This window comes from Coregonus clupeaformis, chromosome 21 (genome assembly GCF_020615455.1).
Source record: "Coregonus clupeaformis isolate EN_2021a chromosome 21, ASM2061545v1, whole genome shotgun sequence".
NCBI lineage: Eukaryota > Metazoa > Chordata > Actinopteri > Salmoniformes > Salmonidae > Coregonus > Coregonus clupeaformis.
The window spans coordinates 31,285,066-31,573,423 of record NC_059212.1 but is presented as its reverse complement, the minus strand read 5'-3'; the positions used below and the strand labels follow the sequence as shown (position 1 = coordinate 31,573,423).

At 42.7% G+C, this 288,358-nt stretch overlaps 4 protein-coding genes and 1 long non-coding RNA gene across 10 annotated transcripts in view; 1 reads left to right on the top strand and 4 right to left on the bottom strand.

The window, feature by feature from the left end:
- The window catches only part of LOC121535215 (serine/threonine-protein kinase PLK3), a 7,876-nt gene extending 5,644 nt beyond the window's left edge, over positions 1–2,232 (bottom strand). The window contains exons 1-6 of the mRNA XM_041842056.1: positions 1,943–2,232; positions 964–1,071; positions 727–843; positions 496–625; positions 200–287; positions 3–98 (exon numbers count right to left, since the gene is read on the bottom strand). Coding sequence (XP_041697990.1) covers positions 3–98; positions 200–287; positions 496–625; positions 727–843; positions 964–1,071; positions 1,943–2,149 — 746 coding nt within the window. The 5' untranslated portion in view covers positions 2,150–2,232. The remainder of the gene's footprint in view (positions 1–2; positions 99–199; positions 288–495; positions 626–726; positions 844–963; positions 1,072–1,942) is intronic.
- Positions 2,233–33,629: 31,397 nt separating this feature from the next.
- Positions 33,630–35,709, bottom strand: LOC121534617. Its single transcript, XR_005994651.1, has 5 exons — positions 35,472–35,709; positions 34,933–35,063; positions 34,717–34,812; positions 34,282–34,389; positions 33,630–34,141 (listed from the first exon to the last, which is right to left on the bottom strand). It is a non-coding gene; the product is annotated as an uncharacterized LOC121534617 (long non-coding RNA).
- A 36,553-nt stretch (positions 35,710–72,262) lies between these two features.
- Positions 72,263–113,016, top strand: LOC121535214 (tenascin-N). 4 transcript variants are annotated; one of them, XM_041842054.2, is made up of 16 exons: positions 72,263–72,385; positions 90,325–90,750; positions 91,470–91,841; positions 96,249–96,512; positions 97,350–97,532; positions 97,822–97,911; positions 102,458–102,721; positions 104,324–104,406; positions 105,818–105,998; positions 106,385–106,515; positions 107,060–107,198; positions 107,382–107,533; positions 107,671–107,767; positions 109,474–109,638; positions 109,833–109,996; positions 111,586–113,016. In XM_041842054.2, the coding sequence occupies exons 2-16, from the start codon at positions 90,327–90,329 to the stop codon at positions 111,709–111,711; spliced, it is 2,835 nt and encodes a 944-aa protein (XP_041697988.1). In that variant the 5' UTR covers positions 72,263–72,385; positions 90,325–90,326; the 3' UTR covers positions 111,712–113,016. The 4 variants fall into 4 exon arrangements, with proteins under 4 accessions (XP_041697988.1, XP_041697985.1, XP_041697987.1 ...); XM_041842051.2 differs by having other exon boundaries at positions 104,324–104,587; positions 105,735–105,998; XM_041842053.2 differs by lacking the exon at positions 102,458–102,721 and having other exon boundaries at positions 104,324–104,587; positions 105,735–105,998.
- A 15,507-nt stretch (positions 113,017–128,523) lies between these two features.
- LOC121535213 (uncharacterized protein KIAA0040-like) lies at positions 128,524–135,383 on the bottom strand. The gene is made up of 2 exons (XM_041842050.2): positions 135,168–135,383; positions 128,524–129,624 (listed from the first exon to the last, which is right to left on the bottom strand). The coding sequence occupies exon 2, from the start codon at positions 129,069–129,071 to the stop codon at positions 128,751–128,753; it is 321 nt and encodes a 106-aa protein (XP_041697984.1). The 5' UTR covers positions 129,072–129,624; positions 135,168–135,383; the 3' UTR covers positions 128,524–128,750.
- Positions 135,384–146,794: 11,411 nt separating this feature from the next.
- LOC121535212 (tenascin-R) lies at positions 146,795–286,834 on the bottom strand. 3 transcript variants are annotated; one of them, XM_041842047.2, is made up of 23 exons: positions 286,584–286,834; positions 223,225–223,271; positions 212,927–213,534; positions 206,879–207,355; positions 188,506–188,769; positions 187,174–187,289; positions 184,657–184,807; positions 181,220–181,489; positions 180,573–180,776; positions 179,194–179,283; positions 178,571–178,834; positions 176,691–176,957; positions 170,568–170,687; positions 169,761–169,904; positions 166,183–166,302; positions 162,844–162,987; positions 159,743–159,873; positions 157,193–157,325; positions 156,730–156,881; positions 156,478–156,574; positions 153,753–153,914; positions 153,044–153,207; positions 146,795–151,349 (listed from the first exon to the last, which is right to left on the bottom strand). In XM_041842047.2, the coding sequence occupies exons 3-23, from the start codon at positions 213,474–213,476 to the stop codon at positions 151,227–151,229; spliced, it is 4,143 nt and encodes a 1,380-aa protein (XP_041697981.1). In that variant the 5' UTR covers positions 213,477–213,534; positions 223,225–223,271; positions 286,584–286,834; the 3' UTR covers positions 146,795–151,226. The 3 variants fall into 3 exon arrangements, with proteins under 3 accessions (XP_041697981.1, XP_041697983.1, XP_041697982.1); XM_041842049.2 differs by having other exon boundaries at positions 180,573–180,758; XM_041842048.2 differs by lacking the exon at positions 223,225–223,271.
- Between the last annotated feature and the right edge of the window lie 1,524 nt (positions 286,835–288,358).

Here is a 288,358-nt window from a genome sequence, read left to right as displayed (position 1 = left end):
ACATTACACAACCTAGTGACCAGATGTCAGACTCTGTTCCATGGCCCTGCCTGTTCAACACCTCGGGTGCAAGGTAGTTAGGTGTTCCACAGATAGTTCTGAGGAAAAACAGGTTTGCATTAGAGGCATTATTCCTTGGATTGGCTTAGAAGGAAACAAGAATATTCCGGGATCGGACACATTCCATCAGTTGACTTACTTCTTCCTCTGCTCAACTGTTTCCAACTTCGCTGCAAGCCCGAAGTCTCCCAACCGCAACTCCATGTTCTCATTCACAAAGAAATTGCCTGCAAGAGAAACATTCATCAAGTACATTTTTCCAGGCCTCCCATGAGAAATAGGCACACAGCTGAAACGCTTTGATACGAAACTACAACCAAATGGCAAATTCTAAATATCCCATTGAGATGTTCTAAATAGCTGAACTGAATGAGATAGATGGTGTGGTAAAATAATCAAGATGATACATCTTATTCCACAAATCACTCTACATACCTAATTTGAGATCCCTGTGAAGGATGCCCCTATTGTGAAGGTACTTCAGCCCAGATATGATCTGCCGGAGGTAGTACCGCACTTCTGGGTCTGTCAGTGTGTGTCTTGCTTTCCAAATGTGTGCCAGGGACTGCAAAGACGAGGTGAGAATTCTGTCAGTACCCAATGAGCACCCTTCAGAATGCCTGCACAAGCTGTACCACAACAGAACAAAGCAGCCGCACAGCTCACCTTTCTACTGCAGAGCTCAAGGAAAATATAGATGTTGTCTGGGTCTTCGAAATGATGGGAAAACTTAACCACATGCTTGTGATGTAGGGTTTTGTGAAGCTCGATTTCATTTGTTATCTGTTGAAAAAATAATAATGAAACCGTTAACCAGAATATAAGTAGGAATAGAGACCAATCCTTGAGAAGAAAAAAAAAAAAAGTTAAAATCTGCAGATTTACATTCAAATGTTTCCTTACCTTATCCCTCTGATGAGGTTTTGACACCCTGCTCTGTGGTATCACCTTTACAGCATACAGTTTCTTGTTGGAAAGGTCTGTCATTTCATAGCATCGTGCAAAGCCACCCTTTGAAGAAAAACAATACACTACAAATCAGCATCAGCCTTTATTTTCTATCCATAAAATAACATGAATGCTGTTCACAATGATATTGCTTTTGCTTGTCTTTCAACACTATAGGCTGCCTGTTTGTATTGCCTGTCCAATGACGTATGTTCCAACCATATATCTTGTACATAATTGTGACGTTTTCCTTTCATCAAATACCTTCGAAATTGTTTAATTAGCAACTGTGTTAAATACACCATCATTTTGTTTATAATAACATTTAATTGTTCTAATTAGGGTAATGCGACATTTCACAAACATTAACAATGATTTGTTTCTCCCATGCAGTAGCACAGACGGAGGCATTTATAATAAATACATTCTATAAACGAATGAATGACCAATGACACGTACGTTAGATTGTATTATTGCACTTGCAAAATAATGTATATCCTCATGACGGGTGGTATTAGAACGGTGGCTGGTTTTATGATAGCCAATGGGCCAATTTCCACCACAGCAGTCAGAAGAGATAATAAATGTCGATATTCGGGCTAGTAGCCTAGATTAATGCACACGAGGGGCACATCTCGCTAGACTCGTGAGAGAATGAATGACGCTGGGAGAAAGTTTGTCATAGCCAGTACCGCGCGGGGTAATTATCCCGTAATGAAGCATTCACATTTGGAGTGTAACTTGTAGCTTTGTAGAACATGCGACCCAACCGGGAACAAATCATGTCAATGAATGAAAACTGACAATGTAACACTGACGCTGCAATCTCCAATTTCTTTACACTACTACCATCGGACCACATAGTCACCAGAATTGGTATAAATAATTGATTTCGGTGAGAAATGTAATTCCATACATCAAATTTATATAATACCTTTCCCAGAAGCTTTCCTTTGCTGTAAGATTTTCCTGTCTTGGAATCTGTCACCACCTGGGCGAGTTCTGGTTTGATTTGTTCTGATTTAGTCCTGTTCGGTTTAGTAGGAGGAATAACTTCACGTTCTGGACAAGGTTTGGCTAGATCCGGATTCATCCTGAGACATGAAATACGCTGAGCGGTGGTAAAACATGCAGTATCCATTCATCCAAAATAAATATTGTCCAACAATCCTCTGATTCAACAATTGATCCTTTCAGCGCTGTTGTATCCTCAAATATCATTTGTATCCGTCTGACATGCCCGCGCAGAAAATTCCTCAGCTATATAAACTCTCCCTGACGTCACAGAGGGCGGATGAATAGGTGGTGCATTACTGAAATGAACCAATCCTATTTGCTCGAAATACTTCTCAATCAAAGATGATTTAAATGATTAATGTGCTTAAATGTGCTTTTCACATGTGCGTGAAATACTGAATGAATTCATGAACAATTAATCCAGTAACGTGACTGAATTGATTCCACTGCTGTTGAATGGGGGGATTTTTTTGAACAGATTTTTTAAAATGTTATTATCAGAGCAACACATAACTCTATCAGAGCACGTTACACTTATTCTATATCAACATGATATACCAAGATGAAATACATATGTATTCACTTCTGTAATATGTAACCAGTATTTTGGAAATTAAATTACTGTAATAAATGTTTCTTTAAAAAATGGAAAACAGCAATCAACAAACAGCATTTTATCATACTGACTTTAGTGGCATTATCACTAGGCTGAACATGAGGCTGCCAACTAATTTAATGTCTGACAGTGAATGGAAAGTGGTTCGAGATGCCACCTGGTGGAGTAAACATTGAATGGTTTCAGCATGAACTACTAGTGCAATTTGTATCCATCTGACATGCGCAGCTGCGGTTTCATTCATATAAGGCCAATTTATTTCAGTAGGGAAAAGGATTAGGGAATCATCTCACCAGTGCTTGGCTATTGCCAAATAATCAGTGGCTGGGTGACTACAGGATCTGGAAACACCTAGGATAATCCTTTCTCAGTTTGACATGTTGAGAAGCTGTGTTCAAAACTGCATTTTTGGCAATTGGAAAGCTGATCCCTTGTTTTAGGGATAAAATACATTATTTATTCATAAAATGTTGCTCTTTTTAATAAAGGTTCAGCTAATAATTGGCCCCTCAGTAAGCCCCCCTGTAATTTGAACAACAGAAATCCCCTTTTAATGTAAATGTCTCTGGGGTTTGCATCTTTGATCACTTCGCTTGCATTTCAGAACCAGAAACTAGAATTAGAAACAATTCTTTAGAGTGGATAACTTTTACATTTTATTCTGAAATGTATACAGTACCAGTCAAAAGTTTGGCCACACCTACTCATTCAAGGGTTTTTCTTTATTTTTTACTATTTTCTATATTGTAGAATAATAGTGAGGACATAAAAACTATGAAATAACACATATGGAATCATGTAATAACCAAAAAAGTGTTAAACAAATCAAAATATATTTGAGATTTTAGATTCTTCAAAGTAGCCACCCTTCGCCTTGATGACAGCTTTGCACACTCTTGGCATTCTCTCAACCATAATAAAGAAGATTATTGATAGTCATTTGATGGTTCTTCCCATCCAAATATTTTACAAGTAAAACTAAATACCTGTAATAGGAAACAATGGCGTCATATTCAACTGAAAACGTTTAAAGAGTTGATCAAGAGATAGTGAAAAGGGGATTTAAATGTTTATCAATGTAATACAACAAAAGCATAGTCTATCTCTCTGTAAAAGTGACTTTCACATTTTCTGGTGCAATGTTGATGGGTGATTCATAAAGTATTCAGACCCCTTGACTTTTTCCACATTTTGTTACGTTACAGCCTTATTCTAAAATGGATTCAAAAAATATATAATCCTCATCAATCTACACACAATACCCCAAAATGACAAAGCGAAAACAGGTTTTTATACATTTCTGCAAATGTATTAAAAATAAAAAACAGAAATACCTTATTTACATAAGTATTCTGACCCTTTGCTATGAGACTCGAAATTGAGATCAGGTGCATCCTGTTTCCATTGATCATCCTTGAGATGTTTCTACAACTTTGATTGGAGTCCACCTGTGTCATTTTAATTGAATGGACATGATTTGGAAAGGCACACACCTGTCTATATAAGGTCCCACAGTTGACAGTGCATGTCAGAGCAAAAACCAAGCCATGAGGTCGAAGGAATTGTCTGTGGAGCTCCGAGACAGGATCGTGTCGAGGCACAGATCTGGGGAAGGGTACCAAAATATTTCTGCAGCATTGAAGGTCCCCAAGAACACAGTGGCCTCCATCATTCTTAAATGGAAGAAGTTTGGAACCACCAAGACTCTTCCTAGAGCTGGCCTCCCGGCCAAACTGAGCAATCAGGGGTTAAGGGCCTTGGTCAGGGAGGTGACCAAGATCCCGATGGTCACTCTGATAAAGCTCCAGAGTTCCTCTGTGGAGATGGGAGAATTTTCAAGAAGGACAACCATCTCTGCAGCACTCCACCAATCAGGCCTTTATGGTAGAGTGGCCAGATGGAAACCACTCCTCAGTAAAAGGCACATGACAGCCTGCTTGGATTTTGCCAAAAGGCACCTAAAGACTCTCAGACCATGAGAAACACGTTTTTCTGGTCGGATGAAACCAAGCGTCACGTCCAGAGGAAACCTAGCACCATCCCTACGGTGAAGCATGGTGGTGGCAGCATCATGCTGTGGGGATGTTTTTCAGCTGCAGGGACTGGGAGACTAGTCAGGATCGAGAGAAAGTTGAACGGAGCAAAGTACAGAGAGATCCTTGATGAAAACTTGCTCCAGAGCGCTCAGGACCTCAGACTGGGGCGAAGTTTCACCTTCCAACAGGACAACGACCCTAAGCACACAGCCAAGACAACGCATGAGTAGCTTTGGGACAAGTCTCTGAATGTCTTTGTGGCCCAGGCAGAGCCCGGACTTGAACCCGATCGAACATCTCTGGAGAGACCTGAAAATAGCTGTGCAGCGACGTTCCCCATCCAACCTGACAGAGCTTGAGAGGATCTGCAGAGAAGAATGGGATAAACTCCCCAAATACAGGTGTGCCAAGCTTGTAGCGTCATACCCAAGAAGACTCGAGGCTGTAATCGCTGCCAAAGGTGCTTCAACAAAGTACTGAGTAAAGGGTCTGAATACTTATGTAAATGTGATATTTCAGTTTTTTATCTTTAGTACATTTGCAACAATTTCTAAAAACCTGTTTTGCTTTGTCATTATGTGGTATGGTGTGTAGATTGATGAGAAAAAAAAGAAGAAGGATTTAATCAATTTTAGAATGACGCTGAAACGTAACAAAATATGTAAAAAGTCAAGGCGTCTGAATACTTTTCGAATGCACTGTATTTTTCTGATTGGTCCCACCCTGTATCAAAGAAGAACATGCTGCAGTCGCAGTAGCCTACATTTTTTACATTAGTGTTCGCTAGCTGAGCTGCTAGCAAAGTAATTTATAGTTTTAGATATTACAAAAGCAGTACCATAACTGCTTCCGTTTTTACCTGCTGCTCCTTATGATGTTGCTTCACTGAAATCTCCTTCTCAATCTTGTTCTGTTCCAGTTTGAGGACATCCTAAACACGTGCTTTATCAGACTTCTCCAGATTTTATTTTTTTGCAGCCACATTTATCCAAGAAACCCTTTTTCCATAACGTTATTGAGTGAATTAAGAAGGAATATCGACGTCATTTTTAATGACGTAGTCTAAGAAACAAAATTCAGTTTTCCATCAAAATAATAATTATTGCAAGTTTAAGAATATGTCGCAAGAGAAAATATAAATCACCTTTATTCAACTCTCCAGATCATTTTCCATCAATGGATGTCGATTTAACTTGTTTTGACTGCTATGATTAAGCAATAAGGCCCAAGGAGGTGTGGTATATGGCCAATATACCACGGCTAAGGGCTGTTCTTAGGCCATATACCACAAACCCCTGAGGTGGCTTATTGCTATTATAAACTGGTTACCCACGTAATTACAACAGTAAAAAGTATGTTTTTGTCATTCCCCTGGTACATGTCTGATATACCATGGCTTTCAACCAATCAGCATTCAGGGCTCAAACCACCCAGTTTATAATTGTAAATAATTCCCGTTTGCGCATGTGCATAACTATAGATAAATCCGACAGGAGAGTTTGTGTGATGAAAGTTGGACAGCGGATCTAGAAATCTCTGTGCAAGAAACACTTGGACAAACTTCAGAATACGAATGTTAGGCTATTTTCTGGCAATTATGCCGTTATTATGTGCCAGATGTTGACTACATACCGTTATAAATGGCCTATTTGCGAGGTTGACTTGTTATTTCAATAGGCATAGGCTGCTGACTAAAATCTGGGTTTATAATTGCAATTCAACTTTGCCATGGTTTGCTGAGCTAGATGTAGGTAGCCTATAGCCTTGTGATAGGCCAACATGCCAATATCTCATTTCAGGGAAAAGTCCACAATGAAACTGACATTAAATGTAGAGAATGATACATTTGCGATAGAGCTGTGACCATGATCACAATTGATAACTTCCAATTTAATTAACTAAACATGGCAATTAATAATTGCATTATAACACAAGGCTACAACAACACACTTTTTTATAGAATATTTTGATATTTATTTAATCACTCAAAACCTTGCCAAAGCATATTCTGTAGGAGGGGTTAATATGAATTAAAATAATTTGACATGATTTATATGAATCGGGTCATGAACATATGGACTTTGAAATGAACAAGGGAGAGGTTAAACATAGGCTTAGTCTGGCATAAGCTTATTCCCACACTTTACAATAACTCTGTTGCTGTAGTTTTAGGTAGTCTCCGTATAGGCTATTCCCTCCATCGCGACACTGCTGCCCAGTTCAAGAGTTTGGGATCTCCATACATCACCACAGCACCATGTGCCTTCGGAAAAGCACCCCTCAGCCTCAGAAGATGCCCTTCTGGAGGCATGCAGTCATAGAGTCATTATACCCTAATGTAGGCCTATTTGCCTACTAGCCAAATAAAGTGCAGACCATGCATGATGCGTGCAACTCGTCATTCCAACATATTTGAACGTTTAATTCATCCTTCATTCATTTCAGTCAGTCATTTGTCTGAGTTGCAATTGAAACTAAATCAAAGAGAATAGAACAGTCTTATCCATTTGTTTATTGAAATCCATGTGTATTCAAAATTATAAAAAGTTATTTAGCCTATCACTTTAATAATTCAATGTTTAATTTAGGCATATCCAAACAAAAAATAGGCCTTGAACTTGTAGGCATTGCAATTTAGGCTATCATTTTGGGTACTAGTGTCTTGCGGAATATTTGTTTAACTCTATTTGTGTTTTATAACTGTTTTTTTGATAGGGCTCCCCTTAAAAAGTGTCCCTAGCTCACATGCCTCTAAATATAGCCTCTAAATAAATGTTAAACAAAATAGTTGAAGAAGTACAGTTGAAGTGTACCTATAATAAAAATTACAGACCTCTACATGCTTTGTAAGTAGGAAAACCTGCAAAATCGGCAGTGTATCAAATACTTGTTCTCCCCACTGTATACTACGTCATCTACTGGTATAACGTTGTGGTGAGACACAGAGCGTAACGAGTGACGGTGGATGGTGGTTGGAAAAGCGCACTTATTTTAAATGGAAAAACGTCGCGGTAGCTATTGATAAAGAAGAACATCAAGACACGCTCTGTGGGATGCACTGTTAGGCACTACATGGAGATTGTGACAGCCGGTTAAATGGTGTTCCTTGAGAAGGCAAGAACAAGATGTATGTCAGGAGAGGTGCAGTATTATCATAAGGAGATGTATACTTGGAATACAGAGGAGGAATGGAGGGAAAAAGAGAGGCAGAGGAGGTCTAAGAGAGAAAGTGAGGAAGAGGGTGAGATTGAGTCGGTTAAAAATGGCGGGAAAAAGGGAGATGATTTGTTAAAGAAGAATGGTAGAAAGTATAAGCAGAGTGAGCTGAAGACAGGAGGAGAAATGGAAGTGAATGAGGGCGAAGTATCGGAGGTGGTAGGTGTGGTGAAGATCTTGGAGCCCGAGGATTGCACCGAGGGTCAGGATAAAGATGATTCTGTGACAGTAGGAGTGACGTTTTTGGAAAAAGTGGAACCTTATCTTTTGGCTGATCCATTTGTGGTTTCAAGGTGGGTGAAAATAGAGTTGGGTGCTGTGGAATTGGTGAGGGTAACCAGAAGTGGTCTTGTGATAATTGTTTGTGTTTCTGCTCGTCAGAGGGAGGAGGCGCTCTGAGTTAAACGAATGGGGGCAAGAGATGTGAATTGTTTTGTGCTCCAGAAAAGGGCGCCATTGAAAGGAGTGGTTACTGGGGTAGCAGTAAATGTAAAAGTTGACCAACTGAAGGGGAAGATTCCCGGTGTTTGTGATGTTCGTCGTTTGGTGCAACGCAGACAGGGTGGCATGAGTGGTGACACAGAAGAGTCATTGTCTGTTCTTTTAAGTTTTGATGTTGAGTCTTTGCCCGACAAAGTGATGTTAGGATATATAAGTTATCCTGTACGAGCTTTTGTGCAGAATACATTACGTTGTTACAGGTGTCAATCTTATGGGCATGTGGCAGCAGTGTGTAGGAGGGAGGTTGCTAGGTGTGAGAAGTTTGCGGAAGGGCATGAGACAAAGGAATGTGTAGCATTGGGGAAAGTAGTGGTATGTGTTAATTGTAGGGGTGCCCATTGGGCTGGGGATCAGAAATGTCCCATGCGAGAGAGGCAGGTTGAGGTTTCCAGGGTTAGAGTAGTGCAGAAGTTGTCATATGCTGAGGCAGTGAAGAAAGTAGAGGAAGATGGGTCAAGGGGGAGGGATCCTGAGAGGAGTGGTGTGAGTAGTTGATCTGTACCAGTACAGAGGGATAGGCCAACAAGTGGTATATGTTTCAGTAAGATTGGATTTTTAGCATTTATAGCAATGGTTATCAACTGTACTGCAAGGATGGAATTTAAGTCTCAGAAAATTGAGGTTGTGGTGGCAGCTGCAGAGAGGTATTTGGGTGTGCGAGACTTGACATCAGAAGAGTTACAGGGTGTGTTAAGTGGTGGTGTCCCATCCTTTCAGGTTGTTGGCCTGAGGTAGGACTAAATAGATTTAAATAGTGGAGTAAGGTGGTGTTCTTTTATTTATTATTTTATTTATTTTTGTGAGTGTAGTGTTAGATGGTAGGGTATTTTTTATTTAATTTAATTTTTTTAAGTAAAGTATAAGGGAGTTGTACTCCAGTCTATTAGGTGGCGGTAATTCAATATTTATGGGCTGCCAACCGCCGTTAAACCTCATCGAAGAAGAAGAAGAAGGTATAACGTCGTTATTGAATGTGGTTCTAAAACAAGCTCTAGACTTTTATTTTGGAAATGAAACCGGAAGCTGCAAAGCAACTCTAACGTCTGGGCTAGCGTTGCTTGATTGACTATCTAACTTAGACTAGCTTTGTTCGGTTCATGTCCTTTGCAGATGCCATATTACTGACAATAGTTTGTACGCATAAAAAATAACTGTAACCGAGTAAAGGTAGACGTAAAGTAAGACATCGTTTTCAAAGTAGGCCAATTCCAGGAAAACCACGAAGAGACAAGATGGCCATGACTGTCACAGTCAATACAACTGTCTTGTGACTGTTGTTGACATTAGAGGTAGGCCTCATAAAATTGGAAACTAAGACATCTGGCTCTTTTACCATCCAGCAAACTGTATCAAAGCATCAATTGTAGCAGCACCATGCTCAGAGACAGTTTCTCCCTCCAAGCCATAAGACTGTTGATGAAAACTGGACTGACTCTTTACTGCAATGGTACCTACTGATCTGTACTTAATATACTGAAGTTATCTACTTATTCATTTGAATTGTGCACACTATGCTGTATTCCTGCTCAAACGACAACTGTGATTTAGATTTAATTTGATCTAGTATACCATAACCCTGTTCACTCTGTTGTTATGATGAACATTTAAAGTCATTTAGAAAGTTCTTGAGACATGCATCTCACCAACATCGGATGTAATGTTTAGCAGTGCAATCTTAGGAACGGAATGTCCTCATTTCAGGAAGAGCTCATGACGTCTTGCTGCAGTTTTTAAGCTGTGAGCTGGAACCTGTCGCCCTGATCCGCCACAGACTCTGGCCTGCCACCCCCAATCAGCCATAAACAGCAATTTCAGTGGAACTCCTGCGCCAGTTTGCAGCCCTGCAGCTGGAGTGTGGGATGTCTTTGAGGGGGATTACCTTAACTTTCCATAAATCCAATGCATGCTGGAAGGTAGTTATTGTATTTTAAATTGGAAATCAAAAGATACATGCAAGTGTTTTACTATGAGGAGTAGTTATCTCCAGACAGTTGAGCTCTACTGGAAGCTCACAAATGAGTCATTTGAGGAGTTCCAACACTGGCAGTTTGAACGAGAGACTATCAGGAAGTTGGCACCACTGACCTCGGACGGAACAAAGTATCCTCTCTGTCCACAGGTATGTCAACGATAACAATTAAGGAACAGCTATGAAGTCTCAGTAAGCTAAGATTCTTATTTGTCCTCATATATTATGAATTCAATGTTGTTGATAATTGTTAAGGGGAAATACAGTGCATTAGGAAAGTTTTCAGACCCCTTGACTTTAACCACCTCTTGTTACGTTACAGCCTTATTCTAAAATTGATTAAATTGTTTTTTTCCCTCATCAATCTACACACAATGCCCCATAATGACAAAGCAAAAACAGGTTTTTAGATTTTTTTGCAAATGTATAAAAAATTAAAAACTTAAATATCACATTTCCATAAGTATTCAGACCCTTTACTCAGTACTTTCTTGAAGCACCTTTGGCAGCGATTACAGCCTCGAGTCTTCTTGGGTATGACGCTACAAGCTTGGCACAACTGTATTTGGGGAGTTTCTCCCATTCTTCTCTGCAGATCCTCTCAAGCTCTGTCAGGATGGATGGGGAGCGTCGCTGCACAGCTATTTTCAGGTCTCTCCAGAGATGTTCAATCAGGTTCAAGTCCGGGCTCTGGCTGGGCCACTCAAGAATATTCAGAGACTTGTCCCGAAGCCACTCCTGCATTGTCTTGGCTGTGTGCTTAGGTTTGTTGTCCTGTTGGAAGATGAACCTTCACCCCAGTCTGAGGTCCTGAGCGCTCTGAAGCAGGTTTTCATCAAGGATCTCTCTGTACTTTGCGCCATTCATCTTTCCCTCGGTCCTGACTAGTTTCCCAGTCCCTGCCGCTGAAAAACATCCCTACAGCATGATGCTGCCACCACCATGCTTCACCGTAGGGATGGTGCCAGGTTTCCTCCAGACGTGACGCTTGGCATTCAGGCCAAAGAGTTCAATCTTGGTTTCATCAGACCAGAGGCCGTCGCCCTATTGTTAGCGCACCTGCAACATTGGCTATGTTGACTGATGTTAAACTGTCATTTCAGGCGTGCAAATGCTGTGTTCCTGCTGGGGGACCTGAAAGCAATGCAGGGACCAAACTTCACAACGTTTCTTCACTATGACATTGCTTTTCAGCTGAAGCCTCATTTACAGGTCAAATTGATACAGTGGGGAAAAAAGGATTTAGTCAGCCACCAATTGTGCAAGTTCTCCCACTTAAAAAGATGAGAGAGGCCTGTAATTTCAACAAATTGAGGAAAAAAATTCCAGAAAATCACATTGTAGGATTTTTTATGAATTTATTTGCAAATTATGGTGGAAAATAAGTATTTGGTCACCTACAAACAAGCAAGATTTCTGGCTCTCACAGACCTGTAACTTCTTCTTTAAGAGGCTCCTCTGTCCTCCACTCGTTACCTGTATTAATGGCACCTGTTTGAACTTGTTATCAGTATAAAAGACACCTGTCCACAACCTCAAACAGTCACACTCCAAACTCCACTATGGCCAAGACCAAAGAGCTGTCAAAGGACACCAGAAACAAAATTGTAGACCTGCACCAGGCTGGGAAGACTGAATCTGCAATAGGTAAGCAACTTGGTTTGAAGAAATCAAATGTGGGAGCAATTATTAGGAAATGGAAGACATACAAGACCACTGATAATCTCCCTCGATCTGGGGCTCCACGCAAGATCTCACCCCGTGGGGTCAAAATGATCACAAGAACGGTGAGCAAAAATCCCAGAACCACACGGGGGGGACCTAGTGAATGACCTGCAGAGAGCTGGGACCAAAGTAACAAAGCCTACCATCAGTAACACACTACGCCGCCAGGGACTCAAATCCTGCAGTGCGAGACGTGTCCCCTGCTTAAGCCAGTACATGTCCAGGCCCGTCTGAAGTTTGCTAGAGTGCATTTGGATGATCCAGAAGAGGATTGGGAGAATGTCATATGGTCAGATGAAACCAAAATAGAACTTTTTGGTAAAAACTCAACTCGTCGTGTTTGGAGGACAAAGAATGCTGAGTTGCATCCAAAGAACACCATACCTACTGTGAAGCATGGGGGTGGAAACATCATGCTTTGGGGCAGTTTTTCTGCAAAGGGACCAGGACGACTGATCCGTGTAAAGGAAAGAATGAATGGGGCCATGTATCGTGAGATTTTGAGTGAAAACCTCCTTCCATCAGCAAGGGCATTGAAGATGAAACGTGGCTGGGTCTTTCAGCATGACAATGATCCCAAACACACCGCCCGGGCAACGAAGGAGTGGCTTCGTAAGAAGCATTTCAAGGTCCTGGAGTGGCCTAGCCAGTCTCCAGATCTCAACCCCATAGAAAATCTTTGGAGGGAGTTGAAACTCCGTGTTGCCCAGCGACAGCCCCAAAACATCACTGCTCTAGAGGAGATCTGCATGGAGGAATGGGCCAAAATACCAGCAACAGTGTGTGAAAACCTTGTGAAGACTTACAGAAAACGTTTGACCTGTGTCATTGCCAACAAAGGGTATATAACAAAGTATTGAGAAACTTTTGTTATTGACCAAATACTTATTTTCCACCATAATTTGCAAATAAATTCATAAAAAATCCTACAATGTGATTTTCAGGATTTTTTTCCCTCATTTTGTCTGTCATAGTTGACGTGTACCTATGATGAAAATTACAGGCCTCTCTCATCTTTTTAAGTGGGAGAACTTGCACAATTGGTGGCTGACTAAATACTTTTTTCCCCCACTGTAGGTCAATCTATGTTAGCTATAATAATAAATTAGATAATGTATTGAATATTTAACCACCACCTTATGGTAAGAGATTCCTGAATTGCATGATACGGTTTTATGAATGGGTTGAAACGGATTGCTCCATACCTGCTTTGTAATCATAAGTAATATTTTACACAAAAATTCACGAAAGAACTGCTCCTACACTAAATTCTTTTGACATTTTGAAAAACAGTCCCGATCTGATGGTGGAAACCACATTTGCAGTGCCGGCCTTTCATGCCTGTGATCATGATGCTGACTGTCAGGTAATTAATTAAAAAAAATCGTAATCATTTATTCTGTTAAACACCACTTCTTTGTAGTTGCTGACAGTTGCCCTAACAGTGTTAAGAAACAGCTAGTTGTAATTTGTCCTACAGTCCCTTCATTTATCATCATCACCCATAGTAATGCTCATTATGGTTTTTGATTGTACTTAAAATTTCAGCTCACTGATGGTACCAGATATGTAACTGGTAGTGGGGTTGCTGACGGAGAACAGATGGAGAGGTTGAGGTCCTACCTTCGAAAATGTGGGAAGGTCACAAAAGAGATGACACCATCTCATCATGTTGACACCCTCACCGATGCCCTCCTCTACTTCGCAGCCAGGGTCAGGGAGAAGCAAGGTATCAATGTATAACAGGAAATCAGTTAAGTATTGAGATGACACATTGTTTAGGATTGTGTTAATATAATTTGGTGGAAAAAATGCTGATATATTTTAAACAATCTATGAAATGTATGTTCACCTTCATGTATTATAGCACCGGCAATACAACTCTGTCGGCAGAAGGTCCTGAAGGAGGAAACCGAGGGAAAGGAGGAGTTGATGGGGCTGCTAGACAGCATTCCACTCACACTGCCCTACCCTATGCTTTGACCTTATCTCTCTCCAGATAAAATCTTGCGACTTGTGACGGCAGGCCGCCCAACAACCTGCCCGCTTGACCCTATCCCCTCCTCTCTTCTCCAGACCATCTCCGGTGACCTTCTCCCTTACCTCACCTCGCTGATCAACTCATCCTTGACCGCTGGCTATGTCCCTTCCGTCTTCAAGAGAGCGAGAGTTGCACCCCTTCTCAAAAAACCAACAACTACAGACCAGTATCCCTTCTCTCTTTTCTCTCCAAAACTATTGAGCGTGCCGTCTTTAGCCAACTCTCTTGCTATCTCTCTCAGAATGACCTTCTTGATCCAAACCAGTCAGGTTTCAAGACTGGTCATTCAACTGAGACTGCTCTTCTCTGTGTCACGGAGGCTCTCCGCACTGCTAAAGCTAACTCTCTCTCCTCTGCTCTTGTCCTTCTAGACCTGTCTGCTGCCTTCTAGGCCCTCTCCTATTCTCGCTATACACCAAGTCACTTGGCTCTGTCATATCCTCACATGGCCTCTCCTATCATTGCTACGCTGACGACACACAACTAATCTTCTCCTTTCCCCCTTCTGATAACCAGGTGGCGAATCGCATCTCTGCATGTCTGGCAGACATATCAGTATGGATGACGGATCACCACCTCAAGCTGAACCTTGGCAAGACGGAGCTGCTCTTCCTCCCGGGGAAGGACTGCCTGTTCCATGATCTCGCCATCACGGTTGACAACTCCGTTGTGTCCTCCTCCCAGAGTGCGAAGAGCCTTTGCGTGACCCTGGACAACACCCTGTCGTTCTCCGCTAACATCAAGGCGGTGACCCGATCCTGTAGGTTCATACTCTACAACATTCGGAGAGTACGACCCTGCCTTACACAGGAAGCGGCACAGGTCCTAATCCAGGCACTTGTCATCTCCCGTCTGGATTACTGCAACTCGCTGTTGGCTGGGCTCCCTGCCTGTGCCATTAAACCCCTACAACTCATCCAGAATGCCGCAGCCCGTCTGGTGTTCAACCTTCCCAAGTTCTCTCACGTCACCCCGCTCCTCCGCACACTCCACTGGCTTCCAGTTGAAGCTCGCATCTGCCACAAGACCATGGTGCTTGCCTACGGAGCTGTGAGGGGAACGGCACCTCCGTACCTTCAGGCTCTGATCAGTCCCTACACCCAAACGAGGGCATTGCGTTCATCCACCTCTGGCCTGCTGGCTCCCCTACCTCTGCGGAAGCATAGTTCCCGCTCAGCCCAGTCAAAAATGTTCGCTGCTCTAATACCCCAATGGTAGAATAAGCTCCCTCACGACGCCAGGACAGCGGAGTCACTCACCACCTTCCAGAGACATTTGAAACCCCACCTCTTTAAGGAATACCTGGGATAGGATAAAGTAATCCTTCTACCCCCCCCTTACCCCAACCCCCCCAAAATTTAAAAAAAAAAAAAAATATATAATAATAATAAAAAAATATAAAAAAATATATTTAAAAAAACCAAAAAATTTGTAAAGTGGTTATCCCTCTGGCTATAAGGTGAATGCACCTATTTGTAAGTCGCTCTGGATAAGAGCGTCTGCTAAATGACGTAAATGTAATGTAAATGTAATTCCATGTGTTTTGCTCATAATTTTTGTTTATATGTAATGATCCTTTTCTGCCAATTTAATCAGATGAATTGGAAGCAGGGCTTCATAGCTGGAGGCAAGGCTTTCTCCTAAAGAGCTCCTCTTTATGGAATGGTTTGCCGATGTGAGAGAATCAGACTGTCTCAACCTTCAAGTATAGACTGTATAGTTGAAGTATAGTTGAAAGCGTTCTACAGGGATGCTGGCCCATATTGACTCCAATGCTTCCCACAGTTGTCAAGTTGGCTGGCTGTCATTTGGGTGGTGGACCATTCTTCATACACACGGGAAACCCAGCAGCGTTGCAGTTCTTGACACGAACCGGTGCGCCTGACACCTACTACCATACCCCATTCAAAGACACTTAAATATTTTGTCTTACCCATTCACCCTCTGAATGGGACACATACACAATCAATGTGTCAAATGTCTTGAGGCTTAAAAATCCTTATTTAACCTGTCTCCTCCCCTTCATCTACACTGATTAAAGTGGATTTAACAAGTGACATCAGTAAGGGATCATAGCTTTCACCTGGTCAGTCTGTCATGGAAAGAGCAGGTGTTCTTAATGTTTTATACACTCAGTGTATATGTAAACTAAAAGAGAAGGTGTTGTTAATGTTTTGTATGCTCAGTATATACAGTATGTAAAGTACTATACTTTTGGTATACACTACAATTTGGTTCAGTAGTTACACTACAATTTGGTTCAGTAGTTATCAGTTTTGAGCTAATTGATTGTCATATTTATAATGTATTTTAATAAACAACAAGAAAATCATATCAAAAGTTATGTGAATAATGCATTGTGAAAAGCAGATACTTAGATGTAATATGTATCCAATTGAAGGATTGATTTGGTGCAGAGAACAAGTGACTGTGAATTTGTTTGTTGTACTCAGTCAATTGAAAATGTACTTATTTTGAAACATCACATTTTGATGATCTGTTGATTTATGTGCTAATAGTTGTGAAAATGTACCGCATATGTCAGGTCGGAACCGATGTGGATGTGGTGGAGGAGTCAGGCGCAGGACAGAGGTAAAGTCCAACAGTCTTTAATAAAACAAAGTAGACTGTCCAAAATACACGACCTCGAAAAACAAGAGGCGAGGGAGAATTACGCAAACACGCGTAAACACTAAACATGAAACAAACCGAATGCGAACACGCAGCTCCGCACAAAATGACAGTGAGAAACAACACACAATATTACTAACACAAAACAAGGAACTTATAGTGCACGCAATCAACACATAACTGGCCACAGGTGATAAAGACAGACAAAAGCAATCGACTGCAGAAACATAGAGCGGTGGCAGCTAGTACTCCGGGGACGGCGCTCGCCGAAGCCTGCCCGAACCAGGAGGAGGAGCAGTCTCGGCCGAAACCGTGACAGTACCCCCCCCTTGACGCGCGGCTCCAGCCGTGCGCCGACCCCGGCCTCGGGGACGGCCAGGAGGACGCGGACCCGGGCGCGTGGGATGCCCATGGTGAAACTCAGTCAGGAGGGATGGATCAAGTATGTCCCTCCTGGGTACCCAGCACCGTTCCTCCGGACCGTACCCCTCCCACTCCACGAGATACTGGAGACCACTCCTCCGGCGCCTCGAGTCCAAGATGGTCCGGACCCGGTATGCCGGGGCCCCCTCGATGTCCAAAGGGGGCGGAGGGGTCTCTCCTATCCTATCCTCTTGGAGTGGGCCAGCTACCACCGGCCTGAGAAGAGACACATGGAACGAGGGGTTAATATTTTTGTACTCTATAGGCAGTTGTAATCTGTAACACACCTCGTTCAATCTTCTCAGGACTTTGAAGGGCCCCACAAACCACCGACCCAGCTTCCGGCAGGGCAGGCGGAGGGGCAGGTTTCGAGTCGAGAGCCAGACTCGATCTCCCGGTGCGTACACCGGTCCCTCACTGCGGTGGCGGTCGGCGCTCGCCTTATGTTGACGGATGGCACGCTGCAGATGGACATGGGCAGCGTCCCACGTCTCCTCCGAGCGCCGAATCCACTCGTCCACCGCAGGAGCCTCGATCTGGCTCTCGTGCCATGGTGCCAGGACCGGTTGATAGCCTAAAACACACTGGAAAGGTGTTAAATTGGTGGAGGAGTGGCGGAGAGAGTTCTGGGCCATCTCTGCCCAGGGGATGAACCTGGACCACTCCTCCGGCCGGTCCCGGCAATAGGACCTCAAAAACCTACCCACATCCTGGTTGACACGTTCCACCTGCCCATTGCTCTCTGGGTGGTACCCCGAGGTAAGGCTTACCGAGACCCCCAACCGTTCCATGAACGCCCCCCAAACTCTGGAGGTGAACTGGGGACCTCGGTCAGACACTATATCCTCGGGGACCCCATAGTGCCGGAACACATGGGTAAATAGGGCCTCAGCGGTTTGTAGGGCAGTAGGGAGACCCGGCATGGGAAGGAGACGACAGGCCTTAGAAAACCGATCCACAACGACCAAAATGGTGGTATTCCCCTGGGAGGGGGGGAGATCGGTTACGAAATCCACCGAGAGGTGGGACCATGGTCGTTGTGGAACGGGCAGGGGGTGTAGCTTACCCCTTGGCAAATGTCTAGGCGCCTTACACTGGGCACACACCGAGCAGGAGGAGACATAAACCCTCACATCCCTGGCTAACGTTGGCCACCAGTATTTCATGCTAAGGCAGTGCACGGTCCGGCCAATACCTGGATGTCCAGAGGAGGGTGATGTATGAGCCCAATAAATCAGTCTATCACGAATCTCGAGCGGAACGTACGTCCGCCCCACAGGACACTCGGGGGGAGTAGGGTCGGTACGCAGTGCCCGCTCGATTTCCGCATCGACCTCCCATACCACCGGAGCCACCAAACAAGACTCCGGCAATATGGAAGTAGGCTCGTTGGACCTCTCCTCTGTGTCATACCGCCGGGACAGGGCGTCTGCCTTACCATTCTGGGACCCAGGGATGTATGTGATCTTAAAAACAAACCGGGTTAGGAACATGTTCCACCTAGCCTGACGAGGGTTCAATCTCCTAGCTGCCCGGATGTACTCCAGGTTACGGTGATCAGTCAGAATGAGGAAAGGGTGTTGAGCCCCCTCAAGCCCATGCCTCCACACCTTTAGGGCCTGGACTACGGCTAACAGCTCCCTGTCCCCAACATCATAATTACGCTCCGCCGAGCTGAGCTTCTTAGAGTAGAACGCACAGGGGCGGAGTTTAGGTGGCGTGCCGGACCGTTGTGACAGAACTGCCCCAATACCGGTCTCGGAAGCGTCCACCTCTACTTGGAAGGGTAAAGAGGGATCCGGATGCGCCAGCACAGGGGCCGAGGTGAACAGGTTCTTTAGTTTGACAAATGCCCTGTCCGCCTCAGCCGACCACTGCAACCGAACCGGACCCCCCTTTAGCAGGGACGTAATGGGCGCTGCAACCTGTCCAAAACCCCGAATAAACCTCCGGTAGTAATTAGCAAAACCCAAGAACTGCTGCACCTCTTTTACAGTGGTTGGAGTTTGCCAATTACGCACGGCCGATACCCGGTCTACCTCTATCTCTACGCCAGACGCAGACAACCGATAACCCAAAAAGGAGACGGACTCCTGGAAGAACAGGCATTTCTCTGCCTTGACATACAGGTCATGCTCCAACAGTCTTCTCAACACTCGGCGCACCTGGGCTACATGCTCGGCTCGTGTAGAAGAATACACTAGGATGTCGTCGATGTAAACTACTACACCCTGCCCATGCATGTCCCGGAAAATCTCGTCAACAAAGGATTGGAAGACTGAAGGAGCATTCATTAACCCGTATGGCATGACGAGATACTCGTAATGACCCGAGGTGGTACTAAATGCTGTTTTCCATTCATCCCCCTCCCTAATGCGCACCAGATTGTAAGCGCTCCTGAGATCTAACTTTGTGAAGAACCGCGCTCCGCGTAATGACTCCGTCATCGTCGCAATCAGTGGAAGTGGGTAACTGTATTTAACTGTGATCTGATTGAGACTCCGGTAATCTATACACGGGCGCAATCCCCGTCCCTTTTTCTTCACAAAGAAGAAACTCGAGGAGACTGGGGAAGTAGAGGACCGTATGTATCCCTGTGCCAAGGACTCGGCTATGTAAGTCTCCATAGCCGCTGTCTCCTCTTGAGACAAGGGATACACATGACTCCGTGGCAGAGCCGCTCCTGTTTGGAGATTTATCGCACAGTCCCCCTGTCTATGAGGAGGTAGCCGTGTTGCCCTCGATTTGCTAAATACAAGTGCTAAATCCTCATACTCAGGGGGGAATGCGCAGTGCGGGCACTTGGTTCGGACTCTCTACCGAGGTCGCCCCTACGGAAACACCTAAACATCTCCCTACACACTGGGCAGACCACTCCATAAGAGCTCTCTGTTGCCACGCTATGGTAGGATCATGGGTGCTTAACCAGGGAAGGCCCAACACCACGGGGTGTGCAGGAGAGTCAATCAGATAAAACTGAATGATCTCCTCATGACCCCCCTGCGTCGTCATAGTCAGTGGTGCTGTGACTTCCCTGATCAGACCCGACCCCAACGGCCGGCTGTCTAATGTGTGGACAGGAAATGGAGTTTCTACCGGCCGAAGGGGAATTCCTAACCTACAACAAAAGGCCCGATCAATAAAGTTCCCAGCTGCGCCTGAATCTACTAGCGCCTTATACTGGGAATGAGGTGCCACCTGTGGAAATTTCACAGGAATACTCATGTGACCAACAGAAAGCTCTGGGTAAGTGGGGCGCCTGCTCACCTGAAATGACTCCCCAGTGCGTGGCCCGTTGTCACCTCTCCCAGGAGACCCTCCCCAGCACCTGGCCGCGGTGTGTCCTCCACGACCACAGGTGGTGCAGGGGATGGCCCCCCTCGGGTTACCTCTCCTCCTCTCTCTAGCGCCAGCACCCCCGAGCTCCATGGGAATCGGCTCGGAGGTGCTGGAGGGCGGAATGGACGACCCCCACTCGGGACGTCCGCGTTACCAGCAGGGTGTCTAGACGGATGGAAATGTCCACCAACCGGTCGAACGACAGGTTGGTGTCCCTGCAGGCCAGCTCACGACGAACGTCCTCTCGTAGGCTACACCGGTAGTGGTCGATGAGGGCCCTCTCATTCCACCCCGCATCCGCTGCTAGTGTCCGGAACTCCAGTGCGAACTCCTGTGCGCTCCTCTTCTCCTGTCGGAGGTGGAACAGACGCTCTCCCGCCGCTTTCCCCTCAGGTGGATGATCGAAGACAGCCCTGAAGCGGCGGGAGAACTCCGCGTAGGTGATGGTTGCGGCGTCTATTCCCCTCCATTCGGCGTTGGCCCACTCCAACGCCTTGCCGGATAGACAGGAGATGAGGGCGGAGACGCTCTCGTATCCCGAGGGCGCCGGGTGTATGGTGGCCAGGTAAAGTTCCACCTGCAGGAGAAATCCCTGACACCCGGCTGCAGAACCGTCATATGCCCTCGGGAGCGAGAGCCGAATGCCACTGGGTTCCGGTGCTGAGAGAGGAGGACTGGCCGTTGGTGATGGGTTGTTGTGAGAGTGCGTGGGCACCTCTCTTTTCACCAACCGGCACAGAGTGTTGGACACTTCCTCCATGGCGGCCCCGAGTTGCCGGATCATGGTGTCCTGGTAATTGATCCGGTATTCCAGGGATTCGGGTGCCGCCGCTGTTCCTGCTGACTCCATTATGGTGTGTTGTTCTGTCAGGTCGGAACCGATGTGGATGTGGTGGAGGAGTCAGGCGCAGGACACAGAGGTAAAGTCCAACAGTCTTTAATAAAACAAAGTAGACTGTCCAAAATACACGACCTCGAAAAACAAGAGGCGAGGGAGAATTACGCAAACACGCGTAAACACTAAACATGAAACAAACCGAATGCGAACACGCAGCTCCGCACAAAATGACAGTGAGAAACAACACACAATATTACTAACACAAAACAAGGAACTTATAGTGCACGCAATCAACACATAACTGGCCACAGGTGATAAAGACAGACAAAAGCAATCGACTGCAGAAACATAGAGCGGTGGCAGCTAGTACTCCGGGGACGGCGCTCGCCGAAGCCTGCCCGAACCAGGAGGAGGAGCAGTCTCGGCCGAAACCGTGACAGCATACTTGTGAAAATCGCACCAAAGTGATTGACAAAACAGTCATAAATCAACCCGGGAGACCAGGAGCATGCTTTTGTATGTTACTCAATCCCATTGACATCCTACTATCCTACAATCCCATTGACCTCTCTGTTTGCCGAAATGAATCAGTTTACAGTGTATGGTAACACTTTATTTTGATAGTCTGTAGAGCATCTACTAATGGACTATCACTAACTATCTACTAGCCCTAACCACAACCTTAACCCTTATCCTAACCCTAAACTTAACCCTAACCCTAATTCTAAACCTAACTTTATCTGTAACCTTAGCAAGCAGTTGCTTATCAACAGATCGTTTATTGATAGTATGACCATCTGCAGAGCAGATGGAAAATCCAGCCTATCTAAAAAAAGTGTGACCCAGTGTATCGATGAACATTTTTATTTTAAAGGATCGAATATACACTTACTTAACCCATTCCAGCATTACATTGTAAACTACATCATAACTTTCAATTGTGGCTCGTTCCATTGTGCCACAACATTTCTATATAGCTGAATGGCTTGCTCCGTTTCAAGCATGGTTTCAAGGCATACAGCTAATATCTTTTTGTACCCTGAAAATAGCTGAACTACACTGAACAAAAATATAAACGCAACAATTTCAAAGATTTGACTCCGTTAAAGTTCATATAAGGAAATCAGTCAATTGAAATAAATTCATTAGGCCCTAATCCGTGGATTTCACGACTGGGAATATAGAGAAGCATCTGTTGGTCACAGATACCATTAAAAAAGGTAGGGGCCTTGGATCAGAAAAACAGTCAGTATCTGGTGTGACCACCATTTGCCTCATGCAGCGCGACACATCTCCGTCGCATAGAGTTGATCAGGCTGTTAATTGTTGCCTGTGGAATGTTGTCCCACTCATTTACATTTTACATTTTAGTCATTTAGCAGACGCTCTTATCCAGAGCGACTTACAGGAGCAATTAGGGTTAAGTGCCTTGCTCAAGGGCACATTAACGTCATTTAACAGACGCTCTTAGCCAGAGCGACTCACAAATTGGTGCGTTCACCCTATAGCCAGTGGGATTACCACTGGCTGTGCGAAGTTGCTGGATATTGGCGGGAACTGGAACATGCACACGTTGGGATCCAGAGCATCCCAAACATGCTCAATGGGTGACATGTGTGGTGACTATGCAGGCCATGGAAGAACTGGGACATTTTCAGCTTCCAGGAATTGTATACAAATCCTTGTGACATGGGGCGGTGCTGAAACATGAGGTTATGGTGGCGGATTAATGACACGACAATGGGCCTCAGGATCTCGTCACGGCATCTCTGTGCATTCAAATTGCCATCGATAAAATGCATTTGTGTTCGTTGTTCATAGTTTATGCTTGCCCATACCATAACCCACCTCCATCATGGGGCACTCTGTTCACAACGTTGACATCAGCAAACGCCGTACACGCTGTCTGCCATCTGCCCGGTACAGTTGAAACCGGGATTCATCCCTGAAGAGCACACTTCTCCAGCGTGCCAGTGGCCATGGAAGGTGAGCATTTGCCCACTGTAGTCGGTTACGATGCCGAACTACAGTCAGGTCAAGACCCTGGTGAGGACGACGAGCACGCAGATGAGCTTCCCTGAGACGGTTTCTGACAGTTTGTGCAGAAATTCTTTGGTTGTGCAAACTCACAGTTTCATCAGCTGTCCGGGTGGCTGGTCTCAGACGATCCCGAGGGTGAAGAAGCCGGATGTGGAGGTCCTGGGCTGGAGTGGTTACACGTGGTCTGCGATTGTGAGGCCGGTTGGACGTACTGCCAAATTCTCTAAAATGACATTTGAGGCGGCTTAAGGTAGAGAAATTAACATTAAATTCTCTGGCAAAAGATCTGGTAGACATTCCTGCAGACAGCATGCCAATTGCACGCTCCCTCAAAACTTGAGATATCTGTGGCATTGTGTTGTGTGACAAAACTGCATGTTTTAGAGTTGCCTTTTGTTGTCCCCAGCACAAGGTGCATCTTTGTAATGATCATGCTGTTTAATCAGCTTCTTGATATGCCACACCTGTCAGGTGGATGGATTATCTTGACAAAGATGAAATGCTCACTAACAGGGATGTAAAGAAATGTGTGTACAACATTTGAGAGAAATATGCTTTTTGTGCATATGGAAAACTTCTTGGCTCTTTTATTTCAGCTCATGAAACATGGGAACAACACTTTACATGTTGCATTTACATTTTTGTTCAGTATATAACTCCTAACCCTAACTTGAGTTCACTGTCGGTAGCCAGTTCCAGCGTGAAATGTTGTCTGAAGCCATTCAGCTATGGGTTTCAGCCTTATCATAATAATAGAAGTCATACCAACATTTAAAGGTTTTATTTACAACCTCAGGGGTATAACAAGTTGGGCGAAGTGGTATAGGCCCGTCTGACATGAAATTTAACCCCTAATCCTAACTTGATTTCAGTCTTTGCCAATGAGAACCAAGAACCTGCCTCCTGAAGGCTATTGCGTGAGAAGGGCTGCATTCTGTACATACTACTAGGCCCCCTGCACCACCAACTCCCCTGAAGTACTACCACCATATCCTACCACAATACAGCAGTGGTCATCAGTGAGGTGCACAGCAGCAGATTTCTGTCCTTCATGACTAGGAAAGGCCTAGATTCAAGGCCGTAGAAGATCCTACATCCATCTCATTAGATCAGAACAGGATGGATCAACAGTGATTCATATTACTGGTTTGCGTCCTAAAAAACAGGAATAGTTGCGTTTTGCTGCATAAATTATTTGTCTACCCATATGATGTTGATCATTGTCACATTATTTGATATACTGTACTGTATACGCTTCAGTAAAAAAGAACACCATGATTGCAATACAACTTTAAAAAGGTAGTTTGTAAATGTGTAGAATGTGTTTGTTTAGGTTCCACACAGGTAAGTTAACCAACCTTATGTAAATTATACAGAGGATTTCTTCTGAATAACTGGTCAGGGCATAGCACTTTCCATTCATCTTCAGGCAACTTTGATGTAAGGCTTGATCACACCTGTAGTGACCAGTGGTGTAAAGTACTTAATAAGTCCAACTTAAGTCGTTTTTGGGGTTATCTGTACTTTACTTTATGTGGCGTACCGCGGACAAGCCACCAGGGGGAGACTCGTCGAGGCCTGGTGACAGACGGCGTCTACATCACGCGGCGGTGACTCCCTCTGCTGGACGTGCCAGGTCTCGACAGGTCCTCTTACCAGGACTAATTGGGGCTGATTGAGGCTGGTGAGTAATCAAGGGGCTGATTGCTCACCAGCCGTATGGGGCCCATAAAGCTGCCAGGAGGGCAGCACAGGGGAGAGGTTGCTACTGGATAGACGTCTTCACGGTCTGCTAGAACCGAGGGGCTCGGTGTTCTACCCCAGAGGAGACAGCATTCCCTGGAGCACAGAAGACGGTAACCCGGAAGAGGACTCCTGGAGGAGACCTGCTTCTTCTCTTTTTCTTTGTTGTTTTAAATAAACACCCTAGAAACTGAGGTATCACACGTGTCTGATTTGTGTAAACGTTTAGATCAAACCCCCGGGTCTGGCACATTTTACTTCACTACATTCCTAAAGAAAATAATGTACTTTTTACTCCATACATTTTCCCTGACACCCAAAAGTACTCATTACATTTTGACAGGAAAATGGTCCAATTCACACACTTACCAAGAGAACATCCCTGGTCATCACTACTGTTTGATCTGGCGGACTCACTAAACACAAATGCTTCAATTGTAAATTATGTCAGTGTTGGAGTGTGCCCCTGGCTATCCCTCAATAAAAAATATCCCAAAAAATTGTGCCGTCTGGTTTGCTTAACATAAGGAATTTGAAATGGTTTATACTTTTAATACTTAAGTACATTTTAGCAATTCCATGTACTTTTGATACTTAAGTATATTTAAAACCAAATACTTTTACTCAAGTAGTATTTTACTGGGTGACTTTCACTTGAGTCGTTTTCTATTAAGGTATCTTTACTTTTACTCAAGTATGACAATTGAGTACTTTTTCCACCACTGGTAGTGACTACTTCTATCCATCACGCCCAACCAGTGCACCTGTAATGTCTGCACCTGTTGTATTCGGCGCATGTGACCAATAACATTTGATTTGATTTGATTTGCAGTGTTGCTTATCCATTGTTCACAAGATCTATCAATGTAATTACCCCCAACACAATGTTGAATCAGTTTTTATTTAAAAAAAATAGTTGTGGCTAAGTAATAATGGAGTTCATTGAAACTGCAAGGATGTCTGTGTATGACTGAAAAATAAAAACAGACAATTACAAAGTGATACATTGTAAGGTAATACAGTTTGTTCTTCATAATCAAGGACAAAATACAGGTTAACTTGTTGGCTACATTCACAGTACACTTTGAAAAAATAACATCAAACAGATGTGTTTTGAATATAGTGTCTGCGCTGAAACACCTCATCCTTTATGTAGTGTAGTAAATTAGTTTACACACATTTACCCAATTTCTAATTCTGAACATACGGTACATTGTACGACTCTTTCTATGCCAGCAAAGATTCTGGTCATTGACTACAATTACTATCATGCAGTACACATTTGCTGTGCAAAGTCAGGTGCAGTCCACTGTTGTTTATCTGGAATTGAGTATTGAACTAAGCCAAGCATCATTCATAACATACATAATGTACCTACATAACATACAAATACACTAAATGTACAAAGCATTAGTAACACCTTACTAATATTGAGTTGCACTCCCTTTTGCCCTCAGAACAGCCTCAATTTGTCAGGGCCTGGACTCTACAAGGTGTCGAAAGCGTTCCACAGGGATGCTGGCCCATGTTGACTCCAATGCTTCCCACAGATGTGAGAAGTTGGCTGGATGTCCTTTGGGTGGTGGACCATTCTTGACACACACAGGAAACTGTTGAGTGTGAAAAACCCTGCAGCTTTGCAGTTATTGACAGAAACCGGTGCGCCTGGCACCTACTACCATACCCTGTTCAAAGGCACTTAAATCTTTTGTCTTGCCCATTCACCCTCTGAATGGCACACATACACAATCCATGTCTCAATTGTCTCAAAGCTTAAAAATCCTACTTTAACCTGCCTCCCCCCTTTCATCTACACTGATTGAAGTGGATTTAACAAGTGACATCAAAAAGGGATCATAGCTTTCACCGGGATTCACCTGGTCAGTTTCTGTCATGAAAAGAGCAGGTGTCCTTAATGTTTTATACACTCAGTGTACATGCATATATTATTACCAACCTCCGGGGAATTAGACACAGGTCCTGGTGTAGCCCAACCTCCTGCTCCAGCCTCAGCCCAACCCTCAGCTCCAGCCTCAGCCCAACCTCCAGCTCCAACCCCATCTTCAGCCTCAGGCCAACCTCCAGCTTCAACCCTAGCTCCTCCCCTAACCCTATCCCTAGCTCCTCCTCTAGCCCAACCTCCAGCCACAGGCCCAGCACCAGCCCAACCTCCAGTTAAAGGCCCAGGCCCAGCACCAACTATAGGCCCATCTCCAGCTCCATGCCCAGCTCCACTTCCATGCCCAGCTCCAGGCCAATTTCCAGCTCCACTTCCATCTCCAGCTACCTGCCGAGCTCCACTTCCATCTCCAGCTCCCTGCCGAGCTCCACTTCCAGGCCCAGCTCCAGGCCCATCTCCAGCTCTAGGCCCAGCACAACCCACAGCTGCAAAGATATATTCTAAAATAAAACAATTGCTCCATCTTTTCATAATCAGCAAACACATTGACCCAGAAAAAACAATAACAATTGGTGGATGGCCATATGTAGCAAAGCCCACAAGGTGCATCTGTTCAAAGGGAATGTACTGATTGTCTAAAGTAATGGGTCAAGTCACTGCCTGGACCGTACATGTCAATGTTGTTAATCTCAATGAACAAGACATTACAATTCTGCATTGAAACTTGATGCCAAGGCCTGCCTCCAAAATGGCATAGTGGGAGGGCTTTTTTAACTATATCCCACCTGGAATGCCCTCTACTTCAATGACCACCTTCTTGGCAGCCACAGCCATATATGGAACTGTGCCCTGTCCACCTACTTCATGTAAACTGAAACAGAAAGAAGGCTTTAGTGAAGGACGATCAAGTGTATACATTTTTCCAAGCTTCTACCAGTGATCCAGAAATCAAGAAATCTGCTTACTTGGAAAGAAGGCTTTAGTGAAGGACGATCAAGTGTATACATTTTTCCAAGCTTCTACCAGTGATCCAGAAATCCGCTTACTTGAATATCAACAATGTAAACCAACAAGGCACAGCGACCACATATGTTTTTATAATTTAAATGTCAGCCGTTGCATCCAGAACTCTGCCTGTGAATTTGAGTGGTTACATTTTTAAAGCTTGCTTAAAAGCAGGGCAGGACTGTTATTTAATTGTTGAATCCCAGTTATACAGTACGTTTTAATAGTTATTTCAACTATACTTCTGGTTGAATAAGGCTTGTACTCCTTGCACCCTAGCCTTGTCAAACCCCTTGAACTTTGACTGTGAAGCTACAGATTGGCCTAGATGTCATATTAATTATGCACAGTGCTGTATGAGTATATTTAAAGGCATTATAGATTAGGCTTGGGCAGTATACCTTATATACTGTATACCGGAGTATTTGGAAACAGCCACAAGAAGGTTTTTCAATACCGTCAAAACAAAATTTTTCCAATACATTTTCATATTTGTAGCTACTTTTTAAGTAAATACCTGCAGTCAACTTGTGCAATATGTTAGGAGATAAAGCAGATCCCATTCTTCATTTTACCTGTCACATTATCTTACAGTATATTACATACCGTAGTTCCCCAGAACAGCTGAACCAGTCACTGTTTGTTTGTAAATAGCACAACGGGAGAAAGTGGGAGCAGGTGAGTCCAGCTGCGTATTGGCCGTCACTGTTTTTTTTCTTCAATAGAGTGATCAGGGACGTGCAACTGTAGTTTTCCTTCACAGAAAATACATTAGTGCAACACATTCAGCAGTAAATCGCTTCATTGTCAAGTAAATGAGCTTACAATGAAAAAGCAAGGTCTTTTTTTCAAATCTAAATGTTTATCATAGAAAGAATGTAACCGGCTACATTTCCTAATGTTTTGCTTGAAGTTAATCTTGCTTTTTCCCTGAGAAACGTAGGCTGGCTACACCGAGAAAAGTACCTGAGAAAAGTAGCTACACATCAGTCAGAGTGCTGTCATTTGATAGAATGCCCTTTATTGAATTCTCATCCGAGTGGAGATGTGCAACTGAAGCATAAAATAAGTTTGATGCTGAGCAGATTTTAGAGCTGCATTTACAAAACGCAGCAAGATATTTCTTATGTGTTTTATATTTTTTTCCTGCATGAAAAACTAAGACTTCTGCGTTAGGGCGACCCCTAAGTTTAACTTCCTAGTTATCTAAGTAAGTAGCTGAATTAATAAGGTCACAAGGCGTCATATTGTTTTAGCTTTCTGCTGTGTTTGAGAAGTCAAAGCCCTTTGGATGAGTTATCTGGACAGCTGCCACTGCAGCTTGATTTCCTTCTGTTTTTTCTCTGAGCCCAGTTGCTCTAGTGACTCCAGACTCCACACAGACAGTGTGTACCTTTTAACTGCACCCAACACAGGATTTAATGTTCTCCAGCACAACCCCAACACAGAAGACCAGGGGCCTCATGTATCAATCTTGCGTACGCACGAAAACACGGCGTACGCCAGCTTTCACGTTCATGGTCAGATGTACTAACAGTGAAATTAACGTAAGAATGTGCGTTCTTCCACGTAAACTTCAGGCCTGGCGTACGTACATTTTTGTGATGTTTGTCCGTTGGCGACTCATAGAGGCAATAAAGTGAAGTGGCAAACATTACACTACGAACTGTTCTATCGCACCTGCCAGATATTGCTTATAATTTGTAATTGATAAATGATTTGCCATATTATTGTCACACGAGTCTTATTAGAATATTCTATTAATTATGCAATTAAGTAAGAACATATATAAAGGATGTGAAAATTGATACAACCCGTCTAGCAATGGCAGCTTTGGCTTTATTAGAAGACATTTTCAATGGACAAATCCGGAGAGAACGAGTTTTTAGGGACCACGGTGATTTTCTGGCCCACGACGATGACTGGCTCATCAGCCGTTTCAGATTTCCAAGAGCTATACTCTTGGAGCTCTGCGCTGAGTTGGGTCCGAATTTGGAAAGAGAGACAGTGAGGAGCCACGCATTACCCGTTCCTTTACAGGTGCTTACTACACTTGGTTTCCTAGCAACCGGTTCTTTCCAAAGAGAACTGGCAGACCGCTCAGGAATAAGCCAGTCGTGTTTGAGCCGTGCAATGCCACCTGTATGGGACGGCATCATCCGCTTGTCTACCAGGTATATAACGTTCCCATACGATGCAGGTGACCAGCCAAACATCAAAGCGCAATTTGCAGCGATAGCCGGTTTTCCTAATGTAATCGGAGCGATCGACTGCACACATATTGCTATAAAGGCGCCATCTGAAGACGAATTTGCATATGTGAATCGGAAACATTTCCATTCAATAAATGTGCAGATTATATGTGATGCACAAATGCGCCTAACAAATATTGTGGCAAGGTGGCCTGGGTCAACCCATGATTCATATATCCTTACAAACAGCATGGTTGGGATGAGACTCCAAGCTGGCAGGGTGCGCGATGAGTGGCTACTTGGTAAGTTATGCATTTAAATGTATGGTTCTATCTAAAAGTAAAATGTTTGTGTCTGTAATTATTATTACTGCCCATCAGGAGACAGTGGTTATCCACTAAAGACGTGGCTGTTAACCCCCCTCACCAACCCACAAACTGACCGAGAGCGCAGATACAATGATGCCCATTCCCGCACTCGGTCAGTTGTGGAGCGGGCGATTGGGCAGCTGAAATGTCGGTGGCGCTGCCTTGACAGGACCGGGGGATGCTGTTATACCGCCCTGACAAGGTTTGCCGCATCATACTGGCCTGTGGAGTGCTGCACAATGTCGCGCACAGGCATGGCATACCCCTTGGTGAGGTGGGGGCACCGCCAGATGACCCTGACCCAGGACCAGTATATGTGCAGCACAATCAACAAGCCATTCAGGCCCGTCAACGTGTAATTGCGACAATATAAATGGTACTCAGACACAAAGTTCATTTTTTGACCAATTCTTTTAATGAATGGCTTATTTCTGTGAGTGCGTCAGTGACATTTTTAAGGTGACTGTTCATTTCTTCAATGGCCCTAACAATTTGTTGTTGTGACTCCAGAACAGCATGCGTCAAGACACGGCCAGATGGACGGGCTTCAGCACTGGGGGAACATTAGAGACACGGGAGACGCTGGACTGAATGGGCTCTGGCTGCTCAGGTGGTGCGGACTCTGAGTGCGTGCCAGTGGACGTTCCTGCGGTTCCTAAGTCCAATTAAACACAGGCACATCTTAACAGTAATTTGAGTCTGTTCCTTATTAATGGGTACACGCATTTGCAATAAAAGCAGTGGATACGTGAAATCTCTGGTGTACCTTTTGCTATATTGCATGCATTTTAAAATTAAACGGTGGCTGGCTATGTATATCAAAGTTAAGGAAATAAATCTGAGTCACCTTGCTGGCAGTCCTGTAGTATATCCGAGTCTCCTACATCAGCGGATACGATTCCAGAGATTAACGTGTCTCCTACAATAGAGGCAACTCTCTGATCAAAGGCTGCAAGTTCATCGGTCCCTGTACCACCGCCTGTTCTGCCCACACTTTGTCGGTGCGCAGCAGTTCTCCGCTTAACTTCCACCTTTATGTCTGACCATTTCTTCTTCAGTTCATTTACGGTGCGACTCTCAGATCCCACCGCGTTGACGGCATCAGACAAACTCGCCCACTCTTTTTTCTTTCTTTTGTTATTAATTCCAGAGGACAGATTTCCCAAAAAAATATTTTTTATTGTTTCTACCTCTGATAGTAGCACCTCTAATTCGTTTTCAGTGAAATTTCGTTTCTTGCTTGCTTTAGCCATGTTCTTGCAGGTTTCTTTTGCCAAATTGGACTAATTACCATATTTAAATTGATTTAATTGAGGGAGGAGACAGGGTGTGGTGTGGTGCTCATGCATGTGCGCTCAATTTCGCGTTGATTGGGATGTACAAAGAGAATGTATGTGGAATGCTGCGTACGCAGAGATTCATACATCAGATTTTTTTGGTGCGTACGCACATTTATGGCTTTGTCCGTACGCAATGTTTTAGTATGAATTCAACGCAAGTCTTTGTACATGAGGCCCCTGGACAGGTAAGTATGCTCAAGGTAAGTTTAAGTTTCAATTCATGGGTTAACATGGATTGGACCCTGTTACCCCACCTCCCACAGCAGACTATATGATTTCCCGGACTGTGTCTACAAAGTAGATCCTCCCCTCAGGTAGGTTACCCTCCCCCTTACTCCCTCAGGTAAATATCGGGCATGCAAAAGTGACACACTGTGAATTATTCTGATATGGCACTGCAAACAAATGGGTAAAGACACTACAATCTCACTCTGGTGCTGCACACAACATGGGACCCACCCTTGGCCCTGCTCTACTCTGCCAACCCCTCTAACGGACTCTCTACTGGGACAAATAGGGAGGGGGAAAGACAGACAATACACCATAAAGAGGGTGGGGATAGGTTCTCGATTTCTAGGGCCCGACGAGAACCAGATCCCCACAAAAATAAAAGAATAAACGTCTCTGTCTGGTGAAACCCAGATCTGCACATCTCCCTGTCCTGGAACGCGCCCGGTCTGAGACTCTGCTTGGCTACGTCACCGATGGCCCCATCTCCAGTGCTGAATGAGAGGGAGACAGACGGAAGGGAAACCTGCCGACAATAGTGGCTTTCAGCTGAGTGGCAAAACGTCCCAGAGAGAGAAAGAGTAGTGTAAGGGGAACACAGAAATAATCACTTCCCTTACTTCACGGAGCTAACAGAGCTAAAGCTCCTAGATGTGCGTTGTACCAATGCTTCTCTCGGTCCTCTGCTCTCGGATCACCACTCAGCTCCACAGCCCCAGTTTGTTGTCAGCGCAGCCGCCCACTTCCTCACTCGAATTCGCGGGTAAGACTTGTCGTCCTGCAGACACTGGTCCAGCGTGATCACAGCAATGTTTGGAATACTCAATGTATAGTTTGCCCCTATAGAACTTGCATGCACACACACACATTCATTCCTCAACCACTGTCATCTTCTGAATCACTGTCCTCCGATTCACTGTCCTCCTCTACATCTGACCTGACTGAGCCATCACCAGCCAACATTGAAAATGCTTGCTGGAGCTTTCATTTGTTCTGCATGTTCTTTCGGAGCAGCAAAGAGGCACCCAGGTGAAAGCGTGTTGGCTCTGCCTCCCACTGCCCAAGAAAAGCTCTTAAAAAATCCCCAGCTCTCTCTGGCAATAAAAAAGGCCATTGTGTAGGTCTGCCTGAATAAGGTGCCTCTCCTCTGCTGCCCTAAGGCACATTGTGATGGAAATGTTAATGTTGGTGCTTTTATATTCTATACATTTCTATGTTCTATTCATGTGCTGTTCTAATAACCAATTTCTATGTTCATGCAAGTGACTGATCGGACAAATCCTCACTTATCAGTATCTGCAATTTGGCAGTACGCCCAGACCTTGTTTTGAGAACGAAAGGTATCTCTGTTTCAAGGTCTCAGCTTAGAGAGAAGAAGCCTCGTGAGGTATTGGTCTGTCACATGTTATGAACCAGTATTGGTCTGTCACATGTTATGAACCAGTATTGGTCTGTCACATGTTATGAACCAGTATTGGTCGGTCACATGAATAGAACACAAAGGTAATGATGAATTTATTATCCTAAATCATGCAAATATAACTTGCCTGTGTATAGCCGTATATAAGACAACTGCAGGGACTGCCCCAGCAGAGCTTCTGACAGACGTTCACTATGGTGCATTGAGTTGGTTGGAACCTCTCCAGTGCGCTGACAATAAAGGATGATTAATTTAAGATTGACTTCGAGTGTCCCTAGTGGTAATTTCCACGACATAGTGTAGAATTTCCACAACAACATGTTATGCAGCATCACTGCACGCTGCTTGTTCCGGAGCAGACTGTCCCCCAAGGTTGGACACCTGAGATCAGACTGGATGGTCTTGCTGGAGAATATCCCTGTACTCCAGTCTTGGGGGGAATTGAGGTGACTTGTTCCTTCCGTTGTAGGCGTTCATCTGCTGTTTAATTCTCGCCGAGGTCCGCCTGACTTTCCTGGAGAGCCGCACAGCAATGGTTTGTCCATCTGAAAAACAATTGAAAGAAATGGTAATGAAAATCTTTCATATAGTTCAAAATAACTGTGTGAATGACACTTAGATAACAACAGCAGTGATACGCCAGGGTGTGATGCAATGTTCAACAACACTGAATTGGCTGCAGTACCTGCATACTTTCTGACCAGGCCACAATAGAAAGAGCGCTTCAGGACCAGCCTATGGATTGTGGCCAGCAGACAGTGAGTCTTCTTAGTCTGCAGTCTTTCCAAAATTGCTGCAGTGTTGAAGAGACCAGCATACAATCTGGTCAGAATACTTAATTGTATTAATTACCTGACAGTCAGCATCATGATCATAGGCATGAAAGGCTGGCACTGCAAATTGGGTGTCCACCATCAGATCGGGACTGTTTTTCTAAATGTCAAAAGAATTTAGTGTAGGAGCAGTTCTTATGTGAATTTTTACAAAGCAGGTATGAAGCAATCTGTTTCAAGCCATTCGTAAAACCGTATCAAGCGATTCATGAATGGTGGTGGTTTAATATTCAATACATTATCTAATGTATTATTATAGCTAACATAGATTGACGTATCAATTTTACCTGTAAATGAGGCTTCAGCTGGAAAGCTGAAACGTTGTGATGTTTGGTCCCTGCATTGCTTTCAGGTCCCCCAGCAGGAACACAGTATTTGCAAGCCTGAAATGACAGTTCAACATCAGTCATCGTAGCCAATGTCATATATAACTAAAATACATCAGCTATACATAAGCTAAACATCTGAAGCATCCATCCATCCATATGCACCCATCCACATACTTCTCTCCTCTCTTCAGGAACTTCAGCGGATGCTCGTGCCTGCACGCCATTCCAAACACACCAGTTACGTCCAGTTTCTGGGTTTTGGGTTTGGATCGCAGCTCATCACCGGCTTGAAATCCTGGGTACCCCTGTAAAACAAAGTGAATAAGCATGAGTGAAAAACGTCCTCCATATTCACTAAGCAGTTCATGTTTCATGTAATCGGTCCAACTTTTTATTTTATTTTATTAAGGACAGAATAGTCCAATGCTAGAGTCGTATCAACAAGGATAAAGGTTCTCCTGATTTCAATCAAACCTTTTAACTCCTCCAGCATCAGCTGTTGGTTATACACAAAAACACACAACTTACACAGAAGCGGGCTAGTGAAACTAACTGATTTTGAGATACAATTCCTTTAGAACAATGATGCAAATAATTAATTATACACAATTATTAGGGATACAGGGAATGGACATTTGCAAGGGTATTACTTAAACCCTTTTGCTCTTTTGGAAGCAAAGGTCATTTACGCTGTGTTTTTTTCGTGAATGTACCTGTAATCGGTAGTATCCACAAAGCGGATGATTGGTCCACCTAGCTTTACCAGAGCCCCATTTTCCAGCATGTTGTGGATCCAGACAGGCCCTCATGGCAACCGTAGCGCACCCACAAAACTTTGCCCTGTCTGGGAATCCCGTACGTCAGCTGTTTCCGCCTCCCACAACTTGGACGAGGGGTTGGGTTTTTGAGAGGCTTGCAGTGGTATTGTCGCATAACATTACTACTGTTTGGCAAGGCAATGATATAAGATCTATAAAAAAGACAACTGGTGGTAGGATCCAGATATATTTCCCCTTAACAATTATGAACAACATTGAATTCATAATATATGAGGACAAATAAGAATCATAGCTTACTGAGAGACTTTATAGTTGTTCCTTAATTGTTATCATTGAAATACCTGTGGACAGAGAGGAAAATTAAAATTAGTGGATTTGGCTATTTCAGCCACACACTCGTTGCTGACCGGTATAAAATCGAGCACACCGCCATGCAATCTCCATAGACAAACATTGGCAGTAGAATGGCCATACTGAAGAGCTCAGTGACTTTCAACATAGCACTGTCATAGGATGCCACCTTTCCAACAAGTCAGTTCGTCACATTTCTACCTTTCTGGAGCTGCCCCGGTCAACTGCAAATGCTGTTATTGTGAAGTGGAAACGTCTAGCAGCAACAACGGCTCAGCCGCAAAGTGGTAGGCCACACAAGCTCACAGAACGGGACCGCTGAGTGCTGAAGCGCTTAGCACGTAAAAATTGTCTGTCCTCGGTTGCAACACTCACTAGAGTTCCAAACTGCCTCTGGAGCAACGTGAGCACAATAACTGTTTGTCGGGAGCTTCATGAAATGGGTTTCCATGCCGAGCAGCCGCACAAGCTTAAGATCACAATGCCAAGCGTAAAGTGTAAAGCTCGCCGCTATTGGACTCTGGAGCAGTGGAAACTCATTCTCTGGAGTGATGAATCACGCTTCACCATCTGGCAGTCCGATGGATGAATCTGGTTTTGGCGGATGCCAGGAGAACGCTACCTGCCCCAATGCATAGTGCCAACTGTAAAGTTTGGTGGAGGATGAATAATGGTCTGGGGCTGTTTTTCATGGTTCGGGCTAGGCCCCTTAGTTCCAGTGAAGGGAAATCTTAACACTACAGCATACAATGACATTCTAGATGATTCTGTGCTTCCAACTTTGTGGCAACAGTTTGGGAAAGGCCCTTTCCTGTTTTAGCATGACAATGCCCCCGTGCACAAAGTGAGGTCCATACAGAAATGGTTTGTCGAGATCGGTGTGGAAGAACTTGACTGGCCTGCACAGAACCCTGACCTCAACCCCATCGAACACCTTTGGGATTAATTGGAACGCCGACTGCGAGCCAGGTCTAATCGCCCAACATCAGTGCCTGATGTCTAGTGGACAGCCTTGCCAGAAGAGTGGAGGCCATTATAGCAGCAAAGGGGGGGGACCAACTCCATATTAATGCCCATGATTTTGGAATGAGATGTTGGTACTTTTGGTCATGCTTGCAGCTCGGTGGCATCCCGACTGTAACTCCATCTCATAATCTTCCTGCTCACCCTTGAAACGTGTCTTCTTCGACTGTTTGTTTTAAATGAAAAATCACTGAGGTGCAATAGGAGTCTACAGGAATGTCTCAGGGCTAAATGTGTGAGCCAAACTGAATATTGTTGCATTCAATAGTCAAAAAGCCACTTTTGTGCCAGAATGATAACAGGCAAATGGAGTGGACACAACCTCAGATATCTGAGCACTGCTCTCAGCAATACCAAATGGTTAATTAAGCAATAAGGCCACAGCTAAGGGCTGTTCTTACGCACAACGCAATGTGGAGTGCCTGGACACAGCCCTTAGCCGTGGTATATTGGCCATATACCACAAACCCAAGGTGCCTTATTGATATTATAAACTGGTTACCAACATAATTAGAGCAGTAAAAACTAATGTTTTGTCATACCCGTGGTATACGGTCTGATATACCACAGCTGTCAGCCAATCAGCATTCAGGGCTCGAACCACCCAGTTTATAATTGAAAATATTATCTCAGAAACATCCTTGACATAAGGCTTTTTACAACACAAACAGCAAAGCACTGATTCTCATTAAAAGACAAAGCAATGATGGCAGGATTCATAAATACATACATAATTGTATTTGTTTTAATACTGTTGACACCTTTAAGCTGTCAGTTGCAACCTTCAATGTACATAATTCAAAGTGGGGTGGAAAAGAAAACAGAGTTCACACAGCATAGAGTACTGTGTTTTTCCAGTCGTACGACAATGAGTATCCTAATCACCAGTAGTGTAATAGAGTGTAAATGCACGTAAACGCTGTTTACGCATTTTATTTTATTTTGCACAAGTGTTTACCCACTTTTTAGCGGTATAGGGAGCTTTACTTTACTCACTGCGGACAGTGACCACTACATCACTGCGAGTCATCAATCACCACATGACCCGATGAATTCCAGACATCTGGTTATGGTCTGCCAGGTGACAGAAGACGATGCAACTGAGATGCCACCTGCGCTTGACCCCTCCGCGGTCTTGAGGTCATCACAAATCTATTCCGGATTCGTACTGGGCAGCTGTCACGTGGTAGCACTGCGATTTCTTTATCAGCCTCCTGCAAGGACAGTTATTTGTCATAAGAGCATAGGCTTAATATGCAGCAAACAGGCTATTCAAACAAGTACCTGCACAAAAACTCCAGTGTTTTTCCTTCATAGCTTGTTTTCCATCTTCTTTTTAAATAGGGAGCCAATTTGTTTTTAGTACTTTTATTTCCATGACTGATCAAAACTTGTTTTTCATGGCTCTCTCTTGTACCTCTGCAGTAGACATATGGTGAGCAAAATGTTTGGAACATCGAATTGCAATAGGCCTACATATAGAATCGTGAGAATCGCAATACATATCGTATCGGCACCTAAGTATCGTGATAATATCGTAAGGTCCCTGGCAATTCCCAGCCCTATTACTCAGAATGCTATTGTAGTTGAAGTGGTCTGTTGGTTAATTCTGTATGTTGGACTACTTTGAACATAATCGCTGCCAGTTTTAAAGCTTTTGAAAAATGTAATATAAGTGTGATAGATGGGCGCAATAAATATTTTGTTGCAATCTTCAGTTGGCTCCCCTTTCCTATTAAAAGGCATGAACAATTATGATTGTGATATAATGCTTACTTAATTGAGAATGTACAAAACATTAGGAACACCTTCCTAATATTGAAACACACCCTTTTGCCCTCAGAACAGCCTCAATTCATAAGGGCATGGACTCCACAAGGTGTCGAAAGCGTTCCACAGGGAAGCTGGCCCATATTGACTCCAATGATTCCCACAGTTATGTGGTGGACCATTCTTTTTATTTTTATTTTATTTCACCTTTATTTAACCAGGTAAACCAGTTGAGAACAAGTTCTCATTTACAACTGCGACCTGGCCAAGATAAAGCAAAGCAGTGCGATAAAAACAACAACACAGAGTTACATATGGGGTAAAACAAAACAAAGTCAAAAATACAACAGAAATACATATATATACAGTGTGTGCAAATGTAGCAAGTTATGGAGGTAAGGCAATAAAATAGGCTATAGTGCAAAATAATTACAATTAGTATTAACACTGGAATGATAGATGTGCAAGAGATGATGTGCAAATAGGGATACTGGGGTACAAATGAGCAAAATAAATAACAATATAGGGATGAGGTAGTTGGGCGGGCTAATTTCAGATGGGCTGTGTACAGGTGCAGTGATCGGTAATGTGCTCTGACAACTGATGCTTAAAGTTAGTGAGGGAGATAAGTGTCTCCAGCTTCAGAGATTTTTGCAATTTGTTCCAGTCATTGGCAGCAGAGAACTGGAAGGAATTGCGGCCAAAGGAGGTGTTGGCTTTGGGGATGACCAGTGAGATATACCTGCTGGAGCGCGGGTGGGTGTTGCTATGTGTTGCAAGAAATGTGAATTCTTGATACACACGAGAAACTGTTGAGCGTGAAAAACACAGAAGAGTTGCAGTTCTTGACACACAAACCGGTGTCTCTGGAGTGATGAGGCCTGGCACCAACTACCATACCCCGTTCAAAGGCACTTAAATATTTTGTCTTGTTCATTCACCCTCTGAATGGCACACATACACAATCCATGTCTCAATTGTCTCAAGGCTTAAAAATCCCTCTTTAACCTGTCTCCTCCCCTTCATCTACACTGAATGAAGTGGATTTAACAAGTGACATCAATAAGGGATCATAGCTTTCACCTGGATTAATCTGGTCAGTCTATGTCATGGAAAGAGCAGGTGTTCCTAATGTTTTGTACACTCAGTGTACAGCAGTTTACATTTGGCCAAAGAATCAATGACCAAAAAATACATATTTTCATTATTTGTAAATTAGGTAGCTGCATATGGAAAATACATATTTTTACCTTTCATTCAGCACTTAAAATATACCTGATTTCAACATCCGGAAAATATACGGGAACCCCAGCCGGTGGGGGATTCGAAAAGACGGAGTGTGTACTGTACGTTCATGGTGGCGAAGCGAGAGAGCGCTGAACTTTTCGGACGGGTTAGCCAAGAACAAGATAAGAAAATTGAGATATAGGCAGCGATGCCGGAGTCCCCTGATGCGAACCAGGAGTACGGTGGAAGTAACTTTAGACAAAGATTCGGTGGGAGAGCCTCGTAAATGGCGTCCCTTGAGAACGCAAGAACAAGATGTATGTTAGGAGAAGTGCAGTATTATCATAAGGAGACGTATACTTGGAATACGGAGGAGGAATGGAATGAAAAAGAGAGGCAGAGGAGGTCTAAGAGAGAGAGGGAGGAAGATTGTGAGCTTGAGTCGGTTAAAAATGGGGGGGGAAAGGGAGAAGGTTTGTTAAAGAAGAATGGTAGAAAATGTAAGCAGAGTGAGCTGAAGACAGGAGGAGAAATGGACGTGAATGAGGGTGAAGTATCAGAGGTGGTAGGTGTGGTGAAGTACTCGGAGCCCGAGGCTTGCACCAAGGGTCAGGATAATGATGAGTCTGTGACAGTAGGAGTGAAGTTTTTGGAAAAAGTGGACCCTTGCCTTTTGGCTGATCCATTTGTGGTTTCAGGGTGGGTGAAAAAAAGAGTTGGGTATAGTGTAATTGGTCGAGGGTAACCAGAAGTGGTCTAGTGATAATTGTTTGTGTTTCTGCTGGTCAGAGGGAGGAGGCGCTCTGAGTTAAACAAATGGGGGAAAGAAATGTGAATTGTTTCGCTCTCAAGAAAAGGACGCCATTGAAAGGAGTGATTACATGGGTAGCAGTAAATGTAAAAGTTGACCAACTGAAGGGGAAGATTCCCGGTGTTTGTGATGCTAGTCGTTTGGTGCGACGTAAACAGGGTGGCGAGAGTGGGCAAACAGAAGAGTCATTGTCTGTTTTTTTGTTTTTTTGAAGTTGAGTCTTTGCCCAACAAAGTGAAGTTAGGATATATAAGTTATCCTGTACGAGCTTATGTGCCGAATACATTACGGTGTTACAGGTGTCAAACTTATGGGCATGTGGCAGCAGTGTGTAGGAGGGAGGTTCCAAGGTGTGAGAAGTGTGCAGAAGGGCATGAGACAAAGGAATGTGTAGCATTGGGGAAAGTATGTGCTAATCGTAGGGGTGCCCATTGGTCTGGGGATCAGAAATGTCAGTGCGAGAGAGGCAGGTTGAGGTTTCCAGGGTTAGAGTAGCGCAGAAGTTGTCATATGCTGAGGCAGTGAAGAAAGTAGAGGAAGATGGGTCAAGGGGGAGGAGTGGTGAGAGTAGTAGATCTGTACCAGTACAGAGCGATAGGCCAACAAGTGATATATGTTTCAGTAAGATTGGAATTTTAGCATTTATAGCAATGGTTATTAATTGTTATTAATTGAGGTTATGGTTGCAGCTGCAGAGAGGTATTTGGGTGTGCGAGATTTGACATCAGAAGAGTTACAGGGAGTGTTAAATGTCCCATCCTTTCAGGTTGAGGGCATGAGGTAGGAATAAATAGAAGTAGGGTGGTGTTAATTTTATTTTATTATTTTTTAAAGAATTTGTGAGTGTAGTGTTAGATGGTAGGGTATTTCTTTATAAGGGAGTTGTACTCCAGTCTAGTAGGTGGCGGTAATGCAATATATTGGCTGCTAACCGCCGTTAAACCTCATCGAAGAAGAAGAATCCGGAAAATACGCATGTTCAACGTCGGGAAAATACGGCTTTTTGAAATCTGTTTAAGACGTATTTTCGACGTCCGGACAATACGTCTTCTAACCTTTCATTCAGCGCCTGAAATGTACGGGATGTCAACGTCAGGAAAATACGTATTTTCATTTAGCTTACTGGGATCTTTACTTTGGTGAGTTACTAAAGTAGATTGAAGCCAGTCAGTTACTTAACATATTTGGGGGAACAAACACATTTTGTAGGGAAGGATAAATGGAAAGCAACAGAGCGCAGAGGCAACTCGCTAGTTGTTGTCGTGCGATGGACCAGAGCTAGCCTTTCGTTAACATGCTAGCCATCAACTCCCGTCTCTTGCTTCTCTTTCAGGCTATAAAGTCCATAATTGAAAGTCACATTAACACAGACATCTCACAATGGATGAAAACAGTAACAATAATTTAAACGACATACCTGTTTAGGTGCACAAAACGAGGAGTGAACTTTTTTTTATCCCGCAAATGCAGTCATACAGGCCGTCGCGATCTTGAAAATGACATCTCCTTCTGTAATGCTCGAAATGTTGATTTATTTGCACAATACTTGCGACTAGGCGGGAGGCTTGACAGTCGTTTTCACTTGCGTGAACATGATCAGGTCATGTTCTTCTTCTTCTTCTGTGGGTTTTACAACCCAAAAAGGTGTATTGCCGCCACCAAATGGACGGGTTGAAACCAAAACAAGGTAAAAAGAAAATCCATACGTGATAGGGAAAGTAACTTAATCCACCCAAATAAAAATTATAAATTGACAAAACAAAACAAAACTCCCACTTCTTCCTTCTTTCAATTCTCCATATCTCCCTTCTCAGGCTCTGGGACCTGAGAGGGTGGTACGGCTTGTGACAATATTCCATGTAACTCCTTCGCTGAGAAATCTTTCAGCCCCAGTTCAATGCAAATACAATAAATTACACATATCTTTAATAATAATACATTAAATTAGACTTTCATGACTCAGATATGTTTAGAAGTATCTCAGTGTCCAGAGAGAGAGAGATAAAGCCCTTAAATTGAAATTGAATTGAGAGAGAGAGAGAGAGAGAGAGAGACTGACTATGCAGAACCCCATTTTCACCTAAGGATGGCAGTATTTGTTCATGGTGATGAAGTAATTTTGATGTCTCAGTCTGAATAATGTTAGGATGCAATCAGAAAGCATCTTCGATGTATTTGAGTGGTTGAGAAAACACACACTCAAAGACTCGTCAAATCGCTAAAGCTGAAAAACTAAACTGAAAAACAGCTGCTTCTACACACACACACACACACACACACACACACACACACACACACACACACACATCCATCCTCTGAATACAGGTTTTTTTTTTTGGCCCCTGTCTTGTTAAATTATATTCAGCATCACAACCCAAATCATTGTTTGTAAAAACCCTAGAAAATATCTCCATAGACAACCCAATGAAAACCTTTCAGGCTAATATTTAAGAGTTTCAAACCACAGTGCTCTGTAGTGCTTTGTTTCACATCACATCGGTTAAGAGGATAGCGATCATAAAACAATAGAAGTGAATTCTTTCATAATTTCCCACAATACCATCATCGTAAGTAACCGCTTGAAGATGCGTTCCTGAATAAATACTAACAGATGCTAAATTGCAAACATGTTCACAATAAAGAGACACAATATACAGTGCCTTGCAAAAGTATTCATCCTCCTTGGCGTTTTTCCTATTTTGTTGCATTACAACCTGTAATTTAAATGGATTTTTATTTGGATTTCATGTAATGGACATACACAAAATAGTCCAAATTGGTGAAGTGAAATGAAAAAAACAATTGTTTCAAAAAAGTATACAAAATAAATAACGGAAAAGTGGTGCGTGCATATGTATTCACCCCCTTTGCTATGAAGCCCCTAAGATCTGGTGCAACCAATTACCTTCAGAAGTCACATAATTAGTTAAATAAAGTCCACCTGTGTGCAATCTAAGTGTCACATGATCTGTCACATGATCTCAGTATATATACACCTGTTCTGAAAGGTCCCTTTGTCTACAACACCACTAAGCAAGGGGCACCACCAAGCAAGCGGCACCATGAAGACCAAGGAGCTCTCCAAACAGGTCAGGGACAAAATTGTGGAGAAGTACAGATCAGGGTTTGGTTATAAAAAAAAATCGGAAACTTTTAAAATCCCACGGAGCACCATTAAATCCATAATTAAAAAATGGAAAGAATATGGCACCACAACAAACCTGCCAAGAGAGGGCCGCCCACCAAAACTCACGGACCAGGCAAGGAGGGCATTAATCAGAGAGGCAACAAAGACACCAAAGAGAACACTGAAGGAGCTGCAAAGCTCCACAGCAGAGATTGGAGTATCTGTCCATAGGACCACTTTAAGCCGTACACTCCACAGAGCTGGGCTTTACGGAAGAGTGGCCCGAAAAAAGCCATTGCTTAAAGAAAAGAATAAGCGAACACGTTTGGTGTTCGCCAAAAGGCCTGTGGGAGACTATGTCTGGCGCAAACCCAACACCTCTCATCACCCCGAGAACACCATCCCCAGTGAAGCATGGTGGTGGCAGCATCATGCTGTGGGGATGTTTTTCATCGGCAGTGACTGGGAAACTGGTCAGAATTGAAAGAATGATGGATGGCGCTAAATACAGGGAAATTCTTGAGGGAAACCTGTTTCAGTCTTCCAGAGATTTGAGACTGGGACGGAGGTTCACCTTCCAGCAGGACAATGACCCTAGCATACTGCTAAAGCAACACTCGGGTGGTTTAAGGGGAAACATTTAAATGTCTTGTAATGGCCTAGTCAAACCCCAGACCTCAATCCAATTGAGAATCTGTGGTATGACTTAAAGATTGTCTGTACACCAACGGAACCCATCCAACTTGAAGGAGCTGGAGCAGTTTTGCCTTGAACAATGGGCAGAAATCCCAGTGGCTAGATGTGCCAAGCTTATAGAGACATACCCAAGATACTTGCAGCTGTAATTGCTGCAAAAGGTGGCTCTACAAAGTATTGACTTTGGGGGGGTGAATAGTTATACATGCTCAAGTTTTGTTTCACAAGAAAAATATTTAGCATCTTCAAAGTGGTAGGCATGTTGTGTAAATCAAATGATACAAACCCCCCAAATATCCATTTTAATTCCAGGTTGTAAGGCAACAAAATAGGAAAAATGCCAAGGGGGGTTGAATACTTTTGCAAGCCACTGTAGAGCTAAGTCTCTTTTAATAAGATACCCTCACCTACACATTCAATATTTTGTCTTAGTCTTTTAAAAGGCCTGAAGTAAAATGCTGCACAATTCACTACCATCTACTATCAATCGACATAGACCTAATTAGTGTTAGAGCCTGCTCTCTAGTTCAACACAAATACCTTCCTCAAGAAGAGTTTAGACATTCTTTCCACGGATATCAAACAAAGCAGAATGATTTAGGTGTAAAGAAGATGCAAACATTCAACCGCTGGTCTACCTTCAGGAGCATGTCAGGATAGAAGGGTAAAACATGGTGTTTATACCACACTGTGTAGATTTCTATGTTTTAACAATAGGGCAGTTTGACAGATGGTGATCAAAATCTACCCTCATGATGGTATTGCTGGATATTATCTGCAGGTATAACTTCATACCTTTGCCTTAATAAGGATTGAGTAGAATATTGTTATGATATTTAAAGTAGTCTATCAAACCAATAATCAAATAGGATGTATCCTCCTGTGATTGAGAATGTATCTTTAAGACACAAAAATGAAATGTCCATCTACCTGGGTGGGCATTGTAAGATTTGACATCCCTGTACACAGCGTGAGTCAGCACATAAACTATAATCAGCTGCAGAGTACATACCACACAGAGTCGCCCTGCAGGTAGAATGTTGCTACCACATAGTTTTTACATAATTAATTAATTATAATAATATAATAATAATATGCCATTTAGCAGACGCTTTTATCCAAAGCGACTTACAGTCGTGCGTGCATACATTTTTGTGTATGGGTGGTCCCGGGGATCGAACCCACTACCTTGGCGTTACAAGTGCCGTGCTCTACCAGCTGAGCTGGTATTATCATCATTGTCAACTTCTTGTAATAGCCACTTAGAGAATCTGTAACAGGCATACCTGAATAGGACATTTTATAGCAATGACACATTTCTTTATTTCTACCCCACAGTTAAACAAGTGACCCTTAGTTTCTGCAGGATGTCGTAAAGCTCGGGATGGATGCAAACTTCAGATCTAGGTACTATATACATTCAAGAGGACAATTATTACTATCCAAATGTCCCTGAAAGACTGCCAAATGAAAGAAACAGTGCATACCTATTTTGGGGTTTTAATAAACCATTGACAAAGCAACCATTCATAAACAGTGAAACAAATCTAACAATTTGTCCACCTACTTTAACATCCATGGACGGACCAACATGACATAAAATCAAACCAACCATTTAATGGCAGAACCAATGCCTTCAGAAAGTATTCACACCCCTAGACTTTTTCCACATTTTGTTGTTTTACAGCCTGAATAAAAAAGTTATTAAATTCAGATTTTGTTTGTCACTGGCCTACACACAATACCCCATAATGTCAAAGTGGAATTATGTTTTTTTAAATGTTTACAAATTCATAAAAAATGAAACGCTGAAATGTCTTGAGTCAATAAGTATTCAACCCCTTTGTTTTGGCAAGCCTAAATGAGTAAAGGAGTAAAACTGTGCTTAACAAGACATATCATTAGTTGCATGGATTAACTCGGTGTGCAATAATAGTGTTTAACATGATTTTGAATGACTACCTTATATCTGTACCTCACACATATACAGTACCAGTCAAAAGTTTGGACACACCTACTCATTCAAGGGTTTTTCTTTATTTTTACTATTTTCTACATTGTAGAATAATAGTGAAGACATCAGATCTATGAAATAACACATATGGAATCATGTAGTAACCAAAAAAGCTAAACAAATGAATATTTTTTATATTTTTCAAATACCCACCCTTTGCCTTGATGACAGTTTTGCACACGCTTGGCATTCTCTCAACCAGCTTAATTTACATTACATTTTAGTAATTTAGCAGACGCTCTTATCCAGAACGACTTACAGTTAGTGAGTGCATACATTTTCATACTGGCCCCCCGTGGGAAACGAACCCACAACCCTGGCGTTGCAAGCGCCATGCTCTATCAACTGAGCTACAGCTTCACCTGGAATGCTTTTCCAATAGTCTTGAAGGAGTTCCCACATATGCTTAGCACTTGTTGGCTGCTTTTCCTTCACTCTGCCGTCCGACTCATCCCAAACCATCTCAATTGGGTTGAGGTCGGGGGATTGTGGAGGCCAGGACATCTGATGCAGCACTCCATCACTCTCCTTCTTGGTAAAATAGCACTTACACAGCCTGGAGGTGTGTTGGGTCATTGTCCTGTTGAAAAACAAATGATAGTCCCACTAAGCTCAAACCAGATGGGATGGCTTATCGCTGCAGAATGCTGTGGTAGCCATGCTGGTTAAGTGTGCCTTGAATTCTAAATAAATCACAGACAGTGTCACCAGCAAAGCAAAGCACCCCCACACCATAACACCTCCTCCTCCATGCTTTACGGTGGCAACTACACATGCAGAGATCATCCGTTCATCCACACGCGTCTCACAAAGCCACGGCGGTTGGAACCAAAAATCTCCAATTTGGACTCCAGACCAAAGGACACATTTTCACCGGTCTAATGTCCATTGCTCATGTTTCTTGGCCCAAGCAGGTCTCTTCTTATTATTGGTGTCCTTTAGTAGTGGTTTCTTTGCAGCAATTCGACCATGAAGGCCTGATTCACACAGTCCCCTCTGAACAGTTGATGTTGAGATGTGTCTGTGACTTGAACTCTGAGAAGCATTTATTTGGGCTGCAATTTTTGAGGCTGGTAACTCTAATGAACTTATCCTCTGTAGCAGAGGTAACTCTGGGTCTTCCATTCCTGTGGCGGTCCTCTTGAGAGCCAGTTTCATCATAGCACTTTGTCACGATCGTCTGACGAATGAGACCAAAGCGCAGCGCGTTGAGCGAACATGACTTTATTATATTAAAGTACTGAACACCAAAACAACAAACAATGACGATACGTGAAGTCCACAGTGACAAAGACTGATACGGAACAAAAACCCACAACACTAAGGTGAACACTGACAGTTTAAATATGGCTCCCAATCAGAGATAACGAGCCGACAGCTGACACTCGTTACCACTGATTGGGAGTCACACGACCAAACAAGGAAACCCAAACAAATACAACACAACCAATACCACACACAACCAAATGAACACACCCTGGCTCAAAATACACAGTCCCGGGAGCCAGAGCGTGACAGTACCCCCTAAAGGCGCGGACTGCGACCGCGCCTCAAAACCCCAAACAGGGGGAGGGCTGGGTGGGCATTACTCCTCGGAGGCGGCTCCGGCTCCGGCCTTGACCACCACCCTACTACAATCCCCCGTAGTGCCCCCCAGTCCGATCTGACCCAGTTAGCTGGATCAGGACTGCCGACGCGCACCCCTGGCTTGGCGCGTGAGGCAGGAATGGACCGGACCTGGCAGACGATACGCACCCTAGGCTTGATGCGTGGAGCCGGAACGGGCCTCACCAGGCTGACGACTCGCATCCCTGGCTTGGTGCGAGTAGCAGGAGTGGGCTGGATCAGGCTGACGGCTCGCACCCTTGGCTTGGTGCGAGTAGCAGGGACGAGCTGAACCAGGCTGACGACTCGCACCCTTGGCTTGGTGCGAGTAGCAGGAACGGGCTGGACCAGGCCGACGACTCGTACCCCTGGCTTGGTGCGAGTAGCAGGAACGGGCCGGGCTGGGCTGGCGACGCACACCGTAGGCTCTGTGCGTAGAACAGGAACAGGCCGGGCTGGGCTGACGACGCACACCGTAGGCTTTGTGCGTAGAGCAGGAACAGGCCGGGCTGGGCTGACGACGCACACCGTAGGCTCTGTGCGTAGAACAGGAACAGGCCGGGCTGGGCTGACGACGCACACCGTAGGCTTTGTGCGTAGAGCAGGAACAGGCCGGGCTGGGCTGACGACGCACACCGTAGGTTTTGTGCGTAGAGCAGGGACAGGCCTCACCGGACTGTGGAGACGGATAGGAGACCTGGAATGAAGAGCGGCCACAACCCGTCCCGGCTGAATGCCTACCTTCACACACTCTGTGTGAGGCACCGCACAGGGCGTACAGGGCTGTGTACCCGTACCGACATGACAGCACGTGATACTGGAGCAGGATATCCGGGACCGCGGAGAGGCATAGGAGACCACGAGCGTTGAGCCGGCACACTCCGTCCTGGCTGCATACCCCCCTTCGCACGACACGTGCGGGGTGCTCGCACAGGACGTACAGGACTGTGCCGGACCACTCGTGGCACCGTACGCTGCTCCGCATACCGCGGAACCTGCCCCGTCCCATGCTGCCATGCCTGAGTACGGGAAGTTGGTTCCGCTCTCCATCCCGGCCTCGCCAACCTGCCTTCTGGCCCCCAAAACCCGGTGGCCTCCTCTCCAAATTGCCCTGTGGCAGCCTCCTGCTGCCCAGCCGCCCAAGCCATGTGCCCCCCCCAAAAAATTTCTTGGGGTTGCCTCTCGTCCTTCCGACGATGGCCCTGCTGACGCCGTTGCTCCTCTCTCGCCAGGGCCTTGATCCTCCCCCAAGGTCCCTTGCCCCCGAGCATGTCCTCCCAGGACCACGATTTGCCCACCTGGGCCATCGCCAGCCTCTCGATCTCCTTACCCGGCGCTTCCTCCCATGTCCAGTCTCCTTGCTCCTGGACACGCTGCTTGGTCCTTCTTTGGTGGGTTTTTCTGTCACGATCGTCTGACGAATGAGACCAAAGCGCAGCGCGTTGAGCGAACATGACTTTATTATATTAAAGTACTGAACACCAAAACAACAAACAATGACGATACGTGAAGTCCACAGTGACAAAGACTGATACGGAACAAAAACCCACAACACTAAGGTGAACACTGACAGTTTAAATATGGCTCCCAATCAGAGATAACGAGCCGACAGCTGACACTCGTTACCACTGATTGGGAGTCACACGACCAAACAAGGAAACCCAAACAAATACAACACAACCAATACCACACACAACCAAATGAACACACCCTGGCTCAAAATACACAGTCCCGGAGCCAGAGCGTGACACACTTGATGGTTTTTGCGACTGCACTTGAAGAAACTTTCAAAGTTCTTGAAATGTTCCGTATTGACTGACCTTCATGTCTTAAAGTAATGATGGACTGTAATTTCTCTTCACTTATTTGAGCTGTTCTTGCCATAATATGGACTTGGTCTTTTACCAAATAGGCCTATCTTCTGTATATCCCCCCTACCTTGTCACAACACAACTGATTGGCTCAAACGCATTAAGAAGGAAAGAAATTCCACAAATTAACTTTTAAGAAGGCACATCTGTTAATTGAAATGTATTCCAGGGGACTACCCTACAATTTAGAAAATAGTAATAATAAAGAAAAACCCTTGAATGAGTAGGTGTGTCCAAACTTTTGACTGGTAGTGTAATTATCTGTAAGGTCTCTCAGTCGAGCAGTGAATTTCAATTACAGATTCAACCACAAAGACCAGGGAGGTTTTCCAATGTCTCGAAAAGAAGGGCACCTTCAAGCAGACATTGAATATCACTTTGAGCATGGTGAAGTTATTCATTACACTTTGGATGGTGTATCAATACACCCAGTCACTAGAAAGATACAGTGGGGCAAAAAAGTATTTAGTCAGCCACCAATTGTGCAAGTTCTCCCACTTAAAAAGATGAGAGAGGCCTGTAATTTTCATCATAGGTACACGTCAGCTATGACAGACAAATTGAGAAGAAAAAAATCCTGAAAATCACATTGTAGGATTTTTAATGAATTTATTTGCAAATTATGGTGGGAAATAAGTATTTGGTCACCTACAAACAAGCAAGATTTCTGGCTCTCACAGACCTGTAACTTCTTCTTCAAGAGGCTCCTCTGTCCTCCACTCCTTACCTGTATTAATGGCACCTGTTTGAACTTGTTATCAGTATAAAAGACACCTGTCCACAACCTCAAAGAGTCACACTCCAAACTCCACTATGGCCAAGACCAAAGAGCTGTCAAAGGACACCAGAAACAAAATTGTAGACCTGCACCAGGCTGGGAAGACTGCATCTGCAACAGGTAAGCAGCTTGGTTTGAAGAAATCAACTGTGGGAGCAATTATTAGGAAATGGAAGACATACAAGACCACTGATAATCTCCCTCGATCTGGGGCTCCACGCAAGATCTCACCCTGTGGCGTCAAAATGATCACAAGAACGGTGAGCAAAAATCCCAGAACCACACGGGGGGACTTAGTGAATGACCTGCAGAGAGCTGGGACCAAAGTAACAAAGCCTACCATCAGTAACACACTACGCCACCAGGGACTCAAATCCTGCAGTGCCAGACGTGTCCCCCTGCTTAAGCCAGTACATGTCCAGGCCCGTCTGAAGTTTGCTAGAGTGCATTTGGATGATCCAGAAGAGGATTGGGAGAATGTCATATGGTCAGATGAAACCAAAATATAACTTTTTGGTAAAAACTCAACTCGTCGTGTTTGGAGGACAAAGAATGCTGAGTTGCATCCAAAGAACACCATACCTACTGTGAAGCATGGGGGTGGAAACATCATGCTTTGAGGCTGTTTTTCTGCAAAGGGACCAGGACGACTGATCCGTGTAAAGGAAAGAATGAATGGGGCCATGTATCGTGAGATTTTGAGTGAAAACCTCCTTCCATCAGCAAGGGCATTGAAGATGAAACGTGGCTGGGTCTTTCAGCATGACAATGATCCCAAACACACCGCCCGGGCAACGAAGGAGTGGCTTCGTAAGAAGCATTTCAAGGTCCTGGAGTGGCCTAGCCAGTCTCCAGATCTCAACCCCATAGAAAATCTTTGGAGGGGAGTTGAAAGTCCGTGTTGCCCAGCGACAGCTCCAAAACATCACTGCTCTAGAGGAGATCTGCATGGAGGAATGGGCCAAAATACCAGCAACAGTGTGTGAAAACCTTGTGAAGACTTACAGAAAACGTTTGACCTGTGTCATTGCCAACAAAGGGTATATAACAAAGTATTGAGAAACTTTTGTTATTGACCAAATACTTATTTTCCACCATAATTTGCAAATAAATTCATTAAAAATCCTACAATGTGATTTTCTGGATTACAGGCCTCTCTCATCTTTTTAAGTGGGAGAACTTGCACAATTGGTGGCTGACTAAATACTTTTTTCCCCAACCGTTGCCGGAGTGGAAGGAAACAGCTCAGGGATTTCACCATGAGGCCAATGGTGACTTTAACCTCTTAAGGATCGGACCTGGAGCAAGGATATGCATATTCTTAATACCATTTGAAAGGAAACACACATGCGCCGAATACAACAGGTGTAGTCCTTACAGTGAAATGCTTACTTACAAGGCCTTAACCAACAATGCAGTTTTAAGAAAGAATACCAAAAAAATTCAATATAAAATAATATGAAAGAAAAGTAACAAATAATTAAAGAGCAGCAGTAAAAATAACAATAGTGAGGCTATATACAGGGGGTACCGGTACAGAGTCAATGTGCGGGGGCACCGGTTAGTCGAGGTAATTGAGGTAATATGTACAGTGAGGGAAAAAAGTATTTGATCCCCTGCTGATTTTGTAAGTTTGCCCACTGACAAAGAAATGATCAGTCTATAATTTTAATGGTAGGTTTATTTGAACAGTGAGAGACAGAATAACAACAAAATAATCCAGAAAAACGCACGTCAAAAATGTTATAAATTGATTTGCATTTTAATGAGGGAAATAAGTATTTGATCCCCTCTCAATCAGAAAGATTTCTGGCTCCCCAGATGTCTTTATACAGTTAAAGAGCTGAGATTAGGAGCACACTCTTAAAGGGAGTGCTCCTAATCTCAGTTTGTTACCTGTATAAAAGACACCTGTCCACAGAAGCAATCAATCAGATTCCAAACTCTCCACCATGGCCAAGACCAAAGAGCTCTCCAAGGATGTCAGGGACAAGATTGTAGACCTACACAAGGCTGGAATGGGCTACAAGACCATCGCCAAGCAGTTTGGTGAGAAGGTGACAACAGTTGGTGCGATTATTCGCAAATGGAAGAAACACAAAAGAACTGTCAATCTCTCTCGGCCTGGGGCTCCATGCAAGATCTCACCTCGTGGAGTTGCAATGATCATGAGAACGGTGAGGAATCAGCCCAAAACTACACAGGAGGATCTTGTCAATGATCTCAAGGCAGCTGGGACCATAGTCACCAAGAAAACAATTGGTAACACACTACGCTGTGAAGGACTGAAATCCTGCAGTGCCCGCAAGGTCCCCCTGCTCAAGAAAACACATATACAGGGCCGTCTGAAGTTTGCCAATGAACATCTGAATGATTCAGAGGAGAACTGGGTGTAAGTGTTGTGGTCAGATGAGACCAAAATCGAGCTCTTTGGCATCAACTCAACTCGCCGTGTTTGGAGGAGGAGGAATGCTGCCTATGACCCCAATAACACCATCCGCACCGTCAAACATGGAGGTGGAAACATTATGCTTTGGGGGTGTTTTTCTGCTAAGGGGACAGGACAACTTCACCGCATCAAAGGGACGATGGACGGGGCCATGTACCATCAAATCTTGGGTGAGAACCTCCTTCCCTCAGCCAGGGCATTGAAAATGGGTCGTGGATGGGTATTCCAGCATGACAATGACCCAAAACACACGGCCAAGGCAACAAAGGAGTGGCTCAAGAAGAAGCACATTAAGGTCCTGGAGTAGCCTTAATCTATAAGACATTAATCCCATAGAAAATCTGTGGAGGGAGCTGAAGGTTTGAGCTGCCAAACGTCAGCCTCGAAACCTGAATGACTTGGAGAAGATCTGCAAAGAGGAGTGGAACAAAATCCCTCCTGAGATGTGTGCAAACCTGGTGGCCAACTACAAGAAACGTCTGACCTCTGTGATTGCCAACAAGGGTTTTGCCACCAAGTACTAAGTCATGTTTTGCAGAGGGGTCAAATACTTATTTCCCTCATTAAAATGTAAATCAATTCATAACATTTTTTACATGCATTTTTCTGGATTTTTTTGTTGTTATTCTGTCTCTCACTGTTCAAATAAACCTACCATTAAAATTATAGACTGATCATGTCTTTGTCAGTGGGCAAACGTACAAAATCAGCAGGGGATCAAATACTTTTTTCCCTCACTGTACATGTAGGTAGAGTTATTAAAGTGACTATGCATAGATAATAAACAGAGAGTAGCAGCAGCCATTTCATTAGATGTTCAGGAGTCTTATGGCTTGGGGGTAGAAGCTGTTTAGAAGCCTCTTGGACCTAGACTTGGCGCTCCGGTACCGCTTGCCGTGCGGTAGCAGAGAGAACAGTCTATGACTAGGGTGGCTGGAGTCTTTGACAATTTTTAGGGCCTTCCTCTGACACCGCCTGGTATAGAGGTCCTGGATGGCAGGAAGCTTGGCCCCAGTGATGTACTGGGCCGTACGCACTGGGCCGTACGCATACATGATTGATCATTAGCTTATACACTAATTTTCACTCATCTAGATGGCCGGGCGGGGTGGGTGTGGATCCTTAGACAGCAGGGGTTCAAACTGTAGAACCCAGTTCCTACATTTGAATATAATAATTTATTTTATCAAACAAAACTATCCTACATTTTATCTCTGGGACCCTTAGGATGACATATCAGAGCAAGATTACTGAATGTAAGTACATTATTTACCTTCAGTTGCCGTGATACGTTTTTGTTGTTGTGCACTCTCCTCAAACAATAGCATGGCATTTTTTCTCTGTAATAGCTACTGTAAATTGGACAGTGCAGTTAGATTAACAAGAATGTAAGCTTTCTGCCCATATAAGATATGTCTATGTCCTGGAAAGTTTGCTGTTACTTACAACAGTCATGCTAATCACATTAGCGCACGTTAGCTCAACCGTCCCGTATACGGGACACCGATCATGTAGAGGTTAAAACAGTTACAGAGTTTAATGGCTGTAATAGGAGAAAACTGAGAATGGATCAACAACATTGTAGTTACTCCACAATACTAACCTAATTGACAGAGTGAAAAGAAGGAAGCAAGTACAGAATACAAATATTCCAAAACATGCATCCTCTTTGCAACAAGGCACTAAAGTAATACTGCATAAAATGTGGCAAAGCAATTCACTTTTTGTCCTGTGGTGTCCGAGACAACGATGCTGATTATGCTGTGATGATAAGAATTCCGCTGACGCTGTACTTTGATTATAAAGGTTTATTGTATCAAAGATCACAGTATCAATTTACAGACATCTGCAGATATCTGGAGAATAACCGGACCCAATCTCTGATATGTTATTTCTCCCCGTCCTTTGTTCAAAACATGGTATTTATCCTATGTAACATAAGATGGGTGGTTTTTGACAGACCAATCCCTGGCCTCCACATATCTCCAAATGTCCTCTATTCCAAGAAGCCTATGTAGTAATGCTTTCCAGATGTTTCAGCAAAGCAGAGTAAAGTTCATCTATTACACCATTTGCAAATGTCAGCAAAATCATAGACCTTCAGACACTACAGTCCTGAATACAAAGTACCACTCTCCATATTTACAAGCACAGTGGTGGCTGCATCATGTTATGGGTATGCTTGTAATCGTTAAGGACTGGGGAGTTTTTCAGGATAAAAAAGAAACAGAATGGCACTAAGCACATGCTAAATCCTTGAGGAAAACCTGGTTCAGTCTGCTTTCCACCAGACACTGGGAGATTAATTCACCTTTCAGCAGAGCAATAACATAAAACACAAGGCCAAATCTACACTGCAGTTGCTTACCAAGAAGACAGTATATGTTCCTGAATGGCCGAGTTACAGTTTTAACTTAAATCTATTTGAAAATCTATGGCAAGACCTGAAAATGGTTGTCCAATTTGACAGAGCTTGAAGAATGTAAAAAATAATAATGGGCAAATGTTGCACAATCCAGCTGTGCAAAGCTCTTAGAGACTTACCCAGAAAGACTCACCGCTGTAATCGTTGCCAAAGGTGCTTTTACAATGTATTGACTCAGCGGTGTGAATACATGTAAATATTATATTTCTGTATTTCATTTTCAATACATTTACAAAAATGTCTAAAAACATGTTTTCACCTTGTCATTATGGGGTATTGTGTGTAGATGGGTGAGATTTTTATTTTATTTTATCAATGTTGTATTCAGGCTGTAACACAACAAAATGTGGAATAAGTCAACGGGTATGAATACTTTCTGAAGGCACTGTAAGTGTTTTTAAATGAGGGTGTTCAATAGCCATTTATACTGCATGTGTATTAAGCATAAGGTCATGCACTGTCTGCCTTGGGGGCCGTTACCTTCAGAACCTTTGGAATGTGCAGCATTGCCCTGGAGAGTCAGTGTCAATCAGGAGTCCTGAGACTTCAGATATCTCCCCCAGTCATTACTCAGGGTTTCCAAACAGGAGTCTCTCCCCTCTCCATTCCCTCAGCTTAATTGTCCTTATGGGCCATATGGTGTATGGTGCTCTCTTATAGATAACTATCTTATCAAACATAATCTAGTGCAATTGTTGTCAATCATGATCGATAGGTGACATCATGATATGGGATCTGGAACTTTCGTTGGGTGAAGTAAAATGGTTTAGTTCTGTTCAGATTAAGCTGGATTTCTAAGAGGGGTTAGGTTATAGTCATGCTTTACGGAGGCTACTGGTAATACACTTTTTTTGTTTCATTGACAGATTTTCAATTGAATGTTTGTCCACGTTGAATCATTTGTTTGGTACTTCACCTCACATCTACAGCCATCAGTCAAATAATGTTTTGTCCTTCTCATACCACAACTGTGTGTTACCATTAAAGAGGATATAAAGACATATTAGTGAGCTGCATCACAATAAAACCCAGGCTACTCCGTATTCCCACTGACTGTAACTGTTAATCCCATCAAAACAATGAGAACAAAGCTACTTTTATTTGGTTTGATCCTAAATGCCAAACAAAATGATAAGGGGAACATTACGTTTCTGAATAGTTTCAGAGCAGCGTCTGTTAAGTCACTTAGGGTGGGACCACCAAGACTAAAAGGAAGTGAGATCCCTAAAGCTCAAGCAAGAACCTCTCAATCCAAATATCAGGCATATTAGGGTACTATTTTGAGATGACTTGTATTTCTTTAATGCTCTGTCTGTTATGACATCAAAACAAATTCAAGTCTTGAAACTGGGTTAGAGGCCACTACACACACACTGCTGTGTGATTACCACTAAGACCCTAGGCACTGTCACGGATCTAAAACTGTCTTTCAAATGCAACCCAAATTAACTACCAAGACAGCTGGGGTCAGGTCCTCACAGACACGCCCATGACAAGCTTGGGCAAACCAGACGAGTGCTTTGCTCATTAACTTCTTAATCAATTACCTCTGTAAACACCCTCTCATTAGCTAAACATTTGCTTTGTCTTTTCTAACAAATTCTGGCAGTACATTACATTTTGTCCATAAATCTAAATGAGATTTCACCTGTCAAGGGTTGAGGGGAAAAGAAAAGTGACATTTATCAATATAGGCCTACAGACCAAAACCACTGTTGCTGATAAATATCTATCAACATTTTTAAAGGAAGTTGTGATCTTGCCAAGTAAAAATATAAACTTTTAATCATGTTATCGCATGTGGCTTGTGTATTCCAGTGATGAGTGGAGAGGACGTGGACAATGGGAGAGGCAGATGGGAACATGAAGACATTCATTATCTTTGGCATCCTCCATACAGTGCCTTGCAAAAGTATTCATCCCCCTTGGCGTTTTTCCTATTTTGTTGCATTACAACCTGTAATTTAAATTGATTTTTATTTGGATTTCATGTAATTGACATACACAAAATAGTCTAAATTGGTGAAATGAAAAAGATAACTTGTTTCAAAAAATTATACAAAATAAATAACGGAAAAGTGGTGCGTGCATATGTATTCACCCCCTTTGCTATGAAGCCCCTAAATAAGATCTGGTGCAACCAATTACCTTCAGAAGTCACATAATTAGTTAAATAAAGTCCACCTGTGTGCAATCTGAGTGTCACATGATCTGTCACATGATCTCAGTATATATACACCTGTTCTGAAAGGCCCCAGAGTCTGCAACACAACTAAGCAAGGGGCACCACCAAGCAAGCGGCACCATGAAGACCCAGGAGCTCTCCAAACAGGTCAGGGACAAAGTTGTGGAGAAGTACAGATCAGGGTTGGGTTATAAAAAAATATCTGAAACTTTAAACATCCCACGGAGCACCATTAAATCCATTATTAAAAAATGGAAAGAATATGGCACCACAACAAACCTGCCAAGAGCGGACCGCCCACCAAAACTCACGGACCAGGAAAGGAGGGCATTAATCAGAGAGCCAACAAAGAGTCCAAAGATAACCCTGAAGGAGCTGCAAAGCTCCACAGCGGAGATTGGAATATATGTCCATAGGACCACTTTAAGCCGTACACTCCACAGAGCTGGGCTTTACGGAAGAGTGGCCAGAAAAAAGCCATTGATTAAAGAAAAAAATAAGCAAACACATTTGGTGTTCGCCAAAAGGCATGTGGGAGACTCCTTTATGGCTTTTTGGCCATCAAGGAAAACGCTATGTCTGGCGCAAACCCAACACCTCTCATCACCCTGAGAACACCATCCCCACAGTGAAGCATGGTGGTGGCAGCATCATGCTGTGGGGATGTTTTTCATCGTCAGGGACTAGGAAACTGGTCAGAATTGAAGGAATGATGGATGGCGCTAAATACAGGGAAATTCTTGAGGGAAACCTGTTTCAGTCTTCCAGATATTTGAGACTGGGACGGAGGTTCACCTTCCAGCAGGACAGTGTGAATAGTTATGCACGCTCAAGTTTTCTTTCTTTTTTTGTGCCTTGTGTCTTGTTTGTTTCACACCAAAAAATATTTCGCATCTTCAAAGTGGTAGGCATGTTGTGTAAATCAAATGATTCAAACCCCCCAAAGAATCCATTTTAATTCCAGGTTGTAAGCCAACAAAATAGGAAAAATGCCAAGGGGGGTGAATACTTTCGCAAGCCACTGTAGGATACAGGTAAGGAGATTCTGCATTGTTCTTATTAACTGAAGGGGCTCATGAACACTGAGTGTACAAAACATTAGGAAAGCCCTCAGAACAGCCTCAATTCGTCGGTGCATGGACTCTACAAGGTGTCGAACGTTTTCCACAGGGATGCTGGCCCATGTTGACTTACATTTACATTTACATTTACGTCATTTAGCAGACGCTCTTATCCAGAGCGACTTACAAATAGGACTTCAATGCTTCCCATAGTTGTGTCAAGTTGTCTAGATGTCTTTTGGTGGTGGACCATTCTTGATACACACGGGAAACTGTTGAGCGTGAAAAACCCAGCAGCGTTGCAGTTCTTGACACACTCAAACCGGTGCACCTGGCACCTACTACCGTACCCTGTTCAAAGGCACTTAAATATTTTGTCTTGCCCATTCACCCTCTGAATGGCACACATCCATGTCTCAATTGTCTCAAGGCTTAAAAATCCTTCTTTAACATGTCTCCTCCCCTTCATCTACACTTATTGAAGTGGATTTAACAAGTGACATCAATAAGGGATCATAGCTTTCACCTAGATTCACCTGTTCAGTCTATTTCATGGAAAGAGCAGGTATCTTAATGTTTTGTACTATCATTGTATATCCTCATGGTAATTCCAAGTGCCCTATGGATTCAGCCAAGCTGAATGTCCAACAAAAGGCTCCCCCAGTAAAGCAACCCAACTCAAGCTGTCATTTTGATAATTGGCCAAATAGATAGCATATGTATGTCACACATGGAAAGTCATGCATTTGCTTTGTGTTTACAACAGGATGGAAGTATTGGTTTATGACACACACATGTTCTATTATGGTTGGTAACATAGAATTATAATAATTATATTTCTATGGTTGGTAGAGTTTCCTTTCTTTAAATGTAGCTTTACTATTATACAGATTTTGTCCCCTTCCGGCAATGCTTTATGTTAAATGTTTATGGGACTGTTTGGATCATTCTGTCAACCAACATTTGCATGCATCTCCTCAGACCACCACTCCTTCTGCTTCCCAAATGGCACCCTATTCCCTATATAGTGCCCTATTTTTGAGAAATGTATGGCATGTAGTTCAAAGGAACAGCTGTGTTCTAGCATCCTAAGTACAACAGCTAATGGGTTGTCAGGTTTACTTTGTGATTTGTGTAGTCCCGTGTAGCTCAGTTGGTAGAGCATGGCGTTTGCAATGCCAGGGTTGTGGGTTCGTTTCCCACGGGGGACCAGTATGAAAAAAAAAAATGTATGCACTCACTAACTGTAAGTCGCTCTGGATAAGAGCGTCTGCTAAATGACTAAAATGTACATTTAAAATACATGTTTGCATACGTAGCTATTGAGGCATCTAAACAGAATATCAACATTGTAATGACAAGATGATCCAGCTGAGGAGGATCAGTCTAATCTGAAAGTGTGTAACAGAGATTTACAGTGGCTTGCGAAAGTATTCACCCCCCTTGGCATTTTTCCTATTTTGTTGCCTTACAACCTGGAATTTAAATTGATTTTTGTATCATTTGATATTACACAACATGCCTACCACTTTGAAGATGCAATTTGTTTTTTATTGTCAAACAGACAAGAAATAAGACAAAAAAACTGAGAACTTGAGCATGCATAACTATTCACTACATGAAATCCAAATAAAAATCAATTTAAATTACAGGTTGTAATGCAACAAAATAGAAAAAACGCCAAGGGGGATGAATACTTTTGCAAGGCACTGTATTTCCCCATCTAGTGTCAGTCAAAGTTACATCCTTTTAGAATTACAGTGCCCAGATTTATTGTTATATTCCCAGAACATGCTTGAAACTTCAAGAGATTACCATATATCAATATTCAGCGTGCAGTTTGTATCGTTGAAACTCTACTAGAGGCACAAAACTGTCATTCATAAAATGTCTGTTTACAAGGCTACATCCAGGTAGTTACTGGATAATTTGCATGACAAATTGCAAAGACTGACATTAAGTTTCTGAATTATTCGTAATGATCCTTGCAGCTTTTCACATATGGTTGTCCTAACAAAAAATGTATTGCTATCAAGAGATTTGCCTATTTATCTTTCTGGGGAGAAAAAAACACAGGACCTGGGGCGAGCATGCAAAGGTGTTACATAAATTATGCCCAGTATTTACACAGCAACCAAACCTATCTGCTGATTCCAACCACCTGAACAGCAGCTAGGGGAAAACAGCAATAACAACGATAAAATCTATTTCACATGGGTTAAATCCAATACAGTACATGTAAGAGGAGAATGTGTAAATTGAGGTTAAAAAAAACCCATAGAGGAAATGAAGTGAGATTCTGCCACTGATATGAACATTCCTTTGACAAAGGCTGTGAATAACAAAAAGGGAACTTGGGAATATCCTCATGAAATTCAAACCGCGACTGACTGGGACTCATCAATGTAGAAAACTGGCGTTAGAACAAACAACAAAATGGAACACAGCAGCCTTTTGTAGTGTACTCTTCTACCCCCACAAGTACATTGAAACCATACTTACATATTGACAGTTAATGAAAGTCCCTCTGTGGAATACATGCCTTTATGCCATGTTACTCTTCAGGGTAATGGAGGTTATGCTTAGTGGGCCTGTTATCGGCTCTCTTCACCCACTAAAGGAGTTTAATAATGTCAGACCAGGGCTGCTGCCAGTAGGAGAATGCATGGGGGGAATCATACCATCTGCAACTCATTCACACTGTTCAAATGAGCTGCTATGAAGTAGTACCTAAATCCAATGGATTACTTTAAACATCAGTAAAGTGGGCTGACCTTTTTAAGTATGTGGTTGATTTTATAGGAGAGTTAAAACAGTCAAACTCAAACAACAAACCTAACTGCAGCCCTGGCTATTATGTTAACTGAATGAATACATCTCCCTATGCTATCAGCTCATGATTATGGGTCAAGAGTTTTAAAACTTCTATCATAAATGCAATAGGATTTTTCAAAACAATCCTAAGAAGGTAGTGTCTAAAAAGCCAAAGACAAATGGAGCTAATGTTTGTGAGTCATTTTGGTTGAATGGAATGCAGTGGAGGCTGCTGAGGGAATGACAGCTCATACTAATGGCTGGAATGGAGTCAATGGAATGGTATCAACTGTATGGAAAGCACATGTTTGATGTGTTTGATACCATTCCATTGACTCTATTCCAGCCATTATTATGAGCCGTCCTCTCCTCAGCAGCCTCCACTGATGGAATGACTTCCATGGCGCTCCCAGACCTCCCACAAAACATTCTAATTTCACTGGGCATGCTGAGTCCCTCGCTGAGATTAAGACTCATTAACAAGAATGAAGCTCTTAATTTCACCTTATGTCATGTTAACAGTTTTAGTGCATTCCTGAACAAAATAAACCCTTCCACACTACCTCCAACGGCTGATTTAAGGCTTTGTCCCAAATGGCACCCTAATCCCTAGTTAGTGCACTTCTTTTGAACTGGTCAAAAGTAGTGCACTAAATAGGGAATAGGGTGCCATTTGGGATGTATCCTAAGAGTAGCAACTGCTAGTTAAATTGTCATCTATGCTTCAGAACCAAACAGTTGCGCGTCTTGATTGTTGACTAATGACCAGTCATCAGCATTGGCGTGCAAAGGCGGGTGCACATATCCAGATTAGTGACCAGAAATAACTTGTTTAATTTTCTCCAGTTTTGCCTGGCAAAAACATAGTAGGCCTACTTTTATCATCCATATAAAATAGAGTTTAGCAATCTACTACTGACTCATCTTTGCCAGAACAATATGGCTACCTGGTGATTTAATTGATATTTTTCCTATTTCAGATAGGCCCAGTTTGGGTGGCTACTGGCTCCTTGTCTAAAGATAAGGAGTTGTAACATCACACTGCCTTCAATATTATGGGATGAAGATGTAACATATTCTGGCAAATGTATTACAATATAGAGTACCAGTAAAAAGTTTGGACACACCTACTCATTCCAGGGTTTTTGTTTATTTTCACTATTTTCTACATTGTAGAATAATAGTGAAGATATCAAAACTATGAAATAACACATATGGAATCATGTAGTAATGAAAAAAGTGTTAAACAAATCAAAATATATGTTATAATTGAGATTCTTCAAATAGCCACCATTTGCCTTGATGACAGCTTTTTACACTCTTGGCATTCTCTCAACCAGCTTCACCTGGAATGCTTTTCCAACAGTCTTGAAGGAGTTCCCACATATACTGAGCACTTGTTGGCTGCTTTTCCTTCACTCTGCCGTCCGACTTATCCCAAACCATCTCAATTGGTTTGAGGTCGGGGGATTGTGGAGGCCAGGTCATCTGATGCAGCACTCCATCACTCTCCTTCTTGGTAAAAAAGCCCTTACACAGCCTGGAAGAGTGTTGGGTCATTGTCCTGTTGAAAAACAAATGATAGTCCCACTAAGCCCAAACCAGATGGGATGGCGTATCACTGCAGAATGCTGTGGTAGCCATGCTGGTTAAGTGTGCCTTGAATTCTAAATAAATCACAGACAGTGTCATCAGCAAAGCACCCCCACACCATAACGTCTCCTCCTCCATGCTTTACGGTGGGAAATACGCATGCAGAGATCATCCGTTCACCCACACCGCGTCTCACAAAGACACGGCGGTTGGAACCAGAAATCTCAAATTTGGACTCCAGAACAAAGGACACATTTCCACCGGTCTAATGTCCATTGCTCGTGTTTCTTGGCCCAAGCAAGTCTCTTCTTCTTGTTGGTGTCCTTTAGTAGTGGTTTCTTTGCAGCAATTCGACCATGAAGGTAGCTCAATTGGTAGAGCATGGCGCTTGTAACGCCAGGGTAGTGGGTTCGATCCCCGGGACCACCCATACGTAAAAATGAATGTGCACATGACTGTAAGTCGCTTTGGATAAAAGCGTCTGCTAAATGGCTTATTATTATTATTATTATTATTATTATTATTATTCACACAGTCCCCTCTGAACAGTTGATGTTGAGATGTGTCTGTTAATTGAACTCTGTGAAGCATCTGGGCTGCAATTTTTTAGGCTGGTAACTCTAATGAACTTATCCTCTGCAGCAGAGGTAACTCTGGGTCTTCCTTTCCTGTGGTGGTCCTCATGAGAGCCAGTGTCGTATCGGGTGAATGGTGGCAATTATTGCTGATGAACAAAGGAGTCCGCTCATACTGAACTTTGATCATAAGGTTTATTCAGATCACAAGCTTCAGCATAAGTGACAGATGTCATGACATCCGGAGAGCGACGCCTCAGATTGAAATGGCCGCTCTAACCTCTTCTTCGTTTAGCCCCTACTTATAAACAATGCAAAAAGATGGGTGGCTCCCTCTTCTGGCCAATCACCAGTCTCCCCTGGGGCGTCACCCCACAAACGCCACATTTGTCCTAACATAAACAACATTCCATTTCTTCAAGAAAAACATTTAACAAAGGCATAATCCCAATACACGACACCAGTTTCATCATAGCGCTTGATGGTTTTTGCGACTGCACTTGATGAAACTTTCAAAGTTTAAATGCTTAGTGATTCAATTGATAATAAACACATTACTTTGGTACTTTTTGATTATTTCGCTCTATCCCTAGTTTAACATTGTACATGTGTTGCACAATAGGGCCGAAGGCTATTTCTGATGGTGGGGTTTGTGCTTTCATTCAATATTGTTGTCAAAACATTCTAATTTCACTGGGCATGCTGAGTCCCTCGCTGAGATTAAGACTCATTAACAAGAATGAAGCTCTTAATTTCACCTTATGTCATGTTAACAGTTTTAGTGCATTCCTGAACAAAATAAACCCTTCCACACTACCTCCAACGGCTGATTTAAGGCTTTGTCCCAAATGGCACCCTAATCCCTAGTTAGTGCACTACTTTTGAACTGGTCAAAAGTAGTGCACTAAATAGGGAATAGGGTGCCATTTGGGATGTATCCTAAGAGTAGCAACTGCTAGTTAAATTGTCATCTATGCTTCAGAACCAAACAGTTGCACGTCTTGATTGTTGACTAATGACCAGTCATCAGCATTGGCGTGCAAAGGCGGGTGCACATATCCAGATTAGTGACCAGAAATAACTTGTTTAATTTTCTCCAGTTTTGCCTGGCAAAAACATAGTAGGCCTACTTTTATCATCCATATAAAATAGAGTTTAGCAATCTACTACTGACTCATCTTTGCCAGAACAATATGGCTACCTGGTGATTTAATTGATATTTTTCCTATTTCAGATAGGCCCAGTTTGGGTGGCTACTGGCTCCTTGTCTAAAGATAAGGAGTTGTAACATCACACTGCCTTCAATATTATGGGATGAAGATGTAACATATTCTGGCAAATGTATTACAATATAGAGTATTTACATTTACATCATTTAGCAGACGCTCTTATCCAGAGCGACTTACAAATTGGTGCATTCAATTTATGATAGCAAGTGGGACAACCACTTTTTTTCTTCTTTTTTTATGGGGGTGGGGGTGGAGGGGGGGGGGGGTATAAGGATTGCTTTATACTATTCCAGGTATTCCTTAAAGAGGTAGGGTTTCAAGTGTCTCCGGAAGGTGGTCAGTGACTCCGCTGTCCTGGCGTCGTGGGGGAGCTTGTTCCACCATTGGGGTGCCAGAGCAGCAAAAAGCTTTGACTGGGCTGAGCGGGAACTACTGTAGAGGTAGGGGAGCTAGCAGGCCAGAGGTGGATGAACGTAGTGCCCTCGTTTGGGTGTAGGGTCTGATCAGAGCCTGAAGGTAAGGAGGTGCCGTTCCCCTCACAGCTCCGTAGGCAAGCACCATGGTCTTGTAGTAGATGCGAGCCTCAACTGGAAGCCAGTGGAGTGTGCGGAGGAGCGGGGTGACATGAGAGAACTTGGGAAGGTCGAACACCAGACGGGCTGCGTCGTTCTGGATAAGTTGTAGGGTTTAATGGCACAGGCAGGGAGCCCAGCCATCAGCGAGTTGCAGTAATCCAGACGGGAGATGACAAGTGCCTGGATTAGGACCTGTGCCGCTTTCTGTGTAAGGTAGGGTCGTACTCTGCGAATGTTGTAGAGCATGAACCTGCAGGATCGGGTCACTGCTTTGATGTTAGCAGAGAACGACAGGGTGTTGTACTGGGTCACGCCAAGGCTCTTTGCACTCTGGAGGACACAATGGTTGTCAACCGTGATGGCGAGATCATGGAGCGGACAGTCCTTCCCAGAGAAGAAGAGCAGCTCCGTCTTGCCAAGGTTCAGCTTGAGGTGGTGATCCGACATCCACACTGATATTTCTGCCAGACATGCAGAGATGCGATTCGCCACCTGGTTATCAGAAGGGGGAAAGGAGAAAATTAATTGTGTTTCATCTGCGTAGCAATGATAGGAGAGACCATATGAGGATATGACAGAGCCAAGTGACTTGGTGTATAGAGAGAATAGGAGAGGGCCTAGAACTGAGCCCTGGTGGACACCAGTGGTGAGAGCACGTGGTGCGGAGACAGATTCACGCCACACCACCTGGTAGGAGCGACCTGTCAGGTAGGACGCAATCCAAGAGTGAGCAGCGCCAGAGATGCCCAACTCGGAGAGGGTGGAGAGGAGGATCTGATGGTTCACAGTATCAAAGGCAGCAGATACAGTGAAGGAAAAAAGTATTTGATCCCCTGCTGATTTTGTACGTTTGCCCACTGACAAAGAAATTATCAGTCTATAATTTTAATGGTAGGTTTATTTGAACAGTGAGAGACAGAATAACAACAAAAATAAGTATTTGACACCCTCTCAATCAGAAAGATTTCTGGCTCCCAGGTGTCTTTTATACAGGTAACGAGCTGAGATTAGGAGCACACTCTTAAAGGGAGTGCTCCGAATCTCAGCTTGTTACTTGTATAAAAGACACCTGTCCACAGAAGCAATCAATCAATCAGATTCCAAACTCTCCACCATGGCCAAGACCAAAGAGCTCTCCAAGGATGTCAGGGACAAGATTGTAGACCTACACAAGACTGGAATGGGCTACAAGACCATCGCCAAGCAGCTTGGTGAGAAGGTGACAACAGCTGGTGCGATTATTCGCAAATGGAAGAAACACAAAATAACTGTCAATCTCCTTTGGCCTTGGGCTCCATGCAAGATCTCACCTCGTGGAGTTGCAATGATCATGAGAACAGTGAGGAATCAGCCCAGAACTACACGGGAGGATCTTGTCAATGATCTCAATGCAGCTGGGACCATAGTCACCAAGACAACTATTGGTAACACACTACGCCGTGAAGGACTGAAATCCTGCAGCGCCCGCAAGGTCCCCCTGCTCAAGAAAGCACATATACAGGCCCGTCTGAAGTTTGCCAATTAACATCTGAATGATTCAGAGGAGAACTGGGTGAAAGTGTTATGGTCAGATAAGACCAAAATCGAGGTCTTTGGCATCAACTCAACTCGCCGTGTTTGGAGGAGGAGGAATGCTGCCAAGAACAGCATCCCCACTGTCAAACATGGAGGTGGAAACATTATACTTTGGGGTGTTTTTCTGCTAAAGGGACAGGACAACTTCACTGCATCAAAGGGACGATGGACGGGGCCATGTACCGTCAAATCTTGGGTGAGAACCTCCTTCCCTCAGCCAGGGCATTGAAAATGGGTCGTGGATGGGTATTCCAGCATGACAATGACCCAAAACACACGGCCAAGGCAACAAAGGAGTGGCTCAAGAAGAAGAACATTAAGGTCCTGGAGTGGCCTAGCCAGTCTCCAGACCTTAATCCCATAGAAAATCTGTAGAGGGAGCTGAAGATTCGAGTTGCCAAACGTCAGCCTCGAAACCTTAATGACTTGGAGAAGATCTGCAAAGAGGAGTGGGACAAAATCCCTCCTGAGATGTGTGCAAACCTGGTGGCCAACTACAAGAAACGTCTGACCTCTGTGATTGCCAACAAGGGTTTTGCCACCAAGTACTAAGTCATGTTTTGCAGAGGAGTCAAATACTTATTTCCCTCATTAAAATGCAAATCAATTTATAACATTTTTGACATGCGTTTTTCTGGATTTTTTTGGATGTTATTCTGTCTCTCAATGTTCAAATAAACCTACCATTAAAATTATAGACTGATCATGTCTTTGTCAGTGGGCAAACGTACAAAGTCAGCAGGGGATCAAATACTTTTTTCCCTCACTGTAGGTCTAGAAGGATAAGAGCAGAGGAGAGAGAGTTAGCTGCGGCGAGCCTCCGTGACACAGAGAAGAGCAGTCTCAGTTGAATGACCAGTCTTGAAACCTGACTGGTTTGGATCAAGAAGGTCATTCTGAGAGAGATAGCAGGAGAGTTGGCTAGAGACGGCACGCTCAAGAGTTTTGGAGAGAAAAGAAAGAAGGGATACTGGTCTGTAGTTGTTGACATCGGAGGGATCGAGTGTAGGTTTTTGAGGAGGGGTGCAACTCTCGCTCTCTTGAAGACGGAAGGGACATGGCCAGCGGTCAAGGATGAGTTGATGAGCGAGGTGAGATAAGGGAGAAGGTCTCCGGAAATGGTCTGGAGAAGAGAGGAGGGGATAGGGTCAAGCGGGCAGGTTGTTGGGCGGCCGGCCGTCACAAGTCGCAAGATTTCATCTGGAGAGAGAGGGGAGAAAGAAGTCAAAGCATAGGGTAGGGCAGTGTGAGCAGGACCAGCGGTGTCATTTGACTTAATTAATGAGGATCGGATGTCGTCAACCTTCTTTTCAAAATGGTTGACAAAGTAATCCACAGAGAGGGAGGAGGGAGGGGGAGGAGGAGGAGGATTCAGCAGGGAGGAGAAGGTGGCAAAGAGAGTACCAGTCAAAAGTTTGGACACACCTACTCATTCTAGGGTTTTTGTTTATTTTCACTATTTTCTACATTTGTCACGCCCTGGCTCTGGGGACTCTTATATGTTGAGCCAGGGTGTGTAGGGTCTATGTTTTGTGTTCTATGTTCTGTTTCTAGTTCATGTGTTTTCTAGGTTGGCCGGGGTGGTTCTCAATCAGAGGCAACGAGAATCAGCTGTTGCTTGTTGTCTCTGATTTGGAACCATACTTAGGCAGCCTGTTGTGCACTTGTGTTTTGTGGGATCTTGTTCCATGTAGGTTTGTGTTTGTTAACCGAGGACTTCACGTTTCGTTTTGTTGTTTTGTGTTGTAATCATTGTTTAAGTACTCATTAAAAGAAGATGTACGCATATCACGCTGCGCCTTGGTCCAATCATTATGACGATCGTGACAGAAGATCCCACCAAAACGGGACCGAGCAGCTTTTCCAGGAGCAAACGCCGGGTAAGGAGCTGGAGAGATTGGCGATGGCCCAGGTGGGCCAATGGTGGTCCTGGGAGGATATGTTGGCGGGCAAAGGGCCATGGGCTAAAGTTAAAGCCCTGGCGAGAGAGGAGGTACGGCGCCAACAGTGTCGTCGTCGGACAGGCGAGAGGCAACCCCAATACATTTTTTGGGGGGGGCACACGGCATGGACGAAGGGGCTGCTGGAGGCAGATACAGGGCGAGTTTGTGGACGAGGAGAGAAGGCCACCAGGTTACTGGGGCCATTGGTCAGTAGAGGGAAGGAGAGTGTAGAGCACGGCGAGAGATACTGAGGTGTGTTACCAGTCGGGTCCGGCCCGTTCCTGATCCCCACACAAGGCCAGTGGTGTGTGTTCCCAGTACGGTCCGGCCCGTTCCTGCCCCTCGCACCAAGCCAATGGTGCGCGTCGCCAGCCCGGCCCGGCCCGTTCCTGCTCCCCGCACCAAGCCAGTGGTGCGCTTCGTCAGCCCGGTCCGGCCCATTCCTGCTCCCCGCACCAAGCCAGTGGTGGGCTTCGTCAGCCCGGTCCGGCCCATTCCTGCTCCCCGCACCAAGCCTGTGGTGCGCGTCGCCAGCCCGGTCCGGCCCGTCCCTGCTCCCCGCACCAAGCCTGTGGTGCGCGTCGTCAGTCCGGCACAGCCCGTGCCTGTTTCACCGGTGCCTGGTCAGGTACCGGTCAGCAGCTCCACACCGGAGCCTAAGCAATCCGCTCCACCGATGTCCAGTCCAGCTCCAGCCAGCGGGACCAGACCAGGGGCGCTACGGGGGGGTTGTTAGAGGGTGGTGGTCACGCCCGGAGCCGGATCCGCCTCCGAGGCGGAATGCCCACCCGGCCCCTCCCCTGTTGGGTTTATGTTGGCGCGGTCGCAGTCCGCGCCTTTGGGGGGGGGGGGTACTGTCACGCCCTGGCTCTGGGGACTCTTATATGTTGAGCCAGGGTGTGTAGGGTCTATGTTTTGTGTTCTATGTTCTGTTTCTAGTTCATGTGTTTTCTAGGTTGGCCGGGGTGGTTCTCAATCAGAGGCAACGAGAATCAGCTGTTGCTTGTTGTCTCTGATTGGGAACCATACTTAGGCAGCCTGTTGTGCACTTGTGTTTTGTGGGATCTTGTTCCGTGTAGGTTTGTGTTTGTTAACCGAGGACTTCACGTTTCGTTTTGTTGTTTTGTGTTGTAATCATTGTTTAAGTACTCATTAAAAGAAGATGTACGCATATCACGCTGCGCCTTGGTCCAATCATTATGACGATCGTGACAACATTGTAGAATAATAGTGAAGACATCAAAACTATGAAATAACACATATGGAAAGGGTGGCTATTTGGAGAATTTCAAATATAAAATATATATTTTGATTTGTTTAACACTTTTTTTGTTACTACGTGATTCCATATGTGTTATTTCATAGTTTTGATGTCTTCACTATTATTCTACAAGGTAAAACATTTTTTAAATAAAGAAAAAACGTTGAATGAGTAGGTGGAAGAACAGGGCTACCCGGCTGGCAACAAGCACTCTGCAGGCAGGCTGCCCTCCAAAGTGATGGTGCGGTGCAGACAGAACATGCTTTCCATCCAATCCTGCAACCTCTGCTACAAAAAGACTGTATGATTTTGCGTGCACTGGACTCCAGACAAGTGACATGATACTGTATATCTGTAGTACTCCAAATGCATGTGTAAAACACAGTTTTTTGTGGGGTTGGATATAGTAATGGTAGGCTACAGTATTTCTTTCAAGCTTCTATTTTTACTGTAATTGTGTTGGTCAATGTTAATAAGTGCAGCATTTATTCCAGTTCACAATAGTTTTGCAAAATTCTTTATTTATTAGCTTGTGCTGCTTTCCCCTCTTATTTTAATAATTGCCAGCAAGTCTGTGACCGTGTATGCAGGATTTTTATTTTTGGGGGGTGCCCTTTTTTTTGTTTGAGCACATGCCCCCCAAAAGGTCTGTGCACAGACCTGCCTATGTCACAGTAATGTGATACCATATATATTTAAAGACAAACAGATGCCGGTGAAAAATAGGACCAACCTTGACACCTAGAGTCTTTGGTGATGCTGCCTGTCCATTAGACAAGGGTGGGGGGCTGTGGTGTTGGTGTGAATTCATGTTGTTGCATAGGTTTCTATTGTATTTGCATCATTGTTCTTATGTAATAAACCAAAATGCTTAGCGATTCAATTGATAATAAACACAACACTTTGGTACTATTTGATTATTTCGCTCTATCCCTAGTTTAACATTGTACATGTGTTGCACAATAGGGCCGAAGGCTATTTCTGATGGTGGGGTTTGTGCTTTCATGCTGGCTTAGCAGAAGAGTTCCTCAATTGTTTTCTCGAAACAATATATGTGTTTGCTTATTTTTCAAGCAGTAAATGTGGACATTTCTCAATAGTAATCACAGTGCTTGTGCCAAATCAAATTGAAGTGGTTTATAAAATCTGTGTTCATTTTATTTCAGACCCCATAAGGATGTCCATGTGTTGTGTTGTAGTAGTTTATGTTATGAAAAAATCCTACAGTACAAAATCCTACTGTAACTAAAGTCTATAATCTCTAGAACTAAATTCACACTTCAGATAGACTGATAAACGTTGGCTAATGTGATGGGAAACTTAATTCACTGATATGACTAGAACTGTGTTTTCTTTATGAATGTCCAGATTTTTCATGGCTTGAGCTCACCACTAAATCCAAGCTTTCTCTGGTTGCCTTACAGCACGTATTACCACTGTCCTGGACTGGTAAAGTGATTATTTACATCCATCGCTGCTACTGTAACAGGAAACATATTTAAAGAAGTTTATAAAACTCAAACTCAAAAGTTGGTAGTGAAGGGGTAGGGGCAACATGTGTGGGGGTCATGTTGAAGTATTCAGATTAGTTCCAGACAAAAACACACTTTAAAAGGAGGAATGTCTCTCATTATCTATCTCCATTCTCATTCCATTATTGAGGAACAAGAGAAGAGACACTCCCAAACTACTGCCCATTGGCCAAAGGCATTTCGGAGAGGGATTTAACTACTTGAGGGAATGGCTGTTGCTGCAGGAGCCACAGAGGCATTGGTTATAAGGGCCCCTTCAAACTCATGCCCTGAGCTTGTCAACAGGCGTCAGAGAGAGAGGCAAAAGAGTGACATATTCTCAGGCTTTCAGAGGAGGGAGTCACAGGGAACTGCAACGGTGAGTTAAACACTGCTTTTTGTTATTGTTTTATTGTTTTATCTTGAATGTTCAATTTGAAAGGCTTTGTTATATGTGCATACAAATTTTATATGATTGAGAGTTTTTTTTATTAGCGATTGTATCTGATTTGATTCATTTTTATTCATAGTATGACCTGTTTAATATTTCACATACTGTATTTCATTATATTGTTTCATTTTCTTTTAACAAATGCAATTATAGACAAGATTCATATTTACTATTGAAATAAGTAATTACAACGAAAAAGTAATACTTACTACGAAATAAGTAATTTGCAAAGTTACTCCTGTTTGAGTCATTATATGATATATGATCAGGAAGCATGTGGTTTTCATCAGAGCAAATGAAACGTTAACATACAATAGTAGTCCTTTAAACGAAGTTTAGACATTATTATAACAACTTAATTACAAAGCAAAGCTCTTTCAGTACAAGTTATACAGTAAAATAGAAAGAAATAAAGAAACAAAAAGCAATTTGTTCAATTTCTTTTGATATTTTGCATCAACACCAAAAAAACTGCATGAGTTGTAACTTAGGCACTAAACCCACTACGTTTAGAGGTCAATTTCTTTGTTTATTTTACAGAGTTCTTGAATAATTTCAGTGTTTAAGGAAAATGGCCTGCCTTTATTATACATTTTCCTATTCGTGACCTACCATAAAACCTGCCTTCTCTAACTCCTCACATTTTCATCACAGACTGAACTCCAGCCTCTCTGCTACCAGACTGAAATGCTGGGCAGTAAAGCATCAGACTAAGCATTAGCAGGTTATACCTCAGTCAGTCAGACATAGAGCCAGTGGGGAAATAGCGGAAGAGTCAGCTAGGTCCTTACCATGTAGTAAATATTTTGTTAGTACAAAATAGTACAGTAGAATAATTATATTTCCTTTTCTTTTCTTGTAAACCCTTTTATTGAAGGTGAAATTAACATTTTTACGAAAATAAATAGTTGCAGGCTTCATAGACATTATGTACTTCATAGACGTATGCTTGCCTGTGGCTCAACTTGATGAAATGCTACTGTACTGGCTCAAAGTTGACTTGGAAGCAGTGATAAAACGAACAACAGATGTATAGCTTTGCCTGCAGCTAGCCATGAATGGGGTGGTTTCTAATATGTGATCACAAGGCCTACATAAAGCCAATGGGGTGACTATTGGGCTTTTGTAACCTTATCAAGGTTTTTGTGGTTGGGATGGCAGGACCAGCAGACAGAGCAGGGGGATATGAGTTTGAGCTCAGACTTACTCTAATTGCTTTCAGCTTCTTCTGCCTGCAAGTAAAGGAAAATTAAACAAACGTTGCTTATCTGCAACCACATAAAGACCATGAGCTCTGAGCTCTTCCCCCATGTGCAGACTGCAGAGCGCTAAACTTTTCATCCCAGGCTTGTTGGTCCAATGCAATTCCTCTTGAAACGCAAAAGAACAGACTGCCTTTTGTCTGTCTGTTGGTTAATGTGTCTCATGAGAGGATGGGGCATTGCACACAGTCTGTCCTTGCTTGCTTCCCTTCCTTTCTCTCTTCCCTGTGCAATAATTTTGGAGGGAAAATGTGGTCCCTTTGAGGATCTGATATTGATTGCATTCACAGTCTGAGTCTGAAGCATTTCTGGTTAGTGAGTGAGGGGACATGTTCTACCTCCTCTTATTCCATAAATAGATGATGCACAACAGTGTTCCACTGGTTGGTAAAATGCAGTTTCCTCTACCCTTTGTTGAGCCTTAACAATTAGAGGAGTGAGTCTATTTTAGTAGCTGTTTGAGGTTTACTACCAGCACTACTTTCCAGTCTGCAATGCATGCTGGAATTGCTCAGGTACTTTCCTGCCAATCCCGGTTGGAAGTCTTTCAAACTTCACAGCTAGTCGACAAGCCTGCAAAGAATGGAGGCTGAAAAGACGAGACAGACATCCTTGTGTCTGACTATCTGAATCCCTTGTTATGTGTAGGTAATTCCCCTGTGTGTCCATGCCAACTTTTAGTGAGGAACTGCGGATACTGTTTTCTCGAAGCCTTTGATGCTGCTACGGATCTGCCATGACTGCACGTCTGACACGCTTCACATGGATTAAGTCCCAAATGGTACCCTATTCCCTATAGCAGTGGTATTCAACTCTTACCCTACAAGGTCCCGAGCCTGCTGGTTTTCAGTTCTACCTGATAATGAATTGCACACACCTGGTGTCCCAGATCTAAATCAGTTCCTGATGATAGGGGAACAATTAAAAAAGCAGTGGAACTGGCTTTGAGGTCCACAGTTGGGTTTGAGGGCCCTATAGGGTGGAATAGAGCAGGGTTTCCAAACTCAGTCCTCAGGAACCCAAGGGGTGCACGTTTTGTTTTGTGCCCTAGCACTACACAGCGGATTCAAATAATAAACTAATCATAAAGCTTTGATCATTTGAATCAGCTGTGTAGTGTTAGGGAAAAAAACAAAATGTGCACCCCTTGGGGTCCCGGGAACTGAGTTTGGGAAACGCTGGAATAGCGTGTCATTTGGGACACAACCATGGATTGACTGACTGAGGAGAATCCTCTGTCTTACTGCTGTATTGTTGCTGACGTTCCTTCCCTGCAGAGATTTAGGAGTCTGTGGCAGCCATTTCGCTGAGCTGGAAGAAGGTCACATTGGAATCTTCTCTAAGACAAATAAAAGCCTGAAAATGGCAAGCATCAAATAAAGCCTTGACAGTAAACTATGAATGAGCTTGTTAAGGATCTGTGTGCGCCAGTGCCTGGTGCCATTCCACAGGGCTGTATAATGTTCCTGTGATGTGGGTTATTGTAAGGCTGTCATTGACTCAATGGTCTTCCCCCCTGGTCTGATCTATGTCCTGGTTGCTGATAATGTGCCATCTACTGTAATTACTGCCAGAGAGTCAATGGGGCTGAATGGCCATACAGTGAGGGAAAAAAGTATTTGATCCCCTGCTGATTTTGTACGTTTTCCCACTGACAAAGAAATGATCAGTCTATAATTTTAATGTTAGGTTTATTTGAACAGTAAGAGACAGAATAACAAAAATCCAGAAAAACGCATGTAAAAAATTGATTCGCATTTTAATGAGGGAAATAAGTATTTGACCCCCTCTCAATCAGAAAGATTTCTGGCTCCCAGGTGTCTTTTATACAGGTAACGAGCTGAGTTTAGGAGCACACTCTTAAAGGGAGTGCTCATAATCTCAGCTTGTTACCTGTATAAAAGACACCTGTCCACAGAAGCAATCAATCAATCAGATTCCAAACTCTCCACCATGGCCAAGACCAAAGAGCTCTCAGAGGATGTCAGGGACAAGATTGTAGACCTACACAAGGCTGGAATGGGCTACAAGACCATCGCCAAGCAGCTTGGTGAGAAGGTGACAACAGTTGGTGCGATTATTCACAAATGGAAGAAACAAAATAATTGTCAATATCCCTCTGCCTGGGGCTCCATGCAAGATCTCACCTCGTGGAGTTGCAATGATCATGAGAACAGTGAGGAATCAGCCCAGAACTACACGGGAGGATCTTGTCAATGATCTCAAGGCAGCTGGAACCATTGTCACCAAGAAAACAATTGGTAACACACTACGCCGTGAAAGACTGAAATCCTGCAGCGCCCGCAAGGTCCCCCTGCTCAAGAAAGCACATATACAGGGCTGTCTGAAGTTTGCCAAATAACAACTGAATGATTCAGAGGAGAACTGGGTGAAAGTGTTGTGGTCAGATGAGACCAAAATAGAGCTCTTTGGCATCAACTCAATTCGCCATGTTTGGAGGAGGAGGAATGCTGCCTATGACCCCAAGAACACCATCCCCACCGTCAAACATGGAGGTGGAAACATTATGCTTTGGGAGTGTTATTCTGCTAAGTGGACAGGACAACTTCACTGCATCAAAGGGACGATGGACAGGGCCATGTACCGTCAAATCCTGGGCGAGAACCTCCTTCCCTCAGCCAGGGCATTGAAAATGGGTCGTGGATGGGTATTCCAGCATGACAATGACCCAAAACACATGGCCAAGGCAACAAAGGAGTGGCTCAAGAAGAAGCACATTAAGGTCCTGGAGTGGCCTAGCCAGTCTCCAGACCTTAATCCCATAGAAAATCTGTGGAGGGAGCAGAAGGTTCGAGTTGCCAAACGTCAGGCTCGAAACCTTAATGACTTGGAGAAGATCTGCAAAGAGGAGTGGGACAAACTCCCTCCTGAGATGTGTGCAAACCTGGAGGCCAACTACAAGAAACGTCTGACCTCTGTGATTGCCAACAAGGGTTTTGCCACCAAGTACTAAGTCATGTTTTGCAGAGGGGTCAAATACTTATTTCCCTCATAAAAATGCAAATCAATTTCTAACATTTTTGACATGCGTTTTTCTGGATTTTTTTGGTTGTTATTCTGTCTCTCACTGTTCAAATAAACCTACCATTAAAATTATATACTGATCATTTCTTTGTCAGTGGGCAAACGTACAAAATCAGTAGGGAATCAAATACGTTTTCCCCTCTGGGAAACCAGACCTACTATTCATAGCAGACTTCTAAAAGGCATTTGATAAAGTACGACTGGGGTTTATATACACTGCTCAAAAAATTAAGGGAACACTAAAATAACACATCCTAGATCTGAATGAATGAAATAATCTTATTAAATACTTTTTTCTTTACATAGTTGAATGTGCTGACAACAAAATCACACAAAAATGATCAATGGAAATCAAATGTATCAACCCATGGAGGTCTGGATTTGGAGTCACCCTCAAAATTAAAGTGGAAAACCACACTACAGGCTGATCCAACTTTGATGTAATGTCCTTAAAACAAGTCAAAATGAGGCTCAGTAGTGTGTGTGGCCTCCACGTGCCTGTATGACCTCCATACAACGCCTGGGCATGCTCCTGATGAGGTGGCGGATGGTCTCCTGAGGGATCTCCTCCCAGACCTGGACTAATGCATCCGCCAACTCCTGGACAGTCTGTGGTGCAACGTGGCGTTGGTGGATGGAGCGAGACATGATGTCCCAGATGTGCTCAATTGGATTCAGGTCTGGGGAAAGGGCGGGCCAGTCCATAGCATCAATGCCTTCCTCTTGCAGGAACTGCTGACACACTCCAGCCACATGAGGTCTAGCATTGTCTTGCATTAGGAGGAACCCAGGGCCAACCACACCAGCATATGGTCTCACAAGGGGTCTGAGGATCTCATCTCGGTACCTAATGGCAGTCAGGCTACCTCTGGCGAGCACATGGAGGGCTGTGCGGCCCCCCAAAGAAATGCCACCCCACACCATGACTGACCCACCGCCAAACCGGTCATGCTGGAGGATGTTGCAGGCAACAGAACGTTCTCCATGGCGTCTCCAGACTCTGTCACGTCTGTCACATGTGCTCAGTGTGAACCTGCATTCATCTGTGAAGAGCACAGGGTGCCAGTGGCGAATTTGCCAATCTTGGTGTTCTCTGGCAAATGCCAAACGTCCTGCACAGTGTTGGGCTGTAAGCACAACCCCCACCTGTGGACGTCGGGCCCTCATACCACCCTCATGGAGTCTGTTTCTGACCGTTTGAGCAGACACATGCACATTTGTGGCCTGCTGGAGGTCCTTTTGCAGGGCTCTGGCAGTGCTCCTCCTGCTCCTCCTTGCACAAAGGCAGAGGTAGCAGTCCTGCTGCTGGGTTGTTGCCCTCCTACGGCCTCCTCCACGTCTCCTGATGTACTGGCCTGTCTCCTGGTAGCGCCTCCATGCTCTGGACACTACGCTGACAGACACAGCAAACCTTCTTGCCACAGCTCGCATTGATGTGCCATCCTGGATGAGCTGCACTACCTGAGCCACTTGTGTGGGTTGTAGACTCCGTCTCATGCTACCACTAGAGTGAAAGCACCGCCAGCATTCAAAAGTGACCAAAACATCAGCCAGGAAGCATAGGAACTGAGAAGTGGTCTGTGGTCACCACCTTCAAAGCAGTCCTTTATTGGGGGTGTCTTGCTAATTGCCTATAATTTCCACCTGTTGTCTATTCCATTTGCACAACAATATGTGAAATTTATTGTCAATCAGTGTTGCTTCCTAAGTGGACAGTTTGATTTCACAGAAGTGTGATTGACTTGGAGTTACACTGTGTTGTTTAAGTGTTCCCTTTATTTTTTTGAGCAGTGTATTAAAAAAATCAATTTTGGACAATCTCTTATAAATTGGGTTAAAATCATGTATAGTAACCCTAGGTGTAAAATAGTAAATAATGGCTATTTCTCAGAAAGTTTTAAACTGTCAAGAGCAGTGAAACAAGGTTGTCCACTATCGGCATATATAATTATTATGGCCATCGAGATGTTAGCTATTAAAATCAGATCCAACAATAATACCAAGGGATTAGAAATCCAGGGCTTAAAAACAAAGGTATTGTACGCTGATGATTCATGTTTTCTTTTAAATCCACAACTTGAATCCCTCCACAGCCTCATAGAGGATCTAGATCCATTTTCTAACCTCTCTGGATTACAACCAAATTATGATACATTTACTATATTACGTATTAGATCACTAAAAAATAAAAATTTTACATTACCATGTAGTTTACCAATAAAATGGTCTGATGGTGATGTGGATATACTCGGAATACATATCCCAAATGAAATAAATGATCTCACTCCAAAAAAATTTAGTAGAAAGTTAGCAAAAATAGACAAGATCTTGCTACCATGGAAAGATAAATACCTGTCAATTTGTGGAGAAATCACCCTGATTAACTCTTTATTATTATCCCAGTTTACCTATTTGCTTATGGTCTTGCCTACGCCTAGCGAACAGTTTTAAAAATTATATGAGAAAAAAATATTACATTTTATTTGGAACGGCAAGCCAGACAAAATTAAACAGGTCTATTTATATAATGAATATGAATTAGGAGGACAGAAATTATTAAATATTAAAGCATTAGACCTATCACTAAAAGCTTCAGTCATACAAAAATTATACTTAAATCGGAACTGGTTCTCTAACAAACTAGTAAGATTGTCTCACCCAATGTTCAAGAAGGGACTTTTTCCCTTTATTCAGATTACAACCCCTCACTTTCAGGTATTTGAAAAGGAAATAATCTCCCAAATATCACTATTTCTAAAACAAGCCATAGAAAGTTGGTTGCAATTTTAATTTAATCCTCCAGAAATGACAGAACTAATATTGCAACAAATATTGTGGTTAAACTCAAATATACTAATTGATAAAAAACCGTTCTTTTTTGAGAAAATGTTTAAAATAGGTATAATCTTCGTAAATTATATTATCGGTAGGAATGGTGGAGTTTTGTCGCACATGCAGCTAACAAAAACATATGGAAATGTCTGCTCTACCCAAAATTACAACCAAATAATTGCAGCATTACCGCAAAAATGGAAGAGGAAAGTGGAAGGAGGAAAAAGTACGGAACTTGTCTGTCGGCCTTGCATTAAAGAACATAATTGGTTAAAGAAAATTGTGATAAATAAAAAAGTTTACCAGTTTCATTTAAGAACCAAAAAGATTGACAGCTGTCCCATATAGATTGCAAAATAGTTGGGAAGAGATTTTTGACGTACCGATTCCATGGCATAGTGTTTATAAAACTGATACGCAAAACGACGCCGGATTCAAAACTTAGAATTTTTCAATTTAAATTATTATATAAAATTCTTGCTACCAATAGAATGTTATTTGTATTGGGGATACAATCTTCCCAGCTCTGCAGATTTGGCTGTGAAGAGACAGAATCATTAGATCATTTGTTTTGGTACTGTCCATTTGTAGCTTGTTTCTGGACACAGGTCCAGGAATGGCTGAAGGATTGCAATATTTGCATGGAGCTGACCCTGCAGATAGCACTACTGGGTGATCTGAAAAGTCATAGTCAATTGATCAATAATACAGTGGGGGAAAAAAGTATTTAGTCAGCCACCAATTGTGCAAGTTCTCCCACTTAAAAAGATGAGAGAGGCCTGTAATTTTCATCATAGGTACACGTCAACTATGACAGACAAAATGAGATTTTTTTTCTCCAGAAAATCACATTGTAGGATTTTTAATGAATTTATTTGCAAATTATGGTGGAAAATAAGTATTTGGTCAATAACAAAAGTTTCTCAATACTTTGTTATATACCCTTTGTTGGCAATGACACAGGTCAAACGTTTTCTGTAAGTCTTCACAAGGTTTTCACACACTGTTGCTGGTATTTTGGCCCATTCCTCCATGCAGATCTCCTCTAGAGCAGTGATGTTTTGGGGCTGTCGCTGGGCAACACGGACTTTCAACTCCCTCCAAAGATTTTCAATGGGGTTGAGATCTGGAGACTGGCTAGGCCACTCCAGGACCTTGAAATGCTTCTTACGAAGCCACTCCTTCGTTGCCCGGGCTGTGTGTTTGGGATCATTGTCATGCTGAAAGACCCAGCCAAGTTTCATCTTCAATGCCCTTGCTGATGGAAGGAGGTTTTCACTCAAAATCTCACGATACATGGCCCCATTCATTCTTTCCTTTACACGGATCAGTCGTCCTGGTCCCTTTGCAGAAAAACAGCCTCAAAGCATGATGTTTCCACCCCCATGCTTCACAGTAGGTATGGTGTTCTTTGGCTGCAACTCAGCATTCTTTGTCCTCCAAACACGACGAGTTGAGTTTTTACCAAAAAGTTATATTTTGGTTTCATCTGACCATATGACATTCTCCCAATCCTCTTCTGGATCATCCAAATGCACTCTAGCAAACTTCAGACAGGCCTGGACATGTACTGGCTTAAGCAGGGGGACACATCTGGCACTGCAGGATTTGAGTTCCTGGCGGCGTAGTGTGTTACTGATGGTAGGCTTTGTTACTTTGGTCCCAGCTCTCTGCAGGTCATTCACTAGGTCCCCCGTGTGGTTCTGGGATTTTTGCTCACCGTTCTTGTGATCATTTTGACCCCACGGGGTGAGATCTTGCGTGGAGCCCCAGATCGAGGGAGATTATCAGTGGTCTTGTATGTCTTCCATTTCCTAATAATTGCTCCCACAGTTGATTTCTTCAAACCAAGCTGCTTACCTATTGCAGATTCAGTCTTCCCAGCCTGGTGCAGGTCTACAATTTTGTTTCTGGTGTCCTTTGACAGCTCTTTGGTCTTGGCCATAGTGGAGTTTGGAGTGTGACTGTTTGAGGTTGTGGACAGGTGTCTTTTATACTGATAACAAGTTCAAACAGGTGCCATTAATACAGGTAACGAGTGGAGGACAGAGGAGCCTCTTAAAGAAGAAGTTACAGGTCTGTGATAGCCAGAAATCTTGCTTGTTTGTAGGTGACCAAATACTTATTTTCCACCATAATTTGCAAATAAATTCATTAAAAATCCTACAATGTGATTTTCTGGAGAAAAAAAATCTCAATTTGTCTGTCATAGTTGACGTGTACCTATGATGGAAATTACAGGCCTCTCTCATCTTTTTAAGTGGGAGAACTTGCACAATTGGTGGCTGACTAAATACTTTTTTTCCCCACTGTATAATAATACTTTTAGCAAAAATGTTTATTTTCAATTCACAAACTGTAGAAACAATGAGAATAGAAATGTTCAGAACTTTTGTAAAACATCACAGTACAGTTGAAAAATATATGGCAAATAGAAATCGAATATGGATGGTGTTAAGAGATAGATGGGAGGTGTTGAATGGAGCTGAAGGATGGGACTAATAACAACAACTAATAACAACAAGATAACTAGTGTAAGACATGCTGTGTCCATAATAAGTATATAGGTTATATATTGTGAGCTTTTGTGAAAGAGCACAGTTAGAAAGATATGGCATCTAGAAGCATACCAGATGGACATCATGAAAACGTTCGGAGGAAGTTCAGGAGTAAAAACAAACAAAATAGAATGTATATAGTATAAGCATGAAGTAGAGGCCTAAGCATTGTTGTTCACTAGTTTACTCCAATTAGGGAAGGGATGGTGGGGTTGGAAAGTAATAAAGGGAAATATATATATATTTTTAAAGGATATGTATATGCGTATATATGCGAGAGAAAATCAAGAGAAAAAAAACATATGGGGGATTGGAAGTGATGCAGACAATTACATTGATGGATGTTACAATCTATCTGCAATATTAAAGCTGATCTACCCCCTAAAAAAAAAAGAAAAAGTGTTATGGCATCATAATCAGCCTACAACATCAGTGACTTTGTCAAGATGTTCAGAGTTTGACATAATGACTTAGATGCTGCTGGCTGTCTGACACAGGGTGGAGAGTATACAGCATGTTTGTGATACTGCAGGGTGCAACGGAACATTGCAAGTGAAATGTTGGCAGTGTCCAATTTGAAAATGTTTTCGGAAACACTGCTTTGAACATTCGAGGAGAAATTAGCCAGTTGGCAATGAAAAATCTAAACATGGCTCACTAAGCGTCAAAGAAGAGAAAAACAGATGTGGAATCCTAAAAATGTTCAAAGAAACAGGGTTCAATCCCAGGCTGTGTCACAACCAGCCGTAACCGGGAGTCCCATAGGGTGGCACACAATTGGCCCAGCGTCGTCCAGGTTACGGGAGGGTATGGCCGGGGGGCTTTACTTGGCTCATCGCGCTCTAGCGACTCCTTGTGGCGGGTCGGGTGCCTGCAGGCTGACCTCGGTCGTCAGGTGTTTCTGTGTTTCCTCTGACACATTGGTGCAGCTGGCTTCCAGGTTAAGCGGGCGGGTGTTAAGAAGCGCAGCTTGGCGGGTCATGTTTTGAAGGACACATGACTCGACCTTCGCCTCTGCCGAGCCCATTGGGGAGTTGCACGATGAGACGAGATCGTAATCACGAAATTGGGGAGAAAAAGGGGGTACAAAAATAAGTATAACAGGCTGAAACATCAAAATGTCAACAAATATGCTCAAAATCTACCACCATTATTCCAATATCAGATCTACAGGAAGTGGAACCTCTGGTGAGTAGCCAGCCTAGCCAGCTTGCTACTGTAAGTAAATGGCTAACGTTCCTTTGAATGTCTAACATTATAGCCTAAATGAAAATGACTAACATGAAAATGGCTAACATTAGACTAAATTAAAATCGCTAATATGAAAATGGCTAACATTAACCTAAATGAAAATGGTTAGCATTAGCCTAAAAGAAAATGACTAACATTAGCCTAAATGAAAATAGCTAACATTAGCCCAAAGTTTATGATAACTAACACAAGATAGGACAGAGGCAACATTTACAATAGGAGCCAATGAAGCACAGTGGTCAGAACAAGCAAGGAGGTGGGCAAAGCCGAGCTAGCATGATCCTATTGACGTGTTTTAGTATGTATTTGCATATTTACGTTAGGGAATGCATACTCTCTGAAGTGCGCATGTGCAAGAACTCGAATTCACCCTACACTCCTAAACCATGCCATTTTTAGAAACTTTGGCAAAGAGTCAAGTACACAAAACTTGCACTCTGTTTGTAACAGATTCTAGTTTTGGACCAGAAAACTATATTGAGATCGTTATGAGAAATTATGAGATCTTGCTCCTCCTTGACCATCTGCCTGCCACTGGACTTCCTCATTACCATTTTAGGTAGTGATCAAAAGCCCTCACTGGATGCTTCAGGTTTTTACCCCATGTGACCCATCTGAGTTTTCTCTTTCTTCTGTGATTAGCCTAAATGAAAATGGCTAACATGAAAGTGGACAACATTAGTCTAAATAAGAAAATGGCTATGATCAACCTGAATTCAAGTGGTTAGCATTAGCCTAATAATTACCTCTTAGTCAAATAACTATTGGCATTAAGCTTCCATCCAACAGTAAACTTCACAGAGAGAAAATGGCTCAACACTTGTGAAAATTTAGTATCAGTAAGCTACGTGTTGGGAGAAATTATGCTGGCTATGTTGCTAATGATGTACAGTAACTGTATTAGTGCCACACCAAATTTCCACCATGTTTCCTAGGAGTCTTGTGTCTGTTATTTAACTCAGTGGGTGAAAACCTTGAGGTCAGAGTAGCCAGACCATATAGACTATGACATCACAGCTACAGTGAGGGAAAAAAGTATTTGATCCCCTGCTGATTATGTATGTTTGCCCACTGACAAAGACATGATCAGTCTATAATTTTCATGGTAGGTTTATTTGAACAGTGAGAGACAGAATAACAACAAAAAAATCCAGAAAAACACATGTCAAAAATGTTATAAATTGATTTGCATTTTAATGAGGGAAATAAGTATTTGACCCCTCTGCAAAACATGACTTAGTACTGCAAAAACCTTGTTGGCAATCACAGAGGTCAGACGTTTCTTGTAGTTGGCCACCAGGTTTGCACACATCTCAGGAGGGATTTTGTCCCACTCCTCTTTGCAGATCTTCTCCAAGTCATTAAGGTTTCGAGCCTGACGTTTGGCAACTCGAACCTTCAGCTCCCTCCACAGATTTTCTACGGGATTAAGGTCTGGAGACTGGCTAGGCCACTCCAGGACCTTAATGTGCTTCTTCTTGAGCCACTCCTTTGTTGCCTTGGCCGTGTGTTTTGGGTCATTGTCATGCTGGAATACCCATCCACGACCCATTTTAATGCCCTGGCTGAGGGAAGGAGGTTCTCACCCATGATTTTACGGTACATGGCCCCGTCCATCGTCCCTTTAATGCGGTGAAGTTGTCCTGTCCACTTAGCAGAAAAACAACCCGAAAGCATAATGTTTCCACCTCCATGTTTGACGGTGGGTATGGTGTTCTTGGGGTCATAGGCAGCATTCCTCCTCCTCCAAACACGGCGAGTTGAGTTGATGCCAAAGAGCTCTATTTTGGTCTCATCTGACCACAACACTTTCACCCAGTTCTCCTCTGAATCATTCAGATGTTCATTGGCAAACTTCAGACGGGCCTGTATATGTGCTTTCTTGAGCAGGGGGACCTTGCTGGCGCTGCAGGATTTCAGTCCTTCACGGCGTAGTGTGTTACCAATTATTTTCTTGGTGACTATGGTCCCACCTGCCTTGAGATCATTGACAAGATCCTCCCGTGTAGTTCTGGGCTGATTCCTCACCGTTCTCATGATCATTGCAACTCCACAAGGTGAGATCTTGCATGGAGCCCCAGGCCGAGGGAGATTGACAGTTATTTTATGTTTCTTCCATTTGCGAATAATCGCACCAACTGTTGTCACCTTCTCACCAAGCTGCTTGGCGATGGTCTTGTAGCCCATTCCAGCCTTGTGTAGGTCTACAATCTTGTCCCTGGCATCCTTTGTGAGACATCCATTGTGAGACACAGCGCCGGAAGAAGATGGCTGCCGTTTTACAGCCCTCTAACCAATTGTACTATTATGTGTGTTTTTCCGCGTTATTTGTAATTTATTTTGTACATAATGTTTCTGCCATCGTCTCTTATAACCAAAGAGAGCTTCTGGATATCAGGACAGCGATTACTCACCTCGCGTTGGACGAACACTTTTTCTTCAACGAGGCGTTCGCGAAGGATATTCTACAGACTCCCGACAAGGCCCAGATCCCCGTCATTCGCGTGAGGAAGAGACGGAGATATCGTGGACGTAGGTCGGGGTGCCTTGTAAGGATCCGACGGCGAACGAGTAAACTGCCTCTCCCATCAATCCTATTAGCCAACGTTCAAGCTTTGGAGAATAAAATGGACGATTTAAGATTACGGTTATCCTACCAACGGGACATTAAAAACTGTAATATCTTATGTTTCACGGAGTCGTGGCTGAACGAGCGACAATGATAACATTCAGCTAGCAGGCTATACGCTACATCGGCAGGACAGAACGGCAGACTCGGGTAAGACGAGGGGTGGCGGTCTCTGTATATTTGTAAACAACAGCTGGTGCACCAAATCAAATACTAAGGAAGTCTCAAGGTTTTGCTCGCCTGAGGTAGAGTATCTTATGATAAGCTGCAGACCACACTATTTACCAAGAGAGTTTTCATCTATATTTTTCATAGCTGTCTATTTACCACCACAAACCAATGCTGGCATTAAGATTGCACTGAATGAGTTGTACAAGGCCATTAATCAACAGGAAAACGCTCATCCAGATGCAGCGCTCCTAGTAGCAGGGGACTTTAATGCAGGGAAACTTAAATCCGTTCTACCTAATTTCTACCAGCATGTTAAATGTGCAACCAGAGGGGAAAAAACTCTAGACCACCTTTACTCCACACACAGAGACGCATACAAAGCTCTCCCTCGCCCTCCATTTGGCAAATCTGACCATAACTCTATCCTCCTGATTCCTGCTTATAAGCAAAAACTGAAGCAGGAAGCACCAGTGATTCGGCTAATAAAAAAGTGGTCAGATGACGCAGATGCTAAGCTACAGGACTGTTTTGCTAGCACAGACTGGAACATGTTCCGGGATTCTTCAGACAGCATTGAGGAGTACACCACATCAGTCACTGGCTTCATCAATAAGTGCATCGATGATGTCGTCCCCCACAGTGACCGTACGTACATACCCCAACCAGAAGCCATGGATTACAGGAAACATCCGCACTGAGCTAAAGGGTAGAGCTGCAGCTTTCAAGGAACGGGACTCTAACCCGGACGCTTATAAGAAATCCCGCTATGACCTCCGACGAACCATCAAACAGGCAAAGAGTCAATACAGGTCTAAGATTGAATCATACTACACTGGCTCTGACGCTCGTCGGATGTGGCAGGGCTTGAAAACTATTACAGACTACAAAGGGAAGCACAGCCGCGAGCTGCCCAGTGACACAAGCCTACCAGACGAAGCTAAACCACTTCTATGCTCGCTCGAGGCAAGCAACACTGAAGCATGCATGAGAGCACCAGCTGTTCCGGACGACTATGTGATCACGCTCTCCGTAGCCGATGTGAGTAAGACTTTTAAGCAGGTCAACATTCACAAGGCCGCAGGGCCAGACGGATTACCAGGACGTGTACTCCGAGCATGTGCTGACCAACTGGCAAGTGTCTTCACTGACATTTTCAACATGTCCCTGACTGAGTCTGTAATACCAACATGTTTCAAGCAGACCACCATAGTCCCCGTGCCCAAGAACTCTAAGATAACCTGCCTAAATGACTACCGACCCGTGGCACTGACGTCTGTAGCCATGAAGTGCTTTGAAAGACTGGTCATGGCTCACATCAACAGCATAATCCCAGAAACCCTAGACCCACTCCAATTTGCATACCGCCCCAACAGATCCACAGATGATGCAATCTCTATCGCACTCCACACTGCCCTTTCCCACCTGGACAAGAGGAACACCTACGTGAGAATGCTATTCATTGACTACAGCTCAGCATTCAACACCATAGTGCCCTCAAAGCTCATCACTAAGCTAAGGATCCTGGGACTAAACACCTCCCTCTGCAACTGGATCCTGGACTTCCTGACGGGCCGCCCCAGGTGGTAAGGGTAGGTAACAACACATCTGCCACACTGATCCTCAACACGGGGGCCCCTCAGGGGTGCGTGCTCAGTCCCCCTCCTGTACTCTCTGTTCACCCATGACTGCATGGCCAGGCACGACTCCAACACCATCATTAAGTTTGCCGACGACACAACAGTGGTAGGCCTGATCACCGACAACGATGAGACAGCCTATAGGGAGGAGGTCAGAGATCTGGCCGTGTGGTGCCAGGACAACAACCTCTCCCTCAACGTGACCAAGACAAAGGAGATGATTGTGGACTACAGGAAAAAAAAAGAGGACTGAGCACGCCCCCCATTCTCATCGACGGGGCTGTAGTGGAACAGGTTGAGAGCTTCAAGTTCCTTGGTGTCCACATCACCAACGAACTATCATGGTCCAAACACACCAAGACAGTCGTGAAGAGGGCACGACAAAGCCTATTCCCCTCAGGAGACTAAAAAGATTTGGCATGGGTCCTCAGATCCTCAAAAAATTCTACAGCTGCACCATCGAGAGCATCCTGACTGGTTGCATCACCGCCTGGTATGGCAACTGCTTGGCCTCTGACCGCAAGGCACTACAGAGGGTAGTGCGTACGGCCCAGTACATCACAGGGGTCAAAGCTCCCTGCCATCCAGGACCTCTATACCAGGCGGTGTCAGAGGAAGGCCCTCAAAATTGTCAAAGACTCCAGTCACCCTAGTCATAGACTGTTCTCTCTGCTACCGCACGGCAAGCGGTACCGGAGTGCCAAGCCTAGGTCCAAAAGACTTCTCAACAGCTTCTACCCCCAAGCCATAAGACTCCTGAACAGCTAATCATGGCTACCCGGACTATTTGCACTGCCCCCCACCCCATACTTTTTACGCTGCTGCTACTCTGTTAAGTATTTATGCATAGTCACTTTAACTCTACCCACATGTACATATTACCTCAACTACCTCAACTAGCCGGTGCCCCCGCACATTGACTATGCAACGGTACCCCCCTGTATATATAGCCTCCCTACTGTCACTTTATTCTATTGTATATATAGCCTCCCTACTGTCACTTTATTTTTACTTCTGCTCTTTTTTCTCAACACTTTTTTGTTGTTGTTTTATTCTTACTTTTTTTGTTTAAAATAAATGCACTGTTGGTTAAGGGCTGTAAGTAAGCATTTCACTGTAATGTCTGCACCTGTTGTATTCGGCGCATGTGACCAATAAAATTTGATTTGATTTGATTTGATTTGATTTGATTTGGAGAGCTCTTTGGTCTTGGCCATGGTGGAGAGTTTGGAATCTGATTGATTGATTGCTTCTGTGGACAGGTGTCTTTTATACAGGTAACAAGCTGAGATTAGGAGCACTCCCTTTAAGAGTGTGCTCCTAATCTCAGCTCGTTACCTGTATAAAAGACACCTGGGAGCCAGAAATCTTTCTGATTGAGAGGGGGTCAAATGTATGCCATTGTGCTTATCACTTATATGTTACTTACTTTCACAATCCTTCAGGTGACTACATGGACAAGCCTCAGATAGCACTACTTGTGTCACAGCTGACGCCAATGTAATGAATTCAGCCTGTAGATGAGGTTGCTAGTGTTGTATGATTGATATAATCATTGATGAAGATTTCTTTATACTGGTTTACAATGTTACAGGAACAATCACCTTGCACTGTTGATCTACACCATTTATCGTTCCCATAGGTACAATATACAGTATGTGAGTTTGAGTCATTTAACCTATTTGATAGTTCCGCATTGTGTGCTCCTAATGAACTATCCCATTAGTGTTTTTGCACTACATGCATATTCTATTGACCAATCACCATTCTTTTAAAAGTATCCCGAGCATTTTATTAAAGCATATATGCTATTACTGTGGAGTTTCCAGTTGTCAAGCACCATGGCCTCTCTTTTAGAGGAGAGCAGATCAGACAGTCACTTAAATTTGGTTTTCAGTTTCCACAGACCACACAAGTTCAGACATCGACCATAAGTTGCTCCACTACCAAATGTCTAATGGCTGCGTGCCAAGGATGCAACGGTTAAATCGAACATGCTTGAGAAACAGGTCACTTTTTATTCACCTTAGAGGTTTTTTTTCAGAGAAATATTTGGCCTATTATTTTGATAGCATATAATTTCTCTTTCCGGGGAAGTCAAAAGCTGGATGACATCATTGTCATTAGATATGACATCATTTGGAAGACAGGGTTCCATGCTCCTTGAAGCTTTTATGGTTGGCTGAGCACAATTAATAGTTAGGAACATGGAATATAAGTGTTTAGTTGGAGTGATGACTGCTGGCTTTCTGCTGGAGGTTATGACATGCTTCATGTCCCTTTTGTAAAACACAGTCTTCCTTAACTAGAATGAATTAGACTTATTTAACATCAGTCGTTATCAATCTTGTAAAATAAAGCCATGTTCTCTCTGGAAGAAAAAAACTTAATAGACCAAAAAGGTGTCAAGTCCAGTGCTCTTTGTGCATGTTAAAAGTTTAATATAAATTTAACCAATTATTGCACTTATTTTTCCCTTTAGCCATGACCACTAGACTTCACTGGCTCACAAGTGCCCTCTGCCTGATAGGCATAGTGTGCACTGTCACGTCCACATATGTGACAGAAGATGATTCATCCCCCGCTGAGAAAGGAGTCACCTTCAGCCACGTCTATAAGATTGACCTGGCCAAGAGCCCTGAGTGTAAACTTGCCTTGCAGACCCTCCCTTCTCAGCAGGACCAGTCTTCAGGCCTGCAAGAGCTGGAGGGAGGCACTACTCCTGAGGGGGAAAACGACATAGTTTTCAGGCACCAAATCAACCTCAAGACCCCAAAGTGTGACTGTGATGAGTCGGAGAGCTTTAAGTCTCTGCTGTACAGAGTCAACGGGCTGGAGGAGGAGGTGGAACACCTGAAGAGTCAATGCTCTCAGGGCTGCTGTGGTGGAAAAGGTGGTGGAGCAGAAGGTAAGCCTACAGTGCAGTCCATCACCATAAGATCTGACAGAACATCTGTATTCAAGAGCTAAAATACACTGAGTGTACAAAACATTAGCAACACCTTCCTAATATTGAGTTGCACCCCCTTTTGCCCTCAGAACAGCCTCAATTCATCGAGGCGTGGACTCTACAAGGTGTTGAAAGCGTTACACAGGGATGCTGGCCCATGTTGACTCCGATGCTTCCCACGGATGTGTCAAGTTGGCTGCATGTTCTTTGGGTGGTGGACCATTCTTGATATACACGGGAAACTGTTGAGCGTGAAAAACACAGCAGTGTTGCAGTTTTCGACACACTCAAATTGGTGCAGCTGGCACCTACTACCATGCCCCGTTCAAAGACACTTAAATATTTTAGCTTACCCACTCTTCTTATGAATGGCACACATACACAATCCATGTCTCAATTGTCTCAAGGCTTAAAAATCCTTATTTAACCTGTCTCCTCCCCTTCATCTACACTGATTGAAGTGGATTTAACAGGTGACATCAATAAGGGATCATAGCTTTCACCTGGATTCCCCGGTCAGTCTATGTCATGGAAAGAACAGGTGTTCCTAATGTTTCGTACGTTCATTGTATATCTGGAAAAAAAAATATTTAACTTAATCCCAAATGTTATTTAAAACTGTGAAACTGTACAGACACTTCAGATATCACATAACGTGTTTTCCTAAACTTTCACAGGTGTGGACACAACCTGTAGTGGCCACGGGACCTACCTGCACAACACCTGCATTTGTCAATGCAACCCTGGCTGGGAGGGTCCAGACTGCTCCGTCTCCACCTGTCCTGATGAGTGCAACGACAATGGCCGCTGTGTGGATGGCAAGTGTGTGTGCCACGCTGGCTACACAGGGAGCGACTGCAGCCAGCTGATGTGCCCAGGCGACTGCAACGATAAGGGACACTGCGTGGACGGGAAGTGTGTTTGCTTCAGCCACTTCACTGGCGAGGACTGCAGCGAACAGAAATGCGATCCTGACTGCATCCACGGCACCTGCGTGAAAGGAATGTGTATCTGTGACGAAGGCTTCTTTGGAGAAGACTGCTCTGCAGGTAGAAGTGCTGATATACACTACCAGTCAAAAGTTTTAGAACACCTACTCATTCAAGGGTTGTTCTTAATTTTTTACTATTTTCTACATTGTAGAATAATAGTGAAGACATCAAAACTATGAAATAACACATATGGAATCATTGTGTAACCAAAACAAGTGTTAAACAAATGAGAATATATTTTATATTTGAGATTCTTCAAATAGCCACCCTTTGCCTTGATGATATCTTTGCACACTCTTGGCATTCTCTCAACCAGCTTAACCTGGAATGCTTTTCCAATAGTCTTGAAGGAGTTCCCACATATGCTGAGCACTTGTTGGCTGCTTTTCCTTCACTCTGCGGTCCGACTCATCCCAAATCATCTCAATTTGGTTGAGGTCGGGGGATTGTGGAGGCCAGGTTATCTGATGCAGCACTCCATCACTCTACTTCTTGGTCAAATAGTGGAGATCATCATTTCATCCACACCGCGTCTCACAAAGACACAGCGGTTGGAACCAGAAATCTCCAATTTGGACTCCAGACCAAAGGACACATTTCCACCGGTCTAATGACCATTGCTCGTGTTTCTTGGCACAAGCAGGTCTCTTCTTCTTACTGGTGTCTGTTAGTAGTGGTTTCTTTGCAGCAATTCAACCATGAAGGTCTGATTCACACAGTCTCCTCTGAACAGTTGATGTTGAGATGTGTCTGTTACTTGAACTCTGTGAAGCATTTATTTGGGCTGCAATTTCTGAGGCTGGTAACTCTAATGAGCTTATCTTCTGAAGCAGAGGTAAGTCTGGGTCTTCCATTCCTGTGGCGGTCCTCATGAGAGCCAGTTTCATCATAGCGCTTGATGGCTTTTGAGATTTCACCTGAAGAAACTTTCGAAGTTCTTTACATTTTCCAGAGTAACTGACCTTCATGTCTTAAAGTAATGATGGACTATCATTTCTCTTTGCTTATTTGAGCTGTTCTTGCCATAATATGGACTTGGTATTTTACCAAATAGGGCTATCTTCTGTATACACCCCTACCTTGTCACAACACAGCTGATTGGCTCAAACGCATTAAGAAGGAAATAAATTCCACAAATTAACTTTTAAGAAGGCACACCTATTAATTGAAATGCATTCCAGGTGACTACCTCATGAAGCTGGTTGAGAGAATGCCAAAAGTGTGTAAAGTTGTCATCAAGGCAAAGGGTGGCTATTTCAAGAATCTCAAATATAAAATATATTTTGATTTGTTTAACACTTGTTTTGGTTACTACATGATTCCATATGTGTTATTTCATAGTTTTGATATCTTCACTATTATTCTACAATGTAGAAAATAGTAAAATAGAGAAAAACCCTTGAATGAGTAGGTGTTCTAAAACTTTTGACCGGTAGTGTAGGCTGAGGTCATAATCAGGTCATTATGTCTTATTCATTATTATATAAAAGGGAAAACTGATCCAAGATCAGCACTCCTAGTTTGAGATGGCCCAGGTCTTTAATAGCAAACTCTACCTTTTATAATAATATATAATATGCCATTTAGCAGACGCTTTTATCCAAAGCGACTTACAGTCATGCGTGCATACATTTTTTTGTGTATGGGTGGTCCCGGGGATCGAACCCACTACCTTGGCGTTACAAGCGCCGTGCTCTACCAGCTGAGCTACAGAGGACCACTTCTTTTGTTGATTCGCAGAACTGGAATGCAGAAAATCTACAGAGAATGTAGAAAATCTACAGCCTACAGCCTTAGGGTTCTGAGGTTTCATAAACACTTTGACTAACTTGACATTAGGTATTGAAGTTATTTGACTATTAATTAAATAGCAGTTAAGCAGAACATTTGCGGTCAAAACATTCTGACAAATAAATTCACTTCATCCACACTTTTGAAAGTGACAGTAATTGCTGCAGCCTCAAACCATGTCTGCCAATCAACTGTCTAATGATGCCTTGTGCACAGACCCATGGTAGCAGGTCGGCTATTGCAATCAGCCATTGTCAGATTTTCAAGCTGTGCCGCAAGAGAGATTTGGAGAGATTTATAGCAAGGTGCATGTAGGAACTGTTGAACTGTTGTTTCCAACAACAACAGGGACGTGTCAAGGGGAAAGAGGGAGGCTATAGTTTATGAGTTGGATTTGGAGGAGAAATACTATGAGTATAGGACAAAAGCTACAGTATACTGAGACATTTTCTGTTTTGTATGGCAAGAGTGCATTTGAGGCTACGGTATATGGTGAATAGGTATCTTTTTCACAAACATTGGCTTTTTAGAGTACAGAAAATGATCAGACCTTTAGGTGCATCATCATCACCAATGCTGTTTTTCTTTTACTGACCACCAAAAGCAATGCTAACCTTCATATTTCACAACTATGATTGAGTCTGGGATCTGAAATGTAGGCCTTTGGAGATTTGTACATTGATAAAGAACTCAGACACACATTTCAAATAAATCATCAAGAGAAAACCTAAAGGGTTTTATTCTGCCCACAAAAAGCCTTGGTTGATTTCTATGGATTTCTAATAGCCAGATCAATGCCCTGCATGTGGATTTGGTCTGCTTTAATGCTCTTTTCACCATGGTAGACTCAGTAAAAACAGGACCTTTTGTGAGTCACTGAAAAGTGGGATCTCTCACTTCAACAAATGACAGTTCCAAGCAGAAATGTACATTCATATTTCTGCTTCACATTTGAGAATCACGTCCATTCTCAAATTGGTGGTCTTGAATTTTATTTGAATAACATACTGTACCCTTTAGCAATGTCCAAATGCATTGACATTACGTACGGTAACTTTTTACTACATGGAAACAGTACATGTGCTTCCTCACTTCTTTTTGGTATTAATTACGACAGAGAACACTGAGCAGCACACGTTTGGCCCACTTGATGGAAATCCCATTTACAGTTGTTTCAAAATGTTTTTAACACCATAATGATGTGTCCTTGGCTGAGAACCTGCCACTGTAAATGTATGACTCCCTTCTTTATGAAGTCCAAACATAATCTACCGTATTTTCCGCACTATAAGGCGCACCGGAGTATAAGCCGCAGCAGCTAAATTGAATGATATTGAATGATGTGTACATATATAAGCCGCACTGGACTATAAGCCGCAGGTGTTTTAATGTTTAATTACCATATGTAAGGGTTCGTGCACAGAGGGGATTGTCGGGAAAGAGACAAACTGTCTCGCTCTCGTAATGTCTGTCTGTCTTGCTCTCGTTCTGTCTCTCGTTCTGTCTCTCGTACCACTCTCGGGTTCCACTTTTACTTTTGCGCGCTACCTGTCTCACTCTTTTCCGGCCTCCAGCTTTTCCTGCTGGAGCCCGCCGCACAAAGGTGGGGGGCGCGGACCGGTCATAGAGCCCATAGAGTTAAAGTTGGTGGACTGTAACCTGTAAAATCCATAGATTTAGGAGGTCTTCTAGTGGCCGTTAGCTGTAAAAATCCATAGATTAGCCACACCGTTATATAAACCGCAGGGTCGAAAAATGGGAAAAAAGGCGCGGCTTAATGAACCGAAAATTACGGTAGTAATTTTCTTATTCAAAATATGCTTTCCTTGTTATCAATCAGTGAGAACACAAGTTTCTGTTCCTTTTGCTTTTTCCGAATCGTTAGATGTTAATTTATTCGTCCTTTTGGCTGTTCTGAAATATTATTTAAGGGCAAAATTGTTACTGGCAGGAACAGGCGTATTAACTGCCACTGGATGGAAAGGCTCCTGCTGAAGAGAAGGAAAACATTGAGCTTCCTGCCTTCACCATGTGGAACAATTTCCAAACCTGCTGTGAATTCTTTCCTGGTAAATGTGGTCTCTTAAGCACCTATTTCATATTTCCCCCAATGTACACTTACGCTTTTTCTGCGCTTTAATTCACCACCTACGGTCGGTCTTTCGTGCATTTCCCTGTACCCGCAGGAATATCTTGGCTTGGAAAGTTTGCTTCGTACACTGCTGACTGGCCGTCTCCTTGGCTCACGTTCATGTTATTGAAAAGTCCCCCCATACTGTCTGATTCGCCCAACCCTATTTTCCACCATCTTGATTGAAGTATCCTGGCTAAATACAGTATCACACTGTAACCACAGAAAAGCAATATATTTTCCCCAATTTTCAAAATGGTGTTTTCCTTAAATCAGATACATTATTTCTGTCAGAGTTACATTGAGTGAAGTGTGAAAATAGTTTTTAAAAAAGAGAGCAATAACATAGCGACCTTAGTACAACACCTACTGACCTCGCCAAGCGGTCCGGAACTCTTGGCCTAACAGCTGAAGTGTTGGACTGACAGGCCCCCATGTTTCTCCTGGTTGGGGCTACCCCTCGAATTCATCACAATAACATAGTGAGTAACATAGAGTTTTGAACTGTCCCTTAACTAATCGTACCTCTGTGTCCCCCTCAGTGTTGGGCCCTAACGGCCTGCGTCTGGTAAGGGTGACTGATGTCTCTCTGCTGGTGGAGTGGGAGGCTGTGAAAGCAGCAGAGTACTACATCCTGACCTGGCACCCTGAGGGCAATGAGGCAGAGCTGGATCGGGTCACCGTGCCCAACACAGATACCTCCTACCTGATCACAGGACTCAGCCCAGGTGTCACCTACATAGTGCAGGTGTACGCTGTCACCAAGGAGATCCAGAGCGAGGGGGACAGGATAGAGGCGACCACAGGTAAGGGAGTGAAGTGAACTACAGAGGAAAGTACAGTATGTTTCTCATAACATTGATTTGTATATTTTTCTCACAAGTGCAGGTGCTTTCGTTTGTAGAAAGTGGTTCTGAATGCCAATTTACATTTTCTGTCATCACATAAAACTCACTATGTACAGATTGCCCCAATAACCCTGAATACTGTTTGTACTAAATGATTCACTTAGTGATAGTTCGTTTACCATTAGGTTCAAGGTAATTACACTAGTCAGCCTAAATAAAGGATATGAAGCCGTAGACACATTTTATGGAAATGAGGCTAGTTCACAGATGTGGCGAAGAGAGGCACAGAGCACAGAGCCTTGGGCCCTGGGCTCTGCTATGCGGTTAGCCATGGAAAACATCTCAGTGCATGAAATTCCTGTCTGGGTATAAGTAAAGGCCTGATAATCTGTCTATGACGAAGACTTAGCGTGAGACAATATGCTTAACTTCAAACGTTATCCCTTTCAAATGGTTTTAAATAATTTTTTCCCATTAGAAATAACTGTTAAAGAACATTAGTCAGCCCTTTTCGGTCTTTAATTTATTTTTCCTGGCCTTGAATGGGCTTATATGCAAAATCACATATAGGAAGCGTCTCATAGAAACCAGTAGGAAACATGCCCTGGTCCCTGGTTCTGTATGATAGCTATGACACTCTTTGGTACCCTATTAGACCTCTCTCTTAACTTGTACCTAACTCTAACCATATAACTAACATGGACATATAATTTATATGTCAACTCAGGTGACATTTAAATGGTTAAATGTCACTACTCTGGCATATTCTAATGAGACCATGTTGACCCTACACAGAGGTGTCTGGTATTGATGCTATCCGTGTATTGGGCCAGACTGAGGACTCTATCCAGGTGGACTGGCAGAACCCTGCAGCACCTCTGGACCACTTCAGACTGACCCATGCCAACCCTGATGGGCAGGAGGAGGAGCAGAACGTACCAATGAGTGCAGAGGCCAGGACCACCCACACTATCGTAGGTACGTCATTTAAACAAGGACAACACCGTCTGGAATAGATTTTAATAGAATAGTCCATCATATTTTAGTACCTTTGAGTAGAATAGTACTTCATGTTTTCCCTAACGGTCTCCACCTCTCCCCACTTGAGCAGAACACTCATAGACCTTTGAGTATTCACAGATCTATGTCCCTTAACTTAATAGCTAATCATTCAACAGTGTTAAAATGTATTGTGGTAGATTAAGAACCTTGAACCACTATGAGGTTTTACAAATCTATATGCTTACTTCCCCTGTGTGTTATAAAGGACTGCAACCTGGCACTGAGTACCTCATCACAGTGCAAGGCATCAAAGGGACCATCGAGGGGAAAGCCTCCTTCGCCACCGGGGTCACAGGTGACTGCTGCTGATACTAGACAACAGACGATTTCTGGGGGTTTCAGGGAGTGAGGAGACACTATTGTTGCGTCCCAAATAGCACCCTATTCCCTAATTAGTGCACTACTTTTTACCAGTGGGCCCTGGTCAAAAGTAGTTCATAGGGAATAGGGTGCCACCTGGGACATGGATACTATATCCAACATCAGCGAGCGGTAGGCCACTGGACCATAGTCCAACTCAAAACCACATGTGGGGGGGAGGGGGACGATCTCAATGGACATTGAAATGACTAAAACCAAATAAAAACATTTATAGTCTCTTTTGACTCTGTCCAGCTTGCTAACAGTCATCGTAACGAAAGCTAGACTGTCAGGGAGCATCGAAAATTCCAACAGCGATAGATAGAGAACAATGTTTTGCACATTTTGACGGCAAGGCAATTAAATACATTTTAAGTGCGGCCCTCCGGACCTCGTTGAAGACCGAATGTGGCCCGCGGGGAAAATTAGTTTGACACCCCTGGTCTAAACCATTCCCAACTCTACTCTGGGAACAGCGGAGTAAGATAGGCACAGAATGTGTTATAGTGCATAGCTTGATAAAGTACAGTACTGTGCCCTGGTATTAGGTCTCACTATGACAGCCAATGATAATAGAATATGAATGTGGTCAGGGAGACTAATAATTATGGGTAGTGATTATGGGTCATAAATCACAGTTTAATAATCTGGACCGGTTCTAATGATCGTGGTAAGAGTGTCTGGACCAGAGAAATAGAACACATTGTGTAACCGCTCGAGATTCTCAATAATAAGGTAAGTATAGTCCATGATTTACATAAGTCCTTTGAGAAATATTAACATGGGAATTCCTTATTTGGATCTCACAAGCATTCTCTTGAGTATTTTGCATGAGGATGAATTCATAAAGGAGATTAACTTCTACAGCTGGTCCTGCCAACCCGTTACTTGCCTCTTATTTGACTGACTGACTTGACTGTCTACAATTGCAGCTTATCCAACTTGGCCTGCTCCTTTTGTTAGGGTGTCTATTTCAGGAGATGTAGTAGTTCAAAATGAGAGCTCCCTGTCTCGTTATGGTGATGGTGCTTTTGTTTTCTCAGCCCTGAGGTAAAATTTGATAGGTTTAATTTGGGAGTTAACAATTGTAGTGTTCCCGTTTGATGGTTGTCAGGTGCCTTCCATTACCTCACACATCCTTCTCCACAGAGCTAATCTTCACACAAGACACGGTGGCCAGTCTCAACTTCCACCACAGAAACCTTCACTTGAGGAGTTGCACGAAAGGCTTATAGTGATTTTGGAAGTTGGAACTCCAGAGTTCCCTTAGATAGGCATAGAATTGGTTCAAGATGAGTGTGTGGGCCGGGTGCTTTTAAAAGGTCACCTATTATTGCTACTGCCCAGTTTGTTCTCCACAGAGCGATATAGTCACACACGTGAAAGAAAAATAGGAAAATATGAACATAATAGCAATCACATAGAGGCAGTCTATTGTGTCTGTGACTGTCTGTGAATATATGAGCCTCCTACTAACTGTACAGAGTTTAAAACTGTATCCTGTGGGGCCGCCCCTGACAGCTCACATTATGGAAGCCTCAATTAGAGGAGCTTTTTTCCTTCCTCTCAGCAAGTTATACTTTACAGAACGTTATCTCACAAGTGGCCGGTCCACTTACAACAAGAGGGGGAAATGGCTTTTAAATTCCTCTCTTTTTCAGGAAAGATCTGCTATTTATTTACTGTGAAAAAAAATGCTAGAGTGCATTGTCTTCTTTTATTGAATGGCTCTCTTCTCCTGTCATAAATCATAAATCCTTATTTCATAGACAATGAAACGGTGGAGTACGATGCGTCAGTGTTGTCGCCAGGGCTCAGTAAGGAGAGATAAATTGTAGCAAGCTGAAAGCATTCGGGACAAGCCAAAATCAATAGAATTGCTACCTGTCATAGTAACCTGCCAGAGGATTGTAAGGCTCATAAACACAACATAGTTGTCTGCTGGTGCTACCGAATCAGATTCAATAAAGTTTACACAGGAGCGGCCATATAACTAGAAGCAGCTGCATGGCTAGGTGAAAGCCAGGGAAAGTGTTTAGCCTTCATTATCGTCCCTGGACTTTAAGGCCGTGTGGAGCTGTGGAGTACAGCTGGGCTGGGCGGAGGACGACTCTGGCACCCTTAGTCCTTATCCTTCAGAGTTAGTCTGAGGCACTGAATTTACTAATCTCTCCTGCCACCTAATTAAACCTCTGCAGAAAGAGTTATGATCTGCTAATTGCTGTGTGGATGGACTTTAGGTCAACACTCACATACACACTGACACCCACTGGAAGAATTGCACCCTTCTGGCTCCTCGATCACTCGACTTTCTGCTGTCACTGTCCGTTTAAATAAGGGTAGCGTGTAAATGAGAACAAACTGCTAGCAGCTCGCTCGCCAGCCTGTAAGGAAGCCTATGATGGATAAGCTGTTTTCCACATGGTAAACCACAACCAGTGTTTTGTAGTCTCCCCACTCAGCTACCTTGGCGGCAGAACCTTGAGCTAACCCAAGCCGTCATACACTACGACATGGCCTCGCCAAACGTGGCCTCTTCCACAGAAACATAACACCTACCAACATGCTAATTTGTTTAAGCATGAGCAGCCAAACATTGGAAAGGATGATAAAGCTGTGGCATGTGTGTCTGTCTGCATTTTTAACTCCCACACGGTACACAGGTCTTTCTCAGAGGCTACTGATACTATGTGTAACTTATTGGCATTTTCTTGCCACTAACCTCTGTGAGCTTGTCAAGCAATGTACCCACATACAGTGGCAAAAAGACAGCAGCTCAACCCTATACGTGGCTGCCGATGCTGGCACTCTCTCTTTGGATGCATCATAAATCCGTTTTCATGATGCGGATAGCGCGGTGACATAGAGCTGACCTTGGCGGAGTCGCGGAGGAATAGCCTAAATGATGATTGCTTTTACATGTCTTCTCACTTCCTCTCTCTGTCTGGCTGCTGATGCCACTGACGCTTGCCTTCCCTGACTTCAGCGACCCCCGTAGAACTGCAAGCCCCATTCCCCTCACTCACCCTGCTCTGCTGGGTGCTCTGCTCTGGATCCCCCCTGTCAGTCTGCTCACATCCGCCATATTTCTTCTCTGTCCTCTGATACCTTAAGCCCCTTGATGTCCTCCTGTTTCCTCATAGAGAGAGAGCATGCCCCAGCAAACATGACTCCATTCGCCCCATCTGGGTATTTTGTGGGCAAGGTGGGCACGGGCTACACCAAGCCCACACCAATCCCACACCAGCCCAACACGGGCTAGCCCACACCAAGCCCAACACAGGCTATCCCACACCAATCCCAGCTAGAGGAGGGGGCTCATTCGAATATTTGGTTGCAGTTAAAGTGTTCTCTTGTGTGATGCCCACATTTTTTAAATCTTGTACACAGTCTCAGAAAATACTTAAATAAGTGCATGTGACATACAGTATGAGAAACTTAACAGTTTGTCTTGCAAAAATATATGTATTAGAGATGGGCATTCCGAGTCTTTTTGGTGAGCTGGCTCATTTGGCTCTGTTTAAGTAAAAGAGCCGGCACATTTGGTTCCCAAACGGTTCTTCATTCACAATGCTTAAACATTGACCTAGAACCATGAAAAAATAACACATCTCCAATGTAAAGGCCAAAAGGTAGGCTACCATTATGTCAGCTCATGAAATGCACGTTCAAATATTTTTTTACTTGGCCAAATTATTAGATTATTAGAGCCTGTAATTATTATTATTCATATTTTGTTTATGCACTGAAAAATTGTGTGTGGACCAGATTGACGGGCTGTTTATTGTTTCTGTAGTGAGGATTCACCCTCTTTAGAGAATGATGTTGTAAATTAGCTGAGGGGAGGATGGCTCATAATAATGGCCGGAACAGAGCAAATGGAATGGCATCAAACACCTGGAAACCATACCATTCCATGAAACCATACCATACCACCTGGAAACCATACCATTCCACCGTTTGATACCATTCCATGAATTCCACTCCAGCCATTACCAAGAGCCCGTCCTCCCCAATTAAGGTGCCAACAACCTCTTGCAGTAGCAGTATGCAAATCAGAGAGCCAAATGAAGACCTGTGCTGGAAAAAGATGGGCTTATTTCAGGCAAAGTGAGGGCTGCTTTCACCAGATATGAACTGCCCACACAAATCCCTTAGGGGCCAGCGTTGAGCCGATGAGCAAATGCGCATTGGCCCAATGTTGACAGCCTACATATGGTCAATATTTTAGCTCGCATTGGGCCCAAATCCTGCCAATGAAGACATGTTTGTTGCGTTCTGTGTTCCTCTTCCAGACTGCTACTATGGCCTCTGTCTGCTCCTCACAAGAATGAAGGGCCCATCAGAAAATTATTTCCCCGACTTGGATAAAATGAATGCTTGAATGGTGTTTTATAAACCACCTACCTGAATGTCCTTATAGAAAAGAGTGATGCTTCACACAACGTCTTCTCTGCCTACATCCTCATATATATCAACAGATCTTGACGCTCCTACTAACCTCTTGACCAAAGAAGTGACAGAGGACACCGCTACCGTGGAATGGCAGAAGGTACAAGCAGAGATCGACGGCTACATGATCAGCTACAGCTCTGCTGAGGGCTCCAGTGGGGAGATCCCTGTTGGGGCAGACAGCACCTCCTACAGGCTGACTGGGCTGAGGCCTGGAGTCATCTACACAGTCTACATCTGGGCTGTCAAGGGCTCCCGGGTCAGTAGGAAGAGCTCCACAGAAGCCGAGACAGGTAAACTGTTAACCAAATGTCTGACTCAGAGGGCATAATAGAGCTCACATTGTTTTTGTTTCAGTTCTTAAAATAGTCTTAAGTGATGTCTCTTTTTATACTTTGATCCTGATGGCTTATGGATGAATGGGAGAGACCTTCTCGTCCTATGCTTTCTGTAGGTCCTTTGTGGAAGAGGAAAATCCATTTATTTTTGGGTCTTGTGGATAGTTCTTAGGGCTGTATTTTCACTTTTTAAGGGATGCACTTTACACAATGGAAACATGAAGAAAAAAACTGCCAGGCAGGCAGACTTTCACCCTCAGCACTTTTGTGAATATTTATCTTCCTCACATCTTTGCCAAGAGGGAAACTCTTACTCAGACCTGTGCTGGGGAAGCTATTTAAAGTAATTAGGTAGACACTTCTTTTGAAATGAGTTTAGCATAGCCTATAGCTGTGGAGCATGTTTGTGAAAATGTTTTAGAGACAACTAAGGAGATTGAAAATAAGGGAGATATAAAGTGTTTCTTCCTCATTTAATTCTACTCATTTGAAAGAAACACCAAACATATGCTTCTCTTGTGTGTCAATGTGTTGAGATAAAAGGAGGACGCAGTAATGGTTTGGTGGGGCTATTTCAATAACCCCTTGATTCACCTAACTATTTGTTCAACTTTCACTTACTGTCAATCCAGTCAGCAAAATACTAAGAAACATTTGAGATCAACTGTACACGAGAGAGAGAGAGAGAGAAATGCATTTTAACTGCTGTTTATGGCATTAAAACACAAGGCTCAAGTGCTCTACCAGCTGACGCCCGCCATCAGGAAATACAGGCTATAGAAAAGCACTGTGTAGGAAATCTCCTCTTGGCTCTCATATCGCAGATATATCATCACCTAGTGCTACTGTACTTTCCGAATCAATGTATACATTTCCTCCCCCACAATCCTATTGATACCCAAAGTGAACAATATGCTACATTAGGTTGTAGGTGAGGTTGGGTCGTCTGGCCTTCAGGGACTGTTGGTGTGGGACATTAATGTATTGGAAGCCTACAGCTGCACTGTCTTTGACGCCTGCTTCAGTGAGAAAATGACTGAAACAGACATAGTACACTAACCTGTCCCATAAGTCAAACAACGGGATTCCACATGGATACAAACATCCGAGAGGGGTGAAATCCAAGCGCTGCCGTGTCGGCAAGCAGGGCTCCCCATGTTTCGTCTGCTGACTGGATGGGGTAGGTTGTGGCAGGCTAGGATTACTGGATCAGTAAACATAAATTAACTGTGACACAGGACTGTGGGAAGGTGGTACATGGAGCTTTCTGCTCTCAAATAAGATTTAACAAGCGGTAACGAACAGGGTGGTGGTAGGTACACTCTTAGCTTGGGTAGTCATTGAGGTTAAAGTGGACACTGATAATTAATAAAAAAATATGTTGGAAAATGTATTTTTTTAAATACATTGTTTTTTAATTTCTTAATGTGATAACACTGCACTAGTAGAATGACATAACATATGCTTTAACATAGTTCCTAATACATATAGCTTTTAGTGCCTGTTACTTACATAGTATGTACTGAAACTACTATATTTACACTCATACCTCTCCAGAACTAGATGTTCCTACTAACCTGTTGACCAGAGAAGTGACAGAAGACACAGCTACAGTAACATGGGATAAAGTCCAGGCTGAAATCGACGGCTACATGATCAGCTACAGCTCTGCTGAGGGCTCCAGTGGGGAGATCCCTGTTGGGGCAGACAGCACCTCCTACAGGCTGACTGGGCTGAGGCCTGGAGTCATCTACACAGTCTACATCTGGGCTGTCAAGGGCTCCCGGTTCAGCAGGAAGAGCTCCACAGTAGCTGAGACAGGTCACTAACTTGTCTCATACTTTTTGAGTGTGAGAGGGTGAGAGCCCACACAATGTAAAGATGTTAGTTCAGGAGTTGTCTTTGTTCAGCAGTTCATCTGGGGTTCTAAGAAAGCTTTCAGTTCCTCTTAAAGGGATAAGTTATGCTAATATCAAAGTTTGTCAGATCATTTCAGATCTCAAAAGTGGCAGAATGGCAAGATGATTCCATGTCCCATGCCATATGTTGTGTAAGTCCAGCTACATACCTAAATCCCAAATTAATGGAAAAGAAAGGAACTGTCTAAATTCATCATTTAAGATGGTGCCTATTTTTCACATTCTTTGGGGATTTGAGATGATGGCACATACAGGTAACTGCCAAAATAATGGAAACACTTTAATAAAATGAGGGATTCAAAGTATATTGAAAGCAGGTGCTTCCACACAGGTGTGGTTCCTGAGTTAATTAATCAATTAACATCCCATCATGCTCAGGGTCATGTATAAAAATGCTGGGCAGGCCATTATTCTGGCCATTTTTTGGCTATCATGGCTATGCCCCCATAGGATGACAAGACCCCATCCACAGGGCATGGGTGGTCACTGAATAGTTTGATCAGCATGAAAACAATGTAAACCATATGTCATGGCCCTCTCAGTCACCAGATCTCAACCCAATTGAACACTTATGGGAGATTCTGGAGTGGTCCCTGAGACAGCTTTTCTACCACCATCAACAAAACACAAAATTATGGAATTGCTCATGGAATAATGGTGTCGCATCCCTCCAATAGAATTCCAGACACTTGTTGAATCTATGCTAAGTTGCATTTAAGCTGTTCTGGCTTGTGGTGGCCCAACGCCCTATTAAGACACTTTATGTTGGTGTTTCCTATATTTTGGCAGTTATTTGTAGCTAGATTTACACAACAGATGGCAAGGCACATGGACTCATATCGATATTAGACCACTTCTGAGGCCTGAAAACATCTGACCAACTTAGATTTTGGTGTATGAACTGTCCCTTTAAAGTCTCTCTTATACAATTAGAGTGATTTACAGGTCTCTCAGGTACAGCAGGTCTTGATACAATAAATCAATGAAATGTCACAAACTTCATGACATGACACAGAAGAGCACTAACCTTTCTATCAATGGTTCTCCAGATCTGGATGCTCCTACTAACCTCTTGACCAGAGAAGTGACAGAGGACATAGCCGATGTGTCGTGGGACAGACCTCTAGCGGACATCGACGGCTACATGATCAGCTACAGCTCTGCTGAGGGCTCCAGTGGGGAGATCCCTGTTGGGGCAGACAGCACCTCCTACAGGCTGACTGGGCTGAGGCCTGGAGTCATCTATACAGTCTACATCTGGGCTGTCAAGGGCTCCCGGTTCAGCAGGAAGAGCTCCACACCAGCTGAGACAGGTTTTCTATCTGCCCTGGGGCTCCAGTCGACAGCCAAGTATTTTCATGATAATCCCATGCATTCATTGTCCAATGAGGCAGATAGTCATTACTGAACAAGAGGTTATCGTGTAGAGGCATAATCATCTTTGAGGAGCTGTCAGGTTCCTTCACTCTTAGTGGAATTCTGGTCAACCCAAACTAACAGTTTAAGGATCTGCTCAATATGAGACACACACACAGTGACGTTTATTGGAGAATAGAGATGGAGGAATGTAAGGCATGATAAATAGTACTTCATTAGCTGTCATATTCTTATTCAGCCGTCCAATTACTGCTTCTGGACATTTTCATTCATGCATTCTATTTGACTAAATTGCTTCTGTTTTGGGATGTTCTCTCCATAGAAATTGATGCACCAAAAAACCTGAAAGCATCGGATGTTAAACTGGATGCAGCTACCCTGACCTGGACTGCTCCCTTAGCCAGAATCGATGGCTACATCCTCACATTCAGAGCTGAGGATGGCAGTTTGAAGGTACTGATTCTCAGTAACACACACTCTAGTTGTGGACATGGAAATATGCAATGGTTGATTATATGTATGTAGCTATAGAAACCTATTATATTAGCCAGCTGTGTTTTTTTCGTGGCTTTCTGTATTGGGCTCCCGAGTGGTGCAGTGGTCTAAGGCACTGCATCTCAGTGCTTGAGGCGTCACTACAGACCCCCTGGTTCGATTCCAGGCTGTATCACAACCGGCCGTGATTGGGAGTCTCATAGGGCGGCGCACAATTGGCCCAGCGTCGTCCGGGTTTGGCCGGTGTAGGCCGTCATTGTAAATAAGAATTTGTTCTTAACTGACTTGCCTAGTTAAATAAAGGTACAATAAAATTGGAGATCACAATTACATTTCATCCTAGATGAAGTTTCTGTTCGTGTGCAAAATACAAGTATTCCAGTGTTATACCCCTGACCTCTAGTGGTGAAAGGTTGTATAAACCATCAAAGGTCTTTAGTTCTGTGTCAGTGACACTTCGTTGTCTCAGCCAATGATTGTAATTCCACTGTGTTCTGAATAGGCTGTGGAGAAGAAGCTGAGGGCAGGAGAGAGCAGATTTGCCATGTCTGGCCTGGAGATGGGAAAGAATTACATTGTTACCCTCCTTGCTTACAGAGGACCAAAGAGGAGCAGAGTGATAGAGATCACATTCAAAACAGGTACACTGTGCCCTCTATGAACATCATCCACACACCAAACTAGTCTGACTCATCCATACATCAGTGTGTTGAGACGTTAGCATTTCTCTACACTCTTGTGCTATAATTTCAATTTGATTAGCAATGTTTCATTCCTTTCTCACCTTACAATTAATTGGTCACTTGTACTTGTATCCTTCACAGTGGGTTTGTTGTACCCATTCCCCATGGACTGTAGTCAGATTAAGAAGAATGGTAACATGGCAAGTGGAATCTACACCATTTACATCAACAGTGATCGCACCAAGCCCATGGAGGTGTACTGTGACATGGACACTGATGGCGGTGGATGGGTGGTACGCTAAAGTACATTATGATTGATGGTATTGATGACTGAAAGAAAAACCTGTCTGGATAGATGGACCATCAATAGAAACTGTCAATCAAGTTGTGTGTGAGCAGAGACTGAGATCTACTGTACATCACTCCCCAGGTGTTCCAGAGACGCAACAATGGACAGATGGACTTCATGAAGCGCTGGAGACCATACATGGCCGGCTTTGGGAACATGACTGATGAATTCTGGCTTGGTTAGTACTGTTTACACATCCTTTTAATCTCTTGTATCGCAATAGGACTGTTATGTCCATAGGAGTTCCTCTCATGGAATTGAAATAGATGATGATGTACACTACCAGTCAAACGTTTGGACACCTCTACTCATTCAAGGGTTTTTCTTTATTTTTACTATTTTTTACATTGTAGAATAATAGTGAAAACATCAAAACTATGAAATAACACATATGGAATCATGTAGTAACCAAAAAAGTGTTCAACAAATCAAAATATATTTTATATTTGAGATTCTTCAAATAGCCACCCTTTGCCTTGATGACAGCTTTGCACACTCTTGGCATTCTCTCAACCAGCTTCACCTGGAATGCTTTTCCAACAGTCTTGAATGAGTTCCCACATATGCTGAGCACTTGTTGGCTGCTTTTCCTTCACTCTGCCGTCCGACTCATCCCAAACCATCTCAATTGTGTTGTGGTTGGGGGATTGTGGAGGCCAGGTCATCTGATGCAGCACTCCATCACTCTCCTTCTTGGTAAAATAGCACTTACACAGCCTGGAGGTGTGTTGGGTCATTGTCCTGTTGAAAAACAAATGATAGTCCCACTAAGCCCAAACCAGATGGGATGGCGTATTGCTGCAGAATGCTGTGGTAGCCATGCTGGTTAAGTGTGTCTTGAATTCTAAATAAGTCACAGACAGTCTCACCAGCAAAGCACTGTAACACCTCCTCCTCCATGCTTTATGGTGGGAACTACACATGCGGAGATCATCCATTCACCCACACGTGTCTCACAAAGACACGGCGGTTTAAAGCAAAAATCTCCAATTTGGACTCCAGACCAAAGGACACATTTCCACCAGTCTAATGTCGATTGCTCGTGTTTCTTGGCCCAAGCAGGTCTCTTCTTATTATTGGTGTCCTTTAGTAGTGGTTTCTTTGCAGCAATTCGACCATGAAGGCCTGATTCACACAGTCCCCTCTGAACAGTTGATGTTGAGATGTGTCTGTTACTTGAACTCTGTGAAGCATTTATTTGGGCTGCAATTTCTGAGGCTGGTAACTCTAGTGAACTTATCCTCTGCAACAGAGGTAACTCTGGGTCTTCCATTCCTGTGGCGGTCCTCATGAGAGACAGTTTCATCATAGCGCTTGATGGTTTTTGCGACTGCACTTGAAGAAGTTCTTGAAACTTTCCATATTGACTGACCTTCATGTCTTGAAGTAATGATGGACTGTCGTTTCTCTTTGCTTATTTGAGCTGTTCTTGCCATAATATAGACTTGGTCTTTTACCAAATAGGGCTATCTTCTGTATACCCCCCCCTACCTTGTCACAACACAACTGATTGGCTCAAACGCATTAAGAAGGAAATAAATTCCACAAATTAACTTTTAAGAAGGCACACCTGTTAATTGAAATGAATTCCAGGTGACTACCTCATGAAGCTGGTTGAGAGAATGCCAAGAGTGTGCAAAGCTGTCATCAAGGCAAAGGGTGGCTATTTGAAGAATCTCAAATATAAAATACATTTTGATTTGTTTAACACTTTTTTTGGTTACTACATGATTCCATATGTGTTATTTCATAGTTTTGACATCTTCACTATTATTCTACAATATAAAAATAAAGAAAAACTCTTGAATGAGTAGGTGTGTCCAAACTTCTGATTGGTAGTGTAATTGTAATAAGCCCTCACAATTATCTTACTCTAACCCATAGGTCTGGACAATATCTATGAGCTGACCAATACTCCCACGCAATACGAGCTGCGAGTGGACCTGGGTGTGGGTTCAGAGAAGGCCTATGCTGTCTATGACAACTTCAAGATAGCCCCGGCTAAGCAGAAGTTCAATCTGACCATCGGCAAATACAGTGGAACAGCAGGTGGACCATCTCTTTGTATCTTTCTAACAATTCCTTGACAAATACAAGCATAAATATTCTACACACTAAACAAACCCAAGGCTCCAAAATACACACACAACCAATAACCACACAACTGTGACTGTGTTGAATAGCATTTTTACAATGGATTGCTTTCATTGATGCTGTGAATCTGGTATATGATTGTTTTCCAGGCGATGCCATGAACTACCATCAAGGTCGCCCCTTCTCCACGGTTGACAATGACAATGACATTGCTCTTGGTAACTGTGCCCTGACACATCGTGGTGCTTGGTGGTACAAGAACTGTCACCTTGCTAACCTCAACGGCAAATTCGGAGACAACAGACACAGCATGGTAAGAAGTGCGCAATGTCGTTTTCTGGGGGTGTAGTGCAAGAATGTACAAGCAGATGGCACTGATAGCATAGTACAGAATCCATGGTAGTTGCACATGAGCGTCCAGTAGGGGTTTTCCATTCTTAGTTTGAAATGGCTATGTCCTAGATCTATCAACTTCAATAAAGATACACTTTTCTCAAAAAGCCTTATAAATAGCAGACGTTAATAGCTAACTTTCATTCACAGGGAGGCTAACAAGAACTGTTGTTGTGTCTGCAAGAAGAATGTTGAGAGGAAATGGGAGGGAATTGTTTTGTCATATGAAGTTATATCATGCCTCTCTTAATGAGATGCATAATACGTTTGTGTCTGTATTGATGAAGGCTACACCGGCACAGATAGAACTTGATAGAAGTTTCAGAAGTGGATATTTTGACTTAGAATATGTGGACAACTACAAATACCTAGGTGTCTGGTTAGACCGTAAACTCTCCTTCCAGACTCATATTAAGCATCTCCAATCCAAAGTTAAATCTAGAATCGGCTTCCTATTTCGCAACAAAGCCTCCTTCACTCATGCTGCTAAACATGCCCTCGTAAAACTGACTATCCTACTGATCCTTGACTTCGGCGATGTCATTTACAAAATAGCTTCCAACACTCTACTCAGCAAATTGGATGTAGTCTATCACAGTGCCATCCGTTTTGTCACCAAAGCCCCATATACTACCCACCATTGTGACCTGTACGCTCTCGTTGGCTGGCCCTCAATACATATTCGTCGCCAGGTCATCTATAAATCACTTCTAGGCAAATCCCCGCCTTATCTTAGATCATTGGTCACCATAGCAACACCCACCCGTAGTATGCGTTCCAGCAGGTATATCTCACTGGTCATCCCCAAAGCCAACACCTCCTTTGGCCGCCATTCCTTCCAGTTCTCTGCTGCCAATGACTGGAACGAACTACAAAAATCTCTGAAGCTGGAGACACTTATCTCCCTCACTAACTTTAAGCATCAGTTGTCAGAGCAGCTTACCGATCACTGCACCTGTACACAGCCCATCTGTAATTAGCCCACCCAGCTACCTCATCCCCATATTGTTATTTACATTGTTATTTATATTGCTCATTTGCACCCCAGTATCTCTATTTGCACATCATCTTCTGCACATCTATCACTCCAGTGTTAATACTATATTGTAATTATTTTGCACTATGGCCTATTTATTGCCTAACCTCCATAACTTACTACATTTGCACACACTGTATATAGATTTTCTATTGTGTTATTGACTGTACGTTTTGTTTATTCCATATGTAACTCTGTGTTGTTGTTGTTTTTATCGCACTGCTATGCTTTATCTTGGCCAGGTCGCAGTTGTAAATGAGAACTTGTTCTCAACTGGCTTACCTTGTTAAATAAAGGTGAAATAAAAAAAATAAAAAAAAATAAAATACATCTATATTTTACCTAATTTTGATAGACATGAGACAGTATGAAATGCTCTTCAGTGTGAGTCAGTTATTAGTATCATAAAACAACTGGCTGACTGTGGCTGTCTTATCTAATGTGTGGCTGTGCCTCTCTCTACCTTCTACCAGGGTGTGAACTGGGAGCCATGGAAGGGTCATCTGATGTCTCTTGATTTCACTGAGATGAAGATTCGGCCTGTGGGCACCGCCAGGAAGAGGAGGTCGCTTAGCAGCAGAACAGCTCCCAGAAAATAGTCCCTCTGAACTAGAGCAGTCAATGGGAACCTCATTACAAACCAGGCAAAGTAGCTAGAACCTCAAATCAGGAATATCAATCTATCTCAAGATTATTGTATAACTTACTTTAAGTTAACATATCATATGGCTGCAGCCATATACGTCTTTATTTTGAATAGGATATTTGTATTATATATATTATGAACAAGTGAACTGCAACTTTCACTGTATAGTATTATCACATGGGCAAAGTAAAGGGATTTTGTATCTTGGCTTTGTCCTAAAGCGGCATTCCTCGCAGGCGTAGATGATTAGCAAATTACCTCTGTCCTAATGTATATGATTACATTTTATAGGCTGGCTCCATGGCATAAAACTGCCACTATATTCATAACACTGTCTGCTCCTATTATGCATAATCAGTGAGATCCCAATGACACCATGTTTTTAGAATAGTTATACTGCTCTTGTTCACATTCATAACATAGCATAGACCCTGACCCTCTCTTCTAAGCTCTGGTCTGCGGCCTACTCAGCCTACTCTGAGTTAGCTAGATATCACATTTAAGATGTCATGCATAACAAATAGAATGTATGACATGCTCCTCTGCTTGTAAGATTGTATTTTCAAATGTGTATTGTAATTGTGTCGTTCCACGAAAATAGTGCCTTTTGCGTCCCTTTGATATTTTAAGTAGAAATGAAAAGCCTGTTATATTAAATGAAGTCTCCTTTAATATAGACCACATCGAGAATTCAATAAATCTGATATCTAATATGAATAAAGGCTTGCTAAAATGCCAAAATTCAGCATTTTGACATGTCCCTCCATCAACCCTGTATCACTGCTAGGAAGATTTTAACCGACTTAATCCCAAAATGTCTCCAAGATTCACCATCATTGTAAAGCCATACTTATTGTGTTGCTTTGACAATGTCATTTCTGAAGACTATTATGTCTTTCATGTGATTAGTGATTCATTTACATCTGTCACTGATTTTAAGGTCAACCCTGTTATATGAACTGAACTCCCGTTTTAATATGGTGAAACTATTCCTTTTTAAATATTTTTTTCAAAAGAAACATTGAATATCTAATAGTAAAAAAATTGAGTAAAAGCAGGCTAGCTGGTTCTACCATTTTCTGGTGTTTTGTGGTGGAAAACTGAGCGGGTCAAGCATAACACGTCAACTTCTTTACCAATAGATCAACAGGTGAAGCTTGCATTCAATTGCCACTTCCTGTTGCACACAACATACTTCCATTCCCCTTCTCACAAGAGGATTTATGGCTGATTTAAGAATAAATCTTTAGCCCTGTTATGGTTATCCCTGTTACTTTATTTCACACTTAATAGGCACTTACTATAGTCATTTATTTTATTTTAACACTTGAGATGGGAAAACATGTTTTTTATGAAGTTGAATATTAAATGACTAAATGTTAAAATTAGGTGTAATCAAAAAATATATATTTTTACAAGTTACACTTCTCAAAAGGCAGCGAATTGGTGGAACGACCCAGGTGTATTATACAGGGATACAAACGGGTGAGGGCCCAAAAAGGTGACACTTTTTTTTTGCACTGAAACATGCAAAAAAAATCCCTGCTAGGGGGAAATGCAGGTTTTAACTAATTAAACAACAAAGAATATGATCTACATGATCAGTCTCTGTGTGTAAAATAAAAAGTGGTTAATGTGAATCTAACTCACAGCTAAAAAATGTAAAGAAAGTTATTTGTTGAATAGACTTTACTGAAAAAAAACAATACACTAATACTGCAGTTAGCCATGACATCCTTTATAATAGAACACTTGTGACCACACACATTTAAATATTGCACTAGGAAAAAAAAACATCTTCAAGTAGAAATAGAATGAAACAAACAGGCATTATATTACTGAAACAGGATACAAGTGGGAAATATAAAGATCCAGTCTATTTTAAAAAATTGGAGGCCCCTTACACTTCAGTGTTGAGATGCAAAAATTCTAGCAAAATGTATAGCGCATAGAATTAAAAAGGTATTGTCGGACATTATTCATTCTAATCAGACAGGCTTTTTTACATGGATGATACATTGGAGATAATATAAGGCAAGTACTGGAAACAATAGAACACTATGAAAAATCTGGGAAACCAGGCCTGCTATTCATAGCAGACTTTGAAAAGGCATTTGATAAAGTACAACTGGAGTTTATATATAAATGCCTGGAGCATTTCAATTTTGGAGAATCTCTTATAAAATGGGTTAAAATAATGTATAGTAACCCTAGGTGTAAAATAGTAAATAATGGCTATTTCTCCGAAAGTTTGAAACTGTCAAGAGGAGTGAAACAAGGTTGTCCACTATCGGCATATCTATTTATTATGGCCATCGAAATGTTAGGTATTAAAATCAGATCCAACAATAATATCAAGGGATTAGAAATCCAGGGCTTAAAAACAAAGGTGTCATTGTTCGCTGATGATTCATGTTTTGTTTTAAATCCACAACTTTAATCCCTCCACAGCCTCATAGAGGATCTAGATACATTTTCTAACCTCTCTGGATTACAACCAAATTATGATAAATGTACTACACTGCTCAAAAAAATTAAGGGAACACTTAAACAACACAATGTAACTCCAAGTAAATCACACTTCTGTGAAATCAAACTGTCCACTTAGGAAGCAACACTGATTGACAATACATTTCACATATTGTTGTGCAAATGGAATAGACAACAGGTGGAAATTATAGGCAATTAGCAAGAAACCCTTAATAAAGGACAGCTTTGCAGGTGGTGACCACAGACCACTTCTCAGTTCCTATGCTTCCTGGCTGATGTTTTGGTCACTTTTGAATGCTGGCGGTGCTTTCACTCTAGTGGTAGCATGAGACGGAGTCTACAACCCACACAAGTGGCTCAGGTAGTGCAGCTCATCCAGGATGGCACATCAATGCGAGCTGTGGCAAGAAGGTTTGCTGTGTCTGTCAGCGTAGTGTCCAGAGCATGGAGGCGCTACCAGGAGACAGGTCAGTACATCAGGAGACGTGGAGGAGGCCGTAGGAGGGCAACAACTCAGCAGCAGGACTGCTACCTCCGCCTTTGTGCAAGGAGGAGCAGGAGGAGCACTGCCAGAGCCCTGCAAAATGACCTAAAGCAGGCCACAAATGTGCATGTGTCTGCTGAAACGGTCAGAAACAGACTCCATGAGGGCCCGACGTCCAAAGGTGGGGGTTGTGCTTACAGCCCAACACCGTGCAGGACGTTTGGCATTTGCCAGAGAACACCAAGATTGGCAAATTCGCCACTGGCGCCCTGTGCTCTTCACAGATGAAAGCAGGTTCACACTGAGCACGTGACAGACGTGACAGAGTCTGGAGACGCCGTGGAGAACGTTCTGCTGCCTGCAACATCCTCCAGCATGACCGGTTTGGCGGTGGTTCAGTCATGGTGTGGGGTGGCATTTCTTTGGGGGACCGCACAGCCCTCCATGTGCTCGCCTGAGGTAGCCTGACTGCCATTAGGTACCGAAATGAGATCCTCAGACCCCTTGTGAGACCATATGCTGGTGCGGTTGGCCCTGGGTTCCTCCTAATGCAAGACAATGCTAGACCTCATGTGGCTGGAGTGTGTCAGCAGTTCCTGCAAGAGGAAGGCATTGATGCTATGGACTGGCCCGCCCGTTCCCCAGACCTGAATCCAATTGAGCACATCTGGGACATCATGTCTCGCTCCATCCACCAACGCCACGTTGCGCCACAGACTGTCCAGGAGTTGGCGGATGCTTTAGTCCAGGTCTGGGAGGAGATTCCTCAGGAGACCATCCGCCACCTCATCAGGAGCATGCCCAGGCGTTGTAGGGAGGTCATACAGGCACGTGGAGGCCACACACACTACTGAGCCTCATTTTGACTTGTTTTAAGGACATTACATCAAAGTTGGATCAGCCTGTAGTGTGGTTTTCCACTTTAATTTTGAGGGTGACTCCAAATCCAGACCTCCATGGGTTGATAAATTTGATTTCCATTGATAATTTTTGTGTGATTTTGTTGTCAGCACATTCAACTATGTAAAGAAAAAAGTATTTAATAAGATTATTTCATTCATTCAGATCTAGGATGTGTTGTTTAAGTGTTCCCTTAATTTTTTTGAGCAGTGTATATTACGTATTGGATCACAAAAAAATGTAACATTTACATTACCATGTAGTTTACTAATAAAATGGTCTGATGGTGATGTGGATATAGTCGGAATACATATCCCAAAACATTTTAATAGAAAGTTAGCAACACTAGATAAGATCTTGCTACCATGGAAAGGTAAATACCTGTCTATTTGTGTAAAAACCACCCTGATTTAACTCTTTAGTATTATCCCAGTTTACCTATTTGCTCATGGTCTTGCCTACGCCATCACCTTCTCACCCCCGTCTCCGTGGTCAGGCTTCTCACCTACCTCTTCGTTATCGTTCAGGGGACGCACTGCTGTAACTGGCAAACTGCCTTTGCACTCTCGGCTGCCTTTCTAGTGCGCACGCTAATGCTGTAACTAGCAAGTTGGTTGTCTCTTCTCTCTTCAGTCGCGTGCTGCATTCTGTTGTTATGTGAACGATTGGCTGAGCCTTGGATGCAGCCAGTATTGCTCCAAACGCGTATCACTCGTCCGCTTACAGCCAGTAGTGATCCAAAGCCCCTATTTTGGATTCAAAACGGCGAATTTCGCCGAAAGGTGACTAGTTTGCATCCCTGATTATATTTGAAAAAGATGGGTTGTTTATGAATTTGAAGGACCAATAAAAAGGGATAAACTTAGGTGCTGGATTTTAGGCCGGTAGGAACCACCACAGGGTGTCAATTCAGAACACGAGGAAGCAGTCGTTCCAGTTATAATGATAATAATATGCCATTTAGCAGACGCTTTTATCCAAAGCGACTTACAGTCATGTGTGCATAAATTTTTATGTATGGGTGGTTCAACGGTTTAATGAAGATCCACACACACATAAAACACCACTCACTCTGGTACTAACTGTGGTTCTGTAAAAAAAAGAGGAGAACTTAATAATTAATTCCGGTTGACAATGCTAATGCTAACGCTAGCGGGAGTAAGCGAGCTAGCTAGCTAGCAAGTTTAACACTAATGGTACATATTTACAACAGACACTATTTAGCTCCAAACAACAAGACATCAGGATTTTGCCACTTACATTTAGCTGCACGCACAATAAAACATCAGAAAGAAAAGCAATTTTTTCTGAGGATGTAGAATAAACAGGAGCGAAAAACCTGGTGGTCATCAGAATGGAAACTACAGTCTGCCTGAGGCCCTGCCTGGTCGGGTATTACGCTAAGTCCCGGGAAAAAAGGCTGCAGATCAACAATAAAATGATGATGATTGGCATGACCTTATTTCAATAAGATAACCAAAAGAAAGTTGGGGGTCTTGGAAAGGAGATGAGCTGGCCGTTTTTACAATATTCATGCCACACATTCTCAGATAAATAATAAAACATATTTTTTAAACTAGCATCTATGCCTGCAGTGACTGAGGGTGCTGTTTGAATGGGACTTGACTTCACACAGTGTTTATCAAATAGATGAATTGAGGTAAATCAACAAATTCGAGTCATACTTGAATGTTATATGCTCACTCAAATTCTAAGAAGAGGAACAAAGTAGAATATATTTGATTTCATAATCAGTTTTTCATATACAGCTTTTAATTTCCCCATCTCTTTCCCAGAAAAAGGCTTAGATTTGCAGGAAAGATTATATATACCAAAAAAACTGTTTCCTTTTGCTTTCTACCATTCACATCACTTTGTGACGTAACTTCACAGGTAACCTGATCTTGACAGGACGTTTGAAAATGGTCCCTATTTATGTCATTTTCGAGTTGAACGACTGTGGTTTTCTCTTTGACAGGATAGCCTACACTTGAGTCATGTATCATACCACAATTTGATGTTTCTCAACTTCCCCTGGTTTCTCAGCTGTTGTTTCAATCCACTGCTGAGAAATGATTTGCACACATCGGACTGTGTGAATAACAATGCAAGAAAGATATTCACAAAGTTAAGCAAGAATGATAAAGAAGGAAGAAGAGGAAGGGGCCTACTGTGGAATATTCTAACTGAGCTTTTGAAATGTCTCACAGGACCCAATTGATGCAATAGCTATTTTGAACCACATTGATTGCAAATTACTGTAAAGAAGATTGGTTCCTATAACAGCACTGCAGGGCAGGTGGACTCTTAAAGAGATTCTCTGATACTTTTGTATACTTTTTAGCCAGTAGTTCTGAAAGTAGCACTCACGAGCCAAAAGTGGTCCCCCGACTATTGCGTACTACGTCACATATGTGCAGATATGTGCACCACGTCATTGCTCTCTCTCTCTGCTGTGTCCACTGAGCTGTTGGGCCCACCCTGGAACCTCATTAGATAATGCAGGGCAGGCCTCTTGCTAGAAATACTCAAATGCGAGGGGCTGAAGCTCATTGGCTAGAACTCTAATTGCAAGGAGGCTGGCCCACGTGGGGTTAAATGTGGGGGAAATGGTGTGGCACAGCTTCAAGAAAACAGTCGCTTTCAAAATAGGGATTGTGGCTAATTGAGGTAAGACAGTATTCTGCTCTTATACATGTATGAACTACACATTGACACATCCAGCCCAAAGCGGGAGGTTTAAAAATACTTTCTTAGTCGGCAAAGTACCGTAGCATGTCGTTAATGCTGAGATTAATGTAATAGGGATGGAATAGGAAAGAAATGCCTCACACACAATTCTTCACACATTTCTATCCAGTTAGACAAATGTCATCCCCCCGTAGAAAAATAAATAAACAGTTTTACCCTAAGAATGACTCCTTTAAGCGCTTTTTACTGCTACAAAGGTTACTTCAATTGTCAATTAACATATATGCTCATTTTGTCATCCCTACACTTTTGAGTATAAATGCAGCAGTGTTTTGAGTCTGTAGCTATTTATCTTACTCACAGAGAACAAGTACAACATGAGCTGAAGTTTGGAGCTCAGATTCCAAAGTATGTGTCATCTGACAAACAGGCTTTCATACAACAGAGTACACATGAGCATAGGCTGAATCACCATTGAGGTGTGTGTGTGGCTATGGGTAAGGTTGATGTCATTTTTCCATGAGTGGTAGTGTAGTATTCAAACAAGACTTAGAGGTGGAGTAGTGCTGGGGTGGATGGGTTGTGTCATGGCAGTCAAGCAGACAAGCTGCCATCAGCCCACAGAGACTTTTCACTGCATGTCTGTGCTCTGCCTCTGGATGTCTGGGCCTGTCAGAGCTGTAGGACTCAGCTACACGGCATGTCTGACAGAGAGTAGGAAACCCCCAAATCATTATCTCGACACATATCATTTGCTAGTCACTGCTTCAGAACCAAACTATCACTATCTATCAGTTTGAAATAACAAGAGATCAAACATCCAGAGTGTGTGGATGCTAATGCTTTATGTTGGTTACCAAACATCAGATTAAATTATTATACATTTGCCCAAGCTCCCTAGGGATGAAGTCAACTTATACAACAAACATGATAACAGAAATCTTCTAAACAAATGTATTGTGAACCACATGTATTGTGAACCATACATGAACCAACCAACAAAGAATCAACAAAGCTACAAAAATACTTTATTTTTGTCCCTCTTTCTCCAGCTATTTTGTCAAATCAAATGACAGGATAAATTATTCATGCAGTCGCCAGTGTGGCCTGAGCTCATGACTTGAAAATGTATCACCTCAGCGATTTCTTGTGTGATAACAAACAGACAGAATATATAGGTAACTGGCTAAATAAAGGAAACACTTGAGTAAGGCCTAGATTCAATCAGATCAAGCATTATCTGGCGATAGCCGACACCCTCATAACTGATGTTCTGGTGGTGTCAAAGGTGTAACTGCGTTGAAGCTGTCAAATCGGAGAGCAGCTGCTCTTGATCATTGTAACCCGTCACCCTCGCATTAGAAACAAAATGACAGTGTAAGCTATATAGAAATAATGACCCTCAAATCGAAAGTCATTAAAATAATTAGGATTTCTATTAGCCTAATCGAGGTGTAGATTACATCTCACATTCCAGTGTTCGAACTTGTAAACAAGGCTCCATGAAATGTATCTTAATGCGACTCCGTGCAGCCAATGGCAATGTCCACTTTAGGTAGGCTATAATGCCAGGAGCTGCTTGTGAATTTGACTGCTCTAACACAGTTCCACCTCTGACACATCAAACCAACCGCTATGTGGATGTCGGCTAAAGCGGATATGATTGAATAAAGCCCTACATGAGTTATACCAATTATATTGAAAGCAGGTGCTTTTACGCAGGTGTGGTTCCTGAGTTAATTAATCACTTAACATCCCATCGTGCTTAGGGTCATGTATAAAAATGCCCAGTTGCCCATTGTTTTGACTACCATGGCTACAAGAAGAGATCTCATTCACTTTAAAGAGGGGTCTCAAAGTAGCGTAAGGGGTTTAAAGTGTGTGTCTGTGTGTGTGTGTGTGTGTGTGTGTGTGTGTGTGTGGGTGGGTGGGTGTGCGCGCATGCGTGCGTGTCTCAGTCACCAGATCATGCATGAGACAGCGTTTTCCACCACCATCACAAAACACCAAATGATGGAATTTATTGTGGGAAAATGGTGTTGCGTCCCTCCAATAGAGTTCCAGACTGTAGAATCTATACCACGGCCACTCAAAGCTGTTCTGGCAGCTCATGGTGGCCCAACGCCTTATTTATGTTGGGATTTCCTTTATTTGGCAGTTACCTGTATGTTCTAATGCATAATCCCTGCAAAATGACCTAAAGCAGGCCACAAATGTGCATGTGTCTGCTGAAACAGTCAGAAACAGACTCCATGAGGGCCCGACGTCCAAAGGTGGGGGTTGTGCTTACAGCCCAACACTGTGCAGGACGTTTGGCATTTGCCAGAGAACACCAAGATTGGCAAATTCGCCACTGGCACCCTGTGCTCTTCACAGATGAAAGCAGGTTCACACTGAGCACATGACAGACGTGACAGAGTCTGGAGACGCCGTGGAGAACGTTCTGCTGCCTGCAACATCCTCCAGCATGACCGGTTTGACGGTGGGTCAGTCATGGTGTGGGGTGGCATTTCTTTGGGGGACCGCACAGCCCTCCATGTGCTCGCCTGAGGTAGCCTGACTGCCATTAGGTACCGAAATGAGATCCTCAGACCCCTTGTGAGACCATATGCTGGTGCGGTTGGCCCTGGGTTCCTCCTAATGCAAGACAATGCTAGACCTCATGTGGCTGGAGTGTGTCAGCAGTTCCTGCAAGAGGAAGGCATTGATGCTATGGACTGGCCCGCCCGTTCCCCAGACCTGAATCCAATTGAGCACATCTGGGACATCATGTCTCGCTCCATCCATCAACGCCACGTTGCGCCACAGACTGTCCAGGAGTTGGCGGATGCTTTAGTCCAGGTCTGGGAGGAGATTCCTCAGGAGACCATCCGCCACCTCATCAGGAGCATGCCCAGGCGTTGTAGGGAGGTCATACAGGCACGTGGAGGCCACACACACTACTGAGCCTCATTTTGACTTGTTTTAAGGACATTACATCAAAGTTGGATCAGCCTGTAGTGTGGTTTTCCACTTTAATTTTGAGGGTGACTCCAAATCCAGACCTCCATGGGTTGATACATTTGATTTCCATTGATAATTTTTGTGTGATTTTGTTGTCAGCACATTCAACTATGTAAAGAAAAAAGTATTTAATAAGATTATTTCATTCATTCAGATCTAGGATGTGTTGTTTAAGTGTTCCCTTAATTTTTTTGAGCAGTGTATATTACGTATTGGATCACAAAAAAATTTAACATTTACATTACCATTTAGTTTACTAATAAAATGGTCTGATGGTGATGTGGATATACTCGGAATACATATCCCAAAACATTTTAATAGAAAGTTAGCAACAATAGATAAGATCTTGCTACCATGGAAAGGTAAATACCTGTCTATTTGTGTAAAAACCACCCTGATTTAACTCTTTAGTATTATCCCAGTTTACCTATTTGCTTATGGTCTTGCCTACGCCATCACCTTCTCACCCCCGTCTCTGTGGTCAGGCTTCTCACCTACCTCTTCGTTATCGTTCAGGGGACGCGCTGCTGTAACTGGCAAACTGCCTTTCCACTCTCGGCTGTCTTTCTAGTGCGCACGCTAATGCTGTAACTAGCAAGTTGGTTGTGTCTTCTCTCTTCAGTCGCGTGCTGCATTCTGTTGTTATGTGAACGATTGGCTGAGCCTTGGATGCAGCCAGTATTGCTCCAAACGCGTATCACTCGTTCGCTTACAGCCAGTAGTGATCCAAAGCCCCTATTTTGGATTCAAAATGGCGAATTTCGCCGAAAGGTGACTAGTTTGCATCCCTGATTATATTTGAAAAAGATGGGTTGTTTATGAATTCGAAGGACCAATAAAAAGGGATAAACTTAGGTGCTGGATTTTAGGCCGGTAGGAACCACCACAGGGTGTCAATTCAGAACACGAGGAAGCAGTAGTTCCAGTTAAAATAATAATAATATGCCATTTAGCAGACGCTTTTATCCAAAGCGACTTACAGTCATGTGTGCAAACATTTTTATGTATGGGTGGTTCAACGGTTTAATGAAGATCCACACACACATAAAACACCACTCACTCTGGTACTAACTGTGGTTCTGTAAAAAAAAGAGGAGAACTTAATAATTAATTCCGGTTGACAATGCTAACGCTAGCGGGAGTAAGCGAGCTAGCTAGCTAGCAAGTTTAACACTAATGGTACATATTTACAACAGACACTATTTAGCTCCAAACAACAAGACATCAGGATTTTGCCACTTACATTTAGCTGCACGCACAATAAAACATCAGAAAGAAAAGCAATTTTTTCTGAGGATGTAGAATAAACAGGAGCGAAAAACCTGGTGGTCATCAGAATGGAAACTACAGTCTGCCTGAGGCCCTGCCTGGTCGGGTATTACGCTAAGTCCCGGGAAAAAAGGCTGCAGATCAACAATAAAATGATGATGATTGGCATGACCTTATTTCAATAAGATAACCAAAAGAAAGTTGGGGTCTTGGAAAGGAGATGAGCTGGCCGTTTTTACAATATTCATGCCACACATTCTCAGATAAATAATAAAACATATTTTTTAAACTAGCATCTATGCCTGCAGTGACTGAGGGTGCTGTTTGAATGGGACTTGACTTCACACAGTGTTTATCAAATAGATGAATTGAGGTAAATCAACAAATTCGAGTCATACTTGAATGTTATATGCTCACTCAAATTCTAAGAAGAGGAACAAAGTAGAATATATTTGATTTCATAATCAGTTTTTCATATACAGCTTTTAATTTCCCCATCTCTTTCCCAGAAAAAGGCTTAGATTTGCAGGAAAGATTATATATACCAAAAAAACTGTTTCCTTTTGCTTTCTACCATTCACATCACTTTGTGACGTAACTTCACAGGTAACCTGATCTTGACAGGACGTTTGAAAATGGTCCCTATTTATGTCATTTTCGAGTTGAACGACTATGGTTTTCTCTTTGACAGGATAGCCTACACTTGAGTCATGTATCATACCACAATTTGATGTTTCTCAACTTCCCCTGGTTTCTCAGCTGTTGTTTCAATCCACTGCTGAGAAATGATTTGCACACATCGGACTGTGTGAATAACAATGCAAGAAAGATATTCACAAAGTTAAGCAAGAATGATAAAGAAGGAAGAAGAGGAAGGGGCCTACTGTGGAATATTCTAACTGAGCTTTTGAAATGTCTCACAGGACCCAATTGATGCAATAGCTATTTTGAACCACATTGATTGCAAATTACTGTAAAGAAGATTGGTTCCTATAACAGCACTGCAGGGCAGGTGGACTCTTAAAGAGATTCTCTGATACTTTTGTATACTTTTTAGCCAGTAGTTCTGAAAGTAGCACTCACGAGCCAAAAGTGGTCCCCGACTATTGCGTACTACGTCACATATGTGCAGATATGTGCACCACGTCATTGCTCTCTCTCTCTGCTGTGTCCACTGAGCTGTTGGGCCCACCCTGGAACCTCATTAGATAATGCAGGGCAGGCCTCTTGCTAGAAATACTCAAATGCGAGGGGCTGAAGCTCATTGGCTAGAACTCTAATTGCAAGGAGGCTGGCCCACGTGGGGTTAAATGTGGGGGAAATGGTGTGGCACAGCTTCAAGAAAACAGTCGCTTTCAAAATAGGGATTGTGGCTAATTGAGGTAAGACAGTATTCTGCTCTTATACATGTATGAACTACACATTGACACATCCAGCCCAAAGCGGGAGGTTTAAAAAATACTTTCTTAGTCGGCAAAGTACCGTAGCATGTCGTTAATGCTGAGATTAATGTAATAGGGATGGAATAGGAAAGAAATGCCTCACACACAATTCTTCACACATTTCTATCCAGTTAGACAAATGTCATCCCCCCGTAGAAAAATAAATAAACAGTTTTACCCTAAGAATGACTCCTTTAAGCGCTTTTTACTGCTACAAAGGTTACTTCAATTGTCAATTAACATATATGCTCATTTTGTCATCCCTACACTTTTGAGTATAAATGCAGCAGTGTTTTGAGTCTGTAGCTATTTATCTTACTCACAGAGAACAAGTACAACATGAGCTGAAGTTTGGAGCTCAGATTCCAAAGTATGTGTCATCTGACAAACAGGCTTTCATACAACAGAGTACACATGAGCATAGGCTGAATCACCATTGAGGTGTGTGTGTGGCTATGGGTAAGGTTGATGTCATTTTTCCATGAGTGGTAGTGTAGTATTCAAACAAGACTTAGAGGTGGAGTAGTGCTGGGGTGGATGGGTTGTGTCATGGCAGTCAAGCAGACAAGCTGCCATCAGCCCACAGAGACTTTTCACTGCATGTCTGTGCTCTGCCTCTGGATGTCTGGGCCTGTCAGAGCTGTAGGACTCAGCTACACGGCATGTCTGACAGAGAGTAGGAAACCCCCAAATCATTATCTCGACACATATCATTTGCTAGTCACTGCTTCAGAACCAAACTATCACTATCTATCAGTTTGAAATAACAAGAGATCAAACATCCAGAGTGTGTGGATGCTAATGCTTTATGTTGGTTACCAAACATCAGATTAAATTATGATACATTTGCCCAAGCTCCCTAGGGATGAAGTCAATTTATACAACAAACATGATAACAGAAATCTTCTAAACAAATGTATTGTGAACCACATGTATTGTGAACCATACATGAACCAACCAACAAAGAATCAACAAAGCTACAAAAATACTTTATTTTTGTCCCTCTTTTCTCCAGCTATTTTGTCAAATCAAATGACAGGATAAATTATTCATGCAGTCGCCAGTGTGGCCTGAGCTCATGACTTGAAAATGTATCACCTCAGCGATTTCTTGTGTGATAACAAACAGACAGAATATATAGGTAACTGGCTAAATAAAGGAAACACTTGAGTAAGGCCTAGATTCAATCAGATCAAGCATTATCTGGCGATAGCCGACACCCTTATAACTGATGTTCTGGTGGTGTCAAAGGTGTAACTGCGTTGAAGCTGTCAAATCGGAGAGCAGCTGCTCTTGATCATTGTAACCCGTCACCCTCGCATTAGAAACAAAATGACAAACAAAATGACAGTGTAAGCTATATAGAAATAATGACCCTCAAATCGAAAGTCATTAAAATAATTAGGATTTCTATCAGCCTAATCGAGGTGTAGATTACATCTCACATTCCAGTGTTCGAACTTGTAAACAAGGCTCCATGAAATGTATCTTAATGCGACTCCGTGCAGCCAATGGCAATGTCCACTTTAGGTAGGCTATAATGCCAGGAGCTGCTTGTGAATTTGACTGCTCTAACACAGTTCCACCTCTGACACATCAAACCAACCGCTATGTGGATGTCGGCTAAAGCGGATATGATTGAATAAAGCCCTACATGAGTTATACCAATTATATTGAAAGCAGGTGCTTTTACGCAGGTGTGGTTCCTGAGTTAATTAATCACTTAACATCCCATCGTGCTTAGGGTCATGTATAAAAATGCCCAGTTGCCCATTGTTTTGACTACCATGGCTACAAGAAGAGATCTCATTCACTTTAAAGAGGGGTCTCAAAGTAGCGTAAGGGGTTTAAAGTGTGTGTCTGTGTGTGTGTGTGTGTGTGTGTGTGTGTGTGTGTGTGTGTGTGTGTGTGTGTGTGTGTGTGTGTGTGTGTGTGTGTGTGTGTGTGTGTGTGGGTGGGTGGGTGTGCGCGCATGCGTGCGTGTCTCAGTCACCAGATCATGCATGAGACAGCGTTTTCCACCACCATCACAAAACACCAAATGATGGAATTTATTGTGGGAAAATGGTGTTGCGTCCCTCCAATAGAGTTCCAGACTGTAGAATCTATACCACGGCCACTCAAAGCTGTTCTGGCAGCTCATGGTGGCCCAACGCCTTATTTATGTTGGGATTTCCTTTATTTGGCAGTTACCTGTATGTTCTAATGCATAATTTGGATCGATTAAAGCTTAGTGAATAACTAATACAGAAGCATATTAGGCTCAAAATAGGGATCTTAAAACAGGGATAGTTAATAAATAACAAATGCAACTGATTTGTCACCGGATTTGTAAATTGGAAATCAATTATAAACTTATATTTGCATACATATGCACACAACTTATTTTCTATCAACACAATGGTGGAAAAAATACTGAATGATGGCGTAGAACCTCAACTATGATATGCCAGTAAATATCACTACATGTTTAAATTATGTCTATTGGCACTGAGGGATAAAGATGTAAGAAAGATCCACTCAGCGCCCAAAGTCTGAGAGCCTGGGGATATGCATAATGATTTTATGAACCAATAGGGACAGTGCAAGACAGTACACATGAATCTGTGGCAATCTGACCATAAGGTAGCGTAACACATGGAACTGTTGGGTAAAAACGCTCATTCATCAACAATACTAAGCTTTAGCATACTCTAAGGGGAAAGAAACGTATACATTGAGGAATGTAATTGAAAGATCTCAGTGCTTCACTTCATTCTATTAAATTCTGCGCTTGATATTCAACTCATACATGGAATTGAGATCTCCATTCAGTGGATATAGCAAATACAGCAAAAGATTTCAAAGTAGTTATATAAGTTCACATTGTAAGTTGAATAACTGCAAGTGCTTTAAACTTGAAATGGTCTAACCTATAAAAAAATATGATCCTTCTAACTGAATCACAATAATAGATTGCTGGCCTCCAGCATTGGAAATAGAAAGCAGTCCTCAAACTTCTGGTCTCCCAACATGAAGACAATGAATTTCACATAGAAGTGCACACTCTAACACAGGGGTACTCAACGCTTACCCTTTGAAGTCTGGAGCCTGCTGCTTTTCTGTTCTACCTGATACTTAATTGCACCCACCTGTTGTCTCAGGTCTAAATAAATCCGTGATTAGAAGGAAGCAATGAAAAAATGCAGTGGAACTGGCTTCAAGGTACAGAGTTGAGTTTGAGAGCAACACGTACGTGCATATGTACACACACACATGCATGCATGCACGCACGCACACACACAATCAATCACATATCGTCGGCTCTTTTAGTCTCTTTCAAGAGTTTCTATGGAGCATGTAAACTGGTCATCTCTGTATACCCGTCGCAAGATGCTTATTTACAAAACACTCTTAGGCATCACTCCCCCCTATCTGAGATACCTACTGCAGCCCTCATCCTCCACATACAACACCCGTTCTGCCAGTCACATTCTGTTAAAGGTCCCCAAAGCACACACATCCCTGGGTCGCTCCTCTTTCCAGTTCGCTGCAGCTAGCGACTGGAACGAGCTGCAAAAAACATTCAAACTGGACAGTTTTATCTCCATCTCTTCATTCAAAGACTCAATCATGGACAGTCTTACTGACAGTTGTGGCTGCTTTGCGTGATGTATGTTGTCTCTACCTTCTTGCCCTTTGTCTGTGCCCAATAATGTTTGTACCATGTCTTGTACCATGTTGTGTTGCTACCATGTTGTTTTCATGTTGGGTTGGTACCTTGCTGTGTTGTCATGTGTTGCTGCCATGCTATGTTGTTGTCTTAGGTCTCTCTTTATGCAGTGTTGTGTTGTCTCTCTTGTTGTGATGTGTGTTTGGTCCTATGTTTATATATGTATATATTTTTAATGCCAGCCCCCGTCCCCGCAGGAGGCCTTTTGCCTTTTGGTAGGCCGTCCTTGTAAAACATAATTTGTTCTTAACTGACTTTTTTAAAAACAAATATTGAACATCAGTGCCGGCTCCAGGCATAAGCGACATAAGTGTTCGCTTTGGACCCCAGGCTGCTAGGGGGCCCCCTAGCCCGCACCCAAAAACTCAACTCAACTTACTGTTGAGAGTTAGAATAGTAGAATACACAACGTGCTAGTTCTAAATTTGGTTGTGCATCAGCAAGTTTTCTCTTGTTATGTCAGTCACTGACAATCACTCAATTAGCCATGTCAGCTAACAATTGTTTAATTGTTAAGTTAGTCTACCCAGCTATCTAAATTTGTAGTAATCATGGCTGAATACCGACTGGGCACGCAGGGGGGCCTCCATTGATTTTGTTAGTCACTCTCACTCAGATATCATTCAATCATGACAAAATGTGTAGAATTGTAGGAAATTGGCTTTAAACTGTCAAACATTTTTTATCTCTGCCAAATGGAAAAATGTGTAGAATTGCAAGATATTTGTTATAAAATTGCACAACGTTTTTTCCGCGCCATGGCAAAATGTTTAGAACTGCAAAAAAGGTGCTTTAAAACTGCAACATTTTCTGTACACCCTATGGCAAAATGTGTAGAATTGTAGGAAATGAACTTCAAAACTTCAAAACAAATATCGCTTAGGGCCTCCAAAAGGCTAGGGCCGGCCCTGCCTGGCATTATGTACCTGTACCTTGCAGTAAAAAAGAGCTTCATATAAATACAAAAGAATGAAACCTTATCTGAACATCAATCACTACAACTACACCATTGTCAGGGCTTCCCTGTCTGGTGTCATATGTCCTGTTTTGACCGAGATCCACAAATCCTCATTTTTGGGACTCTTCTTCTTCTTTTTGTCTGATTTTGCTGTGTTTGAGCTGGGGCTGTTTCCACAGCAACCAGTGGAGTTGGCCCGGCGACAGCAGCAGCAGTGGCAGCACACCACCAGAGAAGTGAAGAGCACCACCATAGGCAGGGCTAGCAGCACCACCAGGCAGACTGTGTTGTAGATCCCCTGGTGATGCTTGGTGGTGGCCACCTTCCATAAGTCACTGAAAAAATCTAAGATGTCTTCCTTCATGGTTCACTGACAGTGTCTTAGCAACTCCTTTTGAGGGTAATCTATTGAAGAAGCGAACCAAAATAGCGAACAAGGATAGATGACTGAACTAGTCAGCCAAGGGTGTTGCTGTTACCAGGAGGGGATTGTTCCTATGTTTATTTGACCCTGATCTAGTGCTGGGGAACTCTTGATGGTGAAGATGTTGCTGATATAGAAGCATATGCCAAGGCAAGGGAGGATAGAAAGAGACTAGAAAAATCATTGACACGGGGAGAATCTCTTTATCCTCACCTCCTTCCTTAAGTGCCTTGTTTGGGGGTTTAAAGACCAAAGCATTGTTTATGAAAGTTTGAAGACCAAAGATAAATTGTTTTCCTTTGAAATCCTTTAGTTGCTGTAATGATTCCGACCTTTCCTTGCCGCGATGGGAAGGTCTATGGAGTCTGTCTCTCAGAGTAGTGTGTTTGTGTCCCTCTTTTGGGATTTTGGGATTCCACCTCAGGTCCTCTGGAGTCTCCTGTCTATTTTAACTCCTCTGGCTCTGAGAGAAGTGATGGAATGAGGAGATTTTCTGCGGAGAGAAATAGAGAGAAGAAGGTGAGCAGAATGAACTCCAGTCCCCCTGGTGCCTCTTCGCTCTCTCCCCCCTCTTCCCTCTTCTGCTCAAGTATCTTATTCAGCTTTACTCTCATTAAAGTTGGAGGAGAAAGTAATGGCTCTGGCTGCCTGATTGCACCATAGAGGGAAATTCACTCGGTACGGACTCATTTAAATGTACCGGGCTAATGGAGCTCTGAGGGGATTGGCAATGATGGACAGAACCTAACTTTGATGGTTTGACTTTAACATTAACTTATTGTAGCCTTCCACTGCACCTTGGATAAATGGTAACCTTTATGGCTAGCCAGAAGGTCAAAGGGAAGCTGTCTCTAGTTTATAGGTTTATGGTGACTGGGATTATGGAAATTCAAATAAAAGATGTTGGCCAGGTTTTTCCTCTGTCCTCTATTGCCTGCTCCACATTCTAAGCCAAATGTATCTGACTGCAACTGAACTGCAAATAGGATGTGCATTATGTTTTTGTCTCACAGCCCATGTGTGAAATTGGTTTACCCATAGTCGGCTTCACTTCCTTCCTGGCATTACTCAACAGGAAACTGCTGCTGCTGCTACTTTGTAGCATTTAAGTAAGAAGGCTGTACCTACTTGCAGTTTGTCAACATTAAGGTCCCATTTCAAATAAACTAATTTGTTCACCAAATCCATTAAATGTAAGCCTTTTATGTATGAAGGCCTATGCATTTGGTTTATGATGAAGTTGAGCCTGACGTTGAGACAACATACAGCACACTAAATGATCACACATAGGAAGATGTGATGACTGGAAGAAATGAGTAACAATATGACTCATTAGCATTGCCTAGCAAGGTGTGAGAATCGTTTTCCTCGCCAAAGTTAAAAACGGTCACAGCTCTTTTGTAGTGCACTCCACATGAAGTTACAGAGGCTGTGAAGACCTTGGAGAGTAGTTTTCAAACAGATATTGACAATTCAAATAATTAATTTTTAAGGGGGAGAAAAGATATCAACATCTTATTCTTTACCACAACATCCCCATTTCATTGAGCATGACATCAGACAATCTACATTGTACTCTGGCCAGGCTGTAAAATTAATGTAAAATAACAATAATATTACATAATTACATAACATTGTCTTGGCCTAGTATCAGCGGTTAACAGCAAGACACTTTCAGTGGCAACACATAGCCTGAATGACAGAAGGCAATACAAGGCAACACAGGAATCTTTAATGAATGGTCCAGGACAATCATTTGTTGCAAAACCCTTCTGACTTGTCAATACAAACTTAGAAGAAATGTCTGATTGGAAATGTTTATCCTCTTATTAATGTGACACAATCAACATTATTTTGCAGGGATAGTCAATACTTTAGAGACAGCGAAAGTCATGCATTAAAGTGTATCCAATTCACATCTTTACTCAAAATCGAATTGTCATTGTAAGAAACACAAGATTGCATATTACTGATGGGAACAGTTGGGACTGTGAAAAGACACAAACATAGGCACAGACACATGCATACACACACACGATAACATACGCGCTCTACAGACACGTACACATGGATTTTGTGTTGTAGATTTGTGGTAGTAGAGTAGTGGCCTGAGGGCACACACTTACAGTGGCTTGCGAAAGTATTCACCCCCCTTGGCATTTTTCCTATTTTGCAACCTGGAATTAAAATTGATTTTTTTGGGGTTTGTGTGATTTGTTTTACATAACATGCCTACCACTTTGAAGATGCAAAATATTTTTTCTTGTGAAACAAACAAGAAATAAGACAAAAAAACAGAAAACTTGAGCGTGCATAACTATTCACCCCCCCAAAGTCAATACTTTGTAGAGCCACCTTTTTCAGCAATTACAGCTGCAAGTCTCTTGGGGTATGTCTCTATAAGCTTGGCACATCTAGCCACTGGGATCTTTGCCCATTCCTGAAGGCAAAACTACTCCAGCTCCTTCAAGTTGGATGGGTTCCGCTGGTGTACAGCAACCTTTAAGTCATACCACAGATTCTCAATTGGATTGAGGTCTGGGCTTTGACTAGGCCATTCCAAGACATTTAAACGTTTCCCCTTAAACCAATCAAGTGTTGCTTTAGCAGTATTCTTAGGGTCATTGTCCTGCTGGAAGGTGAACCTCCGTCTCAGTCTCAAATCTCTGGAAAACTGAAACAGGTTTCCCTCAAGAATTTCCCTGTATTTTGCATCATCCATCTTTCCTTCAATTCTGACGAGTTTCCCAGTCCCTGCCGATGAAAAACATTGGATGGTATTCTCGGGGTGATGAGAGGTGTTGGGTTTGCGCCAGACATAGCATTATCCTTAATGGCCAAAAAGCTCAATTTTAGTCTCATCTGACCAGAGTACCTTCTTCCATATGTTTGAGGTGTCTCCCACAAGCCTTTTGGCGAACACCAAACGTGTTTGCTTATTTATTTCTTTAAGCAATGGCTTTTTCTGGCCACTCTACCTTAAAGCCCAGCTCTGTGGAGTGTACGGCTTAAAGTGGTCCTATGGATAGATTCTCCAATCTCCGCTGTGGTGCTTTGCAGCTCCTTCAGGGTTATCTTTGGGTTCTTTGTTGCCTCTCTTATTAATTCCCTCCTTGCCTGGTCCGTGAGTTTTGGTGGGCGGCCCTCTCTTGGCAGGTTTGTTTTACGTGCCATATTCTTTCAAAATTTTGCTCCGTGGGATGTTCAAAGTTTCTGATATTTTTTTATAAACCAACCCTGATCTGTACTTCTTCACAACTTTGTCCCTGACCTGTTTGGAGAGCTCCTTGGTCTTCATGGTGCCGCTTGCTTGGTGGTGCCCCTTGCTTAGTGGTATTGCAGACTCTGAGGCCTTTCAGAACAGGTGTAAACAGTTGAAGTCAGAAGTTTATATACACTTAGGTTAGAGTCATTAAAACTTGTTTTTCAACCACTCCACAAATTTCTTGTTAACAAACTATAGTTTTGGCAAGTCGGTTAGGACATCTATTTTGTGCATGACACAAGTAATTTTTCCAACAATTGTTTACAGACAGATTATTTCACTTATAATTCACTGTATCACAATTCCAGTTGGTCAGAAGTTTACATACACTAAGTTGACTGCGCCTTTAAACAGCTTGGAAAATTCCAGAAAATGATGTCATGGCTTTAGAAGCTTTTGATAGGCTAATTGACATAATTTGAATCAATTGGAGGTGTACCTGTGGATGTATTGAAAAGGCTTTTGCTTGATCATGGGAAAATCAAAAGAAATCAGCCAAGATTGTAGACATCCACAAGTCTGGTTCATCCTAACACATGAAGGTACAACATTCATCTGTACAAACAATAGTATGCAAGTATAAACACCATGGGACCATGCAGCCGTCATACCGCTCAGGAAGGAGACGCGTTCTGTCTCCTAGAGATGAACGTACTTTGGTGCGAAAAGTGCAAATCAATTCCAGAGCAACAGCAAAGGACCTTGTGAAGATGCTGGAGGAAACAGGTACAAAAGTATCTACATCCACAGTGAAATGAGTCCTATATCGACATAACCTGAAAGGCCGCTCAGCAAGGAAGAAGCCACTGCTCCAAAACCGCCATAAAAAAGCCAGACTACGGTTTGCAACTGCACATGGGGACAAATATCTTACTTTTTGGAGAAATGTCCTCTGGTCTGATGAAACAAAAATACAACTGTTTGGCCATAATGACCATCGTTATGTTTGGAGGAAAAAGGGGGACGCTTGCAAGCCGAAGAACACCATCCCAACCGTGAAGCATGGGGGTGGCAACATCATGCTGTGGGGGTGCTTTGCTGCAGGAGTGACTGGTGCACTTCACAAAATAGATGGCATCATGAGGAAGGAAAATTATGTGGATATATTGAAGCAACATCTCAAGACATCAGTCAGGAAGTTAAAGCTTGGTCGCAAATGGGTCTTCCAAATGGACAATGACCCCAAGCATACTTCCAATGTTGTGGCAAAATGGCTTAAGGACAACAAAGTCAAGGTATTGGAGTGGCCATTACAAAGCCCTGACCTCAATCCTATAGAAAATGTGTGGACAGAACTGAAAAAGCATGTGCGAGCAAGGAGGTCTACAAACCTGACTGAGTTACACCAGCTCTGTCAGGAGAAATGGGCCAAAATTCACCCAACTTATTGTGGGAAGCTTGTGGAAGGCTAACCAAAATGTTTGTCCCAAGTTAAACAATTTAAAGGCAATGCTACAAAATACTAATTGAGTGTATGTAAACTTCTGACCCACTGGGAATGTGATGAAATAAATAAAAGCAAAATGAATCATTCTCTCTACTATTATTCTGACATAATAATAATAAGCCATTTAGCAGACGCTTTTATCCAAAGCGACTTACAGTCATGCGTGCATACATTTTTGTGTATGGGTGGTCCCGGGGTTCAAACCCACTACCTTGGCGTTACAAGCGCCGTGCTCTACCAGCTGAGCTACAGAGGACCTTTCAAATTCTTAAAATAAAGTGGTGATCCTAACTGACCTAAGACAGGGAATTTTTACTAGGATTAAATGTTAGGAGTTTAAATGTATTTGGCTAAGTTGTATGTAAACTTCCCACTTCAACTGTATATACTTAGATCATGTGACAGATCATGTGACACTTAGATTGCACACAGGTGGACTTTATTTAATTAATTATGTGACTTCTGAAGGTAGTTGTTTGCACCAGATCTCAGTTAGGGGCTTCATAGCAAAGGGGGTGAATACATATGCACGCACCACTTTTCCGTTATATATTTTTTACTATTTTTTTACCAATTTTGACTATTTTGTGTCTGTCCATTACATGAAATCCAAATAAAAATCCATTTAAATGACAGGTTGTAATGCAACAAAATAGGAAAAACGCCAAGGGGATGAATACTTTTGCAAGGCACTGTATTGTGTTGTGAAATCTGTTGTGAATGTATAATAATATTTTTTAAATTGTATAACTGCCTTAATTTTGCTGGACCCCAGGAAGAGTAGCTGGTGCCTTGGCAGCAGCTAATGGGGATCCATAATAAATACAAAATACAAATACGAACATGATCATATCGCCTCACAGTATAAGACAGAAAATTGTCTTAATGCATTACAACTTATGCTGAAAGGTAACCTTTGAGTCAGGGCGAGTGAAATAGTCTAAGCAGTTGAGGAGGGACAGAGCACGACAAGATCTTATGGTGAACCTTAGGTTTGAACCATCACCAAAATGGCACAAGTCATAGACACATTGTGCAAAGGCTCAACGCCCAAGGCTATATTTAAGATTAGGTTTACATTACCTAAAAGAGTCATGCTGTAGAGTAGTGACTGAACAGCAACGTATCATCCAGTACATCACAGTACTTGTTGAACTGATCAAATGTAATCAAATTTGATTGTCAGTGTAGACTAACAGTGAAATGCTTACTTATGGGCCCTTCCCAACAATGCAGAGAGAAAATGAATAACACATAATAATAAACAGGTACTTAACCAAATAAGATCAAGAACTTTCAAGATCTTTTGAAATGTAAACCTTACCGGCAAACATTTTAGAGGTCCAGGCCAGTAAAGCTCCTCTTCCTCCTCTCCTCTTCCTTGTATATCCTCTTCAATATCTGCTGCTGCTTTTTGTTGATATACTTTAAGCTCTCAATTTTGTCCCACACTTGGTCTGTATTGAATTGCGCTCTTTCTGTCTCTCTCTCTCTCTCTCTCTCTCTCTCTCTCTCTCTCTCTCTCTCTCTCTCTCTCTCTCTCTCTTTCCCTCTCTTTTCCTCTCTCTCCCTGTGTGTGTCACTCTCTCAGGGCAGCGTCTCTTCTCCCTGCCCTGCCCACCCTGTGTAAGAAAGGGCTGTCTGTGCTCACACTCCCTTGCCTGACGCGCAGCATTCTTGTGTTTACTTTATACACCCACGTTCCCAGTGATGTCAGAGAGAGAGAGAGAGAGGGGAGAGAGACAGAAAGAGAGAGAGAGAGCCCCTCTGAGAGTCCCGCTGCTCATAATTCATTTGATTTGTCCACAGTTTTTCAACAGTTTTTCAAAAGAGCTGCTGACTTTAGAGTGTTTGAACACTGTATCAGAACATAATTATGAAAGGTTGTCTAAAAATAACCAAAACACTTCACCCTTTTCAGCCCCACCTCGCTGACTTTAATTGGAAAGAGGAAATGAAAGTGTGTGTGTGTGTGTGTGCGTGCGTGCTTGTGTGTGTGTCCTGTATGCTCAGAGTGTGGACAGAGCAGGGAATCAGATGAAGCAGAAAGAGAGATGCACTGATGTGTGGCTGCTCTGTAGAAAGCTGTGAGAGGTCATGTGACCCTAGTTGTGAGGTGAATGGACCTCATCCATGCCTATAGCAAACAGCAGGCACTTACTGGTAAGAGACTGTCATATCCCAGAACATACACACTTTGACTCTGTCTCCTGTACTGTAATTCACAGAGAGAGATGAGGAACAGGAGCCAAATAGGTGCTCTGACTGACACCAACAAGGGTCTGTTATTGGGAAAATGTATTATTTTTTCAACCTCGTACTGATCCTTGAATATGCTGGCTGACTTGCCTAGTTAAATAAAGGTTAAATAAAAGTAAGAAATTACAAAAATACGAGTATCTGTGTTTCATGACCGTAGTTATCCAACTGTTCTATAAGAAGGAGAGCTTTATTCTGTTTGCTCCAGGCCATGATTTTAAGTGGAGTTTAATGTGATAAGCTATGCCCAGTTCCATGTCTGTTGGCTATACTGTCATACATCACATTGAGGGGTGTTGACTGAATCATAGGGTGTGGAGAGTAAAGAGGTAAAATAACTGTAAGCAGGCTAGACATCAGGATTTAGAGATAGTTGGATAGCACCACCACATCCAATGCTTAAAACTACGATCCCCTATATCTGCTAGTAAATGAACCTAGTATGTCTCCTAATCTTATTGGATATTTAGGGATAGGCTAGATATTGCACTACATAGCGGCATTAGGGGGCCTTAGAAACGTTACGCCGCACAGTTTATAAGCTTGTGTGCTAATGAAAAGTAAACCAGGAGGACGGCTGTATTGGAATCTGACAGGATGCCAAAAATAGGCCAGGCCGTTCCGTTGCTAACCAGTTCAAAAAGCAAAGCAGGCCATGAGTCACTCCTGTAAAATGTTTCGGCCCAGTGCTATGAAAACAGGAGGAGGGATCTGAGGAGCACACAAAGTGGAGTTGATGGGGATTATTCTATATATGGAAGCACCTCTCCCACCTTTTCAGTAATGGCATTGTAAAAAAGTAGTTTTTGGCTCTGATGTAAACAAAGGCCTTGTTTAGGTACTTTCCAATCCACTTTCTGACTGACTGGTCTAATATACAGCTTGTGTTAATGCCACTGGACGAAATGTATTTGACTATGTCTATGATATCAGATTTATGTTGAAGAGATTATTGATTTTGAAAGTACATCAATAAGTAGCCAATCAATTCCAGGCCAATGGTCGAGGTGCATTTGACCACATGATATACTGGACACACTGTATTAACCGGTTGGTTATTCCCAAATGACTCATGTCTTCCATTCCCTTATTCAAGTATTATAAAAGGCAGAATTACGAAGGCACCTTGTGAACCTGTCCAAACATGGATTAAGAGACCCTACCAATTTTTGGGAATTATTATTCCCATTAGTTCACTACTAGGGTATACTGCCTGGTACATACAGTGCAGTAAATCAGACAACATCTACAGTATAAATAGAAGTGTTTGATTGGCAGTTTCAGGAGGAAAGCAGCAAGACGGATTCATGAACTTCTGTAGTCATGAGATTACTTAGAACACTGTGAACAGACTTCCTGTTTGTCTGTCTGTTGCATTACTCAATAAGTTACCGTGTCACTATGTGGTCCGTACACAGAGAGGAAGAAATGCCACAGAAAATGATAAAGAAGTGCATAAAATTGTTATTTTTCAATTAATAGCTAGCTACATTATTGTATTTTCAATGACCTGCAAGTTCACTGAAAAAAAAATATAAATGCAACATGCAACAATTTCAAAGATTTTGATGAGTTACAGTTCATATAAGGAAATCAGTCAATTGAAATAAATTCATTAAGCCCTAATTTATGGATTTAACATGACTGGGCAGGGGTGCAGCCATGGGTGGGCCTGAGAGGGCATAGGCCCACCCACTTGGCAGCCAGACCCAGCCAATCAGAATTAGTTTTTCCCCACAAAAGGGCTTTATTACAGACAGAAATACTCCTCAGCACATTTTAAAGTGGCCTTTTACTGTCCCCAGCACAAGGTGCACCTGTGTAATGATCATGCTGTTTAATTAGCTTCTTGATATGCCACACCTGTCAGGTGGATGGATTATCTTGGCAAAGGAGAAATGTTCACTAACAGGAATATAAACACATTTGTGCACAACATTTGAAAGAAATAAGCTTTTTGTGCGTATGGAAAATGTCTGGGATTTTTTATTTCATGTCATGAAACATGGGCCCAACACTTTCATGAAGGAGAAAGCACCTTTTGTGTTAATTTTCTGTCCAATAAACACAATCCAGTCTCAATTTATATAATTATGGTCATATATCAAACAAAAGTGAGATATGATACATTTTATTTATTCTTCATTTGAGAAGCTTGGTTAATCTCGTATCTCTTTTGTATTAGGAATGCCACTGACATCCATTTTTCAGGTAACTGTCATTAATCAATGTCTTACATTAAAGTAGGTACTTAACCATCATTATATGCAACTCAAATAAGCAATAATTTAATTGCTAGTAATACTCTATACAGTTCCCATAAGGAAACCTGCCACAACATCTCTAACAATATGTTTTCTAAATGTGTAATTCAGGCAGCTGTGGGATCTTATGATTACAAGCACATTTTCCCCCTTGTCTAAAAGAACAGACACATTGTAGAGAGTGTCACGCCCTGACTCAGGGGACGTTTATTTGTTGAGTCAGGGTGTGTATATTCCGTGTTATGTTGTGTTTTTTCTATGTTTAGTTCTAGATCGTTTAGATCTATGTTGGCCAGGGTGGTTCCCAATCAGAGGCAGCTGTAGCTCGTTGTCTCTGATTGGGGACCATACTTAGGCAGCTTGTTGGCACCTGTTAGTTGTGGGATCTTGTTCCGTATAGGTTTGTTGTGTTAACCTTAAGACTTCACGTATCGTTTGTTTGTTGTTTTGTCGTGTGTTCAGTACTTTAATAAACATGTACGCTTATCACGCTGCGCCTTGGTTCGACAAGTCTTTAAACGATCGTGACAGAGAGTTTCCCACCAGGCAGTGGGTTGACCTCATGTTCTTTCAGGGCCTAAAATACTTAATGAGCAATGAGCTCACTCAAAATAAGACAAACACAACAAATATGAGCCATAGCTCTGAGCTAGTCTAGAGTCTAGAGTCACATGGTACACAGCATGATTTAGATTATGATTCAATCATCAGTGTAAAAATGAATTAAAGGAGGAACATTAATAGAGGTCAAACATAGTGCTTTCCATCATCAGTGCTTGACTTGGGATGGAAGAAGTGTAGGAGCTGACTTTTTCCAAGTCGGTCCATTAGACTATGTACACCGAAATTCACAAATTACATTATGCTATAGAGACCTCTGATTATTCACTGTTAACGGTTTATACACATTTTCCATGACTTCTCCATGACTTTTAACAACATTTCCATGACTATTATTATTATGGCCTACATGGAAAAGTAAGCATTGTTGACACTGGAAAGCTCCTGTGTCTGATCCCATATAGACCTACCTCCTCCTGCCATTGTGCCCTTGATCAAGGCACTTAGTCCCCAACATAAAACTGCACTGTTAGTCACATGTTGTTAACATGTGGTCAACCCCTCCATCTGGAGAGCTCCAAGGTGTGCTGGCTTGGCTTTTTTAACATTACAACCAAATACTTTTGTCTTTTATAAAATGATTCCCTTGTTCAATAAATCAGGGATGTTGGGCGATTAGGCCTGGCTCGCAGTCGACGTTCCAATTCATACCAAAGGTGTTCAATGGGGTTGAGGTCAGGGCTCTGTGCAGGCCAGTCAAGATCTTCCACACCAATCTCGACAAACCATTTCTGTATGGACCTCGCTTTGTGCACAGGGGCATTGTCATGCTGAAACAGGAAAGAGCCTTCCCCAAACTGTTGTCACAAAGTTGGAAGTACAGAATCATTTAGAATGTCATTGTATGCTGTAGCGTTAAGATTTCCCTTCACTGGAACTAAGGGGCCTAGCCCGAACCATGAAAAACAGCCCCAGACCATTATTCCTCCTCCACCAAACTTTACAGTTGGCACTATGCATTGAAGAATGTAGCGTTCTCCTGGCATCCGCCAAACCCATATTCGTCCATCGGACTGCCAGATGGTGAAGCATGATTAATCACTTCAGAGAACGCGTTTCCACTGCTCTAGAGTCCATTGGCGATGAGCTTTACACCACTCCAGCCGATGCTTGGCATTGCGCATGATGATCTTAGGCTTGTGTGCAGCTGCTCGGCCATGGAAACCCATTTCATGAAGCTCCAGAGGAACAGTTCTTGTGCTGACGTTGTTTCCAGAGGCAGATTGGAACTAGGTAGTGAGTGTTGCAACCGAGGACAGACAATGTTAACGCGTTACGCACTTAAGCACCCGTTCTGTGAGCTTGAGTGGCCTACCACTTCGTGGCTGAGCCATTGTTGTTCCTAGACATTTCCACTTCACAATAACAGCACTTACAGTTGAAAGGGTAGCTCTAGCAGGGCAGAAATTTGATGAACTGACTTGTTGGAAAGGTGGCATCCCATAACGGTGCCACGTTGAAAGTCACTGAGCTCTTAAGTATGGCTATTCTACTGCCAATGTTTTTCTATGCAGATTGCATGACTGTGTGCTCGATTTTATACACGTGTCAGCAACGTGTGTGGCTGAAATAGCCGAATCCACTAATTTGAAGGGGTTTCCTCATACTTTTGTACAGTGGGGGAAAAAAGTATTTAGTCAGCCACCAATTGTGCAAGTTCTCCCACTTAAAAAAAGGAGAGAGGCCTGTAATTTTCATTATAGGTACACGTCAACTATGACAGACAAATTGAGAAAAAAATTCCAGAAAATCACATTGTAGGATTTTTTATGAATTTATTTGCAAATTATGGTGGAAAATAAGTATTTGGTTGATAACAAAAGTTTCTCAATACTTTGTTATATACACTTTGTTGGCAATGACACAGGTCAAACGTTTTCTGTAAGTCTTCACAAGGTTTTCACACACTGTTGCTGGTATTTTGGCCCATTCCTCCATGCAGATCTCCTCTAGAGCAGTGATGTTTTAGGGCTGTCGCTGGGCAACACAGACTTTCAACTCCCTCCAAAGATTTTCTATGGGGTTGAGATCTGGAGACTGGCTAGGCCACTCCAGGACCTTGAAATGCTTCTTACGAAGCCACTCCTTCATTGCCCGGGCGGTGTGTTTGGGATCATTGTCATGATGAAAGACCCAGCCACGTTTCATCTTCAATGCCCTTGCTGATGGAAGGAGGTTTTCACTCAAAATCTCACGATACATGGCCCCATTCATTCTTTCCTTTACACGGATCAGTCGTCCTGGTCCCTTTGCAGAAAAACAGCCCCAAAGCATGATGTTTCCACCCCCATGCTTCACAGTAGGTATGGTGTTCTTTGGATGCAACTCAGCATTCTTTGTCCTCCAAACACGACGAGTTGAGTTTTTACCAAAAAGTTCTATTTTGGTTTCATCTGACCATATGACATTCTCCCAATCCTCTTCTGGATCATCCAAATGCACTCTAGCAAACTTCAGACGGGCCTGGACATGTACTGGCTTAAGCAGGGGGACACGTCTGGCACTGCAGGATTTGAGTCCCCTGGCGGCATAGTGTGTTACTGATGGTAGGCTTTGTTACTTTGGTCCCAGCTCTCTGCAGGTCATTCACTAGGTCCCCCCGTGTGGTTCTGGGATTTTTGCTCACCGTTCTTGTGATCATTTTGACCCCACGGGGTGAGATCTTGCGTGGAGCCCCAGATCGAGGGAGATTATCAGTGGTCTTGTATGTCTTCCATTTCCTAATAATTGCTCCCACAGTTTATTTCTTCAAACCAAGCTGCTTACCTAATGCAGATTCAGCGTTCCCAGCCTGGTGCAGGTCTACAATTTTGTTTCTGGTGTCCTTTGACAGCTCTTTGGTCTTGGCCATAGTGGAGTTTGGAGTGTGACTGTTTGAGGTTGTGGACAGGTGTCTTTTATACTGATAACAAGTTCAAACAGGTGCCATTAATACAGGTAACGAGTGGAGGACAGAGGAGCCTCTTAAAGAAGAAGTTACAGGTCTGTGAGATCCAGAAATCTTGCTTGTTTGTAGGTGACCAAATACTTATTTTCCACCATAATTTGCAAATAAATTCATAAAAAATCCTACAATGTGATTTTCCGGAGAAAAAAAATCTCAATTTGTCTGTCATAGTTGACGTGTACCTATGATGAAAATTACAGGCCTCTCTCATCTTTTGAAGTGGGAGAACTTGCACAATTGGTGGCTGACTAAATACTTTTATCCCCCACTGTATAAATAGTGTATAAGGCTAAAATATTCATGTTTCAGGGGAGATCTATGCACAGCAAGTTATTTGTCAATTAGGCTGTTCTTAGAATATTTTTACATGGCTACTGTTTAAAAGAGGGGAATCCCAGCTTTCCAACGGTGTAGATTTATTTAGGCTCTACAGTGCTGGTGGAAAGGCAACAACAAAATGAATGCTTAGTTAATTATAGTTAACTAGCAAGATAACTGCTACAAGTCATGTTTTGAATTGGTGATCTAGTTAGTCTGTCATTATTTTGTACCTGCTGCTGAAATGTCATGCTCTCTCTCCTCAGGCCACTCGCACTGGCACACACAGCACCTCAGACATGCACTGAAGGGTCATTCCGATAATGGCTGATATGTTGGTTTTTAATTGAGTGATCATATTTAAAAGTGTGCTTTCATGAATTACATTAACAACAATTATGAAACTAATTTCCATGACTTTTCATGACCTTACAAACCCTCATTTGACATCTTGGAACAGCTCATCATGCCATTCAGGCTGGTACATTTTCAATCTGCGCAATCTGGAACAGCCTATTGTCACTCACAAATTCACAGACTAGCGGCAAATAAACTTGAACAAAGCGTAATCAGGAAATGAATGCCCTCTTTCCATTGCTATTTAATGACGATCCTGCCTTCATTCTGCTTTGATTAACCTTTTTTTGCCTTATCTTTTCACTTAATGTTTCCTTAACTTTAAGTCAGTTGCACAAAACATTTTTAGGGAAATTTCCCCCTTAAATTAAGTGAAAAAGTTACAGGTGCCCATGAGGTCCCTTAACTGCTTCATTCAGAATGGATATCAATATAAACAGCATTTGTGGAGATTAATGTTGCTTTCCTCTGCCCTGGTTGCAAAAGGAAAACATCAACATTTACAATTACTATGTTACGTCTAGTCTATGAGACCAGGTTGATCAACCAGCTAGCTAGGTGTATACCTAGCCAGCTACATAGCTAAACATTGGAAGGTGCACAATCCATGGCCACAAAGCTAGCTGGCTAGCTAACTACTCTGTAAATTACCTTGACCTGCTAGAAAGTAATAGAAACAAGTTGAGAAAAAAGTAACTAAAAGAAACATGTTTCATTATCTTCTGAATCAATTTGCTTCTCCTGTCTTGAATGTAGAAATTATATTTTTACGATCTCCCAAAATAAATGCAATCTTAGTCAGTAAATCAGGTCATCTCCATAGTAACCAGAGATTATTTCTGCTGTACATGCCTTCAAACTACCGTAAAATCAAATTAAATAAATGTGTATTCTTCACATGCTTCATAAACAACAGGTGTAGACTAACAGTGAAACAATTACTTACGGAGCCTTAAGTATTCCCTTACCTAATGTTTGAGGGTCTCTAACGCGCTTAAACAATTCCCTTAGGTAAGGGGAAATTATTCCTTAAGGTAAATCCTTAAGGGAAACACTTAAGATGTTTTATGCAACCTGGCCCAGAGCCCTGAGGCAGAACGATGACGTGGGCTGGAGACTTCACATTCACATGGACCAGGAAGTGCTTGCTTGGACTCCCTTCAGAGGAGCAGAGAGAGATCATCCAATCATAAATCAGAATTAAGGTCTCCAGGACAAAACATGACTTACTCTGGAGCTGAAGAAGCAAAGCATTAACAATGCTCGCCCAGTCCACAGCCTTAAGAGGCACTCTTGTGATTGTGTACAGTGTATGCTTTGACATGTTATTAAATGGGACAAAAGGGAAGGGTTCCAATAGACCCATGGATGGAAGGAGGAAGGGATTTCTACACAGATGATGCATGTGAACATCAATTCCGACATGGCTGGGAAGTTCACAAAAGATTGTACTTTGCAGAGTAGTTATTTACCTTCTGGCCATGTTGTCTTATACACAGATGCTCTCTGTCCTGTGTTATTTCTTCACTCAGCATGTGATGGGACTCAACTCTGACAAGAAAATGTACAATACAGAAATGTTGCTTTGTAAGCATGTCGCCACATGCAAGTATTGTAAGTCTTTCATAGTCCTCTTTATGGACTGTTTATCTACATATGAAGACCACATGAAGACCGATATCTTATAATTAAATGCTGACAAAGTTTACCTTTGTAATCATGGATATTCGCTATTGATGTGCCTTCAGTCATTTGCTGGTAGAGTTGCAAAATTCTGGTAACTTTGGCAAAAATCATCCAACTGAATTTTCTGGACAATCTGGGAATTTTCAGAAACTTGACGGAATTTTTGCAACCCGTGGTCAAAACACCTGTTCAGTTCATGACCAACTAGTCTACATTTTCACGGTCAGGTCACACTCTTCGCTGATTACAGCTTCTCCTTAAGAGGGAAATAGAGAAAACAATGTGGTCTCACTGTGGTTGCTGACCTAAGCTGACACACTGTATCAAGTATGTGGGTCAGCAGCCCTGACATTTACTGCCTGTATTAAACCACAGTTATAGGCCTAGTTCTTTCTTTTAGACTTGGGTCTTTCCTCTCCTCTCTCCACTGTGCAGACAGCGTGCAACATCCAAAAAGCACAGCTGTCAGAGCAGATGATCATCGGGACTGAGCCTTATTGGGTGAGCAACGACACCGTCTCAAATCAAGTACTACAGTACATTGGGATACAGAAAAGAAAAGCTATAGACTCTGACTTACATTAACTAATACTAGATATAGTTCCCTTTTTAATGCAAACCCATACATATTGGCTAAGTGCAATACAGTATGTCCCCACATCACAAGATGTTTCTTACTACATACCGTCCAATCAAAGGTTTATGACTACAACTCCATGTGATCAGTTCAATTAATGACATCATCACCTTGCATATAAACTTAATAAATCACTGAGTAAATCATGCCCTACAAGAAGTGAAAAAGCAAGAGCGAGACAGCACACCATGCAGCCAAATATTCTTACCTCTTATTTGCCTGCCTCCAACGGAGTTGTCACTAGTCTTCTTCACGCCCTGCAAACATTCATGTTGAGTAGCCCCACTGGCTTACTAAATGTTAGCTAAGTCAGAAGTATCAATACTGTGCATCAATCCATTTCCGTCCCTCAATTCTCAATTAAGCCAACGTGTTTACGGCACTATTACCCAGTCCAACGGGGAGCAGCACCACCTCCTATTCACTTGTCAGACCCAATTTGCTTCCAGGGCTCAGTGTGTTGTGAAGCCAATGCAAGCCGCTCAGCCAGGCTTGGGGCTGGTTTTACAGTGCCGCCTTTCATCACATTCAACCCAGTGATCTGTGAAATGACTGGAGGGCTGGAAGAGGGGTGAAGGGACCTCAGGACCCATTCATGGTTGGCATCTTTATACAGTATGTGTGAGACAATTGAGCAATTGAGCAGGAGTATGCATGTGTTATTAACAGCACATAAGAATACCTATTCTGGTGTTACGCTCAAGCTCGCAGACAGACAGCAGACATCCATGCGTTAATGAAGTTTACACAATGTTACTGTTTGTTATAGGGCAAAAGTTCATGTTCATTATTTTTTACCACAGTATATTGCAATATCTTGTGACAATCTGGTTGTCATATGGCAGTCAGTGACATGTTTTGATTAAGGCAGAAATAATTATGTTTTTCAAAAGCAGCGCTATCCATGTTAAATTTGGATAAGGACAGAATATAGATAGCCATGGCTTGGGACTAATATTTTATCATTCCCACAGTATTATGCTGTCCTGTTTAAATCATAACTACTTCATGTAGTAATTGTGTTGTTCATTATTTGGTGGACCATTTCTGCTTGCTAGACATTTTTGTTTAATTAATGACTAATTAGGACACGCCATTATTATATGCCTACAAAGTATTTATCTGTAAGTGTTGTTGCCTGCATTTATGAATATCAGCATGCTCTCAAATACAGTACTGTATAGTGTTCAACATTATACAATTCTGCAGTTGATACTGTTTTGTGTGTTTAAGCATGATCCTATGCAAATTGTGTGGCCTTGACCTGGTCATGATGCAATCCTCTGTATACAGTATGCTGTAGCAGGATGTACTGTAGTAGACAACTGTGCTATTGTGTATGCTAAAGCATGATATCCTGGTTGTGTGTGTCTTTGTCAGGCTCCGAGGCTGTGTCCCAAATGGCACCTTATTCACTATGTAATGCTCTGCTTTTGATCAGAGCTCTATTGGCCCTGGTCAAAAGTAGTGCACTATATGGAGAATAGGGTGCCATTTTTGGACACTGCCTCGGAGCCTGACAAAGACACACACAACCTGGATATCATGCTTTAGCATACACAATAGCTCCCGACTCTGTGGGTCAGTTAGCGTCAAGTTTGATGGCAGCCCCTTTGCTGCAGTCATCACAGAGAACCCCATCACCATCACAACAAACTATACGTGTGAGTTACTGAGAAGACATTCCTTGTAAAAATAGGCCAAGAGATTAGAAGAGTATTGAATCAAATTCCAGATTTAAAAAACTATTGGTGTGAGTGAAATGATTGTTAGATTGTTGTGTTTATTTATAAAGCATGTGAAATGAAGTTGAGACAAAAAGGACATCTGAAACAAGAACTGCACTTGTAAACAGCAAAATGGACCATTGGAATATTTTATTAATGTGTAGAAAATGTATTAAAAAAGGAACTATACAGTACATGTTTAAAGTTAAACTAGAACTAATCTCACCGGTAGTACCCAGGATTATCCAACACAATCCAGATACTTATCAAATGAGCTTTTCCACGGTCCCAACCTTCCTTCACATTCTTCATGGCAAATAATATAGATAGCATAGAACTGGGATCTTAATCCAACAGGCAAAGTACACATTTCAACAATCCTTGTGGCTATTTCTCAGCTAAATAGTAATGTTGCATCAACTGACAAATGTATTACGTAGCTGTGTCTAGTGGTCATAAATACAATTAAATAAAAAAACAACAGGAAATCATTCCACACATTAACTATGCCTGATTAAATCACACAACAGAGGAACAGATTGTGGGTTTGAGTTGTGATCCAGTGTGAGTTGTTTCTCCAGTGCATTGTGAAGCTGTGATTGGTAAAGTAATGGGGGAAGATGGACAATTCTGAAGCACTAGATGAGCTTTTACCATCTGCTATGCAAATCAATAATAGAGTGAAGTCTGCCGTCAACGTTGTTGCATAAAATGCAGTCTTTTGATTACACTCCCCTCCTCACACAGAACATTTTTGAAACCTTCTCTCAGATGTAAATACAAAGATCTGCATGCTGTGCACCAGATAAAACAGAGAGACACTTTATAGTTTCTCATCTGTTCAAATAGAAGAGCAGACCACATGTTAACTTGGCCTCTGGCTATGGCGTTCGAAAACAGGGTTGTGTCCCAAATGGCACCCTATTTTCTATTTAGTGCACTACTTTTGACCAGGGCCATAGGGCTCTGGCCAACTGAACTACTCTTGACCAGGGCAATAGGTCTCCGGACAAAAGTAGTGCACTAAATAGGGAATAGGGTGCCATTTGGGATGCAGCCCCAAATTCGACTATTGATCTGATCCTCCTACATCAGCTCCTGGGTAGAGCAACAGCAACAACATTCACTTGGAATGCATACTAAGAGAGTAACAGCAATGTTAGTCCTACAGCATATCAATAGGTTAAATGTATAATTCTGATAAGAAAATGTATGTAGGCTATTTCTTGTTTGATCATTTACTTATCTAATATGAGTGGCATGCGACATATCCAAGCACTTATTATTCTAGGACAATGTAATCATTTTAAAGTGATAGGATAATTCACCCATAATCTGCATGATTTTTGTACAGCCATGCAATTGTCCCTTAGTTGATTTACATATGGACTGTGATGAACTGTGATTAGAGCGTTAGAGTATTTTCTGTGAGGTTGATTATGTGGTGAACTGCAGACCTATTATGTCAAAATCTGTTTCTACTCATGGCTGTATGAGGCATCAGAACCATAGAAATAGAATCACAGTGGTCTGTGTTATTCCCATTCTAGTTATTCCATTCTATAATCAGAACTATACATTCACCCTCCTTCAAGTGATGGCATGGGAGCAATAGTAGGAACAATAGTGGTGGCTATAAGGGGCCCTACTGTTTCCCCCCAAATGTAAGTATTCTGCTTCAGCAATGTCTGGTGGAGGTCTGACGATGCCTGGGAGAGGTATACTTGATCTACATCTCATACTTGATCTCGGCATTCACAGTTTATGGAGTTAGTAACAGCATTGCATATACTCCTGTCACATATGTGCAACGTGTTGTCTACAGTAGTCCTGAAGTGGAAAGGCATGAAAAACAACTTTATATTCAGCATATTGAGATTCTATTATATTTCTTACTAACAATACATTTATTTCCCTCCTCAGTATTCCTCGATTTGTTTATATTCTTTTAGTACTCAGCATTTTCGCAGCCATCATTGATTACATGCATTTGTATTTGAGGTTCCCTCAAAAGTTAGATGTGCTATTACATCACAAGTGTCTTAACGCTCTAATACCTTTAATTCCAAATTCAAGTAGAATTTTGTAGATATTCTCTCTTTTGCTCCCCTGAAACAACATCAAAACAGGTAAGATGATTTAATCAGTCCAATTGAAATATAACTTTACCAGCTCAGACTTCAACTTCAATTCTTGGCAGAGATTCTGGGGGTTGAAATACTGACAAGCTTAACTTTTGTGCACGTTGAAAAAGGCTATGACTTACAGAAAGGAATCATAACATAAATAAGAACTACAGTATACATATGCTAAAGCTTGGAATAGGCCTTCTGGATAATCTTGTCAGAACACCTCACCTAACCAAACGTGTTTGTGGACAATAACGCTGTATAATTCTGATTGATTGACAATTATAAATTCTGAAAGACAGTGGTGACATTTTTTGGGAGGAGTCAATAAGCATTCGGGTTAGAATTTGGGCACACCAGCATCTGCCAAAAGAGACACCTCTTTTGTTACATACAGTACATTCCATCTGTTATCTACAGAGCTTCATCACTCTCATTCCTTGCACAAAATGCACTGAGACATAGTTAGTCTATGTAGTTAATAAACAAGTGCACACCCTATTCTAGTAAAAACTAAACAATGTCTTGCTCAGGGAGTTCGGATGCATTGCATTAACAGCTCTGGAACAGTCACTGGACAAGTGGAATTCTGAGGAGAAATTCAACACTTAAATACAATAATATTCTCATGACACATTTGTTATTACCATGGAGGTGTTGCTCATACTGTTAGCATGCAGTAGGCTCATCCTTTTTCAAAACAAGTCTGTCTTAACAACTATGATTAGAACAATAGGGGAAGTAGTATAAGAGTTTCATAATGCTCCTGATTCCTATACCGATATATACCATAGTACCAGCAGTCGTTAGGATGGTCAATCACCATTGTTTTAAGTCATCAAGTCTAAAGGACAGTGAATAACAAAAAATAAACACAGTTATTATGTTACAAACACACTGTGTGGTTGGTAGAGTTTGTAGAGATTGGGTGAGAGAAAAATAAAGTTAATTGGTCAATATAAACCACAGAAAACGGAGAACAACAGTAAATTAAATGGTTTGATGTAAATGATTGGATAAGTAGAAATACAGTGTATCCATCCATCAAATGTACATTGAGGACATGAGGGGTTCGCTACAGCAGGCCAAATGTTACTTGCACTGGTGGCGTAACACAGTTAGACATTAAATACGGGTGAGACAGGAAGAATGTACTGTATTTAGGACGACTATTAAACACCAACATACAGTAATTGAGCTTATCAGTTTCAAATAATACTGACAAAGAACAAGTGCTCAGAAAGTAACCATGACAATTGTTTCTGAGATTACAACCAATTATCCCCCCAAAAATCTGCTGAAGTGATGATGAGGTTACAAAGAAAGGGAGCTCTGTCGACAGTTTCTCTTCAGCAAATCTTTGGTTTCATGTCAGAACTAATATTAGCACCCTCACTGCAAGTAACATAATGGGGAAACATTTGAGAGTGCTAATTCATATACAGTATCCATATACTGCTTTACATTTGTTTGTGGAGTTGGAATTTACTCAAGGAGAATACCGTATGTGAATATTGGTCAGTGTTATATATTTCAGTTATGCAGGGCAGTATCAAGACAATAATTGAATGACAGTGGTCATACTATGTAACTTGCTCACTGTTCTTTTCTTACTAAATGGGCACTGGAGCTAGGCATGTACATTTCAAGTTGAGCACAATCATTGTTTGGTGCTCTACGTTTCTTCCATTCCAACCAGAGTATGGATTTGGGATTTTATTTTATATTCAAAAGTAAATCGGACACATGGACATAAATAAATAAATAACTGATGTTGAATCCACTATTACAGGCTGGTATGTCGCTTGGTAATGGCTAATGCTGATTAGCTCATTATGAGTGCCAATGTTTTGTCTATGTCCAATTAATTGCTCCATGCAGGCATTTGTCTATAAAACTCATGGAGGGTTGCTATTTCAATCAAAATCTCAGTAACAAGGCATCAAATCATATCATGTAATAAATTGACTTTTACCATATCAGTTATAAAAATAGAGATATCTTACATGTTTATGGGCATATAGAATTTTGTTAAAATTACTATTTTAAATGGGATAAATAATCCTAGCTCTCATGTACTCATATTTTATAGACAGAGAGAAGTTCATGAACTCTACTCTGAGCTCACCCCTTTAATTTCCAGGACAGGGCACCTGACTAAACACACAAACCTAATGGTTTACCTCTCTTCCTACTTTAGCAAATAGATAGCCTCAAAATCCAGATTGACTCACACTATGTTTCACTCGTTTCACTAGTGGAGTGAAACAAATGTGAAACAGAGCTGAATTCAGTCTGGTTTTCCGGGCTAGCAAACAGAACCATTGTCATTCAATTGTTTTAATAAATTACATAGCTCGTCCTATTGTCTTTCAGCCTTATGTAGAAGTGGGAACAGCTAGCTGGATTGGGGGTAAAAGTGTACAGGGATAAAGGGTTTATTCTGGAGGAGTGGACCTCCTTCGCTTGCCACTGATGCTGCGGTAGTTAAATGGCCTCATCTTCATCTCCACGAAGGGGATAGAGAACTCATGACCCTTCCAGTAATGCCAGTTGATACCCTGTAAGATCAAGAGAAGACATTGGTTAGAAACTTATGCTGAGTTATGTAACTTCCGATTACATATTGCTCATATGCCAAGTGAGATAGGTTTAGGTATTGTTCTCAATGGACAGTTCACTTCTAATTTGAATGTAACATCCTCAGCTGTCTCCTTATTCTCAGACCAACCTTTTTCCTTTTTCCTTACAATGGTATTTCCTATAGCCTGTTACAGGATGGGGTCGCAGTTCCGGAGCGACCCACTAGGTGTCATCCTCCGACACCTCTCCGGAATGTCCCCTCATTCTCGGGCACCCCTGGCTGGTCGCTCACAACCCCCGGATTGACTGGTCCATGGGGCGGCTCATCCTGGAGGGAGGCTCCGCCCCCGTCCTGTTCGGTTCCCCACTGACCACTCATCAGCCCAAACCACCATCCCAGACCACCTACCAGTCCTCACCTCTTCCCCAGGAGTATTGGGATCTGGGGGAGGGCTTTAGTAAGAGGCGTGCCAAGGGCCTACCTCCTCACAGGCCTTATGACTGAGCTATCGATCTCCTGCCGGGCGTATGCCCACACGAGGGCGATGGCTTTCCTTGTCCCGGCCTGGAGACGCTGGCCATGAGGGACGACCCCATTGTCCCCAACGCCCTGATTGCTGCCCCAGTTTCGTGGGGAATTGATAGGCTGGTCAGAGCAGCGCTACGGCGGGAGCCCGATCCGGGCGGAGGTCCATCGGGGAGGATGTACATACCCAAGTCTGCGCACTCGCGACTGCTTGTTACAGGGTGCACTGTTACAGGAGTGGGTCACAGTTCCGGAGCGACCCACTAGGTGTCATCCTCCGACAACCATAGGCATCTCCTCACTCACAGTCGGGACTAATTATCTGTCTATTGGTGTCACCTGTGGCTATCTGATTCACCTGTGCATTTATGCCCTCACTTCCCTGTGTTCCCTTGCTCAGTTGTCTCTGCTAGTTCCTTAATGTCAAGCAGTACGTATCAGTGTCAGATCACGAGACGGAGTTACAGGTACTCGAGAAGTGTTCTCCCTGTATCATTGTGTTTTTCCAGTCAGAGTTAGTATTTCGTATTGTTTGCTGTCAGCCAGTTTTTTGGAGACCTATGTGCTCCTCATTTGTTTTCGTGTATAGTCCGTTGTTTTGTATCCTGGCTTTTGGACCACCAGTAAAGATCCTTGTTTCACCATCCTTGCCTACTGTCTACCTGCACCGCACATGGGTCACACCTCACACCAACCCTTACAATAGCCATTGAAATATTCAGCAACATTTTGGACATTAAAGCAAATTTTCATTCTGCTGAATTTGTGTGATGTTTTAAGCCTTTTGTAGTAGCCTCACCAAAAGCTCTTTACAAGATTTGTACTTTTAACAAAATCGCACTGTTGGAAAAGCGGCAGGAGCTGGCCTTACTGTATAATACAAAGGAGCTGGCCTTACTGTATAATACAAAGGAGCTGGCCTTACTGTATAATCCAAAGGAGCTGGCCTTACTGTATAATACAAAGGAGCTGGCCTTACTGTATAATACGAAGGAGCTGGCCTAACTGTATAATACAAAAGGAGCTGGCCTAACTGCCTTCATTTTCTTTATGTTTTTAATTGAAATGAAAGGGAATCTCACAGACTGTGGTCTTTAATGTCAGTCGTCACAGCTCAGTCACAGTATGGAGAACAGGGACACTCACCTGACTGTGTCTCGACTCGCCATATTTTCCATTCAGGTTGGCCCGATGGCAGTTTTTGTACCACCAGGCTCCTTTGTAGGACAGAGCACAGTTGGTCACAGCGATGTCATTGTCTCTGTCTTTGGTGGAGAAGGGACGGCCTTGGTGATAGCTCAGTGAGTCCCCTGTGACAGGGATTGGAAATCAATTACGAATAGAAAGAACCAGCACAAGACATGGGCACACTGGCAGTCTGATCTGAATAATACTGCAGGGCTGGAGCCAAGTGGTGGGTGGATGGGATTAAATAAATGATCTTCTTTCAAGACACCATAACAGAGATGGAAGAGAATGGCTTTTATGGTTTTCTAAATAAATGTATTTTGATCGGCAAGTGCACACAAGGTCCAACCGATACTTGACTTCCTCTTTTAACCCAACCCCTCTAAATTGGATAGGTGGGCGTCCAGGGAGCTGTTGTTGTGGGGTGTGGGGTGGGGGGGCTGTTAACTGCCTTGCTCAAGAGCAGAATGACAGATTCTTCACCTTATCGGCTTGGGGTTTTGAACGAACAATCCTTTGGTTACTGGCCCAACGCTCTAACTGCTGGGCTATCGGTTCAGTATTATGCATCTCTTTGCTGTTAAAAGTAATATACTGTACGTTTAATAGCTTAGTTGCTTAATCTTAAATCAGTGCCACATAGAGTAGAGTGTACATAAATGCTCACCAGCTGTGCCATTATACTCTCCTATCCTGAGTTTGTATAAATTCCTGGCGTCTCCGATGGCGAACTTGTCATAGTTGGCATAAACAGACTCCTGGCCATCCTTCATGTCGATCCGGAGCTCGTAGCGACCTTGAGCTGCAAGCTTCTGTATGTTGTCCAAACCTGAAGAAGAATAAAGATAACCATTGGCCGTTTCAAATTAACTCACTCACTCAAGTCTGACATTAACTTGTACCTGCACCTTTACATGGCAAGAACCGATGCACACAGGAAACGACATAGAGACAAGAGGAAGCTGACAGTGAAGTGAAATCTGTCCATATCTTCCAGTCAACAGCCTTTGGTCCATTTGGCCTTGCTTCTGCAGCTACTGCCAGCCCAGAGCCCAGCCAGGCTGTGATGATAAGGACCAGGGAGATTAGACCTTGCTTTCCCAAGATAACAAACTTCCCCACTTGGCAGGGATGTTTCAAGTTTAACCTCAAGCAAGAAATCATATGATGTTGTAGATGTCTCATAATAGCAGATAGCAGTTTTATTTATACCCTACAAAAAACTTCAAGCCTCTGACGATAAGCATTGGACTGAACGAGGGAGAAACTGGGCTCGGGCTCCGATATGTCAGCAAAAGATACAATCGGCATTACAAAGCAAAGAAAGCCCTGGTGACAGGGGAAAAGCAATTGGTGTAATAAGATTTGTTAAACATTGAGTGAAGTCCAATTTGCCAGTGCCATGCAGGATCATCTGCTATTTACTTGATTAGAAATAGCCAGCAGGATAAAAAATGCATTTGGAGGCTGTATTCTGTTCTCATTATATCTCCTAAGTTAACATCTCTTATCATTTTATTACCCAGCTTACTCCTACACTTCCACAGAAATTAAGGGGCAAATTAAAAAGAGCGATAATGATCTCATATTGCACAACTGCGTCAATTTCTTTATATTACGTCCTCAAATTGACAATATATTTGGCCAGGGTCGGGTCAGTGAGTCAGATTAATGGATAGCACCGCAGCTGAAATAAAAATTTGCTGTTTTCAAACGGCTACTAATAAAAGCATCCATTAATTCCTGTTTCTTTTGTGTGAAGCAAACTTAATGTGAAGTGTTTCCCCGCAGAAAGAGCTATTCTGTCCATATCAGGGTAGTTAAACCAAATTTTATTTTGTCTCCCAGGTCTAACACATAGTCTCTGTGGTACGATGTCGAATAAAAAAGGTCAGGTGCGGTATGCTTACATAATCTGAAGCCCACCATGCTGTCATGTCTATACCATATCAGTGTCAGTCACAGGAATGGTACAGTACATGGCTACAGTGCTCCCTGTCATGGCAGGAGGTGTTTTTGCAGTGTGGACAGCCAGGTCTCTATTAGTATGAGACTGGGCAAGGAGGAGCACTGGGTGTGCTTGCCAGAGCCAGAGGTGACCTCCTACTGTGTATTTAATGACAGACAGGGGATATGTGATGGGCCTGGCAGTGTAGACCGGGGTTGCATCCCAAATGGCACCCTATTTCCTATACTGTATAGTGCAATACTCAAAAGTAGTGCACTATATAGGGAATAGGGAGTCATTTGGGATGCAGACACCTACCGTCCCCAGCAGGAGTGAGCACAGCACTGAGTCAGCAGAAATGAAACAGGTCATAAGGAATATCTACTGGATGAGAAGTGCTTTTAGCTTTTACCAATCAGGAATGAGTCAGGATTCACACTGGTTTCCCAGCGCATTGGATTTGTGTGTCATTAGTAGATGATATACTGAGGTACAGCTTGGGTAGGAACGTAGTGGCAATTGGTGATATAGAAAGAGGCATGACAAAGACTGGGGATGAATGTTCTGCAGGGTCATCAATATTCTGCAATGTTCTAAAGCAGGGGTGTCAAACTCATTCCATGGAGGGCCTAGTGTTTGCAGGTTTTTTTCCCTTTCAATTAAGACCTAGACAACCAGGTGAGGGGAGTTCTTTACTAATTAGTGATCTTAATTAATCAATCAAGTACAAGGGAGGAGTGAAAACCCGCAGACACTCGGCCCTCCGTGAAATGAGCTTGACACGTGTTCTAAAGGTTAAATTAATTTACAATCCTTTTTTTGGTTATGAAAGTGTACTGTACTGTAATTCTATTTTTCTAATTAAAAGTACAAAAACTAGTTCTCAAGGTTGGGCTCTCTGCTATGAAATATTCATGTTGACCTCATCTTTTATCTATTTGCAAAAACAATAACATGAAAACAGGCCCATGAAGAAACATTGTTCATTTCTAGCTTTTGTAATGAATATAATTATGGATTTTATAATGAGTTCATCAAAGGAGAGAGCGCTTTTGTTTTGTATCAAAATCAGAGAATTTATGAAAAACAATTACCATGTAATCTCAGTGAGAAATGAGAGCTGAATACATCCATTAATAAATCGCAGAGCTAGTGTTTGTGAAGTGAAGTAATGAAAGAAAGACAGGAGAGAGAGAGAGACTAGAAACAACAGACTAGAAACAAATGTGTAAATTAAGTCAACTGTTAATTCTGCTGTGGGAGAGATAAGCAGAAGCAGAGACTGCAACACAAACACAAGGGCCTCCTATTCCTATTTTAAGTAGTGTACAAAACTACACACTCTACCCCAAGAGTAGGGGTATCTCTCTACAGAGCTAAGTAGCCCCGAGAGATACCTCCTAAAAAGTGTTATGGGGTTGAAATGAGCTGTTGAGGACCTTACCGAGCCAGAATTCATCCTCTAGGTTCCCAAAGCCGACCCTGTAGTCACTCCACTTCCTGGAGAAGTCGGTAAGGCCATTCTGACGACGTTGGAACACCTGGAACACAGACCAGATACAGATGCAGAGTGGAGATCAGGTGACAACACTTTAATTACACAAAGTATATGTCCCAAATAGCACCCTATGCACTATAATGTTGGGTGTTGTTGGGGTTTTTCTGCAAGGTATATCTCCTGCTGTGAGACACTTACGATCCAGCCTCCTTCGTCTGTGGTCATATCACAGTAGACCTGCACTCCCTGATTGGCATCTCTGTTGATGTAGATTGTGTAGACGCCGCTCAGGGACTCCCCATTCAGCAGATGCTGGGCACAGTTCTGAGGGGTGGCAAACAGACGGTTTCCTGGAGCGGAGAAGAACAGAGCACATGACATCAGCTCAACACAATGGAGAATGATGAGGACTGGGCCCATATTCATAAAGCATGTCATAGTAGGACTGCTGATATAGGGTTAGTTTTGATTTTAGATCATAATTAATATGATTATATGGACAGAGGGGATCTGATCCTAGATCACCTATCATAGTCTGTGATGCTTATTGAATATGGGCCTGGAATCTGGATAGAGAGTGGAGTGGGGATAAATGGTACGTGTGTGTATGTGTGTGTGTGAGTATCTGTGTGTGTGTTAGTGTGCGTGCATATGTGTTTACCTGTTGTGAAGGCCGTAGAGACGATATCGCTGGTCTCTAATCCCCTGGCAGCCTGCAACCTCACAGTGTATTCTGTGGTCTCTGCCAGGCCCTCCAGACGGATCCACGTGTCTTCTGCATCCAGGATCAGCTCCTGTAGCACCACACACACACACACCACAGAGGGGAGAACACACAGATAAGGGAACGGTAACTGATCCTAGATCAGCACTCCTATTCTAAGGCGCTTTGTGAATGCAGACCCTGATCTGATAATTCCTGTTGTTATGAATAGGAGTGTAAGCACAGCATAGACCTAGGGCTTTTAACATCATTTATGGGCCTGTGAGTGGATACGGTACAGCAAACAGCTAGATCCAATCCAAACAAGTGTATAGCAGACAGTAACCCATAGCGGTGATACTATCTGACTCCTACCAACAAACAACAAAAGCACCCAGGCACATTTACAGAAAAAAAACATTGTCAGGCCCATTTAAATGCTGAATTCATTATCTAGTGTATTTGGCCCTTGTACAACTCTTCCTTGTGTTTTTCTAAATGATCAGAAGGAGAACTAAAACCGCAGCTAAAGGGGAGGGAAATGACCTTATCAGACACTGGTGCTATAAGGAGCTGCCAGGAAGAGGAAGAATGGCTATTTCGGTCTAAAACTCAAGACGGCTCAATTCCCTTTAATTGTTTTTGACAAATCCACTTTTATCAAGCGTATCTTCTGTCGCAGAGTGGATGGCATCCCATTTTTCTCAGAGATCTCTTTTTCTGGCAGATTAAATAAAAAATAGATTTCGATGATGAGCTCTCTAGGAGCTGGCTGTGACAGCAGCGTGAACTGCTGAATCTGATGAGGTTTGAGCCACATGAAATATCTATGAAGAACTGGATGAAATGTTCAGCCATTTTGGAAAAAGTCACACATTTTAAGACAACATGTTGTGTGAATTATGCAGTTAAAGCAGCTTTTTAAATAATGTTTCTCTCACAATGGACCTGGTACTGTTTCGCTGTAGTTTCTTTGTCAAGAGTATTATTTTATTGTTACAACAACAGTTACCGATATAAAATATTTGCATGTATGGTATTGTTGATCATGTACAAAACATAATTTACAATAGATTGCAGGTTGCCTAATTTACAAAATATAATTGTATTGCTCTAATCTAGAAGGTCAACATATTCAAACTAACACAGATTACTGTGGTGAATATGAACATTATATTAGCAGAGAGAAAAGGTTGGGAAGAATTTATGGGGACTGAAATGAACCTAAGCAGAGTAAAACAACATATCCTGTGACTAAAACCAAATAATCTGTGCATGACTGACACCCACTGGACAAACACAAGCACCAAAAACACACAAGGTCAATATAGTAAAACACATGCATGTGTGTTGACTGTGACTGTGTGTGTGTGAGTGTGTGTGTGTGTGTGTATGATGTGTTCGTGCATGTGTATGCATGTGTGTTGAAAGATATATATAAAATAATATTTAAAGCTAGATAAGATAAAGACAGTGAGGACAGTACAGTCTTGGGCTCTGTCTGTGACTTTGTCCCAAATGGCACCCTATTCCCTTTATAGTGCACTATTTGACCAGGGCACATAGGACTCTGGTCATATGTAGTGCACTATATAGGGAATAGGGTGCAATTTGGGATGCATTCTTGGGCTCTGCCTGTATGATGTAATTAGTTGAGAGAGATATCTGCTGTAGAATATCAGGGGAAATTGTTCCTGGTGAGTCATTAATAGGCATATTGTATCGGAATAACCTTGCTAATCTACTTTATTAATATTACTCAGCTACATCAAAGAATGTAATTAAAATGAAAAATGTTCCAGGAGGCAAATTAAAATATCTAAATGGCTCTATTGCCTGGGAATTCACTGTGGAGTAGAGCTGTGCAATGTGTCTGTATTAAACGGTCATTTGTCTGGGAGATATGTACACTGTTTTGGTAACTTCAAAACACTACCGGTAATTCTCATATTATGGCTCATATGTTACGAATCATATTTCCTGTGAGGACCTTTGGCTTAATGATACAGCATAGAGGCCTACAGTGTGTGAGCTTGATTGGAAACTCATAGACAAAGATAACCCTTACAAAAAAAGATTGCAGTTTTCAAACTGCAGTAAAAGTGCAGTAACTGCAGTTGACTGTGGTATTTTGGACGCAGTAATAATAACTGCAGCGTACTGCAGTTGAACTACAGTTATACTGCACTCTGACTGCAATCTTTTTTCGTAAGGAAAGGCAGCGTTTTGGTAGCCTGAGTGCCAGTCTGTTTGTGATATGATTCCAATTCCTTGTCACTCATTCTCATGCCAATGTTTGGCTTGACAATGACAGCAATGGAGAAGACAAGAGCACAGACAGCTCTGGGACCAGGCTAGTATTTTGGCAGCTTGAAAACACTACACATAACACTTGTGGCTCATATACATTTCCCATTTGAACCTCTTTGGCATGTACAGTTCAGTATGTGTCTGTGAATGGGAACTCTTGTTGATAAAGTTAGATAAGCCCTACTGTATTCTGCCTACCTTTCTGCTGCCATCGGCTGATTTGTATGTGAGCATGTAGTTGTCGATGTCCGCGATGGGTGGCTGCCAGGAGATGAGGGCGCTGCGGTGGTTCACCTCGCTGGCCGTCAGGTTCAGAGGAGCGTCCATGGCTACAGGGGAGCAATCAGATAGCAGATAACTACATCACTGTGAGTCAAACCATTAGAGGCTACTGTATGTCTGGAGGTCAATTTCTAGTATCCAAATACTGTACTTAAATAGGGAAAGTTGCCCAATTATGATCTATCTCCTAATTTGATGAACCCCCCTCTAGCGGACCTTAGTTAGAATCACCCTTCTGCACATGCATTCTAATGTCCTTTACCCAGCATCCTTTACTGCAATATTTTTTTATCTGCCAATGATTCATGCTAAAAATAAATCTGCCTACTCAGACAAACGTTTTTGCCAAAGCATCTATCCTCCTCGCACATCTAGATACGTATCTGATAGACTAATTTATGTCATTTATCAGACGCTCTTATCCAGAGCGACTTACAGGAGCAATTAAGGTGAAGTGCTCAAGGGCACATTGACAGATATTTCACCTAGTCGGCTCGAGATTCAAACCAGCAACCTTTCGGTTATTGGACAAACGCTCTTAACCAATAGGCTACCTGCCACCCACTCTGTTCCCTACCTCACTCCTTTTCCTATCTCGCTCTCCTTCTGTTGTCCTCAGGTGTTTTCAGGGGAGCTCTATGACAGTTCAGTAATTAACAGTGTGTTTCACCACTGATAGCCTCAGGCCTGAAGGATTTTCTACATGAGATGCAATGACATCTCCACACGGCAGTAGTGCCCACTAGAGAAAATTACAATGTTGGTGTCCACACTGACCTATCTGCCTCTTCCAGGTCTTATCTGACAGACTGCCATTCTCCTCCTCTCTCCTCAACATGACTGCTACGCCTGAGAGGGCGTTAATCCTTTCATTTTCCTTTCATCCCCTTTAATTGTGATTGAATCTTTTCAAGTCATCACAATGCCTACACTTCTCTCTGGTTTCCTCTCTCTCTCTCTCTCTCTCTCTCTCTCTCTCTCTCTCTCTCTCTCTCTCTCTCTCTCTCTCTCTCTCTCTCTCTCTCTCTCTCATTCTCTTTAATTATACCCTGTGTCAGCACTATTCTGAAAGATGGAGTTTTTCGACATCTAATATAGAGGTGTCTCAATAGGCAAACAGATGGCAAATGCAGTAATGCATTATTACTATATGATAAGAAGATCAGTAAATCTCCCTCCTGTATGCATTGTACTGAGATATACAATACATGTATTTCAATCAACAAACAATTAATAATTGAATCCCCATGCACTGGTTCAGGTGGATACTAAACCAAAGTACTTATTTTGAAGAAACATTATCATTTCTAAAACGTCCCTAAATAACATCTCTCTTACTGGTCAAGTCTTTTAGAAAGTGAGTCAGCAAATAACTTTATGCTCATAAGAGGCCATCAACACTGTCACATTTTTATCAGAGCATAACAACCAGCGAAAACAAAGCGTAAGCAGAGCATAACCACATTGAAAATTAAATAAGACCCAAATTAAGAACAGAAAAAACCCTCTGAAGCCTGGTGAACTTCGCTACCCCATCCAGTGATTACGTGTCAACATTAGAGAACAAGGCTGGCCCTGGAGTAGCAAAGCTGATGGCCTGTGACACTTTTAGACAAAATAATTTGGTGAAAAACAGTGTCTATAAATTAAGTTTTGCAAAGGGAACTGGTTGATTAAATAAATATAGGGGAATTGCCCCTCCCTATAGGGAGACTTTTACCGCAAGACAAAAAAGCCACAAAAAAGTACTGGTTGTTATTTTATTCTGGACATTAGTTTGTGTACAGTACAGAGGCAGAGCAGCAGCCCACTTGTTCTGAAAATGTTAATATGGTTCCACTGTAGTGCCGCCTGGGCCACTCTGCTCCCTTGGGGATATTAATGCACTGCTGCTGACAGAGATTTTTTTTGTTAATGAAACACTGAAAATAGAGTTCAGGGCCCGGTTGCACAAAACATCTTAAGTACATTTTCCCCTTATCTTTTTTAGTCAGTTGCACAAAACATTTTAAGGCGAATTTCCCCCTTAAATTAAGTGAAAAAGTTAAGGGTGCCCATGAGGTCCCTTAAGTGCTTCATTGAGTATGTATATCAATGTAAAAAGCATTTGTGGAGTTGAATGTTGCTTTCCTCTACCCTGGTTTCAAAAAGAAAACATCCATCAGCAAGCTAGGTAGCTAAACAATGAAAGGTACATAATCCATGGCTACATAGCTAGCTGTCTAGCTAGCTACCTACTCTGCTAGCTTGACGTGCTAGAAAGTAATAGAAACAAGTTGAGAAAAAAGTAACAAAAAAAACGTGTTATATTATGTTCTGAATCAATTTGTTTCTCCTGTCTTGAGTGTAGAAGTTCTATTTTGCGATCACGAAATTAATGTGATCTCTTTGATGAGACATTCATTCAGTGAATCAGGTCTTCTCCGGGGTAACCAGAGACTCTTTCCGCCATACATGCCTTCAAACTACAGTAAAACGCCTAAATGATGCCTTTACGTAAGGAAATGTTTGAGGGGCTCTATGCAACAATTCCCTTAGGTAATGTGAAATTATTCCTTAAGGTAAACCCTTAAGGGAAAAACTTAAGGTATTTTATGCAACCGGGCCCAGAGCCCCAACTCTGGCTAAACTACACCATCTTCCTCCCCTCCTCTTCTCCCTTCCCTGCCGTAGAGTAGGTATGATCTCATTGGCTTGTGAAGGTGTCCATATTAGGATAGCCTCAGTCTTGCCAACTCTTGCGGAGATAGATTATTTTTTTATGAGACTGAGGCTGTCCTAATGTACCAGCATTAGAGATATTGTCAGTCAGTGATCACACTGCAAGTGCCTCAATGAGATGGGCAATGATTCCTGTTGCTAATTAGACAAACTTTAACTAAGAGGTGTGAGAGGGCACCCGTTAATTGAATAGTAGTAATGAGTTTTAAGTAGCTTGTTTGCTCTTAGTAGTCTTTGTGGGCTGGTTCTGAATGGGTAGGTGGTACGTAGCTAAACAAGTAAAGTACGTTACATACGTGTTGCAAAGTTGGCGATGACCGTTCCACTGGTCAGGGGTCCCTTGGTGGCGTAGAGGGCTACAGAGTAGGTGGTGCTAGGCAAGAGCTTAGTGAGCTGGTGCTCCTGTTTCACACCCTCCACCAGGAAGGTATCAGCTGTCACTAAAAGAGAAGGAGGAACAGAAAGACTTACATTACAATAGGAGAATACATGAGATTGTAAACAAACCTGACTTTTATGATTACATTAAACAGTTTGAATGTATAGCAGTTGCCTAAGATATGCACAATTGGGTTGGTAGATTGGGGTTCCTATGGCTGTTATATTGGTCAGGTTTAATTGCATGTTGCATCTTCAGGATCAGACCGTTTTTTTTTTCAATTTTCGCCAAAAATTACATATCCTAATCTAACTGCCTGTAGCTCAGGACCTGAAGCAAGGATATGCATATGCTTGATACCATTTGAAAGGGAACACTTTAAAGTTTGTGGAAATGTGAAGTTAATGTAGGCGAATATAACACATTAGATCTGGTAAAAGATAATACAAACAAAAAAACATGCATTTTCTACTTTTCTTGTTCCATCATCTTTGAAATGCAAGAGAAAGGTCACAATACAGTGAGCGAAAAAAGTATTTGATCCGCTGCTGATTTTGTACGTTTGCCCACTGACAAAGACATGATCAGTCTATAATTTTAATGGTAGGTTTATTTGAACAGTGAGAGACAGAATAACAACTAAAAAATCCAGAAAAACACATGTCAAAAATGTTATAAATTGATTTGCATTTAAATGAGGAAAATAAGTATTTGACCCCTCTGCAAAACATGACTTAGTACTTGGTGGCAAAACCCTTGTTGGCAATCACAGAGGTCAGACGTTTCTTGTAGTTGGCCACCAGGTTTGCACACATCTCAGGAGGGATTTTGTCCCACTCCTCTTTGCAGATCTTCTCCATGTCATTAAGGTTTCGAGCCTGACGTTTGGCAACTCGAACCTTCAGCTCCCTCCACAGATGTTCTATGGGATTAAGGTCTGGAGACTGGCTAGGCCACTCTAGGACCTTAATGTGCTTCTTCTTGAGCCACTCCTTTGTTGCCTTGGCCGTGTGTTTTGGGTCATTGTCATGCTGGAATACCCATCCACAACCCATTTTCAAGGAGGTTCTCACCCAAGATTTGACGGTACATGGCCCCGTCCATCGTCCCTTTGATGCGGTGAAGTTGTCCTGTCCCCTTAGCAGAAACACACCCCCAAAGCATAATGTTTCCACCTCCATGTTTGACGGTGGGGATGGTGTTCTTGGGGTCATAGGTAGCATTCCTCCTCCTCCAAACACAGTGAGTTGATGCCAAAGAGCTCCATTTTGGTCTCATCTGACCACAACACTTTCACTCAGTTCTCCTCTGAATCATTCAGATGTTCATCGGCAAACTTCAGACGGGCTTGTATATGTGCTTTCTTGAGCAGGGGGACCTTGCGGGCGCTACAGGATCAGTTACATTGTTTTCTTGGTGACTATGGTCCCAGCTGCCTTGAGATCATTGACAAGATCCTCCCGTGTAGTTCTGGGCTGATTCCTCACCGTTCTCATGATCATTGCAACTCCACGAGGTGAGATCATGGAGCCCCAGGCCGAGGGAGATTGACAGTTATTTTGTGTTTCTTCCATTTGCGAATAATCGCACCAACTGTTGTCACCTTCTCACCAAGCTGCTTGGCGATGGTCTTGTAGCCCATTCCAGCCTTGTGCAGGTCTACAATCTTGTCACTGACATCCTTGGAGAACTCTTTGGTTTTGGCCATGGTGGAGAGTTTGGAATCTGATTGATTGATTGCTTCTGTGGACAGGTGTCTTTTATACAGGTAACAAGCTGAGATTATGAGCACTCCCTTTAAGAGTGTGCTCCTAATCTCAGCTCGTTACCTGTATAACAGACACCTGGGAGCCAGAAATCTTTCTGATTGAGAGGGCGTCAAATTCTTATTTCCCTCATTAAAATGCAAATCAATTGATAACATTTTTGACATGCGTTTTTCTGAATTTTTTTGTTGTTATTCTGTCTCTCACTGTTCAAATAAACCTACCATTAAAATTATAGACTGATCATTTCTTTGTCAGTGGGCAAACGTACAAAATCAGCAGGGTATCAAATACTTTTTTCCCTCACTGTATAATATTGCAGTTTAGGCGCAATATACATGTGTGAAAAGTATCAGATTGATCCAGTGAAGCATTGCAATACTGTGCCTAATTGGTCAATTGATACATTTTCAAGTACATAACTATAGAGAACATACAAAAATGATATGGTAATACAAAATGTAAGTTTACACACTCCCAGGAATGTCATACATGATGGATCATTAGCTTATACACTAACTTTCACACATATAGATGGCCGGGCAGGGTGGGTATGGAGCCAGAGACAGCAGGGGTTCAAACTTTAGAAACCAGTTCCTACAATAAAAATTGATTTTATCAAACAAAACAATGCTACATTTTGTCTCTGGGACCCTTAGGATGACACATCAGAGCAAGATTACTGAATGTAAGTACATGATTTACCTTCAGAGGTGAATGTGCACTCTCCTCAAACAATAGCATGATATTTTTTTCACTGTAATAGCTACTGTAAATTGGACAGTGCAGTTAGATTAACAAGAATTTAAGCTTTCTGCCCATATAAGACATGTCTATGTCCTGGAAAGTTTGCTGTTACTTACAACAGTCATGCTAATCACATTAGCGCACATTAGCTCAACCGTCCCGTATACGGGACATCCGATCCCGTAGAGGTTAAATCAATTTAGCTTAAATTCACAATTTCTTATTTATTTGCACGACTAAACTTTGTTTAACCAATCTAGATACATTGGCTGTTTAATGATTGGCTTACTACATCCTTAGAAATAGGTTCTATGTTGATGATGAAAAATAACAGGTTAACAAACCATTTCTGCCATGATTTTATTGCCTAGATGAGTTTGGATTAGTAAATGAGAAAGGGCACACCAAAGAGTCAATAGAGCACATTGGCAAGAGGTTGCTGAAGAACCAACATTTGTGGCCATATTGATGAAAGCGGCATCGAATAGCAGGTTGATATCTGAGCTTATTTCCAAGTAGCTGTCCTAGGTTGTGCGTCCCAAATGGCAGCCTATTCCCAATATAGTGCATTACTTTTGACCAGAGTCCGATGGGGAATAGGGTGCCATTTGGGACACAGCGCTAGACTTTCTATCAGAGTCGACCTGGCAGGGGTCCAGTCCACCTACAGACTCAGGGTGGTCCACACGCTCCACCCCTGTGGCGGAGATACAGAGTTTGTGAGAGAGAATAAGTCCACCTACCCTGGTTGCAGGTGAGGGTGACAACGTAGCTGTCAACGCTGGACAGAGGAGGGTTCCACTGCAATAAAGCTCCTTGTGGGGTAATGTTGAGGGCTGTCAGTTCCATTGGCATGTCCATTGCTGTATCAAAGTGAGAAAGAGAGAGAGATAAAGGGAGAGATTAATACAATAAAGTGGGTCAGAGTGGTTCACAGATCCCACCCCATCACTTTACTAAATTCCATCTGCTGTATGTTCCAATTACAGACCCCCATGTGGACTATACTGTATACTTCTGCAGAGAAGTATATAGTCCACATGGTACTGCAAGAACCGAGAGAAAGTAGGAATTAAAATACACCTTTAACTTTTTTTCATATGGATTTTTGGCTTAATACAATTTTTCTTGAGAATACAGAAGAAAATAGCTTGCATCCAAACGTCTGAAAGCAACCGTTAATAGTCCTAGACCATACCCTCATGGAAATGGCTAAGATCATATCTAGGAATTATAATCACACTGCCTCACATCTCACACTGTGGATAGAATGGGTTTAATTACACTCATTACTTTAATCACAAAATATTTAATTGAATCCAATGAAAGCTGCCAATTTGAAATAAAATAAAATGTAATTAGATTAGATTGAATAAGCCGAAACGACTTAATCAATCAAAGTGTGTAATAATGTAATCATCAATCTCTGTCTAGTTATGATATGGCTGACTATGTGCCCCAACCAGACCACCTAACAATGTTTTTAAAAAACGTTACTTGAAGGGTATCCAAGGACTTCAGCACACATTCAATACAGTTGACACCTGTCCAGTGAATCGTGGACACTCATTACCTTTGGAATTGCAGCTAGCGCCTCAGTGCCTGACAACGGTCACTACCTGGCTGGCCGGACTCTCCAGTGACCGCACGCAAACTTTCCCTTAGTGCCAAGGATCTTAACAAGTTGCCTGTGTTCGTGTTTCTGGCCTGCAAGTGGGGCGCCAGCCCAGTTCGGGGTAGAGCTTCTCATCTGACAATCGGGATTTCGAGGCACTTTTATCAAATTCTCATCTCTCTCTCATATAGAAGATGAGAACCCTCTGCGCCCCATTTGGCAGAGTGAGCTCCTCTCTCCATAATATGTTTTATCTCGCTCTTGCTGAATCACACCACAGTTGAATTATATTTTTTGGGCTATGACCCTGTTTTAATGAGCCCTGCCATTTGTCCTAAAGTGCTCCTTCACACCACTTTGTGAAACACGGCCTGAGGTTCATCATAGCTGCTGCGTTAGCAGAATTATAGTGTTCCTCTGTTCCTCTGACAATAAGTTATAAGCAAAGTAAACCCTGTAACTACGAAACAGTATTGTGTGCTTTTTTCTAGTTTTTATTTACACTGTGATACTGTACACTCATAGAATTCTTTTCCCTAAAGGGTTCTGCGGCTGTCCCCATAGGATAACCCTTTTTGGTTCCAGGTAGAACTCTTTTTGGTTCCAGTTAGAACTCTTTTGGATTCCATGTAGAACACTCTATGGAAAGGGTTCTACATGGAACCCAAAAGGGTTCTACCTGGAACCCGAAGGGGTTCTTCAAAGGGTTCTCGTATAGGGACAGTCGAAGAACACTTTTGGTTCCATATAGCACCTTTTTTTCTAAGAGTGTAGTGAAAACTGAGATAGTTTTCCTTTTATTGTTTATTTGGGGCATTATGTAGCAGCAAATGTGTACTTACTAGGCATTTATATTCTATTCAAGTGTAAATATACATTAAATCTGCAATATGTCACTTTTTGGGTGACCCGACCAAATTCACATAGAAATGTGAGTATTAGATCTGTCATTCTCATTGAAAACAATTATAAGAAGTGGTATATCTGTTCTATGTGCACTATATCTATGCTTTCCATTCTTACATTTCGTTTTTGCTGCTTTTATCTTTGGTTTTATACACCCGTTCAAACAGCTGAAAATACAATATTTCTGGTTATTGAAAATATATTTCACGGCGGTTTAGATGATACAATGTTTCTCTACACTATACATTGCTTGTTTTGTCAAATAAACTAAAATTAGGCAAACTATTAGAATTTTAGCAACCAGGAAATGGCGGAGCGATTACTGCATATTGCACCTTTAACTGAATTTAATGATGCCACTCTGGCATTTTATTTCTCCAGGGTATCCTCCGGAGCTATTACAGTAACAGCACCTCGGGCCCTGCTTCATTATAAGAAGAGTTGGCATGTCAAATCCAGAGTGCTTTTTTCCGCTTTAAAGGGGGAGAGCAGAACAAGCAGAGACACTTGAATTGTGCTCTTTCTACCTCTCACTCTATCCATCTCTCTCTCTGTCTCTCTCTCTTTCTTTCTCTCTCTATCCATCTGTCTCTCTCTCTCTCTCTCTCTCTCTCTCTCTCTCTCTCTCTCTCTCTCTCTCTCTCTCTCTCTCTCTCTCTCTCTCTCTCTCTCTCTCTCTCTCTCTCTCTCTCTCTCTCTCTCTCTCTCTCTCTCTCTCTCTCTCTCTCTCTCTCTCTCTCTCTCTCTCTCTCTCTCTCTCTCTCTCTCTCTCTCTGTCTGTCTCTCTTCTCTCTAGTTATGAGCCTACTAGTTTTGGAGCAGAAATCTCTAACTGGCTCATCAGTATGCTGTGGTAAACTTCAGGATCAGCTTGAGGATTATGCATGCAGTTGCGAGCTGGTTAAGCCCAGGTTAGTGGAGTTCACTTCACACACAGAGGAGCTGCTGCAGCCTACACACCTCTCTCTGGTGGTTCACTAACAGTGAAATATATCTCACATCTCACACAGATCAATGCTGAGAGGTCTGTCAATCTGACTGACTGACTGATTGATATACTGACAGAGGAAATGCAGAGACAGATAGGGGAGGCTACCAATTATAAGGTCAAGGGGGTAACAGTAGCTACATCCAATGCAGCAGCAATGAGAGGCAGGTAGCCAGACGTTATTCTACTGTCTGTATGTCTGTGTTGGAACACCATTTCTCAGTGTGCAGCTGGCGATGTGAGCGCTCCACAGGGTTGATACTAGGAATAAAATTCACTGAAAAGACAGAACATTCCATTTATCTTTGAAATAGGCAGTCTGACTCCAGAACATTTTGTCCCCCCATCTCAGACCCCTAGGCGCAGACATATAATAACAACTCTAGCTATCATTTTGGTACACAAGCTAAATTAACGAACAAAACAGAATTGTGTTGGTTGTTCTTTAGAATTGTGCAGGATGTGGAGACAAAGATTATGTAAATACAATGTGTACACAATGTGTGCATTTACCTTTGGAGCTAAAACATTTACGAATTGTGAAGTCCCTTTATATAGTCACTTTCTATAGTTGCATTGTGGCTGAGATAGTAAGGGGTGAGGGGTACCAAAACACTTACATTTTACATTTTGGTGTAGGATATGGAGTAGAATGTGGAGACAAAAATTATATAGTACAATGTACATTTGGACCAGTAAAAATGGACAGTGGCATAGTGGCATTGTGGCATTGTGGCTGAGATAGTAAGGGGTCAGAGGTCAGACATATGGGGATTACTTTGAAGTTTGCCCCTTATGGCGATCATACTGACCTGTGAAGACACTGGTTGTGATGAACTTGCTTTCCTGGCTTTCCCGCACGGCGTTCAGGTTGATCTCATACTCCGTTGCCGGGTGGAGGTTGGACAGGGTATAGTTGGTCACGTCATTGTCAATCACTACGCTGTCCACTCGCCCTGAGGAAAATGAAATAAAAAGATACTGTATCAAATATTTGTGTCTCATTTCATGCTGTTACTGCCGTCATACTATCTTTCCTGTAGGAGACTATGAGTCTCCTTCAATGCCAAACATTGGAATAACAGTTTTGGTCCAGTGCAGTCAAAATGCACATTTTCGACTGATGAAACTAACACTGTAAAGGTGTGGAAAAAGTTATCAGTTTTATTTCCCAATAGTTGCTGGTTGAAAATACAATATACCGAGGACATTCTAATCAGCAGGTTTTGCATGGATGGAGTTTTGGCTTGCCTGGTGGGCGATAGACCAATAACAAAGCAAGTTCCAAACCATTCTGCCAATAACAGCTAGTATTCAGGTTACATATACCTCCCATTAAGACCCTCCGCTCTGGTGGATTGATCCACACTGTGGTTAATGCACCTCTTTGACGCCCTTCCCTTACCCCATTCAGACCACTCCCAGACTGTCTTGACAAAATTATTGCTTGAGAAATGTTTTTTTGCTAAAAAAGCTGTCTTTGTTTCTTTTTTGACCATTGAATAGAAAACTATTCCAGTAAGTTATTTAATTGTTACCCAGAAATGATTTGATATTAACATCAAAATGGCTCACTGGGCCTTTAAGTAACTTTTCAATGAAAACATGTCTTAGCCTACCTCTTGCGGATTGGTAGGACATCTTGTAATAGTCAAAGGGGGCAAAAGGTCTCAACCATGATATGATGACAGAGTCTTCAGTGACATATGACACAGTCATCTCTTTAGGTGGGTCCATTCCTACAAAAAAAATAATAGTACATGTTAACCCCTTACACTTGTGTAAATTGGCCTATATGGATAGGGCCAAATTGAATAACAAAAAAAAAAACATATGCGTGACCATGGTAACGATTGAAAGAGAACACTTTGGAGATTATGGGGAAATTATCAGACCAAAGGTGAAGACACAACAGTTCACCTGACACAAGACTGAATCCAAACATTACACTTGATTTTACTGTATGTGCATTTTACATTTACTGTACTTTTCACAGCATTTGTTAATAACAAAATCTGAAAATACCCTGGATACATTCAGTAACATAATAAGAATATTAATTTACATTTTGGAGAAGGTGCAAGATATGAAAAAACGATTACAAGGGTTTGAGTGAGAGGTCTAACTGGTGCCTCCAAGTGGCCACACACCTCTCCAAGCTGTGCATGGTTCCTAAGTCATTTCAATACACTTTTATGACTCAAGTACTCTCCTAGCTTTGCCATTGAGGAACTGAAGCGACCACACTTGTATTTTTTTTGTTTGGAACACAGCCCTGCATCCCCACCATCACACAATTACTGTTGTTGTTTACACAATCCAAAAACATTCCATTGTAAATCGCAATCTGGGTCAATTATAAAATACAATCGTACAGTGTTAGGCTTTCAAAAGGCACTTCAAACAAACAAATTGTAATTTCGGTGTGCATAGAATGGAGTCATGAGTCCGTTCAAGTGCGTTTTCTGCGGCAATTTTTCTTCACATTATGACAAACATAGGCTCATTCTGTTAAGGACAACACAGGGTATAACGCATGTCATCCTTGTAACTGTGGATCAAACATAGTTTTCGAATATGGAAATGTAAAGTGCACATTTGGAGTCGTGTGTGTAATTTGCTTGTATGACATCAAAGCGGTAATTATTATAATCCTCAACATCTTATCTATCAGAACACATCGACTCCTCTCGATTTACAGCATTTCCCTCACTCTGACAACAACAAATGTGCAAAAGTAGCTCAATTAGTGGGAGGGATGGGGGCATCTACCTGTCGCACGCTGGGCTCAAGTTTACAAGGCTGTCAGTCAAAACCGATACAGCGATGTGAAGCGGAGAACCTGAGCTCTGACATCATGTATAGCATATTACTGTAAAGCCACTGCGTTCCAATTTAGGTGCTTATCAATGACAAAATCAGTAATTTTCAACCTGTATACGGGAAGACGGGCTGTGAGTGGAAAGGCCTATGAATGAACACGAGATGTCCTTGCTATTAAGAAACACACTATACATTCATACAAGACGCTCTTGACATTTAACTTAACCTTCTTACGAAAGCTGCTAGCTCCATGAGTTCAATATATTTCAGCACTTTGTAGCCTGTGCTTTCCATATATGAAAGGAAAGGGTTTCAAGGGAACACTGCCGCTACCTCGCTTTCCAACTAAGGTGGTTGAACTGAGGAGAAAACTGAGGTGAAGAGGAAATTCAGCAACTTTGGAGGGCAGTGGAAGTTAAATGAAGTGTATATAAAGACGCTTCCTTATTGATAAAACCAGCGCGTTTCTGGACATGAACACATTTTCCTCTCATAGTGTAAGAGGCACTGTGTTTATCCTGCACATCAGGTACATGATCAAATATGTAGGTAAATAACATGCTGTGCTGGAGCACAGAGATGGATATTTGCATTGTGTTCGAGTGTTGCTGCCCATAAGGGTTTGTGTGCCCAGAGCTCTTACTGCTGCGACAGCAAAGGTTACCAGAGACAATGTGAGCAAACAGTAAACCTCTAGAACTCTAAGCCATTGTGGGGGGGGGGTTGGAGTCACTAACCTGTCAAATGTAACTAAATGTAATTGAAAATGTAATCTACAGTGCATTCGGAAAGTATTCAGACCCCTTGACTTTTTCCATATTTTGTTACATTACAGCCTTATTCTAAAATTGATTAAATATTTATTTTTTCTCATTAATCTACACACAATACCCCATAATGGCAAAATAAAGACAGGTTTTTATAAATGTTTGCAAATGTATTTAAAAGAAACGGATATATCACATTTACATAAGAATTCAGACCCTTTACTCAGTATTTTGTTGAAGCACCTTTGGCAGGGAATACAGCCTTGAGTCTTCTTGGGTATGACGCTACAAGCTTGGCACACCTGTATTTGGGGAGTTTCTCTCATTCTTCTCTGCAGATCCTCTCAAGCTCTGTCAGGATGGATGGGGAGTGTCACTACACTGCTATTTTCAGGTCTCTCCAGATATGTTCGATCGAGTTCAAGTCTGGGCTCTGGCTGGGCCACTCAAGGACATTCAGAGACCTGTACCGAAGCCACTCCTGCGTTGTCTTGGCTGTGTGCTTAGGGTCATTGACCTGTTGGAAGGTGAACCTTCGTCCCAGTCTGAGGTCCTGAGAGCTCTGGAGCAGGTTTTCATCAAGGATCTCTCTGTACTTTGCCCCTTTCATCTTTGCCTCATCCCGACTAGTCTCCCAGTCCCTGCCGCTGAAAAACATCCCCACAGCAAGATCCTGCCACCACCATGCTTCACGGTAGGGATGGTGCCAGGTTTCCTCCAGACATGACGTTTGGCATTCAGGCCAAAGACTTCAATCTTGTTTTCATCAGACCAGAGAACTTGTTTCTCATGGTCTGAGAGTCTGTAGGTGCCTTTTGGCAAACTCCAAACGGGCTGTCATGTGCCTTTTACTGAGGAGTGGCTTCCGTCTGGCCACTTTACCATAAAGGCCTGATTGCTGGAGTGCTGCAGAGATGGTTGTCCTTCTGGAAGGTTCTCCCATCTCCACAGAGGAACTCTAGAGCTCTGTCAGAGTGACCATCGGGTTCACCTCCCTGACCAAGGCCCTTCTTCCCCGATTGCTCAGTTTGGCCGGGAGGGCAGCACTAGGAAGAGTCTTGGTGGTTCCAAACTTCTTCCATTTAAGAATGATGGAGGCCACTGGGTTTATGGGGACATTCAATGCTGCATAAATGTTTTGGTACCCTTCCCCAGATCTGTGCCTCGACACAATCCTGTCTTGGAGCTCTATGGACAATCCCTTCGACCTCATGGCTTGGTTTTTGCTCTGACATGCACTGTCAACTGTGGGACCTTATATAGACAGGTGTGCGCCTTTCCAAATCATGTCCAATCAATTGAATGTACCACAGGTGGACTCCAATCAAGTTGTAGAAACATCTCAAGGATGATCAATGGAAACAGGATGCACCTGAGCTCAATTTCAAGTCTCATAGTAAAGAGTCTGAATACTTATGTAAACAAGGTATTTCTGTTTTTAATTTTAATACATTTGCAAACATTTCTAAAAACCTGTTTTCGCTTTGTCTTTATGGGTTATTATGTGTAGATTGCTGAGAAAAATAAAAAAATAAAAATCCATTTTAGAATAAGACTGTAACGTAACAAAATGTGGAAAAAGTCGAGGGGTTTAAATACTTTCCAAAGGCACTTTACGTATTGAGAGGGCCATAAACAATAACTAGTCATGCTGCACAATCAAAGCAAGGTTAAAATCACACCTTTCTGGTAAAAATAGTTTTATATTGCTGAGATGTAGTCACCTTTGCAGACACAAGCTCAAGTAAACTGTACAATAATGATAAAACTATGAAAACTATGAAATATTTTATATGATGTATTTCCTATTCAACGAAACTGTATGAATAAGGCTTGAAATGACCTTTATGCTTTCTAAATATAGCATAATCAAATTATAAACTACTATAAGATTTCACCTTCATTATAACTGTAAAATTCATAGTTGAATGTTTAGTGAGAGACAATTTGCATATTTTCTAAAGATCTCTCTTGATCAAAACATCTGCCCCCATCTCTGTGAACGTCTCACAGAGCTATAGGTTGGCTTCCCGAACTCGTTAGGACCTCGCCTTTCATCTCATATTAATCTCCTCCATCTACGACAAACAAAATCTATTAATTATTTTTGGATTAATGGCTATAAATCGATCTCTGAATGTGCTACCATGAATTTATTTGATAAAATATTGAATTTGTCCTTTACTACTATAGCCCATAGAAATGCATTGAATAACACATTTATAAATGGCAAAAAATACATCGTAAGGAATAAGGTTTTGAAGTGTCTGTCCTATATCTAGGAGATATAAGAAAGCTCAGGAAATATTTTGTTTTTTTTGTTCACATATTTAACCCCTTATTTTTGTTGGCACAAAACTACCTCCATACTTTCATTTGTTTGTATGGGTTACTTTCAGATGAGTCCCGTGACACCTGTGGGGGTCGTAGAGCAAAACGGAGAACACCAACACAGACGTTTTAGTGAGAAGACCGATATTCGGGATGTCTCATGGTCTGACAAACACTGCTGTAGCTCCGCTGACATATGCAGATTTGGTGGATTGAGACGCAGCCCATGCAAAAACCTGATATCTCTAGCTTAAACTGACGGATTTTGATGGGGATTTTTTTACTATGTTACTTAGATTGATGCACGGGTGTGATCGGGTGCATCGATAGACTCTTAATTAAAGCGACTGATAAGGTTGGCATCCATTATGGAGGGGATGGATAGAGGTATTGGTTCTCTCTATTGTTGTGGACTGAAGCCATAATTTTTTTTGTAAAACCAACCCATTGCCATTACAATAACAAATATTATTCACCAACATTGAGGACAATTCATAAGTTAGGCTTCAGCTTCATTAAAATTCTGCTAGTATGAAACAGCGGCGTAAATAAGTTGTGATTATTCATGTATGCCTATTTTTTATTATTTCCCATTCAGCAATGGAGGCTGCTGTAATAGCTCTGAATTTAGACTCAATATTTATGTGACATAATGTGGGCAAACTGAAGACAGAATGCAGCAATGTGATTTGCTTCTATAGTACAAGTCTAACCTACATTCACCTAATAATGTGTCCCAAATTGCACCCTATCCCCTATATAGTGTACTACTTTTGAACAGAGTTCTATGGGCCTTTGTAAAAAAGTAGTGCACTCAATAGGGAATAGGGTACCATTTTGGATGCATGCTATGTGTTGAACTACAACATATGGTACAGTAAACATGTTGTCATCACTTGATTCAGACTTACCATAAGAAGTGCCACTTGAAAAGATAAAGAAATACTTTCAACCTTCAAAGACAGTCAGGCACCACAGCATGCCCACCAACCCTGTGGTTAATTTGCATATAATAACGTGGCTTGATAACAACAAGCTAAAAATAGCAACGCAATAACAAGAGCAGTAATCAGACGGCAGTATGCAGGTGGCTCCATAGTGTTTAGAGAGTTGTCCTGTCCTCCTCAGACAATACATATTTCCTTGGACTTGGCAGCTGTGACTGTGAGTAACAGCCTGCTGATGCGACAGGTGAATATTCCCGACACCTCCATGTTCAAGCAGGGGTAATTAAGATAGGATTACACACAGAAGCATTAATAAAGAAATGAAAGGTGGTTCAGCAGTAGTGCAGCTGTGAGTGTAAGAATCTTAATGAGTAAGAGACATGCTATAAAAGTGTCTGGATGGTGTTCTCTTCGGGAGCTAGATTACTTGCTGACAAACAGAACGAACCACAACAAACTCCAAGCACGTACTGCATGTACAATGTGATGTGTATCCTAAGTACGGGAAGTTTGTACAGGAAAGTCTACGTATGGGAAAATGTTGTCTTTCGTTAGCAACTGTCTTGTGTCAGCAAACCGTCAGCCAAAATCAGACATCAATGCAACCTGTGGTGAGTGTGGTCAATCAATGTACACGACGTTGCAGCAGTTTTGCATTAGTCAGTAGTTGTTTAGCCTTGTTGTTGTCCCTGAATGACCCATATTGAACCATGGGTACCTTCAGCGTAGTTCTGGGTCGTATGCAATAGGGCACACCGTAGCAAAAAGTTTTTGTCATTGGACAAGTTTAGGTAGTCTCCCTGTTTCAGTCTGTTTTCTTCCATTTGGTGACTAATGAATACGACCCTTTCCCTTGCAGAGATAAATAGCCTACCTGTGGTGAGCGTGACTGTGACAGCCTCAGACGTCACCTCTCCCTGTATGGTGATAAGGCTGACTGTGTACTGTGTGGAGGGCAGGAGACCCTCCACAGAGGACCGGGTCTTGGATCCGTCCAGGGTGACTTTGGAGGTGTCCGTGCCGTCCTCAGAGCTGTAGCTGAGGATGTAGAGGTCTGCGGGTGGGGCCGGGGCGCTCCATGCCACCGTCACCGAGTCCCACGTGACGTCAGACAAGTAGAGCGCAATGACGGGGCGGAAGCCTGAAAGTCAAAGGTCAAAGACACCAGCTGCATGGTCATAAAGGGCTGATTTTGATTTGATTTGATTTAAGGGACATCTGCTGTCAATATGGCTGGTGGTGCTGGGGTTCTGAGGCAGGCAGGCAGGCAAAAGACAGTCAGTCAGTCAATGGACGGCTGATTCAGAGGCAGGCATGGCAGGGGAGAGTTAGTCAGTCAGCGGATGGCTGGTTCAGAAGCAGGTATGGCAGGGGAGAGTCAGTCAGTCAGTGGATGGCTGGTTCAGAGGCAGGCATGGCAGGGGAGAGTTAGTCTGTCAGCAGATGGCTGGTTCAGAGGCAGGCATGGCAGGGGAGAGTCAGTCAGTCAGTGGATGGCTGGTTCAGAGGCAGGCATGGCAGGGGAGAGTCAGTCAGTCAGTTGATGGCTGGTTCAGAGGCAGGCATGGCAGGGGAGAGTTAGTCAATAAGTGGATGGCTGGTTCAGAGGCAGGCATGGCAGGGGAGAGTCAGTCAGTCAGTTGATGGCTGGTTCAGAGGCAGGCATGGCAGGGGAGAGTTAGTCAATAAGTGGATGGCTGGTTCAGAGGCAGGCATGGCAGGGGAGAGTCGGTCAGTCAGTGGATAGCATGTCTGGTTAATAATGGACACGTCTCTCTGGAGTCTCTCTCCCTCTCAGTGAGACTGGCAGTAAAGTAATGAGCGGGATGTGGATGTGAAGAGCTGAAGATGACAAAAACACACAGAGAAGGAGACCAGTGACAATGTAATGATGATGAACACAAAGGGAAAGAAGGATGTCAATGTTTACACCAGAGATGGGATGAAAACACGTCCGTCAACGAGCCTTGGCTGTTTTAGAAAAATTCACCAATAAAAGACGCTGAAAGACGTGTGTTGTCAAAACAACAAGCAGTGGAAAGATGAAGACTACCAAGACAGCTTGCTGTCTGATGTAGACATGTACATGAGTGTGAAAGAAAGAGGGACAGGAAAGATAAATGGAGTGGGGAAAAAAAAGCTATAGATAATATTTTTTCTACGTTGGATGGATTAATGGATAAAGGACAGTGTTGTGCTAAGCAAGCACATGTAATGAGCATGTTAGCTTACTGTGAAGGATTTACATTAATTGTTGCATCAAAGATTGACACTACCTAATAGCTTGATCTGTATTCACCTTCCTAACAGTAGTTCCACATTGCATGCAAGGAAAGCCTATTCTCTAGTACAGCAATAATTTATACTTTTCAGCTCATAATTGCCTGTTCGGGTATAGTGATGTGGGAGCTTCACTGAATAAGCTGACCTTTAACCAGTGTATTTGAAAAGAAAGAGTTATTAATAGACTACATATTTTATTAATCTAATAGTACAATATATTGTCAGGTTCCTGGAACTGGTACATGTGCAGTTACAGTACAGGCTGCGTCCTATATGGCATAGTGCACTACTTTTGACCAGAGCCCAATAGAATCCCTAGAAGGGGGAAAATAACCTCTGACCATGGCAGTTTGACCTGTTAACTCATGGGGTAAACGCTGTTTATATGGTTAGACTACTTCTACCTCTGCTATTCATAATAGTACAGTGTGATGTCAGTTACTTGGCCCTGGTACAATACCGTTACAGTACCTGTGAAGGCGTCGATGGTGGCTGCAGTACTCTGCTGCCTGCCTCTCTGGGCAGCTACAGTGATGGTGTATTCTGTGCCTGGCTCCAGGTCATTGAGAGTGGTGGTGGTCACATCCTTGGGGACAGTCACCTCCATGGTCAGCCCAGATGAGGAGGTGTAGGTGACCATGTAGTGGTCGATAGGCCCCTGGACCAGCCCCCACAGCAGGGTGATGGTGCTGTCTGTGGACGCTGTCACAGTCAGGTCCATGGGAACATCCAGACCTGAAACACACAGTAAAGAGTAGTTCAAGTATAATCAACATACAGTGAACATACCAACAAACCTATTTTTATTTAAATACTTTACTGCCATACCAACCGAAGTTGTTAGGAATTTGATTTAGTGCAGCTAATAAAAAAAAGAGACAAAAATACACATACTGTACCTACATTCATTTGCATAGCCTATAAATAAATGTATGTACAGTAAATGGGTATTTTGACTCAGTTTTTTCATGCTTCAATGAAATTCAAACAAACAAAACATGTAGGTGAAATTCTGTTTACTGATACTGGTAGTTGTGATTTTCTGTGTTAGATCACTGATTTGCACAGATGAGCCAGGCGATTAACTCACTTACCAGTTCTGGCGTTCATTGTGGCAGGAGAACTCTGGTTGGTGCCAAGCATGGCCGATATGCCAATGCCATACTCTGTACCTGGCAACAAGTCTGTGGGAAGAGAGGGAGGAAGAGAGAGGGAGAGAGAGAGGGAGGAAGAGAGAGGGAGAGAGAGAGAGGGAGGAAGAGAGAGAGAGAGAGACAGAGGGAGGAAGAGAGAGGGAGAGAGAGAGAGGGAGGTAGAGAGAGGGAGGAAGAGAGAGGGAAAGAGAGAGAGGGAGGAAGAGAGAGGGAGAGAGAGAGAGGGAGGAAGAGAGTGTGTATGAGAGTATGACAGATGGACGAGGAGAGAGACACATAGAGAATACCGGGCCAGCTATTGATTTTAATTAGTATGTGAACAGAAAACGATTAAACATTAGCTGGTGATGTGAACAAATCTCTCCATGCAATACCCTGGCGGACAATACAGTATGATGATATTAAAGAGGAAGAATTAGCAAGCAGATGGAGCCTTACAGACCTGCCTATTAAAAACTGCATTAATAATGAAGGGCTTGCCAAATACCCCGTTCATCAATATGTTTTCTTAAGATTTTTGCTAACCTTTTTTCAACCGCATAATTAATCAGAGTAAAAATCAATATTACATCAGTGGTTACAGAAATGGAGAGAGGAAAGCATTGATAGCTGTCATCCCGCAGACAAGGCGTTCCCTTATGCTGATATTCCCTTTACATAAGACAGACACCTGAAGACAGACATCTGAAAACTCATGTCTGGAAACCTATCAATATTTTGATAAAAATTAAAATAAAATTCACGACATTAGAATCTTGCTCAGTCATTCAACAGACATCCTTATCATATTACACTATAGTAAAGCATGAACACAACTTTCTTTTTTTACCCCCTTTTTTCATAATATCCAATTGGTAGTTACGATCTTGTCTCATCGCTGCAACTCCCCAACAGACTCGGGAGAGGCGAAGGTCGAGAGTCATGCGTCCTCTGAAACATGACCTGCCAATCCGTGCTGCTTCTTAACAAACTGCTCGCTTAACCCGGAAGCCAGCCGCACCAATGTATCGGAGGAAACACTGTCCAACTGACAACCAAAGTCAGCTTGCAGGCGCCCAGCCCGCCACAAGGAGTCGCTAGAGCACGATGAGCCAAGGAAGTCCCCCCCGGACAAACCCTCCCCTAACTCGGATGACGCTGGGCCAATTGGGGCTCCCGGTCATGACCGGCTGTGACACAGCCTGGGATCGAACCCGAGGCTGTAGTGGCGCCTCAGCATTGCGATGCAGTGCCTTAGACCGCTGAGCCACTCCGGAGGCCCCACATTATATTATGTTGTCCTAAAAACAGAGGTGTAACATAAACTAAAGTTACCCCACCTGTGAGTGTGGTTCTGCTGGTGGGTCCATCATTGCGTGGGACAATGACCTTCTCGTACCGGTCCCCTGCCAGGGTGCTGTAGACCACCTGGTACCCCTCTACTTCCACCTCGCTGTTGTCCCACTCCAGCTCCAGGGTGGTGGAGGCCTTGGACAGCACCCGCAGGTTCTTGGGTGCGTCGATCTCTGAGAGGAACAACAGAACTGACAATGTTGGGGCCACTGAGACCAATCATCAGAAGTGGGACATGGTTTCCACATGCAGTTTCATCAGTAAGTCAGATAGTAAAACAGGATGATATGACCATAGAAATAGAATAGAATTATAGATAATAATATAATTTAAAATAATACATTCAAAGCTACACTTATTTTGATGGCTATGACTGGTATCGTTTCTGCCGTGAATACATCTTTAAAAAGCATGCCAGTAGACCTACATGTTTGGCATTTTTAATGTATTCGTAATGGAAGACATTGTGAAAATGTAAAGAGCTTAACAAATAGTACAGTTTATTTTAAGGATGTACAGGTATGTATACAGTGCTGTATGTGTTCACATGAAATAGACTTATTCCATCAAACATGGCATGCACAATGATCTAGAAGCAGCTGGTTGTATGGTCCAGTTGTTTGACGGTCCTCACCGGTACTGAATTCTGTGGAGATGGTTCCACTCTCATTGCCCTTGCGAACACCACTGATGGACACCTCGTAACGCGAACCTGGCCTCAGCACCTGCAGGGAGTACTGGCTGAGGGTGGGCTGCAGACGGAAGGTGGTCTTAGGCCCGTCCCCCCCCACCAGGCCGTAACGCAGTACTATCTGGTCGATCTTAGCCTTGGGATTGGTCCACTCCACGAAGGCCACTGTGTCTGAGACATCACGCACTATCAGCTGAGTCGGCCCATCAATCACTGTAGGAGATAGCAAAGATACATATGGAGACAGGGTTCATGATCTAAAGACCCATTTGGGTAGTTAGCATAAGTACAGTTCACACTAATACGGCATGAGGTAGCCATGACTAGTTTTGTACCAAACAGCACCAGAATTAATAAAAAACCACTGCTTTGCACATTTAGAAACGTAAGCTTAAAAAAAAAAATGATACTAGGAAGAGCAGTGTGCAGGTTTCTCTTTCGTTGAAATGATCGCTTTGTTCACATGCACCTGCAACAAGATATATCAGATGTGTGAGTGCCTTTTTGAAATTTGAATCACATTTAGAAATGTAAAATGAAGCTGTTGGCAGTGAATGCATTTTATTAATTGCTGACCATGTAAAACAAAACAAGAGACTTGGGGCGTTATAGAAATAGCTACCAAAAATACACCCAATAATCAAATTGTCTCCATGGCAATTGTGTGGATCCAACAATAATTAGATTACGTCTGGGAAAAACCCATTATGCTGTTGGCTATATGAGCATTAAAAAAACATTATTGGAGGTGGAGGAACAGTTGCTGCAGTGTAGATCTACTGAACAGTACACTACTTTTATAGCATTTTCATTCTGGGAGGGAACAATGTCAGAGTGGTGCCCTATGATTAGTCACATGTCTCTCAGAGAGTGCTAATTGGCTTTCCTTATAATTAACTTGTTTTTCACTGAGGCTGCAGCAGGGAACATCTGCTGCTTCAACAGACCTTGTAACGAAGCTAAACCTCTCCCATGCTTCTGACCCAAACATTAACACCTGGAACACCTAATGTACCTGACTGCGAAACTCTTCTTGCAGCAAACCTGACAGCATGCCATGTTACTTGAAGATCGTACAAGGGGTTTCAAGATTCTTGGCCAAGAATGAAATCCCTCACCAGAAGTTTGATATCATTTTCTTTTTTTTTCTTTCCTCGAAGAAGGATGGCTAAATCTTTACGCCCAGAAATAATTAAGTGACTTCAAATGTGTCTTTCTTTATCCAATAAGGTACAGTTGAAGTCAGAAGTTTACAAACACCTTAGCCAAATACATTTAAACTCAGTTTTTCACAATTCCTGACATTTAATCCTAGTAAAAATGTCCTGTCTTAGGTCAGTTAGGATGACCACTTTATTTCAAGAATGTGAAATGTCAGAATAATAGTAGAGAGAATGATTTATTTCAGCTTTTATTTCTTTCATCACATTCCCAGTGGGTCAGAAGTTTACATACACTCAATTAGTATTTGGTAGCATTGCCTTTACATTTTTTTTTACTTGGGTCAAACGTTTCGGGTAGCCTTCCACAAACTTCCCACAATAAGTTTTGTGAATTTTGGCCAATTCCTCCTTACAGAGCTGGTGTAACTGACACAGGTTTGTAGGCCTCCTTGCTCGCACACTCTTTTTCAGTTCTGTCCACACATTTCTATAGAATTGAGGTCAGGGCTTTGTGATGGCCACTCCAATACCTTGACTTTGTTGTCCTTAAGCCATTTTGCCACAACTTTGTAAGTATGCTTGTGGTCATTGTCCATTTGGAAGACCCATTTGCGACCAAACTTTAACTTCCTCACTGATGTCTTGAGATGTTGTTTCAATATATCCACATAATTTTCCTTCCTCATGATGCCATTTATTTTGTGAAGTGCACCAGGCCCTCCTGCAGCAAAGCACCCCCACAGCATGATGCTGCCACCCCGTGCTTGCAAGCCCCCCTTTTTCCTCCAAACATAACGATGGTCATTATGGCCAAACAGTTTTATTTCTGTTTCTTCAGACCAGAGGACATTTCTCCAAAAAGTACGATCTTTGTCCCCATGTGCAGTTGCAAACCGTAGTCTGGCTTTTTTATGGCGGTTTTGGAGCAGCAGCTTCTTCCTTGCTGAGCGGCCTTTCAGGTTATGTCGATATAGGACTTGTTTTACTGTGGATATAGATATTTGTGTACCTGTTTCCTCCAGCATCTTCACAAGGTCCTTTGCTGTTGTTCTGAGATTGATTTGCACTTTTCGCACAAAAGTACGTTCATCTCTAGGAGACAGAACGCGTCTCCTTCCTGAGTGGTATGATGGCTGCGTGATCCCATGGTGTTTATACTTGTGTACGATTGTTTGTACAGATGAACGTGGTACCTTCAGGCATTTGGAAATTGCTCCCAAGGATGCACAATTTTTTTCTGAGGTCTTGGCTGATTTCTTTTGATTTTCCCATCATGTCAAGCAAAGAGGCACTGAGTTTGAAGGTAGGCCTTGTAATACATCCACAGGTACACCTCCAATTGACTCAAATGATGTCAATTAGCCTGTCAGAAGCTTCAAAAGCCATTACATAATTTTCTGGAATTTTCCAAGCTGTTTAAAGGCACAGTCAACTTAGTGTCTGTAAACTTCTGACCCACTGGAATTGTGATACAGTGAATTATAAGTGAAATAATCTGTCTGTAAACAATTGTTGGAAAAATGACTTGTGTCATGCACAAAGTAGATGTCCTAACCGACTTGCCAAAACTATAGTTTGTTAACAAGAAATTTGTGGAGTGGTTAAAAAATGAGTTTTAATGACTCCAACCTAAGTGCATTTAAACTTCCGACTTCAACTGTATCTGCGGGTGGATATGTTGAAGAATTTATGAATGCTCAGCTAGTCATTTGAATTGTTATGGAAAAGTTCAATTGAATCTAATCCTACTGTCTGGAACTGTCAATCTGAGGAATTCCTGGGTGAAGTTTACATTAAGTGCATAATTGCTGGCAGACCAAGCCATTCGTCAAGGTGACATTTCCCATTAGTCTCAGCTGTGTGATGCATGTGTTGTGTGTGAGATTTGTAAGTGTGAGTTCCCCCATCTTGAGTGGTCTTTTTATGAGCTACACTGATTAGCCTTAAGACTATCACATGGAGAGAACAGGGTAGGGGGTGGGGATACCGGAACACATAGAGACAACATATGAGAGGCAAAGAAACTCATTTTCAGTGACAGGGAGTTTAGCCTGAAAACTATGGGACTTCTTAATATGGATGCCATACACATGAGACTTCCACAGGTCTACGCCCTCAAACACCCTCAAACAAGGATATTTCAACAACCAAATGTTTGCTAGTTTGCTAATGATGGCTTAGTGAGGTTTATGGGATTACCGACGGAACCATACATACATGTGGTGACGGTAGCGGATACGGGCTGGCTGCGGCCCTGGTCCCTGAGAGCTACCAGGTTGACGGTGTACTCCTCCCCTGGCCTTAGGCCTGTCTGGTGGAATGAAGTGATGGTGCTGGGCAGCTGGGCTGTCATCCCTCCATCATTGTCCTGTCAGACAACACAGACAGGCAGAACTCTTTGGCTTCACTTGGACTCCTCTTGTCATATACAGTATAGTATGGTTTCCAAATGGAACCCTATTTCCTATATAGTCCATTACTTTTGACCAGGGTCAATAAGGCTCTGGTAAAAATGTGTGCACTATAAAGGGAACAGGGTGCAATTTGGGACACACTTTCTGGCTTCACTTGGGCTCCTCTCCAGGGCCGGACTACCGCAGTTTCAAATCATATTTACTGCAATTCTACACATTTTGCAACATATGCTATCTGAGAGCCCCCAATTCTCCAGGGGGGCCCCCAACCTACCCCCAAAAAGGTGCCCTGCGTGCCCGTCCGGTAATCTGGCCCTGCTCTTCTCATATACATACACAGGTAAACAATCCCACCTGCTCTTGATGGACATGGTTCCATGTGGGCTACTCCCCCAGACAGATGTTTATGCAGGGGAATGATCTGAATAAAACTCAATCCTCACTGCTCTGACGAGCACCAAGCTATGGCATCTATAAATATGATATTGTGATTGGCTTTATTATAAATTCAGCTTTCGTTGGTTGTTCATTTGGTGGTTAAGCTCCAGGTCTTGTTAAGAGTTCTATGCTAAATGACTTTGTAAAAAGGGTGATATACAAAATATTTGATTGACAGGTTGGTGATTGATTGATTGACAGACAAAAAACAAAACAAAAAAGTTATATTGTCACATACACCGGATAGGTGCGGTGTAATGTGTAGATTTTTCGGTTTACTGGCCCAACGGTCAAACAGCTAGGCTACCTGCCGACTGGCTGACTGACTGAAGTGAACCATCCTGATAAGTACATTGGTATGATAATATTGAGTAAAAAACAGTGAATATGTTAATTCCAGGGCCACTTCGTATCAGATAACTGCTGTTGGTGTGGGGTAACTCAGTGGGCGAGCCCTCATCTCTTTGTGCTTTTGGCACTGTGGACTCTTGTTTGTCCCCAGCCGCCACTTTTATGCTCACATCCATTACGTTATTGTTAATCTTTCCTTTTGGATTAAATCCAGAGGGGTTGAGACTCTGACTTCTAATATGATTTCCCAAGTGACGACGTTGAGGTTGAACTCAGACCCCTTATGGGGAAGGAGCTAGCTAGCAGAGTCTCGTAGGCAGCCTCACACCCAATGATGTAGATTAAAGTGCACTGTGACCCAACTACTCCCATGTCGCTTTGTATTCATAGTCTGTCACCTCCCAAAGAGCTTTCCCGAGTTTGTTTCCATGGCATTTATGCTTTTCATCTAAAAGCCCCAGCTTTAAGTCCTTGAGCCCAGCCAAACTTCTATCCTCCTAGCCGGGAACACCTAAAGGAGAAAGCCAATTATAGAGAGAGGGACTGAGGATTAGAGTACCTGGTGTTTATAGAGGGAATTAAAGGGAAAGCTCTCCTAACTTTGAACCTGTGGCTAAAATGGCTATGGGTTTGAAGATGGGTCCTGCTTGCTGATCCACCTAATCGTCAATAAGCCTTGGGCAATCCATCAACTAATTTGGTAGACTTTAAGTTGAAGGGTAAGAAATCAATCCCCTCCACAAATGTTCCACTTTTTCAACCATCCAAGAGTAAAAATTTAACCATGGATGGGCATATCAAAAATCTAATATAATGTTGCAATATAATGTTGTAGTAATATATATAGTAATATAATGTTGGTATTTCAAAAGAAACTCTCCTGAGATGTAACCAGACTGAGTTGAAAATGACAGGTTTTATTGTACAGTTTGTTTGTTGTTGTTGTTGTTGTTGTTGTTGTTGTTGTTGTTCAGCATACTGCTGTGTACAGTACCACTGCTCTTCCCAGAACATCGCCAACCCTGAATGTTTTCATCTCTATGGGGAAGCTGCATATGCATTTTGACTTGTATTATTTTTGTTCTAGAATAAATTTTTCTTTCATCAATACTGTAGGCAAGGTAGATGTCAACATTTGTATGGTGTTGATTCATGTTTTATACAAACTTCTGTTTTGTTCAAATTCAAAACAGTTTTTCACAAATCCCTAGGCAGAAATATTATCTGCATGGTAGGGGATTCTAGAGATAGGGTGGCAGGTAGCCTAGTGGTTGAGAGTGTTGGGCCAGTAACCGAAAGGTTGCTGGTTTGATTCCCTGAGCCGAGTAGGTGAAAAATCTGTTGATGTGCCCTTGAGCAAGGCACTTAACCCTAATTGCTACTGTAAGTCACTCTGGATAAGAGCATCTGTTAAATGTAACAAATGTATGTAACAATGTGTCTACACTGTAACAACATTCATTCATTCAAATGTTTAGTGATGTAGCCAGTATTGAATAAACATCTGTCCTCTCTGTTGGTGAAACCTTACCTTGGGAATGAAGCTTATTTCCCAGCCATCAAATGAGTAGTAGAATGGTTGCCACTGCACCTCCACGGACGTCTCTGTGATGGATTTGAAGAGTAAACCGTCTGGATTTGAGAGATCTAGGAGGGAAGGAGAGCTGTATTATAGGCCTCCATCTTCTGTATACTCAATAAATCTCCCTTTTTACAGAGCTCTCCATGCATAGGGGCAGGGGGAAGAGGACCTCACCCTGTGGCTAAAGCATGTTTATTTCATAGTGGACGACAGGCCCGGTAGCAGGTGCACATCCATTACTTTTGAACAAACTGTTTAATACAGTAATTGTTTACATGGTCCCTACATAAAATGTTTCTTCATTAGGTCATCTTTGAGCTATAAACACACAGACACAGTATATCAGTCTAATGAAAACATAAAATAACTATGCAAATAACTAACTATGCAAGCTTCACAATTATATTATAGGTAGAGAGAGACAACCTGGAGGATAATTGCATGAACATACTCCTGTCTATATTTACTTTATCATTTCAAAATTAGTGAAAATCTCAGAACCAGGAGTGTTGCCTGCTGATGAGAATTGTAATTTTGTAGTGAAGGCCCAATCAATCCGTGACAGCTAATTGAACGTTTACTGTATAAACATGTTCTATTCTGGGCCTGAGTGAGAGTTTTGCATATGTCTGAGAAATGTTGACTGGAAACTAAGAGCCTGCAGCAATTTGCAAATCTGGCATTTATACCCAGCAGGTGGCAAGAGTCTAATCACATCCTGTTGGCAAAGATGGGCCTCCTCCTTCCAACAGGATTTTCCTCAAAACTTGTCTGTGAATGTATGTGTATGTGTGAGTTTTTGCGTTGTTGTTGTGGAAAACCTAAGTTCCCAGATTTCAATGGTGAGGATAAGGTGCCTAGAGTATACAGTATAACAATGGTTGATTTGTTTGTAGGTAAAATTTACGTGACATGTTTCAATTCTGGCAAGTAGCGTGTTTTTTTCATAGCATCCATAGTGCAGTCCCTTTTGTGTGTGAAAAGTTTCAAGTGTTCTGACCTTGGCGTGGGCTAATGGGGATCCTAATAAATCAAATCAAATCAAAAATCCCTCCCCTGTCTGTGACGGTACACTCAACCTTCTAAGACCACTTTCCTGTAAAGGAAGAAGTGTGATTAGTAGAAAGTGGATGTCTGTATATTGTAGTATTCACAGGTGACACCTGAAAGGAAACCTAAGCAGAAAAAAGTTGACCTTGTGGAAGAATTAAGCGGAGGTCCACTTGACACGATGAGGCCCAAATAAAATAGTAATAGAAAATGGCTGCCTGTTGTACTCACAGGTTGACACCTGAGCATTGGCAGGAACACTAATGACGTTGTTGAGCACAGCGTAGACGTTGATGTTGTACTCGATGCCAGGCTCCAGGTCTGGGATACTGCAGGTGGTGGTGTTCCCAGGGACCCTGATCTCCAGCTGGACCCCACCTGCGCTGGTGGCCACGTAGGTGACCAGATAGTCTGTCATCAACACCGACCCCTCCCACTCCAGGTCAATGGTATTCTCTGTCACTCCCCGCACACGCAGGTTCAGATCCGGAGCCACTGTAGATGAAATGCCGTTTGCATAGTATGAAATCAAAACCTTGCAAACTTGCAGTACCATGCATTATATTGCACCTAGCAGGTGAAGACTGACTGACTTATTTTCGCTTAGGTCCCACTTGACCCACATGTACTGTATAAACAACACACTCTGATTTGCACTTGACTTCCAAATGTGTGTTGAAATCACTCAAAGTGACTCAAAATGCAGAGGAAACAAACAGTGCAAGACCTGTTCATTTTAACTTAAAATACCCCAGTGGTGCCACTACCACAACTAAGCTTGTATATGAGAGTGGATTCGTGGAATGGATTGATATTCATTGGGGCAACTGAGACAGAGCAAGGCCATAAGCCTGAGAGGGTTTGAGTGTAGAATGCAAATGAAACCCTAAATAAACAAGAGTGGATAAGTTTACAGCTCAATCGGAGAGAGTGAGTAACAGATCTTGTCCTGAAGCCAGCTAGTGGTGTGGGACTTTCCTCTGTAGATTGGGCTCAGTGGTGGTGGAGGAGCATTAAGCCCTCCTAGGGGAGCCGTTGAGGGACTCGAGGAAGCATTTGAGTTACTTCCACACGCACACGACAGATGGAGCCGAGCCTGCCTCCTCCTCGAGACTGACCCTGGAGTGAGGAAAAGTCCTGCGGCATTCACTTAGGAAGATTTATCGCATGGACCAGATTCAGTCTTAAGTAAGACACAAAAAAGGGAACCAGTAGCAAAGTGATTGATATGGGGTACAGGGAGTAAGCACTTTAACTAAGCCTTCTAACAGAATGAAGAGAGTCTCCACGTGAAGCCAATGCTTAGATGCTTAGATCAGCAGTTCCTCTGAAGGGCTTTGGGTACATCCCAAATGGCACCCTATTCCCCTTTATAATGCACTTCTTTTGACCAAGTCCCATAGAGTGCTGGTCAAAAGTAGTGCACAATAAAGGGACGCAGTCTTTTTATTTAAAAAAATTAGCGGGTAGATCAGCTTTAGTATTGCAGATAGATTGTGGGTTCTATGAATGTCCAGTACCAGTCAAAGTTTGGACACACCTACTCATTCAAGGGTTTTTCTTTATTTGTACTATTTTCTACATTGTAGAATAATAGTGAAGACATCAAAATTATGAAATAACACATATGGAATAATGTAGTAACCAAAAAAGTGTTAAACAAATCAAAATATATTTTATATTTGAGATTCTTCAAAGTAGCCACCCTTTGCCTTGATGACAGCTTTGCACACTCTTGGCATTCTCTCAACCAGCTTCATGAGGTAGTCAATGCCTTCCTCTGACACCGCATAGTATCTACAGTACCTTGCAAAAGTTTTCATCCCCCTTGGCGTTTTTCCTATTTTGTTAAATTACAACCTGTCGTTTAAATTGATTTTTATTTGGATTTCAATTAATGGAGATACACAAAATAGTCCAAATCGGTGAAGTGAAAATAATTTTAAAAAATAAATGACGGAAAAGTGGTGCGTGCATACAGTTGAAGTCAGAAGTTTACATACACCTTAGCCAAATACATTTAAACTCAGTTTTTCACAATTCCTGAAATTTAATCCTAGTAAAGATTCCCTGTCTTAGGTCATTTAGGATCACCACTTTATTTTAAGAATGTGAAATGTCAGAATAATACTAGAGAGAATGATTTATTTCAACCTTTTTTTATTTCATCACGTACCCAGTGGGTCAGAAGTTTACATACACTCAATTAGTATTTGGTAGCATTGCCTTTAAATTGTTTAACTTGGGTCAAACATTTCGGGTAGGCTTCCACAAGCTTCCCACAATAAGTTGGGTGAATTTTGGCCCATTCCTCCTGACAGAGCTGGTGTAACTGAGTCAGGTTTGTAGGCCTCCTTGCTCGCACAAGCTTTTTCAGTTCTGCCCACACATTTTCTATAAGATTGAGGTCAGGGCTTTGTGATGGCCACTCCAATACCTTGACTTTGTGGTCCTTAAGCCATTTTGCCACAACTTTGGAAGTATGCTTGGTTGGGGTCATTCTCCATTTGGAAAACCCATTTGCGACCAAGCTTTAACTTCCTGACTGATGTCTTGAGATGTTGCTTCAATATATCCACATCATTTTCCTTCCTCATGATGCCATCTATTTTGTGAAGTGCACCAGTCTCTCCTGCAGCAAAGCACCCCCAAATCATGATGCTGCCACCCCCGTGCTTCACGGTTGGGATGGTGTTCTTCGGCTTGCAAGCCCCCTTTTTCCTCCAAACATAACGATGGTCATTATGGCTAAATAGTTATATTTTTGTTTCATCAGACCAGAGGACATTTCTCCAAAAAGTACAATCTTTGTCCCCATGTGCAGTTGCTTCTTCCTTGCTGAGCAGCCATTTCAGGTTATGTCGATATAGGACTCGTTTTATTGTGGATATAGATACTTATGTACCTGTTTCCTCCAGCATCTTCACAAGGTCCTTTGCTGTTGTTCTGGTATTGATTTACACTTTTCGCACCAAAGTACGTTCATCTCTAGGAGACAGAACGCGTCTCCTACCTGAGCGGTATGATGGCTGCGTGGTCCCATGGTGTTTACACTTGCGTACTATTGGTTGTACAGAAGAACATGGTACCTTCAGGCGTTTGGAAATTGCTCCCAAGGATGAACCAGACTTGTGGAGGTCTACAATTTGTTTTCTGAGGTTTGTTTTGATTTTCCCATGATGTCAAGCAAAGAGGCACTGAGTTTGAAGGTAGGCCTTGAAACACATCCACAGGTACACCTCCAATTGACTCAAATTATGTAAATTAGCCTATCAGAAGCTTCTAAAGCCATGACATCATTTTCTGAAAATTTCCAAGCTGTTTAAAGGCAAAGTCAACTTTGTGTCTGTAAACCTCTGACCCACTGGAATTGTGATACAGTGAATTATAAGTAAAATAATCTGTCTGTAAACAATTGTTGGAAAAATTATTTTTGTCATGCACAAAGTAGATGTACTAACTGACTTGCCAAAACTATATATATATATTTTTTTTATAATATGTTTATTATTTTCCAATAAAAATAAAGTAAAGACAGCAATACAAACAATGACATTCATTGTACTGTTGGATGGGATGGCCAGTTTAGAGGACAAAACAAAAGTTAACTCACACATACACAAAATAAAACAAAATCCTATTAGGTGGTACATGTATAAGAAGACAGCATATAGTCATTACAAGCAGTGTAGTTCAGCCAAAAATAAATATTGAGTGGAGTACAGCACAGAGTAGCAGCAGATCGTCAGCCCAGTTATGAAGCGGGACTAGACCATTTATCCAGTATCGGCTGCCATATTTTGTAAAACAATGGACTTCTATTGGAGGTGTTGTATCGAATCTTTTCCATATGGATTACATTCCCTAAATCCCGTAACCACATTTCAAAGGTAGGTACAGTCTCCAATTTCCAAAATTGCAATATGAGCCTTTTGGCTAATAGAGTACAAAGAGAGACAGCTTTCCCCTCCTGGTTATTCCCATCAACTGTACCAAACAGAGCGATCAATGGGTCTGGGGCTAGAACTCTATCAAAGGCCTTAGATAAGTAATCAAAAATGAGAGCCCAGTAAGCATGTAATTTAGGGCATGTCCAGGAATAAGTGGGACAACGTCCCCTCCTCCTGCTTGCACCTCTCACACAGTGGTGAGGTGTCCGGGAATATTTTATGCAGTTTTACTTTTGAGTAGTGTAACCTGTGTATCACCTTAAACTGTACAAGGTTGTGTCTGGCATTCACTGAACTGTGGTTTATATTCCTGAGAGCTTCTATCCAGTCCTCATTTGAGATTTCTGAACCAAGTTCTTGTTCCCAAGCCCTTTTAATGGTGTCTGTGGATACCTCTATGTGGGCCTGTAGCACATCATACAGTCTAGAGACCGACCCTTTTGAGTGGGGTTTGACAAGAATCAAGCTATCTAATGTAGGACTATTTGGCTTCATGCCATACTGTGGGATATGTGTCCTTAAGAAATTCCTGATTTGGAGGTATCTGAAAAAAATGTGTTGTTGGCATGTTGAACTTTGCCTGTAGTTGTTGAAATGAAGCTAACTGACCATCTATGTATAGATTACCAATTGTTGTGAGCCCCTTCTCCCTCCACTGTGAAAACACCACATCATCCAATGCAGGGTGGAAAGCATGATTCAGGCTAATCGGGCTGTCTATGTAAACAGTGGGTATGTTAAGAAAATCCCTAATCTGTTTCCAGATCCTAAGAGTATGACCAATGACTGGGTTAGAGTCATAAGTGGCTTTTTTTCACATATGATGGGCTATTAACAAGTGCAGGGAGTGAGGAACGTTGACAGGAGGCCTGCTCAATCAAAAGCCATGAAGGCATATCCTTCCGTCTCATCTCAGGTAAACTTTCCCTCCAGAAAGACACAATGTTCAGATTAGCAGCCCAATAATACAGTTTGAAGTGAGGAAGGCCAAAGCCCCCTCTATCTTGTACTTGCATAAATGCTTCTTTGCAATTCTGGCTGCCTTGTTATCCCATAAAAATGGAGTTACTATTGAATCCAGTTTCTTAAAATAGCTTTGTGGTATGAAATTGGGTAGACATTGGAAGAGGTAAAGAAACCTGGGTAGGACAACCATTTTAATAGCGTTTATACGACCAACCAAGGAAATAGGCAGAGTTTTCCAGAAATCTATATTTTGTTTAAGCTGATATATTTTCATGTCCCAATTCACTTTCAATAGCTGGTCAAGGTCTCTTGTCACTACAATGCCAAGGCTTGTGAACTTGTCCCTCACTGTTCTAAACGGGGTAGATTGCAGAAATTGCATATCCACAGGCCGTGATATTGGCATCAACTCACTTTTTTGCCAGTTTATCTTGTAGCCAGAGAAGGAGCCGAATGTGTCTATCAAGTTAAGTAATGGTGGAATAGAAGTTTTAGGCTTGGACAAAAACAAAAGAACATCGTCTGCATATAGGGAAATTTTGTGCTGTGTGTCTTTTATTTTAACAGAAGCTATATCGGCACATGCCCGAATGCGCGTAGCAAGGGGTTCCATGGCTATAGCGAAGAGAGCAGGCGAAATAGGGCACCCCTGTCGGCACCCCTTGAACAGGCGGAATGACTGCGACATTTCCTGATTGGTCACCACGGACGCCATTGGGTGTGCATAAATAATTCTTATCCAATTAATAAATTCCTTTCCAAACCGAAATGCTCCAGAACCGACATCATATACTTCCACTCAATCTGATCGAACGCCTTCTCTGCATCAAGAGCTATTACCACTGCCTCAACTTTATGATCATGATACATTACGTTGAAAAGGCGTCTCAAATTGTAGTATATATGTCGGCCCGGGATGAAACCTGTCTGGTCAGGGTGTATGATGTCGGAAATATATTTTTTTAATCGGTTTGCCAATATCTTTGTCAACACCTTGTTTTCTATGGGGAGTAACGACACGGGGCGATACGACGACATCTCCATGGAATCTCTATCTTTTTTCAAGATCAGGGCTATTGTAGCCTCATACAGTGTTTGCGGGAGTTTGGTATTTTCTTTGGATTGTTGAAACATTCGCAGCATAAGTGGAGATAGACTAGCGCAGTACTTCTTGTAGAATTCTATTACATATCCATCGGGCCCAGGGGCCTTGCTGTTTGGAAATTGTGCTATCGCTGTGTTAATTTCATCTAAGGTTATCCCTGCATCGAGTGCGGCAGCTGCCCCCCTGTCTAGTTTAGGAAGTTCACAATCAGCGAGAAAGCGTTCCATAGTTTGTGGATCAGTAGCATCGCATTTTGATTGGTATAGCTCTGAGTAAAACTGTGCAAAGCATTTATTAATGTCCTGCGGATCTGTTACTATTTTACCCTTCTTGTCTTTTATTTTGTGAATAGCTCTAGATGCTTGTACATGCCTTAGCTGTCTTGCTAATAATTTATGTGGTTTGTCCCCCAGTTCAAAATAACTTTGTTGCGTTCTAGCAAGTAAAGAGCCCACCCGTTTCGAAAGGATGGTATTGTATTCATACTTTAACTTTGTGATCTTCTCAAGGACTGTATACGAGGAATTTGTCCTAAAAACGTTCTCCTGTTCCCCTAACTCTCTTTCAATTTCTCTCAGCCTAGTATTGGCACGTTTCTTCCTCTCTGATGTATAAGAAATAATGTAACCTCTAATCACAGCCTTTAGAGATTCCCAAAGGGTGGAGTCGTCAACATCCCCCGTGTCGTTAGTACTGAGGAAAAAGGCAATCTGCTCCTTCAAATACTGACAAAAAGCCTCATCTTTCAACAGGTATGCGTCTAAGCGCCACGGTCGCCGACCTGTCGACATATTGTCGAGTTTCAGCACCATGGACAGAGGAGAGTGGTCCGTAATTAGAATGGGGTGATAGGTAACCGACTCAGCTGCTGAAATTAGTTTGGAGTCCAACAAAAAATAGTCAATTCTGGAATATGATTTATGAACTGATGAAAAGAAAGAATAATCCCTGTCTGTTGGGTGCGCCAGTCTCCAAATATCGACAATGTTAAGGTTTGTCATCAATGTATTTAGACAGACACTGGCATTTGATTGTTGAAGTGACCTTGATAGCTGTTTATCTAAAAGAGGGTCTAACGTACAGTTAAAGTCACCTCCAACAATAACACTTGTATCCGAGATATTTGGTATGGCCTTAAATACCCTTTGAAAAAATAATGGATCATCGAAGTTGGGTCCATATAAATTGACCAAGGTTATTGGTTTTGAATTCAGTGTACCAGCCACAATAATATACCCGACCATTAGGATCTGAAATCGAGGTTGAGTAAACAAAAGGAATGTTTTTCCTTATCAGGATTGCTACCCCTCTCGCTTTTGCATCAAAGTTAGACTGGTATATCTGACCGATCCAGCCGACACGTAGCTTGGCCTGCGCGGGTGCGTTTAATATGAGTTTCTTGAAGAAGCACTATGTCAGCACCCAGTGATTTAAGATGAGAAAAAACCTTAGCTCGTTTTCACGACATGCCCTAATCCATTACAGTTCCAGCTGACTATCTTTATTCCACCTGGTCTACTCTGTGCTCGGTCACTATGTGGCATTTCTTATTTTAAAGCAAATTGCTGCTGTCATACAAAACCCAGAAGAAAAAACGTCCCGCCGTAAGGGAGCTTGTCATGCCACCTGTACTAATAAACGTGAACATAAAACACAGACCCCATCCCCCCTCCCGTCCCTTTACTGAGTGACTTCCCCAAACGAAGCACTCCTTGGCTAACACACAAACGTTAGGGTGTCTAGACATAAAGCTTGAACTAACTCGTCTTCTATAGATGTCCGCATATAAACTAATATTAAATAACACTTAACTTAACTCTCATGTTAGGGGGTGAGTGGCGCTAAAACATGACATGCCAAACAATGCTATATTAGCCACAACATCTCACCTATCATATAAGTCCCAATTTCTGATCTTCTGATCGAAAAGACATAGGCCGGAAATTCAATTCACACACATTCCTGGCCTGTATTTGGCCATTTAGCCTGCTGGCACAGCCGTTCTGTATCCTCAGCCGGGGAGCTTGCTTGTCAAGAACAGATCGGCCTCTTTTGCGTTGTCAAACGTACGTGTTGATCCTCGACTGTCACCTTAAACCGGGCTGGGAAGAGGAATCCATATCGGATGTTGGCCGCCCTGCATTTGTTGCGTACCTCATCATACTCTTTCCGTTGGTTCCTCACCTCCAAGGTAAGATCTGGGTAGAGAGACACCCTGGCTCCGTTGTAGTTAAGGGGGGAACTTTTGACTAGCCAGCTTGAGGATAAGATCCCTGGTGTGGGGATAGTGCAGCCTTACGATGAATGGCCTTGGTGGCCCGCCCTTGGCCGGCTTCGTTGCCTGTGCTCTGTGTGCGCGGTCGATCAGGATGGCCGTTTGAAGTGTTCACTCCCCAGCAATGCCGGTATCAGCTCCGAGACAAATTCAGTGGGTTTCCCTTTCTCAGTGTCCTCCTGGATCCCACATATTCGGATGTTCTGGCGTCTTGAATGCGACTCGAGCATTTCCAGTCGGGCCTTCAGGGTTTTGTTGTCATTTTTGAACGTTGCGCACTGTTTCTCTATGTCCTGTAGCCTGGCCTCGTGATCGATTGTCGTCTGCTCAACCTCGTGCACCCTTCCCTTAGTTGCCTTCACAGTTTCGGCCAAAGTCCCAATACTCTTTGAGATATCAGCCAACCTTGTGTCTACCTTCTTGCTTAGTGCGTTTATGGCAGCCAGTATGTCACTTTGAGTAGGATCTGTGGGGGAACTCTTGGAAGCTAGCCTCTTCAGCTAGCTCCTCGTGGGTCGGCGACGTTGAAATTGGTTCGTTGTCTATCTCATTCCAATTATCTTGTTTAGCGCCCCCCTTTTTTGTTGCCTTTTCCCTTTGTCATATTTGTTTGAAGTTATAGGTTGTGAGAGGTTAAGATAAATATTAATTTGTTTCAAAATTGAGCGGAGCTCTAGCAATGCACGTCTACTCCATAGCACGCTCTCTAGCGCCCCCTCAAAACTATAGTTTGTTAACAAGAAATGTGTCTAGTGGTTGAAAAACTAGTTTTAATGACTCCGACCTAAGTGTATGTAGACTTCCGACTTCAGTCCACCTGTGTGCAATCTAAGTGTCACATGATCTGTCACATGATCTCAGTATATATACTGTTCTGAAAGGCCCCAGAGTCTGCAACAACACTAAGCTAGGGGCACCACCAAGCAAGCGGCACCATGAAGACCAAGGAGCTCTCCAAACAGGTCAGGGACAAAGTTGTGAAGAAGTACAGATCAGGGTTGGGTTATAAAAAAAATATTCGAAACTTTGAACATCCCACGGAGCACCGTTTAATCCATTATTGAAAAATGGAATGAATATGGCACCACAACAAACCTGCCAAGAGAGGGCCGCCCACCAAAACTCACGGACCAGGCAAGGAGGGCATTAATCAGAGAGGCGACAAAGAGACCAAAGATAACCCTGAAGGAGCTGCAAAGCTCCACAGCGGAGATGGGAGTATCTGTCCATAGTACCACTTTAAGCCGTACACTCCACAGAGCTTGGCTTTATGGAAGAATGGCCAGAAAAAAGCCATTGCTTAATGAAAAAAATAAGCAAACACGTTTGGTGTTCACCAAAAGCCATGTGGGAGACTCCCCAAACATATGGAAGAAGGTATTCTGGTCAGATGATACTAAAATTGAGCTTTTTGGCCATCAAGGAAAATGTCTGGCGCAAACCCAACATCCCCACAGTATGATGCTGCCACCACCATGCTTCACTGTGGGGATGTTTTTCATCGGCAGGGACTGGGAAACTGGTCAGAATTGAAGGAATGATGGATGGCGCTAAATACAGGGAAATTCTTGAGGGAAACCTTTTTAAGTCTTCCAGAGATTTGAGACTGGGACGGAGGTTCACCTTCCAGCAGGACAATGACCCTAAGCATACTGCTAAAGCAACACTCAAGTGGTTTAAGGGGAAACATTTAAATGTATTGGAATGGCCTAGTCAAACCCCTGACCTCAATCCAATTGAGAATCTGTGGTATGACTTAAAGATTGCTGTACACCAGCAGAACCCATCCAACTTGAAGGAGCTGGAGCAGTTTTGCCTTGAAGAATGGGCAAAAATTCCAGTGGCTAGATGTGCCAAGCTTATAGAGACATACCCCAAGAGACTTGCAGCTGTAATTGCTGCAAAAGGTGGCTCTACAAAATATTGACTTTGGGGGGAGGTGAATAGTTATGCACGCTCAAGTCTTCCGTTTTTTTGTCTTATTTCTTGTTTGTTTCAAAATAAAAAATATTTGTGTAAATCAAATGATACAAACCCCCAAAAAATCAATTTTAATTCCAGGTTGTAAGACAACAAAATAGGAAAAAATCCAAGGGGGGTGAATACTTTCGCAAGCCACTGTAGGTCCTGGATTGCAGGAAGCTTGGCCCCAGTGATGTACTGGGCCGTACACACTACCCTCTGTAGCGCCTTACGGTTGGATGCCGAGCAGTTGCTATACCAGGCGATAATTCAACCGGTCATAATGCTCTCGATGGTGCAGCTGTGTAACTTTTTGAGGATCTGGGGACCCATGCCAAATCTTTTCAGTCTCCTGAGGAGGAAAAGGTGTTGTCGTGCCCTCTTCACGACTGTATTGGTGTGTTTGGACCACGATAGTTTGTTGGTGATGTGGACACCAAGGAACTTGAAACTCTCGACCCACTCCACTACAGCCTCATCGATGAGAATGGGGTTATGTTCGGCCCTCCTTTTCCTGCAGTCCACAATCAGCTCCTTTCTCTTGCTCACATCGAGGGAGAGGTTGTTGTTCTGGCACCACACAGCCAGGTCTCTGACCTCCTCCCTGTAGGATGGCTCATCGTTGTCAGTGATCAGGCCTACCACTGTTGTGTCGTCAGCAAACGTAATGATGGTGTTGGAGTCATGCTTGGCCACGCAGTCGTGGATGAACAAGGAGTACAGGAGAGGACTAAGCACGTACCCCTGAGGGGCCCACGTGTTGAGGATCAGCGTGGCAGATGTGTTGTTGCCTACCCTTACCACCTGGGGGCGGCCTATCAGGAGGTGTTTAGTCCCAGGGTCCTTAGCTTAGTGATGAGCTTTGTGGGCACTATGGTGTTGAACGGTGAGCTGTAATTAATGAACAGCATTCTCACGTAGGTGTTCCTTTTGTCCATGCGGGAATGGGCAGTGTGGAGTGCGATTGAGATTGCGTCATCTGTGGATCTGTTGGGGCGGTATGCGAATTGGAGTGCGTCTAGGGTTTCCGGGATGATGGTGTTGATGTGAGCCATGACCAGCCTTTCAAAGCACTTCATGGCTACCAACGTGAGTGCTACGGGCAGTAGTCATTTAGGCAGATTACCTTCACTTTCTTGGACACAGGAACTATAGTGGTCTGCTTGAAAGATGTAGGTATTACAGACTCGGTCAGGGAGAGGTTGAAAATGTCAGTGAACTTGCCAGTTGGCCCGCGCTTACTCTGAGTACACGTCCTGGTAATTCGTCTGGACCCGCGGCCATGTGAATGTTAACCTGTTTTAAGGTCTTGCTCACATCGGCTACGGAGAGCATGATCACACAATTGTCCGGAACAGCTGGTGCTCTCATGCATGCTTCAGTGTTGCTTGCCTCGAAGCGAGCATAAAAGGCATTTAGGTCTGGTAGGCTCGTGTCACTGGGCAGCTCATGGCTGGGTTTCCCTTTGTAGTCCGTAATAGTTTGCAAGCCCTGGCACATCCGACGAGTGTATTATTATATTCTTGATCGATTGACTGTGGCTTTTCAAGTCACCCAGCAGTGCTATTTGCAGAGTTAGCTCCAGGTAAATGTTGCAATTATTCAGCCATTCCTGAATCTGCGACCAAAAGCAAGCTACATATGTTCAGTACCAAAACAAGTGATCCAATGATTCTGTCTCTTCGCAAATAAAATCTGCAGAGCTGGGATGGTTGTCTCCCCCATATACATAACATTCTATTGGTTGCAAGAATTTTGTATAATAGTTTTAATTGAAAAACTCTACGTTTTGAATCCGGTGTTGTTTTGTGCATCAGTTCATAAACCATGTGCCATGGAATCGGCACATTGAAAAACTATTCCCAACTATTTTGCAACCTTTATGATGCAGCTGTAAATGTTTTGGTCCTTAAATGAAACTGGTATACTTTTTTAATTATCACAATTTTCTTTAACCAATTTTGGTCTTTAATGTAGGGCCGACAGACCATTACCTTACCTTCTCCCCCTTCCACTTGACTCTTCCATTTTTGCGGTAATGCAGTAATCAGTTGGTTGTAATTTTGGATTGAGCAGACATTTCCATATATTTTTGTTAGCTGCATGTGTGACATACAGTGGAGAAAAAAAGTATTTAGTCAGCCACCAATTGTGCAAGTTCTCCCACTTAAAAAGATGAGAGAGGCCTGATCCAGAAAATCACATTGTAGAATTTTTAATGAATTTATTTGCAAATTATGGTGGAAAATAAGTATTTGGTCACCTACAAACAAGCAAGATTTCTGGCTCTCACAGACCTGTAACTTCTTCTTTAAGAGGCTCCTCTGTCCTCCACTCGTTACCTGTATTAATGGCACCTGTTTGAACTTGTTATCAGTATAAAAGACACCTGTCCACAACCTCAAACAGTCACACTCCAAACTCCACTATGGCCAAGACCAAAGAGCTGTCAAAGGACACCAGAAACAAAATTGTAGACCTGCACCAGGCTGGGAAGACTGAATCTGCAATAGGTAAGCAGCTTGGTTTGAAGAAATCAACTGTGGGAGCAATTATTAGGAAATGGAAGACATACAAGACCACTGATAATCTCCCTCGATCTGGGGCTCCACGCAAGATCTCACCCCGTGGGGTCAAAATGATCACAAGAACGGTGAGCAAAAATCCCAGAACCACACGGGGGGACCTAGTGAATGACCTGCAGAGAGCTGGGACCAAAGTAACAAAGCATACCATCAGTAACACACTACGCCGCCAGGGACTCAAATCCTGCAGTGCCAGACGTGTCCCCCTGCTTAAGCCAGTACATGTCCAGGCCCATCTGAAGTTTGCTAGTGTGCATTTGGATGATCCAGAAGAGGATTGGGAGAATGTCATATGGTCAGATGAAACCAAAATAGAACTTTTTGGTAAAAACTCAACTCGTCGTGTTTGGAGGACAAAGAATGCTGAGTTGCATCCAAAGAACACCATACCTACTGTGAAGCATGGGGGTGGAAACATCATGTTTTGGGGCTGTTTTTTCTGCAAAGGGACCAGGACGACTGATCCGTGTAAAGGAAAGAATGAATGGGGCCATGTATCGTGAGATTTTGGTGAAAACCTCCTTCCATCAGCAAGGGCATTGAAGATGAAACGTGGCTGGGTCTTTCAGCATGACAATGATCCCAAACACAACGCCCGGGCAACGAAGGAGTGGCTTCGTAAGAAGCATTTCAAGGTCCTGGAGTGGCCTAGCCAGTCTCCAGATCTCAACCCCATAGAAAATCTTTGGAGGGAGTTGAAAGTCTGTGTTGCCCAGCGACAGCCCCAAAACATCACTGCTCTAGAGGAGATCTGCATGGAGGAATGGGCCAAAATACCAGCAACAGTGTATGAAAACCTTGTGAAGACTTACAGAAAATGTTTGACCTGTGTCATTGCCAACAAAGGGTATATAACAAAGTATTAAGAAACTTTTGTTAATGACCAAATACTTATTTTCCACCATAATTTGCAAATAAATTCATTAAAAATCCTACAATGTGATCTTCTGGGGAAAAAATTCTCATTTTGTCTGTCATACTTGACGTGTACCTATGATGAAAATTACAGGCCACTCTCATCTTTTTAAGTGGGAGAACTTGCACAATTGGTGGCTGACTAAATACTTTTTTCCCCCACTGTAACTACACCAGTTGTAATAATATAATAAGCCATTTAGCAGACGCGTTTATCCAAAGCGACTTAAAGTCATGCGCGCATACATTTTTTGTGTATGGGTGGTCCCAGGGATCGAACCCACTACCTTGGCGTTACAAGAGCCGTGCTCTACCAGCTGAGCTACAGAGGACCATTAACAAATACAATTTAGATTATTTTCTATCTCCCCTTTTTTTTTTTTTTTTTTTATCAATTAGTATATTTGAGTTTAACCATAATATTTTTTGTCATATTTGTTCTGTCTTTTTCTGGTGGATTAAACTGAAATTGCAATATGCTTTCTATGGCTTGTTTTAAAAATATCTATATTCTGGAGATTATTTCATTTTCAAATATCCGAAAGTGAGAGGTTGTAATCTGCTGGAAACCAGTTCTGATTTAAACACAACTTTTGTATTATTGAAGCCTTTAGTGAAAGGTTCAATGCTTTAATATTTAATAATTTCAGCCCTCCAAATTCATATTCAAGGCCCGTTTAGTTTTGTCTGGCTTGCCGTTCCAAATAAAGTGGAATATTTTTACTCATATAATTTAAGGCAGGGCCATAAGTAAATAGGTCAACTGGGATATGACTAAATTAGTAAGGGGGATTTTTCCACAAACAGACAGGTATTTACCTTTTCATGGTAGCAAGTTCTTATCTACAGTATTTTTGCTAACTTTCTATTAAAATGTATTGTAGTGAGATCGTTTCTTTCTTTCGGGATATGTATACCAAGTATGTCCACTTCACCATCAGACCATTTTATTGGTAAACTACACAGTAGCAATCCAATACGGAATATGGTACACTTATCATAGTTAGGTTGTTATCCAGAGAGAGATACATTATCTAGATCCTCTATGAGGCTGTGAAGGGACTCAAATTGCAAATTTAAAAGAAAACATGTCGTCAGTGTACAATGACACCTTTGTTTTTAAGCCCCTGATTTCTAGCCCCTTGATATTATTGTTGGATAATATTTGAATAGATAAAATTTCGAAGCCCATAATAAATAGATATGCTGCCAGTGGACAACCTTGTTTCACTCCTCTTGACAGTACTTTTTGAGAAGTAGTCATTATTTAGTATTTTACAACTGGGGGTTACTATACATAACTTTAACCCATTCTATAAGAGATTCTCCTAAATTAAAATGGTCCAGGCATTTTTATATAAATTATTGTTGTACTTTTCAAAAGGCCTTTTTAAAATCAGCTATGAATACTATGATGCAGTCTTTGAGAGAGGCCAGACCCTCCCTCCAGTACTAGGCCTACAATATATCTGCCTCTCATTAATCACAGAGTTACGTAGGCTTATGAACAGCTTCTACTCCAAAGCCATAAGACTGCTAAACAGTTAATCAAATGGCTACCCAGACTATTTGCATTGACCCCCTTGCACTGGCACTGTGCACACTCACTGGACTCTACCCACCCACTTACACATACTACACTGACACTCCAATACACACATACACACACACACACACTACATATGCTCACACACACAAAAACACACACACACACACACACACACACACACACACACACACACACACACACACACACACACAGTTTCACACTCTTTCACACTCTTTCACACTCTGTTTATTATCTATCCTGATTGCCTAGTAACTTTTACCCCTACCTACATGTACATATTACCTAAATTACCTAAACTACCTCGTACTCCTGCATATTGACTCGGAATCAGTACTCCTTGTATATTGCCTCGTTATTGTTATTTTATTGTGTTACTATTTCCTTTTTTATTTAGCAAAATGTTCTTACTTTTTAACTCTGCATTGTTGGGAAAGGGCTCGCAAGTAAGTATTTCATGGTAAAGTCTACACCTGTTGTATTCGCCGCATGTGACAAATACAATTTGATTTGATTTGGATGGATCAGCAGAGAGAGGAGGGGAGTGAACCATTGCACCGCTACACTGCGCTACACTGAGGGTCAGGAAGGTCAGGACTCTGGCATGATGAGGCCAATGTCCCACAGCACAGCTGAGTACCAAATTACATCACCTTCTGTTTCCATCCCCTTCACTTGTTATTACTCACAGGAAACAGACTTGCTGCTTGACCGATCTTCTGTTTACTGGGCAGCGGTTGACTTATGAAAAGCGTAATTAGAGTTTAGTGTTTTGGGACTGTTGATCAGAAATTCTAAATGCGCCATAGGTCATTGTATTACACAACATTATGGAAGATTGTTGCGTTGTTTAAACTGCTGTAATGAGGTTATCCTAAAAATGACACACAACATTGAAGCTAGCTATACTTTTTGGAGTGAATACATTAATGAGGACACAGTGAAGTCGTATGGCTCCTGGAGGAGGCTAAGCAGAGCTACTTCTACTTCTGGTGGATTGAGCTATCGATTCCAAATTAATATTCTCTTCCATCACTCAGTTCAGTTGAAGAATAATGGAAAAGGGTGATACAAAATGCAGGTGTCATGAAGACTGAGTAGAAAAATCAATTGTCTATTTAATGCAGCTGAGTTACTGTATGAAAGTGTAGGCTTTGTCAAAGAATGTTTGAAGTCAAAATTGTTGGTTCTATTTCTGTGGGGCATTCTGGAAAGGCAAGGTCATTGATGTGTTCTCTCTGGCTGAAAATGGCTGTCAGTCAGTGAACAACTCTGTTAACAAGAGGAGGTGACAGGATTGACAGGCTCACATGCAACCACCTGACTACTAGTGAGAGCTCCTGTACAGTATTTCTCTGGCACAAACTTCAAACCATTTGCATTCGGTATTTTTTTTTTTTGGGGGGGGGATAAAAACAATTGTAAAAACCTTTTAGTCATGCATAATCATTTTCCAATGTGAGACGTTTTACCAAAGTGGTGGAGTCATAATGACTAGCATTTTGAATGATAGTGATGTTAAGGCAGTTAAGATTCTATAATAGGTAAACTCATCATGTGAATGCAGCTGCTTTGTTTTTACATTTTCACCTCGCCAAATGCCTCATTTAAATTGCATAGTCTCATTATTCTCATCGCAGGAGAAAATGGGGCCACAAAAGCATATCCTGATTTTTCTACTTTGATAATATGAAACACTTACAATGCCTGCCACCCTATGAGTCCTGAATAAGCGCTGGTAATTGAATGGCCTCTTTTTGCATTTCGCAACCTCTCCCAAACGCGCCTCTGCTATTTTACCTCTAATTGCAAAGAAAGAAGCAATTTTAGCTCCAACAGGTCCTGCTGATAATGAGAGGGAGCGAGGTATAGATTATAGGTAGTATAGGCTCTTTTTTCCTTTCTCCAGTGAGATGACTGATGTCTACGGCAGTAGGTGAAATCAGCACTGGCGCACTGGGATGGAGGAGGGGAGGGGTGGGTGTGGGGGAGAAACTGTGTTACGCCAGTGGGAATCAGAAGCATTTTTCTGAGAACTAGCTGTTAATCCAGGCTAGTGTGATTCAGATATTGCCTCAGCTTCGGTTAATGTGACACAGTGAATGTGACTTTTGACAAATGAATGCTGTTATACAACAAGCCGTCACCAATTTTATAGCTACTATTTGAAGCACATAAGGGCTGCAAGAGGTGTTTGACTCCTGTTTTGCAGGGCAAGATCTGTGGATTCAGATGCTATTACAAGGAGAGTATTTCAATTATCTGGAAATATATCTATTCTTGGAAATATTTGGCACATATGCAGGCTTAGATATCCCCAAAGAACCAATTGGAGACTGAGACCACTTCTTACCATAACCTCTGTGAATATTCACTTTCTCTATATATGATGGGATGCAGAGCCTTACATGCTGACCACACCTTGCATGCTGACCACACCACGTGGGAGCATTGCAAAATAAATGTATACATACATGTTGTTCAATCTTTTCATCCAAACTGCTCGTGCACGTCAACGAGCGTCTGCGTAGCCAGGCGCTAAAATAGAACTTGGTTCTATTTTTGACGCTTGACGCGCTGCAAGTCCCGCCTCTCCCATCTCCTCATTGTTTTAGGAGCATATACCCACGTGGGTGATTGAAAGCTGAACTAAGGTCCACACTCCAGTCCAGTTGGTGGTGGTAATGCACCTTAAAGTTGGTTGCCAACCGCCACATAAAGTCCAAAGAAGAAGAAAAAGAAGAAAAAGAAGAAAAAGAAGAAGAAGAAGAAGAAGAAGAAGAAGAAGAAGAAGAAGAAGAAGAAGACTGAAGGAGGAGAGATTACTAGAAACTAACTAGGTTTACTCTTTTATCTGTGGATAAATTGTCGGAGTAGAGAACAATGTGCATTTCAGGTAAAATAACAACCCAATGTTTATATCCCAGGACAAATTAGCTAAGAAGAGCAAGCTAGCTACCTAAATGGCCATGAATGTTTCATGCGTTTCGACCTGTCACCAAATTAATATACTTGGTTCAGAGTTCGTTTTGATATTTCAACCTGCGTGTCCTGATCGCGTCTGGTGTGGGTGGACAAAATCAACATGCGCTCTATGGCGCATGCGGACGCACGCGCGTGCCCGGTCTAGTCAGCATGTTAGGCCAAAGCTTGTCTCATATAACCAAATATCCACCCATATATCCACTCTTGGAAACTACAATGGCAAAAAGTATCAAGGTAAATAAATATCTCTCAGAGGAGCTACTGTATGTTTTCCTGTTGTTCCCTTTCTCTCACCTAAAGAGCAGTCGTCTCCAGTGAAGCCCTCTTGGCAGGTACAGAAGCCCTCCTTACAGATGCCCTTCTGACTGCAGTTGTTGGCACAGTAGGCCAGAGAGCAGTCTTCTCCCACGTATCCCGGGCGACACTGGCAGGTCCCGTTGGTGCACAGACCCTGATCAGAGCAGTCGTTGAGGCAGCGACCCAGCGTACAGTCCTCTCCAGTGAAGTTCTCCTCACAGATACACTCCCCGTCCATGCACAGCCCTCGACCGGAGCAGTCCGCCGGGCAGCGGGGCTCTGAGCAGTTGTCCCCTCCGAAGTCACGGTCACAGACACACTCGCCCTCCATACACACTCCCTGTCCGGAGCAGTCGTCTGGGCAGCGAGGCTCAGAGCAGTTCTTGCCCTTCCAGTCGTCCTCACACACACAGCCACACAGGTCCATGTTGAAGCTGCCGTGGCCACTGCACTGGGGGATGAAGTCCAGGCGACCTAGAGGAAGAAAGAAGGACACAAAATCACATCACTAAATATGCTGTATGGTTTACTAATGCTAACATCATATGTTGTAACAGTGTACATTTTAAAACAATGTAACAGTGTAACAGTGTAAAATAAACCTATGAACCTTAGAAACGCTGTATAACTTTGTTCTCAAGCTGTGTCCACACCCATTGGATGTAGTGATCATAATATAGTGGCTATATCCAGAAAAGCCAATGTTCCAAAGGCTGGGCCTAAAATAGTGTATAAGAGATCATACAAAGGGTTTTGTAGTGATTCCTATGTTGAAGATGTAAAAAAGGTTTGTTGGTCTGATTAGTTTTTTTGTTGATGTGCACTTGATGCATTTATGAAATGGTTTCTTCCAGTTATCAATAAGCATGCACCTATTAAGAAACTACCCAGCAAACAGGGGATGTCCTGAGGACTTTCGGCGACGCTCCCATAAGGTCCCTTAAGGGTTTTGGTGCAACGTTATCCCACTGATGTTCTGAGAACATTCTAAGAACGTTGCGTGATGGTCCCAAGGGAATGCTCTCTGGGGGACCTTTGTCTAGTTCCCTTTACATTCCAAGGACAGCGCTGAGGACAATGTCAGGACCATGTCAGGACCTTTTTAGGATGTTCTCATTACTTTCATTTTACTTGTCCTTAGGACATCGTGTGATGGTCCAAAGGGAATGTTCTCTGGGGGACCTTTGTGTAGTGCCCTGTAAGTTACCAGGATGTCACTGAAGACCCTGTCAGGACTATGTCAGGACCTTTTTAGGACGTTCTCAGGACTTTCATTGTACTAGTCCTTAGGATGAACTTGATAGTCCCATGTGATGGTCCCAAGGGAACATTCTCTGGGGGACCTTTTTATAGTTCCCGGTTTGTCCCGGGGACATTTTTAAGACGTTCTTGTGACATTGTGTCATGGTCCCCTGAAGGTCCCCTGAACATTCTTGTGGATTTTTCTAGTTCCCGGTTTGTTCCGGAGACGTCCCCAAGGACATTTTTAGGATGTTGTTTGGACATTGACATAGTCCCCTGGAGGTTTTTGTCTAGTTCCCTGTTGTCCCGGGGACATCCCTGAAGATATTTTTAGGATGTTCTTTGGACGATGTGTCATGGTCCCCCGAAGGTCCCCTGAGCATTCTTGGGACATTGTGTCATGGTCCCCTGGAGGTTTCTGTCATGTGATGGTCCCAGGTGTCCCAAACCATTTCATCAATGACAACATTTGACATGATCACTTAATACTGACTTTTCAATATGACCCCACCTGGGATTCATATTGAAAAGACAGGGGAAGATGATATTTCTGCTGCGCCACAAGGTATGTAGAATTTCACCTACACTTTCATTACCTATAATACATCTCTGCATTTAGCAATTATCATATTATTTTAGCTATCGTTTTATTATGTTAGCTATTATTTTACAAGATCAGGTAATATGATTATTCTCTCATTGATTTTATTTACTTATTTCAGCAATTTGAGTTTGGGTTTTCAGTATACTTGTCTAATGTTGGTCTGGAATAATATTCTGGCATAGTGTTACTCCTGAATCATTATGATAAATATAATTGTTTTTCTTCAGTGTATATTTAAGCTGAGATTTACTTTGAAGTGCAAAGTGTAGGAATAGGCCTACAGGTGAAATCAGATATTGATACAGACATGGTGGCATAGCAGGAAGATTGGTTTGCCGAGAACCAAGATGTTGTGACTTCGAATCCCAGGTGAGGACATGTTAAATAATAATTATTGTATGAATAAACATACACAATGTAATCATCTGTGTCAAGTATGTAAGTTGAAAGCACTGTTTGTGTGTGGCAACAATAATTTCCAAAAGGGGTGATGTGTAATGAAACTAGGATGTGTGTGCCCTGGGTAAAACATTTTTGTAGGGGAGAACATTTATTTGCGACCATCAGGTGACGTCTCTGGACAAATCGGGAACTAGACAAAAACATCCAGGGGACCATGACACAACATCCCAAGAACGTTCAGGGGACCATGACACAACATCCCAAGAAAGTCCTAAAAATGTCCTCGGAGACAAACCGGGAACTAGACAAAACCTCCAGGGGACCATGGCACAACGTCCTAAAAACGTCCACGGGACCAACCGGATAACCTTTCTTTGCGACCATCAGGTGACGTAACTGGGACAAACCGGGAACTAGACAAAAACATCCAGGGGACCATGACACAACATCCCAAGAAAGTCCTAATAACGTCCTTGAGGACATCCCCAGGACCAACCGGGAATGAGACAAAACCTGCAGGGGACCATGGCACAACATCCTAAAAACTTTCCCGGGACCAACCGGAGAATGTTGCTTTGCGACCATCAGGTGACGACCAGGACAAACCGGGAAATAGACAAAAATATCCAGGGGACCATGACACAACGTCCTAAGAATATTCAGGAGACCATGACACAACATCCCAAGAAAGTCCTAAAAATGTAATCGAGGACGTCCCCAGGACAAACCGGGAATTAGACAAAACCTCCAGGGGACCATGACACAACGTCCCAAAAATGTCCCCGTGACAAACCGAGAACTAGACAAAACCTCCAGGGGACCATGACACAATGTCCCAAGAACCTTCAGGGGACCATGACACAACAACCTATGAAAATCCTAAGAACTTCCTTGGGGATGTCCCCAGGACCAATAAAGAACTAGACAAAAACTTCAGGGGACCATGACACAACGTTCTGATGACTTTAGGTTACCATTTTGTGACGTCCCAGGAATGTCCTAACAACTCATTATTGTTTGCAGGGTGACTGTTAACTGTTAAGGCCCCCTGGATAGATGAGGAATTTAAAAACTGTATGGTTGAGAGAAATGAGGCAAAGGGAGTGGAAAATACGTCAGGCTGCACATCTGATTAGCAGACATATTGTAAATTTAGAAATTATGTGACTAAACTGAACAAAAATGGTATTATGAAATTGAGATAGATTATATAAAGTTTGATGGAAAAAAGCTTTGGAGTACTTTAAAGGACATTATGGGGACAAAGACTAATTCAACTCCATCTTGAGTTAAATATTACTGTATTCAAAATTCAAAATTGTCCGTATAATCAACTTACATATAGCTCTGACAGACATACTTACCCAACCAGACATGCCACCAGGGGTCTCTTCAAAGTCTCCAAGTCCAAAACAAATGTAAGGCAACACACAATATTTTATAGAGTCATGGTTACATGGAACTCCCATTTCAAATTACCCAAGCAAACAGCCGAATTTGCTTACTTTTTTTTATTTATTTTTTATTTTAACAACACCTCACTGCATGACGCCCCTCCCCTATCTGACCTAAATAACTTGTATGTATAGCCTATGTCAACCGATATTTGCAGTTGAAGTCGGAAGTTTACATACACCTTAGCCAAATACATTTATACTCAGTTTTTCACAATTCCTGACATTTAATCCTAGTAAAAATTCCCTGTCTTAGGTCAGTTAGGATCACCACTTTATTTTAAGAATGTGAAATGTCAGAATAATTGTAGAGAGATTTATTTATTTCAGCTTTTATTTCTTTCATCACATTCCCAGTGGGTCAGAAGTTTACATACACTCAATTAGTATTTGGTAGCATTGCCTTCAAATTGTTTAACTTGGGTCAAACATTTCGGGTAGCCTTCCATAAGCTTCCCACAATAAGTTGGGTGAATTTTGGCCCATTCCTCCTGACAGAGCTGGTGTAACTGAGTCAGGATTGTAGGCCTCCTTGCTCGCACATGCTTTTTCAGGTCTGCCCACAAATTTTCTATAGGATTGAGGTCAAGGCTTTGTGATGGCCACTCCAATACCTTGACTTTGTTGTCCTTAAGCCATTTTGCCACAACTTTGGAAGTATGCTTGGGGACATTGTCCATTTGGAAGACCCATTTGCGACCAAGCTTTAACTTCCAGAATGATGTCTTGAGATGTTGCTTCAATATATCCACATAATTTTCCTTCCTCATGATGCCATCTATTTTGTGAAGTGCACCAGGCCCTCCTGCAGCAAAGCACCTCCACAGAATGATACTACCACCCCTGTGCTTCACGGTTGGGATGGTGTTCTTCGGCTTGCAAGGAACCCCCTTTTTCCTCCAAACATAACGATGGTCATTATGGCCAAACAGTTCTATTTTTGTTTCATCAGACCAGAGGACATTTCTCCAAAAAGTACGATCTTTGTCCCCATGTGCAGTTGCAAACTTTAGTCTGGCTTTTTTATGACAGTTTTGGAGAAGTGGCTTCTTCCTTGCTGATCGGCCTTTCAGGTTATGTCGATATAGGACTCGTTTTACTGTGACTATAGATACTTTTGTACTGGTTTCCTCCAGCATCTTCACAAGGTCCTTTGCTGTTGTTCTGGGATTGATTTGCACTTTTCGCACCAAAGTACGTTGATCTCTAGGAGACAGAACGCATCTCCTTCCTGAGTGGTATGACGGCTGCGTGGTCCCATGGTGTTTATACTTGCGTACTATTGTTTGTACAGATTAACGTGGTAACTTCAGGTGTTTGGAAATTGCTTCCAAGGATGAACCAGACTTGTGGAGGTCTACAATTTCTTTTCTGAGGTCTTGGCTGATTTCTTTTGATGTTCCCATGATGTCAAGCAAAGAGGCACTGAGTTTGAAGGTAGGCCTTGAAATACATCCACAGGTACACCTCCAATTGACTGAAATTATGTAAATTAGCCTATCAGAAGCTTCTAAAGCCATGACATCATTTTCTGGAATTTTCCAATCTGTTTAAAGGCACAGTCAACTTAGTGTATGTAAACTTCTGACCCACTGGAATTGTGATACAGTGAATTATAAGTGAAATAATCTGTCTGTAAAAAATTGTGTCATGCACAAAGCAGATGTCCTAACCGAATGGCAAAAACTATAGTTTGTTAACAAGACATTTGTGGAGTGGTTGAAAAACGAGTTTTAATGACTCCAACCTAAGTGTATGTAAACTTCCGACTTCAACTGTATGTATGCAAGCATGAAATTGACATACATTTTACATTTCTAGCAGACGCTCTTATCCAGAGCGACTTACAGTTAGTGAGTGCATACATAATTTTTTTCATACTGGCCCCCCGTGGGAATCAAACCTACAACCCTGGCATTGCAAGCGCCATGCTCTACCAACTGAGCTGTGTGTTACTGAATGTAGGCCTATATTATACGTCTCTCTGTCTTAGTATTCTGTCATTAGGACCTTTTTTATTTCTATATTCTTATTTAAAATTAATGTAGTTCTGTCTTTGAGCTGTTCTTGTCTATTGTTGTTGTGTATTGTGTCATGTTTTATGTGTTGTGTGGACCCCAGGAAGAATAGCTGCTGCGTTTGCAACAGCTATTGAGGATCCTAATAAAATAACAAATAGCAAACCCCCAGGCTTTATATCCAGGTGCTATCTACTTGAACCAAGACGCTCAGTAACTGAATGAAGTGAAAACCTAACATTCCACATTGGCCTCAAAGTAGCCTATGACCAGGGTACAGTAACTCTAATAATACTGTCAAGCTGTACTATTATTCCCCACTTACCCATAGCTGAACTCTCCTCACAGCCACAGTTGCCAGAGCTGCACTGGGCTCTGAGCAGCGACACCTCTCTCTCCAGCATCTCGATGCGGGTGGCCAGCTGCTGCATGGTGTTGGCTGCGGGACAGGCGCAGGCCTGTTTGGGGATGTTGATGCGGTGGGTGAAGGTGACCTGGCTGTCTGCGTCCACTGTCTGCTCTGTGAACTCTGTGGGGCCCTCTCCACCCCCACTGGACACTGCTCCCCTGGAGGCCTGACTGGGTGGAGGCGCTGCTGATTCAAGATCCACAGAGCACAGAGACTCCAAGGGAACGTTGATGTTGTACACATGGTTGAAGACCATGGGCTGCTCCTTGATGGTCTGGTTGTTAGGTGGGCTGGTGGGGCCACCTGGAGGGGCCTGTCGTCTGACCCTGGTGGTCCGGACCAGCTTCCCCTCCTCACCGGATAGGGATGGAGCAGTCTGGGACCCCAGAAGGAGTAGAGACAGAACCAGGCCCAGCAGCCAGGCACGTGCCGGGGCCATGGTGAAACACCACAGCGTTAGAAGCATGGACCTAGCTGGGGCTCTCCTGACACCACCGTACCTATCGGCAGACTTCTGATAGGATCTACAGAGGAGAGAGAGAAACAGTGGTGGTAGTTGAGTAGGGGGTTGGTGAAATGGAAAATAGTATTTGATCTATTGTGAAAGAATAATTGCCTTGGAAAATAACTGGATACTTATGGGATGTTTAGAATCCTTAAATATACGTATTTCTGCACACAACACCAAATATTTTATCTTTCCCACTTGGGAGGGATGTTGAAATATTGAGCACATAGAACATGTTGATATTGGATTCAATAAATCCTGGCTTTAGTGATTTTTCCTTCCACTGTAATCCTCTCTCTCCAGCAACTGGATTTGAGGAAAGGAACAAACTGCAGAATGAATCACATTGAGGGACTGATTCCTGTCTAGAAAAGCCTGTAGTCAGAAAGAGATTATCTGCGATGACATTTTTCCATCTCTGTTAGACTAGACGGAGGGATTTTATCAAAGCTCAATCAGCAGAATAAAAATGTGAGACGTACACTAAACGACACATGCTTACAATCAGTTCATGGAGAAAAAATAACTTTGTACGAGGACACAAATCAGGACTCTATGTAAGGTTATGTATCCGTATGAGGTCAAACACAGCATGCCAAGAAGCTTACAGAGGCTGAATACATGCAGCCTTTTCAAAATATTGTATCTGATATTGAAAATCGTGTTATAATTTTATTGCCGAAAAGCCCCTTTGTGAAGTGAAAGGGAAGTCAACCTTTCATGTTATTTCCTTGTTTTGTATCACAAATCAGGGCAATTCCCATTCAATATTTGAAACCAACCACAGGCATGAGCTTTGGTTCATTGTCTTTACTACTAATCTTTAAAGGTTACTTATGACCACGCTACACCCTCAAGGTGAGAGCATACAACAGATGTGGTGCATGTGTGCTGATGCTGAACTGCAATGGTCATTATAAAACTAAAGAGGTGTGTAAGTCACTCCAGGGATTTGAGAGGCGGGAGATACTGCATGTTCAAATATACTGTGTGACATACTGTAACATATTAGGCTCGCCTGCTATACCTTTATATACGGGTACAATATTAAACCTTCCCCCCACCCGTAGAGAATGGGAAATGTTCCCACCTCTCCTCATGCGAAAAAATCCTGTTTGACACGATACAAGCCATTTAACCAGCAAATCCACCAAACAAATGAGAACCATAAAGATGAGAAAGAAATCAAATGGACAAACCCAACTGGAACATTCTTTTCACACCCATTAACTAGTGCAGGGTCCCTTTGATTAAAGTGAAAATGTGGTACATGCAGTTCTAAAGTCTAAATGACATATTCAATTAATGGCCCTGGAATGGCTCTCTGACTCACTTTCAGCCACACACACAGGGACTTGTATAACGGTCTTGCTCCTCTATGCCACAGCAACTGAAATACACCAACATGCCCTTGTTGCCCTGCACTCAGTGGTGGAAAAAGTACTCAATTGTCATACTTGGGTAAAAGTAAAGAAACCTTAATAGAAAATGACTCAAATAAAAGTGAAAGTCACCCAGTAAAATACTACTTGAGTAAAAGTCTAAAAGTAATTGGTTCTAAATATACTTAAGTATCATAAGTAAATGAAAATGCTAAAATGTACTTAAGTATCAAAAGTAAAAGTAAAAGTATAAACCATTTCAAATTCCTTATATGACCTTATATGTTTTTTTTTTATTGACGGATAGCCAGGGGCACACTCCAACACTCGGACATAATTCACAAATGAAGCATTTGTGTTTAGTGAGTCCGCCAGATTAGAGGCAGTAGGGATGAACAGGGATGTTATCTTGATGAGTGTGTGAATTGGACCATTTTCCTGTCAAAATGTAACGGGTACTTTTGGGTGTCAGGGAAAATGTATGGAGTAAAAAGTATATTATTTTCTTTAGGAATGTAATGAAGTAAAAGTAAAAGTTGGCAAAAATATAAATAGTAAAGGAAAGTACAGATACCCCAAAAAACGACTTAAGTAGTACTTTAAAGTATTTTCACTTACGTACTTTACACCACTGCCTGCACTCCAGCTCAGGCATCGAGACTATGGGCTGCATTTGTTGAAGTTGTATAGATACTCGATAGTCATAGGAAGTTTCCCTCAGGCCCTAGTTCTCTGCAATTGCAGTGGGCCCACTGTTGGGTTTCATCAAGGCCTGTTGTCAGGCCTCAATTAGGACGCCTCTCAATTAGAAGCGACAAAGAGGACGATGAGGATCACAGGCTCGGGGCTACAACAACGGCTATCTCAATTTACTCTTCAAGAGCAGGGTGTTTTAGCACACATTTCCGCCCTGGATGCACTTACTGGTCATCCTCCTGACTTGACCATAATGAGAACTGACAGCGTGGAGGCTCACAATCCGTCCATCGGGCCGCCTACCGCTGGACGGGTGGAAGTGAGGAGGCATTGTGGGAGCTGGGAGCACGTTGACAAGTCATGAAATTAGTTTGGCACTACTATGGCACATTGCCATTTTAAGCTATACCATGTAATGACTAGTAGTGAAAAAGTGAGTAGAGTACCTGCTAAGGAAGATGACCAGAGAACAATACTGTTAGTTTTATTGAAACTGGTCATTTACCTGGGAATTGAATGTGAATTGGTTGTCCCAGCCGACCCCCTGCTACCTGGAATGATCAAAAACCCACTGAGGCATAAAGCAATTCTGTTCAAAGTTGATGATCATGAACCCTAGAAAACTGGAAACAATATACAAAAATATACTAATTGTACTTTACATAGTACACATTTGGGTATACCCCTCTGACAAAACCCTCTGACAGGACACTCAGTAAGCATCGGCAGCTTTGGGATGCTATTGACAAGCATTGGACAGAAATCAATAAGTGTCTATTTCTGAACAAAGAAAGCCATTTCAATTTCATTGTGCACCCAAAAGCATGCTTAAAAGCGTGTTCTAAAAAGAGTTGTAAAAGCTTGGGTTTTGATTTTAGCCAGATACATTTCCCTTTCATTTATTTTCTTTCAGAGACTATAGTCATAAGATGAATATCCCTTTCATCCAAAGCTTTCTTTTTATGTCTCAGGCTGGAGATGATACAAGAGAAGATTTGAAATATGCTCCAATTATGCACAGAATCAGGTTTTGTCTTAATGATGTAGCGGGAGAGAGTTTAAAAAGATAACTTTTCTCATCAAGTTGCAATGAAGAGGGATGACTAGAGAGAGTCTAGTCTATACAGTGGAGGACTTATATTCCACTGAAATGCTCCACTCCTCACCACATATCATAGAGGAACAAAAGCTGAGTATTATCACAGGCAATAGCGAAAACACAAATGTTGTCACGCATTTTAAGCTGCCATCCCAATAACACATTTACTGAGCCTCCCTTTATATCAAGAGCATCTGCTTTCACCTTGGTATGAACATAACATTACCATCAAGCCGAACCTGCAATAACTCCTGTCTGTTGACGGCCAATAGCACTTTTCACCTTCATTCTCACAGAGAACAGATAGCAGACTGGCTGGCTTGATTGAAATGTCAGGACGAGGAGCATGTATGACAAAAGCTCATATGGAATAGCATGTCTGGACATTTGGAAATTTAGAATTCCGTTAGTTGTTCTTATACCTGTGTAACAGTGTATTAACAGTGACATTTCACAAGTAGCACCATTGTTCTCTTAAGTGTTTATATAGGCTGAATGTTTATGATGCAAATGGAAAACTTACATCAGTGTCTGATCAACAGTCATTATAATCCAGGCACAGCACACTTCAAGCCTTCAGCTTCTAAAGGATATGAAGGCTGGGATACACCACAACGCCAGGACTAGATCATTGTTAGAAAGAAATCATGTTACTAGGCTACCTCTAATCAACTTCAAAGAAAGGAAAATCATTCCTTGAGGAGTTAATATTTCATCTGACATCTTTTGGGAATATATGTTTTTGTAAAAATGTTCTATTCAACACTTTGCTCTCATTTCGATCTGCTTTCATTTCTCATTCAGCTGACATTACACTGAGTGGTTCTTAAAGAGGGGTTACACACACTATTACACCACATGCTGCATTATATATGAGAGTGGCATTGATGTTCCTAACCTCCCATGTGCCATGCTTGATCACAGTGTCTCCCGGCGCCCTCAGGGAAGAGCATCCTTGTTTTAACACTGAGCTTATTTCAGTAGAACAGAGGCCTAAAGCCTTTTGACTACTCCTCCCTTCTCCCTACTCCTCCCTACTCCTCCCTTCTCCCTACTCCTTCCTACTCCTCCCTTCTCCTCCCTTCTCCCTTCTCCTTCCTACTACTCCCTACTCCCTACTCCTCCCTACTCCTCCCTTCTCCCTACTCCTTCCTACTCCTCCCTTCTCCTCCCTTCTCCTCCCTTCTCCACCCTACTCCTCCCTACTTCCTACTCCTCCCATCTCCCGCCTACTCCTCCCCACTCCTCCCTACTCCTCCTTTCTCCTCCCCACTCCTCCCTGCTCCTCCCTACTCCTCCCTGCTCATCCCTTCTCCTCCCTACTCCTCCCTACTTCTCCCTTCTCCTCCCGACTTCTCCCTACTCCCTACTCCTACCTTCTCCTCCCTACTCCTCCCTGCTCCTCCCTTCTCCTCCCTACTCCTCCCTTCTCCCTTCTCCTCCTTATTCCTCCCTACACCTCCTTTCTCCTCCCTTCTCCTCCCTACTCCTCCCTTCTCCTCCCTACTCTCCCAACTCCTCCCTTCTCCCTACTCCTCCATTCTCCTCCCTACTCCTCCCTTCTCCTCCCTTCTCCTCCCTACACCTCCCCTTCTTCTCCCTTCTCCTCCCTTCTCCTCCCTACACCTCCCTTTTCCTCCCTACTCCTCCTTATTCCTGTCTACTCCTCCCTACTCCCTACTCCTCCCTTCTCCTCCCTTCTCCCTTCTCCTCCCTACTCCCTACTCCTTCCTTCTCCTCCCTACTCCTCCCTACTCCTCCCTACTTCCTACTCCTCCCTTCTCCTCCCTACTCCTCCCTACTCCTCCCTACTTCCTACTCCTCCCTGCTCCTCCCTTCTCCTCCTTACTCCTCCCTACTCCTCCCTACTCCTCCCTTCTCCTCCTTTCTCCTCCCTTCTCCTCCCTTCTCCTCCCTACTCCTCCCTTCTCCTCCCTACTCCTCCCTTCTCCTCCCTTCTCCTCCCTACTCCTCCCTTCTCCTCCCTACTCCTCCCTTCTCCTCCCTACTCCTCCCAACTCCTCCATTCTCCCTACTCCTCCCTTCTCCTCCCTACTCCTCCCTACTCCCTTCTTCCTACTCCTCCCTACTCCTCCCTTCTCCTCCCTACTCCTCCCTACTCCTCCCTACTCATCCATTCTCCTCCCTTCTCCTCCCTATTCCTCCCTACTCCTCCCTACTCATCCCTATTCCTCCCAGTACTGAACATTGTGAGGCGTTTTAAAATCCATGTGTTTATATATGCTTTGCTTTATCTTGGCCAGGTCGCAGTTGTAAATGAGAACTTGTTCTCAACTGGCTTACCTGGTTAAATAAAGGTGAAATAAAATAAAAATAAAATATATATACTGTATGTCCCCTTGAGGACTTTCTCTCTACAAAGACAAGTCAGCCTTCGGGGCCTAGTGACTACCTGGATCCTTCAGTAGGTCAAACTTCCTGTTAAACATGCTGTACTAGGGCCTTCCAGAATAATCTACAGTATATTAAGTGTCAGTGTCACTTCATACCCAATGTCCTGTGTCATAATGGAAAACGTGGGGCGCAGAGCACCAGAGCGATGCTGCTATTCTGCTGCTCCCTATTCCCCTAGGTTCTGTTAAACTCCATCTTTCTCTTGAAATCTCTCTAGCTGTTCTCCGATATTTCACACAGTATATCGGTCCAGACCAGAGCTGCTGAATAAAGAGGTGTCTGTGTGTATGGTGCTGAATCCCTGATGGAGCTGGGTGAGCTGGGTTGCTACAGAGCTCGGCCAGGCTCTAGGTAGCCGCACCACAGAGAGGCCCAGACAGGCCCAGCCATGCCCTGGGAAGTGAATCGGTAACCCCTATTTGTACAGGTTAATGTGCAAACATCCCGACATGTACACTGTACCAATAGCCAGCCTCCACAGGCGCTCTGCCCCTCTCTACCTTGTAAATCTCTGTATTGCAACATTACAATTATCATTACTCCAGTGGCGCTTGGAAAATTGCCTTGTCTCTTAGGATCATTGGCCACTGCTCATTTTCAGTACCTGCGACCTAAAGGGTTTGAAGATCTATCTCCATTTCTCCTCACTCCTTAGGCCTTTTTCACATAAGGATGCGTACCAATACTACCTGATCACATTGCTTAAAAAATAAATACAGCTTAACAAAGTAATATTTGAAGAAGTTTCTTCTCTGCAAATAACAAGGGAAATGCAATGTTTCTGAATAAATGAAGTACTCTGTCAGTCCTTAGTAGCCTCAATAGTGCAGAGTGAGCAAGATGTCACATTTTGGCTTATATTGCGATAAAAGAAACATGCCATCTGCTAAAATATGCAATCTGCAAGAATGTTACCTAGTGCTTTGATAAAAGGTAGACAAGATAAAGATCAAGAACATAATGCTGAGCTGCTATCATTGTTCCTATCTGTCTGAGGAGAGACTGTGAGACCAGCTGCTGCAGCAGATACAGAGGGCTCAGGGGGTACAACATGAATAATGACCAACCAAATGGTTCCCTGTTTAATGGACGGACAGTAAAGCATAACACAGGCTGTGTCCCAAATGGCACCCTATTTAGTGCAGGGCCAATAGTATATAGGGAATAGAGTGCCATTTGGGACGCAGCCACAGTCCATTTAAATGTTGCTGAAGACTGACTGTGTTCATGCCGCTATGATTCAGGAAGAATTTAATTTCATATTTGTCCCACCAGGTCAGAGGCTGCAGGCATGCTGGGAACCATGGTGACAGTCTGCTTTTAGAGGAACTACTTCTATTGGGATCTATTGTTTCAGAGCCATATATTTTTAATATGTCCAAATATATCGTTCTGTATTGTTTTCCATTGATGCTAATTTTGTTGTGAATAACGTTTGCTTTGTCCAAGTCTAAAATAACACATTTATGTGGAAATATGGATGCAAAAATATTGAATGTGTGATCCACTAGGTGTTTTTCGAGTGGATGCATGTTCTGTAACTCAAAGACTGAATTCTGTCCCTTGGGTCCTACAGAAGTTTGCTAGGCTTAAATCAGCTAAGCATTGCTGTCGTTAAAGCATTTGGGAATCCCCATAAGCCAATGACTGCTAATGATTCAGACACAATTTAATTCCAATTAACCCATATTTTCGTAACTCCTTTTTCTTTGCTAACCTGACAGTGAATCCCACTTATCCAAAGCATCAAATAATCTGTCAGTGCTGTGGCTTGACAACCACTAATATCCTCTTCTTCCTGCTTAGGCTACTGCTCTGTTCTGTTCCAACCCAACCAGCCTTTTGAAACAGTCCTGTCTCTGTCACCCCCTCTCGTAAGTCATTTTCTCCTTTAATCTCCCTCTTTCAGAAGAGGCTGTTTCCTGTGGGCCAGAACTGACAGTTATTGTTCTGCCTTTCATGTAAATATAAGAAATGTCTTCTCTCTGAGTCAGAGATGAAGGCAGGTTGAAATGACGGAGCAACAGAACACAAGAACATAATACCACAAGGTGTCAGAGAAATGATGAAATAACTACCGGAATCAAGACGGGATAGATGTGTTTTGTTGTTGGTGCCTGTTTGAGTTAGATGCCAAACCAGAGGAAGACATAAATCCTTTTACCTGGTTAGTATTTAATTCAATCATAAAAAAATATAGGTTTCTATACACATCACAGTGATACAGGGATTTTGTTTGGACGGTGTAACAGGATATTTTGAGGGAAGGTCTAAGGATGATATCAAAGTACAGGCCCCCTGTATGCATCCTCCAGTACTGTTTATGCCTCTTATCTTCTACTCTTGTAAATGGAAATCTGTCTGTGAGAGCTATTCAGAATCACCTTGTAAAGATCAACTGAAGAGAAGTTACCTGTCAACTCAGATAGGTGGAAAGATAACACACTGCAAGGAGAAGAGAAAATAGGAAGTGTAAATATGCTCAGAGACAGGTTGAACATTGAGTTGACTGTCATTAATATCAAACACTTCAACACAATAATGTTAACAACAAAATAATGGACATTGCTAGCAATTGATGACTCAAAGCTTTGTTTCATTCTGACTTCCTGTCACGACTTCCGCCGAGGCTGCCTCCCCTCCTTGTTCGGGCAGGTTTCGGCGTTCGTCGTCACCGGCTTACTAACCACTGCCGCCCAAATTATCATCACATTTGTCTTGTCTTGTCAATCACACACACCTGGTTCTAATCCCCTCATTAGTACGTTTATAAATGTTCCCTCTGCCCCCTTGTCCTTGTGGGTGATTGTTTGAATGTGAGAGTAGTGTAGCTCGGTGGAGCTACTCGTACCATTTTGTTCCCAGGGTAGATCTTTCCCCTGTGCCTGTTTCGTTTGTCGCTATTCCAGCGTATTTTGTGTAACGAAGGAATAAACTCTGTATTCGGTGATTACTCTCCTGTGCCTGACTCCTTCCATCACATTCATCACACTAGTAAGATTTTTCTGGTAATGATTAATAGGACATTTTTATATACCTGTACACGTTTGGAAACAGGCCTTTTGATGCAGTGTAGAAAGTGGAAAGTGTAGAAAGTGAAACCAATCCATTCCCAATCATCCATTATTGATCAAGCCAGGGTTATATTGTGTTAAATTGGGTTAGATTGATCATGAATCACCATTGCCTGTACCAGGGGCATTAAATCCTGATTGGTTCAGTTCCCAAAATATCTCAGAGAGGTGACTCCAGGTCTAACTCATTAACCTGTTAGATTGCCAGGTCTAGCGTACCTTGTCCTGGGAGGACAACTCATATCAGCCTAAGGGGCTGTTTGTGTGTGTGTGTGTGTGTGTGTGTGTGTGTGTGTGTGTGTGTGTGTGTGTGTGTGTGTGTGTGTGTGTGTGTGTGTGTGTGTGTGTGTGTGTGTGTGTTACTGTCACCAGCGTACGTAATCATGCCTGGAGCATTCATTATGATTGAGGCCACTAATCCCCATTGGTTAGAAATCAGAGATCAAAGGCTTCCAGTGGCTTACTTCACCTCCATCTCATGTCTGCCGCTCCGCCACAATAACAACAGTTCCTCTAAGTATTTAATTAAGACATTAAAGATGCAATATCCCAGAGGGATCAAGACTAGAGTCTCTGATCCCACTACCACCCGCCACACATACAAAATCCTAATCTACTGTTGTGTGGAAAGAATACATGAATCTCTACTGTACGACATTACGGACTCACTACTAAGCCCTTGCTGTATCTTTGTGATCACGAGTAAAAAATTAAGCGTTGCCAAGTCAGACAATTACTCTTGGTCTCTTGAGCCCCAGAATGTTCTGCAGCATGCAACAAGTGATAACTCACTTTTTCAACCAGTTGAGGAAATTGGTTTAATTGAAGATGATTTAAAACTGGTCTCTAAATGCTTTATCAAAATGTGTAAACTAGTACAGTATCTTTATATCAAACCAGTACTCTTTTACTTTAACCCCATTTTCTGTATACCTGAGATGCACTTAAAAAGCAATACATGTCAACACAATATGCATGCTGAAGTCCAAACCATGAATACTGAATAATAAAGCATATCTTTATGGATGATATTGTCTTACCTTGAGCGCAATAGGTAGTCCTCTTGTGCCAATGTCTAATCCTGCACCTATCAACACACAGAGAGAGGTGTTGTGGTCAGACACACACACACACACCCACACAAACACACTCTGGCCATGAGCTCTCTGTCAGCCGGGGTAAAGAACATACACACCACACCAACACTCTGCTGCAGGGATACACAAAGTAGTGAGCAGGATCCTTGTCTCAACATGAAAAGAGAACCCATCCTCATTTGCTTTCCTCACCTTGTCTCTTCCTCAGGGCCTTTCCTTACCTACTGGGAGATAAAGTGACAGCCTTTGCAAGTTGTGTTGTCAGCTGAAAGGAATTGCAAATGCACTTTTTTTTTCTTCATTTTCTCTTCCTCTTTGACAGCTGTGCCGTTTTATTAAATACACTGAGGATGGATGCAGGGTTAGATCTTAACATGCCATGGTGCTGATGATACCTATCTCAGTGTTCCTAAGAGAAAGCAGCGTACAAGTCCCATGGCTACATTGGGAATCCCTCCACTTTGTACTATTGTACCACACACGTAGGCACACACACTTACGCACGCACTCACACACACGCACACAGACACTCACAGTTTAGTATTTCTCTGCTGTCCCAGTCCCAGAGGAGAACGATATCAAACATGCACACGAGCACACACACACGCACTCACACACACACACACACACAGTATTTCTCTGCTGTCCCAGTCCTGGAGGATGAGAACGATACAGATAATCTTGTTTCAGGTAATTCCATATTATGTGGTTGTGAGAGATTTTAAATCATTCAAAATGCTTCCTGCCTTATTGAGCAGGTCAGAGCTGTCCTGGCTGTCCTGCAGTGTATCAAACCATAAGACAACCAACATGAAATAGACCAGTTTTGACATACTGTGCTAAAACGGTACAATATTGAGATGGTTGTTGTAAGACAAATGATCTCAATGGCCTACATGGTAAAATAAAGGTAGCTAGATAAATAAATAATGGGCTTTCTGTGGTATATTATCTGTGGCATGCATTATTGCTTTGATATGGCAATATTACTTGTACATACTTGCTTGTATAGTGATCATGTCATAGAAATTGCTATGCTCTAAACTCTATTTTTATAGATGTTTTATAGATACTGTTTTTCAGTATAACAATAATTCCCTCAGCTTGAGTAAGGATTGCAGGATCTATATTCAACCCAACCCGCTCAATGTTGGGTTTGGTCCTCGGAAAATTAGGACCTATTGGTTGCCAATCATTTCGAAAGCTCTGCTACAGTATAATCGTATTCTTGAGCAAACAGAATTGCATATTATTTCGAACGCAAAATTAATTACACTTCAAACTTGTCACGCCCTGACTAAGGGGACTCTTACATGTTGAGTCAGGGTGTGAATATTCTATGTTGTGTTTTTTATGTTTCAGTCTAGGTGTTGTATATCTATGTTTGGCCGGGTGTGATTCCCAATCAGAGACAGCTGTCGCTCGTTGTCTCTGATTGGGGATCATACTTAGGCAGCCTATTGGCACTCGTTAGTTGTGGGATCTTGTTCCGTGTGGAGGCTTGTTTTGTGTTTAGCCTTAGGACTTCACGGTTCGTTGGTTCGTTGTTTTGTTCGTGTGTTTATCAGTTAAATAAACATGTACGCATTTCACGCTGCGCCTTGGTCTGACCCGTCCTTAAACGAACGTGACAAAACTACTTATAAATTAAACACAATACTGAACACACAAGAAACACTTTAGGTTATTGATTGGAAAGATAGAAAATATTAGACATGATATATTGCTGACATTTTGGGGGGAAATTGTCATGTTGCCAGCGGTACTACCACTGCAAGGAGAAGGAGGGAGCCTCTACAGTACTACTTGTGGCTGGTCTCTCTGTGTGAATCATTGTTGGTATCTTGTAATTTGTTATCTTTCAGAGATCCTATTTCCAATTTGTTGATGCAGCAGATGGATTCCCTCACAGTAACCATTTATCACCTGCCACAGGAAACTTATTTTGTCCCCTTTCTACCTTTTTTTCTGTATTTTTAAGCAGTTTCCTCAAACAATATACAGTAAAACTTTCCTCAAACAATATAATGAAACCTTTGGTTCCAACATTGTACCCATTAATATTCTCTCTCTGAATTCTAGTCCGTAACTGGAGTTTCAAAACCTTGACTATGACACATCAAGTTCAACCTCAATGCATAACAAAATGAAAAGGAAAAGCCACTCAATGTGACAACTTCTCACGTTAGTGAAAAAATATATTTTTAGATAATGATAATGCCTCGTGACTCAATACACAAATGACTATGCATAATACAGTACACTGAGTGTACAAAACATTAGGAACACCTGCTCTTTCCATGACATAGACTGACCTGGTGAAAGCTATGATCCCTTATTGATGTCACTTGTTAAATCCACTTCAATCAGTGTAGATGAAGGGGAGGAGACAGGTTAAAGAATGATTTTTAAGTGTTGAGACAATTGAGTGTATGTGTGCCATTCAGAAGGTGAATGGGCAAGACAAAATATTTAAGTGCCTTTGAACGGGGTAGTAGGTGCCAGGCGTACCGGTTTGAGTTTATCAAGAACTGCAACTCTGCTGGGTTTTTTATGCTCAACAGTTTCCCATGTGTATCAAGAATGGTCCACCACCCAAAGAACATCCAGCCAACGGCAGGCCAGTGATCGAAAACGGGTAATTGATGAAATACAGTTAGTCAACTGACAGTCCAGTACAACATTGTTACCCAAGAGAAAGAATGCACAACTCGTCGTACCTTGACACAGATGGGTTATGGCAGCCGACGACCTTACAGAGTTCCACTTCTTTCAGCTAAAAACAAGAAAGTGCGGTTGCAGTGGGCTAAGGAACAAAAACACTGGACACTGGAGAATTGAAAAAACATTGCCTGGTCTGATGAATCCCGGTTCCTGCTGTTTCACGCTAATGGGAGGACTAGGGTATGGAGAAACCAACATGAGTACATGCATCCATCATGCCGCGTGTCAACATTGCAGGCTGGTGGTGGTGGTGTGATGGTGTGGAGAGTGTTTTCATTTCACACATAGGGCCACTTGATAAAAAAGTGGAGCAACGTTTGAATGCCATAGAATATCTAGAACATCATTGCCAATCAGGTGCATCCCTTCATGGCAGCAGTGTATCCATCTGTGAATGGGTTTTTTCGGCAGGATAATGCCCCATGTCACAAGGCTAGAATTGTCCAGGAATGGTTCCACGAACATGACAGTGAATTCAGCTTACTGCAGTGGCCTGCCCAGTCACCAGATCTCAATCCAATTGAGCATCTGTGGGATGAGATGGAACAAGTTATTCGGAGTAGAGATCCACTACCAGCCAACTTGACAAAACTGTGGGAAGCATTGGAGTCAACATGGGCCAGCATCCCTGTGGAACGCTTTCGACACCTTGTAGAGTCCACGCCCTGACAAATTGAGGCTGTTCTGAGGGCAAAAGAGGGTGCAACTCAATATTAGGAAGGTGTTCCTAATGTTTTGTACACTGAGTGTAATTAAATTGAGATTTTCAATTTCAGATACATTTTTCTAGAAATAAAGGATATTTTTGGATGCCTGGCTACCCAAACTCCTTGCTCAGGCCAAACACTACGCCACGCCAACGGACGTTAGTTTATTCTCTGCAATGAGTCTGGATCTGAGCACCTCCCCGACGATTTCTAGAACGCAATCACATTCTAAATGTTCTTATTGATCCCAGAAACCAATGGGTTGGGACAGAGCCAGAACACACATCGGTAAAGCAGCGTTTAGAAAATTCGCCATTGGCTATTTTACACTGATTGGTTAGAAATAATCAAATCGCTGATGACTTTGTTTTGTACCACACCCCTAATTTTGACATCACCACAAACAACTTTAATGATGGCAGTCTCACTGTCAGGGCGTGCTGTAGGTGCAATGGTGGAATCAAACGCAGGACTCAGAACGATATTCCAAAGGCTTGTATTACTGCCCAAACTAAGGCAAAAAGGACAACTTTGCCCGAAGGCGAAAAACACGCACGAAGGCGAAAAGTAGCAGCGCACAAACAGGTGCGACAAATGTAACTGCGCACAAACAGGTGCGAAAATACTCCAGCGTAGTGGAGAGAAGCTCAACCGAGCAATACACACAACTGACGGAAAATAATTACACACAACACTAGACAAACACACCGAGAAACTTATAGGACACTAATTACGCCAAAACAGAAACAGGTGTGGAAACAAACAGACAAAAGCAAACGAACATGAAACATACAGCGGTGGCAGCTAGAATTCCGGAGACGACGAACGCCGAAACCTGCCCGAACAAGGGAGAGAGGCAGCCTCGGCCGAAACCGTGACAGTACCCCCCCCCCCTTGACGCGCGGCTCCAGACGTGCGCCGACTCCGGCCTCGGGGACGACCAGGAGGACGCGGAGCAGGGCGCGTCGGATGCCCCCGATGGAATTCCGTCAGGAGCGACGGGTCCAAAACGTCTCTCCTCGGCACCCAGCACCGCTCCTCCGGACCGTACCCCTCCCACTCCACTAGATACTGGAGACCCCCATCCGACGTCTCGAATCCAAGATGGATCTCACGGAGTACGCCGGTGCCCCTCGATGTCCAACGGGGGCGGAGGAGTCTCCAAGATCTCATTTTCTTGGAGTGGGGCCCGCTACCACCGGCCTGAGAAGGACACATGGAACGAGGGGTTAATACACTTATACTCCACAGGTAGCTGTAATCTATAACATACCTCGTTCAACCTTCTCAGGACTTTAAATGGCCCTACAAACCGCCGACCCAGTTTCCGACAGGGCAGGCGGAGGGGCAGGTTTCTGGTAGAGAGCCAGACTCGATCACCAGGTGCGTACACCGGTGCCTCACTGCGGTGGAGATCAGCGCTCGCCTTCTGACGTCGGAGGGCCCGCTGCAGGTGGACGTGTGCAGCGTTCCAAGTCTCCTCCGAGCGCCGCGCCCACTCATCCACCGCAGGAGCCTCGATCTGGCTCTGCTGCCAGGGTGCCAGAACCGGCTGGTAACCTAACACACATTGAAATGGAGTTAGGTTAGTGGAGGAATGGCGTAGGGGAATTCTGGGCCATCTCGGCCCAGGGAACGTACCTTGACCACTCCTCCGGCCGGTCCTGGCAGTATGTTCTGAGAAACCTACCCACATCCTGGTTTACGCGTTCCACCTGCCCATTACTCTCCGGGTGGTAGCCCGAGGTGAGGCTCACCGAGACCCCCAACCGCTCCATAAACGCTCTCCAGACTCTGGAGGTGAATTGGGGACCCCGATCAGCCACAATGTCCTCGGGTACCCCGTAGTGCCGGAACACATGGGTAAACAGTGCCTCGGCAGTTTGTAGGGCAGTAGGAAGACCCGGCATGGGGAGCAAACGACAGGCCTTAGAGAACCGGTCCACAACGACCAGGATGGTAGTATTCCCTTGGGAGAGGGGAAGGTCTGTTATAAAGTCCACTGAGAGGTGGGACCATGGTCGTTGTGGAACGGGCAGGTGTAGCAACTTACCCCTAGGTAGATGTCTAGGCGCCTTACACTGGGCGCACACCGAGCAGGAGGAAACATAAACCCTCACATCCCTTGCCAACGTGGGCCACCAGTACTTGGCACTAAGACAGTGCACTGTCCGGCCGATACCCGGATGTCCAGAGGAGGGTGACGTGTGAGCCCAATAGATCAATCGATCCCGAACCTCGAGCGGAACGTACTTCCCGACCCTCCGGGCACTGTGGTGGACTAGGGTCGGTGCATGCGCCCGCTCGAGTTCAGCATCGACCTCCCACACTACCGGTGCCACCAGACACGACTCAGGCAGTATGGGAGTGGGCTCCACGGACCTCTCCTCCGTGTCATACCGCCGAGACAGCGCATCTGCCTTGCCATTCTGTGACCCAGGGATGTACGTGATCTTAAAAGTAAACCTGGTCAAGAACATACTCCATCTTGCCTGGCGAGGGTTCAGCCTCCTCGCCGCCCGGATGTACTCCAGGTTACGGTGGTCCGTCAAAATGAGGAAAGGGTGTTGAGCCCCCTCAAGCCAGTGCCTCCACACCTTTAGAGCCTGTACCACGGCTAACAGCTCCCTGTCCCCTACGTCATAGTTCCGCTCCGCCGGACTGAGCTTCTTGGAATAAAAGCACAGGGGGCGGAGTTTGGGTGGCGCGCCAGACCGTTGTGAAAGCACGGCTCCTAAACCGGCCTCCGACGCGTCCACCTCTACCTGGAACGGCAAAGAGGGATCCGGATGCGCCAGCACCGGGGCCGAGGTAAACAGGTCCTTCAGCCTCCCAAACGCCCTGTCCGCCTCGGCCGACCACTGCAGACGCACCGGACCCCCCTTCAACAGAGACGTGATGGGAGCTGCCACCTGTCCAAAACCCCGGATAAACCTCCTGTAGTAATTTGCAAACCCCAAAAACTGCTGCACCTCCTTCACAGTGGTTGGTGTTTGCCAATTACGCACGGCTCGACTACCCGGTCTACCTCCATCTTCACCCCTGACGCAGACAACTGATAACCCAAAAAGGAGACCGACTCCTGGAAAAACAGACACTTCTCTGCCTTCACATACAGGTCGTGCTCCACCAGCCTCCGCAACACTCTACGCACCAGGGCCACATGCTCGACACGGGTAGGCGAGTACACGAGAATGTCATCAATGTACACCACCACCCCCTGCCCCTGCATGTCCCTGAAGATCTCATCCACGAATGATTGGAAAACTGACGGAGCGTTCATCAACCCGTATGGCATGACCAGATACTCGTAATGGCCCGAGGTGGTACTAAAGGCTGTTTTCCATTCATCACCCTCCCTGATGCGCACCAAGTTGTACGCGCTCCTGAGATCTAATTTCGTGAAGAAACGCGCCCCATGCAACGACTCAGTCATGGTCGCAATCAGCGGGAGTGGATAACTATACTTCACCGTAATCTGATTGAGACCACGGTAATCGATGCACGGGCGCAAACCACCATCCTTTTTCTTCACAAAAAAGAAACTCGAGGACGCAGGGGAAGTGGAAGGCCGTATGTATCCTTGTCTCAGAGATTCGTCTATGTAAATCTCCATAGCTTTCTTCTCCTCCTGAGACAGAGGATACACATGGCTCCGTGGGAGCGCAGCTCCTGCCTGGAGGTCTATCGCACAATCCCCCTGCCTATGGGGGTGGCAACCGCGTCGCCCTCGCCTTACTAAACGCAATAGCCAAATCCCCATACTCAGGTGGAACGTGCAATGCGGGCACCTGGTTTGGACTCTCCACCGAGGTAGCCCCTACGGAAACGCCCAAACATCTACCCACACACTGAGCAGACCACTCCATCAGAGCCCTCTCCTGCCACGAAATAGCTGGGTTATGGGTACTCAACCAGGGCATGCCCAGCACCACCGGATACGCAGGAGAGTCAATCAGGAACAGCTGAATCATCTCCTGATGATCCCCCTGCGCACACATCCTAAGTGGCGCCGTGACTTCCCTGATTAAGCCCGTACCCAACGGACGACTATCTAGGCCATGAACGGGGAAAGGAACATCAACAGGAATAAGGGGAATCCCTAACGCTAAACAAAACTTTTTATCAATAAAATTCCCAGCCGCGCCTGAATCTACCAGCGCCTTATGCTGGGAATGAGGTGCTACCTGTGGAAAACTGACAGGCATACAAAAATGGGCAACAGTGAGCTCTGGGTGAGTGGGGTGCCTACTCACCTGGAGGGAATCCCCAGTGCGGGACCTGTCGTCATCTCCCCTAGGAGGCCATCCCCAGCACCTAGCCGCGGTGTGTCCTCCCCGACCACAGTTGGTGCAGTGGATGGACCCCCTAGCCTGCCGACTCCTCCTCTCTCTAGCGCCAGCGCCCCCGAGCTCCATAGGACACGGCTCGGAGGCGCTGGAGGGTGAAATGGACGGACCCTCCGCAGGACGTCCGCGGGTAGCCAGTAGGTTATCCAGCCTGATGGACATGTCGACCAGCTGGTCGAAAGAGAGGCTGGTGTCCCTACAAGCCAGCTCCCGACGGACGTCCTCTCGTAGGCTACATCTGTATAGATCGATGAGGGCCCGATCATTCCACCCTGCATCTGCCGCTAGAGTACGGAATTCGAGAGCGAATTCCTGGGCACTCCTCCTCCCCTGCCGGAGGAAGACCAGACAGCTCCCCGCCGCTTTCCCCTCCGGGGATGGTCAAACACCGCCCTGAAGCGGCGGGAGAACTTCGTCGTAGGTAATCGTCGTGGCGTCGATCTTCCTCCACTCCGCGTTGGCCCACTCCAACGCTTTTCCGGCCAGGCAGGAGATCAGGGCGGACACGCTCTCATGCCCCGAAGGTGCCGGGTGCACTGTGGCCAGGTATAGCTCCACCTGGAGTAGGAATCCCTGACACCCAGCCGCGGATCCGTCGTAGGCCCTCGGGAGAGATAGTCGGACTCCTCGAGGTTCCGGCGCTGGAATGGGCGGGCTGGCCGATGGTGCTGGCAGGGAGGGAGGCGGTGGAGGCGTACCCCAGCCTCGGAGGGTGGAAATCACCTCCTGCAGGGCGGTCCCCATCTGCAGGATCTGATCTCGTTGGTCCCGAACCTGGGCCTCCAGTCTCGTCTGGGCTGCTTCGGCTCCTGCTGATTCCATTGATGGTGTGTAATTCTGTCAGGGCGTGCTGTAGGTGCAATGGTGGAATCAAACGCAGGACTCAGAACGATATTCCAAAGGCTTGTATTACTGCCCAAACTAAGGCAAAAGGACAACTTTGCCCGAAGGCGAAAAATACGCACGAAGGCGAAAAGTAACAGCGCACAAACAGGTGCGACAATGGTAACTGCGCACAAACAGGTGCGAAAATACTCCAGCGTAGTGGAGAGAAGCTCAACCGAGCAATACACACAACTGACGGAAAATAATTACACACAACACTAGACAAACACACCGAGAAACTTATAGGACACTAATTACGCCAAAACAGAAACAGGTGTGGAAACAAACAGACAAAAGCAAACGAACATGAAACATACAGCGGTGGCAGCTAGAATTCCGGAGACGACGAACGCCGAAACCTGCCCGAACAAGGGAGAGAGGCAGCCTCGGCCGAAACCGTGACACTCACACTGAAGTATGTAGCGAACATAGAGCAGCGGAAGAATTCAGTTTGAGTCATTAGGCAATATTTTGGGCTGGCTGGAGGGATAATTGCAAGCAGAATGAGCCATTGTTAGTGGTTCGAGGCTATCTAACCCTTTTGATCAAATAAAATCAAATGTTATTTGCCACATGCGCCGAATACAACAGGTGTAGACCTTACAGTGAAATGCTTACTTACAAGCCCTTAACCAACAATGCAGTTTTAAGAAAAAGTAAAAGTAAAGTAAAAAATGGATAAGTAAAAAATAATTAAAGAGCAGCAGTAAAATAAAAAAAACTGTAGGGAGGCTATATACAGGGGGTACCGGTACAGAGTCAATATGTGGGGGCACCGGTTAGTCGAGGTAATTGAGGTAATATGTAAATGTGGGTAGAGTTAAAGTGACTATGCATAGATCATAAACAGAGTAGCAGCAGCATAAAAGAGGGGGTGGGGTGGGGTGGGGTGGGGGGGACAATGCAAATAGTATGGGTAGCCATGATTAGCTGTTCAGGAGACTTATGGCTTGGGGGTAGAAGCTGTTAAGAAGCCTTTTGGACCTAGACTTGGCGCTCCGGTACCGCTTACGGTAGCAGAGAGAACAGTCTATGACTGGGGTGGCAAAAGTCTTTGATAATTTTTAGGGCCTTCCTCTGACACTGCCTGGTATAGAGGTCCTGGATGGCAGGAAGCTTGGCCCCAGTGATATACTGGGCCGTACGCACTACCCTCTGTAGTGCCTTGTGGTCGGAGGCCAAGCAGTTGCCATACCAGGCAGTGATGCAACCAGTCAGGATGCTCTCGATGGTGCAGCTGTATAACTTTTTGAGGATCTGAGGACCATGCCAAATCTTTTCAGTCTCCTGAGGGGGAATAGGCTTTGTTGTGCCCTCTTCACGACTGTCTTGGTGTGTTTGGACCATGATAGGTTGTTGGTGATGTGGACACCAAGGAACTTGAAGCTCTCAACCTGTTCCACTACAGCCCTGTCGATGAGAATGGAGGCGTGGTCAGTCCTCTTTTTTTTCCTGTAGTCCACAATCATCTCCTTTGTCTTGATTATGTTGAGGGAGAGGTTATTATCCTGGCACCACACAGCCAGGTCTCTGACCTCCTCCCTATAGGCTGTCTCATCATTGTCGGTGATCAGGCCTACCACTGTTGTGTCGTCGGCAAACTTAATGATGGTGTTGGAGTCGTGCCTGGCCATGCAGTCATGGGTGAACAGGGAGTACAGGAGGGGACTGAGCACGCACCCCTAAGGGTCCCCCGTGTTGAGGATCAGCGTGGCAGATGTGTTGTTACCTACCCTTACTACCTGGGGGCGGCCCGTCAGGAAGTCCAGGATCCAGTTGCAGAGGGAGGTGTTTAGTCCCAGGGTCCTTAGCTTAGTGATGAGCTTTGAGGGCGCTACGGCGTTGAACGCTGAGCTGTAGACAATGAATAGCATTCTCATGTAGGTGTTCCTCTTGTCCAGGTGGGAAAGGGCAGTGGGGAGTGCAATAGAGATTGCATCATCTGTGGATCTGTTGGGGCGGTATGCAAATTGGAGTGGTTCTATGGTTTCTGGGATAATGGTGTTGATGTGAGCCATGACCAGCCTTTCAAAGCACTTCATGGCTACAGACGTGAGTGCTATGGGTCGGTAGTCATTTAAGCAGGTTATCTTAGTGTTCTTGGGCACAGGGATTATGATGGTCTGCTTGAAACATGTTGGTATTACAGACTCAGTCAGGGACATATTGAAAATGTCAGTGAAGACACTTACCAGTTGGTCAGCGCATGATCAGAGTACACGTCCTGGTAATCCGTCTGGCCCTACCAGCTTTTATTAAAGAAACTACTAACTGGAATAATGAATTCAACACCGGTTGCAAAATCCATTACTCTCGCCAACTTGCTTGCTGAATTAGGAAAAACGATATAAATGAAGACAGTGGCAGTGTGTTGTATTCTAAGCATTACAGCAGGAGCAAAACCAACACGGTTGAGGGTCTACTGAACTATAGAAAATGCTTTTTAGTCCAGAAATGCTTAATATAGCTCTTTATTTACACAAACTTGCTTCTCTTGTAGTACCTTTCAATTGTATTTGGAGTTAACTTTTCTTGGTTTAAAGTTGTGTGAAACTAGGCTATAAGCTAGCTATCACTGCATACAAAAATGCCACAGGTATAAAAATTTATTTTTAATGTCAGGCCAGGCCAAGTATGTCTTGTTAGACACTATTTTAATTATCAATGTAATGTAGCTGTAGCCTAGTCCACGAGAGATGAAACAGGATTTTGAAAGGAAACAAATTAGTTGCTGAAGGGTGTTTACAGAGCTAGGCTAGCCGTTAAGTGAATGCTCAGTTAATCAGAATGCCAAATCTCACAGAGCAGTCCCAGGTAGGATTAACCTGAACCCAGCGGACTACAGGCCCTTTCCACAGTCATTAATCTGGGTTTTGCCAGTTCCCAGCAGGCCAAGGGTCTGAAAAAATTGGCAGTGAATATCTATGACTATCTGACATTTCTGCATGCCAAATAAGACAACTGATTAAATTAAAATCCATAAATCAATCTCTTAGCACTGGCCGCTTTAAAATAGAGCCCTGGATTTAGACAGTCTTTCTAGTGGAGTGATGGGGACCAAAAAAAGTACCTAATTCAAATCTGCACAATGACATGCCACTTGCTCTTTCTATAGAGGTGGACAAAAAGCAAACATGTTTCAGCTTTGAAAGGAGTCTTCACGTCAGGAGCAGAGACTTTTCTTTCTGCCTGCCTGCCAGACTCAAGGATCTTTAAAGTGCTTTTATCTCTTGCATTTCATTGAGAAGCATGGTTCGATGAAGCACAGTTCTATAGATTAGTCAGAAAGCAGCAGGTAGTGAACTAGTGATGGGCAACATATCAAAATCAAATGGTTTTTACCCTAAAACCCATCCAAAAAGGTTTGATCTGCACAGTCCATTCAGTCAGTTATTTATTTTCAAAAAATGTAAAACATTAGCAACGCCTTAAAATAAGCCCATCATGCGTTCCTGGCTGGGAGCTGAGAGCAGTGTTGTGTTTTTCCCATGCTTTCAAAGAGTAAATGTATCCATCAAAGGCAGCATAAAAGAACTGACAGTTCAAGTAATGTGCTGTGGGCAGGTCACGTCTTATTAAGAGGTTTTTAATGGCTTTATGGCCCGTGGCAAACACAACAACAGCCTTCTGGAGACACTCATAACCTGCTACTGCACTTCCACTTCTCATAGCAGCCAAGGTAAAGAGGCATACAAGCCGCGGCTGATTTGCTACAAGACCCATTCCCTCAATGGAAATTCCTCATACTATACACACCATAAGCACCTTAAATATGTTTCCCCTGCCTATCAGAGATTGTTGCAAGGAGGTACACATTCTCAAGACCAAACTGATCTACAATACCTGAGAAAAAGGTTTACAGAATTGTTGGATAAAAAGCAAGAGACAGTGAAATGAATTCATTTTACAAACATTTTTGAGCCTTACAGTACATAACCTTGCAACAAACCGCCACATTAGATGTGAGAAATGTTAGACATGATTTTAGATCTACCGGTAGGCTAACACATCATACCCAGGGCCTTTATACACCCAGGGCCTTTATATAGGGTTTACAAAGCTTATAAAGGGTACCTTAATATAAAGTATTACCAATCTATCTGTATCAGTATAGTGAGGCAGGAGCATTCCAATAAAGATTGCATCTATTACATCATGCGACTACCTACCCCCACTCTCTCCTTGGACTGCAGCCCACTCATTGGCAGAGAGGTGTGGGGAGCAGAGAGGGTTGGGGTGGGAGGTAAGGACAGGAGGCCAGTCATGGATTAACTCCAGGTTGACACACAGAGGCAGAGAGCGTGAGATAGAGGCAAAGTGCACTCCTCAATCAATTGCTATTGACCCTTATAGCAGAAGGGATGGGATTAGGAATATGCCTACCTCTGAGATAAAAACAAGTATTTTCTTTTTGCTTGTTTGGTACCCCTGCCTGTTATACAGTACCATCTGTGTTATTACACATTGCTGCCCTCAGTAAACAAGTAAGATGTCCTGTCATTTAACATTGTGAGAAATGTTTGCGTCGGCAATTGGAAGGTTCATTACTTGAGTAGCCTTAGGAATGAGTGCTTGGGTGAGATCATTGGAAACTATAACACAATCAGTGTAGCCATATATTTGCTCAGCTTTCTTAACCTACAAAGGAACCTAAAGGTTCTGATTAATTAGAAATGCTTTTTTGTCTTCCTTAGATATTTGGCAGTAGATTTCAGATCGGTTGCCGTCATACAATCTTCATGGATTTGGTTCCCAGTTCTACTGAATTCTGCCTTTTTCATATAGTAAAGGCTCAAATGACCAAACAGAGGCATACATTACATTCTTTACCAAACTCATTTTTAGATTAGTGAGTCACACAGATCACTTACAGTAGCAGCTGACCTAAGGGTTGAGGACCTACATTCTGAGAACATTTAGAGGAAACAAGGTAGATTAATGTGTAGTGTTCAAGGTCCACAAGCAATATGTTGAAAGTTATTCCTTCCTGTGCCTCAGAATATTTACTGCATGACTCACTCAATGAATTAGGCAAATTAACTCTGGCATTACAAGCTCTCTGAATTCTATATACTGTATAACGTATGCATCTGGGATGGAAATGCAACTGCAACCGACCATTTCCTGTGATGAAGCTATAGTAGGAAGCATTGGTTATTTATTTGACATACTCTTAAAATGTGTTGAAAAGTTTGCACACATAAATAAACCATTTTTAAAATTAGCTGATTAGCTGAGACAATATCTGTGCAACACAGTTCTCACAGAGACCTACGCTCAAATCAGGCCTTTGTTCTGCCAGTCAGCTTGATAGTGTCTTGACAACGGCACAGGCAGACTTCTGAAGGCTCCTGTCACAACTGTGACAAGCATCTGAGACACTCCTATCACTTCAGAGACGACATTGCCTCTCTGGACGGAGGACAGGGCACAACCAAATGTATTTCAGTATGCGGAAAGAGGTTCTGACAGACAATGTGTTAGACGGCAAATATCTGACCTTTCGATTACAGTTTATAAACCAAGGCAGCTCATGGAGGTTGATTTCTCTGCTGGGATGAGGCAACGATAGATGGCTATATAGACGTGTGGATGCCACACCACGGGCAGTATTCCACTTCATCATCGTCCGGGACAAGGTTATTGGCTATGATGTCAAAGTGGGTGACGAAGCCAACTAACCCTCTGGTGGTGTCTAGACTAAAAGTGGACTGTGCTGGCCTGGCTGTCAGATGTGGATTGGCATATCGGACTGGCCTGTAGAAGAGGCCAGGATCTGATCAATGCATTGGGATGCATTGGGCCGTTGGGCTGTTGGGGCTGTGTGGAGGGGGAGCATGGGGAACATTGAATGTGCTGCCTGCCCTTGAACACATGCTGTCTCCAAACAGAGATCAGTTGGCCCAGTTTTGTCTGTGGAAGTAGTGCACAGAACGGATGTGTATCAGGGGAACTGTTGGTGAATCAGTCCTAAAATCAGCCTCATGTTCTTTCTCTCCTTAGAGGGGAACACTGGAACACCAGGGATTTTACTTGATGTACTCTGGCATTCTACCATAACACATTCTCTGTCAATGAATGTACTACTTCAAAGATACGTATTTCACAGAAAAACCCTCATGACCTAGACTGTCTATTCTTTATTGATTATGTTTTGCTTTGTTATCAGATGAGAGTTCCGCTTCATGGATCATCAATGTACAACTCAGAGAGCATCACTTGATATAGCTGAAATTGCTACCTTAACCGAGAAGTCTTTTTTTATCTGATATCTTAATTTGTATTTTTTCACCGTGGTTAAATTATGTTTGTTGGCTTCAAACAGAAGAAAATATGCACACCTGCACTTCTATTGGATATTTTCCTTTTTATAAATTTGAGGAATGGCAACTGTATAGTGAGATCCAACAGCATGCATATACTGCAGTGGGAGGATGCTGTCCTCAATACTGAAGGCAAGGTCACAATAATGAAATCATATTTTTAAATCAGTATTCATTAAGCCTCTAATTCAACTAGGAGAAATTATTTGCATTTGAATATATGTTTCGCCTTCCTGCACTGGCTGCATACAATGAGTGCTCAAATAGGATAGCCGAGAACAAAAACATAAGAATAAGTAACTTTAGTGAAAATGAGGAGCTGGCTTTGTACTGTATGTAAAAGGTCCCACAGATGGACCCTGTGAGCATATGGCTCTGCTGGTGACGAGAGCATCCATCATCTGCAATGTTGAGAGTGGAAATGAGGAATACATTATTCTATTTTTTGGATTTTATATGGGGAGGATACTACTTTGTTATCACCCAACCAAATTTGTTGGCACAGTTGATTTTTAAAGGCAATGGATTACTCCATCTGGGAGTCATTTACTGCTAAGGTCAAAAGTAATCGAAAGTCCGTTTTACTGGAGGCTGTTTTCCATACAGTGTGAAATACTGTCTACTCAACTATGGTGCATGGTGGCCACTCACCCGAATCACAATGGAAACTCTCTGCTGAACCCTAAACTTTGGCTGAAAGTTTAGAAAATAGTTTAAAATGATTATCATAGCAATACCCAGAAATGGTCATCAATTGTATAAAAAATATCTACTTACTCACTAGCTACTCGAGCATGCTGCATTGTAAATCGTTACTTTATTTGCTACTTTCCATATTGCTTCATGTAGTTATTTTAATATCTACTGGGCTAGAAACGAAGAATTGACAGGAACTCAGGGCAACTATAAAGTGTCACCAGCAGAGGGAGTAGCCTACAACCATGAAACAGTTCACAAAGCCAGAGGTTACATCCCAATAAACTGCACTACTTCCCTAAGTATTACAATAGATAGGGAGTAGGGTACTATTTGGGATACAGACAGGGAATTGACAACTAAAGGGTAAAAATCCATCACCATCACCCCCAACTACACTTTTAACATGTTGAAGTATGGACGTAAGTCCACCAGAGAAAAGCTTGTTTGGACGATCATTAGATACATACAACAATGGCCTATTTGATATTTTAGTGTTTAATGCATGCATTGTCACTACTCCTGAAGTCCTGAAGTCAAAACCACTGATAACCTTTTAGTTTGTTTTTTGTTTCATGTTTTGTTGGATCGCGTTCATTTTCAATTACCATGGGGATCATAATGGCACTTTACAATGAAGGCATACAAAATCTGATAAGACCTAAAGCATACCATAATACCCAGCAAGTCAAGTCAATTGGCAGGACACCTTGCAAGGAATGTGAAAGGTTTTTAATATGCATATAAATGAACATAATATACTGTAACGATCCCGGCAGTCTGAGTCGGGTCCTGTCTGTGGACTAGTTTTTATGTTCGTGATCTCCAGTTTCCCGAGGGTTCTGGTACGCTCCGGGGAGCTCTCTTGATTTCCGCACCTGCATCCCATCAGCAATCTGCACACCTGGTCCTGATCATCACCCTTCTTAGGCTCTGGCCTAACATCCATTCCCTGCCGGATCGTTAGCCATGAACAGTAGGTTTACCAGAGTATCAGTCTTAGAGCCTAGCGTTAGTTTTGTTGTTTTTGCACCTTGTTGGTTTGTTGCTTACTTACCCCCGTTTTGTTCCATCTGCAGTCACCCGTCCGGAACCTTCATCCAACCTCTGCCTGGTGGTCGGCGGCTGCCGACCCAGGATGGGATCAACCACTGCACCCCCAACAACTAATCAACGCCGCCCGCTCTGTTCCCTGGATTATTCAGCATCACTCTTGAATTTGTAAATAAACACTCACCTTCGTTTCAACTTACCTTGTCCTGGTCTGCTTCTGGGTTCTGGCTTAGCAACTCGTGACAGAACGATCCGGCCCCGGTAATGAACCCAGCGGACCTGGACTCTGTTCGCCATGCCATTACCCAGCAGGAGAAGATGTTGGGCCATCATAGCACGGTACTACAGGAGATCGCGTTGTCAGTTCGGAACCTTTCTACCGGTCTGACGGAGGTCCAGAACCAACGCAAGTGTCCGGTGGAGGATCCACTACCGGTTTCACCCATCTCGCCTGCCGCTTCTGAAGCTGGGTCCTTCCGTGAGCCCAAGGTTCCGACGCCGGATAAATATGAGGGGGAGCTGGGAAGATGCCGTTCCTTCCTTATGCTGTGTGGATTAGTGTTCGATCTACAGCCCTACTCTTATGCCACAGACAAGGCTAGGATAGCCTTTGTGATTGAGTTGCTGCGTGGTCGAGCGCTGGAGTGGGCTTCAACCGTTTGGGAACGACAGGATCCCTGCATGGCTTCATACCAGGGGTTCACGGCCGAGATGAGGAAGCTCTTCGACCATTCCGTCCGAGGGAGGGACGCAGCTAGGCACCTGTTTTCGCTTCGCCAAGGAACTCGCAGCGTGGCCGACTTCGTGATCGAGTTCAAGACGTTGGCTGTGGAGAGTGGGTGGAATGAGGAGGCTCTGCAAGCGGCCTTTTACCAGGGTCTGTCGGAGCAGCTCAAGGATGAGTTGATCTCCTATCCGGAGCCTAGTGACCTGGACAGCTTGGTAGCCTTGTCTATTCGGGTGGATAATCGAGTCCGAGAGCGAAGGAGGGAGAAGCAATGGGTTCCGTCCAACCGATCAGCTTCTCAGGTTCCAGTCGGGTCGTCAAACTGCGCGGCTCGCTAAAGTTGGGAGGACTTTTTAGCGAGCCAGTTTCGACCTCTCAATACCTCTGTCAGACCCCGTTTCCGGCTACCCTTATGAACAGGAATCAGAGCTTAGCGATTAACGCTTTTATCGATTCAGGTGCCGATGGAAGCTTTCTAGATGCCGAGTTGGTGGAACAGCTGGGGCTTTCCAAGGAGCAATTGCCGGAAGCCATTGAAGCTACCACTCTGGACGGCAGTAGTCTGGCACGTATCACGATGAGGACTGAACCGGTTAAGATGCGGTTGTCGGGGAATCATTCTGAGATGATTTCATTCTTCATTCTGCCGTCTTCCCATGTTCCTCTGGTCCTTGGATACCCCTGGCTGAAGGAACACAATCCCACGTTCGATTGGGTGACGGGCAAGGTAACGAGTTGGAGCCTTGATTGTCATGCTAACTGTCTCAAGACTGCCTGCCCCCATTCGGTTCCCAGTCAGGTGATTGAGGCTAAACCCCCAGATTTGTCCCTGGTTCCCGAGACATATCACGATTTGGGGGAAGTTTTCAGTAAGCAGAAGGCTCTGTCACTCCCTCCCCCACCGACCATATGATTGTGCCATCAACCTGTTCCCTGGAGCTGTCTACCCCAAGGGAAGGTTATACAGTATCTCCCGACCTGAACGTGAGGCTTTGGAGACCTACATCAAGGAGTCCCTAGCTGCTGGTCTCGTTCGTCCCTCGTCATCACCCCTGGGGGGCAGGATTCTTCTTTGTGGGTAAGAAGGATGGCTCTCTTCGACCGTGTATTGATTATCGGGGGTTGAATGACATCACGGTCAAGAACAAGTATCCCCTGCCCTTGATGAGTTCTGCCTTCGACTCCTTACAGGGTGCTACGGTGTTCACCAAGCTAGACCTACGCAATGCGTATCACATGGTCCGGATCAGAGAGGGGACGAGTGGTTGACGGGTTTCAATACACCGATGGGTCACTTCGAGTATCAGGTGATGCCGTTTGGACTGACCAATGCTCCAGCGGTATTCCAGAGTATGGTGAACGACGTCCTGAGAGATATGATCGGTCTCTTTGTGTTTGTTTACCTGGATGACATTCTGATCTTCTCGAAGGAACCTTCCGACCACGTCCAGCATGTCCGGCAGGTTCTGCAGCGATTGTTGGAGAATCGCCTGTTCGTGAAGGCCGAGAAGTGCGAGTTTCACGCCCACACGACATCCTTTCTCGGGTACATCATCTCCAGGGGAGAGATTAGGATGGACCAGGAGAAGGTTAGAGCGGTTCTGGAATGGGCCCAGCCCGGTACGAGATTGCAGCTCCAGAGATTTTTGGGGTTTGCGAATTTCTACCGCAGATTCATCCGGGATTACAGCCGTGTGGCCGCTCCGTTAACTGCCTTGACTTCCAGTATCAGGACCTTCAAGTGGAATCCGGAGGCGGATCGAGCGTTTCTGGATTTGAAGAGGCGATTCACCAACGCACCGATTCTCTCTCAACCGGACACGGCCCGTCAGTTCGTCGTTGAAGTGGACGCGTCTGATGTGGGAGTTGGCGCCATCCTGTCGCAGCGATGCTCCACGGACAGTAAACTCCATCCCTGCGCCTACTACTCTCGTCGCCTTTCGCCTGCGGAGAGGAATTACGATGTGGGTAACCGGGAGCTTCTCGCGGTGAAACTTGCCTTGGAGGAGTGGCGCCACTGGTTGGAGGGGGCGGAGCAACCGTTTATTGTCTGGACTGACCACAAGAATCTTGCTTACGTGCAATCGGCTAAACGTCTCAACTCCCCGTCAGGCCAGGTGGGCGTTGTTTTTCGGACGATTCAAGTTTTCCCTGACGTTCCGACCTGGATCTAAGAACGGCAAGGCGGACGCCTTGTCCCGGATGTTCTCCAAGACGGAGGAGAGTGGGTCCAAGACCGAGACAATTCTCCCCCGGAACTGCGTCGTGGGAGCAGTTATGTGGAAGATTGAGGAGGAGGTGCTGGCGGCCCTTCGGACTCAGCCCGGTCCCGGTAACGGTCCACCCGGTCGGTTGTTTGTGCCTGAGTCGGTTCGTCCTGCGGTCCTCAAATGGTCCCACGCCAGCAAGATGGCTTGTCACCCTGGCGTGGCTCGGACAATGGCGTTTTCTTCGCAGACGCTTTTTGGTGGCCTGCCATGGCCGAGGATACTCGGGGTTATGTTGCTGCCTGTCCAGTGTGTGCGCAGAATAAGAGTACCAATCGGCCCAGCTCTGGACTACTTCACCCCCTTCCTATTCCCCGGCGACCATGGTCGCATCTGGCCCTGGACTTTGTCACTGGGTTGCCCGCTTCTGAGGGGAACACGGTCGTTCTGACTATCGTGGACAGATTCAGCAAGTTCGCCCACTTTGTGCCAATTGCCAAGCTTCCCTCTGCCTCGGAGACGTCCGAGATCCTGGTTAGGGAGGTTTTCAGGGTCCACGGGTTGCCCAGTGATATCGTTTCCGACCGTGGCCCTCAGTTTACCTCTGCTGTCTGGAAGTCCTTCTGTTTGGCCATTGGAGCTACAGTCAGTCTCACATCTGGTTTTCACCCCCAATCTAATGGTCAGGCGGAGAGAGCCAACCAGAAGATGGAATCCACGCTACGCTGCCTGGCCTCTTCCAACCCCACCTCCTGGGTCTCTCAGTTGCCTTGGGTTGAGTATGCCCACAATACTCTCCCTACATCTGCCACTGGGATGTCTCCCTTCCAGTGCCTGTATGGCTACCAACCTCCCTTGTTCCCTTCTCAGGAGAAGGAGCTCTCAGTGCCTTCTGTTCAGGTCCATATTCGTCGTTGCCACCGGACCTGGCATCGGGCCAGAAAAGCACTCCTTAGAGTTTCGGACCGGTATCAGCTCCAGGCGAATCGTCGCCGGATCCCCGCTCCCACCTACACCATCGGAGATAGGGTCTGGTTGGCCACACGGGATCTTCCTTTACGGACTGAGTCTAGGAAGTTGTTACCAAAGTTCATTGGTCCGTTTGTGGTGGAGAAGGTGATCAATCCGGTGGCAGTTCGACTCAAACTCCCGAGGACGCTCAGAGTCCATCCCACCTTTCATGTCTCCTGCCTCAAGCCTGTTTTCCTCAGTCCTCTGTTGCCTCCTCCGCCTCCTCCTCCTCCTCCTCGGATGATCGGAGGTGGTCCTGCCTACACGGTGCGTCGCATCATGGATTCCAGACGGCGGGGCCGGGGTTTCCAGTATCTCGTGGACTGGGAGGGGTATGGTCCTGAAGAGAGGAGTTGGATTCCGCGGCGACAGGTCCTAGATGCTGACCTCATCAGTGACTTCTACCGCCTCCATCCTGGCGCTCCGGGAGTCCGCCCGGTGGCGTTCGTCGGAGGGGGGGTACTGTAACGATCCCGGCAGTCTGAGTCGGGTCCTGTCTGTGGACTAGTTTTTATGTTCGTGATCTCCAGTTTCCCGAGGGTTCTGGTACGCTCCGGGGAGCTCTCTTGATTTCCGCACCTGCATCCCATCAGCAATCTGCACACCTGGTCCTGATCATCACCCTTCTTAGGCTCTGGCCTAACATCCATTCCCTGCCGGATCGTTAGCCATGAACAGTAGGTTTACCAGAGTATCAGTCTTAGAGCCTAGCGTTAGTTTTGTTGTTTTTGCACCTTGTTGGTTTGTTGCTTACTTACCCCCGTTTTGTTCCATCTGCAGTCACCCGTCCGGAACCTTCATCCAACCTCTGCCTGGTGGTCGGCGGCTGCCGACCCAGGATGGGATCAACCACTGCACCCCCAACAACTAATCAACGCCGCCCGCTCTGTTCCCTGGATTATTCAGCATCACTCTTGAATTTGTAAATAAACACTCACCTTCGTTTCAACTTACCTTGTCCTGGTCTGCTTCTGGGTTCTGGCTTAGCAACTCGTGACATATACACTATGTTTAGGGGTGTAACGATCCATCTACTACATCGATGTATCGATTTATATTCCTATGATCCAACTACATCGATCTGTGCTCAGCGAGTTGGCCTTTTGGACAACATATATCAATCTAACATCGTTTTAAAATGTAATAAATCGATTGTATCGATACTAGGAAATAACCCATTGGATTTAAGCACGTCAGACTTTATATGGATGTTTTTTCTTAGCACTTTTAATGATAAAGGCTTTAAACATTACTCGATTCAGTCTGCCTATCCGTGACGTCATCGCCCCGCGCCAGCAGCAGCGCAAAGGCGCAAAGACAACAAAACATAGCATGGCGGACGACAGAGGAGAAGCCGACGAGCGAGAAATTATCAAGCCACCATTGCGGTCCTTACAAGAAACAGGAATCTAGGAAACTTCTCCTGCACTGTCCAGTATCCAGGTATTTATTTCAGTCACACTGGTTGAATTTTTGGCTAAAAGGTTACTGAATCGATTTCAAGTCACTGAATCGTTTCGGATCGTATCGTTCTAAATGAACCAATATCGTCCTTGAATCGTATCGACAACCACGAATCGTGATACAAATCGAATCGTTGTTAAAACGAATCGTTACACCCCTAACTATGTTAGTTAAAACCTCTTCAGTTTGTGTCTTCAGTTTGCATATAAATAGTGTTTTGTCTCTAAGCTACAATGTACTCTCAGTCAGCTATGCTCCAATGCTCATATGCTCATGTGCATACCTGCCAACACAATCATAATTGAAAGTAAATATACCTATATGAAATTCTATAAATAAGTGTTTTAAATTAGTCTTTACCACGTACAGTGTCAATCTAAATTATATTGAGAGGATAGAGGGAAAAGGAAAGAACAGAATATGACAGATGAACTAAGTGGTTTAGCCGACTTGTATACTACTAACAGGAAAAGTATTTGTGGTGGGGAAATCACACAGATAATTCCCTGGAAAATATACGCATGCAATGAGGATATGGCAGCTGATGGACTGAACAGAAACACATTGGTTTAATGTGAAACGTAACCAAGATCAGCCAACAAATTTGAATAAATGCTCTGTCCAGTGTGACATTAAATAAGTCAATGAAAGTGGTCCATCATGTGAAAAACTTTAATTAATGTTCTTAACTAGATAATGATAGCTTCCTCATTGTCATGCTGCAAGGCAGGTAATTGGATTTCATGGACTGAGACTTTGAATTTACTTTATCACGAGGAGGAGACTGACAAAATGCAATGACGTGGAGAATTATTAGTCTCATGGCTGAATTTAGACATGGTTGAATTTCAATCCAGTCACTTTAGTCAATGTGATCTATTCATAATACACCTTCTACAGATTATTAAATATGTATAAAAAATGTTACTTTCCATCAGACCTGGGTTCAAATACTAATTAAAATATCTCAATCACATACACTGAGTTTACAAAGAAATTAGGAACGCCTTCCTCATATTGAGTTGCACCTCCTTTTGCCCTCAGAACAGCCTCAATTTGTCAGGTATGGACTCTACAAGGTGTCGAAAGCGTTCCACAGTGATAATGGCCCATGCTTACTCCAAATCTTCCCACAATTGTGTCAAGTTGGCTGGATGTCCTTTGGGTGGGGGACCATTCCTGATACACACGGAAAACTGTTGAGCGTGAAAAACGCAGCAGCATTGCAGTTCATGACGCAATTAAACTGGTGCACCTGGCACATACTACCATACCCCATACAAAGGTACTTAAATCCCTTGTCTTGCCCATTCACCCTCTGAATGGCACACATACACAATCCATGTCTCAATTGTCTCAACACTTAAAAATCCTTCTTCAACCTGTCTCCTTCCCTTCATCTACACTGATTAAAGTGGATTTAACAAGTGACATCAATTAGGGATCATAGCTTTCACCTGGATTCACCCGGTCAGTCTATGTCATGGAAAGAGAAGGTGTTCCTAATGTTTTGTACACTCAGTGTACATTCAAAGTCTTCAGATATATTTTATTTGAAAACACAATTAGTTGAAACATTTTATGTATTTATTAATACACTTGAATACATTTGAAAATGTCAAATACGCTGACTCAAATACACTCCCATGCATTTAACTCAGGTATTTGAAAATGTATTTGAAATAAATAGGCGTTGTTTTACAAATAACAACTCAAATACTCAAATAAAAGTACTTGTTTTGGGGGTTGTATTTGAAAATACTCAAATACACAGAAAATTATTTTTAATTCCAGATACTCAAATACACATGTATTTGAACCCTGGTCTGCTGTCCACAACACATATCATGACTATGCATTTCAGTTAGGCATGTACAGTATATTTAGATGTTTACCTTTTCTATGATAGGAACTTTGATTCACATAAATCCTATTTGATACTATCACACATTCACAATATCCTTTAATAATCTATGGTGTCATCACAATGAGAAATGAAATATATGCAGTGCCAGAAATGGGGAAAAACACATAAATATTTATCTAATTATACAGTGGGGGTAGTTTAGTCTACAGTATTCCTCTATCTGAAGATATTAAGATTCCATTTGAATTGAGAGCGCTTACTGCTCAGCAGTATCCCCAGTTCTCTTTCACAAGTTCACATTTTTGCTGGCAACAATAGACATACCATGGTAACTGTTCGTGTTTGCTGTCTATTCAATGGCAGAGGACTTATTATTCAGGCTATTGACCTCTGCAAGCCATTTAATAACTAGGGAAGAGAACAACAACACTTGAATTTAAGTGCTAATATGGTCTGTACTGTGTGTTGTGTGTTGCTCTAAATAGTCAAGGAAATGTCATATTCACTGAGGTAAAAGTAAAAGAAAATCAGAAACGTTGCTTTAATTCAACTAAAATGGACAGCAGATACTGTGTAGACATATTTTCCCTAACAGTACGGCATGCACGTTGTGACAACTCATTGCATTTATAGGGTTGAATCGTGAGACTGATCACAGAAAGTGCTAAGAAGTTCTGTACTTTGACCCAAGCATGAGTGCTTTCCAATTGGGACTCCTTTGGGTTTGTGTGAACCATAGCTTCTTATTAATCCACTACATGCACTTCCTCAACCCAGTGCTCCTGGCTCTACACCCTCTACAACACAAACAACCCATACATCCACTAACAGCATCTATCATGTAGACAGAAGTGCTCAGTGGCTATTACTCCTCAGCAGCCCACATAATACTGGGCAATTAAATGCTATTGGCCAATTGGCTGTACAATTTTTTTGATAAAATATAGAAAGAAAGAAGATTATTGTGTGCTTGTTGATATTTACTGCATTGATTCATAGGAACATAAATATTTCGCTGCACCCTCCATAACAACTGCTAAATTGTGTATGCGACCAATAAAATGTGATGGATTTTCTACTTTGCTTCTGTCTCAAATGGCAATAGGGCTCTGGTCAAAAGTAGTGCACTATAAGGGCATAGGGTGATATTTGAAGTGGAGATGGAGAATTAAAGACTGTGACAGTTCCTGTGAAATGGGAGCTGATGATTACCTCCCACCAGGGCCACGGACTGCATCAATGGGGACCCTACTATGAAATAACAGGTGTCCTCTCTGAGTATTTTCATAGGGAATATTTATGATCACTATTCCAGTACAGTGGGCATCTCCATGGTCATTGCCACTCTAGATGGATGCCTATTTAATACTGTATATTACGGTAGAAGTATGTCTGTGCTGTATGTAGGGTAGTTATCTGATGTATCCTGACTGAACCTGGATTCAGTGGTCATCTCTATGGTCATGGCCACTCTAGGTGGAGGCCTCTGTAAGGTACAGTACTTGTAAGGAAAGATACAGTATTTCTAATGTCTGTCCTGTATGTAGGGTAGTTACTGAATCGAACACAAAGGTCTATCCCTCTCTGACTGGGTCCTACCATTGAACATTGCCATCTCGGCAGCTGTGGGTTTCTCTTATGTCACAATTGGAAAAAGGTCTCATTCATTAAAGGCCGCCCCGACTTTCCCAGACAACTAAAAATAAACCACCAATCAAGCAGGAGATGTAGGTACACAATGCAGCAAACCATGACGAGCAGCGAGCTCCGGTTGAAATTACAAATGCCTCTGTGTCTCATTAGGCAGGTAAATTACATTAAATCTCATCTAAAACCATATTCAGTTGTTGTACAGTCCTTCTCCAAGTTTCTGTCGAGCTGACAGATTCTCAGTCATTGAAGGTGTTCCATTATTCAAAGCTACCCAGAGAGAGAGAAGTGGGAACAAAGACTACCATAGCATTATGTACATCTACACATCTGTATGTATGCATACAAATGTAGGATCTTAATTTGATCACCTTGCTGCAAAATAACGTTTTTTTAGGTTTAAAAAGGCTTCTGAAGTTTGTCATTTCCACTTTGAAATTTCAGACTTAATTTGAAAATCAGACATGAAATGTATCAATCCATACAAAAATGTCCATTAATTATGAACCAAATAATAATTCATATTTCCTGTTGCTGCAGGATTATTTTCCTGCTGTAGCAAACTTGCTCAAGTCATCAAAATAGACACTACACAGAAAAGAAAAGAAAGATGTGTAGAACAACCTCAAATAAATCAAAGCTAGATCACTTCTCTAACAGAAATTAACAACCTTAATGTGCTTCTTCTTGAGCCACTCCTTTGTTGCCTTGGCCGTGTGTTTTGCGTCATTGTCATGCTGGAATACCCATCCACGACCCATTTTCAATGCCCTGGCTGAGGGAAGGTGGTTCTCACCCAAGATTTGATGGTACATGGCCCCATCCATCGTCCCTTTGATGCAGTGAAGTTGTCCTGTCCCCTTAGCAGAAAAACACCCCCAAAGCATAATGTTTCCAACTCCATGTTTGACGGTGGGGATGGTGTTCTTGGGGTCATAGGCAGCATTCCTCCTCCTCCAAACACGGCGAGTTGAGTTGATGCCAAAGAGCTCGATTTTGGTCTCATCTGACCACAACACTTTCACCCAGTTCTACTCTGAATCATTCAGATGTTCGTTGGCAAACTTCAGACGGGCCTGTATATGTGTCTTGAGCAGGGGGACCTTGCGGGTGCTGCAGGATTTCAGTCCTTCATGGCGTAGTGTGTTACCAATTGTTTTCTTGGTGAATATGGTCCAAGCTGCCTTGAGATCATTGACAAGATCCTCCCGTGTAGTTCTGGGCTGATTCCTCACCGTTCTCATTATCATTGCAACTCCACGAGGTGAGATCTTGCATGGAGCCCCAGGCCGAGGGAAATTGACAGTTATTTTGTGTTTCTTCCATTTGCAAATAATCGCAACAACTGTTGTCACCTTCTCACCAAGCTGCTTGGCGATGGTCTTGTAGCCCATTTCAGCCTTGTGTAGGTCTACAATCTTGTCCCTGACATCCTTGGAGAGCTTTTTGGTCTTGGCCTTGGTGGAGAGTTTGGAATCTGATTGATTGATTGCTTCGATTTTTTTGTTGTTATTCTGTCTCTCACTGTTCAAATAAACCTACCATTAAAATTATAGACTGATAATTTCTTTGTCAGTGGGCAAATGGACAAAATCAGCAGGGGATCACATACTTTCTTCCCTCACTGTAAATCCTGTTTGAAAAGAACCATTGCAGGTCTCAGAGACTTGATTCACAATCGCATATCAATGATTGGAGGGAGCCAATTCCTTTTTTCGTCCAATGACTAACCTTCCTGTTGCTGACCATGCTGGGATTGATCTGAAAACACTTGCACCCTATGCACCTTTAACATCTGATCTATCCCTCTCACACACAGCCAGAGTGGCTCTCGACTCTGATTAGTTATTCAAGCCCTGTTAGCACAAGATACCCATTTAGTATTATCAATCAAACTAGACATATCTCAAGTATGTATGATGCGTTGATGCAATCACTTTGCATGTTTGATCCTAAAGTGGCTAATTGGTCATTGGTAATTGACCAGATGCTCTGAAATCACCACCCTAACCTTTCCTAGTGATTTCTTTGGAATAGAGGAAATCTGTGTGATGTTGAGTGATGAAAACACTTTACCATTACTGCCTGAGCCATCTGGATGTGCAAGGTACGCACATACTGTACATTGTTGCATGGAAGATCAATGTCTCATTGTGGGACCCAAATGGTACCCTATTCCCTACATAACCCTACTGTCCCTGGTGAAAAGTAGTGCACTATATAAAGAATATGGTGCATTTGGGATGTACCCTCACAGTCAGGCTGCAGACAGGGCCCAAGTAGAAAGCACAGGGTTCCTTCCTAGTGCACCAGGCTCTGTGGCATTCAAGTCATACGATACGATACACCTTTAGAATCCCCCCAAATCTGCAACAATCAATGGTCGGTTCCTATCTGGAGTAATTTGTCACGACTTCGGCCGAGGCTGCCTCCCCTCCTTGTTCGGGCAGGCTTCGGCATTCGTCGTCACCGGAGTACTAACCACTGCCGCCCCAATCATGATCACAATTGCCTTGTCTCGTTATCACACACACCTGGTTCTAATCCCCTAATTAGTCAGTGTATAAATGTTCCCTCTGCCCCCTTGTCCTTGTGGGTGATTGTTTATTGTGAAGCTCGTGTATTTTGATCGACGGGAGAATTTTCCTGTGTGCCTTGTATTTTCCAGTGCACCTGTTTTGTGCTCTGGAGTGTGCTTGACGCAGTTCTGCGTAAACCTGTATTTTGCGGATTAAAGCCTGTTATTCTGTGATTTACCCTCCTGCGCCTGACTCCTTCAACACCACCTCATCACAGAATTAGAAAGGCAAACATGGATGGAGGAAGACCAGGGATGTGTCCCAAATGATTTAATTTATTTGTATTTTGCATACGTGGCAGCTAAAAGCTGAATTGCATATACAAGTACAAATAAAATAAAACATCAACAATCAACAATAAATGGTGAGAGTAATGGAATTGGAAGGTATGATGGATGATCAGGGAAGCATATCTGATGGCAGTGAGATCAGAGGAAGCATTGATGGTCTGATGATCAGATGAGCAGAGGAGAGAGCCAGTCAGGTCCATAGCCTTAGCAGCACACCTTGCTGTCCCATCACGTCCCCCATGCTCTGGGCTGGTGATGGTTAGCTTAGCTGGCTAGCCACTACTCTCCACTAACACCCCTGTTCAAAAGTAGTGCACTATATAGGGAATAGGGTGCCATTTGAGACGCATGCCTGTTCTCCCTCCACTCTCTGTGCTGTGTCTCAGACTTCAACTCCAACAGAAGCTGCTGTATTCAATGGTGAATGGCCTGTCTGTCTGTATGTCTGTCTGTCTGTCTGTCTGTTGGTCTGTCTGTCTGTGGATGTAATCATTGTCGATAAAAACAATGTCAATATTGAATGGTGTTTATGCTGTACAGTAAATGGCTTGATCCTCTAGTTTTACGTCTTGTTATTTCTGAAAGATTAACTGTATGTAATCTGCATGCTTTCTCAAAAGTTTTTGATTAAAATGTTAACCTACTGATAACGGTATCAAACGTACCATTGGTAATAGCAATAGCAGGAATTGCTGGCAGGTCAAACCTATGTGGGCACTGTGCTTTTTGTGATGTCTGTGTTGAACTTTCCATTGTATGATTCTGTGAGAAACCTTGTCTGCCTCAAACAAACACTTTTATTAGGAGAGGGTTTAAAATAGCTTGTCTGTGTCACAATGGAGAACATAATATACATAGAGATCCTATTAAATTAGTAGTTAAAGTAGAATTCCTAATTCGATGATAATATACTACTACACTAACTCCTTTGAAATGAGTTCTGTGTGCCATAGTCATACAGTATTACATTGAATTGCTCAACATTCTATGCACAGATTGGATGAAAGAACAAACAAATCCTTCTTGGAGTCACTGAACCATAAATGTGTGTTACAAGAGGACCAATGTCCTTTCAAGGTTAATACCACCCAATGTGTCACTGCTGAGAGTGAGGTATCCACGATAGTGGGAGTTAAACATCTCTTATGCTAATAATACATGGCCAGCCACAACTGAGACAAAATATCTCGTTATGGGCCATAAGTCAAATAGTCAGAAGTGAATCCATGCATTCACTGACAGTTGATCATGTTTATCTCCTCTCAAATGTAGCCGATGACAACAGAGCCAATAAATAATCCCATAATGCCTGTTTCATGCAAGTTGTTTCTCATACATGACTAAGTGATGTTATTCATCATGGTAAATGACACTATCGCCACCTGAAATTAACCTGATACCATCACATATCCTTGAAGCATGGGCTCAGTTTGATACAGCTACTTAGAGCAAACTGAAATGCACCACAGTAGCAATTATCAGCCCTTAGTGACAACATGAACAACACGGAAGCATTAGAAAGTAACGGAAACAACCCAAAGACAAGGGTTTTGTAGCATATAGAGAGCTGGCTTTGCCTCAGTCTGCACTGAGCCGTCTCTGTGCTGCCAATCCTCCTGAGTGTTTTAACCTGCTTTTGAGGTCACAAAGCTCTGTGATCATATTTCTCTCTTTAAACACAGTGCTCTCATGCACAAAGCACATGACAGAATTCATTACATTCACTCAGGTCATACTCAGCAGCATAGGCCTACCTGTAAGGCCACATAGGGCTCTGGTCAAAAGTAGTGCACTATGTAGGGAATAGGGTGCCAATTAGGACGCGACCTAAGTGTGATGATATATTTCCCTCCCGTACTCTTTTACAAGGTCAGTTCTCAGCTTGAATGAAACATTTATTCACCACTAAAAACAGATCGCACAATACACAACAACACATTAAAACAAGCGCTTTTAGAGTGAAGAGGGTTGAGGTGAACAGGATGTCAAAGCTTGCATAAATATCAGCAAATTCCCCCACACCAATGCTCTAAATGGTTATCCTAACCTGGGAACAAATAGATGTTTAAATCAATAAAACCCATTTCAATCCATTCCGACTGTTTTCTTGAGGCAAAACGACAAAAATAAAGAACGGACCTCAAATGAGAGAGCAATAGAGCACACGACAGCTGGAGTGATGGTTCAAAACACAGATTAAGAAAAATCATCATTCTACAGCAGGCATTTTCTTGGGCTTTCCGTCAAATTTGAGTGGTGGTTCTGGGTTTTCATAGATAGCGCTAGCTACTCAGAATGAAAAAGTACTCTAGCATATTTCAGTGCCATCATTGTTTGAAGCACTCTGGATGGCATGGTGCTTAGGAAGTCAGTTAGTCCCTGTTCTTTGTTTATTCCCAAAATAAGCATGTCTTCTCACACAAAATGAGTCCTAGGAAGGCATAGAATAAAAAGCTTTTAAAAGCAGACCCTTTATACAGGTGGTAAATGATCACACCTCACAGCAGCTTGTCCCTCAGCTGGAGAAAAGATAATACGATTATAATTTTTTTCCTCCCAGGAATAAATGTATCAGTCTTTTATAGGGAGACCAATATAAAAGCATTGCCTTGATTTCACCTCAATCCTTGACAACAGTGAAGCAAAGAACAGGCCCGTTTTTGAAGGTCCTTGTCAGATTATTTTCATGGAATCTGGAAGCGAGGCAATCAACAGCGGCTGCATGGGTTGCACTTCACACAAGTACACTTGTGTGTTTGAGGGCTGCCAATGGCACATTAAACCTGTGCTTCTCCCAACCCCCTGCCTGTTTGTCGGCATGCCACGCGCCTCTCTCAGTATCACATGGCGTTTGCTCCACGCTTGTGAAGAACAGCATATTAATGAAGCCCAGTTTATTGGAGTGGGTGGGCTGAAGGAGGCATGACGTTAATTGTGGAGCCTGCATTGGAATAAGCCATGCTGCTGCTGTGTACCAGGGAAAGGCAGAGAACAGCAACAGACAGGGCCTCTGAGAAACCACCCACATGTATTTATGAAATCTAGGGCACAGAATTAGGGTTGCAAAGCTACCGGTAATTTACCAAAGTTACCGGAATCTTCAGTAATTTTGGTAATTAATAGGTCATCTATGGCAATCTATAGTAACTTTGGTAATATATGCTTGAATTAATTTTTAAACATTTATTCATATAGTATTAATTTTGTATATCTGTGTCCATTTTGTCCATGAGTTTCTAGTAGATAGACCATATGGTTCAAGAGAAAATAGACCACTGAATGAAAAAAAGACTCAAATCAAAAATGACATTATTTTCAATTAACTCTGCAACTCTTCCAACTATTGACTGTGTTATAGTAAAATAAATAAAAGTGTGTAAAAATGTATTGCTGAAACCCTCACATTAAACATCAATGATATTCACTATGTTGATGGTTTATATTTAGGATAATGTTTTCCAGCTTTGTCATCCTATTTAAAATCATCTTATGAAAATATATATCTTACATGTGATAAGACCTCAAAGGGCCAGAGATAATTACAGACACCTGTGATAATCTGAAGTACCCCAAAAGGCCACTAGATGCCACCTGATAAAATTCCATATATTCCTTTAAAGTTACCAAAATTCTGGTAGTTTACTGGTAAACTTAGAAAGTTCCTAGTAATATACCATCCCTTTGCTCCTTCATTTATTGGAACAGATGTCTTAATGATAACACTAGGTAGAAATACTAATTCATCAAATATAAGATGAATATGTTTGGTATTGATTTGATATCCAACAGTGACAGAATAATAAGAGAAAGAATCAATAACATTCTTGCACTAACTTTCTAACAATAACATCACATGTGAAAAGCCATGACATAAAGGGTGTTATTGTATGAGACTAGGGCTGGAATTCAATCGGACATGCACTAAGGGAATCCACATTGCAAGAATAGTAAGATTAGATTTTCTGCAGTGAATGTTTTGTTTTAATTCAGCCCTAAGTTTGCATGGATGTCAATGTTCCTACAACTATAGGTGTGACCATTATTCACTTCTTAAACATGCTTGAACATTGGATCGTTATAACAAAAACACTTTAGAGATAGCAGTGCAAGTGGGCCCCACATCACAGATAATGAGAGCTGAAGGCCTTGCGGTGACACAGCCTGCTAAGCAGAACACTCATTTTGTCCTCTGCTCTATTTCGATGTGCCACACACAATCCTATACCCAGCTCACTGGGTGAAGTTGGGTGAAGTTAAGTGAAAAAGAGAACCCAGTGTCTGCTTGCCTGGTAACTCTGCTATGAACTGAGTGCTATTTTTCCTTATTACAGAGCAGCCTCCAAATACCTCCACTAATTTTACCACCAATCCCTCAGGGGGATCCTTTATTGGAGTGGCTGGCATAAGTCATTTTTATGGCCGGCATTTTTATGGCCGGGCCTCGATCAGCCCGGAGCGGTGATGTTTTAAACCACCTCGACAAGTAAATCTGCCAGCTTTAATTAAAATATCTTCTTTCTCTTGTTGTCCTCGATGACATGACGGTCCCAAAACTTCCAGCGAGCTCACTCAAATGGCTGACCCTCAGAGATATGGAGGCAGGTTTTATGACGAGCTTGCAAAATGTTCCTTTCGTTGACCTGATTTGTAAAGTTAAGAACGAGGAAAAGAGGTTTAAACTCATTTGATTGTAATTTTGGATTAAATTATACCAATACTGACTATATGGATACTTACGTTTATAGCAACTAAAATCACATGAGATTTTTTTCACAAAGTGCATCTGCACACACCACAAAATCTCTAGGCATTTTCTTCCAAAACGGTTTCCAATTAAGAAAAAATAAGAAACACACATCCAGAGTCTCTTGTCTGCAAGCCAATGTCTCTTGTCCATTATATAGCTAATAACAGCACCATTCATTTCATTTTTCTTTGCAAATTGTCTGAAGGCTCACATTGACCTATATTGTGTAACTGATTTATATCATACATCTGGATGGTTACATAGTTTAGAGTCACATTGCATGCTAAAATATAAGGTACATCTTAAGAAGATAACATCATACAATTGTTTTATCTCTTACTATCTCTAACAGTGTGGTTCTAAACCCAAACTATAGAGTTCACAGTGTGGTATTCATGTCATACAACAACATACTTATCAGCCAGCTCCACTTGTGTTTGGAAAAACAATTACCCTGGGAGATATGAGTATCCTTTGAAATGATTTGTGAAAAACAAGCGAACCCTCAATTGAGAACACTGGCCATGTTGTCGAAACAGAACGGAAGCCCCCCCCGAGACAGGCACTAACTACCTCCCCTCTCCTCTTACTGAGTGTGTCTTAACCAGCTGAGATATAACTTCCATTGGTGGCACCAGCCCTATTATCAGAAGATGACAGAAGGCCACAGTGTAGCCTGGTCAGGCTAATAAACATCCTTTATGTGGCCAAGTCTACTTTGTAGAGTCACAGCAGACAGAACAGACAGAGCCGCCAGTAGCCCATTGATTTCATGGATAGTTCACAGTTTTTACACTTCCACCATCTATTGCATCCCAGATAGGGTACTATTGTTTTGCCATGCACAGGCCACTTATGACACTTATTCTTTGAAAGATGTTCCATTAAGCGTGACTGACATACTGTATAGTAGGGAGTGGCTACAGGGCTATAGGCCAGCAGCAGAATACATTTACATATCAGTGTTTCTTTATACCCTGATCTTTCTCTTGTTGACACCGCACTTCAGCTACTCTGTGTTATAGGCTAAATGTCCATTACATCTAGCGCAGTAGAGGTGGCAAAGAGCACACATCACATTCAAAGCATCTGTACAGCACACTGCTTCAGCACCCTGGATAGCTACCCTCACTTACTATTGTTCTACAGAGGACAGACACTGGGAGGTGAGAGAAATGCAGCTTTGGTTAGTGAAAGGCATAGTAATACCATTACGTTCTATTCAACGACATGCTAGAAAAGGCTATATTTAAGCTGGTGTAACTTTGATTGTGTTTGTTGCCTTTTGAACTGCCCTTTAGTCCTAGTGCAATTGAATGAGTGATTACTGAGCTGTGGCCAGGCAAGCCCTGTGTTAAAGAGACTAACAGGCCTTCACTTAGCCTCCGTATTGAAATATTAAAAATACAATCAGTGATTTCTTAGGAAATATTTCTTAAATAAGTAAAAAGAAAGGAAATCAATATTATATTCCACAAAACAACAGGACTTGGAAGATAAGTCTGAATGAGGACTAAAAGAGATCCTCATAAAATAAAAATAAAACAGAGGGAGCCAGTGAACCTATTTAAACAATCAAATATTTTTTTGGCTTTAAAGTTGACCATCGTACATCTGGAAAATGTTGTCCAAAGCCTCTGGACCAAATAAATCCAATAAACCCAATGTTAGAACAGGATGGTGAATGGATCAACACAGACCTTTATGTTCTGTAATAGTACAATTACCTTCACTGTATTACTTTGCTTTTAGTTAGTATTTTTTTGTATTCTAAAACATGATTATAAGAACACTGTCAGGAGTCAACAAAAGGATGGGAGATAATGCACTACTCCATATCAGGTCCTTTCATGAGAGGACAAAGAACTCCGCTGTCTGTGGTACACATATTAGCCTAGACCTAAGTCTTACTTCTGTAATGCTATATTTCAGCATCCAACACAAATGGACTGCCATTAATAAAAACATCTCAAAGCCTATTGAGATAGCACTTAGGCCTACCTATCCAGGATGACTGCTATTCAATCATCTGAGTATATAGTAGCATTAGCTGTGATGGAGACAGATACAATATATTTGTATCTGTCTCCATACAGTGTATAACCAGATGGATGCTGGATATAAATGAGAGATTTTCTACACATCACCGACTCCTAAGGTACAAATTATATTTACTTTTGACAGGCTGTTACCATATTCATTTTAGCATGACTAGCACGTCATCTTTGTGACAAAATATTCAAGTTGTCTCTTGAGTATCATTCAGGTTCATCATGCATAATAGATGCGTCTAACATAAATTTAGTTCACAGGCGAGGATAGTTTGGCACATCAACTTTACTACACAAAACAAAACTGATTGCAATATGTTTGATAATGGATGACGTTTTGTTCACTTTGTTTGTTTGTAGGTTACAGTACTGGGATATACAACTATAGTAAAATATCAAAGGTAAACACATTTCTAAACCGATAAACAGGGACTACTACACTAAATCACGTGAAGGTTAAACTACCATAAGGATTTAAGGTTTACTCAGCATATACCCAAAGAGTAAATAGGCTCTCTGACCAACAAACATCTAACCACATCCAGTGGTCAGCTGAGAGAAGCGATCAGGAAGCATCTACCTGCTGTTTATACATAATTTTGTATAGCCCCAAGTCTATTCCAAGAGAAATCAGTCTGAGGTCTTGATGAATTGCTCTGCTGGCAATGTTTGATGAGAGTTTTATTGATCTACAGGTTGACTGACAGGATGATTGATTAATGTGGTTGTTTATTTTGGTGTACCCTACCCTCCTGATTGAAGGTTTGGGAGAAAATAACAACGACGTGTCACAGAGTAGTAAAGATTTACCAGTGACAATAGCAGAGGTAGCTATATCTCAACTGAGGAACAGATGTCCATGTGGACCAGGATTTCTGCTAAAACTTGTACAGTTTGGGTGATTAACTTATACTGTACACTTAATGATAAACATACTCCACTATAAGTTATTTCTCACGATGACATTACATGAACATTTGATGAATTATGGGTAAAATTCCTATTTTGGCATGTTCAAAGCAATTACGTACACTTATATAGAGAAAATGAAAACAAAAACAAAAAATAGAGAGGGGTGGGGAGAATAAACATGGTCTCTGATCTGGATGAAATACGTGACACACATGAACCACTGAACTCAATGGAGTGTTTTTAAAGAGCAGGAGTGTCCTGCAGCGGAAGGATGAAATGATCTATGTATATCTCATTAGCCCCCCATGATGACAGACGTAGGACCCAGTGATTAATGGCCGGGGGTAGAAAGTGATATTGTGTCCCAAATCGCACCCCATTCCCTTTATACTGCACTACTTCTGACCAGGCCCCATAGGACTCTGTTCAAAAGTAGTGCACTATATAGGGAATAGGGTGCCATTTGGGATGCAAGCTTAGAGTTATTGACATGACCTTTGCAACTCTGTTTGGAAGCAAATGGACTGACATTTTTCTTCTGAAATTATCCTGTTTGACATTTCCATCTGCTCTTACCCTTTCTCAGAAAGACTTGTACAACCATTGTAAAGACAGGTAGCTGCCTGTCCATATCAGAATCTGTCTGCAACAGCATAGGCTACAGCAAGGTTTTACGATTTTTTTTACTGCCAAATTATAATTGTATTTTCTTAGTAATTTATGTACTAAATATGTCTCATTATTAATTGCTAATTGCTCATTGGTGAATAATGGTTCTGGTGCTATTCCGCTGCCAAGGCAAATTCAGAAAGTGCTAGAATCGCACTGGTTCATGCTGCATGGGTGAATGGTCAGTTAGTCCGTGGATTTGGTGAAATACATAAAGTGGCATTTACAACATCCTTAGACAATGTCATCTTGGATGATAGGATTTTAATGACTAAGAACTTTTCAGTCCCATTAGAGAGCCACGAGAGTACCATGAGCATGGACAATGGTTTGGACGTTTTACACATGAATTCAACATTATCTGGGATGGAATGATTGAGGAAAGGAGGAGGAGATGGCGAGACGCTGAATGTCAGCCATTACAGAATGTCAGCCATTAAAACAAGCCTTTCGATTAATTTCTTCCAACAAACACAAATGTTTGCATTTGCCTTACCCCCGTTTACCTTCTAACTTTCTCTCCTCGTTCGGTTGTTCAGATAATTATTGATCGGGAGCTTGTGTCCAATTCATCTCACTCCTGCTGTCCTGCTGCCAACTTGATGGGAGGGCCCCAGGAGCTCTCTGCTCATTGATCCAACTTCCTTACTGTGGGAGGGGCTATACTTTAACAGGGATGTGTCCCAAATGGCACTCTATTCCCTATGGGCCCTGGTCAAATGTAGTGCACTATGTAGGGAATAGGGTGTCATTTGGAATGTACCCATATTCTTAACAGGTCAATACTCCCCCATATACTCACCAGGGGAATGGCTTATGAGCTGTTCAAGTGTTATGATAATGAAAATAGAACACTTGTCCTAAGGTGGTCTTTCAAGGTTGCTAGGTACTGCTTTGTCTTATAATGTTCTAAGCTTTTCCTTCATTTGCATGTCACCAATGCTTTAGTGTCGTCAGAGGTTGTCACTGAATAGCTCTACTTAAGGATCGTAAAATGTCAAGGTTATGTAAAAGGTCTTGTGGACATTTTTTATGGGATGGGAGGTTCAGAGCTTGAGTTATTAATGTCGTCCTTATTAATGTTGAGTTGTGATGGCACCGTAGACAAAATATTTTGGATAACACTATGCACAGTATTTAAGAATATGTTCTGGTCTCAAGGTCCTTGGAATGCTTGTTTGTGCTACAGCTTCTCAAAAAAAGTAGTTTCAGTTGCTATAGATGCAAGACTCCATCACCTATGTTTAATTTGATAGTTAGGAAAATCTGATTAACACCAGTCTTCCACAAATAATTAACGATAAGAGGATATCATTCATTAATCACAGCCTATACAACTTCCTACTGGCCTGGTAGAAGATCAGTTTTTGCTTTAGCCAATAATAGCCAACTCCTGTCGTGTTTGTTGTTTTACCAAGAATTACATTTTTGACATGCTTTGTGAGATTTGTTCTCAGCCAGTCTTCGAGAATAATTATAATATAATAATATGCCATTTAGCAGACGCTTTTATCCAAAGTGACTTACAGTCATGTGCGCATACATTTTTACATATGGGTGGTCCCGGGGATTGAACCCACTACCCTGGCATTACAAGCGCCATGCTCTACCAATTGAGCTACATGCGAAGTTTGCAAACCTCAGCACACACCATATTGTGTTGTTGCCAGGGAGATAGGCTTGGTGATTTATTGTGTGGCTATAAAGTGCATTTTATCAAACCATTCACATGTACAGTCACCCAGACTCCTGTCTCTATTGACGTGCAATAGCAGAGTGATATACAGTTGAATTCATTAAAACTCGTTTTTCAACCACTCCACAAATTTCTTGTTAACAAACTATCGTTTTGGCAAGTCGGTAAGGACATCTACTTTGTGCATGACACAAGTAATTTTTCCAACAATTGTTTACAGACAGATTATTTCACTTATAATTCACTGTATCACAATTCCAGTGGGTCAGAAGTTTACACACACTAAGTTGACTGTGCCTTTAAACAGCTTGGAAAATTCCAGAAAATGATGTCATGGCTTTAGAAGCTTCTGATGGGCTAATTGACATCATTTGAGTCAATTGGAGATGTATCTGTGGATGTATTTCAAGGCCTACCTTCAAACGCAGTGCCTCTTTGCTTGACATCATGGGAAAATCAAAATAAATCAGCCAAGACCTCAGAAAAAAAAGTGTAGACCTCCACAAGTCTGGTTCATCATTGGGAGCAATTTCCAAACGCCTGAAGGTACCACGTTCATCTGTACAAACAATAGTACAGATGTATAAACACCATGGGACCACACAGCCGTCATACCGCTCAGGAAGGAGACGCATTCTGTGTCCTAGAGATGAACGTACTTTGGTGCGAAAAGCACAAATCAATCCCAGAACAACAGCAAAGGACCTTGTGAAGATGCTGGAAGAAAAAGGTACAAAAGTATCTATATCCACAGTAAAACGAGTCCTATATCGACATAACCTGAAAGGCCGCTCAGCAAGGAAAAAGCCACTGCTCCAAAACCACCACAAAAAAAGCCTGACTACAGTTTGCAACTGCACATTATTTTTTGGAGAAATGTCCTCTGGTCTGATGAAACAAAAATACAACTGTTTGGCCATAATGACCATCATTATGTTTGGAGGAAAAAGAAGGACGCTTGCAAGCCGAAGAACACCATCCCAACCGTGAATTACGGGGGTGGCAGCATCATGATGTGGGGGTGCTTTGCTGCAGGAGGGACTGGTGCACTTCACAAAATAGATGGCATCATGAGGAAGGAAAGTTATGTGGATATATTGAAGCAACATCTCAAGACATCAGTCAGGAAGTTAAAGCTTGGTCGCAAATGGGTCTTCCAAATGGACAATGACACCAAGCATACTTCCAAAGTTGTGTTAAAATGGCTTAAGGACAACAAAGTCAAGGTATTGGAATGGCCATCACAAAGCCCTGACCTAAATCCTATAGAACATTTGTGGGCAGAACTTAAAAAGCATGTGCGAGCAAGGAGGCCTACAAACCTGACTCAGTTACACCAGCTCTGTCAGGAGGAATGGGCCAACATTCACCCAACTTATTTTGGGAAGCTTGTGAAAGGCTAACCGAAACATTTGACCCAAGTTAAACAATTTAAAGGCAATGCTACCAAATACTAATTGAGTGTATTTAAACTTCTGACCCACTGGGAATGTGATGAAAGAAATAAAAGCTGAAATAAATCATTCTCTCTACTATTATTCTGACATTTCACATTCTTAAAATAAAGTGGTGATCCTAACTGACCTAAAACAGGGAATTCTTACTAGGATTAAATGTCAGGAATTGTGAAAAACTTATTTTAAATGTATTTGGCTAAGGTGTATGTAAACTTCTGACTTCAACTTTACTGCTTGCTTATTAGAATTGGAGGTAGGGTGGACTGGAAAGGCTATGATATATTAATGGCCTCCATATCCCAATGACACCAACAACAGAGTGTTATCCTCTACAATACTACACCACAGGAAAGCAAGCAATCCATGTAAACTATTACAACCCGTTGCAACAACAACCATGCTGTTAACAGTCAGCTGTTTAATACAAGTTAATTACTTCATTAGTATCACGCTGAGCTTCAAACTCTGTATTCCTTATTTGCTCCTGTTAGTTACCTTAAGCCAGACTGATACAGTTTTGTATGGAAACAAATCTACAAATGAAGGACATCAAACCATTAGTCTTGGACTCTCTGTAATAAAGGACAGATGTGGTAATGGACATCTAATCCATACAAGCAGATAGATGGTCCATCTTGTTGAAACAGACCGCAGAGTTTGTCAGAGCTCCCTATTAGGGACCCTTGGCTTTTGTCATAGTTGTATAGGGTTGACCTTGTGTATAGCACTCTATCTGTGAGTGTGCACTTAATTTCCATTCCAGAGAGATATGCTGCACTCTTTGGTCACCTTTGTAACCTTGCTCCAAATGAACATCTGTCCTAGTACAACATGTTTCTTTCATAATCCTCTAAGGAAGGGGTCTGAGTCCAAATAACTGCACTGTAGGGAAAACCATGAACCAGAAGATAGAACACAAAATTAATATATTTATCCTCATAATCATACCTTACAACTTCAGAGGTTGGATAATGTCATTTACAAGAGCACAAATATCATTTAGATAATTTTTATTTCCTATGTATGCATAAACTTACATCTGCACTTCTGTCTGGTGATGTTTATTTCTCCCTGCCTGTTCCTGATATGATTACAGGTTTGGCCTAATAATACAGGGGAAGGTAGTAATCTGAGCTGATGCAATTGACTAGTGTTCTGTAAGCTATACACAACCTTCAATGTCAATAGCTCAGCATTGTTTGACTCAGTGTGAAACATGTCCTGATGAGATACAGTATGCTTGGTGAAGTGACCCTCATATTTCGGGGTCGCTTCCGGCAAAGGCTGAAAAATGGCAAATCAGCATATAAATGACTGCATATTTGCTCCAGTATTAAAACCAGAGTCCATTATATTAATTAGAGAGGCTTACGTATGCGGCAGGCACCAGGCCGGGCCGGTGATGAATGAAAGGCCACTGTAGGAATAAAGCTGGCCAATAATATAGCAAGCATTAGAACAACTGTTCCTTTTTGTTTATGGTGACCTTGTAATTAATCACAATGGCTCAGAGAGGAGGGGAAATGTCACTGAAACATGCAGGAGAGGGAGGAAAGGGACTGAACTCTCCTAAGATCCAACAAGGGAAATCTTACTGTATAAATATGAACCTTGCCAGAAGCTAGCCTGAGCCATCCAAATTATGTTGATAGAAAAATATGAAATATTGCAGTGTTTTGTTGTAGTGGGGAATGTGGAGGGGGTTGAGAGTGTGTTTTACTCTGTAAGGTATAGAACTGTGGTTTAGAGTGAACTTCTTAGTTCTCTAATTAATTTGTGTTACATCATCAATAAGCAGACAGTGTATACCAGCGGGATGCATATGAAAAGTGAAAAAAATTCTGGAAAATGTAAAATATAACTCTAGCTAACAAAGAGCCTGATGGTGTCACTATATGTGACCCGTTTCAGGAGACTAGGCATATGTCGCGGGTCACTACTTCAGAGGAGAGCCATTTGAAGGTAAATCTTTTTTAAAAATCAAAATGTGTTTTTTGGCAGAAATGCCTTCTCGAACATGTGAACTTTCATGTGCCTTAATAACAAACTTATATGTCATCTGTAAATACAAATAAAAATGGTTAAATTACGAGCCTAGTTGGTTTAGCCAAAGAAAAGGACAGCAACCTTCCCTAGCCATGATTGGCTGAGATAATGAGTGGGTGGACATGCCGAGAGATGAGTTTGGATTGGTCTGCAATATATTAAGCTTCTGTCTATTTGAGCTGGTCAGTATGTCTAGGTAATCCTGTCTAACGCGGCTTTAGAAAATTTTTATTGTGTATAAAAACTGCGTAAGTGTTGCTCTCCACTTTGGAGGACTGAGTTTTTAAATCAGTGGAATTCGAGTATGATAGCTAAGAAGATGGAGAAAACACCAGTCTCCGGATTACATCTTCAAACTAAGGGCAACCATGGCATCCGTCAGGAGACACGTCCAACCATGAATGATGTGTACAGGTAAGAGAGTCTAGCTAGCTACATTTTCAGATATTACACGTTTCTAATTTTGACAGAAAGAGCCATTTACTTGGCTAGCTATAGCCTAATGTTAGCTAGCTAACATTGAACCTGGTTGGTTAGCTACCTGCAGATTCATGCAGGGTAGTAACGCCATGAGTTGTGATTATGGTTCATTGTTTCCCTAGCTTGCTAACTAACGTTAGCTGGCTGCCTCGCTAGCTAACATTACATGTATGACCTTATTATTCGTATCTCAGAGCCATTTGCTTAGCTAGCTATAGCCTACTGTTAGCTAGCTAACATTGAACCTGGTTGGTTAGCTACCTGCAGATTGATGCAGGGTAGTAACGCCATGAGTTGTGATTATGGTTCATTGTTTACCTAGCTTGCTAACTAATGTTAGCTGGCTGCCTCGCTAGCTAACGTTACGTGTATGACCTTATTATTCGTATCTCAGAGCCATTTGCTTAGCTATCTATAGCCTACTGTTAGCTAGCTAACATTGAACCTGGTTGGTTAGCTACCTGCTGATACATGCAGGGTAGTAACATCATGAGTTGTGATTATGGTTAATTGTTTACCTAGCTAGCTAACGTTAGATGGCTGGCTCGCTAGCTAATGTTACGTGTATGACCTTATTATTCGTATCTCAGAGCCATTTACTTAGCTAGCAATAGCCTGGTTGGTTAGCTACAGTTGAAGTCGGAAGTTTACATACACTTAGGTTGGAGTCATTAAAACTTGTTTTTCAACCACTCCACAAATTTCTTGTTAACAAACTATAGTTTTGGCAAGTCGGTTAGGCCATCTTCTTTGTGCATGACACAAGTAATTTTTCCAACAATTGTTTACAGACAGATTATTTCACTTATAATTCACTGTATCACAATTCCAGTGGGTCAGAAGTTTACAAACACTAAGTTGACTGTGCCTTTAAACAGCTTGGAAAATTCCAGAAAATTTGAGTCAATTGGAGATGTACCTGTGGATGTATTTCAAGGCCTACCTTCAAACTCAGTGCCTCTTTGCTTGACATCATGGGAAAATCAAAAGAAATTAGCCAAGACCTCAGAAAAAAAAATGCAATTTCCAAACGCCTGAAGGTACCACGTTCATCTGTACAAACAATAGTACGCAAGTATAAACACCATGGGACCACGCAGCCGTCATACCGCTCAGAAAGGAGACGCATTCTGTCTCCTAGAGATGAACGTACTTTGGTGCGAAAAGCGCAAATCAATCCCAGAACTACAGCAAAGAACCTTGTGAAGATGCTGGAAGAAAAAGGTACAAAAGTATCTGTATCCACAGTAAAACGAGTCCTATATTGACATAACCTGAAAGGCCGCTCAGCAAGGAAGAAGCCACTGCTCCAAAACCGCCACAAAAAAAACAGACTACAGTTTGCAACTGCACATAGAGACAAAGATTGTATTTTTTGGAGAAATGTCCTCTGGTTTGATAAAACAAAAATACAACTGTTTGGCCATAATGACCATCGTTATGTTTGGAGGAAAAAGGGGGGCTTGCAAGCCGAAGAACACCGTCCCAACCGTGAAGCACGGTGGTGGCAGCATCATGATGTGGGGTTGCTTTGCTGCAGGAGGGACTGGTGCACTTCACAAAATAGATGGCATCATGAGGAAGGAAAGTTATGTGGATATATTGAAGCAACATCTCAAGACATCAGTCAGGAAGTTAAAGCTTGGTCTTCCAAATGGACAATGACCCCAAGCATACTTCCAAAGTTGTGGCAAAATGGCTTAACGACAACAAAGTCAAGGTATTGGATGGCCATCACAAAGCCCTGACCTCAATCCTATAGAACATTTGTGGGCAGAACTTAAAAAGCATGTGCGAGCAAGGAGGCCTACAAACCTGACTCAGTTACACCATCTCTGTCAGGAGGAATGGGCCAAAATTCACCCAACTTATTGTGGGAAGCTTGTGGAAGGCTACCCGAAACATTTGACCCAAGTTAAACAATTTAAAGGCAATGCTACCAAATACTAATTGAGTGTATTTAAACTTCTGACCCACTGGGAATGTGATGAAAGAAATAAAAGCTGAAATAAATCATTCTCTCTACTATTATTCTGACATTTCACATTCTTAAAATAAAGTGGTGATCCTAACTGACCTAAGACAGGGAATTTTTACTAGGATTAAATGTCAGGAATTGTGAAAAACGTAGTTTAAATGTATTTGGCTAAGGTGTATGTAAACTTCCGACTTCAACTTTACCTGCAGATTCATGTCTTAACAAAAGACTCCACTATGCAAGTAACCATTTCGGGTGCATTCGTAAATTCAGTCTGGCCATCTACTCTGATTTCAGAGCACTCTCGTCTGAGTGTGCCAGAGAGCGCAGAATAACTGATGAATTTACGAACGCTCAACACCCGTTGAATATGGCTGGTGTAAGTAAATTCAGTAAACTCATCGGCCAGAGCGTCCGCGAAAATCTCTGAATTTATGAACAGACAATCTGACAGCACAGTTCCAGTCACCAACGCTCTGGATAACATAACAGCCTAACCAGCTCTGCTAGGGCAAGTAAGGTTCAGTGAGCTGTTCTCTCTCACTTAGATGTCTGGAAGTAGCTAGCAAGTTAGCTTGGGTGCTTGACTGCTGTTGTTAGTACATTCGGATCAACCCTTAAAGAGATGGTTTGGGCTAAAGCTTAAGAGAGTGTGAATGATGCTGAATGGGTGTAGACAAAGAAGGCCTCTCCAATAGTAGTACCAAAACATTCACAGCCCATTTTCTCAAAAGTGAGTTTACAAGTTGATAAATTTCAAAGCAAAATTACTTTCCCATTGTTCCTCAACTGTAGTGTATGATATACCATTTTGTAGCTCTGAGTCTCTACTTTTATCCAATGTAAAAAACAAAATTTCAAATTTTGCAACATAAAACCGATTTGAGCCAGTCGGTCACATATTGCCTCTCTAATTACAGCTCTAATAAGAAACGCTAAACATTGTTAAAGTAATTATGGTCCTCTGTAGCTCAGCTGGTAGAGCACGGCGCTTGTAACGCCAAGGTAGTGGGTTCGATCCCCGGGACCACCCATACACAAAAATGTATGCACGCACGACTGTAAGTCGCTTTGGATAAAAGCGTCTGCTAAATGGCATATTATAATTATGACTCATCTGCAGAGGAATAGTTTTAGGCTTTTGTTCAAATCTGCCATTTTGGATTAAATGAAACACGGTAAAATAATGTTTTAGGATAGTTTATGTAACAAAGTTTATGGCAACAAAACAGTAACAATGTATTATTATCCCATTAAAACAATGGAAGGACAAGCATAATTCTAGTGCCCATCTGCCATAATTCCACTATGGAAAAATGTATTCAAACATGGATGCAGAAATGTATGATCATTGGGCTGCAACAGTGGCTATTGATAAATAGTATACTTTGTGTGGACACACACAGACACACACACACACACACACACACACACACACACACACACACACACACACACACACACACACACACACACACACACACACACACACACACACACACACACACACACACAGGCTTGATAAATGAGTTCCATGATAGTCCTAAACTTGAGGGGTTTGATTAATTTTAGTGTCAGTTAGGGGTATTAATGGCTATCCCTAATTGATTTGAGAAGTGCATTGTAAACAGTATTCAGTTCAGTTATAACCCAGGGCAGTAAAGCTCCCTTTCTGAGACAAGCTTTCATTCAGGGCTTACAACCAAAATGACCCTGTCCTCCTCTAGCTACTATTCCCTCCCTCACAACTGACAAAGCAGATTTCACAGCCCTGTGTGTAATGTGTCATTAACCAAATACAGCCTCTCACCAACAACATTGACATCCCTACTCCCACAGTGGTAGGCTTACGTATTGAAATGCTGCAATGCTTTCTGACTCTTTACCACCTGCATGTGTAAAAACACATGGTCTTTATTTAAGTTAATTGGCTCCCCTAATAATATGAGGAATAGAACCCCATCAAACCCTCCCACAGCACAAAGTGAATTACCTTTTTGTCAGAGCGTTGATGTACTGTATCTTGGGAGAGAGAGAGAGAGACACGATGACACTGTTATGGGATACTAAAATGAATATGGGAGCTGTGGGAGAGGATCAAAGCTGTGACCAGCGACCAGCAACTGCCAGGGACAGACCCAGAGCCAGGCTGCATCCCAAATGGCACCCTATTTCCTACTTAGTTCACTACTTTTGACCAGAGCCTGATGGGCCCTGCACTATGGGCCCTGGTCAAAAGTAGTGCACCATACAGGGAATAGGGTGCTATTTGGGGAACAGCCCCAGATCCAGAGAGCTGAAGAGATGACTGTAGCCAGGCTGGGGCTGGACTCTCTCTCCTGGGAGCATCTTACATCTCTGTCTGCCAGGAGGTGCAAGCAAAGTAATAGAGCTGACCCAACTGCACCTAACACATACCCCTGAGTGTTCGTCCAGCCAAAAGAGATGAAAACCAGCACCTGTCCTGCAGCCAAGGCCCTCTCTCTCCAAGGTTCTCTATATTTCTCTCTATATCTCTCTCTCTCTGTCTCTCTCTCTCCCTCGCTCTCTCTCCACAGACTCTGTCCATGGCGAGGGGGAGAGAGAGGCTAGAAACAGCTAACCTCTGTATTCAGGAAGGTGGATGGCTTTGGACACAGTTGAAAGAGGCTTCTACTGTTGGCTTCTGCTTCTGCAGTGACACTGTTTGTAGACAACACTTCCATGACTGTGCAAAAGATTCAGCTGCTTGGCAGAGAGGGCTGGCTAGAGCCAAAAAGAAAGGATTGTTGTTGTAGCCATACATAATTAAATCTGATATTCTACTGCAATGAATAGGCTGTATTGGGTATATGGTGTGTACTGGGTATATGTTGTGAAATTAATTACTGAGTCGTTGAAATGAGATACTAAGTCGATTGAGCAAGATACTAAGACGTATTATCTTGTTCAAACAACTTAATTGTTATTTTGTCTAATTAGGTCTAATTTGTTATGAAGAGCTTGTTGTGCTCGTCAGACCGTTGCTGCAGTGATTCATTCACTAATTCCACCCATTGATATGATTATTAATTGACAGTTCTTTGATAGCCTAAATAAGGGCTGCTATTGAATGCCAGAGCATGTAAAGGGTCGCATACATCGCATCGAATGTGGATCTCCTGTTTGTCTACCCATCGTTACAGCGCGCTATTGACATCTGACTGCTGACATTTTCACATGACTCCATGAGTGTGAAGCGAGGAGTGGAGCGTAATTATGTAAAATGTATTTTCGTTTTTCTTGGAATAGAAACTTCATAATATTAATCAATTTAATTAAGCTAAAATATCATAAATAAATCATAAATAATAAATGACAGTATCAGCTTCTTTTCATAAAGAAAAGGGAATAAATAATCAGCCAACATTTATTTTTGTCATTTAGCAGACATTCTTATCCAGAGCGACTTACAGGAGCAATTAGGGTTAAGTGCCTTGCTCAAGGGCACATCAACAGATTTTTCACCTAGTCGGCTCGGGGAGTAGAACCAGCGACCTTTTGGTTACTGGCATAACACACTAAGCTACCTGCCGACCTCAGTGTTCTCCGAATGTCAGTGGGATAATGTTGCACCGAAACCCTCAAGGAACCTAATGGGAACGTCGCTGAATGTTCTCTGGATGTCCCCTGTTTGCTGGGATAATCCATTCTCCATTCTCTTGTTTATGTTATGGCTATGTTCCCACTTAATGTTCCTTTATGTAATTAAGCTTTCGTGTGTGTTTTTCTGTGTTTATGAAGCTTGTTGGTGCTTGCTTCTGTGCACAAATCATTTGACTGCTGCAGTTTGATATTATTTACTCACTTTTATTTAAGAAAATAAGCTGATACTGGCCTTTATATTTATGATATATTTATGACATTTTAGCTTAGTTAAATTGCTTAATATTATGGTGTTTCTACTCTAAGAAAAACGAAAATACATTTTACAGTTGCCTTCCTAAAACATCCGTTAATACATTTAAAGTCCTTCAAAATATAAACTACTTATCATAATGTTAGAACGTAGAATATAAACTAGATATAGGCTACTGTGGGTGGGGTAAGCTAAATAAATACAACCAAATAGACCTAATTACAAGAATAGTGATAAAGGAAACAAAAAATACTAGGCAGATCAGCTTGTGGCTGAGCAGTTCCGGAGCTAAATTGGTGCGGGAGAGAAGGCAGACACAATTGTTTTTATCTGCTCCGGCAGCTCCAGCCGAATTAAGCTCTGACCTAGTATCTTGTTTGAATCACTTAGTAAAAAATTTACATACAGTGGGGTCCGAAATTATTGACACCCTTGATAAAGATGAGCAATAATCACTGTATATAATAAATAATTCAAATACTGTGCTATATCATATGCTAAAAGAAAAAGGGTACTGGGCCGTCCGCACTACCCCCTGTAGCGCTTTGCAGTCGGATGCCAAACAGTTGTCATTCCAAGCGGTGATGCAGCCAGTCAAGGTGCTCTCAATGGTGCAGCTATATAACTTTTTGAGGATCTGATGGCCCATGCCAAATCTTTTCAGCCTCCTGAGGGGGAAGAGGCACTGTTGTGCCCTCTTCACAACTGTGTTGGTGTGTTTGGACCATGATAGATCCTTAGTGATGTGGACACATAGGAACTCGAAGCTCTCGACCCGCTCCACTACAGCCCCGTCTGTTTCCTGTAGTCCATGATCAGCTCCTTTGTCTTGCTGACGTTGACCGAGCGGTTGTTGTCCTGGCACCACACTGCCAGGTCTCTGTCTGACCTCCTCCTTATAGGCTGTCTCATCGTCGTCAGTGATCAGGCCTACCACCGTTGTGTCATTGGCAAACTTAATGATTGTGTTGGAGTCTAACGACTTAGTAATGATGGTGTTGGAGATTCACTATTACCAATAGCAGGGGAGGTTAGAATGTCTTGGCGGTATGATATTTGGCCCTCTGTAACATTTTCACTCTGGCAGTAATGGGTGGCAGGTAGCCTAGCGGTTAGAGTGTTGGGCCATTAAGCGAAAGGTTGCTGGTTTGAATCCCCGAGCCGACAAGGTGAAAAGTCTGTTGATTTACATTTTAGTCATTTAACAGACGCTCTTATCCAGAGCGACTTACAGTTAGTGAGTGCATACATTTTTCATACTGGCCCCCCGTGGGAATCGAACCCACAACCCTGGCATTGCAAATGCCATGCTCTACCAACTGAGTTACACGGGGCCCTTGAGCAAGACACTTAACCTTAATTTGCTCCAGGGGTGCTGTACTTCTATGGTTGACCCTGTAAAACAACACATTTCACTGCACCTATCTGGTGTAGTATCTTTTTTTTTTTTGCATCCACATTCATGTAGAATTGTCTATAAACATATTCTATTCTTATTTACAATATAAGTGACTCCAAAGCACACAATACATTATTTACCATTCATTTCTATTGGGCACAAAATAGTCTTAAACACAACCAAAATGAACTGCAAATGCAAATCCAACAAGTTTGTAGCTATTGCGTGCTAGGAATATGGGACCAAATACTAACCGTTTGACTACTTTATTTATAAGAATCTTTAGGGGTTTTGATGGAAAAAGTTATCTTGTGAAGAGGCAGCCTTGAAAATGTTCATCTTGTCTTAGTGTCATAAATAATCCTTGGTTCCTGCCTGTGCTTGGTAAAGATATGAGGGGGGTGACATGACCCCCTCCTTAGGACCATCTGGCAGAAAGCCCAGAATATGTTCTATAAGTTAAGATAGGAGACGGTGCCAGACACATGCTGGAACCAACCCTATGAACTATGCCTGTGTAACATGTCCGTAACCAGTATATAAGAGATCTAACAGGACTGCCCCAATAGAGCTCCTGACAGACGTGTACTATGGTGCAACAAGTTTGTTGGACTGTTAATAAACAATGATTCATTTAAGTTTGACTTCGAGTGTCCCTGTTTAGAATTTCCAAGACAGGGTGTCAATAATTTTGACCCCTACCTTTTTGAGAAAAAACAATTATTACTTTTTAAACACAATCTCTTTCTCTGAGCAATTGTATTAGCATAAAATAATACTACAATATAGCTCAGTATTTGAACTATTTATTTTATACAGTCATTATTGCTCATTGTTATCAAGGGTGTTAATAATTTTGGAACCCACTGTATATGTTTTTATTTTTATTTTAATAAGTTGTTCAAAGAAGGTACTAAGTCGCTCGAACGAGATACTAAGTCACTCGGACGAGATAATGATTTTGTCTTAGGCTTCAGGTCTCAAACTTATGTTGTTAAACTCATTCTAAAAAGACACACCTCATAAAACAGTAATGGTGAGAGACCCACACTGCAATATGAACATCCAGGAGTAAAGAGAATTCTCAGATGACACCATCAGTATAATAGAGTTAAAGCCATTAAGAGATGCTTCAGTTTAATGATGGCTAGACAATAGCCATTTCCTAAAATCAGATCAATCCCTAGCCTGTCAAATCACAGCACCACACCGCCAGATTGAATCCCCAGGCAGCCCAGAAAATAGGGTTACTCAGGTAGAATGATTTACCTGTTGAGCAGAAATATACTTTGAGTGCCACCATTTGTCTCTAAGAGCCCCGACATCATCTACCGAAAGTCATAAACCGACACAGCGGCATCCAAATGGAGGACATCCATTATTTCTATTGGCATCAACCTCGGTTATGGCAGGGCGCTGCTGCAAAGTGGCCATGTAGCCAGCCCACCACTTCCCACATGTACGTGGGATGTCACAATTTCTCACAGTGGCTGACCAAGGAAACAGCTGAACCACAAGGTCATATTTATCTATATAACATGATATACTTGGTGCTTTTTGCCCATACTGAATGATGGTGGTTGGCCCAGTTAGAGGCTAAAAAGCCCTGTGCTCTCTGGTTGTAGCTGTACTCCTGTAGCCAGCCCAGGTAAAGCTCCATTGACCCCAGACATGGTACCAGAGCAGATGGTAAGGTCTATTGATTTTGGGGCAGTAACTCCCAGCAGCACAAACAGGAGAAACAGGATAGTGTGTGTGTGTTAACCCTCTTCTAAAGGTCTGGGCCCAGCCTACAAAATGGCCAAGTAACACTCCACTGACCCCAGACCTGGTACTTGAGCAGGTGGCATAGTATGGGCCCAGTAATGCCACTGCAGCCTGCCCTGGTAAAGCTCCACTAAACTCCAGACCTGGTGACAGAGCAGGTGATATGATCTGGGCCCAGGCTCCATAAAGCCTCTGTACTGTTCCATAGCCAGCAAGAGGCTCGCCACTCAATTAGTGCAGCTGCCCCAGGCCCTACGAACCAGCCAATTGGACAGATCACTTGGCAGTGTATGATTTGCTACATGATTTGGCTACACCATACCGCAGACTCATTCAAATGCAGGTTGAGGTTATTTTACTGGATGAATGATTATTTCTGAGATGCCACCACAGGTTCATAGGTTCAGTGCCTTGCTCAAGGGTACAACAGCAGGAGTTCAGGGCTGTCCCCCACATTCGAATTCAAAGACATGGCTGTGTGGCAATTACCCGAGTGTGTTGTGTGTCCACCACACACCAGTGGGAACAGTGTTGACCACACTTAATTTACAGAGCTGGAGTCACAGCCGATGAGTCCACCCCGTGTGCCCTTCATCTCGGCCTGACACCAGTTCCCATGGCAACCACATCGACAGGGGGTGGGGTGGAGGGGGGGGGGAGTAGTCACGAAGTCAAAACATCAGAGGCAAAGATGTAAACTACTTATACAAGTCTCAATATCTATAGCTTTGTTCATTCATTATCACACCCCCAAAAAACTTTTCATGAGAGCTTTTCTCCATTGGTCGGTCACTTGCTGTGTGCTTGTAACTGCAAAGCTTTTAAACTACATTCAACGTTTTTTGTAAAAAAAGTTCATTACCATAAATGTCTTGGCCTCAGAGTGCTGTTTATGTAGTCCTTAATAAAAACAATCGAAACAACGCATGACATTTGAGAGAAAATTGATAAGTCATCCTTTTCCCCATACAGGGGAGGCAAGCTTCAGGCAACATGCTGACAAGCCTTATAACGTAGTCCACAGGAGCACAAGAGCACATTTCTATTCCCAAAAGGCAGAGGATGTTGTGTTGCACTGAATACCAATCCACTCCGTCACCTGCTTTCTGCCAGGGGAGGGGCTGAGTGGCCAAGACACTCAGGTTGTGTTAGTACTTAATCATATCTCTCTCCCCTTCCAGTGACAGATGCACTGAAGGTTTTATAACCATAGGGATGCAATGTATACCATATGCATTAACTTTTCTCACAATATGGTTGAATTTTTCACTGTAACTGTTAATGGCACTTGTCAAATGCTTGAACATGACAAAGCATTTTACTATTGTAAATGCGGCATGGAAAATGTTGTATGAAACAGGGAAGCTTTTATTGTAGAGACAGTTGCGACTGCATGCAGGCACTCATTCACTACCTCAGCTCAGCATCTGGTGTCACCCTAAACAGCGCATTCTCGGGCAATCACTTATCTTGTCACAGTGAGACCAGAGAGTAACTGATAAAACCTTAACGACCCTTCACAGTGCCTGCAAGTTACACCACCACCTATTGGCCCATGAACAGTCTACTGTCTGTGTTCCATCGCTGTGACCTAAAACATATACATATTTTCCAATCTTAATTAGCCTCTTGGGAATTGACTGACCACTATGGGGATATACAGATCCTATCTCTTTATATGCCTAATATTTAGACCCTGTTTATCATAGGCTAAACAGCCACATTTGGTGTTGCACACTGGTGTTGTCTTTTATCCCAGCTGCCAGAGGTACTTACGGATCCCTGTCAAATCAGTCCATGCTTTGGAAACACCTCTGAGCTAGAGGAGAAGTAGGACACTGGTATTATCATGTGGATGCTATCACCCCCATCCACCATACTGGCACATACATACAGTACTTGACAGATGTGGCACAGTGAACAAGGACTTATTTTTGTTGTTTTTGCAATATGCCTGGCATGGGCCAACTTTGTGCTGGAGCAGTCAGTGGCCCCAAAATAAATGAAGTAACTAGAAGCTAGAGCAGTGTAAGTGTCCAAAAACCACCCTGCTTAGTTGGTAGAGTATTAACAACACAAAGGGATAAATGGGAGCACCTAGCCTCGGCCAAGGTGGACAAAAGCATAGATTGGCTTGTGAGCGGCTGTGTTGTCAGCCCAAAGCCCTGGGATGTTAAGGCACGCCGCAGTCTGGGAGAGCGACTGACTCTTGGCACTTGTAGGTCCGGCGGGTCAGTGAGAGGAACGGTGGCATCAAACAGGCTGTGACTAACAGCCGCCTCACACAAAAGAACAAGGGAATTAGTATTCAAACGTGGACACGGATTTCTGTTAAACTTGTGATGTTAAACCTTTTGGATGAGTGAGAGCTGCTACAAACGCAGTGATTTGAATACTTTTATCTACATCTATCAAGTTGAAAAATGCAAATAGAAATTGCATTAAGTCATGGTTGTGATGAAGTGTAGGAATTATGTGTTTTTAGGGCGGCAGGTAGCCTACCGATTAAGCAGTTGGGCCAGTAACCGAAAGATTGCTGGTTGAAATCCCTGAGCGGACTAGGTGAAAAATCTGTTGATGTGCCCTTGAGCAAGGCACTTAACCCTAATTGCTCTGGATAAGAGCGTCTGTAAAATGTAAATGATGGTACTGTTAAGTCTCAGTGAGTGCTGCTTTGCTTCGTTGTCGTGCGGTCTGAGCTTTTACTTGATCACTGTCTGAGACAATAGTGTTATCTGGAACACAACAAAACATCAATATTACTGATTAATATTACACCTATTTTCATGCAGGTATTGTGTTTATAATATTTTACATGAAGTTGCTTAGTTACCTGTGTAATAACAATGTAATGATTGTAGTACCAACATTTTATTAACCTGCTGGGTAAAGTGTTACCGTTTCATCTCTTACTCCAACTTTAAAAAGAGCTAACCCGGGAATACTAGCACGTTCCAAGTTAAGTAATCTATTGTTACAATTCCTCTGGCTAAATTGCACCATGGGTATGCTGCACTACTATCATTTGAGTTGACACTGTTAAATTGTCACATTGAATGATTTCAAAGCGAGAAAGTTGACACTATGTGTCACCATTCAGATTAAAAAGGCAATCTCGAGAGGACAGAACGATGAAGGGAGTTATATGGCCTGGAGACAATTCTAAATTAATAAAATGTATAAAGATAAAATATAAAGGTGTGAAATATATCTTTGATATGACATAGTTACAAGAGAAACCAAACAGACAAGTGAATGAGATGAACACGCCCTCAAAATCCCTGCTACACTACATAGCCATCCTGCTGTGAGAGGATGGAAAGATAGAAACACTAAAGCTATTTTCCTCCCATCCCATTCAATTCTTACACTATTGTCTCCTCACTCCAATAGGTTTCTATATTATATTATTGCTCTGACATACAGGTATATTGAAAATTATAGACAGGATGGGAAAATCACTAACCTTTGAAGAGCTTTAGAATGCAGCAGTGGCAGGAGGGGGTGCCCAGACTCTTCCTCATACAGGTCTTACAGGAGAGGACAAAGGTAAGTGTTCCAGCGTTAACAATAGGAGCGAATGGGATCTTACATGTACCTCCGAATATGTGATTTTACCCAATTTCAAGCATGAATGCCTCAATAAGGTTCATGCATTCCTTTTTAAATATTCTCAGAAAACATTTATCTAATTCGTTTCATGGCTCCTTGCTTTGACATCCTCTCTGGAACATTCACCGGGTAATGGACAAGCAGTTGGACATGGTTGGTATTGCTGGCTAGAGCGACTATGGTAGGAAAACATAGGGAGTATCGCATGCAGCACCATGCAATATGCAATGTTAAACAAATAGTATAGACCAGCTATTGTTTTGATGTATTTTTTACACTGCTCATGCTGATAATTGGAAATGAAATAGCCAATTAATCTCCTTGTCTTATTGTCTAAGATATAATTTTCTCCCCATACAATAGTTTTGTTTTAGATGTCTTATCATGCCTTTTTTTATCTTTCACTATGCCAATTCCAATTTGAATTATCGCACTTCAAAGAGATCCTCATTTGAAGACATCCCAAGCTAGTGAGAAGAGAATGGCATCCTACTCTGAAACGGTGGCTGTCTTATCGCCACAGACAGACTTCTCTCTTTCAGCATGCTGATTTCAATGTCTGGTTACCAACACTTTCAATAATTCCTTAAGCCTATTCCACAAATAATAAGTACGCCTACACATCGTATAAAAAAACACCCATTAATTAAAATATTATAATTTGTACCTCATTGATTAATACGTCTAAATTTGAGGGAACTGCTTGGTCAATTATTCAACAACAGTACTACTTCATCAGGTTTTTTGAGCAGTGCTACCTCAACGCATGAAGAGACACTAATTGAGAACAACCCAGTGCTTTCCGTGGGGAAGGATTGGAGAAGTTGTGGAGTTGAAATGCCCAGTGTGTGTCATGATGTCTAAGGATGTACTGGAAAGGTCGTTGCTTTTTCCCGCGCTCCAACTGTCTCGCTTCAGTCTACAAAGTCAATACACATTGAGGTCAAGCAGATATTGAGTGAAATCAGTGGAAATGCTATTTTATTTCACTAGCTCCCAAGGACTCCACAAAATAAATTATTAACTTAATCCATATATTCAACATCTATGTGTAAGTATTTAACCAGTGGACTGCTATATCCTCTCTACACTGAAGCTGGTCTTACTGTATCTGTGAAAATATGTTCTCTTTCTCTGAGGCTGGTCTGACGTTTGTCCAAATAGCTTGATTGGAACAAAGCTCCATGCCAGTCCCAATGTCCTCCTCTCCTTTATGAAAGCCCTTTGCAGTGCACCACTGACTGAGTGCTGGGCTGAGGCAAAGAATAGCTCATTGTGTGATCTCGCTGGGTGGACTGGCTCATGTAATGAGAAATATGAATGCAGACTGACTAGAGGTGTGACTGGTTTTAAATGCTGATGATCAGACTGGAAGTGGGAGGTGTGACTTATTAAACCACATCCAGCCTTTGAATCTGCTTTATAGGGAACCACAACAGCATGTTCTCTGTTATGGAGTAAGAGAGGGTGTCCTTGCTCACATTCACAGTAACAAACTAATGTGAGGTTTATTTGTTAGATTTCATAGATCATAAGAACCACTTCAGTATGATGTGCTTTTTAAGTTAATTTAGCCAGCGTGAAAGTTGGGGAAGCAACGGTATACACAAGACATACATGTTGTTCAGTAGACAGTTATTATAGACAAAATAGTCAAAGGTCAGTTATCTAGAATGCCTCAGTGATTACCGCTGCAGGTTTTCTACAAAAACCTTCTGCTTTCAGCAAGAAGTATTGAATATCATGCAACACGAAATGTGTTTTCAGGCAATAAAGCCAACATTTTTTTCACCTGTGGTCACCAAGAGAACTAAAATATGGATTTTCCCTGTCCAGCTCTGAATACCCACGGTAACACTTCTCAGGTTTTCAAGCAAGAATTGGCATCCCTCCACAAATACCATCTATTCAAATATTATGCCAACCTACATTTGTTTGTGTCTCAATGTTAAAGCTTCAGCCTCAGATGCTCTCCTTTACGATGAGTGCATATAAATTTAACATGATAACACCAATCTGTTTTTCACCATCCTCAGCAGAACAATCACCACACCACTGACTGAGCAAGTGAAACAAGCGGGGTTGATAGATAATGACCAGGCTCTCAAAACACAGATACTGGTGAAGCTGTGATGCTGAGAAGTAGTCTTCCTTTCCTTTTAACTACAGAGCAGGAAGGAGAGGAGTTGGCAGCAGACATAGCTGTGTGGGAGCTGTCCTCCATCTGCCCACACAGATGGGGAGAACTTGCGACTGTAAGACCACCAACACAAGCAAACCTCATCTATCCTCTTAACTGCTGAAAGACCACCAACACAATCAAACCTCATCTATCCTCACATCAAAAAAAGAGAAGAATTGAGTAGTTCAGATTCAGATCCAGATCCATGTATTGCCACATATCGAGATTCTCTTGATAAAGTGCTCAACAGAGTAGTATTCTTCTTTGTTCAAAACAGTTGTATTATTCTTTGACACACAGATAATCCAAACTCGGTTTCAAGCTAAAATGCCCCTTTTTCGATCCGTGTCTCAATTAGCAAGAGGAAGGAAAACTTTTTCGACAAAGCACGGAATTTCAATGTGTCCGACCACTGTCTAACTGGAATTAAAATTATCTGACTGGCCTACAGCTGCAGGGGGGCTGGAAAGCCAGCGAGTCAGGCAAGCATAAAGGCAGGATGACGGGAGTGAGGCAGCCCAGAGAAAAGTGTAATTGTTGGGCTCTCAATTATGTTTGTTTAATTATTGGTTGAATTTAATCAGTGCCACAGCTGTAATTACTACCACTGCCCAGGATCCATCAGGAAGTCCTTTGTATCAAGCCATTCTGATTCTGCTGAAGCCCAAAATAATTAATACAGCAGCTTTTCATTGTTCCAGTAGCCTACTGTAGACACAGTAGAAACCGTAGAAACAACAGTGTAGACACAGTAGAAACAACAGTGTAGACACAGTAGAAGCAACACTGTAGACACAGTAGAAACATGAACACTGAACAGGGGACAGTGAGAACTCTATTCCCCATTGTCTTGTCATTGTCCATTCTGATGCAGGGACAGTAAACCACACGGACATTGGTTGTACACAGTGTCCTTTGGCAATAAGGATTTGACATCGACAATGAAAGTCCCATGACAGGATTCAGTAGTGTAAGCAAACTGAGCATACAGCACGCAGAGGCGGTTTCAAAGGGTAAATGACAGCCACTAGCTAAAATACAACACATCTGCAAAATAAGTATGTAACAAAATACTGCAGACAACAAAGACTGTGTACCCTGGTGTATTCTGCTAATTATTCATTAGGATACGTCTATTTTAGCTTTGTGGGGCTAAAAATAGAAACAACTCAAATTATGCAAGCATATTTAAGTGCCCTGTATACTTTTGTACCGTGGCTAGTGTGAAAATGGAACAATTGCTGTGTGTGTGTGTGTGTGTGTGTGTGTGTGTGCATTGGCTTAGAATGGGACATTTGTGAGCTATAAGGACATAATGGTTAATGATACCCTTCTCTCTAATTGCTGGAACAAATTGTTGTTTTAGTCCTCAATCACATATTAATTAACTTGGGAGGGTCAGTGGTAGTGCAATCCTGATTGGTTTCCACATTATATAGGCCTAAAGCTATATACACACTATTAGGAAGCAGCATCTGATACTGCAATACAGATAAGAAGAGAAAGATAATCTAAACACCCTGAACCCTTCAGCTAAGGTGTCTCTTGGGTAGATATCTTTGCATCTAAGAACATCCTGCATTGCATGCTGGGGAGCGCCGAGATAGAACTTTAAGCTTGACTCCTCCCTGGAGATGCTGCATGGACCAGAGGTCTACAGTTGCTCTGTTGCTCTTCACACTAAGTATTTAAAAACAGGTTTGATTCAGAGAAGAAGTGTAGCTAAGATTTGGAAACCTTTGCAGATGATCTCCCAGAACAGACCAGGGATCGAGAAGGAAGAAAGTATATCACCAGCATAATGGATGCTGTGGAAAATGGAAGAAATCCAGTTTCAGTTTGAATCTCCCATCCCACTAATGAGAAGTCATTAGCATGGCCCTCCTCCTTCCTTTACATTGGGAGGAGGATGGATAAAAATAAAATTGCTCAGACAAATGCTTGTAAAAGAGATAGTGTATCTTCTCCACAAAATGATATATTTGAAGCATCCTATTGTAGGCTACACAGAAATGGTGCCCAACTGGGGCTGATGACCTAATCATATGAATGGTGTGAAAAAAAAATAATAAAAAAAGAACTTTAACAAACATAAAGAGTATAGGTCTACATACTATACTTTTTATGATCTGATCTTAGAAGTTTCCTAACGAAATAGCTGAAAGCTGAAAAATGAAAGTGGGCCTATCTTTCAAATAGTTTTTATTGCTGTTCCATTTTAGTGTTCTCTGGGTTTCTATCTACACAAGCAGTAATATACTGTTGTGAATCTGAGGAGCATTAAAGCTAATCCAATGCTCCTGTCCAGCTACTGTAAATCATATTTGATTTTTTTCCCATTTCCTCCGGGTTTATGGCATAATCAATCGCCCGGTTAGCTCAGGCATGATCAAACAGAGCTGATAAGACAAATGTTCTTTGTCACTGAGTAGTATATAAGTGGACTTTTTTAGCCCTCCATCGATTGCAGATTTTCTCTGCTCAGCACTGCTATTCAAAGCAAACTGTGGGCAGTCAGAATCTATCTTGCCGGATCAGACTTCCGACCACCAAACTGCTGACTTGTTGCTCGGCCACTGTCACTTAACATTTATCTGAGTCTAGTGTTATTTCTGTGCTCAATAAGCATGCAGACTTTCGAATAGAGGACACACACACACCCAGAACGTTCCTACTGTATGCAGCCTGCCTTGGGCAGCCAAACAGAAACAGCGTTCATAAGATCTGCATAATTAATACATTCATCATAAACACATTAATGAAGACGGTCATGGTCTAAATTCAACACTAGTGCGTTGTTGTGCTGGAGGATAGTCTCCAGAGCTTTTCTCCACAGGCCAGAACCCTGGCTACTGCTACAAGCCAATGCACTTTAACTCCCCCCACTGGCGATGAGAAAAAGCCAAGCTACCACAGGTGCATGATAATAAGTAACATTGTACATTTCAAATGGGCTCTCACTCTATCTCTCGGCAGGGAAAGAGAGGGTTGTGTAGGTAGGAAGATTTGCATCAGTATGAGTTTGTATGTTTCTGTTTCTGTGTTTTCGGTTTTCTATATTCGGATATTGTGAAATGGAAATGCTTGTGTGGCTTTCTCAGCGCATGGTGGAGACAAATCAGTGCAGGGTCTACAGAGCATTTATCAAACATATTGAGAATATGACAGAACGGACCACAAAGGAATGAACAAGACTGTGTGTGGAAGATGTAGAATATCCCAGGGCATCCACATAGCATATCTATGCTGTATCATCATAGTGCATTGCATGCATCCACTGTCATTAGCTAATGACCTTTGATTTTACGTTTTAGAATATTGTTTAAAAAAGTCTTAATATGGGATTACATGATAGATGGAACCAGAGGCTATTTAGAAGTCCTCAGTTGCTCTGTTGTTCAAAAAGCTGTTCATCACACTGTCAGTTTCTTTATTACAGGAGCCCAATACAAACACAATGATACAGATTTTGGTGGATCTGGCTATTGGTATGTTTTGGCAGCTCTGTTTGGTTGAATATATTATCTGATTGATTATGCAAATTATTGAAATATCTCCATTTGAATGCTGAATATTGAGGAGTAATGGGGGAAACTTCCCTAACACAATCACTGCTGGGCGCAACAGGGAACTAAATCCCCAGGATTGAAATATTATGTACATTTTTAATTACCACATAGACTAACATCATCTTGTTGTTTGGCTACCCATTGGCACTCTGGTAAATATGAATTATTCACATAGAGAGCAAAAAGAAACAGTCCTGAGCTCTAGAGTAATATAGTCAACTTAAGGGAAAAAGAGAAAGAGCGTGATGTGAATATTTGTTACCTAACCTAATGAATGAGTCTATTTCTAAGTATGATTCATGAAAAAAAAGTGCACAAGGAATTGGTTACTATATTTTTCTATCAGTTCTCTTAACATATGACACAGACATATTATGCCTTGTGATTTTCACCCATTTTACACATATTCACATTCATTGATCACTGTATGGTTAGCAAGCTAGCTTTAACCGTGGGTGAAATAGAGAGAATGTTATCTACATTTTCAGATTTGGGAAAACCTTTGAAAGCATGACACAGGGCCACAGGGGAGAAGGGAATTGAGAGGCTGGTAGGTATGATGAATCCTAAAACTGATTACTTTCTACCTCCAGACTCACAGCCAGCCTACATCCAATTCGCACACAGCACGAAGGTGGTGCCTAAAATTAACCAAATTATATCTCACAGTCACAAAAGTGAACGCACCAACAGAGTTATTTTGCCATGGTGTGAGATTTCTGTACACTGTAAATAATCTGATAGGGTAGGTCCTAGGATCATTCCAATATCAAACAGCAAACTCCCAACTCTCTGCCCCATGGAGAATATGCTCAGCTGACTTTGACAAATTAGACACCTGAAATCTATGACAATAACCTTCGCTGGGTGATGCTGTCGAGTGGAACAGCAGATATATAGCCGTATATATTCTTTAACAAGAACAGCATGAGATAAACATATTATTTCTGGAGATGGAGATACACCACACCATGACTTCCTTATCTGACTGTCACAGCATTACAAAATAATTGGATGTATACTCAGTATGTTTTTTTATTAAACAGCAATAACACTTGGCTAAGATTTGATTGAAAACAAAAATAGCAGTGGTTTAGGTTCAGACAACAATGTGATCAACTAGGTGGTTAACGGATCTGCTGTTTAACAGAACTTGAAAGAAAGGAGCTTTTGACATGACACACTAAAACTTTTCACACATGTACACAGCAGCTGGAACATTGAGTTCCTTTTATATTTTCTGAAGAAATATTATGTAAATATTTGACATATAGGATCTTAATTTGAGCCAGTTTGCTACAGCAGGAATAGAATCCTGCAGCAACAGGATATGTGAATTATTAAGTGGATTATAAATTAATGGATATTTTTGTAGGAGTTTATAAATTTTTCATAAGGGAAAATCAAGTCTGAAACCTAAAAGTGGAAATTACAAACTTGAGAAGCCTTTTTAAACCTCATACACTACAAGTTTTCCTGCAACAGGGCGATCAAATTAAGATCCTACATCTGTAAATGACAATCCCTGCTTTTCTTGCTAAGTGATCCATTCACAAGCCTCAGAATCCAGCGTAGTTTTGAATAAGTGTGACATGTGTGACACTTTAATAAAGGGAATACTAAAAGGGGAATACTTGTAATAATTATAGACACGTGGTGATATTATGCTCATAGTGTTCCCCCAAAACAGGTTAGAAACACAAATGAGACATAAAACCTTGGCGTTAACTTAGTTACGAGTATGTCTCATATTGTGTCCTCGACACACAGATAAAAGCTATTAATCTATACAATACATGTTACACATATGTGATCAATTGAACATTGTTAGATAAGGTTTAGTAATAATAGAGAATAGATTAATTTTTTATTTTTTGTATAATATAGGGTAACTAGGTACGGAGCAGCATACTAGGTGTAGAAAAAGGTTTAGTGAACAATACAGATATTTTTGTGATATGCAATCTGCTTGCTAGCAAGTGTGGTTCTTCTGAATTTCAGAAATACAAATGTTTCATTGTTTGAATATTAGCCTGTGAAATTGAATCAATATCAATTAATTTAAGATGTGAAATTGCTCTAGTGCTTGATCAAAGTTTAAAAACATTAGAGGGGTTTAGTTTCATGATATTGTCTGCTGTTTAGTCCCTGCTGGGGGGTCATTAGGCTCATATTGTTGTGCCCCATCTGCTCTCAGCGTTATGTTTTGATTGATATAAAGCCCCCCTATTAATTTGTTACCTTGCCCCCCTCAACCAAACCCCTGCCAGGAAAGGGGCTACACCTGCCATACATTTCTCCATAATTTAAACATGCAGTGTAACTTACCCAGTTGGAGAAATCAGCCAGATGAACAATTCAAATTTGCCTCGTTTTATCTCTATCTTCCCTCTGGTCCCTTCCCCTCACTGTACACTTATCTCCAAGAGGTTTCTTTCTCACTCTCCCAGCGTCTTTTGGCGACTATATTGATCTCTCAGCCAAGTATCGATCTGTCAGCCCTGTTGTTACTACTGCTGCGCAGTTGTGAGCTCTCCCTTCTCTCTGCCTCTCACGGCTGCAGTGGGGAAGCTGGGCAATGTGTAGTTCTCGCTCTTGCTCTCTCTCTCTCTCTCCCTCTGTCTCTCTCGTCTTGCTTTCTCTCATTGTACTGTATTGATCTCTCTGTGCTGTTCCTCTACTAGTGCAGCCCCTAGTGGGCGTTCCAGACACTGCTTGTAGCCATCTCACTGTGATTCTCCCAGCTCAGCACAAGTTGACAAGGGGAGGGGAGAAGGAGGCAGGAGGGTGCCTGGGAAAACGCATGATACATCTGAAGAACTGAGTGCAACCTGGGCTGTCAGCAGGCAGCAGGACCCCTGCCTTCAAGAAAATATACTGTAACAGAGATGTGAATTCTTGTTTCAGCAGGCAATCATAACCAAGTAACTTTACACAGATGTGAACAAACACTCATTGATGCTTCTACCCGACTGACAAGAAAATTGATTAAAACCCCATGAGGGATATATCAATGGAATGATGATGGTTGTGAACTTTTTAAAGGTTGTGGTTGAAGTGTCGTGAAGTTGAAGTTTACCCTTTCACCACTAAGGTCTTACCACTTAGTTGGACAATTCTGATACTATGTGAATATCATAACAAGAACTGAAAATTGGAAAATTCTATTTATCATCTACAATAATCCATAATCCAATTGGTGGCATCAGCGATAGCCACACTTTCTTGAAGAGGTTTGGATTTATTTCACAGTAGAGCCTTGGTCTAATGCTGCGTTCATAACATCTCGTAAATTCGTAAATACCAGCATACGACTGGGAAAAAAACACTTGAATGCCCCTCCAACTAAGTAACCTATATTAAGTCCATCTAACATCTGTCAATCCTACAACTATTGTATGATGTAATCATGCGACTATAAACCTGAGTTATACTGTTAGCACTGAGGCGGTTTGCCCTAGTAGGAAGTCCACTGTGTGCAGCTCACCCTGCACTATCAGCTCAAACGTAAATTTCACTGTCATGTCTACCTCTGATAAGCCTCCCAGTAAAGCAATAAAAACAATCAAGAATCCCAGAAAGTGCTAAAAAATAGCCCACATTAACATATGTAGCCTAAGAAACAAGGTTCATGAAATCGATAACTTGCTAGTAACAGATAACGTTCATATACTGACTATCTCTGAAACTCACTTAGATAATACCTTTGATGATACAGTGGTAGCAATACATGGTTTCAACATCTTCAGAAGAGTCAGGAATGCCAATGGTGGAGCTGTTGCCGTGTATGTTCAGAGTCATATTCCTGTAAAGCTTAGAGAGGATCTCATGTCAAATGCTGTTGAAGTAATATGGCTACAGGTTCACCTACCTCACCTAAAGCCCATTCTTGTGGGAAGCCGCTATAGACCAGCAAGTGCTAACAGTCAGTATCTGGATAATACAGTGCATTCGGAAAGTATTCAGACCCCTTCACCTTTTCCACATTTTGTTACGTTACAGCCTTATTTTAAAATGGATTAAATACATTTTGTCCTCATCAATCTACACATAATACCCCATAATGACAAAGCGAAAACAGGTTATTAGAAATGTTTGCAAAT

Excerpts from the sequence above, each read along its gene's own strand:
- LOC121535214 (XM_041842051.2), top strand. The coding sequence starts at position 90,327 with ATGACCACTAGACTTCACTGGCTCACAAGTGCCCTCTGCCTGATAGGC. Across the intron at positions 91,842-96,248 it reads TGGAGAAGACTGCTCTGCAG|TGTTGGGCCCTAACGGCCTG; the intron begins GTAGAAGTGCTG and ends TGTCCCCCTCAG. Across the intron at positions 96,513-97,349 it reads CAGGATAGAGGCGACCACAG|AGGTGTCTGGTATTGATGCT; the intron begins GTAAGGGAGTGA and ends GACCCTACACAG.
- LOC121535213 (XM_041842050.2), bottom strand. The coding sequence starts at position 129,071 with ATGAAGGAAGACATCTTAGATTTTTTCAGTGACTTATGGAAGGTGGCC.
- LOC121535212 (XM_041842047.2), bottom strand. The coding sequence starts at position 213,476 with ATGCTTCTAACGCTGTGGTGTTTCACCATGGCCCCGGCACGTGCCTGG. Across the intron at positions 188,770-206,878 it reads TGGAGACGACTGCTCTTTAG|TGGCTCCGGATCTGAACCTG; the intron begins GTGAGAGAAAGG and ends TTTCATCTACAG. Across the intron at positions 170,688-176,690 it reads CACAGTCACGCTCACCACAG|GAATGGACCCACCTAAAGAG; the intron begins GTAGGCTATTTA and ends TTTTTTTTGTAG.